The sequence below is a fragment of the Larus michahellis genome, chromosome 4 (genome assembly GCF_964199755.1).
Source record: "Larus michahellis chromosome 4, bLarMic1.1, whole genome shotgun sequence".
Classification (NCBI taxonomy): domain Eukaryota; kingdom Metazoa; phylum Chordata; class Aves; order Charadriiformes; family Laridae; genus Larus; species Larus michahellis.
In genome coordinates this window covers 36,061,784-36,294,857 of record NC_133899.1, presented here as the reverse complement: position 1 = coordinate 36,294,857, position 233,074 = coordinate 36,061,784, and the positions used below count along the sequence as shown (strand labels likewise).

The 233,074-nt window shown below is 44.8% G+C and overlaps 4 protein-coding genes across 21 annotated transcripts; 3 read left to right on the top strand and 1 right to left on the bottom strand.

Moving 5' to 3' along the window:
* The first annotated feature begins 6,970 nt into the window (after positions 1 to 6,970).
* On the top strand, positions 6,971 to 168,922 carry EVL (Enah/Vasp-like). 16 transcript variants are annotated; one of them, XM_074584000.1, is made up of 15 exons: positions 7,146 to 7,375; positions 81,687 to 81,868; positions 90,749 to 90,917; positions 98,422 to 98,599; positions 146,453 to 146,516; positions 151,507 to 151,568; positions 156,187 to 156,416; positions 157,074 to 157,195; positions 160,669 to 160,729; positions 162,776 to 162,842; positions 164,211 to 164,277; positions 164,382 to 164,444; positions 166,745 to 166,811; positions 167,195 to 167,252; positions 168,311 to 168,922. In XM_074584000.1, exons 2-15 carry the CDS (start codon positions 81,858 to 81,860, stop codon positions 168,346 to 168,348), a joined length of 1,257 nt encoding a protein of 418 aa, XP_074440101.1. In that variant the 5' UTR covers positions 7,146 to 7,375; positions 81,687 to 81,857; the 3' UTR covers positions 168,349 to 168,922. The 16 variants fall into 16 exon arrangements, with proteins under 16 accessions (XP_074440109.1, XP_074440113.1, XP_074440103.1 ...); XM_074584006.1 differs by lacking the exons at positions 7,146 to 7,375; positions 164,382 to 164,444 and adding exons at positions 80,113 to 80,318; positions 81,476 to 81,649 and having other exon boundaries at positions 81,774 to 81,868; XM_074584001.1 differs by lacking the exon at positions 7,146 to 7,375 and adding an exon at positions 81,476 to 81,649 and having other exon boundaries at positions 81,774 to 81,868.
* LOC141743142 (ena/VASP-like protein) lies at positions 152,230 to 153,833 on the top strand. Its single transcript, XM_074586864.1, has 2 exons — positions 152,230 to 152,275; positions 152,603 to 153,833. The coding sequence occupies exons 1-2, from the start codon at positions 152,230 to 152,232 to the stop codon at positions 153,730 to 153,732; spliced, it is 1,176 nt and encodes a 391-aa protein (XP_074442965.1). The 3' UTR covers positions 153,733 to 153,833.
* A 3,795-nt stretch (positions 168,923 to 172,717) lies between the features above and the next one.
* Positions 172,718 to 207,276, bottom strand: DEGS2 (delta 4-desaturase, sphingolipid 2). Of its 2 annotated transcripts, none has more exons than XM_074583996.1 (3): positions 207,153 to 207,276; positions 179,947 to 180,689; positions 172,718 to 173,428 (listed from the first exon to the last, which is right to left on the bottom strand). In XM_074583996.1, the coding sequence occupies exons 2-3, from the start codon at positions 180,661 to 180,663 to the stop codon at positions 173,285 to 173,287; spliced, it is 861 nt and encodes a 286-aa protein (XP_074440097.1). In that variant the 5' UTR covers positions 180,664 to 180,689; positions 207,153 to 207,276; the 3' UTR covers positions 172,718 to 173,284. The 2 variants fall into 2 exon arrangements, with proteins under 2 accessions (XP_074440097.1, XP_074440096.1); XM_074583995.1 differs by lacking the exon at positions 207,153 to 207,276 and adding an exon at positions 190,106 to 190,245.
* On the top strand, positions 206,270 to 232,534 carry YY1 (YY1 transcription factor). 2 transcript variants are annotated; one of them, XM_074583993.1, is made up of 6 exons: positions 206,324 to 207,267; positions 216,773 to 216,935; positions 226,443 to 226,503; positions 229,018 to 229,176; positions 229,648 to 229,718; positions 230,308 to 232,534. In XM_074583993.1, the coding sequence occupies exons 1-6, from the start codon at positions 206,571 to 206,573 to the stop codon at positions 230,444 to 230,446; spliced, it is 1,290 nt and encodes a 429-aa protein (XP_074440094.1). In that variant the 5' UTR covers positions 206,324 to 206,570; the 3' UTR covers positions 230,447 to 232,534. The 2 variants fall into 2 exon arrangements, with proteins under 2 accessions (XP_074440095.1, XP_074440094.1); XM_074583994.1 differs by lacking the exon at positions 229,648 to 229,718 and having other exon boundaries at positions 206,270 to 207,267.
* Positions 232,535 to 233,074: the final 540 nt, after the last annotated feature.

Sequence of the window (233,074 nt, the reverse complement as noted above, 5' to 3'; positions counted from 1 at the left end):
CCGCAGCATCTCCTAGACCAAAAGATGGGGGATGAGGAACCGAGTCCTGAGGGGAAGGACAGAGCGGCACCCTGGTGCGTCTGCTCCTGGATGAGCGAGTACATCAGTGGTTCACGCTCTTGCTGGGAGAGATTTATGTTTCTCCTTAGTCACATGGTTCTACAGCAATTTAATTTTTCTTAATGGAACAACTTTGCCCCCTGAATTCATTAAATAATTGTAGAGGGCTAAGGGATAATTTATACGGCGGTATCGCTGGCAGCTCAACCAAAGCTGCCATCTAGCACTATTTTGGTAGACCTTGTTCGTGTCAGTGGTGATACCCACGGGCTCATCTGTGCAAGCCACTCAGGGCACCTTTGTCAATGGGGATGTTTCACAGCGTTGTGGGTTCTCCTTGGTCTCCTGCCAAATGGGGAAGTGTAAGAAGATGCCTCCTTTTGACAGAGCCGCAGCGCTGTTGGTGTCAGCAGACTCTGCGGGCACTTCTTCGGACCTTGTGTTTTGGCTGGTTTTATGAAGGCTTGAGGTCCTGGACCCCATGGAAAGTGGTTCCTCCCCACCAGCTCTGCAGCCCCAACTTAGCACAGGTTTGGTTTTACCATCTTTTGGCTATCTACAAACTACATTAAATTAATTTAGACATTTCCATTCATTTGTAGTGGACATAACTGTCCCTTAAAGGCTGCCTCTTTGGGTCTAGTCGAGGTGCTGGGGTTATAACTATGAGACTGGCGACCTTTTTTCTGGGTCTCCATGCGAGCGAACGGGTTTTTAGCAGGAGCTTCTGAGAGATGAACATTTTTAAAATCCGACCTGTGGAATTACCTAGAATAAATGTGCCAGCGGGAAGAAAATTCAGCTGGTTCTGGCTATCAGCGCTACGCGAGCTACGTTTGCTCCAGATGCTGCGTTGTAGGCTAAAGAAATCCGCCTCAGGCTGTTCAGTCATTATGGTTAGAAAGCAAAAGTTAAAAGAGGCTGGATGAGTTCTGCAGCCACGTTAGATTATCGCGGTTTGTTGTTGCCTCGCGTTGCCCTTGCACGGCGGCGACGTGCTGAAGAGGGAACCGTCTGCTTGAGGCAGCCTGAAGAGAACGCCTCTCTCTACAAAACCATTTGCCTCGGCTGTTCGTCCTGGATTCAGTTTCTCATTAAGATAAATGTCAACATTTTCGGGCTCCTTCCTTCCTGCCCAGCTTCTCCTTTTCAGCAGCTTTCATTGACATCATAATTCCGAATTTATGACATCAGCGTGTAACCGCAGGGGATGTCGTTATGCCAGAGGTTCGAGCGTTTTGGCTTCCTTACAGCACCTAAAAAGAGCAGAAGCGGAGCTCTGAGAGTCTCTGTCTAGGGCTTGAACAGCCGGAGAGCGAGCTGACAGGAGGCTCAGTTTAAGTGAAAAGCCCTCTGGCATTTCCCGTATGCACAAGCTCCTGTTCAGCAGAAAATCCGGCCACACGCAGTTCAGCAGCCTGGAGAGTCCCGGCTGTCTCGGGCTTCACGAGCGCAGCATCGCCTCTGGGCCCAGAGTTTTCCCACTAGTTTTGGGTGAGGACGCTGCTGCTTTTGGTACCCGGGCATGACAAGCCTGGCCTTTTTCTAAAAAGCTCGAGCCCAAACAATATTGAGCTCACACGGGGATTTTAATGATGATAAAATGAAGAAAATGAAGCAGCTCTTTGCCTGGCTCAGTACAGCCGTCTCTGCAAGAGACAGCAAAGATGCAGACTGTCCTCCAAGGCCACTGTGTTACCCCCCATGAGGGATATGCCGTATCAAACACAGGCTTTGGAAATGCTCGGATGGGGCTAAACCATAAGCTGAGGCTATATTTCCTCAAAGAAGCCAGAGTTATTTGTTAAAAGGAAAACTGGAATTGTTGGGTGTGTTTCTGTTTCCCATTCCTGCCCTTCTGCCCTCACCCTAGCATGGAAGCGCATCTCTGGGGATGCTCTGGGGACGCTGCTGGACCACTGTTACCCTGAGTAGTGCAGGCGGGTGCGTGGTCTTTGGAAGCACCCTCCCTGGCTGGGGTTTTGCACATCGGACGCCTAGGCGCCTGTGGCTTACTGGTGTCTTCTCCTTAAGTTGCCTGTAAAAGTTGTGAAGGAAAAAAGTCACCAGTGGCCTCGAACAGATAAGACCAAAACAGGTCCCCAGGGCCCTGCCTGCAAAGCGGAGCTCCTCCCCGCTGCGGCTTCCTGCTCTGGCTTTCCGAGGGACTGGAAACCCCGCTCTCCCCGGGGCTAACGGGAAAAATAAAAGTGCCGGTGGGCTCCTCCCTTTCCGAGAGAAGGTATTGAGTATCCCCCACCGCTGGCCTGAGAGTGCAACCGGGCCCTTCCTTTCCTTGGCTCCCATCTTCACTGGGGGAAGAATAATAAAGCAGAACTAAACTGTATCAACAGTGTGTTCTTTCCTACTTATTCTTTGCCTTTTCCTATACCACCCCCCCTTCAGTCTTCTTTCCCTTCTTCACTTTTCCCTCATTTCTACTCTTTTCATCTAATTTCCTTTTCTCTCCTTTTCTAGTTCAAAAAAACCAAAAGAACCCAAACCTCTGTATTTCCCTCTTTTTTTCTCTGCTCTCCCTTCCCTTATTCCCTTCAGCTCCTGCCAGAGTCTTTTGCCACTTGATCCTTTGTTCCAGCCTCTTCTCGTTCTTTCCTCCTTCCCTCACCCTGAGACAGGGTGAAGCCTTGCTAAAGAAATGTGGGTTTTGGGGACTCTCCAGTTGCAGAGGCTGTCTTTTGGGCTGCCATAACAAACCAGAGATGGGACCTAGACCTTTGTCAAACGGTGGCGAAGACCACAGGGAATGTTTAAGTGGCCGAGTACCTGGGCATGCTGATGGGTGAAAACCAAACATCCAGGACTGAACCCCTCTGAGTTTCGGGAATTCTGGATCTCACTTTGTGCCTGAATTGGGTAATCATGTTCCCCCTGCCCCAGTGAGGGGTCCATGAAATCGTACAACTGGAACCCACCTCCAGCTTTGGCCAAGTTAGGAGTCACATTGCCATCTGAGGAACAATTTTCTAGAAATAAATGCATATGTGTATTACTGGACATTGCATAATAAATTGGTATAATTCCTCTCAAGGGCAGCTTTCACAAGACTAAATCCTCCATGCTTAGAAAAAGCATTCCAAAAAAAAAAAAGTGTGTAAAACAAACAATTGTGGACATTTGTTTTCTTTGAAAAGAGCATATTTTTGTGGACAAGCCCACAGGAAAGCCTGGGAGTTTCAAGGGAAAGCTCAGAGCTGGACGATTTCAGTGGGAAAAAAATCACCACGGGACTCTTGCTGCGGCAGCGTGTAGCTCTGGACACGGCATTGACTCACCCAGAAAAACAACTGGATGACCTTGAACTCCTGATATGAGGATATTTACAGAGGATGTTGCCCCAGGCTGTGTGACTGTTTAAGACGGGCATCCTCCTCCTTCTCCTCCTCCTCCTACTTCTTTTCCTCCTCTTCCTAACATGAAATCTCTGAATCCAGGCAGTTGTTGCAGCAGGACCCGGAGGTGGCAGATCCATCAGGGCTTGCCTTGCAGGAGGTCTCAGCCAGGAAAGATGTGACCCAAGCAACAGCAGTTTTCTTGTGCAGCTCTTTGTTGGGCCACGCAGGAGGATTTGCAATTAGGAAGAGCTGTGAGGGGGAGCGGGCAGGCCAACGAGGCCACCGGGATGGAGAAATCCATGGCAGGCCAGGATTTCCCCCTGGGGAAAGAACATCTGAATCGACAAGACTACAGGCTGAGATTATGTATGTCTTCATACAAATGAACAGCTTTAAGTCTCTTAGAAGGTGTATCGCTCTGATAGCAATATAATGTAAGATTTGTCCCAGCAAAACAATTATTACATGGTTCTGTCGTGTCTTTTAATCAAGACAGTGATCTGGTGGGCACCTGATCCCGTGAACGTTGATGAAGAAGCCTCGTGGATTCTGATACAACAAAGGTTTTTAACGCTGCTCTCCTATTCATGTGCCGTCCGTGGACAGCAAGATTGGCATCTGTAACAGCACATAAAACAACTTCTCCTTTTCTCTCTTGCTTCTTTATATAAGAATAAGTCAAACAGCCAGTATAATTGACCAATAACATCACATACTCTGCATTTCTGCATCAGTTCTCAAACCACCTCCCAGGCAATTAAACCTCCCAACCCTTTGCGAGGGTAGACATTGCACAAGTTTATAGCCAGTGAGGTGTTGCGACTTGCCCAAGGACGGCACTTCTTCTCGGCAGGCAGCGCGGGAGCAGAGCCCCACGTGGTGGAAACCACCCCCCGTCCCTGCAGCTGCCGGGGGCTGGATGGGTCAGTGCTGGGCCACACAGTGGTTGTAGCTTCAGCTCTTTGAGAAGACTCAACGGGATGGGTCTCTGTGCAACACCGGGTGCCCCTTTATGCCATACAGCGTACGTGCCCAGATAAAAGTCGTCGCAGAAGTCGTTTTTGCTTACTTTGGCTTTATATCTTAACCACGCCGTGATTTACGTACATTTCTTTACCTGTTGGATTTGTGCCTGTTATAAACCTAGCTTAAGGAAATTACATTTAAAAAAAAATTATTACCAAGGAACTGGAGTACGGATTTGCTCTTTTAATCATGTTTTAAGTTCTAGTACAATTACCATGAAACTTTCTAGTTTAATAAGCGTCCTCCTTGCCTTATGCTGTCTCCCATATGTTGCACGAGCTGGTCAGTGACCCACGCTCTGAAGGATTAGTCAGATGATAGTAATAAGAAAATAGGTTTTATTTTTGCTTGTTATTTCTTCATGAGCTTGCTACCTTCAGCAACCCCATCGCAAATTACATGGATGAGTTTCTACAAGCCACTGTCACTCGGGGGAGACGGTGTATCAGATCTATGGTCTGACAGTTGTTTCTTTATGCAAACAACGTATATTGTGCCTTCTAGGAAATTTAGGATAATTGCTTATAAGAAGGGACTTTTAAGGTTTAGTTTCAAACAAATTAGGCCCATTAGTAATAGAGGGAGCGGCTTCTTTTGGAAAGACTTTCTCTGTCTGAAGTGAGCTTATATTAATTGGGGGGGTGACCCGGGAAGAGGGTGGCACGGTCCTGGTATGGGACAGGGACGGCAGGAGCTGGGCTCTGTGCTAATGAGGCACAGAAGGGGTGGGAACTCCCTCCCCGGGCCCTTCAGTAACTCTCCCCCTAATTAGTTTTTTAACATCTTAATGATCATTGAATATAGCAATTCTCAGATAAGTATGGGCTACCAAGAAGCAAGCGTGGCCCTGCATCAAAGGCATACACGTTTCTTCCACCACAGCTTTTGTTGCTATCATATAATTGTTGTTGTTCTCGCTGTAGTATGTTTTTTATTTCATATTGAGCTGCAGTTGACAAGCCCATGGTGAAAGAGGTCTATAGGGCATCAAATCTACAGGCTTGGTTTTTTTGCAACATTTATTCTAGTGGCATAGGCTACTATTACAGCAAAAATAAGCATTGTTTTGCCTTGAATATATGGAAATATATGGAATATATGGAAACCTTAACTTTTCAGAGAAATGGAAATGCAAATGTAAGTATTTATATTAAAAATGGCCCCCACTGCTTCGCTCCGTGCCGCCTGCACAGGCTGTGCCGTGCCGTGCCATGCCTGGTAGCCTCCAGCACAGTGCCGCAGTCTGCTTGCTCTGCCCCACGGGCAGGTGCCCTGGAGACCAGCCACAGCTTTCCAGATGCAGGGGCCGCCCAGCAGCCCACTGGAATTCCCCCTGGAATCTCTGCAGCTTCCCCAAACCGCCTCCGCACGCAGGGAGAGGGGCTGCAGCTCCTTCACCCGTCACAGATGGAGGTGGGTCCCAGGAAGCGATGGGAGTGGTGTTAATCGGGACACGGACACATGGAGGGAGGGAGGGAGACACAATGTGCACACACATGGGAGCTGCCTGGACATTCACTGCTTGCTGTGAGATCTCCTGGTTGTTGGGTTTCTTTTGTGTGTCCAAAATAGATGATGCAGAACTGGGAGTGATCCGTGGGAGATGGACCCTGTTTGAAGAGCCTTCACTCTTGAGAAGCGCCAATGAAGTTGTGGCGACCTATGTGTGAAAGACCTGGGAAACAACTGCAGTATTTGGTCCTGCATCGTGTCAGATCCTTGAGGATATCCAGGCGATACCACTTTCAGTATCATCTTTTATTAGTGGGTCATGCATGGGAGGAGGCAAAAAGATACGGAGAGGGGCAGGAGAAGCTCCAGGCTCTGGATTCGCAAAGAAGCTGTTCCCACTGGTGAAGGTCATCACCAGGGGGTTCGGGCTGCCAGGAGGTGGCTGGAAGGAGAGCAGAGGGACAGGGCCAGGGCCAGGACTGGGATATGGAGTGGGGAGGAGAGGTGGATGGGGAGAAGCAGCAGGGCTGGGGGGCAGCCCAGGGCACCCCGGGGTAGGCGGGGAAGGTGGTTGTGGAGGATGAACGTGGCTGACAGCAGGATAAGAGAGCTCACAGGGACACCCGTCTAGGGAGAGCGGAAAGGGATGAGTCATAGAATTGCCTAGGCTGGAAGGGACCTTTCAGATCATTAAGACCAACCATCAACCTAACACTGACAAAACCCGCCACTAAACCATATTGCTAAGCACCATGTCTACCCCTCTTTTAAATACCTCCAGGGATGGTGATTCCCCCCCTCCTCTGGGCAGCCTGTTGCGATGCTCGAGAACCCTTTTGGCGCAGAAATCTTTCCTAATATCCAGTCTAAACCTCCCCTGGCACAACTTGCGGCCGTTTCCTCTTGTCTTATCGCCTGTTACCTGAGATAAGAGACCGACCCCCACCTCTCGACGCCCTGCGTTCAGGCAGAAAGCACAACTCCCCTCCAGCATTAACTGGAAACGGAATTTCTGCCCGCCCGCGCTCCAGCCGGCGACGGCTCGGGGACGGGGCACGACCGGTTCCCGAGGAGCCGGAGGGCGGGTTCCGCGCAGGATGCGCGGCCGCTCCGCCGCCCCCGCCTCACCTGCGGGCTCCCCCCTCCGCCCTCCTCCGCGGAGTCTGCGCGGGGCGGGGCGGCCCCGCCGCGCGTGGGAGCGGAGCGGGCGGCGGCAGCGCTTTGTCCTGCCCACACACACACACACACACACACACACACAGAGACAGACACACGCAGCGCAGCCGGGCGGGAGCCGGCAACATGGCCGGGCCGGCGGAGGGGCTGCCCGCCGCCGCGCTGCCCGGATAGCACCGCGGGGACCGGCGGTGCCGCCACCGGAGACACCCACCCCCCCCACCGCCACCACCATCCCCAGCCGCCACCACCGCCCTCCCCGCTCCCGTCCCCGTCCCGGGCCGCCGCCGCCCCGCCGGGAAGATGAGGTGAGCGCGGGGGATGCGCAGCGCCGGGCACGGCGGAAAAGGCGCGGGGGTGGGGGTGGTGATGGGGGGGTGTCCGCGGTTCCCCCCGCGATGGTGTCACGCCGTGGGGGGGGATTTCCTGTGCGGGTGGAAGGCGGAGGAGAGGTTAAGCAGTGCGGCGCTTCCTAGTCCTTCTCCGGATGGATAATGCGAGTGGGTGGTGACATTTTTGGCACGTTTGACTGTCAGCGCCTAAATCCATGCGAGAGATTATCGCGGCGGTTACAAAGGGCTTGGAAATGGGTGCTGCCGTGGGCGGCCCCGGGGATCCTGCTTGGAAGCTGCTGCTTCCTCGCAATCCCGCTGGGGACGGTCGGGGATGAGCCTCGGCCAGAGAGCGCCCGGCGGGCGGGACGGTGTGCGGGGCTGGCGGGGGGCAGGTCCCGGGAAGGGCGAGGGCGGCGGGGGGAGGATGGAGATGCGATTGCTCCCCAGCATCCAGCACAGGTCGTGCGGGATCTCCCGGAGTCTCTCTTGGGGGCTCCAACTGGTAGTTTTCCCGAGGTCAGTTTGTCTATTGTGAATAGGAAAAAAAACAAAAACAAACCCAAAACAACAAACTCACAGATTTCCTGCAGCCAGATAAGTGGAAGGAAGGAAGAAAAAATGTTATTTGTTTTGGTTTACGCTCTTCCAAATCTCCCTCTTTCCTCATTTACTCAAGAGTTCACTTGAGCTGTCAGTATCTCGGAGCAACCCAGCCTCTGATTCATCTTCTAATACTAGTGATTCTTTCCACTTAATTATTATCTTTAGCAAGGTAAAACTGCTCTGGGAAACCTTAAGAATAGAAATAACAGTTTGAAGCCAGATACCTCTCTGTGGTGCCTGATCCCCAGATTGCAAGGCTGGCATTGCTCCTAGGAAATACAGTGCAAGTCTAAAAACCTGCGCCTGCATTTACAGTTAACATTTACTCCTGACATTAGCATATGTGCCGAAGGCTTGGAGCTGCATGGATTTATGGATTTATTTAGTCATTTATCTTACCATTAGTTTTTTTCATTTGCTTAAAATAAAGTTCTTGGGGTGGGCTGAAAGCACACGAGCCTGCAGTGTCGGTGACTGGTGGCCTAGACCCCTCTGGTCTCCACACAAGTGGTGTGTCTCCATTAGTCTTACCTGGTCTGGTTACGATGCTGCTCAGAGAATTCCGGAGATCAAACACAACAGATGGGAGGGAAGTTTTCCTTTGCTCCCTCCCATTCAGTTTGTAGCCCGGTTGGCAGAGCTGTTGCCCCATGAAGGAGGAGAGCTGACTTTGACTCATGAGCTCATCTTCCACCCCCTGAGGAGGCACCACGGGCTAGGTGGAAGGCTGGAACAACTTTGAGTTTCTCCCACCTGGAGGTACCCTGCTTCACTTGGACTTCTGCAGTTGAGGGTTGTGCTTTTGGTTGGAAGAGGCAGTGGGAACGAGAGAGACCCACACAGAGTGTGAGTTGTGCACCTGAGGTGACCCCCACTGGGAGAGCCGGGGCCGCTTTCAGAGGAGGAGGGAGCTGCAGGGGCTTTTGGGAGGAAAAAGCAGTTTAACTCCAACAGGGGCTTCGGGAGTTGCCCGTGTCCTCACGTTCGAGGATGATGGACAGGGTCCTTCTCTGGGTTGGACGCCTGGCACCAGGCCGTGCCTGGTCTAGGTGAGGGAGCAGCCCCCAACCTGGGGCTGCATGTGCTGCTGGGCGCTTCTTGCTCAGCTGCCCTTTTCCGTTGTCCTCGTGTGACACTTGGCGAGTGTATCACACTTAAAATAGTCTTTTCTTGTAATTAGCACTTTTATACTATAACGGACATGCTTGTTTTGGTTTTTTTGAATGAATTCCTGTTTTTCAAGCTTTCCATTACTGATTTTTTTTTTCCTTGCTTATGCAGTCACTACTGAATAGGTTGTACCCGTCAGTAAATATATATCTGCAAATCACCTAAACCCTTTTTCAGTAACAATTCTTCTTTAATAAATATAGGCTATAGAATTCCAAAAGATCCTGTCAGGCTATATGCTCATTTAATAAAAACCTTCTTAAAACATTTGCTTAGCCATGCATGTTTTATTTATATTGCTTTTTGTGGTGAAAAGATTACAGTGCTGTTCCTTGCACAATTGCATTTATGCGATGGTTTCCATTTTTTGATAATTTCTTTATGCCTTCACTTGTAAGGTATAAAGTCCGTGGATGGCTGGGTGTACCACAGGTCTTAGTAATAAAGCATGATATATAATAAAAAAAAACATGATATATAATAAAAAAGATTATAATAGGTGTTCTATCTCAAAAGTGGATTAGGATTCCTGGGTGGGAAATGATAAAGTGCAGAGATGTTATTACTTCGTAGTGTATAAAAATATTGCTGGAGTATAACAAATGTTAGGGTTATTCTACAGCGGATACTCATTTATTTTTGGAAGTAACAGAATTAGCTCATATTTGGGGAAAAATGTCTGTGAATACTGCTGTAGATGAAAATAAGATTTGTACATTCTGTCAACAGAGGTGTAACCTCACATTTGTTAGGCACAGATGTAGCTTATAAGGCATCTGTGTTTCGGTGGTCTCGGTTCTTAAAAATAAAACCCAGCTCATAGCCTTTTGGGTGTATCCCTGAAAAAAAGGGTCCCTGCCTCTGTCTTTGCCACGACTGTGGGGAGGGTGAGGTGTCTCTCTCCGTGCTGCGGTCCGGAGGCAGCGGTGCAGGGGAAAGCCTCCCGCTTTAAGCACTTTGTTTATTCTAAACCAAACATAGAGTGAATTATCCGGAGGTGGAAACAACCTCTGAACAGGATTATTCAGCTTAAAACCGTCCTTACTCTCTTGCGGTAACGCAGGCTTTAATCAAACGCGAGGTAGGGAGTTTAATGCTGAAGTTACTGGGGAAGACGGTGCCCCGTAGCACCTCAGCGTTTGTAGAGTTCTCTTGCTCAAGTCAACCTTTCTGTTCTGACCTGTGTAGCTGCCAACTGGAAATCCTAAAAAGCTGTTGTATTTAGCCCTGGTTTAAAGGGACGGAGCAACACCCTGAGAAAAAGACAGCCGAGTATTCCTAGTAGAAACCCGTTTTAATAACAAGAAGCGTGTATATGGCATTCTTCTTAAACCTTTTGTTTGCAGGCATAAGCAAAGTCTTTACATTTGTTCCAATAAACACAATGTATTGAGCATTTCATTGTCTTCCACATTTTCCCTTCATTAAGCAGTTCACGAGATAACTCAAGAGTTTTGCCAGTGCTTTTAGTTTGCTTGGTGGGTAACTGGTGCTGCAGGTATGCAGTGGTTTTTTTTCTGTTTTCTTTTTCTTAACTGTTTCTTTTTTGTTTGCATCTGTAACAAATCAGAGAGAACGTGTTGTTGGTGTTTTTAATGTCAGAATTGGGATTATTGACCTCATGGGACTAGTGGCCTGTGTAGCCCGGTGTACTGTCTCCCGCAGGACAGTAGCAGCATCCCCTGAGATGGGTAATAAAATCAAGTTGTCTGTAAAGCATCTTTTAACCTTGTCACATAGTGATTGATTTCTGAGCTGGAGCAATGTGCCTGTAACTTACCTAATTTTTTGTTTAATTTGAAAGCTCCGTCCTGCCGTGTTTGGACTCCTTGCTCTGTGCCTGGGTGTTGCAGGGGAGGCGGGGGGACGGCTGGGAGTTGTCACACCACCTTCTACAACCCTGCCTTTCGGCGTGTTCGAGTTTGCGGCCCCTGGAGCCACATCTGTGCCAGGCAGTTCTGCCGGTGTCGCTCCATGAGAAAACACCCAGCCCTTTGACTCTCGTAGCGTCGTCAGTGATGTCTAAGCGCGGATACTCTGCCGCTGACAGAAAATGGCTTTTTGTTAAGCTCCGCTAAGACCTTTGGAGGGGTAGTTTAGGTCTAGCTGCAGGCAAACTCCTTTGGCAACAAATTTTGGACCTCCGTGGAATGTTGCAGCGGGGCAGCCGTGGCCGTGCAAAGGTGGTGGCTCATGGGGGACCGAGCGATGGTGGGTCAGGACCTGCGAACAGCCAGGCCGGGTTGTGCCTCTTTCACGCTAATTGTTATTCTCTATACTTAAAAAATAAACTTATTTTCCCCTCTCTAAAATAATGCATAAACTTCCGGACATCGTCTTGTGCATTCCCCCCTTTTCCGGAATATTTTGGATTGTATTCTTTGTGTAATGGTGTAATGGGGGCTGAAGGTGGTCTTTCAAGTGAGGGTGTGCAGGTGTGTTTAACTCAGTATTGCGGCTTTGTGTGGCGTCTCGCTTCTGTCCTTTCCTGGATCGCTCCGGCCGTGTTAAACAACAGATGTCCTAACGCGGAACGGCTCCGTTCGTTAGAAGTGTGTTGTGATTAAAGATGTCTGCGTAGTCTTTCCTTGTACTCGGTTAGATGCTTCCATTGGGCAGTACTGTCCTTCTCTCTTTGTAAGTATTTAAGTATTTTAAGTATTCTCTCTTCAATCATCAAAATCTTCCCAAAAGTGCAAACACAGTTCAGGCTCCAATAATTTCCTGTATCTTGCAGGTTAGCAGTTTTGTGACTTCTTTCCTTATTTTTCTTGCTGTCCGTCATAGTTTCTCTCAGTTCTGGGCGCTGTCTAAGATGAGCAGTATTGAACCTCTTTAGAAAAGATTTCTAAAGCTGCTGCCAAAATAAAATGAATCGTGACTAATGTTCAGTCCTAATAATTACAGAATTAAGATAAAATAAATTGAATGAGCTATTGATTTTCTGTATCTGAGAAGGTCACCGTAGATATTTCAGGTTTCTTTGCTGAATCTGAATCTTAGTATCATCTCATCCGCTTTCTATTTGCATTTAAAAAAAAAATAACATTAGCTGATGGTTTGGTATTGTCCTTCATTGCAGCAGATAAGCAGTGAAGGCTGTCCCAGCGTACATTAGTATTGCTCCTACAAGAGGATGGGGAGTTTTGGGATATATTTTCTGTTTTCTTCATAGCCACTGCAGAACAGTAGGGATCCCCCGTGCTTCCCCCCCTCTTTCTTTTTCTCAGCCCTGTGCCTAGGTTGGGTTTCCCAGGAGCAGGGAGGAAGGTGGAGTAGCTCTGCCACCCTTCCTTCCCCTCACCCCGTTGTTCGCCCTGAGGCAGATTTCATCTGCAGTCACCTACCCGAGACTTCCGTTTCATCTGCTTTTTGATCTGATGCGCCATAATGAGGGGCAGCGACCAAAAGCCGCCCGGCTACAGCTCAGAGCTTCCACCAAGACGCGTGGGAGGCATGCACCAGGAAAGCCCCCCTCCCTGCAAGACTATGGCCATAATGCAGCCCGGGGAGAAGACACCAGACCTCCAGACAGGCTGTCGTGAGGCCCCCTGGGCGTAAGGCAGCACACAGCCTTACTTGTGTTAATCCACCTTGCTCCTGGCTGATTAGCTGGTGGGGAGCTTTGCGGTGTAAGGATGGGGTGTTTCCCAGTCCCTGGGTGAACGGAGACATTCAGAGCCTGCACCGTCGGAAGCGGAGTGACGGGATGGTTCATCCGTCACGTTCTCCTGGTCATGGGTCTGTGTTCGTGGGTGTGCGCAGCACCCAGTAACGCTCCAAGTGTGTTTCAGTCTGGGTTGTGACTGAGTGAAATTGAAAACAGTTTAAATTTGGTCTTTTTTTTTTTTTTCTCTTTCATTTCTGAGGTATTTAGCGCTGCAGAATGTTTCTTCCCATGAGACTTTGCATTTTTGCGTTGAGCAAACACTCAGCATGGTATTGACAGCCTTTCCAAAGCTATTCTTCACTTGAGAGTTATAAAAGCGTTAAGAATATCTGTTCTTATTAATCAGAGGAGACAGACTGGGCAAGTCCTTACCAAAAATTCGTGACTGGAAACCTCCTTCACGTTTCTGACTATCCACAGTGCCATTCCGTAACATCACAACAACTAGTGAAGCGTTACATTTCACTGGATATTTCACAGTCCTGGAGCGGGAGAGACGTGTGGCAGCCAGAAACTTTTGATTTTCCTTCTTGATGTAGGCATTCAAGCCTTACGTTTGTTTCAACTTCAGTGTTCATTGATATGTTTCTTCTGAGTTCTCATATCTGCTCCCCTCAGCTGTGCCAAGTTGGCCATTTGTGGTTTGGTAGGGTGACCCGGATCATGAAGTTTTTATGTACGAAGACAGAAGAAAAGAAAATTTGCATTTTCTATACACCAAGGGTGTATGTATATAGGGTAGGAGCAGGCAGGTGGTGGAAAAGTTCAGGCAGTGCTTCCTGGCACCGCCAGAAATGCTCATGAAACTGTTTCTCCAGAGAATGCTGTTACAGCAGATTACAATTTGTCTTTTGCTGAGATGCTGCTCCTGCTCTTCCTCTTATCCGCTGCAGACCCTCCTACTCAGGCTCCCCAGTGCTTGTGTTACAAACTGTGTAGCCCAGCTGGTAGTATGGATGAGCATCGTCTAACTACTACCATGTTCCCAGTGCAAAAAGGGTATTCTCCTGGGTTCCTGATGGAGAGGTTTTTCCCCTTGAGTTATACGTGCTGTTGAACAGGAATTCAACACCCTTCCTCACCTCACTAAACCTCCCCCATGCCTGAATTCCCTCCAGGCTTTCATGTGATCACCCTTATAGCCAGCAGTGACGCTGGGCCTGTTTGATATGAATCACAGAAAGGTTTGGGTCAGAAGGGGCCTTTTAAGGATCATCTGGTCCAGCCCTGCCCCCGCCATGGGCAGGGACACCTTTCAATAGACCAAGTTGCTCAAAGTCCCATCCAACCTGGCCTTGAACATCTACAGGAATGGGGCATCCACAACTTCTTTGGGCAACCTGTTCCAGTGTCTCTCACCACCCTCATCATGAAAAATTTCTTCCTTATGTCTAATCTAAACCTACCCTCTTTCAGTATAAAACCATTGCCCCTTGTCCTGTTACTAGAGGTCCCAGTAAAATGTTGCTATCTTTCTTATAAGCCCCCTGTAAGTACTGAAAGGCTGCGTTAAGGTCTTCCTGGAGCCTTCCCTTCTCCAGGCAACTCCCTCAGCCTGTCCTCACAGCAGAGGTGCTCCAGCCCTCTGATCATCTTCATGGCCCTCCTCTGGACTCTCTCCAACAGGTCCATGTCCTTCTTATGTTGGGGACTCCACAGCGGGACGCAATACTCCAGGTGGGGTCCCACCAGAGTGGAGTAGAGGGGCAGAATCACTTCCCTCCACCTGCTGGCCATGCTGCTTTTGATGCAGCCCAGGATATGGTTGGTTTTCTGGGCTGCGAGCGCACATTGCTGGCTCATGTCCCTGTGCTGGCTTGTTCTCTGGAAGCCCCTCACCGTTGAGTGCAGATCTCATTTAGGTGAGCAATTCATTTCTCAGGCAGTAGGTGTCATTCCTGCAACTTGAGATCTTATAGTTTTCTTCTCTCTCTCTTCAGCCTCACATAGGTGCCAGGATGATTAGACATGTTTTTCTGTGATTTACTGTGGGGAAAAAGAAAAAAGGCAAAACCAAAAAGCTGTGTAGAGTAACTGGGCTTAGTATAGTACCATGAATTGTAGTGTGCCACGGGTACAGGCACGGGTAGATGCTCCAGAGAGGAGGACGTGGTTTGGGTCTGGCTTTGCAGCGATGCTGTTCAGGCCCCATCTCTGTCACTGTGGTGAGTTCCGCGGTGCAGATACACTGTGCTTCCCTGGCTGCTAAATCTTCCAACCATTTTGGCTTCATTTCTTTATCTGCTGGAGGATGACGATACTTACCTGAAGGGGAATTAAGACGATTAAGCAGCTAGGTCTCAGTCTAGCACAGGATTTAAGGATATGCTTAATTTGGTCCCGTTCAAGCTCTTGCTTTGCTAGAATGGAGTTCAAAAAGCACTTCTGAGGATGACAAGCGTATTTATGCTGAGCGCTAATCATTATGGTAAAGTTCCTTATATATTGCTGTCCATTCATTCCTTCCTCCTCTTTCTTCTTTTGCCTTTCCCATCATTCGCTGCTTCTTCTTAGTCAGCATGTGTGTTGCTTCCTTCCTTTATCCCTCGTCGGTAAGCCACTCCCTCAGTAACGAGGGGATCTAGAAAATAACACTGAAATGGCATTAGCAAGAAGCAGGGCCGTGGCCACCCTAATCCCTTTAATTGCATGCTGTATCCTTTTTTTTTTTCCCCCGTAGCTGTACGCAGATCAGGGGGTTGGCTGCAGGGACGTTCCGTGGGTGTGTGTTTGCTCGCGGCAGGAACAGCTAAACACAGCCAGGACTGTTGAATGCTCATGATAAAAGGTTAGCTTAAATAAGTAAATTCAAGTGAAAAAGCTGTAATTGGAAATAAGTCGGTTACATCTGTGCTGGATGAGTAGGAATATGTCTTCAGTCCATCCACTGAGTGGACCAGCGCTACTTCACTTGTGGTTTGTGGAGCACAGGACATCAAAAGAGAGTTTGAAAATCAGAAACGAGGAAATTAAAATCATCCACGTATGCACATATTTTCAGGCAGTTTGTATGTATGTACCCATGCCCATTAGCTTCTTACTGCTGTTATTACGCAGTTTTTGGTACTAAAATCATCATCATTTTATTAAATGACTCTGTTTTGTCTGTCACTCTCGTTCCCACCTGCCAAACAGTGCTGGGATTTGAGATAATCTGTGAATTCCGAAAAGGATTTGTGATTTAAAATGAGAGAAACACTGGACTAGCATATTTTGACAGAATGAGGTAACTTTAATATTCTGACTTTGTCATGAATTAGTGTTGAGTGCTGCAATACATTTGCATGCTAATCTTTCTATTAAATAACTAAATAGATCATCCAGGTGAATCTAAGTCAATTTTTGATCCTACCACTGTTACACTGAGAAGCAGGGATTTGAGTCATCCAAAAAAATCAGCCTTGCTATTCTCAGGCAATTAATTTCTTTGACTAGTCAGAGACAACATGGTCTTATATTCATTTTACCTGTACGCGTGATAAAATGTCCTATATCTGTCCCCGTCTGTTGTTTTGCTTGTCTGGTAGTAAGAACATCCTCCAACGAGGAGTTTCGTCCCTTAATTTTGCTTTGACACATGCAGTGTTTTCCATTAGAGGACTTCACTGAAGTGCTGCTTTGTCAGCTGCTACCAGAGCAATCCATAACTCACAACACCATTTTATGACTCCACCGGTAGTCCGGCATTGTGGTGGATCCTCCTGATGCCTCCACTGGTAGCCCGGCGTTGTGGTGGATCCTCCCTGAGCCTGACCTACTGACTCTTGGCTTTGTATTTATTCATTTTAATTGGTGTTGAGCGGTCAAATACTAGCTTGCAGCATATGAATCACGTACAACTGCCCCCAAGATTGCCATGGTGAGTGGTGATCCCTGGGGCCATCTAGCTCATCACATGCCCAGGAGCAGCCCCGAGTAGTGCCTTGCTCTACCTGCAAGTCAGCCCGGAGATGGTCACCCCCCTCCATCCTTAGGGATTTCAGCTGCCCACATGTAGTGCTGGAGGCAGGAGGAAAGCCGGCCAATGTTACAGCATTAAGGTCCTAATCTTGAAAAGACTTGTACACATTCTTGACCTTATTACTGGGAACAGCATCCTTGATGTTTGTGAACCTAATGACCGTTGTGATAAGGCCACTGACCGTAATAAATTTAAGTGTCTGTGCAAGTATTGATGGGATTGGGGTCTGATGGAGCAGTGAAGGCTCGCTTCTTCATTTGAGGGCAGAGCTCAGCGGGGGAGATGTCGTAGCTTTTAGGAAGGGAGCCACAAGCTGCCCTATTCCTGTCCTCTGCATGGAAGTCCTCACTTTTAACATATACAAAGAGGAACATGAGCATCTCTTGTGTGAAATGCTCCCCTCCCAAACGAACAACTATTAAGCAAGAACCTGGCAGTAAGTCAATGCCAAGCCCTGCCCTCAGGGGAGAGGAGGTGGCAGGTGGGTGGTACAAGGAGCGGGTTTGCTGGGAAGTGGTGGGGAGGGCAGGGAATGGTGGAGCTGCCCTGGTGGGGCTGGTCCTCCCCTTTCTGGGCTTCGTGAGCCAAAATGGAGATAATGAATGAGTGGAAAGATGGGCAGAGCGTTTAGCCTGACTGAGGAATGTGTGTGTGTGGAGGGTCCCACTGGGCCTGTTGTGTTGACCCCAGGGGACACCCCCTCATCTTGTGCTCCTCACCAGCTGCCTGAGGATGAGCTGCAAGGGCCTGCTCGTCTCTTCTGTCCTGTCTTGCTAAACAAAAATAGTGCCAGAACCGTGTGACTGCAACCCTTTGCGGGATCTCAAAAAACCTGAGCCAGCATACTATATTAAAATTTCATGGTATTAAATATGAGAGCGTTACAGAAATAGCAGAGGGGAGACTGAGCCAGGCAGCAAACCAGGGAGGGTGGAAATGAGTTTTCAAGAGCAATAAACACCCAGAAGGACATGTCTGAAGCTACGAAGCTTGTTCAAAGGTGTGCGGGGTGAGTGCCTCGCATCGTGCATTTCTCTGTCACCACCGTCCCAAGCGTGGCGGGGGTTCTGGTGTCGGTACTGCTGTGGGTCCGGTTTAGTCAGTGCTCCCAGTCTGAAAGCAGAGCGCTGGTGTTCTCAGCTGGCTCCATCCCCTGCACCGCTTCACCGTGGAGCTGTGTAAATGGGTGTCAGCATCACGCCAGCGGTGCCCAGATGGAAATGATGCTCCATGTCCAACCCTCCTCTCGGGGGGGACGTCATGCTTCCAGGAGCTCAAATTGAAATCACTGCACGGCCTGATTAGCCCAGTGGTTTGCTAAGGATTTCCATGCTAAGTTGCTAAAACAATGGTCCTTCTTCCTTACTCAGGAATGCTTTCTATGGCCTCATGTTCTTGACGCTGGTCTCCAGTCTTTGATCTCTTTGTCACTTTGGTCAAAGTCGGTCCCTGCAGACTTAGTCACACCCTGATACCAGCTGTCATCTGTTAGAGCCATCAGGGTCCGTTCGTCTTTTTGCTTTGGAGGTTTGGACACCGTTTGTGACCCTTAAAAGATGGTAATCCTGAGTGGACACTGCAAAACAAACAGCACAGTGAAAAGTTCCCCGAACAAACATTTTGGAGGTATTCTTGGGTATTAGAGGCTGTGGTTGAGCCTGGCCTTGCTAGGGTCCTCCTCTGCTATTTGAATGTAGTGGGATTATAATCTAATATCAGTTTCCATCTCTGATTCCCCCACACCCATGTCAATATGATAGGCCTAAACTGCAGTTCAGCTTCACAGATGGTACCTGCGTCGCAGAAAATATTAGATGACTGGTGCCCTAAATACGACAGAGTGCATTTGTCTACGCAGCTGCGTGTACAGAAAAATCTCTTTAATGGTAAAAAGCATAGTCACGTAAGAGGAATGTGAAGGGAGTTTGCTAGTCACGCTGTGGTGACTTTTCAAGTGTTGGAGCAGGGTAAGCAAAACTAGAATAAGACCTTAAAACTGTGAATAAACATGACAAGTGACTTTAACACATCTGCCTAAAGAAGCAGGCATTTTTATTTTATTAAAAGCAACAACTTTGATAACTGCCGTGTTTTCCTAATAGTACAAAACACGTGAAATATTTTAGTGACCTGCTATTTAAGGTACAACCACATCAAATGCCTCAGCTTCCTTGAGTTTCCTCCAGGACGTGCATTTCTGATGGCCCATCAACATCTCGTCAGGTATTGCAAATGCAGGAGGATGGAGAAGTGAAGACCTGCAGGGTCTGAGTCTCTCTCTCCAGCCTCTGGGCTCCGGCGGAACTTTAGTAAAGATGGAGAGACAAGGGAGAGCCTTCATGGAGAGTGAGCATACAGAGGCCCTGCCAGCAGGATACAGAGCTTCTAGTACCCCTTTCCTGGGGAATGAATTCATTGACAGCTCAAAACTGTTGATTTTGGGGGGAGTTTTCCAGCATCTCTTCTGTTCTCTGCTGTCTCCCTCTATTCTAAAGCTGTCTGCACAAGGACGTGAAGGAAAATTAATCCAAATCACCTAAAATGTGAATGTAAATTAGGTAAACTAAATTAAACCATTGTATATATTCTGTGATTCAGCGTTCAAGTGACCTTAATTTGATTAAGCTTAATTCACATCAAAGTAAATTATACTAAATATGAAATAGGGTTGATTTAATTAATAATGAGTGTGTCTGCAGGGATCTAATGTGGTTTGATTCATTACAGAAATGTTAATTCAGATTACCTTTCTAGAGTTTTCTCATGTAGATAAACCCTACAGGACAGTTTGTTAGTTCTGCCTAAACGGGTGTAATTATGTGTTGATTCCCTCTGGCTCCAGAAGGACCTTCCCACCACTCTCCTTGCGTGGGACTTCATGATCATTTCATTGTGGAATGTCTTGTTAATTTGTTAATCCAGCCAAAGAAAATCCATCAGTTTTCTGTTGGATTAGGCAGCTTTTGGCCCGGTTTGTGTCTGCATGGTGCTCCACAGGGTAGAGGCAGGAGTGTGAATGTGTGATCAAGGTGGAGAAGGTGGGGACTTGTTTCTCCTCAGGTGAACCCTTTGTGCAAGAGACAGCCTGCTTCCAGCACTGTTCATACGCCGGAACTTTGCTCTCCGTTTGGGTTACGTACCACATGGACCAGAAGTCACGAGTCTTGATGGAGTGGCTTGAAGTCAGATACCACCAAGTTTGATTTGCTCAATGGTTAGCTACAACTGTCATGCATTATTTGGCTCCGGCTTGTACTGGCTTGTACCGATTTCCTTTGGCTTTTTCTCTCCTTTGTGCCTATGCAGTACTACAGCATGTACCTTCTGAATAGCCGTCACCTAAGTAGTTTGTGCTTTCAATATACACAAGCTCTGCTGACCCGCTTTCTTGCCGTTTTTCTTCTTTTTCCATCCATGACTTTAAAGTTCTGTGAGTGTATTTTTTGCCCTTTGATTATTACAGGAATGGACACATGATAATTGCAAAGATGAGATAACTGGAACGGCTGAGACCTGCTAGTTTTTCCTGTAGGGTGTTTTTTAAGGGCTTGCTTTGTTTTCAAAGGATTGTGCAGAAACAATCTGATTTTATAGTGCTGTGCTTCAAGTGTAAAATAAGTAGCAGAATGGAAGCACCTGATTATTTTCAACAATTTGCCAAACTGAAGCTATTCAGGAAGATAACGGATAATAAATATGAACTAGATATAGCAAAGCTGATCTAATCCCATAGCTTTTTTTTTTTTTCCTTTCTCTGAAGATGAGTAAACCGGTATTTGAAAAGTAAAGAAATGACCTGAAACTTGGCCTGCACTTTAACATGAACTCTACCTTTGATGCAAAAGTCTCTGGACTTTGAGAGGTTGAAAGGAATATAATATTGTGCTTCAAAATTTGCTTGAAATCTATCAATCATCTGCAGAGTACTAGGAAATGCTGGCTGTCCCTGTTAGCATCTTCACACCTTCTAGTTTCAGCTTGCACACGGAATCACTCCAAAGCAGTGGCCAAAGGGTGCTGTCAGCCTCTAGAAGCTTCCCGTGATTATTCGGTTCAATCTGTCTGGAAACCAGGCTTTGGAACCACCGAGCTGTGCCCATCTCATCCTGTTTTAGTATCAGCACACCCAGACACATAAACAATGTGCTTCTTCATGAGGCGATGAAAATCAATGAGGCTTTGAAAAGACATGCTCTTTAAAGTCATGGCCTTATTTGGGAAGTTGCAAGAAGCTTGGCTGTCACAAGAGAATATTTTGGCTCCGTGACAGTTTCCTTTATACGGTTCTTCAGCAAGGAATCTCCTGTGTTTGTACAGTGATAACTTCAAGGGTTGGTTGCATGCCTTTTTTTCCCCTCCCCAAGAATATTTGCTGGAAGAAAACCCAATATGCTGGTCAAAAGAGGCCAAAGACCCCTTTGGACCTCTGGTCCAAAGTATGTAGAGAAAGCAGGTTTTCAAATGTAAAATGAAAAAATCCTGGTATTTCAGGGTTCCTGAGCAGATTCACATACATTTTTGTTATAATTACTTTTCTATACCCCCCCTTTTTTTTTTTCCACTACTCATTTGTTGCGTGCTACCTTCTGTTTATATAAGTGTGGGATTGTTTAGGAATAATCGCATCTGCCATCACCCTTTTGTTCCTTACACTCCTTGGGAATGTTTCCTTTATGTTCCTGATGCCTTGGGAACTATGGTGCGATAAAAGAGCCTGCACGACAAAGATAAATAATAAACTTATGGGAAGGTGTCAGAGACAGAAGCATTTTAGACTTGGAGTTGCGAGGGGAGAACGAGAGAGGAGAGAGAAGATTATCTTAGCGGCATTTTGAAATGGTTTCAGAAGAGGTAGTTGAAAGAGGAAGAGGGATTAGAGAAGAAAGTTGTGATTATAAGCTAAAAATCACTGTGGCTGTTGCTGAATCCCCTGTCCATATGATAAGCCAGTGGAATATAAACATATTGCAGAGACTTAAACCACACAATTTAGTGAAGACCTGAGGGAGGAGGACCTCCAGGCCATGCTGGTGTTGGAGCCCTGGGACAATGCCATATGGAGCTGTTGTGGTACCGGAAAGGACACCCTCAAGCATCAATGGCACTGTTAAATAATAGTAGTTTTTGGAGAGGTTGAGAAGTCAAGGAACAGAAGGTGAGGTCGACACAGTCTGGCTGTGGAACTAGTACCTATCCTTCAGATTTTACATCCCCAAAGGGTCCAAACTATCCTTCTCCCCAGGATATCGCATCCTCTCCTCCACTGTCCTTAGTGGGTTTCCTTTGACCTGTCCTTGCCCTTCCTGTGCTCTTACTGGCCCTACATACATCGCAGCTCTTTTCCACTCCGCCTTTCTGCTTCTGAGGAGGTGGGGAGGCAGCTGTGCAGGCTCATCTCTGTCCTCGGCCCTCCACCACTACAGTGCCAAAGGTAATAGTCAGCTGGAGCTGGCATGTCTTTGGAGAAAGGGCAGGTGGAGGGGGTGGTGAGCCTGGAGCAGGGGCAGCCCCAGGGGCCAGCATTGCTTGTATTTCCCAGGCACCAACACTGCCTGATAATGCTGATGTCACTTAATGTTGTGCTCGTCTAATAGCAGCCTGAGGCAGCAGAGGAAAGAGTGGTAGTGCCCGTGGCAGTGGATGGGAAAGCAAGATACTTGCAGCTTAAGAGAGCTTGAGCTATTTGCAGCAGATAGGAGGAATGCGACTGGGAATGTGGGGCTGGAAAGAGCAAGCGTCAGTTAGATGGATCTGCAGTGCTCTGAGATACAAATGTGAGTTCAAAATGCGGAAGAGCAGTGATGCCTGTCTGGGGCTGGAAGCTTAGTAGGAATTTTGTGAGCAAGGGGAATAAGTTTTGGGTAGTATTTGAGGTTTTGTGTTGTTCTCTCATTTTGTGAGTCTCGGGAATTCATTTGCAGAGCCTTGCTACTTCTGTCTTCCCTTTCAAGGTCGCTGGGCTGCACTGACTGCTCTGTGGCTTCATTCATTAGAAATTAGCTAAGCCAGGATTTGACTGGGATGTTTATCTGTGATGACCTGACCATTTCCTTCTGGAAGTCATTCATACATTGGAAAGACGAATGTATCTCGTGCTAGAGGACAGGTCATGCTCACCTCTCTTTGCCTCCAAAGATGAGGGAAGTAGGATTTGCTCATGAATAAATATTTAATACTCGAAGATATGAGTCAGTTGTCTAAAGTGAATTGGTGCCCAGTTCCATTTCAAATGATCTGGAGTACCCAAGTGATGGATGTGTGGCTGATGCACATGCCTTGTGGGAGACCAGAGCCCAGCTGGATGCCGGGTGCTGTACATGTGCTTGGACGCCTGGGTTTAGGCCACTGCTTTGAACCCCCAGCAATGCCAGGCAGGACGGCAGCAAGACTATGCAATGTTTCAGCAGTGAGCACTGTTGTGAGGAAAAAGCTTCTGTTTCCTGCAGTTCACTCTGGGGTTTGGTGTAAAAAAAAAAAAAAAAAAAAAAAAAAAAAAAAAAAAAAAAACCAACCCAAAAACACCAAAAAACAAACAAACAAAAAAAAACCAGTCAGTGGGTCTGGAGCCAAGACCCCTCTGGCGCAAAACCCACTCTTGATTTCCCCTGCTGTCCTTTCCTCGTCCTGTACACCTTCTTTGTGCAGTTTTGGGGCGGACAAAAGTGCATCTCATTGCTTTTCCCAAGGTTGTGACCCGGTTGTGAGACAGACTGGATGTGTTCTGCGTGGCTTGCCTGCTGGTCTAGCCTGAGTGATGAAAGGGACCATGTCAGCACAGGTAGGGAGGCAATAGGTGTAGTACTAAGCTTGATTCATGGTAATGTAGGGCGGTTTGTACTACTGCTCCTTACTTGGCTGTAAAAATGCTACTAGCTCTACTACAGGTAGTTAATCATGGTTGTATAGCCTAAGTAGGTAGTTTTTTAAAGAGAGAGGGAGAAAATGGGATCATTCAGTTGAGAAATGATAAGCCACGCAATTATAGCTGGACAAGTAGCTTGTATGTGTGACCTCCTGCTGTGCTCTCCCTCCTGAGCGCTCCTGGTTTCTTCTGGCTGCAAGAAATATCGCTGGGTCTCAAACTGTAGCGGTGGCTGGATGGGGGTCGGGGGCTGCTGGGGCAGGTTGCTGTAATGGTTTGATTTGTCAAAGACCTCCCTAGTTCGGTCTGTGCATTGAGCAGAGGTCTGGGGGTTGGCAGAGCCCAAATGAGAATTCAGACTTCATCAGTGACTTTGCTGCACAGTCCCCAAGCGAGCGGCGTGGCTTCCCTCACTCTTCCGTTCCCCACCTCAGAAGTCCGGCCCGTGTTAGATAACTCGCAGGAAGATTAGGAGAGAGATGGAGAACTCTGGATGTGGAAAACAAAGCAAGGTGCCCCAAACACATGGTGTTTGTGTTACTGTTTTGCTTCTTTATGAGTGTCGGTGCTTGTCCTTTCGTTAGGAAACGGAATTTCATCCCCAATAGTGTTGGAAACTGGAGAACTGATGATGTTCAGGTGATGTGGGGTCCTGAAAGCTGACCCGTTTCATGGATTGTGTAAAGGCTTTTGCTGCGATCCTGTTTTTTGTAATTTACATGCATTTGGCTCTAAAGTGTAACATGCAGCTTCTGTAAAAAAGGGTATTTTTGTCTTCATTTTGACACCACCTTTAATTAAAGTGTCAGACCTAATAATGTTTCACTGAAGAAATCAGTGAACCCTCTCCAAGGAGTCTTGGAGGAGCAGCAGAGAGCAGGAGTTGTGATATTTCTTGGGTTCTCAAAAAAAATTTAAAAAAAAAATCAGTTTTTCAGTCTTCAAGTGAAGAACAAATAAAAGATACAGATATGATATTTAAAACAGTACTTTGCAACTTAAACTGCATGCTGTGGTTTTGATTTCCCATGGAATGTCATACAACATATCTCCTTGCTGTATCTGGCTAAAAAACATTAGGTCTTTCTGCTGCTCTGCAAAGAAATTGGTAAAGCTGCCAGAAACCCGTGCCTTCACTGCACCGACCCTTTGCAGTGCGCAGTGTTGCCAAGCCACATGCATTTCAGAGATGGACATCCCTGAGCTGTCTCCTTTGTTATTGAATATGCTCGTGGCCACCCATAACTCTCTTCCAGCCTTATAGGAAGAAGGCAGCTTGAAGTCTCAAAGTTGTAGTCTAATGCATCGATGTTTTTTGTTAAAGATTATACATAAATCTTAGAATCATAGAATAGTTTAGGTTGGAAGAGACCTTAAAGACCATCTAGTTCCAAACCCCTGCCATGGGCAGAGGCACGCCCCACTAGACCAGGCTGCTCAAAGCCCCATCCAGCCTGGCCTTGAACACTTCCAGGGATGGGGCAGCCACGGCTTCTCTGGGCAACCTGTGCCAGTGTCTCACCACCCTCACAGTAAAGGATTTCTTCCTAATATCTAATCTAAATCTACTTTCCTTCAGTTTAAAACTGTTACCCCTCATTCTATTGCTACAATCCCTGATAAAGAGTCCCTCCCCATCTTTCCTGTCGGCCCCCTTTAGGTACTGGAAGGCTGCTATAAGGTCTCCCTGTAGCCTTCTCCAGGCTGAACAACCCCAACTCTCTCAGCCTGTCTTCACGGGAGTGGTGCTCCAGCCCTCGGATCATCTTTATGGCCCTCCTCTGGACCTGTTCCAACAGGTCCATGTCCTTCCTGTGCTGAGGACTCGAGAGCTGGACACAGTACTCCAGGTGGGGTGTCTCGTGAGAGCAGACTAGAGGGGTAGAATCAGCTCCCTCGACCTGCAGGCCACGCTTCTTTTGATGCAGATCTTTGGATCTTCCTCCACTATGTGTGTTTTACTCAGGGAGCATATGTTATCAGTAAATAAATTCCATGTGAGATGAGTTATCACGAAGGGGAGAGGTTGTGGGAATGACCTGATGTTTCTTGTGCAGCAGCTGCTGTAGCAGCCAGGCACACTTTAGGAGCAAGCTGTGCTATGCCCAAGGGATGGGAAGGTCCTGCTCACAGAGTCATAGAGAGTTGTGGAACTTGACAGGGACATCTGGAGATCATCTAGTCCAACCCCGCTGCTCAGGACCTTGTCCAGTTGAGTTTTGAGTACCTCCAAGGATGGTGAAGGCCCTCTTTGGGCAACCTGTACCAGTGTTTGGCCACCCTCATGGTAGAAAAGTTTCTTCTTATGTTTGAATTGGATTTCCTGTATTTCAACATTTGTGCCCCTTGCCCTTTGTCCTGTCGCCTGTCACCTCAGAGATGAGGCTGTCTTCTTTACTCCCCCATTATGTATTTACACACAGTGATGAGCGTGTCTACGAGGGTATGATGAGGGACGCTGTCAAAAGCCTTACTGGAGTCAAGACTTGTCAGTACATAGTAGGCCAGAACCTGACCAGTGTGATGTTGGTGTCACCTTTCTCTGGGTAGAAGCATAGCTCCAGTGGCATCACACCACTTGCATCTCCCTCCTGCCAGCCAGGTCATATGGGTTAGTGTGTAGAACCTAGATGGGTGCTAGGCTGTCCTGAAGCCTTGGAGGAATCAAAACCTGTGTATGTTCTCGTGGGGGTGAGCAAATGACGTTCTGAAATTGCCATGGTTTATGTCTGATGCTGCTGTCAGAAGCTGTTTCTGAACAAAGAATTCCACAGTATTTAATAAAAAAATCCTTCAAATGTTTATTCTGACATCTTTTGCACTGGTTGAAAGGGAAAGAAAAATTTTTTCCTTTTTAGTGGAAGCAGGGGCAATGTACATCTTAATGTGACAGCAATGCAGCCAGCTTTTAGCAAATTCTCTACCATCAGTGCCTCACACTGAATAATCCTTCCATGTCCTGGGTGAAATTCTGGGCCATGATCCGATCCGAGCTTTGACATTATGTCTATGTAAAATCCCCATAAACTAATAGTTCCTAAGGCCTTGGCGCTGTGATCCTGTGCTGCAGAGAGCTTGCTCAACAGATACATGGTACCCACGGAGTTGTATCTGTTGCAGTGAGGTTACTTTTGGCAGGCAGAAGCAGAAGGATAAAACTTAGCCTTGGTTTTTACCTTGTCTACATCCTACCATTTAACTAGGGAGTGCCAAAGCGTAAGGCTCAGTTGTTACCAGGAGTACTCTTCTAATGTTTACCAGAGGAGGTGTCAAGTAAATCTGGTATTTCCCATGCAGAATAACTTCTGTCCTGCCAATATATTTGATAATGAATCCCCAATTCAGTAGGCATTAGCGTACTCAGCTGTGTGTGGGAAGTTGCTTGGTTCATGTTGGCTGCTGCCTTTGACTGCAAACGTGCCGCTGTATAATTTAAATGCTTGTAAGATGTAGGCCATTGGTTTTGTTGAAAATAGCAAGAAGTCAGGGTATTTATGGTGGTATGTGAATACCTTTATTTGTGTTCGTATCCGAAGTACACAGGTTTGTAACTGTTGATACATGATGTATACACCCCACAGAAACATCCAGATGTTTTATTGTCAGCGTGTGCTTTAGTGGGTGACCGTGGTCTGTTCAGATACTGTTTTAATAGCCGTTGACATTTCAGTTGATAGTGGTGATAATGCAAGTCTAGTTTTAGCCTCCCACTTCTTTTCTTTTTTTTCCCCACTTCAACCCTCACAACTTGGAAAAGGACAAATTGACTAATTATTGCTAGCTTGAAGGAAGTTTCCAAATGGAAGGCTACACTTCCTTATATTTTCTCTGAAGGAGTCCTCTGTGTCTTCTGCTCTGTGCTTGCACAGATTAAGATACTAATCAGCAAACATGTAGCAGGTATAAGATGCTGTGGCTGTCAGGTGAATATTGAGGCAGCGTAATTCGTAATTGCTAAAGGGGACTTCTGTGTGCAACGTGATTCAAATTAGTCTGTGCTGGATTGAAAAAGCTGTAGTTGATAATTGTTTATCTAAGAATAAATAATACATTACTGCCTTCCACTTCAAATTTGTGCAACCGTGTACTTTTCTTTGGAAGAGTTTTTGTATGGTTTTAAATCATTTTTCGTAAGCAGAAAAACTCAGGCAGGAATACCCAAGTCTTGGTCAGTCAAATCAACTAACATTTGCAACCTATACAGGCTGAATCTTAGTTTTTTGGATGTTCAGTGGTATGACCATATTTCTTCTTCTACTAATTTGACATTTATCTCAAATCATAGAATAGTTTTGGTTGGAAGGGACCTTTAAAGGTCATCTAGTCCAACCTCCCCTGCAATGAGAATCTTCAACATCTTCATCTAGATCAGGTTGCTCAGAGCCCCGTCCAACCTGACCTGGAATGTTTCCAGGGATGGGGCATCTCCCACCTATCTAGGCAACCTGGGCCCGTGTTTCACCTCCCTATTGTAAAAAACACGTCCTTACACCTAGTCTAAATTTTCCTTCTTTTAGTTTAAAGGGGTTACCCCTTGTCCTATCGCCAACAGGCCCTGCTAAAAAGTCTGCCCCCATCTTTCTTACAAGCCCCCTTGAGGTATTGAAAGGCCACAAATATCCTTATCTGTTGCTGATTGTTATGTCTGGCCTATTAAAACTGCGAGGGACCTTTTCCATTTTCAGCATTATATGGCAATCAACAGCGTACAGTCCTGAACTTGACTGGGTATTCCAGGCACTAGGGCCGTGATCGATAACTTAATAATCCGTATGAAGCTTTTAGTTTTCCTCCCGACAGTCTCAGTTCTGTTGGGTTGCGAGTTGTGGCTTGGTGCTGGCCCCAGGAACTGATTAGAAAAGCAGTAAGAATCCCGTTCTCTCTACTTCACTCCAGTGGGCCTTCCCTTAAACACTAAGACAAGGCAGATGGGGCTGTATTTGTAAAAATGTTCCATTTCAGCCCTGTGCCATGCTGTATGCTCGCCTGCACCGGGCACAGAGTCTCTGTTAATGAAACTGGTACGTGCTAGTCCCAGTATGATAAGAGTAAAGCTGTGGGAGAAAATCATGGGGAAGACTTCACGTCAGCCGTCCTGTGGTCCGGCCAAGCCTCAAGGTTTGCAAAGTGTGAAGTGCATTTGGGCCAAATCTGGGAGTGAAAAGCGATTTTTTTGCTACGCGGATATTCATGTGCTGTGGTAATTTAAAGCTGTATAAATGAGGAGGGAACACAGGTAGGATTTTTTTTTTTTTTTGGTGAAGGTTAATGTCACAAACTCAAACTTCAATGGTCAAACTGAAGACCAGAGAGTGAAAAGAGCAGTCTGAAACGTGGATCAGGCTATTCTTGTGCATCAAAATTCACAGTGTTTTAAGGCAACATATAATAGAAATCCCACTGATGAAAAGAAGGGGGAAAAAGTTAATTTCCTTCCCACCCACCTTCCCCTTTAACAGCTGAAGGTTTGAGTCAAAACTCCAATATTGAGTATACCATTGTTCGGTAAACTTTAGGGTACTGTAATTATTTCCACAATTTTCCCAGTACCTGAACAAACTAAGGTAGCCATTCCTTCTTCTATTTCAATAATCCTTCTAAATCTTATTTTCTTAAGCCCAAGAAAGACTTTTGAACTCAGAGAAAATCCTACTGAAAGGAGATCTTTCTGGGGTGCTGTCTGTGATTGCCACATCCTCCGTTGAGCAGAAACGTTAGAGCTGTGGTGGATGTACACTCATTATATATGCTCGTGTTGGCTCATTTCCCTTCTCCTCTCTGTTTTCGTCCTCATGAATTGAAGTGAATGCTGGATTTTTCAGCGCAGTTGGGTTTTTTAGTGGTCTGAATTTCAATTCATCATAATGATAATACAGGCTTAATGACAGAAGTCTGCTGTGTTAGTGGCTTTTCCCTTGCTTCAGCAAGGGAATAAATAGTTACCTCATTAAAATATCGCAGTCCGCTTGTGATCGGATAATGTCACCTAGCATCTGGCCAAGGCTTTGGTGGAATCTCAGGTCAAGAGGACCAATACTGATGCACAGATGTACTGAATACCAATAATGCAAGATGCTATTCTTGGGGAAACTAGGTTCTGCAGAGTATCGAAACAAGGCCCTTTTATGCCACTTAAATACTAGCTAAAGCCACAAATATCACCATTGTCCTCTGCCTTACCCTGGTTTGTTGTATTTCCAGGCTTTTTTTTTTTTTTTTGGCATTCTAAAGGGGGCTTACAGGAAGGATGGGGAGGGACTCTTTATCAGGAAGTGTAGTGATAGGACAAGGGGTAACGGTTTCAAACTGAAAGAGGGTAGATTTAGATTGGATATCAGGAAGAAATTCTTTACTGTGAGGGTGGTGAGGCACTGGAACAGGTTGCCCAGAGAAGCTGTGGATGCCCCATCCCTGGAAGTGTTCAAGGTCAGGCTGGATGGGGCTTTGAGCAGCCTGGTCTAGCGGGAGGTGTCCCTGCCCAGGGCACGGGGGTTGGAACTAGATGATCCCTTTAAGGTCCCTTCCAACCTGAACCATTCTATGATTCTGTCTTTGCTTTTTTGTCAGACTTTCATCAAGGATAACCACTTCTGTCATGGTCTCACTTGTTTGTTAGAGCCTGGAATTAAAACTGCAATTTTTTTTCCAAAAGCTACTGATTTTCAGTGGGAAAGACCCCTCAATTGCCACGTTTATCTGGCCCTGGATCAGAAGGTGGGATGTGGGTCCCTCAGTTCCCGTTACATTAGTTGCCCCACCTCAACTATGTTTAGTGTCATTTTTCTTTTCCGTGATGTAATTTCATTTTGTGGTAAAGCGCGGGACATTTTTCTTCCAAGGTCTGGCCTGATTATAGAGCCAGGCGGGAAATAAACAACTCCTCCTCGTAAAAAATTTCGTTGCTGGTTGTGGTTTCTGACATACCTTCTGTCTGCTTCTCGAGACCTTCAGTCTGGCTCAGGGCATGAGAAGTTACGGTCATCTTTGCTAAAAAGTCATAAGGAGGTATTATAATCCTGCATTTATTTATGTATTTGGCCATTGTATGTGTACATGTGACTTTCTGAAGGCCCTGCGAGTTCTGTTAGGTAATGGCACGCTGAGCCTCATTCGTGTCGACAATATGACATGATGGTCTCACATCTGACCGTCTAATATGGGAATCCTGGCAATTAATTAACCAGAAATGACACTGTTGGTTATCTCACAGGGTAGGAGCCCTGGTCTCGCTGTCTGTTGTGCTGCGAGCTGTTGTGAAAGTGCCGGCTAAAAAAAAATTAAGTTAAAAAAAGTTATCGTACTGAAACCTTTCAGCAGTGACTGACCTGCTGCTGAATCTGAAAGCTTTCTGGAGAGCGTTTGCCTTTCAAGTCTTTCACAGCGAACTCACTGGTGAGGGAATCCTTGACTTGAGCAGTTGACTATTTATTTACACAGTGGCACTTAAGAAGTTGCAGAAACAGGAAGACCAGGCAGTGATTTTGTCAACACTGTTTCAAGGAGAATGAATACTTCAGGGAAACAGTACACTGCGTTTGCTGTTACTTCTGTAGAAGGGTTGTGGTTTTTTTTTTAGCTAGCACGAAAAATAAACACATTTCAAGTGAAAAACAGCCCTCTTCCGCTTGAATTCAAGTTAGAGGAAGATTGGGATGAGCAAAAAACCAGAAGTTGAGACTTTTCCTCATTTTGCCATGAGGGATCATGGCTGGCTCTGACTTTGAAGGTAAAAACCTGTTTCCTACTAAGTCAGCAGCAGAACGCTTGTGTGCAAGGGGCCGCCTCACCCGTGCCCGGCTGCTTGGTACTGTATATAGTAAGCATTCTTCTAGTGAAGCTCAGCCTAAATATGGAAGAGGACTAATTTTTTTTTTTTATGGTTGTATTGTTCTCCTCTCTGTTACTTTTAATCTTCTATTAGGCTATAGCTAGAAGCACCTGCCTCGCAGTCCCTCTCTTTTGGATGCACATGGAATAATTAATTTCTGTCAGATGGTGTGACTGCATGTGTTTTGGTGTTCCTACAGCGTGCCTTTATTGTCACTTAACACTATCACATTTGTTTAAAAGGAAATAAAACCAAACTCAAGGTCACTACTGCAAATAAACGTGGAAAATGTCCCAAATAAACGTAGAAAATTTTTTGTTTCCAGTGCTGGGGTTTTTTTTGCCACGAGCGCCTTTCCCTTTCACCCCAGCCCTTTCTGCCTATACTCTTTCAGAGCTGTGGGATGCCACAGTTACCACAGCTTGTCACAGGTTGCTGTGTCCAGGAGATGTGGCTGGTTGCACTTGGGATGCTTTTCCAGTCTCTGAACCCTGTAGATCAGTGGGGCAGAAACTGCCCCAGAGCGGGGTGAACCTCAGGAACTATAGTTGGGTCTGGATGTTCCAGGCTCCAGCCAAACTACTCCGTGTGAGAAACTGTTCCCTTGTACTGGAGACCAGCCCTAGCAGGAAAAGAAATAGGCAAGCCGAGGTGGGGAGCGGCCCCAGAGGTGACTTTGAATTTGCTGCCTCCTCCTGACTTTCCCAGGCAGCGCGTTCTCCCACTGCCCCATCATCTCTCCTGCCCAGGTGGGGCGTTGATTTCCCATGATTTGAATCTCCGTCCTTTCCAGCAATCCTCTCCCATAATCCGCTCTGCAGCCTGCGGCTGAGTGGCCAAGCCCGTTCCCCTTCTGCCTGGCCTATGCTGGCATCCTTAGGTGGCTGCATGCTCTTGTGGCGGAGATGATGAGTCTAATCTAGTGCGCGCACAACTGAGCGCATAAACCTCCTCCCATCCCTCCCGAGCACGCTGCCGAGTTCACCTGGGGCTGGTGGAGGCCTTGGCAAAGTCTTTCCATGAATAAAACCTGTGCGATCCCTGAGTGAATGGATAATGGCGGTCATCCAGCCTGTGTTTGTTAGACATCCACAATTTCCAAGGGGCTTGCTGTGGGAATGATGAGCTCTGGCTCCTGGTGTTTTGGGGTCTGCTCCGCTGCCCCGTGAGCTGTGTTTATTTGGCAAGGGCGTGCAACGCTGCCGGGACACATTATTTTGAAGGAGCAGATGCATTGCCCATCGCTGAGCTATTCCAGGAGTGTGCCCATGTGCCTCCATCCCCTGCTTCAGTGGGACCACCCTACATAGGTTCCAAACTTCACCCATGCGCCCAGGGTGCCTCGTGGCTCCCGGTTCTCCCCGCTGGCCACTGGCACTGGGGCAGGTCCCGCTGGTGCAGGGTGGCTGGCGCAGGGATGCTATGGCTGGGCCGTGGGTGGGTGTCTCCGGCTTGTCACCCCCATGTGCGGCAGGGATGCTCTGACCCCAGCACTCGCTGCGCTGTTGCCGTGGAGATTGCGTGCGCTGTTGCTAGGCAGCTGAAGCATCTTCACTCGCACACTGCAATGCCACGAAATTCTCAACTTTCCTCCTTCCCATCTCCTGTCTTTGATTTCGCAGATATGACTCCTTTGGCTCTTATCCCGCTTCGTTCAGTGGCACTGCCGCGATTTCGTGGTGTTAACCCTATAAGCCCTAAAAAGCCCGCGTGGTGTTGCAAACAGGATTTATGGCAACGAATTCAGGGCTGAAGGAGTTAAAGTGGTTGGGGATAGACTACAGAGGAAATGATTTCTAGCAGATAAACTACTTAAAATGTTCTGGCATTCATGGAAAGGGAGGTTTGTGGCTGCAGTCTTTTGTTCCATCACTGGTGGTTTAGATGAATAAAAACACAGACTAAAATATCACTACAAGGTAAGAAAATCAGCTTGAATGGGCCTAATTAATCTCTTCGGTTGCGATATATACTTAGCTCTTTAGTGTCCTCCGCTTTAATTTACTGATGTCGATGCGGCGTGTGAATGATAATTTAAGCCGTGGAGCCTGTCGTGTGCAGTATTTGACTTATTTGGCTTGAATAATAAAGATATCAGCCTGTATTCTTGGAGTATACTGCATTAATCAGACTTGCAGGAATGATCACATGGTACTCTATCGCCTTTCCCTGTTAGCTGCTGCTTGTCAGCAGCTGGCTGAGCTGTAGGCTGCAGGCCAGTATCTGCATACCCTTTCTCTTCCGAATATTTCAAATATACTGTCTCGTCATTATGCATTTTGCTGCGGTTTGACAAACTAAATGGTCCTCCTGCACGTTAAGAAGATTATTTTAAATTGCAGAGCATTTGGGTAGTTACTAGGCCATGTATGCATTTGAAGAATTCAGGTAGGCTCTCTGTTTTATACATCAGCGTGCTCGGGTTTTGTTCTCACAGGGTTTTTGCTGTGTAATGTCAGTCAGCTCTGTAGGTAGTTCTTCGATGTGCAAATATTTCTGGCGTTTTTAAAATCTCGACCCTCTGCATGGGGAGAAGTGCTTGCAGGGTAGGATGCAGGTAACGGTAGCTAACCGCATGATGAAGTGCAAAGCTGGGTAATTGATTATATCTTGCACAAATTTCATCGCCGTGCAGCCAGAAGCGGCGAGTACAGTGTAGTTATAAATATAAACCAGAAACTGTTCTGTTTAAAAGGGTCTTTGCTATTTTTGGTTCCGGAGAATCTGACAGATGCTCCTGCGAGATAGAATACTGATTGTGATAGAGAAGAGAAAATTGATGCTTGGATTGTATACAGGATTATATTTTATGCTGCTGCAGAGTATACATGTCTGGTTTTCATAATCCTGTAGCTGCAGTATTCCCTAAGAATTACATTTACAATAACAATATGGTTAAGTTTGTTGGGGTTGGTTTGTTGTTTGCAAACATTTGAGCAACTGTGATTGTTAGAGTATAAAATTAGCACCTTTTATTTGATATTGGTTCTGCTCAGTATTGCCTCTGCCCCCTCTCCTCCTCCATCCCCACCCCCGATATAACTCCATCCTTATGCAAGCACTGAGGTCTCTTAAAACCGTGACAGATTTTTGAAGACATGAAACAGAATTTCTGCCCTGACTAACAGTTGATTATTTTACCTGCAATAAAACAATATTGGACTTGAAAAAATTCTGGTCAGTAGTTGTGGGGCGGGGATGCCTCACTTTTTTTTTTTTTCTTTTTAATTTGTTTTGCTTCGTGTGTTCAGTTCTTACAACTTCTGTTGTAAAATTGTCCAGATAAAGGGGTGACGATGTTGTAACAGCAGATGGGGATCACCTCATGATGTGTTTGGCTGAATATCATTATTATAATGTATCATTAAAATGCCCTTTACTTTTTTGATCCAAAAAAGAGATTGTTTGACCAAGTATGCAACTAGAGGGGAGGATGGATTCTCTATCTCTAGACAATGAGCAATCTGTATCAAATATTGTCAAATTAAACTTCCTAACCTCAGATGAAATATTGCTATAATATTTCTGCCTTTTGTTAAAGCATTTCATATATTGGCAATTTCCCCTGTTTTGTGTCTTGCTGATCGGTTCTATGTGGAAGGGAGCGGTGCCAAATGCAACCACAGGACACCCCACCACCCCCAAAATGTCCTGATTCAGCCATAAAAGCTGAGGGGAAGCAGGCTGACGGTCTATACTTCTGTTGTGAGATGCGGTGTGATGCTGTTTGAGGGAAAAGATTTTACTGGAAGACCAGATAATGCTGTGTAACTGCAGTTGTCACAGAGCTGTCAGGAGATGCTTGAAATCTTGACATCGCTGATTGTTGGCAGTAAATTAAGCTGCGAATGGGCCCCAAACTTACTGTGCCGCTTACTATGCCGGCAGAGTTATTTGTATTTCACCCAGTTGGTTGGCTCCTATTCTTAATAGAGTGAAACTCTCAATAAATCTACACCAGGAGAAAAAAAAGTGTTTTTAAAAAAATCCGTTCTGAAAGCCTTAGCTGTCTTTCAGTGGCTTTCATAGACATCTTGGGCCAGGAGGACTCCTACTTTTATGGCAAAAATGGTCAAATGCTGATTACACACCCATTAGGCTTATTAAATTACTTGCCGCCCTCTCTTAGGCTTGCTTTGAAAATAGTATTAACCTTTGATGTGCAGACTGCTAGACCTTTTCTTTTACATCTTCTGCACTGATAGGGCTGTAGTTTCTGCATAGCAGTATTTAAATGGCATTTATTTTATTAGGCTTTTCAGTGGTGTTTTGTTAAGGTTGTATCTGCATGTTGATTTTTTTTTATTTTTTTTTTTTTTATGGTATGATTGTTCTCGTGCCTGTGGCTATGTTACATTTTGATGGGATCAAAATGTATCTTGCAAGATAAAGAAAAAAAGAAGAGGGTCTACTTGAGCAGCGGGGTGGAAGTCTCACTCCCATGGGCTCCTGGAAGCAAAGTTGATGAAGAAGTAGATGGCCCTTTTCTCTGGACCAATGGCCCCTGGTCCTCGGTGGGCCTGCAGTTTACAGGTGCCATTTTCCGTGTGTGTAAAACATAAGCTTGCACTCATCTGTCATCTTGACTTTGACCTGCAGTCAGGCGCTTTCTTGCGTGTTGCGGAAGCACAGCTGACTCCATCTTTCCGTGCACCTACTTGGGTACCCAAGTATCTAGAGAAGCGGTGACCCCAACTGGTACCTGCTCGGGCAAACCCGTGCACGTCATTTCTGTATGTGCTATTCTACATTATTCTCCCTGCCTCCAGGCTGGGCCTCAAAGACCCGCAGGACGCCCCGGGTGGGCAGTGGGGGTCGTGGCACCCCGGCCCAATGCCAAGAGGTGTCACAGGGGTCCGGCTGCCCGAGTTTCCCCGGCGGTTTCAGTTTGATGCAGCCTTCTTCACTTCCCTGGCGAAATGGTGGCGGGGTGTTTTTGTGAGGTGTTAAGCATACGCAGGACCTCTCTGCAGGAGGGTCTGGCTTCAGGGCTGTAAGTGACCCTGGTGTGCTGTTTGTGAAACACTTATTTGTGAAGCCCTTTGGGATGAAATGTTACCCCCATGGTTACTGGGATGAGCAGAGACTTAAGCCTCAGGAAAAAATAGGGGGTAAATCCATCAAATAATAATCTCATAGTTCCTTGCATCAGCCAAGCTTGGTTTATCTTCCTCTTGGGAAGAATCTAATATCCCCTGAAAAACTTCGATTGCTTTTAAAGCAAGGGTTAAAGGAGCTAAGCCCCTTCTCAGTTTATATAGGCTGCTGGTTTCTGTGCGATACCAGTTGGGTCCATTTTCTTACTGATTTTCTGCACCGTCTTCATAAAACCCCAAACTCGTGTACAGTTTCTTTATATTTGGAGGCAACATTGTTCATCAGCCACATTTTTATGATCTCCTGCTGACTTCACTGTCGTAAGATGACTTTGCATGTGGAAGCCAACAGGCGGATGGATGGTGCACTTGGCCACAAGCAATACTCCTCATTTGGTACGTTCAGTCCAGATTTAGCTCTCCAGCAGCAGCACACAAATGCGTTTTCCTTTCTTTTGTTGCCTTTATCTTTCTGGGATATTACTTGGTATTCTTCGCAGGGAGCTAGTGTCTATTTCTGACACACCGCCCACCATGGCATCGCAGTATTTTTAACTGCATCTTCTATTCCCCCATCCACCGCGCAAAACTGAGAACGCTACAGGAGGGAAAATGAGTCTCTCAAGGAGCTGGCTATGAACAGAGGAAACAAAACCCACTGATGAATAGAAAGCAAAGTTCAAAATGCAGGCAAAGCATTTGGGTGCCATGGTGCGGGTGGAACCTCTCACCTGCTGGTCCCCAAGGCAGCGTCAGGCGGTGGCTCCTGCGAGTAGGGGATCCCTCTGTCTTTGAGCAGGCGTTGAGCTGACCCTGCCTATGAGCATTTCGTGATGGAGTTGAGCTGCAGAACTGGTACTGAACTCAGGGATTCTGATGCCTAAGCCTCTTTTTTTACTACTGCCGAAGGAAGAACTGAATCCCCCAAATTAGTGAAGAATTCTGGTTTTAATACGATTCTGCAAAACCGAATTCCGGCGGCAGGTGCCCATCGAACACCAGCTCTAACTCTGGCTGCAGTATTCACCGCACTACGGCCACCAGTGCAGATACCTCCAGGGTAGGTTCCGCCTTTATTAAAGAACAGTATAAAGGGCAAGCACAATCATTTTGTAAAGGTGGACACGAGATTAAAACTTGAAGGCAGGTGGCTTTTCCTTCCCCCTCCCTCAAAGACATAGCAAGGTGATTTATGGAAGGGAAAAAAGGCTGGTGTTCTGAAGGGATGCGGGCCTGTCTCCTGTGGTTTCTCCTGCTGAAAATTCCTAAGAAGGAGGCCTTTTAAATAATCCTTGTTTCCAGAAGTGCAACTGCAGTCTGAATAGTTGACCGACTTCAGAAAGCGGTAGGTGAGGCACTTGAAGGGATTTGCTTGTGTCACGAATTGCTCTTTAAAAACAACAAAAAAAGATCTGCTGCTCTTTTCTACAGGCACTATGATTATATTGATGAGCAAGAAGCATCAGGAGAGTTGCCAAAAGGCTATTTTCATTGCTACAAGAGTGTAGTTTTTGTGGAGAGGGGTAATGGGGTTGCAGCACTACGGAGAAGTGGAACAAATTGTTGTTCCACGTCAGTGACTCTGACCTCCCTAACCATCTAACCCATGGAGCAGCTAGTGAAAAACACACCAAATAGAGCAGTTAGTCTTTTTTGACAAGGGGGGAAAAAGAATCGGGGAGTAATTGTTGCAGAAGTCAAAAAGTGTTAAAACGGAAGGGAGCGAACAAGTTTAAAATGGAGAAAACCCAAGGATGGTACTCTGTCGGACCATAGTTGGTTGCAGTGTGTCAGCCCCTTCGAACCTGCGTTGCTGAACTCGCCGATTGCATTGCCGTGCTCAAAATATCCTGTAGGTGCTCAATAAATGACCACAAATGTGTGGAGCTAAAAGCTGAGAGTGGCCAGCTCAGCTTCAGCAAGGGAGTGATGCTGTCAAGCCTCCACCGGCCCCTCCATGGGCTACGGCCACCGGCCACCCAGCTGGCTCTGCTCCGCTCTTCTGTCCTTGTGTGGATACAGGGGAAAGTAATGCAAAACTGGATTAAAATACGTTGTTGAGACAGGAATTGGCAAGTGCAGTCATTCACGTTGCAAATGTGAATATTCCGTATGATGCGTCTCATCAGAGAAAATACATGTGTCCGGGGGGCCAAGTGAGAGTTCCTCTAAGGTCTGTAATACCGTTCACATCGTTCTCCACTCACGAGTTCACCCTTCAGTTTGTGACCAAGAGGCTAGATTTTATGGCTTTGCTCTGAAACAGGCTTGCACTAAATTAAAAAAGGAGAAAAAGGAACTAGTTTGGGGTTTAATTTTTTTTTTTTTTTTTTTTTTGCCGAAGGTAGTTGCCTGAAATCTGCCCTTTGATATTTGAAATTGATTTTTAGATACTTGATTTTTGGACAGTTGTTATTTATCCACACAAGGCGTACACCCCGAGGAAATGTTGCTTCCTTAAACAGCAGATTGAATCAAATGTTTTTGCCGACATATTTTTTCCCCGTGACGACTGACACTGCAGTTGCCACATATTTCAGCGGTTTAGTGCAGAGAGGTTCGGAGAGGAGGAGAGGAATACTTCTAAGGCAGTAATATGAGAATACTGTTGCTGGGAATGAAGATAAGCACGTACTATTCTCATAGTGGCTATGTTGTAATATTTCTACTGAAGAGGAAAATAACTGGAGACTCTTTGCTGGAGAATGGGGGGTTACGTTTGGCCAGATTTTAAGAGGAAAATATTCTGGTGCCTGGGAGTATAGTCTTGTCCTGGATATAATTGTGAAAGGAGATATATCCCAGGATATTCATTGGATTAGAGGAGCTTCGGTGTGTATGTTAGGAGGTAAATTCCAGTCACATCAAAATCAATGTAAATTGTCTGTGGGGTGCGTATTTAGTGCTAAAACGTGGGGCTGTCCGTGGAGGTATGCAGTGCTCGCATCTTTTCCGTGGTCCAGCCGTACACCCTACAGAGCGACCATCTCACTGGTGCCAAAGGCTTGGTTCAGCTACCTGTCACCTCCTGCAGGATAATTCATTTGCAAAACCAAGAAATTTTCTCCGTTCCCTTTGCCTTGTAGGCGTGGTAACCTGCTTTTGAGTTCTTCTCTTGTGTCTCTCGTCTCCGACACATGTTTATTCTCCCCCCCACTTTTATTTTTAACCGTCCTTGTAGTAATATTCACAAACGAGAAGTGGCTGCTGCTGTTTAATGAGGATCCAGACACACTTTTCAGAATTGAAGCTAGTTATCAAGACACATGGAAATTGATGTCAGTCTTTAAAATGAAAACAAACACACGAGTACAGATGGCCTCTTTAAAGAACAGAATTTATGATAATTTTTGAATCCACCTATGGGCACCCATTAGAGCAAGTTGTTCGCAGTCCTGCCTGCCTCTGTTGAGCCTTGAGTGTAAAGTCTATAAAGATTTGAAGCACTTTAGTTTAACTTGCGTGGAAAACAGCTGCTGCCCACTGCTTCTTACCTCCAATGCCAGCTTCGTAGGGGCAGATGCTTGATTTTACTATTCTGGTAGAATAGTAATCATCCAGAGATGATTATTCTGATTGTCCCTGACCTAAACTTAAGCCACGGGACAATGTGGATGTCCAACTTCCCTCTCGCCTTTTCTCGCACAGCAAGGCCAAACAGATCAAATTCCTGCTCTCTCTATTTCTGGTATTCATAAGGTTAGGAGGATATGAGGGCTTCTTCCTATGATATACTCCTTTAAGGTCATCATGGCCTTTGAAGGGGAAGACTTTTCCCTACTCATCCCAGCATGAGTTAGGCTGGACTCCTGATCTTGTTCTCCTGGGAAGTGGTTTGAATCCTGCAGGAATCGGAGGACAGGGCTGGACGGGGTCACCCCTGCCTCTCTCTTTTTGCACGGGGGGGAGGGTGGGACCTCGCAACATCATCTGCCTGGGAAAGGCTGACTACACGTAGTATCAGCTCAAGCCCCATCCTTGTAAGCTTTGTGTTCATCAACAAGAAGTGGAAAAGGTATGGTGCTTATGGGGAAAAAAAACACTGGCAAGAGAGAGGTGATGTTTCACTACTAGAAGCACCTTTCTTCCAAGAACCTCAGTGTGCTTTTAAGGAATGAGCCTTTCACTCTCCCATTAAGATTTTGTGTGAGAACAGGCAGAAACTCAGGAAAGTTGCTCCCTGCCATTCCTACACAAGAGCCTGTGCCCTACACAAGACCTTCCGTCAGCTGCAAGATTTTTGCAAGTCTGATGCCTTGTGTCCTTGGAGACTTTCTGGGTAAGGTGTGTCCATTCACTTATCCCAGCTTGGGATCATACAATCTTGTATGTTTTAGATCAGCTGCTTGTAAAGTGAGGTTAAAAAGCCATGATTTGAGTGGCTTGTGTGTCATAAAAGTTTGCTAAAACACACACAGAGAAAGAAAAAAAAAAAAGGAGCTGACAGAACAGTTGAAAAGTCAAAGTTCAAAACAAATGTTGAAGTTTCTTCATATTAATATTCTGCTGTGTTGTCTAACAAGATTACACAGAATTAAAATCAAATGTTTAGAGTTTCTTCCCTTTAAGTTGATATCTATACTTGTAGATTATTATCTGACCCACAGCTGGAGTGCTTCTTCATGCCACCCAGGGGGCACATGGGTTGAGTTTCATGCTTTGGACTGCACAGCACAGCTGGGTCTGTTTCCTTTGGAAACCATTGCTGCCTCCTGCTAGAGACTAAGGTGGCTCGGGTAAGGTTATGAGAAGAGAAATTTGTCCATTGGGTGTTTGCAATGTTACCTTTCAAAAGCAGTTAGAGAAAGCTGGACACTTGGTGTCTCTTCTTTGTAGCTAGTGTAGAGCAGGGGAAGGTGAGGAAAGTGAAAAGTCTGTGAAATAGCCCATTTCTTTCTATCTAGGCGCCATGAAAGCGAAGCTGAGCTCTGAAGAAGAAAGGCAATGACCAGGGCGAGAGGAACATAGAGGAAAACTTTCCCAGGCAAAAGATGCGTGTAGCAGATGGTGGTGGTGGTGCAAAAGGCCATGAAGTTCAGGGGATAACAGTCCAGCAAAGATGGTTGCTAGGCTGGGCTTGAGGATGGCGGCTCTGTTTCACAGGTGTAGCGTTGAGGCTTTGAATCTGAAACTGAATGAGAAGAAAATTTTTCCAGCTCTTCTTTGGTGAAAATACACGCTTCGATACTCTCCATTGTAGTACGGTTGTGTTGGGGTGGATCGGTCAGGCAGCGTGGTGTCCCCATGTTGGTTCAGGATGTGAGGACTTAAACTAAAATTTTGCTTTGCCTGATTCTGGATGACTTGGGATGAAAAACCATTCTTAAAATCACATAGAGTTGGTTTCAAATCTGGATTGTCCACATCCTAGGCAAGTGTCTTAGGCATTTAGCTACAGAGCATGAGGGATTGTGCTGTCTCTGTGGAAAATTATGTATTTCCATAAAACATGGTGTTGTAGTGCTGTTGTAGTAGTCACAGTCTAGGGATATAAATGAGGCAGTGTTGGAAGGGAGAGGGAATATCTTTTATTAAACCAACTTCTATAATTGGTGAAAACAGGCAAGCTTATGATTACGCAAGCCCTTTGCAGATCTGAAACAGAAGTTTCAAACAAAGAAATTAAGAAAATATCAAAGCCACCCAGAAGAAGGATAATTCTCTGAAGTAAGACTTCTGCTTTTCTTCTTATTAAAGTATCAATTGTTAGCCATGTTGTAAAGCCTCAGACTAACTTCCCGTTAAATTTGTCTGTGGGAGAGAAGGAAAGAAAGGGAAAAAACGAGCTTGAAAAATAAAAGGCGAAAAAGAAAGATCAACATTTAGGGAAAAGAGGTGGTTGAAACTTTTCTTTCAGACTGAAGGAGGGGTTTGTATCAAAAAAGCCTGTCCTTTCTTCTGACTGTAAGAATTGGTCTAATGAAAGAACTATTCCTGCAAACCTTGCCTCCACAGAGCGTCTTTGCTTGATGAGACAGCACTTTTTGATGCCATTTCATGCTAACTGCATTTCATGCAGTTAACACTGCTCTGCCCGGCTAGCACAGCTTGGCTGCTGTTTCTTATCAAGTTGGGTTAAAATGGAAGCAACAGATAAGACTCCTTTTGACATCCATTACAAATTATTTGAGATCAAAGTCACATTCTTCTTTTAATTGGGGAATGGAAATCTAAGAACCATATTTCAAAAATCCAGCAAAATTCATTTTACATGGATCAGATTTTCACAAGAGCGTGTATCTGCTCTGATTATTCCAGGGAGGGGGACCAGCTGGATGCTATTTACGAGGAAAATTGGCCTTTGTCTTTAAAGTCTCACATAGATGTGGAATATTTGAATTATTTGAAAATTTATGTTTGTTTCCCAGTGTAAACAATGTGGAAAATGTGATTCTAAACTTGCCTGTGTGTATTGGAGAATGGAGGGAGCAGGCATTATGACCCTAACATTGTAGAAGCTGCTATTTTCTTAAATCTATGATTTTTCAGTGCATCATGTTGCAGGATAATAAGACTGGTAGATGAAGACTTCTTCCACAGGCGCACACTAAAACTGGGAAGCTACAACATCCCCTGTGGGATTTTTACATCATCAGTAAGGTGTATCAGTAAATGTGTGCAATTGACGGAGCAGTATAGGTAGGCAATGGTGGTTAAAGCCTTTTCAGAGGCATGTACAAGAGGGACAAAGTCAAGAAAAAAATCAGTTGTAACCCAGCAGGGTGCTATTAGAGAAAATAAAATGCATTTTGCTTGGGACCGTGTCACCAGAGAAAGAGGTTCTTGCCTGGAGCCTGTGCCTTAGGTCACACGCAGTTGCCACTTGGGCATGAATAAATGCATGTCCCAGTTCAGCCAGATAATTGCACCGTCGCTATATGTCCTTTGAAAATAGAGAATACAGCCCAAGCTTCACCATGCATTACAGCAAGTAAAGCGGTCCGTTGAGTCAAACGTAGGTGCGCATCTGGACTCATCCCGTTATGGTATCGGGACATTTCTGTTGCAAGAGAAACAGCAAATGCTTTGGGAATCCTAAGTACTTAGCACTGCAAAGGCTGGGCAAAAACCCAGCACCACCTTCCGAAAAGGATCACTCTCAAAGCTTGAGGATGACACTTCAAAGACTGGCTCGTTAGACAAGATTATTGGCGCTAATAATAGGTAATGCATTCATATCAATAGTTCCCCTGTCATCATTTTTAGCTACTCCCAATAACGAATGGTAATTTCCAAGCTCACCCAGACAGCACAGGCTCATTAAACAAAGTTAGGCATTTATTTAAACTATTTATAAAGTGCAGCGTGAAAAGGAGGAGGAAGAAAACGTCCGATTACAGAAGAAGGTGAAAATGAAGTACCCGCAGGGTTCAGCACATGTAAGGTAGCCAGATAATTTTACATGAAGATGTCTGATTTGTGGTGGAAAACCCTGACATTGCTGACAAAGATGTAACAATATCCTACTTTCGAAGGTTGAAGTAAGAGAAAATCAATCCTGAAATACGATGTGATTTCCTAGTGCCAAGACATAGGAAAGGGAGGGGTTGTTCGGAGGGGGACATGGCGCGTTTGTCATCCCCTCGGCTCCCGCTGCAGTCGTGCTCCTTTCGGGTCCAGTTTTCTCCCTCCAGAAAGGATCACATCTCCGCCTGTGAGCGCACGAGCGCTGGGGGTGGGTGCGAGCTCAGTCCCTGCAGCTTCCCACGTCCCTCCTGAGCTCCGGCCACGCTCGTGTGCCTCTGGCTCTACCTCAGGGTAACCTCGATTGCCAAATAGTGAGGATTTCAGCTGGCGGCCGTTGCGCGCGTGGGCGAGGGGAGAGACAGGGGTCAGATATGGACTGTTTTTGTTTTTTTCCATGTAGATGCACGATTTGGCTTCTGAGGGCTGGAATGTGTTTTGCTTTGCTTTTTTTGTTCTTTTTTTTTTTTGCTCTGGAGTGTCTGAGGTCGGTCTGGCTGGCCAGGCGATGGCGAGGATGGCAGCCCCAGCCTGCTGTGATTTTACTTCTTGGGGGTTTTCCCCCCATCAGTTTCCCCAGTGTGCGTTGTGATCCAAGTACAGCACTCAGCTGGTCACACCTTGACAAATTTAAGTTTCTTGGGACCTCTGAGATTTAAAAATCCTTATCTGCAAATTGCACATCTGTAAATCACACGTGTGTAAATGAAAACAGCTAATCTGTGAACTCAGTCAGGTCTTTTAGTTGTTTCTCAGTACTTTAAAAGGATGATACAGAACCTTTTGGTGGGTACCACGAATAGAAACTTGAATTCTAAGAATGCACTTTGAGACATACATCCTGTTTTATACTTTACTGAGTCCATCTGGTAGAGGAGCTGTTAAGAAAATCCAATGCAAGGGAAGCAAAACCCTGCCACTGCGTTGCTACAGTGGAAAAATACACACCGTACTGCAGCTTTGCACTCGTGGTTTAAGATGATGACGAGCAGAAAGTGTATTTCCAGGGCTTTCTGTGTTGAGCAGATTACCTAAACCCAGATTCTTTCAGATGTCTGAGCTCAGCCATGGAAGCATTAAGTCAAAAAGTCAGAAACTTGACTAAGACTGCTCACTTAAACCATTATTAAACTTTAAAGGAGGCAGTGAAGCAAGGATTAGATGTAGCTGGGTGTGGAAAATAGCTGTGGAAACAGGTGTTGCTTGTCGCTTCGAGTTTCACTTTGGTGTTCAAGCAAGCTGAGGCAAGTGGGGACAGAGCTGGTGGACAAGTGAGGAGGTGCAGGTGCACTGGCTTTGCTGGAATCGCAGCCTCTCCTGACGGTGCCTGCTGCAACCCCCAGAAACGTGCGTCACTGGAAGCCGTTCATCCAGGAACACGGGCTGGAGGAGTCATCTGGTTTTTGTCGTAGTCAGTGTTTAGTGTTCAGACTCTAGTCTTCAACCCAAAAACCTCTGTAACCTCAAGAGGGGATCAGATCTGACAGTGACAGTTGTGCCAGAGAACGGAGGATCTGTCTCTAAAGCTGAGATTTAGCGCAGATGCTCCCAGAAGTGGTAGGTGTGTGCCTGCGGACATGGGGTGCTGTGCTTCAGAGCGCCAGCATCCTGGCGTGGTACCTGCCGGGAGCTCGGCCGGCTCCTGGCTGAGGACAGCCCTGCTGGAGGGCTGGGAGCTCTCATGGGGCAGGGGGGAGTCTCCGTTTAAACAAGAAGGGGCAGCAGAGCCGTGATGTGACCGCAGCTTGGTGGGGACAGGGGGAAATTCACATGTGGGATGAAAATTCACCGGGCTGAAACTGATCTCCGTTGCTGCCGGTGGGTTGTTTTCGCTGCAGCCTGTGTCCTTCACGTCGTGAGCGTGGCCATAGGAGTCTGCCTCAACGCTTGCGCTCCTCCAAAAGTTTTCCTTGCTGCCTCCTTCCCCTTGACGTGGCGATGCTCAGGCTGGTGGGGTGCTGCGGGGTTTCTGCAAGCCACAGGAACTCGTCCCTCGGCGCAAGGTGCTGGGACACGTGCAGGATGAGGCCCACGGCTGAGGTGTTACGTGGCAATAATTAACATGAGCAGAGATGTTTCCATCTATAAATGTCGAAGAAAAGGGAAGCTGCAGGTACAGGGTGTTCTAAAATCCTGAGAGTGGCTCTGATGAGTGAGATCCTGGTGCCAGTGGCCCTGCTGTTGTGGGTCTCCCTGGCCCGAGGATGCCTTCCCTCTGCAGCACGGCTGTACGTGTGTATATATACAAATACACACTTATATGTCTCTATATTTTTCTGTCTGTATTTCTACATCCTACTATACATGGAAGCTGTTTTCAGATAAAAATGAAAGCGTCTGTATTGTGTGATTTCCTTGAGCTTTCCTCGCTGGGGTTGTGAGGATAGAGGATGGAGACAATGAGACTTTGTTTTGATTTCTAGCCCAAGCTACTGTGTACAGTCATTCAAGTGTGGCTTCTAGACAGGAATTATTCGTGTTTGTCTATTAGATTTGGCAAAAGGCTGCAGATTTGTTTACATTGCCGAAATTCAAATCTATTTGTCTGCTAAACTTAATGGCAGAATGTGTGGGCTTTTAAATATATGGAGAGATCAATTTACATATAGCCGTATTTAGGCAGAAAGCAAAAAAAATTTTTTTTCATTAGTACATGATTTCAACAGGCAGCAAAAAAGGGACCATAGTGGTAAACTTGCAAAGTGACAGATCAAAAGATACAAATCCCAGAGAAATAGGCATGTGAATACCACTGAGAAGGATTATCAAAAAAAAAAAAAAAAAAGCACATGCAAATTAATTTCAGCTGTTTTAAAGGTAAATATCGGATAAATGCTGTCTCTGTAATGGTAATCATGATGGTGTTCGTATAACAGTTGATAGTGTCTCTGTTTTGATGAGAGGCACTGGAGTCCCAGGACACTTTAAAGATGTTCATCAATAAAGACGCAGCATTCTTGCAGGATTGTTATAATTATCCCTACTTTGCAATTAGTAGGAAAAATGAGGTTAGATGACATGCCAAACGTCAGCTTTCAGATTAGGTATAGTGCTGGGAATAGAGATCGTGACTCAGATGCTTTCAACTCTTCATTCACACATTTGAAACGGAAAGACCTTGCCTTGTTGGGAATTCAGATTCAGCATCAGTCTTCAGAAAGCTGGTTATCTTCTACTTTTGACTTTTTTTCTACAGTGGAAATGAGCCCCACTTTCAGCCATAAGAGGAGAAGCAGTGCTGCGGACGCAGTTGTGCAGATGTCTGAGATGGGCTTCATTTCCCCTAACTCTGAATGTCTATGTTGGTTCTGGTCCCTGAAGGCTCCTTGTGTAGTCAATGGAGAGAAAAAGTTGCTGCTAACGTGATTCATCTGACCTGTTTTTGCCGCCTACTTTAGGAGTAGATGAAAAATGCTGTAGAAACACTTTTGTTTCTTCTGATTTTAAGGGAGCCCAAATGAAGAACCGAAATGTAGAGGTTGTCTGGGCTGGGTGAGGTGAAGCAGAACTCAGGACAGTGTGAGCAGCTTTAATACATCATCTGCCCCAAATTATAGCTTACAGCAGTTTATCTTTTTTATAGTGGGGTTTTCCTTGTGACACTTTCGTTGTCTCATCATCTTTACTCCAGCTTCTGGCCCCTCTGTTTTAAAGTCCATTGGATTTAACTACAGTTTTAGAGCACAAACATGGAATGACCCAGGTACTGTCTCATCAGCTTGGGTGAGATCACAGCTTTGAATTCGTTTTATTGCTTGAATGCTTCTTTTTATTTCAGGAAATGGGGTGAATAAGCTCCCTTGCAATATGTGGTGTTAGTCAAGACGGAACTTGCCTGTGATCGGGGTACAAAATACAGAATGGTTTCAGTGTTACTTGGGATGTTTCACGCAGCTCTGATTGCACCTCTTCAAACAAGATCACCTACTGCCCTCTTGTAGTGAGCATTTAGCAGTTCTGCTCTTTGCTTCTCTGATGCTTACAGCATCCCATGGCATGTCCTTGTTCTTTAAGTCTACTTTAAATTCTCCTTGAAATATATTTCTAATGCAGCACCTGTGATGCTTACACAGCCATCTGAAGACCACCTTTACGGGGGTACCCTGAGCACTACTACATCAATATTTTCAGCTTAATTTATCCTATCTGATCTTGCGTGTCCCTATGTATTCCTACAGACTATTTATGAAAGCCTTCACTGTATGCTAAGTTGGATGATGTGCCTTGTAGTTTACCAGCATTTCTTGTGCTTTGGACAAAAAATTTTGGACCTGTAGCACCTAAACCACAGAAATGTCTGTACTGCAGCATCATGAAGCTTTCCAGGGGAAAGATGTATTGAAAAGTCCAAAGAGCTACCTGTGCTTGGGTAGTAAAACCCATCCAAATGAAGAAGACTCAGAATAGCTTCCTTTGTGATTTACCTACCTTCCCCTTCGGGATGCTGGAGAAGTTGTGGAGAGAATTGCAGGGGATTTAAGAACGTTCCAGACGTAGTGAACAACTGAAACATAAAAGCAGACTTATCAAAGTGTACGCTGAGCTTCTCCTGGTCTGTGACTTATACTAACAATCTGTAACTTTTGTCAGCTCAGTTGGGTGTTACTGTCTTTATGCTTTGAATCAATTAACTAATGAAGCTGGGATAGCTGACATTTGCCTGAAACCACTTATTTTTCCTGAGTGTTCTGTTTTAAATGTCATCCTAGACCAGCCTAGTTACACTGATGCAGTAGTAGTTCCTAAACACTAAAAAGGAAATTCCCTTCATAAAATGATTCCTGTGCTCCTGTTGACTCATCTTGTCAAAGTCACATACTGCTGCGTTCTGTATAGAGTAGCTGGGGGATCTTCTCCATGCGGTACTACTTTATTCCTGTACTGGGTCCAGCTTATAATTCATTAAGAAGGGAAATAACAGGGAATAATGAAAGCAAACAGCTTAAGCATGGAGCTTGAGCATGGTTCATGCTTTCTGAAAACTTGGGCAGATGGGCCCATTACATCCAGTTTACGTTTTAAATCCCTTCTCACAGGGATAACGGATAACTTTTTGCTTTAAAAGTTGAGCTTTTAAAGTTGAAGAAATCCCATATCCCTTCTTTCACCTGACTAAGCTTTTGCATCTCACTACTCTGAGAGATGCTGCCGTGCTTTTAAACTCGCACGTGAATATGCTAAATCAATAGTTACAGCCGCCGAGCCTCCGCTGAACTGAAGGCTACAATTACCGCCGTGCCCCAGGAGCTGATCTCTTCTCGCCCTGTTCGTGCCAGCTGCGGAGTGACCGAGCTTGGCTGTTTACTGGGGCATGCTGCCAACTACCTTATCAAATATTAAGCAGATGGCTATGTAAATAATTTTTAATGTTACTGCGCTAACATCTTTATCACAGTTCTAAGGCACTAGTTGCTGCCCCCTTAGTAAGAGTGGTTTAGTTTTTGTTTTTTTGCTTAATTTGGAAATGAATTGATAGCTCTCTTTTTGCCGACTGCAGCATGGGAGAGAATGAACTTCGCAGTGAAATTTGGCTATAATAAAACACATAATCTGTTTGACTTAGTTTTAAAGAAGGCAGTTGTTTAAAGCAGCTGGTTAAGTACACAGATGTTCTGGTTGAGGGCAATCCAATATTAAAATGGCATAATGTGTCAACAAATTCTCATTTTGAAATGAATGGCTGACAAAAGAAGTATTTAGTTAAGCACCCTACCCTTAATTATAGTGGCAGATATTTTTCTTCTGGAAGCATGTGTTCAAAAGGTGCTGAACAACGGAGCCTTCTTTCTAGCAGAAAATGCTGTGTTGCACTTCTTTAAGACAGAAAGGATGCATTCACTGGCTTGCTGGACTCAATTCCCCACTGCGAGATTGCTGCAAAAGTCTGCAAGTGAAATGACGGTGGCCATGCAAAGGGGTTTTATTCATCTACAGACATAAGAAGGGTTGTGAAGTCATGTAAGGAAAGAAAGCTGAAGGTAACCTGCTTGTGTCAGGGTCCTGCTCCTCGACAGGGCCCAGCAGAGTTGAAATTTTAAGCTGGGATGGAGGCCAGCTGCCTCAGTGAGTTTACTTGTGAAAACTGGGTTTTCATTATAATATTTTACTCGTCTTCATGAATGCCTGCCCAGTGAAGCATGGAAGTGTTGGGCTTTCTCTCCCCGCTGCAGAAGAGGAGGTCAACTTAGGCAATTCCCTTGCACTTCATTTCTTTGAACTTGCACAGCTGCCCTCTCGGGACTGCAAAGTCCCTGGCCCTAGGGCGTGCCAGTTTTGGAAGCTTCTAAATGTCAAGTCTAATCTCAGTTTTCATTTTTAAAAATACAAAGTTCCTTGACTTTTCTGCTCGCAGGGAAAATGGAGTTATTCCCAGTTAAGTGAAACGTCGGTGCCGTTGTGATTCTGAGTGTAAGGTGGAAGAGTGACAATGAGATGTTAACTATTTCGTATTCCTATAATGATAAAAAGAGGCATGGTGTCTCCAATTACACCAATTAAACCAGTTAAACAGTAACTTTCCTTCTTATTGCAACGCCCCTGCTTTATACAGGTCTGTTCTCTTCAGCATCGTGAGCTCTTTATAGCCTGCCCTGACAGTTCAAAGACCAGGGAGTTTTGTATTGCCTTGTTCCCAAAAGGCTCCTCACAGGAGGCACCCAAGAGCCTGTGGGAAAAGGGAGGACTAGGGGCACCAGAGTAGCTGACCTTGTGGGAGTACGTACAAAGAGCGGTTGTGGGTTCAACTACTGTGGCTGAATTATTAGCCATTATTGGACATTATTGGAATAAAGCCCCAGGAGGCTAGCCAGAAACAGAAGGCAGGTGGGTAAGTGGCGTGAAAAGTTTGGTCTAGGACTTCTAAATCCTTCTGAAAGTAGGAAACAACTCCGTCTTCTTCCATGGCCTCCCCTGTCTCAGCCTCCAAGGCTTCCTTGGCATGATCATAGCTTTATCAGTGCCAGGATAAATTTTAACTGAGTTGTATGCACAGAATTTGAGCTCACACTTCTTGTTTGCAGGAGAGGTGCAGTATTTGTCCTTCTGCCTCCTTGTCTGTGAAACAAATTGTCTTTCCTACATCGATGTGTGTCACCCAGTGTTATTTTTGATTAACTGGTCAAATTTTCTAGAACGCATCATCGCAGAAAGCCCCCCTGCGTCTCAGATTATTGTGATCTTGCTGCCTGCTTGCGTGGTCTTAGAGGCACTGATAAGAAGAGCCTGTTCTAGCAGTGTTGTGTCTTGGCTCAGGCTTTGGAGAGCATGAGGCATGTATGGCATGTAGGAACTCTTCTCTGAGCTTCAAGAACTCAGGTAGAAAGTACTGATCTCAGCAACTTCAGCGTTTTTGTGCAGAACGTTATTGGATTTATTCTTATTGCCACCCCTGTTACAGAAACATAGAGTCAGGATGGGTTTCAGAAAGGAGATGGTGGGATGTGGTGAGTGAACTGGGAGCAGGGCCTGGGAGACCTGGGGTTTCTTCCGAGGTTTGTGCTAGCACTGGTATGACTTTGGGCAAAACAGGCTGTCTGCAAAATGGGGATGGTGAGACTCCCGTGGTGTAAACCTACCAAGGTTGAGACACTCTTCTCTAGGAAATAGCTTCTCCTTAGGAATTTTTCTTTTGCATAGCCCCTCCTGGGCAAAGTTGCTTGTATATTTACATGTCACAGTGTTTTATAATGTGACTTCCCAGCAAAGCCCACCTGTGGCAGGAGGTGGGGATATATAGGCTTTAACACATTAACTCAGATTTAACTACCTTTCCAGGAAAATATTTAAAAGTACTTTCTCCAGATAAGAGGTTTCCTATTGCTAGATGACTCGAAAATTGATGTGCTACCCCAGGGCAAATGCAGTATCTCCTCATTTCTCCTAACACGGTTGCTTTAAATCTTCTGCCTTTATTGAGAAAATTATTATCCTTGTTGAGGATTCCTCCATTAGTCTATCAGGGAGGCTGTTAGTTAGAGAAGTAGATGAGTCATGTCAAGCCTTGTGTCTCTGGGTGCATGTCTGCAAACCTAATTTTAGTCAGTCTACTCTATTCTGCTCTGCCAAAATTAGATAACATTGTTACAGCTATGCGAGTGTTTAAATCAAAAAGATTCTCCAGATAAATATAATTAGGAAAACCAGTTCCCTTTAGCTGTATTCAGTCGTGGATCACAAATACATCCATCTTAGTTTTTGTTTTGTTTGTTTTTTTTTTCTTTTTCTAAATTTAGGTTTCGGAGGCTGTTCTCAGGCCCATTGGCTTCATCAGGCTTTGTAACAAGTCCTTAACTGCACACATATCTAAATGTGTGTCTAACATTTCCTGTGCGTCTTCCTGCTTAAAAGTAGTTCTTACTACTGTATTCTGCCTGCAAATGTCCTTGTGAGGCACAGCAGTTTAGACAAAGATTTCTTGACTTGCCAGCAAATTGTCCTGTTTACTGTTAATTTTTGAGATTTCGCATTGCCTCCATTATATTTGTGTTTGAGCCCCTCTTATACTAAGGAATTTAACCCCTTTGTCCTTGGGAAGTAGGGGATCTGATGCTTATTTTGCAAATCCCGCTAGTCTTGCTCTCCAGCTGATCAGGCGGCCTCCGTGAATTCAATGTGAGATGAGAAAAGTTGGATTCAAATCAGGGCATGGACCCCAGTTTAACAGAGAATTTGAGTGCATGCTGCAATTCAAAGCACATCCTTCAAAGCTTTGTGATAGCTTAGGACTTAAACACGTCTTCAGTGCTTTATCAAACTAAATTAATTTTTCTTAATGTATAAAGTTACTCTTCTGTTGGACAGTTTTGTTAACCTGGGGTCCTGCTCCATGAGTCTGATCTGAAGATTCATGGTGGTATTTTGTATTTACTTTCAGAGATGTGCCTCTGCCACAGTCCGACACTGTGAGTAAAGAAACGCCCCAGAGATGTTGTTGCTGTGGTAGGAGAAAGAAAAGGGTGAATGGGAGACAAGGAGAGGTGCCCGTATGGTCACAAACTGAAGTATGAATATGGACTGGGACAGGAGTAGGACCTGATGTGAAACTTCAACTAAACACATCCAAAAAGGGAGAAAGAAACCGATAGCCTTTGTAAATCGACTATTAAATGCTACATCTGATGCCATTGCAAGAGGCTTTTTGCAGTATTAGTTACTTCTGATTAGATTTGTGAGATGTACTAGATGACAACAGGCTATTTAAACATCTATTCATATTCTTGCTCTAACTTGTTTTAGAGTCCCATGTGGATTGTATTTGGTGTTGTGAGGACAGACTCATACAGCCTCTCTTCTTCATAGAAGTCTTGTTCCGATTTGCCAGCCATGGCCCCATGCCCCCAGGATCTCCTTGGCTTTTTGACTAAAAAGGACCAGACTTGGAGTCTCTGGCCCCCTGTTTCCCTCCAAGTGCTCATATTGGAGTAATGAACAAAATCTTCTTTGCACGATGAGACTTCTTGCCCCTTCCCTTTCCTCCCAAACACATCATCTGCCCTCCAGCACGGGTTGTCTTGGAGCAGGGTGTACTGCCTAAGTGTGAAAGAAGTAGCTAGCTCCAAACAGCGGAGAGTGAATGCAGTGGTTAAAGAGAAGAACCAAGACTGGCCCGTCTCCCTAGTGTGCAGCCTGCACCCGGAATGTGTGACTCATGCTTTGGACACCCATTTCACACTTCCCTGCAGCTGTGCCGCATCGCACATGCCTACAGAGCTGTGTTGCAGGGCTTCTCGCAGCTTGGGATCCCACAGTTGCAGCTGGTCTATGACCAGCCATCCAGCATGGCTGGAGTGCAGGGTCATGGAGCAGGAGAAATGCTGGGTGTGGTCCAGAAGGAGACTTCTGCACTGGAAAATCTCCTAAAAACGTATCGCCTACCAACATCTTCATGCCAAAGAGCATCATCTTTTCTCACGGTCAAGAGTGAATGTGGGATCTCATCCTCTGGGATAGCAAGGAGCTGCGTAAGGGAGGTTGAGGTCTCTCCCTCTTGGCCTTCTTGATCCTTCAGACCTTCCCTCTTTTATCCTTTGGGTTTTTTCCCTTTCCTCCTGCTGCCAGCACCCTACTACGTGCCGAGGGAGGGGAGCGCCCTTGCTTTCATTGCACCTGTTGTGTGGGTAAACAGAGATTCACTGCTGTTGACTTCAGTCCATAAGCCCTACAGTCTGTTAAAAGTTTCATTTATATAAACAAAGCATATTTTTAGTTGTACGCAATGTTTGGCCATGGTAGCAGAGAGCTCTAGCAGGTGTCTTTAAGGCCTCTAGAAATGAAACAGCAATCCCCAAGAGGAATATGTAGTGGGCCGGCTGCTGAGCTAATGGAAGTTGGCCAGCCTCCACTGGATTTGACCCAGGACATCTAGATTAACACAAAACCAAAAAAACTCACTTGTTTTTCTTCCTAACAAGCAGCGTCCCCTTCTTTCTGTCTCTCAGCAGTCTGTCCTGCCCCCTCTTGCTGCATCTTTCCCTGTCTCCCTTCCCCTGATCTTAATTCTCTTCCCTCCATGCTGTGGGGAGGAAACCTACAACAGTACCAGTTGCTTGGCTGGAATAACTCAAGAACAGTTTTGCCTTCTTGCGATGAGATGTCCCAGGAAGCAAATGCTGCCTTTGGTTTTGCAAAAGACGGGTGGAGAACTTGCAAGAGGCAGGGGAACTTCTGTGGCACTTCTGTATAGTAGCTCAGCGCTGGGGCCAGCAAGTTGTGTTGGAGAGTTGTTGGGATGGCCCTGCAGGAGTGATTCTTGTGAAGCTGGACTGCACATGAAATTACAGAAGCATAGAATCATAGAATGGTTAGAGTTGGAAGGGACGTTAAAGATCATCTAATTCCAAACCTCACCTCCCACCAGACCAGGCTGCTCAAAGCCCCATACAACCTGGCCTTGAACACCTCCAGGAATGGGGATCCACAGCTTCTCTGGGCAACCTGTTCCAGTGCCTCACCACCCTGACAATAAAGAATTTCTTCCTGATATCTAATCTAACTCTACCCTCTTTCAGTTTGAAGCCATCACCCCTCATCCTATCATTACATGCCCTTGTAAAAAGTCCCTCTCCAGCTTTCTTGTAGGGCCCCTTCAGGTACTGGAAGGCTGCAATAAGGTCTCCCCGGAACCTTCTCTTCTCCAGGCTGAACAACCCCAACTCTCCCAGCCTGTCCTCACAGAAGAGGTAGCACAAGACCCTGGAGCAGCTCTTAGGCAGGTCTTGTTCCTGGAGTGGTGAGAGTGAAACTCCATCTACAAGTCCTAATGAAGGGCCCGTTAAAGTTTGTCCAGGCACTAGTTGTGGCTGAACCATCTCGCACATCTGTCAAGCGTGTTGCTGCAAGAAGGGTGTCTCGTGAGCCAGCAGGGAAGGTGTAGATGGGAGCATATCACCAGTCTGGGGTCAGCTGAGTTAAGAAATAAAAAAGCAAAATGCTTTATTCTCAGGATTTTTTTAACTGGATTAAAAAAACCCAAACAAACAGGTAGTTAAAGATGACAGTTAAATGTGAAACAAATAGAGGAGGTAATGGAGTTAAAGGGGGATTAAAATTCATCTTAAATAGTGTGTTTGTAATTATTTGTATTTATCCTGGTGCCTCTGTTACTGGGGCGTTATTAATGGCATACTCAGCAGGCTTGTTTAAAATGAGGACTTTTAGCAAATAGCACTGTCTTTTATTTTAGAAGAGCTTTGAAATATGAAACACAACAGGAAGAGCAGGTGTTAGAAGAATTGTAGGCTGAGAAAGCCATTATTAGATTATTTTCTGTCTTCAGTGGATCTGGTTACCTGATTATTATTCTGAACACTGGAAAAGGTGGGAGATGTGAGAGGTGCAGTTCTTCCTTGAGGTCATGCTACAGATGTTGAAATACTTCTATGGTGTGGAATAAATACTAAATTGGCTAAAAATACAAAAGTGCTACGTCTTGATTCATGGCTGAGCAGCTTCATACGTTGGGAGAAGGTTCTTTACTCGGTACTTGGTTAGGAGCAGCATTGGGTGGCAAATCATGAATGAAATCAGGCATCAGTACCTTTCTAAGTGTGAACTATGTAAATGAAATTAATATAAAGGTCTCATTCTGAAACAAGAGGGAGAGCTTTTATTGAATATGTGCTGTTATTAAAGGAAGTAATATGGAAATTTACCTGGGGTGGAAAACCTATACAAGGCGGTGACGTAGTAGAAGGATTTAGGGGTTGGGTTTTACCTTTGATAAGCCACAAAGATATAAAAGGTAATATATAAATTGTATTTTATATTTTTTTTAGTCTGAGAGCCTTTGTCAGCGTGTGCCACAGCTCATTGCTTGGTTGGATGAAGGTTTTTATTTGCTTTTTTTAGATCTTCAAAAAAAAAAAAATTGTTAAAATCTACCTTCGCTGTCAGTGCTGCGTGCTGGGTGTTGAGGTGACAAAGAATGTCTACTGACAGAAAAGGGGGAACTCTGAAAGTAGTTTGTGTTTAAGTGTTAAACTGCTATTGCCTCTTCCTGCAGAAGTAGAGAGAGGGCTGCATTAATTCGTCTTAGTTCACTTGCATCGGTTGAATAATGCGAGTTCAAAATTTGGAAACTGAAGAGAATAAGTGTGAAGTTTGCATTGGTTTTTTTGTTGTTTTTTTTTTCCCCCCAGTATTCTAATTATGAATAAAAATGTAATCAAGGAGATCTGCTAGCGCAAAGCTGTGGAGGAGCCCAAGCTTAGAGTCTGTCAGTTCAGTGTGATGACAGATGATACTTAATCTCTATTTTGTAAGATTTTTAAAGTTAATTTTTAGATAGCACTGAGGGAGTTATGTAAGCTTATTTTTGCATGCTGTGAGTTAAAATTCAAATTTCCATCACTACACAGCATGGCAAATCAAAACCAGAAAAAAAAAATAAATCTATGAAATGCAAAATGAACATCATTCACTTTTGCCTAAGTTAATGTTAAAATTAAAATTCTGACTAAAGGTATGTTTAATCTGGGTAATTGCTTGTTGTGTTTAGATACTGGATAATGTATTCTCCTGATCACCTAGGAAAGCACCAAATTTCTTCTAACCAATAAGATTTTCCTTTGGGAAAATAGCTTTAAAAAGCACAAATGCAAACCAAAATGGAGATAGCGCAGGAAACCCTGTTTTAATTAAACTTACTGATTTAAATCATAATTAATACCAGCGATACAAATCAACCCCGTGTACTTATATTGCTTTGGGAAGAACAACCTGCGGGCCCCAGTGGAGCTGAAGGTGTGCTCGGGAGGAGCCTGGGCAGGAGGGAGGGAGGTGGTACCCCAGGCTGCAGCATCCACCCCAGCTCGCTGCATCTCTGCAGGAGCATCTTGCTTCCAGGGAAAAGAGATGGCCAGGACAGAGATCTACGGTGCAGACCCAAAGCATCTTCTGCAGTGGTTGTGAAATCATGCTCTTAAGTCATCTTATGAAACTAGCCTTTGCTTTTATTATGAAGGTTTTAAAGTATCCCAAATGGGAAAGCAATGCTTAGTTTCTAGTTCAGTTTGAAGTAAAAGGGTTGTTATAGCCCAAAACGATGGTTTTAATTAGGTTCATCCAAAAGAGTTCAATTTTTCTGTTTTCTGTAAGGGAAATAAATCACCATTAAGTGCTGATTTCTCCTTATGGTTCTTTATTGTAGTGCGATGGTTTGTTCTGCTTTCAAGTGTCATTAATCCCCAAGAAATACATCTGAGTTTCTGAATAAGCTTTTATTTGTCAGATTTGACTGGGGTTTAATCCCCAGCATTGAGAAAAAGGCTTTTCTTTTTATGGAGGTGCCGTGTAAGGAAATACAGTGTGCAGACAGCAAAAATTTAGAGATTGTAGCTGTCTGTTGTTACTGGTGTTATTTCTCTTTTTCCTTCTCCTTCTGCCACATGTAGCTGTTGAGGGCTTGGGGTGAGGTTTCCTATAAGCGTAGTGGTTTGTTTGAAAAGCCTGAGCAGTGGAGGAACGGCCCTGCAATCTGCATCTGAGCTTTGGCCTGGTGGTCTGGAGCTCCTGGGTCAGATTCTGGCTTCACCACTCACCTGCGTGGAGGCTTTGGGTGAGTTTTGTGGCATCGTCAACTGGAAATAACCGCATGTAGGATTTAGTCTTGGGTGGTGTCTCTGCATAATGGAAAGTTTGGGCTTTCTGTGCAGGAAGACCTGTTTCAGAGCTGTCGGTGAGATAAAAGAGACTCATTAAGACAAACAAAAAAAAACCCCTCAGTAAAACCGACGTGCTAAGAACTGCCACAAACCACATAAGTTTCCTCCTGTGCTTCTTTACGGGCTCTTCCCAAGCAAAGACTGTAGCACATCAGCCAAGAGGCAAATACTTAAAAGCACTTTCATACTGTGTTCCTGAAAGATGTTAACAGAGAGGAGTCCTGTTTCGTGGACAGTGGTTTGTTTGTGAGAGGGGGAAGGATTCTCTTCTCTCTTCCCTTCCCTGTTTCTAGAAGATGCTATGGGAGTGTCACAGTGATGGTCCCAATCTAATTTAAACAAAATGGCAAAATCGATGCTGTGTGCGGCAAAAGTAGTTTGTTCTCACTCAACTCAGCTCCAAATGAAAAGCTCCAGAAGGTCACTGAGCACCTGAAGAGGCTTCATATCTAGAAAGAGCTTGCGGGCAGCAGAGCCTCTGCTCCGTTGGGAACATGGGGCACCCTGACCATATTCGAGGCAGCAGTAAACCCATACACAAAGCAGCAGATGAGTCCGTACAGAGAGAACAGCATACACAAAAAGACTAAGATTTCACATGAGGAATTGTTTTTTTTTTTTTTTTGCAGGGCTGTGCAAAGTTTTACTTTCTCTTTTGTAAAAATTACTCATAGTCTCCACAACAGCAGCTTTTATCTGCTTAGGGCACGTCTCATGATGATGCCACACTGCTGTGGTTTTCTTTCTGGGCTTTTTATTTCTCACTTTCGTATCGAAAATTTCTACTTTAACAAACCTAGCTTGATGGAAACTGCTGGCGTTTGAGGGAGGGGGAGAACCTTTCTGTTGACAGTAAGGTGAGCGGGGTGCAGGCTCAGGCGCTGGATTTGGGGTGGGTGTGTGATGTGGCTGCAAATGGAATGTTTGAGATGGGCAGAGGGATCTCTGAGGAGAAGAGGTGCGTATAGAAAAGGCATAGATGGGGATAGCTTGCAAAACCCTCAGAAATACCTCTGCTACAGGAGGGATGTCTTTGTCGCTGGAGAGAGCTTGCCATCAGAATAAAATGATGGTTATTCGCTCTTTCTTTGAGACCACTACAAGGGATACAAAATTACCCATCTGCTTCATCCTGTCCTGAAATTCACCCTTTGGTCTGCAAAAATGAAACAAGAGCTGGTGACTCTTCAATATGTTTTGAATGCTTTATTATAATATCTACTGTGCCTAGAACAACCTTGCTAAAAAAAGCCAGAAAATGTAAATTATGTGCTACGAATAGGCAAATGATTCCTACGCAATAATGTGTGCTGAATAACCTTTGTACCTCAGCAAACTGCTAAATCTGCAGTGAAATCTGGTAGCTGAATGATGTATTGGGTTTAACCTGGCTCTGGACATGGAAAGCAAGATCCTCCATGCCTGGTGGTGGGACTGCTCTGTGGGGGATGACACTGGAGGGGGTTCAACCACAGCATCTCTATGAAATCGGCGGGCAGATTTTCACTACAAAGCGATGCTCGGGACAAGCCAATTTGGCCTTCTCTACTCTCTTCATATTCCTCTTTAAAAGCAAAGCAGCCTTTCAGGACCATTTGTTGAAAGCAGAATGTGCCACTACTGCTAGGCTTGGGGGAAGAGACAAAATATCCTCATATGATGGATGGGAAGCACACTGCAGCAGTGTCTACCAACACCAAGATGAAAGAACACAAACATAACGATGAAAGAACACAAGCATAACTGTGTGTCCTATTATGGACTTCTGAGTGTTTTTTCCCCTGTTTGTTTCTAATTTAAAAATTGCAGTAAATCATTATAGGATGCATGAAACTCAAGAAGTAACTCACGTTCTAATAGGGATGTCTGTGTAAATCATGCTATATCCTGAGTGCCGTGTTCTATCACTCTGTATGTCATCCGAGCTGTTTCAGAACATATTGTCAGCTGTATCAGCCACAGTGGATATTTTTAAAAATGCTTTCCTATTATGCCATTCTGCTACTGACTCAAAGAAGGAAAATGTTAAGGCCAGCTTTCAAACTGATGCACGCTCTGTCTGGTTCGATGAAATCAATGTGTTAGTCTCCACCTACTCTGGCCTGGGGTTATCTCTGTGAACTACCTATCAGGAGAACGTTTTATCATTGCAAGCATTTGAAAATTATTCTCTAAAATCAATATTCTATTTTCTCTTGAACTTGCATTTGGTAAAATATTCTCAATGTTTCTTTCCTCTAAAAAAGAGTGAGTTGCTACTAATTGTGGGAGAAATACATGTGAAATTATTTTCCCCAGTGACAGGGTTTCATCTGTACTATGGCCCACATAATTTCTGTTCTTACCACAATGACATTCCTGAGGTTACACCCAAGATAAATGCATCTTGATGTATGCTGGGTTATTTATCCATGGAAATATGGGGGGTGTGGGGTGTGAGCAAGATCTGGCTGCTGCTGTGGCTGTGCACGTGCTAGAAAATCCGCTGGCAGCAAGCACGGCACATGGCGAAAAGTTAGTTGCCCTGATTCTGTCTTTTCCAGAAAGTCAGAGAGACGAAGGCGGCCCCGAGTCCCCTGAACCGGCAGCGCTGACCGCAAGGCACGTGGGCGCACTGTGAGTGCTCGTGCGGCTGGATGTAGCTCCTCGCGTAGCGCCAGCCATCACACTTCATAATGTCAGTATCTCACAGGACCGGTTTTGCACTGAGCTGAACAGTACTTCAGTGCAAACGCAGCTCTTCAAAGTACACCTTTGGTGCTAGACTAAAGGGCATCTCCGTTACCGTCCTTCTCCCTTTACGTGACCCGGCGTTATGAAAACCAGCTGTGCTGGTGCTGCGACCAGGCAGGCAGAGAACCACGCTGTGGAGCTGTAGGAACAGAACCGTATGCGTGTCCCGCTAATATCCATGTGTTAACTTCAGAGCGGCTCGAGGGTCGTATCTTCATCCAGTGAACTGACAAAAATTGCCATCCTCTTTCTCGGCTTCCCTCGGCAGTTGCGCGTTGTGGATTTTTTCATTTCTTTCTCCAGCAATGGTCTGCAACCTCGAATTGTGCTAATAACACACGTCAGATTGATGGTCGTGCCACATAGGGTGGGTAGCAGGGGTGCCTTAGTGCAGTTAGCATCCTCCTCCTGGAGATTACAGCCATCAATTTCCATCTGTTGTGAGCATCTACGACATGATTCCTGGGTATAGGAATGTCAGTTGGTTCCTAAGGCTGAGTGGGTTTCCATTTGGCAACTATCCCTCCACCCCCAGCACCAGCACTATAAAGACATCGTTAGCAGGTAATTTGCTTTGGCTCTATAATATATGAGCCTGTAATTACCTATTTTCCTCTACTGCATTAGATTGGTACCTTTTGAGACTTTGCGGATGCCTTATAGCTTTCAGTCCAGTAGCACATCATCTCTTTTGCTGGCTAATCAGGAGAATTATTCACTATTGGGTTTTTGGGGAAAAAAAAGAAAGCTTCAAACCTTAATTAAACGTGGTGTGGTCCAAGCCTGGAATTTCAGGACAATAAGGAGAAGCAGATCCATTTGCAGGGCAGTGGGCTCACAGCCTCAGCAGCTGTGAAGCAACATCCCTTCTTGGCATCTCGGCACACGCAAAACTTATTGTCCAACCTTGGAGGCCTCTGGAAAACTCGGTCCTCGTGTTGCTGTCACCTTGCACCCAGCAGCCTTGGACGCTTCTCCTCAGCTCCGTTTGCTGGTGGCTCTGATCAGGCAGATGCTGAACCCCAGCAGTGGGTGATGAGTGTGTAATTCTGCCAAACTGCTGGCTTCCTGGTGTGGGTTCTTGTAGCATCCTTCACACTGCCCTCTCTGTCACCGTGGGCACAGCCCCCTTATGAGCACTGGCAGTTAAGAAATCTTACAGATTTCCCAATGGAAATCCTGATAGCTGTGAGCACTACTGCTTCCTGTATGTGACTGGTGTTAGGGGAAAGCTGTGGTCTGGCCCAGCTCCTCCGGACAAAAATTTAGATCTGAAACCCTGAAAGTTGTGTCTTCCTCTGCGTTGCCCCCACTCCCTTCCCACTCAGCTGCAGATGCAGAGTCTCCCTTCATACGCGGTTGCTCATCTGGTCTGAAAACGTGCATGGTAGGAATTGCTGCCCTGATACACTAATCTGTGTTTTAACATTGATTTCCATCACGGAAGCCCTATTGCCAGGGTAAGGAGGTAGCTTGGGGAACCTCACAGGGAAGGGGACACCCTGGATGAAGCAGCTGAGGACTGAGTCGAGACTGATCCCTCAACATAGCATCGGACCCCGTGGGCTGCAGGTACATCTCTGGTGCAGGCAGTAAACCCTTGCGCTCAGCAGCTCGGAGGGGAACCTTGTGAGGGTTTTTCAAGCGCTCGTTCCCAGGATGTTTCTAAACAGTGCCTGCGATTACTCCAGAAACCACGACTATAACACTTGGAGGAAGAAGAAAGGCTTAATGAAACCAAATGTGTTTGTTAACAGTAATTCGCAGCAGGCCCTGTGGCTGGGCCTGCCAGCTGCCATCGTCTGCAAGCGTTGCATTTAGCCAAGCTTAGGAGCGGTACTGGCTCCAAAGGAACCTACTGCTCCCTCCTATTGTCTGGAGAAATAAATTGCTTTATAGTAGCATGTATGCCTGGAAATCGTGTGCCAGTTAGATGCTGAACGGGCAAAGAGAAAGTACAAATTCACACCATGAATTTGCAAAACTTGCTCACTGAGATATGGGACTTTGGGGCCTTTTATTAATAAAGGGCCTGATTCCTCTCTTGTTTTCTTCCAGGTGGTGGTTTGTCCCAGCAGGGACTATGTAAAGCGCTGTCACGTCAGATGCTGTTTTGTAACACTTGGCTTGTGCAAGTGCTAACAGCAATACTGGAAAACAGCATGTATTTCTTTTTACCATGGTATGTTCTAGATCCATCAGGAGTTGCAAATGTTCTAGGATAAATTTAGCTTGTTCCTTTGCGAGCTCTGAGCCCGCTGTGGCAAAGCTGCTTTCCTCCTGAAAAAAAGGAGGATGTGGTGCAAAGGAAGAGGCGTCTCCCGCGCCATGACAAATCTGACCAGTGACGTGTGGGTGGTGGGTCTGAGACTTTGAACGCCATCGTAACGCGGTCTAAATGCCCTGACTGAACTCCGCATGATGGCGTTACATGGGCTGATTCCGTCCTGTCACAGGCTGCTCCCTGGAAAATGCTCAGGGAAGGTGTTTACACCATCCTTAGTTTCTCTATTGCAATGTCCATCTGCAGTCTTCCATCAAAATCTTATCCCTGTTGGAGCCAAAATGATTGTTGCTTTTGGCCCCTGCTCCAAAGTTCCAAAAGAACAAAGGGTCTCAGCGTAGTTCTTTGGGAGACCTTTCTCTGGGAGCAGAAGATGAGTGACTCCAGGGACAGCACCAGGAGCGCTTTGCGTTTCTGAACTCATCCTTCTTGGGTCACTTCTGACGCGGGGCAGCATCTCCCCTTTAATGCCGATGTACCTGCTACATCACCTGCCTCGACTCCCTCCTCTTGCCCATTTCTGACCGCAAACCATCTGCCGTGGCCTTGTGTCTTCTCGCTGCCGTGCGTCTGTCTGCCCTTTCCTTTGGTGTTTGTTGGATCTGCCTCTAGTGCCGCAGTTTATGCTTAGAGCAGTCTGGTTTTTGAAGCAGGGAATGGAAGGATATGCCCTCCAAATAAGAAAAAAAAATGTCCTACAAGATCAATGGATTTCTCTTAGTATAAAACAAATCAGAGGGAGAAGAATCTCCTTCCTTCCGCCGCATTCTTCCGCCTGTTTCCCCAAGGTATTGTAAACAGCAAAACTGCTTCTGGAAAGCACTGTCCTGGCGGTGGAAATGGCTTTCTGTGGCTACTTACAATTACGGTGGAGATCAATAGGGAACAGCAGCACTCGTGCAGCGAAGAGCGAATGACATGAACTTCACTTTCCCTCCCCTGCTGCGATGGACAGCGTGCTATGGCCGTGTTTCTGTATCTTCTTCACACACGAGTGTCATTTCAGGCTTGATTTTTCCTGATTATCAACAAATAAGGTGCAGGTTTTACTGTCCTGAAGCAAACCAAACCTTTGCCGCCGTTCAGAAGGGGTGTCTCCTCGTAACCTGCCCTCCCGGCATGTTTGCAGGCTCACAGATCCCTTCACCATAATGTGTTTTAAGATCGTCTCCTTGCCTTTCTTATATATATATCCATGTGTCGAGTTTGGAGCTGTGTGGGGAAGGCAGATGAGCTTCATGTGCCTTCCCTTAGAGCAATGCTGGCCACATGGGATGCCATGCAAAGGAAAGTGGAGCAGTCTTAAAAAGCTGGGGAAAAAATTAAAAGCATTAGTAAAGGAAAGTGAGGCATTTGGTCCAATCTGTTTATAAACAAAATACGTACCTTTGTAAATGTCTTTTTTTCTTAATTTGTTTAAGTTTGGACAGCATGGTGCCTACCAGGTTAAATAATTTCCTTCAGAAGTCGTTGGCAGCAGCGATCGCCTTGCAGTGGTTTTGAAGGCTGGACTGAACAGTGAGAAAAATAAGAGTTACATTTTTATTTTGTGCATTATCATATTGATCTAATTCAGCTTAACGATTCAATTATCCACTTACAGAAATTAATTACAAAGCAGGCTCTAAAAGTGCCCAGGATGGGTTGTGTCGAGCCAGCAGCGTGTTGCAGGGTGTGATGAGGGAGGCTGAGCCTCTCTCCCTCTCTGTGCCTGAAGGAGACTTCTTTCCTTGGGATACAGGAGGTGGGAATGGTGAGCTTTGGTCTTGGATTGCAGTACCAAACCTCCTGACAGTCTGTTGTACTTCATGTTCAGCTTCGCCTTGGGTAAAAACGGGCTTGAGAACGTCAAGTGCTGGGGGGGAAAAACTGAGGGGGGGCTGAAGCTAATTGAGCTGCAGCGTTAAGGGCTCTCCATCGTTCCAGGGTGCTTGGGCGCTGCGCAGAGAGGATTCACTGCAGGGATTTTGATTGGTAAAACGTGGAGTGCCCGTCTGTAGCAACGGTGCGGCTCACGTCAGGGGAATATGATGCAATAGATCAGGGTTAAATTAAAACTCACTTCATGTATTTATAAATGAGAAGAAGTATCTGTTTTCATGCTTAGGTGAACTTGACACATACGGATGTATGAACCACAGTCTCTGGTGGTTGTTATTATTTTAATAGTAAGTGGAAAACCCAGAGAGTATAAATTGCTTTTGTTTCTTCATGGCAAAACTGGATTACATACTGATGAATAAAACTGATTCATGTATTACCTGTTAATCTTTCAGCATTAGCACTGACTGAAATTGGGATTGGTTTCGGGTTGGTTTTTTTTGGGTTTTTTTTTGCCGATTTGGAGGTTGTTTCTTGTTATCAGTAAAAGAAGTTAAGCATTGAATTGATTATTTGAATATTTAAAGGCTGCATCGTGCATCACCATGAATGCTGTGATCTTTAGAGGCACTGACAGCTTTCCCTCTGGCTATTAACATGTCTGCTTTATACAACACAAATGTCAACATCACTACTCCTCTAATTAGAGCAGTAGGTCAAACAGCGTCTTTGTCTGTAGAGGAACCTGAGCCATTAGCCACGTTAAGAAGAAGCCCCTTTGTTAAGCTTGGTTTATTTTTTTTTTTTAAGGTTTGTTTTATCCTGTGACAACCTACAAATGCTGTTTTTCAGAGGGGGGATGTTTTTTGCTTCCTGCAGAAAGGGCAGTACATGGAAGAGATTCTCCCTCAAACGCGTTCAGCTCTGCGCCTGAGCCGCAAAGCCAACCTTCCCCAGCGGTCCCAGCTCGCTGCGGCTCTGACCTGCATTCGGTTTTGTTCAAACACAATAAATGTATTTTTCCAGGGACAGTTTAAGTGATAGTGGTATTGTGAGCTGTAGGAGCTTATGAAGGTCAAGAAATATTAGTGCTGGGCCTTAAAAGTGTTTTCTGTTAACTGATGCAAAGCAAAATTGCCGTGATTGTCCTCGGGTGGGTGCTCTACTGGAGGCACCGGTTTGGCTTTGCCTTTTTTTATTTGCTTTTAAGTGGAATCTAGCATCATTTCCATAATGATAAATCTTCCATTTAATACCAAGAAAGCGGTGATGCCCATCTTGAACATCTGAAAGATGTGATTGCTATTTACAGCTTATCCCATTTTTTTTCTGACAATGTCTTTGATTACTTCTCTTTCAATGCACTACACATCTCGCTAACTGAAGTTGCTTGTAACATTATGGAAATAGGTTGAAAATTATTTTAAACTAGACATGGGGTTTAGCATTTTTTAATTTTAAAATAATTTTTAACATATTTTAAAATATATCTTTTGTTTCCGTGATCTTGGGTTTTGGCGGCTAAGTAGTTGGTGAGCCTCCAGTGGAAGTTCTCAGATTTCAGAACTGCGAGGTTTTTCCTTAAAGTAAGAGTGAAATGAGGTAACACAGGAATGAGCTACTGTGCACACTTTAATCCGGCTGGTTGTTGCCATCAGTAGGCAGGAGGTCACAACCATCCTTCCTCATTAAAGAAAAGCACGTTGAAGAACAGTGCCTAGGACAGACGGCCAACGGATGGTTTGGGTCTGGTTTCTCTGTTTCATGTTCTCTTTAGCACGACCGCTTGTGCTTCCTTTCTCCCGCCCGTTTCCCCCTTCCCTACAACGATAAGTGACCCAGCACGGACCAGCGTGGGTGCGGGTAAATCTTTACAGATTAAATGCTCATACCCTCAAGCAAACCTGAAGCACACGGAGAACACAAAAGGATAATAGTCCATCACCTCTCCTCAAACCTGTTCTGGGCCACTCAGCGTCCCCAGAGCCTTGTAAGGCATTGGCACTGATGGCCACCTCCTGCTTGTCTCAGGCTGCTTGGTTCTGTTTTATCTAAAACCAGAGCACTTCTCCTATGTGAAACAGCTTGTGACCGCTGTTTCCAGTGCAGGTCAGGGTGCTCTGCTTCCTCCAGGTGGGGATGGTGTGGAGGGATCTGCCCGCTGCCTCCCTGCTGCTGCCTGCCGAAAGCACTGCTCAAGCGCTTTGCCTCTCCCAGGTCTGTCCAGGACAGGAGATCAGGTCCTGTCCATCCCTGCAAGATGCTGAACCATGCTTTTCTATTAGTGGGGGGAAAGCTCATCACGGATTGAATTGGTAGGGGAGAACCTGAAATGGCTGAAATCGCTTGCAGCACCGCAGTGAAAAAAGTCTCTTCTCCCTTTCGGCTGTGCCCCCCCAGCACCGTGCTGGCCGGGGAACTGGAGCTGCTGCAGAGGGGAGGGTTTCCATTTGTTGGAGGAGCTGTGCTTTAATACCATGGGGTTTTTGGTTGGGTTTTTTTTTTGGTTTATTTATTTTTTTTTTTTCACATTTGCTCAGTGACTGTCATTCTGCAGAAAATTAAAGCTGTTTATTCCCCCAGACAGAAGCTGCATTTGCAGATTTATGTTGCCCTTCTCTGAAGAGACAGTGCTGCTTCTGCCAAATTAGCTGCAGCAGATCTATGACCTGGAGGCTGCTCTTCAGTAGGCTGGAATTAAACCATCCAACACGCTTCCAACGTAAACACTGCTCCTGTAAAGAAGCTCAGACAGAGCATACCAGGTGCCAAGTCTCCCTTGGATTTCAGAGTGGTACCTAAAGTACCTTTAGGAGTCACGGTCTTACCACTAAAAAACAAGTGGAACTAAAATAACTGAATTGGGCTTAATTTGTTTTCATTCCTGCAGGATAAACCAATCAATTGATATCTTTCAATTAGGTTTTCCGCTTCTTATTGAATGTAAGTTGAAGGACTAAGGGATACTATTTCTTCCTTTATTTTTTTCAGAATAAGAATATCCTTATATGTGCATCAAAATGCTGTAAATTAAAAAGGATGAAATAATTTTAGCTGTTGTTGGTGTGTAAAACAAGCCTTACATAGAGATCATGCATAATTATAAGAAGTTCCTTAGTTTGCATGAATAGTTTGGCTCATATTGGCTCAGTACACACGTGGCCTGTGGGCTATTTTGGCTCTTGGTCAAGTGATGCTCTCTGCACCCCTGAACAAAGGAGACAACAGAGAGGGTCATGGATGGCTACCACTTGGTAAGTGGGCCAGTACCTTTAGGAATGAGCTGGGGAGCTCTGCTCTTTTGGAAACATGAGCCTCCGCAGCTCACACTGAAGGTACCGTGTTACCCACCCTGGCTGTACCCTGGTTATTTGCTGGTAACCCTGCTCGGGAGGAGGCATTTCTTCCTCTCCCTCGCCCTGCAGTGCTGGCTCTCACACTGCGCCATGCAGGGTCTCTGAAGGCACACTTCATTGCACACTGTGTTATCCTTTATTGTAATGATCTGGGTGCTCATTAGAGCATCACAATTATAAACAGTGACACAATTTTGCTTGAGGAATGCCATAGTGTTAGTCTGGTCCCTGGAAACTAACCTTATCTGAAGCTGGGTTATGTCAAAGTGTAAGTGATGGTACTTCCTTGTAATATCTGAAGTGGATGATGTAAAGATGAAAAAGTGAAGGAAAATGTAAATCTGCAACCCTCCTCTCATTCTCTCCTCCCATTCAGCCAACCCTCTGCTTCCTGGCTCTTCGGTGTCATGGCCTGTACAGAGGGACACTGCCCTCATACCTGGGTTTCAGAGAGCTCCCATCCCAGCAGAGGACACTCACTTCCCAGAGACCTCCAAGGGTTTCCATCGTACTATTTTTTTCCTTTTGTAAGTTTACGCAACTAATTAAATCAAGAGGTCACCATGGTCTGCCTCTCCTCTTTGGAGATGCAGTTATTGGTACTACAGGTACCACACCATTTCCAGCCTGCGCTGCAGCTCAGCTCTGCCTGCGTCCTGCTGCTCAGTGCAAAGGGGCTCCGTCCACTAAGTTGCATCTTGTGGAGCATCCGTGATCTGAGATGAGCACAGATGTACATCAAGCCTGAATCCTGGTTTTGGCAGGTGCCTGAGATCACCCAGGGGTGATGCCAGTTTAAAGAGACTGATCCCCAAAACCTGTCTTGAAGGGGTACTGGTAGCATCAGTAAAATGGAATTTGCAACAAAACCCTCTCTTTTCTGAACCTTCTGCTCATCCAAGGGTTTTTAGTTCACCCAGCACCAGCTGGCAAAGCAAGTGTGGTACTTTTGTATCAGGGAATGGTAGATCCCACAGGTGCCACAGCCCATTTGCTGGGTGTGGATGTACAAACTGCTGTGTGAGCACTATTCTCCTTGTTTTCTGGGTGATTTCTATTAAATACTGCAGTGCCTGAAGACGGCGAAGTCAGAGCTGGGCAGTGAGCATGGCAGCAGCGAGGGTGGCAAGGTTCTGGTAGTACCTGCATCAGGCACGCCCCAGACCAAGAGAGCCTGCATAGAAATAGAGACATGGAAAATCTCATGTATCAGCAGGTTTTATTCTCAGTCTTATTTTTAAAACGGTGTGAACCTAACTCTAGTGGCAGTGGAAGTGAGAGACTGAGAGCAATGCGGTATACGGCACACCAATTACTAGCTGTTGCTTTGTTCTGTTTTCCCTTTTCTCTTGTTCTGGGGCAGGCAGGAGGAGGCCCGAAGAGCAAAATGCCTCTACCCAGAAAAGATATGAGGGAGGGATGGAAAACCAGACAAATGAGAAAGGGTCCACTAGTCGCGTAACACCAAGCTGGAAGCTGGAAACCATTCCCCGTGCGGGCTCCCTAACCTTCAGAGTGAGGCAGGGAATCACAGAATCGTAGAAACGTTTAGGTTGGAAGGGATCTTAAAGACCTTCTAGTTCCAACCCCCCTGCCACGGGCAGGGACACCTCCCACCAGACCAGGGAAGTTTTGTTTTCACCCATCATGTATTTCAGAGGAGCATTCCCCAAATCCACGGTCTGATTTCCAGCTGTGGTTGTATTATTAAGTAAATAAGGATCATTGTCAGGGTGTTAGAAGCCAGTCAGCCTACGCAGAAAGAGATGAGACAGGCAAGGAAGGCAGGAATATTGAAGAGAAAAGGCTCATGGCAAAAAATGCAGACAGTACTTAGGAAAGTGGTTCTATGAAATCAATGCTCCCAACCCCGTTCCAGTCCCCGTCATGGGAACACAAGCGGGATTTGAATAGGGGTGTCGGAGGTCAGTGTTTTATCCATTCAGCTGTAACTGCCTAAACTGAGTACGCAGCCCAAGAGACAATTCAGAGCTCTGCCTGATTTGTATTCTGTTTGCACTTTGGGGAGTTGGTTTCAGCAAACCAAATAATGCCGTAACGTTGCTCAGCTGATAACACACCAATTATAAAGTTCAGTGTGAGAGATCCTGCTGTGAGCTGACTGAAGGTTTCTGCATCAGTTTTGATTTCGGTAAGCTCTTCAGGGTGTAGAGAGAAGCCAGCGTGGATGTAGGGGAAGAGGTTGGAGGTTATGGCAATTCATTAAATCTTTCAAATGTCTTGTTTTTTTTGTTTTTTTTTTTCTAATTATCAATTTAATCATAATACAGCTTTGGATGCCGATTTCCATATTCTTGTTGGGGTTGAGGAATAATGGTTGCTGCACCTGAAAGAGGAATTTGCCCTTTGGTCCCGCCTGGCTGTGGCTATTAGCGTTACTGTAGAGGCCGGGCTGCCTTAACACCAGCCAAGTGGAAGATGGTGCAGGTGGTATGTTGCTCCTTCTTAGAGACCCTCCACCACCTCAGCTCAACCCTCCTGAACTCAACTTAGGAGCTTTAGGAAGCAGTTAGGCTTGGAAAGGCATTAGTGGGAAGGGAAGGATGAAGGAAGGATGAGGTACTTTTGAAACTTCCCCCATTCTCTGCATCCACCTCTCCTTTCTGTAGTTTGTTGACTTGTGAGTGTTTTTCGGTTCTCTCTTTTTTTTTTTTTTTTTTTTTTTCCCAAAACGTTGTATCGGTTACGCAAAAAAACAGTCCTAAATATTTCAGTGCTGCTATAACAAAAGCAGCGTGCTGTTGTCAAAAGCACATCTTGATGTATAGGCTGTTGAACGCTCCCAGTCTGTATAATGGCTCAAGGGCTAAACTTTTATGTTAAGCTTTGGGTGGGAGGGTTATCTTTTGACAAGTCTGTCTGAAGTGCTGACAAAAAAATCTGCATGTTTTAGGCAGTAAAAAAATGCCAGAGAACTAGAAAGTTATGCTTTTGGAAAAAGTCTACAATTCCCAATATGAAGGAGAGGTCAAGATGTGGAATAAATGAGCTATAGAGAACTTTCACCCTTATGAGCTGTAACTGTTTGCTACTACTTTCCAAGTGTAGATTTGAAATCAAAGGAATTTGTATGGTCTTTTTTTACAGCTCAGCACCACAGAATAATGGAGTCTTCCATTTCTCCTGGTTATTCAAAGGTGATTTGGTTCTTTATTCTTCTTAATCAACCTTAACTTGAGGAAAACTCATTCCATCCCCCTTCCTTTCAATTGTTATAGCTTTCCAGATTGGCAGAAGGACTTTAAATTTCTAGTATACAGTTTGGGAAATTTTACTGAAAATTGCTTTGCCTTAGATTTTTGATTTTATCTTTTTTCCTCCATAATTTTCTAGTCATGATACATTTCACTCTGCTGGACACTGTGTCACAGTAGAAATAAAGGATGCTGCTTCACAAAACCTTGACATTTTACTAGACCTGCTGCCATTGGGGGCTCAAAGGGTTTATATTATTTGTCATCTTCTCATGCAATGGTCTCTGAAGTGAGGTGTCCATGAGACAATCCACTGGGGTATGGGAAGAAGGTTTTAGAACTTCAGTGGTACATGTATATAATTTATAAATTAATAAATATTGGGATGTGTAAAGTTTTTTAGTGATAGTGTTGTGCAGTCAGAAAAGTTCCAGTGTTCCAGTGACTTTTTAGCTCATCTGTAAGAACGGTGGAAGAATTTTTGTCAACTCTGGCTCATGAAAGTTGCCACAAACCATAGGAATGTCTTCTGCATGTTGTGGACACAACTATTTCATAGCAACTCCCAAACTTGTGACACTACCTGTGAGATTGATGGTGATCATTCTTCATGCTGATCTCAGCGCATCCTTTATGATTACTTTCCAGCCTTTTCACACCTTCAGGTTTTGTTGTTACAAGGGATTGCTTTCATAAGTTTTAATGAAATCAGTGACAGGCTACGTGTAGCCAAAATGCCTAAATATATTGCCTGAAGTGCTTTTAGTTTGGTCCGGATACTATTACATAGAAACATCGGTGGTGAAATGATGCTGTGTTTGGCAATAGCCTGAAGCTGACTTTGGAAGGGACTCTGCATGCCACTGCGGAGGCTTTGGCCGTCGTTGGCTGCAGATGGAGGAGCTGGTGAGGGCACTGGAGGAGATAAACAACGATTCTTTGGGATGCCCTCACTACCGACCTCTCTTTAGTTTGCTTTCCTAAGGAAATAAGGCTTATGCAGTTGCTCTGTCTGCCCCATCCTTCTTCTTCTCTCTACCACCTTCCCAGTAGCTGCCCAGCAGACTCAGAAGTGTCAGCCTTGTTTGGCAGAGGAATAAAAGTCACTGGTTTGCGAGACTCAGCAAGTGGATGGAGAGGAGAGTGGTTCACACCAGAGCCCGTCCCAAGGTAAAGGCAGTGCATGGTCTGGTTGACCAGGTGCTCGCTGCCCAACATGTACGTGTTGTGTAGCTGCCCATTTAGTAGACGCATAACTCCTGAGAAGTGGGGCTGTGTGGTGTCTCTGCATGATGGGAATGTCACAGGGGACAGATCAGAGTCAAGAACATCATTTTAGAAGAGGTAAGGAAGGTTGCTAGGGGAAGAAGGGTACAAATCACGGGAAAGCAGGGTACAAATCACGGGAAAGCAAGAATACTTTTGCCATTATCCGAAATAGTCTTTCCTTTCCTCTTTGCTGTCTTCTGCATTGCAAGCAACGTGCAGCATTGATTTAGAAAAATACATAGTCATCTTGCAAAATTCCAAACATTGCATGCAAACAAGTCTGGTGCACAAATGTGCTCAGGGATCCTGTTTCAGTTTTGGCACTCATCAAATATTTTTATCTGCCAGGCAATGGGGACAAATCTTTGCCAAGAAATAATGGAAGAAGGGAAGAAGGGGAAAGGAAGGGGCTGCGAGGATAATTTTTGTTTTGTTAAGTATTGTCAGTAGCTTTGGACAAAGGATTTGCTTACTGCACATCTGCGTTCACTAGCTCTCCTGGTGTTTATTTTTACTAAAATAGTCTGAAAATAATTCGTGTGAAATTTACGGGGGAAAAAAACCCAACCACCTACTCATTACAGCATGTTATACAGATTTTTGAGTACACTTTATTTACATTTGGTGCTGTTTTATGCCCACCTTGAAGAGGGCTGTACCTTTTCTGTGATGAAAAGGTACAAACGACCAGGCCTGCCATGTTCACTTTTTATCAGAATGAAGATATTTAGTCTAATTACGTACTATGAATCAGTTGTACAGACTGCTGTTTGTGCCCAGGCGTAATTTGTTATTCTTCCTAGCTGAAGCATATCTGGAAACATCGAGGCCACATCCATTGCCCATCACCATCAGTGCAGACAACAGATTTAGGATGAGGCTCCAATAGCCTGGTATCATGTACCTTGTTATACTGCCTGACCGATGACACAGATGATATAAAAGATAAGTTTCAGCTGCAGCTGAAATTGGAAGGTTTTCCACCAACTTCAGCAAGGATGGAGCTGGTATCGAGTCATGCGTAACCAGCTCAGCATCCTGTTAAATGTTATATTGTAGGAGCTGCTACCTATCTACACTAAGACATGAGAGAAGTGGAAGGAATATGGATGCTCTACTGTTGTTACAGGAGAGAGCTTCCCTGTGCGTCCGCTCCACAGTGTGTTACACGGTAGTCAAAGATGTTGAGTTGACACGACAAACTGCTGACCATACCCATTCCACCTCCAGGGATCCTTCTGCAAGTTGAAGTTCCCCTGTGTCCGTAAGCCAACTATAATCTGTCCTATTCCAAGAAGCACAAGTATCAGAAACAAGCGTAGAAACAAGGCCAGGCATTCTTCATCTTGATGCAAACCTAGTCTCTCATCCTTCTATAACGTCAACAAATGCCATCTTCCCTAAGCAGTGGAGATCACCACAGTGTGGCCTTCACTTTATTATTCTGCTTTGGGCCCTGACTTTTAAGGGATGGTGCTGCTGTCTTGAAAAGTGCTCTCCCAATGAATATCAAATGTTCTCAGTTTGGCACCCCAAACATCAGGCAGGCACATGCCTTTAGAGGGCTGCAAGTAATAAAAAATACAGTTAAATGTCATTTCTGATCATTTTTTGTCAGCTGCTTCTGCTCCAGTCTCTTAAGCAGTTTTTACATGCCTTCTCTTCACTCCAGCGTCCCTTGCATCAGGAAGCCGCTCCTTATCTTCCCACCTGCTGGGCTGTACCTCACCCACCCACGTGCCTCTAAAACCACTTCCACTGGGTTATGGTGCCCACAACATGCTATAGAGGTGTCTCATGATGCAAGTATTTTATCTGATCAGTAAAACATGGTGTTTGAATTACATTACCTAGCGGTGGAAAGCATTAAATATCAAAGGTTAGTACTAGAAATGAGCAAGTGCGAGTTTTGAGCAAGAAGCTCCAAGTCTCTCTTTGACACTATGGTAAAGTTGGTATTTCTTCTTTCAAATCCCAAACCCAGAAATTTACATGACCTCCCCATAAATTAGGAGCTACGGAAAGTCATGTATGCTGTTCAAATGGCCACTGCCTACAGCTCCTGAGAACACTTGTGATTGATAATCTGTTTACGGAAGTCTAAGGAAAAATGCCAGCTGAAAGTGGAAGCACGTCTGCTGTGGAGCAACGTTGCAGGATAGCGTATGTTTAGTGACATAAACAGGAGAATGTTTTTCAGGTGATACCACAAGTAAGTTTATATTGACACTCAGACCATTGCTAACGGCTCTGTAGATCAAGGTCATTGATTTGCTTTAACATTAAAAAAGTTATGTGGAGAAGCTAAGTACACCTCCTAAAATCTACCATACTGAGGATGGCTTGTAGTAGTCTGTAGTCTTTAATTCTCAGCCTCTGGAAGAGACAGGAGATGATAAGACTCATCTGAGGGTACGGCTGGGAGCAGTAGCTGCTCTCGGCCTGGTGCTGGAGCAGGTGTGGGTGGTGTGCCTGCTTCTACCTATAGGCCAGGAGGTGCCTTCTGCCTGCAGCGGGGAGATGCTTGTGCTGGTGTCTGCAGTGAGATTGCTGACACGGAGGCTTAGAAGACACGGTCCTCTGCACCACTGGCTGCCATGAAACAATGTGGAAATGTTTGTTTAATAAGGACTGTAAAATGTCCCAAGCACTCAGGACTCTTAAGTACTTTCATATTTTCAGGGGAACTTTTTCTGGCAAACTTTGATCATATTAAATAAATTTCCTGTGACATCATAATGCTCCATTTGTTACAAATGTGCTGATTTGCGGATGTGCAATTAGCTGACTCAAGCAAAAAAGCATTATAGATATCCTGTGTATGAAGTGGCAGTTTATTTCTCTCCATATGGTCTATAACTTGTTCCATGCTGCTTAACGTGGGCTCTGGGCTCGCTGCCCATTGCTCATCACAGTTTATAGAGAGGAAAATTGAAGGCAGCCAGAGAGTTAATTCTTTGCAATACAGTTATTCCCTTAATGCAATACCTAAGCTGTTTGCATCAGCCAAAATAGACGGTCCCCTTGAAAGCAGGTGAGTCCTGACCGTTCCCTCTGCGGAGCAAGGAGGTGAGATGAAATCATTTTAGAAAAGAGCACTACGTGAATGAGAGTTGGGGGATTCCCAGAAGGAAGAAAGAGGGCTCCTGAAATCTTGCATAACTCAGGTCTTTTAAAAGATTTGGTGGGGTTTTTTTCGGACATATATTTATCTATCACTACTTAAACGGATCTATACCCAGGGTTAAGTCTTGTCTCTTTTAAGTCCATGGCAAAATTTCCTTGGACCTCAGCAGTGATGGGATTGCATCCTAAATGAACAGTCTCAAGAAGACTCTAATTTGTAAAATATGCTCAGTGCAGGGCAATTGTTTTGCTGTCAAAGTGCCAGTTAGCACCTTACCTCATGGCACATTTTTAATTCTTGAAATACTAAATAAGTATATTCTAATCTCCTCTCCAGTATCTCTGCTGCTCCTTTAAAATGAGCGAAGAGCATGAAAAAAAAGATTTGAGAGAGCAACAACATATATAGGGTTAAACTTTCTGAGGACAAGGCATTCTTTTGTCTTATCAGCATGTTTAGCAGTTGCAAATCTCAGTGTATGAGGAAATGTCTCACATTCAAAGACTATTAACAGCTGTGAAATTAGTTTTGCACATCTGAATATCTAACTGCATACGTTCATACAATTTTCTTGTAGCTTATGAAATTTGAGTGTACCATTTCAGCTTGAACTTTCAGATTTCTTAATCATGAGGTTATTAAACAAAAGACATTGCCATATGCAAATTTTGAATTTTGTGCAGTATAATAAGATGCCTTTTTGGATTAACACTGAGTTAAAAACAGCAGATACACAGGCGTAAAAAGTTATTTGGAAGGTGTGGAATATATGCTTATTAAGGAAAAAATGTTTTAATCGTCTCTGCCTTCAAATAGCTCTTCGATGGTTACAGTTTTATTTTTGTATTATGATTGTAATAGTCTTTTCAGAGTATACACCACACATTCTACAGTGCGTCTTCATTTCATTCTTAAAAATTAACTGGGTTTTGTACTTGGAGATGAGTCATTTTGGCGCCGAGACGCTCACCTTTCTGTACTGAGTCTGTAGCTCTAAGGGTTGAAAACATATAACATTATTGTCTCATACAAACCACGTTTTGTCTGGGAATGAAACCCTCCAAAAGAAAGCGAATACAGTACTTGGATGTCTTTGGAACATGAGAGCCTAGTATGCGGCCAGCAGACGTGCTGCTCGGAAACCTGGGGGAATATTCACATAATCGCAACTAAAGCCTGGCTTCTGTGTTCAGGAATCCAGATCTTCTCACACAGATCTCAACACATGACTGAAATAATCTGTTTATCCAGCATATGGTCTTTTGTGACGACCGGATAGAAATCAGCTACTGGGTCTCATTGGAGATTTGTCCCGGGGTGCTGTTTCCTCCTAAGTGCTCCCTTTATAGTCCAGGGCCAGGGAGGCATTTTAGCAATGCGAAGGGGCGATTAGAGGCACTTCTGCTGGAATGTATGCTGTAGCGATTAATGAAATTAATTTGGCTTGTGACGGGCGCACCGAGAGGCAGCGCTGGGCTTTGTCCCGCTCACTGTCGCTGTTTCCCGGGGTGACATTGTCACTGGTGACCTGCTCGTTGCTGTGCTTGGGGCACGCACAGCGCTTGCAGGAGTGCAGTGGCGGAAGGCTGGGAGTTTTCCGGTGTGCTCAAAGGTGTCTGGGGTCAGGAGAACCAAATCTTTAAACCCAGATTATTCTAGCTGATATTATTGTAGCTGAAATTTGTGTGTAAGGAGAATCATATCTGCTTGGTTTAGCAGAAAAACTAGTCTGACAACTAATTGCTGTCTCCTTCGCCCTAAATCAGTGACTGTATCTATCTCAGACCCTATCTATCTCTATCTCATGAAATCAGATAAATAACAAGGCTGCTCAGATCTTTCCTTAATCCATCTTCCTGCATCCCTCTGCCTAGAACAGTGGAGCCAGTGTGGCTGATCTGGGCAATGAGTGATTTGAGTCCATAGTTATTTGGAGATGCATTTTTCGGGTTATAACATTCTTTTCTAATACGTGCAGTAAAGTTCTGTTTACACAGACAACCTCTACACTAATAGTCTAAGCAGTGTATGAGCTATACAGAGGAACTGCCACTTGGATCCAAATAAAGTCAAGTTTTAAATTAATGAAAAGCAAGATGTTTTGAATGAAATGAGGTAGTGCCCAAACTCCACCCAGATCTCAAAGCAGAAAGTTGTAGTATCAGGAAAATGCAGCCAAACTGAAATCCCAGAAAAGTGATAATAAAATGCTTCATTAAACAGAAAAAAAAAAAAGACATAAGAAAAAACACAACAGAGAAAGCTTTGCTTAAATGTCAGGGAGAACTTTATTTCTTGTTGGGTTTTAAACTTCCCCCATTGGTTGAAAACCAAAACCCTTCAGTTATACATAGATTTACTGCAGAGGAATCAGAAGCTGCAGCTGAGCGGGTGATGCACTAGCAACTGTGCAACCAGATTTTGGCACCCGTGTTTTTCCTATGTGCCATTTCACCAATAGTTTCTGCAGGTCTTTCAGCTGGACCATGAAAGCAATCTTTTATGTCAGGAAAACCAGTGAACGTGAAAAGCACTGTGCTGCTGTGAACGTGAAAAGCACTCTGCTGCTCTGCTCAGGTAGAGCGGCGTTGGTAGCCCTTGCTCCCCGCCAGAAACTGCACTGGGGTGTTGATGTAGCTGATATGCCTTGCCCAATTCAACCTATTTCTTACACTTCTCTCCTCTTGCTGTATTAAATGAGGATCTAAGGTTAGTTATTGCACTCTGTATGTTGCACTCTGAAACCACTGCGAGGATGTGAGAGGTTGTGTGGTCTCCTGAGGACTGGCCTCCTCAGGGCTCTGCAGGTTTTGCTGTCATTAATGCAGACTCTGGAGCCTCTGGTGCTGACTCCCAGAGAACACCCGTGCTCATGGGATGCTATGTTCTTCCTCTGTGGTAAAATCATGGGTCCCTGCTGTGGTTCCAGCAGGTCTTCAAGGGCCGAGCAGCTCCACCATTTGTGGTGTGCTTTGGGAGGTTGCTTGAGCACCGTGGCTGCTCCTGGTCCAGTTCAGGCAGATGGGCAAAAGGGATCAAAGAAGTTTAGAAAAATAAGATTTTGTGGAATGGTTTATGAGAAGGAGGTAGTTCATTTGCATTGCACTTTAGGGAACTGGGTTCAGATTAGGTAACGCATCTGTTCCTGGTTTGTGTAATGCCCAGGTGGGCACAAAGTGGCTCAGCAAAACGCTGCAGTGACACACAAGTTGGTGCGAACCCTCCATCCCCCTCCACGGGCTGATCCTGTGCTGCCTTCCTGGGGTCGCGTCTAGGGTGGCTCAAGTAATGCCAAGGGAGAAGTATTTTCTTAAGCAGTGTGTGTTAAAAAGTGACATTAAGGATGTAAAGTCATCAGGCAGGGAGAGGGAGTTGGGATCTCTGACTATCCAGCGGGTTTATTCTGCAGTTGTTTGCATTTTGTATTCGCACTGTCCATGTTTGTGTAATCACAGATAACGGGTGACGTATTTAGACACATTAAGAGAACTTGTGAGCACACTGGCAAAAACCCCCAAAGATAATTTCATGTGAAAATGGGAAGAAAACCCTAGCTTTCTCTACTAGCAACCAGAAGACGGTAGGGTCCATCCAGTTCTCCCAGTTGTGTTTTTCTGGCACTTATTCTCCCTCTGCTTTTAATCTGCTCATGCCATAATGCACCCAGGCCCTGAGGTGAAGACTAGGCAGTATCTGTGCGGTGTTTACACCCATGTGTACAAGTTTGCCAAACCAAGGAATGGGGAGAAACGAAGGATGATCTGTCCTGAGGGCCTCTGCCCTCAAAGAGGGAGCCCATCAAAACCGCTGGAGTTTTACCCCGGGGAAGGTAGCACTAAAGTTTTAATTGGGTGTTCTGCTCTCCAGGACCTCCGCTCATTTCTTTTTACTGCAGTATTTTTAATTATTATTCCTAAATTTGCAAAGTTTCAATTTGTGTTAATAGGTCGTCTTGCTGCCGTGGCCAGGTGGCGATGCCTAATTAATGGAGCGGCCAAGCAGCCAAACAAGAGCCTGCAGAGACAGCAAGGGAGGCGGAAGCACTATTGGAGGGCAAAGCCAACCTCCCTGTCAACGGGAACGCGGATGCATGCGAACACGTACATCGGCAGCTCGTGGCAGGATGGAAGCAAAGGCTTGGAGTCTCTCAGGGGTCTCCTGCAGGCACAGCATGGGCAAGGAGGCTTAGTTTTGCAAGGCATTCCAATTGAAAAAAGGGGTAGGATGGTACACAGAGCTAACTGTCTGAAAGGCAATAGCGGGTGGGATGTCTTCCACAGCAGAAGCCGTGAGATAAGGTAACCTCCTCCTTACGGCCGTGAACTCCACAGTGGTTACTCCAAGCCAAATCCCGCATGCTGTTTGTGGGAAGCTTAGTGCGGGGCAGGCAGGAGAGAGGTGACAAAGGCTCATCTTTGCTGCCTCCAGGTTCCAGCTGGCTGGGGGCTGCCCGCTGCTGAGCCAGGCCGGGGGCCACCCAGCTGCTGGTGATGGAGGGAGGGCACGCAGTGCTTACAAATCCCTTGGAGCAAATTTTTGTCTTGTTTTTGAAATGTTGGAGATTTCTCCCGTAGAATCATAGAATGGTTAGGGTTGGAAGGGACCTTAAAGATCATCTAGTTCCAAGCCCCCTGCCATGGGCAGGGACACCTCCCACCAGACCAGGCTGCTCAAAGCCCCATCCAGCCTGGCCTTGAACACCTCAGATGGGGCATCCACAACTTCCTTGGGCAACCTGTTCCAGTGCCTCACCACCCTCACAGTAAAGAATTTCTTCCTAATATCTAATCTGAATCTCCCCTCTTTCAGTTTAAAACCCTCATCCTATTGTTACGCTCCCTGATAAAGAGTCCCTCCCCATCTTTCTCCTGTAGGCCCCCTTTAAGTACTGGAAGGCTGCTATAAGGTCTTCTCGAGCCTTCTCTTCTCCAGGCTGAACAACCCCAACTCTCTCAGACTGTCCTCACAGCAGAGGTGCTCCAGCCCTCTCATCATTTTTGTGGCCCTCCTCTGGAGCTGCTGCAACAGGTCCATGTCCTTGATTGATTACCGCCTTCCACGAAGATGTGTTTCTTTGTTTATGTATTTATGGTGATGCCCCAAGTAGGACAACAGGGTTGGAGAGCAAACAGAAAAAAGCTTTTTCTGTGGCTGGACCCCAAGTGAGCCAGGTGTGAGGCAGCTCCCGTCCGAAGGCTGTACTGCCATGGGAGATGAGAGTCAGCCTGCAGTAGCCTGGGCTCTGTGCCGGGCTAATTCAAGTTTTGGGCTAGGACTGGCCTCCCGCCAGCCGTCAGGCAATGCCAGGTTGGCAGCGAGGTGGCATGGGGGCCCTCGGTACCGACGGGGCCCCTGGGTTTGGTTTGGCACCGTGCAAACGCCCATGCCATAAATGCATAATAGCGATTTTTTTCTGCGTCTGAGGTTTGTTTGCTTTTGCTTTTTCTTGGGACAGTGAACCCGTGCCTTGAGAAAATAAGCAAAATGTTTTTAATATCCATGCCACCAATGAGACCAAGGCGGCGCATCTAATCTTAATCTATATTGTTTGGACTTTCGTTCGGTAAATCAGCTGAAAGAAAGAATACATTTCTTCTTTAAAGTCCCTTCCCCGCCCCTGCCGTAACCAGTAAGTGTTGCTTCCTGCCCTTCTGCTCTCTCAACAGCGCTTCCCTTTCCTGTTTGGGTTACGAGCCTTCATGTAGGCTCCTGGCTTGTCTCCCTGCCAAATTTGTCTTCTGCTCTGCAACCAGGTGAAATAGCCTCTTTGGGTTTAAAGCACACCTGCCCGACTTGAGCGTGTCCTCCTGCGGGGCTACCTGACCAGGGCTTCCTCCATGGCAGGCACGTAAGTATCTGGGGACGGCGCAGGACGGCAGGGAATTTGTTGACCAGGGTTAACGTGACTGGATGGGAAGGAGAACATGTATTGTCGTAAAGGCAGAGGTTTTGGTTATTAGCCTCGCAGGATAATTTATAATTGTGTAAAATGGTAATTAAGCTTTTATGGCAATGCTACCTTAATACGCATCCCCTGGCAGTGAGGGAGAGGCTGACTTGACGGAGGGAGCCTCCTTCATTCCTGGTCTGCCTCCGTCAGCTCCGGGAGAATTGTCACAGGTTTATTTGCGTTTCTTCTGGGACTGAAGGGAAACCAAGGCAAAGCAGCGCCAGCTTTAATGAAAGACTTTTGTGTTGATTTCCTGTATTCACTTATGAGTCTGCCTCTCCTGATTATTAGTTATGATTATGATCTTTCAAAGCCTTTGTTTAAGGTATTGTTCTCCGGAAATATGCATATGGCTGGCCTACGAGTGAGAGCCCTCAGTCATGTATTTTCACTTGACAGTTCAGTTTAGAGTTTTGCATAGTGTGTATTTTACAAGGTTAGTTACTTCTTGTTTTTATTTCTGTAATTTAAGGGTGAAGGGAAGTCGTTTGTAATGGGAACCCGATCTAGTCCAGTTGCTTTTTTACTCTTTTTTGAGTAATTGGGTTCATAGTGCTTCCCCAGGCCATTTACTTGACTTATTTTTAGGAACTTCTAAACATTTACTTGGTATTTATTTTTGGGAACTCCCAAAGTGTATCTTCAAGGTGGTATGCAAAATCTGAAAGCGAACCACACTTCACTGAAGACAGAAACATTGCGTGAATCAAAGCATTAACGGAGCAGTAGAGTTTCTCCATCAGGAGACAGCAATGACCCTACCGTGTTGGAGCAGGTGGAAATTGAAGGGAAGGTTTCGCGGAGTGCGGCATGGCTCTGGGAGCCTGGCAGCAATGGCACTTCACTGGACTTCCTCTATGAAGTGCCTTTTGGAAAGCAGTTCTCTTAAAGCATTTTTTTTTTTTTTTTAAGACGTTGAGTTGAGATACTGATGACTGGAGTTCCCCTTAGAATCATTTGCATTCTTACACTTCAGTTTGCAAAACATACAGGAGAAGTGATGGGTTAAAATTAACTCCGTCGCCTAGTTTCAAAATCTCAGCAGTATAAACTAAGCAGATGTGCCGGCTTACAAGGGCATCAATCTGCAGCCACTCCGCTGGCCCTAAATCTCCGCTGATTGGCAGATGTGCTATTTAAATGCTGCAGTGGACACCGAGAGGTCAGCGCTCTCTGTGGACTTTCACTGGTGGTGGTGAGGACTGAGCTGTTCTGGACTGACAGTCAGGCCCAGGTGGAACATCTCTTCTGCTGCATTATTGTTTTGCATACTTTATTTTTTTTTATGTGTTTCTACTCACTTCTCCCATGCTCAAGAGCACTGAGGGGTGACAGAAGGTTCTGCAAGCTTCTGTGGTCGTGCCAGCATTGCATGCGTGTTTCGAAATTTAGCATGATTGGGGTGCCTCATGAGCTGCCTCTTTTCTGGTTTACAGCTGAAGTGTCTCCCATGGATGTCTGCAACAGGTGCTGGACATGGCAATTCGTGCTGGGTATACCAGTGTAATAAGGGAGAATTCAAAATCAGTGTCTCATTGCTAGCAAAAAGAAGAATAACTCTTAAATCTTCTTCCTTGTGCAGGTGAACTGGTGTTCATCTTATTCGTGTTAATGCTGTAGGTACCAGTATTTCCATTTCCTGCTCTGTAAAATATGTATTTATCTTGCAGGTGTGTCATGACTCTTTATTTACCAGCGTCAGTCTTTTTGAGAGCTGTTTACAAAGCAAGCTTTGTATTTGCACTATTTTCTTCTAATTATTTAATATGAAGCTCTTTAGATGCTGAACTTTAATGGTGGAGAAAGGTGATGGCCAGGCACCTGCAGCTCAGTGTAAAAGGTTCATCTCCCGCTGGCGATGCAGCCAAAGCCCAGCACCAAAGGCAGATCTTTGATGTCTATGTGTGAGCTGAGCAGGAGACCAAAAAACAGCAGCTCCCCCCGGAACTGGGCTTCAGTTCAGGCTGACCTGGGGGCAAGGGCTGCACTGTCGTGGAGGTCTCTGCCCACGCGGGCGACCAGGAGGCAGTGCAGACTGAGGACCTCTGGGTCCATGGGTTGGTGTTTCAAGGGGTCTCACGAAGTGGGAGTCAAAAGCAAATGGAGATGGTGGTTGTGGCACCTCCATATTGTATATGAAACTGTGACTGCTGTTTTTCTAAGTGTCTGCTAGAAAATATTCACGTGTCTGCATGTCACTGAGGATTAAAAGCTCCTATCTGGATGTGAAGTCCCTATGGGTTTCCACTGTCCTTTAGTTTGATGGGTGGCTAAATGCTGTTGTTTCATTATGAGGCTTTGCTGCGTTGCTGAGGAAGTATGTTCTTCAGTGCTCTGGGACAGAGGTAGGGTGAATGATGATGACACCGACTGTCCTGAGGGTGCAGAGGGATGCAACAGAGGGATGCACCTGAGGGTGCAACTTCCTGTCTGAGTTGCAGAAGGAAGTAAACTTTGAAAAAAGCGGTCCCAAAAGGAGTCACAAGCACGACTGACGTTTTGTTGGAGAAAGGAGTCTCCCATTGAGAAACGGCGTCATGAGCAAAGCTGGCAGTGCATCTCTGGTGGGAAGGCTGGAGAGCCACAGCGCTAGGTCAAGTTCTATCTGTGCTGAGCTGGGATGTCAGATACGGTGCATATGGGCCTGGATGACCTGACTGACTTGTGTTCAGAGGGTCTCCCAGGTTTCTTATTCTGTAAATCCAGTTGTCAGAGAAAAACGTCCACCTGTTTCCATAAAGATTACTACTGAAACACTTTCCCTGCATCCCAGTCATTATTATATTTGTAGTAGTGAAGCCAATTAAACTGTTTAGCAAATTAATCCATCCGAGTTTGCAGTACGCTTTAAATGCTGCAGGAACGTGACTTGTAGCTTACTAATTTTGAGGTTAACAGAGATACGTACCTCACAGACCACATGTCTCCACAGACAGGATTTTGCATTTACGTTAGCTGTTTAAGCTGACACTGGGAGAATTCTGTCGGCTTCTTAAATCAGCATCAGCATTTATTTCTTGCATGTCAGGTTTAACCACGCACCTGTGACTTTTTGTGGGCAGACTCAGTGGACAAGTAGAGTGAGATGTGTTAAATGGCTTGTGAGTTATCTCACACATTCTGTGTGCTGAGGGTTTCGTTCCCAGGTACAACAAGCCTTGGGGAAAGTAGTACTAACAATTTCTGTCATCAATAAGGACGGTTAGATCACTCAAAAATAATTTCAGATAAATAATCATTTAAAGAGGAGGGAATGGATGGGAAATTGAAATAAAAAATAAGGTAAATGTTTTTAAAAGTAGCTGTTTGCATTTCCTAAGAATATCAGAAGACAGCTCATTTGAAGGCGAGAGAATCGTGAGCAGCTTGAAACAAGGTAGATCCGTAATAGGTTCAAAGCACAGTAGCTTGATTTCTATCAGAGGAGCTTCCGCAGTTTATGCTACATGAACGCCTGCCCCAAGGAAACTGTTGTGTCTGTAAATACAAAGGACAGTGGAAGTCTCCTGGTCCAGCTGGCATGCTGGAGTAGAGCCCACAGAATTAGGTGTTTAACCCTGATGTTGGTTAGTTCTGGTCATTTGTTACACCTTTTGTAAGCATGATTTGGTGACCCTCCAAAAGCTATATTGCACTGCCCTGGCTTTAGGAGAAAGTATTTTAAACCTCTTCCATCACCCCTGGAGAGGTGACCTCAGGGCAGGCTGGTGCTGGATAGGGGGGTCCAGGGTAGGGCTGGGATAACCCTTCACCGTGGCAGGCTCTGCACGGGGTCACTGGTCAGAGATGGGCTCAGCAACTCAGTACCACGCTCTGCAAAAGTGTTATTCCTAACAAGATACCTTGTAAGTAGAGAAAACAGGTCAATGAAGGCACAGTGCAGCTTGGCCTCTGGTCTTTTTCTCGGTCTAGGACAGGAGAGAAAAGCCTTGGAGACCCTTCAGAGCCTCTCTAACAAAGACATGACTCCAAACATTATGATTTACTCCCTTTTTTTCTGTTTATTCTCTATGCCAGGTCTTTTGTGGTTCCATCCTGAGCTTTTTGCTTGGATATTTGGATAACACAGTGGTCTAGGCACAGTGAAGCAGGAGGAATTTTACCCAATCCATGGCTCCCCCACTCCCAACCTCAACATTTCTGTCATTTCATTTCCCCTGACGTTTCCTCCTCCTATTTAATTATTTGCAGTCAGACAGGTAATGGCAAGCAGCCCCATTAAGTCTCATGGGGTAATTCACAAAAAGTACAGATATTTTCCCTAAAACTCCCTGTGTTATCTTTTCCATAATCGTTTGTGACCTTGGTAATCATAAATTTCCTAAAAGCCAGGAAGAAAGGACTGCATTTTTTCAAGTTCTACACAAGTGGAAGAGAGACATGTACGGATGAAGCCACCTTCATTGCAGCACTGTCTCCAAGTACAGCCTCATTGCTACCCTTAACTGCTTTCCCCAAATTCAGTAGTCTCTGTGCCTTAAATGATAACCTTTAATCTTGACGTGACTCATTTGGGGCTGGAAGTCCTGGTGACGCCGTAGTTAGCAAAGGAGGGAGGATACAGTAAATCTGCGTGGCCAGCCCAAGGGTGCCACGCAGCCCAGGCGCTGTGCTTGGCTAGGCAAGAAGGGTCAAAGTTGACCCTTTCAAGAAGGCTTAACTCCAAATTAGCTAACCTGCTAATTTTCGAAGACGAATCCTAAACAAAGAGATGGAAGACAGCGCGTCAAAATGGGTTACACAAAAGGAAGCAAGCAGTATTGTCTGCAAACATATATATATATATTTTTAATTTATAGTTTTGTAATATTGAAGCAATAGTCTCTAAATCTCAAAGATGAATGCTGGATTTTAGGTACCAGCTGTGAACGAAGGATTTCCCAGTGTAGTCCGCTTCTGTCAGATATGAAGTTAAGCAGATTTGCTTTAACTTCAGGCAGACAAGTGGTCCTGGTGCAGAGGTTTGCCATCCCACAGATGGAAAGCGCCGCAAAGAAAATGCTTTCAGAATAGATAGGGGTGGATATTAGGATTCGGGTGTAAAGGGGTCCCTAGGAAGAACGCCTTCCCCTCCTCATATACATAAGATGTCTCAAATCTGCCCTAGAGCATATTGCAGCACATTGGAGTAGATGTTATGCACAAATGTGAACAATGTTATAATTAAGACCCCTCCATGATGCAATTTTTATCTTTTCTTGCAAGTAATTGCCTATGGTGGAAACCCAGTGGAAACTGACAACTTGCATGTTAACGTCACATTAAAAATCAACAGGGGAGTTAGTAATATTTGGAAAGGTATCTGAAACTTGATGAATCTTCTCCAACACGCAGCTATTTCTCAGTAAGATTTGTGTATTCGTAGGAAAATAAGGCAAGTTCTAGAAACTGCACTCATGACTTTGTGTATAAATACTGGTATCTGCCAGACTCTTCTCATGGAGAAGGAATGTGACTGCACAGTAGTGTGACTAAACCCCATATTTATTACCTGTTACGTGTAGTCGACTGTCAATGCTGTATGTTCCTAAAAATAACAGAAAATTTTACTGGAGCTTCATGAAACCCATGTTGCTTGATTTACATTTAAAGTTAAAGGCTCCAAAGAGGGTAATAAAGAGGTTCTCAGTGACCTTTATAAGAGGAACGTTTTCTGGACTGTTTTCAGGGAAGCCCCTTAAAGTGGCAGTGGGAGAGTTGTGCTTTTTGTGGGTCGGATGAGTAAAGAGTCTCCCGGCATAAAGAGTTACACCTCCATTTAGGGTGAGACAGCAAGCTAGCAATGGGTCCCTGGGGGCATTTTAGGTTTTGAAAGACTGATGAAGTGCTTTGCAGGAAAGGATTCCCCTTGTGCTGTACTTGTTTTATGTGCCTTTCTGTTATTTCACTGGAGGCCAGATAACAGGCTTAATCCTGTTTCCATTTAAATGAATGATGAAAAACTTCCATTGACTGCAGGGAGAGCAGGGATTGAGCTTGATGTGTTGCTTTATGTTACAGTAACAATTGGTTGTCGTGCATTAAATATAGCTCCTGGGGTCTACGTCCGTATTTCAGTCGTGGGGTTGCAGAGGGGTTCTTCGCTGCAGTTTTCAATGGCAGCGAAGTCACTGTATCCACTGGAATCTGGATAAGGCATTACAAATAAGGCCACGGTAGGGCCCTCATGCGTGTATGGTAAGGCGCATTCTCCTTGTTGTAAGTAAGAATAATTTAATTAATTGTGACTAATTAAGGAGCCCATGGCAACTGTGGGTTCCAAAATTCATCAGAAATGGAGACGACTTTGGGTCCCAGACTTGCTCTGATGAAACCAGGGGTGTGCTCTCGCTTACTTCAGTGCAGCAAGGCTTGTAGCGACCAGCAAGGCTTATAGCGACTGGTAAGGCTTGAGGAGAAGGACCCGGTGTCACGCTGGCTGAGAGTGACTCTCCCAGGGACTGTGTTTTCTGGGAGCCCACTGGGTAGGGGGTTGCTGTGGCTCCGGGCAGCTGATGCTCCCCCCATCTCTAGAGCTGGAGGTGGCACGAGACACCGGGTAGCAGAGGCAGGTGGGCACCATCCAACCACGGGACTGCACCGGAGATTATTTTTAGCCATTCGACTTCCCCGTGGCAAAGCTAATCCAGTGTACTTGCCTTTTTGCTGGTGCGTTGCTCTCCCTTCCTCCCCATCTGTGAATCCAAGGCAGAGTGAGCATCCCCGGGTGGGTCCAGAGGATGCAGGCAGTGCCGCCGCTGCTGCCAGTCTGTGGCTCTTGCACCAGTTGGAGGATTAGGCAGGCTGAAGTGAGCTCAAATCCCTCAGCTGCTACCGTCAGATATGGAGAAGCTGCCACGAGACATGAGCTTACCTTAAAAAAAAAAAGTGATGGAGAGGTATTTGCTGGGTAAATACATCAGCAAAGGCGCAGCTGTTCTCCAGGTATCTCACATAAAAAAGCACCAGCAACTGGTGGATGAGCGTGATTTTATAAATTCTGAAGAGTATAAATAAAATAATGTTTAGACTTGCTGATCTGAATATATTGCCCATATGCTTCAGTAGCAGAGTCTAGCTGTTTCCATGCTACATAATAAAACCACACTTTGTTCTGAATTTTCTTACTTTGTTCTTTACGGAGATGTCTGCCAGCATCGCTGCTCCCCCTGTAAACGCCGTGAAGAGTTTCCGGGCTCTTACCCACAGCCTGGAGGAGGTCTGTGGGCTACCTGGAGGCTGTGCGAAGTGACTGATAAAACAAACCAAGCATCAGTAGGCTTTCATGTAAAATGAGGGATGCATCTGCCTTGGAAATCTTTTTGAGACCCACAAATCAGAAAAGATTGAAAAATGACGCTGTATTCTACCCAGAACCTCTTAGTACTTCCAGTAACGTGCTCCCTTTCATTACAATGATGACAGTGATGGGGTCGGGTGGGTTTGGGTGTGCAGCAGTTGGTATAATTTAGAAGTGGTGGAATTTGGTGCAGTGGCGGTGCAGGGATATGGGTTAGCACCACCCAGGAGCTTCTCGTCTATTTGTTTGTGTGCTAGTGAGGCACTCCTGAGGCAAAACCAAAGCCAAGAACTATATGCAAGATGGCAAAAAAAAAGGATTTGAATGCACAGCGGATTACCACTTGATATTGCATTGCCGAAAGTTATTTAATACGGCTTGGGCTAAGAAAGGGAGGTACATATAAATATATATATAGGTATAAAGTTAATAGGACGGTCATGAACTTAAGATTTTTGCAGGACATAAATCCTAATAGTTTTATATAGGCCTAAAATACACTATTGGCTTGTTGAAAATCCCTGTTGCATTTGAAGATCTCAAATCTTCAAAGTTTGAAGGATTCACTTTTTTCTTTGTATAAGGGACTCTTATTTCCTTTGGTACAAGAAAAGTGTTTGGGAAGTCAGGAGAGTGGGAATTGAAATCCTGATCCGTATTGACACGTCACCTCAACAGTATTTACCAGTGGCATTTCTTGCACGTGAAGGGTGTGTTTTAGCAGGAATCTACTATATGTATATTACTCGTGAATATGCGAGGGAGAGGTAAAGAACTGATGAATTTCTGTGAAGCTGCAGAAGGAAAATAGTTATTAATGCTATACAAAATAATGACTATGTATTTTAACCCTGGCATCCGTGGATTCCCTTTTTCCACTTTCCTCGCTACTAGGATGAAGGAAAAAAGAGTTCCTCTGTGTTTTCCACCGTGTATTCTGGGACTTCTAAGCGCGTCAGCAGGTCTGGGTATTAGGCGTCAGCTGGATTAACGTAATTGATTTCTTCAGTTTACCTAACGTGGCTTTTGGTTCAAGGTCTGCTTGCTTCCAGTCTTAAACATGTAACTCATCTGTGGATGTCACATTTATTTTGTCAGTAAGCTGTAAAATATTGGTGAGTTTTCATGCAAATGTGAAAGGCTTCACTTGCCAACAGGTACATAAAATAAATGGAGCATTCATACTGTTGGACAGTTTTCATAATGTTTGTGTGATACAAGTTATTCTTCAGGGCCTAATATTTTTTTATAAAATAGATTATCAGTTCAAAACAGCAGCGTACTGGGATTTTTTTACGTCTATGAGCACATACACGCCAGCTTTAATTTAACAGTTAGATTGCATTCAAAGGATTAGCAGATCTCTTATAAAACATATGTTGTAAGCAGTTCTGTTAATTTCTGTTGGTTTCTTTTCCTTTAGATGTTTTCGGTAGTACCCAGCAAATTCACTGTTGGTTTTTTTTCCCTGATTTTGTTGTTTTTTTTTCACTCTGCAGTGAACAGAGTATTTGCCAAGCCCGGGCTTCAGTTATGGTCTATGACGATACCAGTAAGAAATGGGTGCCAATCAAACCTGGACAGCAGGGGTTCAGCAGAATCAACATATACCACAACACGGCCACTAACACCTTCAGGGTAGTTGGAGTTAAACTGCAAGATCAACAAGTGAGTAACTGTATAAAGTTTCCTGTAAATTTAACCTTTGATCTGTTTTGATACCATCAGTTCTACGCTTAATGCCGTCTAGCAGCGTTTCCTGCTCCCTGCAAGGTGCCTACCAGTCTGTTTACTCCAGTCATTCAGATTTTGTCTAATTTTTTTGTGCACGGAATGTAGCGTAATTTATTGCTGCTTATTTGCAAACAGAACTTTTGGTAAACGCCAGAGAGATTTTAATGTTATTTTTCCTCCCTCCATTTTTGATTGTGAAACGGATCTTACTTCGTTCTGCAGGTTTTGCAGTCAGCTCCCCCAAGCTTACTTTTTGCTCGTTTTTAATACTATGTATGAAAACGAAAAAGAAAAAGAAATCAATTGTTCTGCACTGCCATCTCATAAAGAGTGATTGTTATGTTGCTGTGATAAGTAATTAGTTCCTCGTAATGCATTTTAAATTCCTAGGTGCACACTGTGATCTGATTTACGGCAGGCTAAGTCCGCAGGACCTCCTTGGGTATTAAAGGAGTTACATGGGATTTAGATAATCAGAACCGGGATCAGACCCTCCTCAGCCACCGGCCCCTGGCAGCCTGGCTCGTGCTGGGTGGTGCATGGCATCCATGACCAAATGTCATGTTTAGAGCCTAAATTACAAAAATGGACTTTGGGGGAGTAGTGGTGCTGTATTGTCGTGCCGCTTGCATTCTAGAGCAGACGTTGCAGCGTCGGGGACTGCCCCTGTGTGTTGGTGTGAGGCCAATGTGGCTGTGGCAGCCCAGGCTGCCCGCCTCCCACGCTCACCTCGAGCCCTCAACCTGGCAGAAGAATCAGGAGAGAGCGGGTGATTGATTTTCTGTTGGTTCAGAGGGCGGCGTTGCCTCCTGGGAAGGTGTGATGAGCACCGCTGCCGGCACAAGACGGATGGGGCAAGCCAAGCCAAGCCGAGCTGGAGAATGGGAGCTGGGGCACCACCACCTCTGAGCTGCCACAAGTGTTAAATTGACCAATCTGCTCATGGAAATGCTGATGGTGACCCTCACCTGTCATGATGTTTGGGCCAATGGCGAAAGCTAGGCAGGTTGCTTACTAGAAGAGTGTTAATGAGGTTGCCGCACTGTCCATATACGCAGTCGTCGTTTTGAAAAAGGAAAAGCAGAACAGAAATAGGTGAGGCTTTTAGCACATCAGTTTTCAGATCCTTGCAGTGTACTTTTGAAACATCTGCCACATCTTTTGCAACTGCTTTCATCCTCCTCAGGAAAGGCAATATATTTATGTAGTTCCATTTCAAAAATAGAAGGTATTTTTGAAAAGAAATGAAATGCAGTGTCTTCCTAGTCAGTTGTGAAAACCAGTACTGATTTGTAACAGGCCATGCTAACTGTTTATTTTACATAGCCAGCAGGTGAATGTAAATTATTTTCATGTGACTGCAGTCTAAGATGCGTCTGAATAGCTGGTGTAAAACAAGCAAAAGTCATAAAGTCTACATATATATGCAAGTCTACATATATATGTCATAAAGTCTACATATATATGTATATATATGTACCAGAGGTCAGTCTTAATCGGAGTATACAATTTAAAGAGCAGGGCATAAGAAAAATTCAAATCTTGATCCGTCCTTTAAATATGTTTTGCATTAACTGTAACATTCTATTTGCTTGCAAACGTTCCCACTTATGACGAGGCTGCATGCCATCTAAAAATCATCTCGATTCGTAAGGAAACAGATAGAAGAATATATTTTTCTAGAGTTTAAAAATCCTTCCTCAAACAAACAAAAAAAGTACAGGTTACCTTAGTCACTTAAAACTGTCTAAAAGAAAGTACTCACCTTAGATAGGATTACAAAAATCCAGTATTATGAATAAAGTAAATGCAAGACAGAGTAGCATAGTAGTTTTAAAAGGAATCTTACCAAAGTCTTAAGATTCAGATTTAATATATTTTATGAGTCTCACATGGAGTCATAAGCTTGCTATGCTTGCTAAGTATTTGCATTTAACAAGAACAAAAATGAATTTCAGTTAAAATAATTTCCTATACAACCCATTTCATGCTTGCTCTCAGGTTGTGCTAAATCACACTGAAAGTGAGGTTTTAGTAAAAGCTGTTGCTTTGCCAGGAAAGCCTTTTCAGAAAGGACCAGTATTCAGCTAACATGTGATTTGACGTATACTGAAGCTAATGAAGCTACACAGATGTCCAAGAGTTGAGAAACTAGTTTAAAATATGTAACACAACACAACGGAGGAACAATCTGAAGTTTGGTTACATACTGTTTGGCAAGGCGTAGGCTAGAGTAATCTTCATGACTTCACCCCTGTCTGCCTTTATTGTTTCCCTTTTAATTTTTGTTGGTTTATATTACACTTCTAATAATCTCTCTCTTTAATTTTCATCCCCCTTTTTTTTTATTCATTTATCTTCTTCTGTATACTCCTGTAGGCTCCTTTAGTTGTCTTTGTCTAGCTGCCTTTCTGTTTCCTAGCCCTTTTTTGGTGCACGTGTTAGAGTTTGTGATACTGTCTTCTCATTCTGCTTTACCTTATCTGTGTTTATCTTCTTCTTTAGCTGATGGTGTCTAAAAAGTTCACCGCAAAGAAATATGGTTTTTAGAGTGGCAGAACCTGAGCATCGTTCTCACCACCGGGAAGCAGTCACCCGACCTCTTGTTCTCCTGAAGTGTCTGGGTGAGATGCTCGTCGCGTGCTTGCGTGCAGCAGCCGCACTAAGTTACAGGCCAGTGGTCCATGAATTCCCCTTTCTGCTCTGCACAGACGTGCGCATTTGTGTAGACTCGCACTGGCATGAGCGGTGATCTTCAGAAAATCAGAAATAGACTTTTGAAGCTTTGAAGTAACCACAGAGGCCAGAACTGGTTTGAAGCTAAGGCCAGATCAGTACTGCAGCCGCTTGACGTCATGAGCTTTGATGTTGCCTTGCAGCCTTCATTTTCTCAAAGCCCCAACAGTTGCAAGCAAACCTGTGTGGTGGCTTGTTGTAAACTAGCCCGCTGTAAAGGTGAAGTGTGTTGGCTTCAGTCGCCATGCAAGAAGTTCACAAAGCTAAAAACATGCAAGCGGTCCATCTTTACGGCAGTAGCTCCCCAGTCTGGAGTCCTCATCGGCTGAGGGTTTAAAATGGTGATTTCAGCTCAGCATGATCTCATCACCGAAAGGCATGTGCTGAACAAAATAGATGGGGAGGAGGGTGCAAGTCAAAAGTGAATCATATCTCCTGAGGGTTTGCTGTATTGATGTGGCTAAGAAGTCAATGTAAAAACAGGGCCTTGGGGAAGGTGGGACGTTTTACATTTGAGCCTAAGCCAAAACTGAAATGGGGACAGCATTCTTGAGATATAAAACAAACCACATTTTTTGAAAAATAAAGAACCAATTTATCACTGCCGTAACGTATGAGAAGTTGGCCAGGTTTGGGCCTGCTTACAGAAATAAAAAATCTGGCCTCAACTGCAGCAGGTTTTAGCTGCTGCATTGTATCCTCCCTGTTTTAGCGATTACATGACTGCTCCCCATGAGAGGAGTCTGAGTACCCGAAGCATGGCAAGACCCCAAGCTGATAACAAACGTCTGAACCATTTCACACTCTGGAGAAACAAGCAAATGTCTACTTTTGGTTCAATAAGCAAGAGTATGGGCGGTAATACTTGTGTGGGAGCTCCTCCCATGATCTTGGTTGTGGTTGCACATCAGATGTGGTCCTGAGGGCCCCTCAACCCCTTCTAGACTCAGTCCTGTGAGTCCTGACAACCACCACCATCGTTGCTGCTGCCAACTTCTAACTCAGCACCCTACAGGCTGCAGTCAAAGGGAAGGGCTTCTTGGTTTTGAGCTTTTTAATAGATCCCAAAACTGCCCCCCTGCCTGAGAGAGCCTACACTTGAAACTGAGGTGAAAGGGTGAAGGAGAGTAACAGGTAGAAGTGAAGCAAATCTTTTTCTAATATTATAGTGATGGCAACATCGAAAGGTGTCAACATATTAATACTGTGCACAACTGGTCTGTGAAACTTCTCACCACACAAGATCACTGAAACCCAGAATTTAACAAGGTTCAAAACAACACTGACATTTATATCAGCAACAAGACTATTTTGTTTCAGGATAGAAAACACTAAAAGGGGTTGGAAAAGAAAAAATCGGTACAGAAGATTTTAAGACAAATGCTGAGTGAAGAGTTGTAGGAAGAATTGTTTGTTTTGGACAAATCCATTACTTATTTCTTCAAGATTTCCAGTAAGTTTTGCCAATTCACCTGTTATAGACAGCAGCTGAAGATTAAGAGATGAACTGTTGGTCTGCTTAGCATGGCAGATGCTGTCTTACTGACACACAAAGCTTTAGAGTAAAGATCCCTTAGAAGCACCTGTAAAAAACCCCCTATGTTCCAAACAGGGGGACCTTCTTTCTTTTAATTGCTGCTCTGAAGCACTTAGTTGTCATCATGTGCCTTGCAGAGTCTCAACACCATCTGTACCGGATACCTGTGTGCACTCATTCTTAAAAACAGCAGGAGAACCTGTCTTCTTTTTTCTGTTTTCTAGAAACGTTACCCAAAGGAGATAAAATGAAACTCAGGCTATTTTATGTTTCATTTCCCAGTTTTAAACTCTCTGTTTTGAGTTTGAAGACAAGGTATTACGCGTGTCAGCATCCTGATGATCACTGAAGGTCAACACTCAAATTCTGTCTTTATTTGACTGAAGGGATCAAACCGTCAGAACGGAGCAGATTGAGCTCTTTGAGTGAGTGCTCTTGGAAGGCAAATTTTGAACAGTTTACCTGACTTCTATGAAATGATTTTTTGGCATAGGTTTTTACAATTTGTGTCTTTCGTTATACAACTGCACTGCACCCTCTAAAGTCTTTGGACTTTAATGGTGGTGTCCTTTGAAGCAGAAGATTCTTTTAGTAGGTGAGAAGTACTCGCTTTGCAAAGCCTGGTAGAAGCTCACAGTCTTTCTAAACATTTCCTTGAAGATACCAGCTGTGCCTTCCCTTGGTTAAGCTACTCAGAAGTGCTTGGAAAACTTACAAATTGGTACGTGTTAAACCTGTTGGGTTAGTAATCCAGGCATGAGTCCCCTCGATGCTCCAGAGACCTCTTGAGTGCGAGCAGCATTGGTACAGGCTCTCCCAATGCTCAGTGGTGGAATGGGGGTGGTGTCACCATTTTTTAAGAGAAAAGGGCTGTCTAAGCTGTTGGCTGTAGAAGTGAGTTCATGGCTTTGCTGCGACTGGAGCAACGTGGTTTCCACATCGTTGTGGTTGGTGTCGGTGGCTTCCTGCACAGCATGCTGGTGTTGTAGTTCCCATTTTCAGGGGACCAACTCCTGGGAGCCCGTGTACCAAACATAGGTCACACTGCATCTCCTTTTGGATCACGGGTCAGGACCCTCTCTATGAAATGTGGCAAAAAAAGCAGTGTAGGTCTGATCACTGCCCAGTGCGTCTACATGGAAACTTAATAAAGATATTGGTTGGAGCAGAACGCTTGGACCAGATATCTATGTTCAACAACCGTCAGGATAATTTATGCCTTAAGCTAGACCAAGTATTCAAAGACTATTTGCTATGTCACTGCTTAATGCTGGCTCAGGTAAGTAATACGCATTGTAGGAATAAAGTAGATCTGTAATTATCTATTGGTGTAGTGGCTTCTTTGCTGGTTTCTATATTTTTTATGTGTTAATATAGTATAGTTATCAGACAGCTGTTAACTAGCTATATCAATAAGACAATGTCATCCTTCAAAAACAGGAATGTGTGAAAAACAATTTGCTCCTTATGTATTAGGTGCTCATCTAATGTTTTTCTCCCAGTTTAAATTGTCAATCCACTGAAAAGTCAAAACTCAGAGGTAGGAGTCATTCATCTTTGAAATTAGTTGTAAAACTCTGCTTTTATAACTGAGACGAATTGTCAGTCGTCTAACAAAAATATTGTTAATATAATTAAATATGCTGGAGGTTTTTATCTCCAATAGTAGTACTAACAGAAAACTTTCCAAAGTACTGGTTAATCAGACTGAAAAAAAGATGTTTGGGTAGGTTTTCTGGTGTGGGGGATCCACCTGTAACAATAAATACTGCGTACAGCTTGTAGTAGGTACTGACTCTCTTTTCCCTTGTCTTCTGTTGTTGCTCCCATCTTAGCAAGTCCAGGGTGGTAAGACTCGCCCTGAGCGTGAGATCCCACACAGCGTGCACCCAGGTCCCTCTTCCTACTCCTGTGTACCCATGTCCAGCTCACCTAATTTACAGATGAGCCCTGCAAAATAATTTGATGGAGGATTTCCGTTGATTTGCTTTCAACAAGGACCAGAAATTGTGCGATTGTTCTGGCTCTTGATAAAACTCCAGCCAAAATAATGCCATTTTGTACAGACGATCTCCAATATTAAAACCCAGATTTCGGGTTTGAATAATGAACTTCAGTCTTTCCTTGCTCATAATTTTAAGTTTCTCTGTCCCTGGCTCCCTTCTGCCCCCCAACCTGTGTGGGTTGATGAAGAGGGAGCCTCCATTTCCTATTCCTTCTTTATTTTCAACTGCACCGTGCCTGTTTATGAGAATAATTATCATCCCTTCTGTTGGCATTTTGTTTCTGAAATTTGTACCACAACCGAGTGCCGTTGTCAGCCCATGGGTGGGGATCTCGGGGTGCTGTCTCTGCCATGGGTCCTTCTGATTCATGAGCGGTGCAGCGGACACTCCTGCCTCTCCGCCTTGAGCTACTGCAGCGTATGCTTTTAGCATTGGAGGTTTCTGGTCGGATCCCAGGTGTACTGTGTAGGTGGGCATCCCGTGTGCCCTGCCCAAGGATAAACAGGGCAATTGTATTTAGCAGATTACATCAAACCATACAGAAATGCCCTTCTGCTGCAGTCACCCCTTACCTGGAAATTATAGGGCGTACAGCAAAGGGAGGAGGTGGGAGAGGAAGTATTTGGTTGTCTGGTTTTGTCATTGCCTATCTGATTCTTGAGAAAAACTCTCTCAACATAAGAAGCTGGTGGTGATCAGGCGCATGGGAGGAAAAAAGCAGAGCGGATGCAACAAGTCGAACATTTATAAGCTGTAGGGCAGGGTTAGTGCCAAGAGCTCTGTCTGGCTCTTTTTCTGACAATTGTGTATGATCATCCCCCAAAAGATGGCAACAGCTGCTGGCACTGGCTCCTGACATCTGTCTGCAGGATCTGCACAGCTGTATCCTGCGGAGGTGCTGTAGAAAGCATGAGCAGGTCATAGATTTTGCAAAATGAGCTTGTGAGTCCCCGAGGCTGAATTGAACCGCTGTAAATCTCACCCCCAGATGTGGGTCTTCTGTCATCGAAACACCCGCTGCCTTCCCGTACAGCCTCGTAGGAGCTGCCATGTGAATTGCCTCTAAAAATTTAATTCAGCTTTACTGAAGCGTTGGGTTTTTTTCCCCCACTGTAAACAGAACTATTTTTAATCTTCACCCCTCTCTTTCAAATCACAGGTAGTGATTAATTACTCAATTGTGAAAGGACTGAAGTACAATCAAGCAACACCTACCTTTCATCAATGGCGCGATGCACGGCAGGTCTACGGCTTGAATTTTGCAAGCAAAGAAGAGGCCACCACGTTCTCCAATGCAATGCTGTTCGCTCTCAATATCATGAACTCACAAGATGGAGGTAAATTAGGAGCACTACACTCTTTATTAATCCGTGATATTTTCCAATGCTTGTTATCAATCACCTGGTGCAGTTGTGTTGGATAGTATGCCGTTATGGAACACGGTTATAATAAAAAAAGTTGGTCTCTGATAGACAGCCTTTAGATCAGCATCTGCAGTGGTACGAATGGTACATGTTTTCAGGTTTTATTCACCTGCCTTCTAATTTTTCACTCACGATAGGAAATCAATGGTTATTTGGGAACGCCTCAGCAGGCAGGTGGTCCCACAGATTCGTGTGGATCTGTGTATCCGTTGTGTTACATCTAAGGTGGCAGAATATAATTTTAAATAAACAGAAGCTAGAGTAAAATTGGCAACATTTTATAAGGTAGATATTATAGCTGGTATTTCCAGCATGTTGGGTGTCAGCTACAGCCGTTGGCTCTTGTGGGCTGGCTTTAGAAAGGAGCGTGTGGTGTCTCGGTTATTTCTTAAGGTAAAACACGAAGGCTTGTACTCTGGATGTTGACTGATGTTGTTCCTAAGTACTATATTGACTGCCGTTGAAGTTTGTGGTGAAGTTTACTGTTCTGTGAAATTGTCATTGCTCTAGCTTGACGAGGGCCCAAAATAAAGTCCTGGTTTCTCAGTGGAAACCAGTTTCTGGTCTGCGGTATCTGGATGAAGTGCTGCCCTCAGTTACACAGCTATGAACTCTCTGCAGCTCCTGGGCTGGGAACAAAAAGCAATCTTTGTGTGGTGTCTTTTTTTCCTGCAAAGTACACAGCACAGCCTTATTTTCCTTTCAAAAACACAGTGAGTCAAGGTTTACATCTCTTGCTGCCATCCAGATTTTGCTGCAGCATTCACTGGTGATGGACGGCAGCTCTCTAGAGCGAGGTTGTCTCCTGACAACCTTCAGTACACAAATATGTCTTACTAAAAGGTGTATTTTTAATATAAAAGTTCTTGTATTTTCTTCTGCTATTTCCATTCATCCTATTAAGCTGACAAATGCAAAAGTCATCAAAAATCAAGAAAGGTCTTAACTTCTGAGCCGTATTTAGTTCTGCCTTCTTCAGCTTGAAGTTGAAGCTCTAGTTGTGCCGCAGCAGGAGACTTCAGGAAGAAACGTGGCCAACACTCACCAACCCTAAACGCGTGCGAGTCTGAAGAGTACAGAGCTCTTTGGCTGCTCCTGTGTGCTCAACCCTTTTAGATCACCAGATGAGACTCCTAGATTTGGATACTTTGACTATGGTCTTGATGTAGTGATTTGTTTAATGTCTATGATGAGTCTGCCTTTCTTCTGAAAGCCCTTAAGTTTGGAGTTTTTTTTTTCCCATCTGCCTGTTCCTGTCAAAGGGAGTGGGGGTTTTTCAGGGTTTTGAGGTTGTTCCAGGGAGGTGCCTTGTGGAAACATGAGTCTCAAGATGAGAATTTATTGCTCTTAGGCTAAAATGAAAGAAACTATCTCAACGTGAATACCTTAGTTGTGTTAGCTACTCCTAGCAAAGAACAACAGGTATTTTTGAGTACTTGAAAAGCCTATTGAATTTCTGAGAAGTTTATGAATATACAGCAAACAATAATTTGCATTTTGGGGGGTATTCTTTTATTCATTTACTTAGCACGCCAAAGTGTGTTAGATGTTTTACAGACATGAGATACAGCCCATGCCGAAGAATTTGCATTTAAAGTTTGTAGTTGTCACATAGAGACACATGAATTGGGTCACAGATGAAAAAGTTTCCTACTTCCTTTTCTAGAAAAAACAAAACGGTTTGGTAAACATTCAGTCTTCAACAACTCCTTTTCTCTCATACATAAAGTGTTAGAAGTTTCAAAGATCGCCAGTTGTCCCATTCTTTACAGCTGACCTTGTCAAAAACTGAAATTTAGTTTAAAGGGAATTTCGGCATTTGTGTTCTTTTAAAAAAACCCTCTGAGTCTGTGAAACAAATTCCCAAAATACTCATTTTTATCAAAATTATTTTTTTAATTACAAAATGTATTTCTATAAATATTTCTCTTTAAAATTATATCAGCTACAAATTGATAACAGATTATATTGAGGACTTTTATATCATCATAAATTTCCCAGTTGTTGTCATGATCTCAGCATGCAAGTTGACAGCAAAAGTAAATAATGGATATAAGGTATAAAATGTTTATTCAGCTCTGCTCTTCTAGGCTTATAGCGTGTAAGCTTTTGTGGGCATGAGTTAATGCAAATAGTAATTCACATAAACACACATATCCATACATCTTTCCAGGCACAGCCACTGCCTGCGTACTCCATCCATTCTGCTGCCTGTGTGCTGCATTAGGGTTTGCTATATCAGATGGAAAAATCATTAGGAAAAAAAAATGTATTTGTTATATCTATGCATCCACGTACTAAAGTTGCTTATGTGCTTATGCAGATGGGTGACAGCTTTAAGGAGTGCATTTGTATGCACAGAACTGCTCACGCACTAATAAAATCCTTAACCAAAAGCGGAGAGTTAAACAGAGGTTCCCTCTGGCACATTGACAGTACAGAATACCCTGTCTATCTGCTAGCTCTGCAGTAGGGGATATGCTACGCGCACGACTTGGGATGTGCTATTTCTAATGTTTACTTGTTTCATATATTCCCTGCTGAGACATTATTGTGTTTAGGTACTGCTCATCTTCCCATAGTTGGATACAGATTCAGGCTTCCATGACTGCTTCTACCTTCGTTCTACCGCCCACTCGCATAGACTAAAATTAATCGTGGGAGACTACAGCAGAGAATCTGAGACTGCATCCTATCTCTTCAGCAGGCGTGGAGTCAGGGTACTGTAACATTTGGGAAAATAACTAGTCTAAGTCGCAAAGCAATGGTGTGGGTTTTTGAATGGTGTATTAAGCTGAATTAGTTAAAAAAAAATGATAGCAGTCCGTGTTTTGGGGAGTTGAAAATATTTTTAGGCGGTGCTGACTTTCAAATGGATGAGTCACTTCAAATGAATATACAGTTATGAACTAGTGTTGAGAATTACTGTACTGTCCCCCTTCTTGACGAGACTACGTTACCCGAGATCATTCACCGCAGGCGCTGATCTTGTGCTGATTACATGGGGAACTAGACAAAGTGCTTCATTAAATGCCTATGGTTAAATGGGCTGAATCAGGTCCCACATCCAGCCTGTGTTAACCTGGGTTGCGTGCCAAGATCATCCCTGGGGAGGGATTCCTCCCAGGAGCCTGACATCCCAAAGTTTGGGAAAGTTGGGAGAAAACTCATAGTTTAGACTTGCTGCCTAGTGGTATTTCTGCAGTGGATGAACGCAGTCTTACCCACGGGGAGGGCCGGCCGTCTTCTGCGTGACCCGATTCCCAGTGCTGCAGGGGGAGCGCATCCTCGGGCTGGGGTAAAGCGAGCCGTGCAGTGCAGGAGCTGAACATGTACTCAGCCTTGTGCTTTGTAAGGACGCTAATGATCACGTTAGGAGCAATCTGAAATGAGATAAAATAAGCCTAAAAAGAAAGTAATAATACAAATGTGTATCATCCTTCCTTTAGAGGTTGACAGTTGCCTCACTGAATCACAGTTGTTTACCTGCCAGCTTGTTTATAAGCCTAAGTACTTTGATTTCCGTGTAAGTCTCTTGAATCTCTTCTCCTTTACAATAAAATCTGAAGAGTTGGTCCTGAGCCAGCCTGCAAAATGAGAGCAAATGATAACATTGACTTGCTCATTACCAGTCTCTTGCTTACGGTTCTTTAATGGTGCCATTTAGTAAGACCATTAGGATGACAAATGACTTCCCATTAAATTGTTTTTCTTTCGTGGGTATCCACTTTGTGAAGCCAGACCTTTTACTGGCATAAGTTACCTGACGCAAGGAGTATCACCAGCTTACCTTGTCACCTGCAGCCAGGTTTCACTGGGGACAGAGCATTACCCCTTCTTGCCCAGGGATACTGCGGGAAAAGCATTTTGCACAGATCTTGCCCACAGGCTGTTTGATGTTTGGTAAGCAGACACGGTTTGTCTTCTTCGGGGCTTACATCCTCTTAGATTTAACAAATGCAATGACCTGTGGCAGCACGGCACGGTTATTGGAGCAGGACATAAGGTGAGGATATCAGTAAGCTAAAACGGGCAAGTTCTTCCCTGGCATAATTTTGTGGGAAAAGCAGTGGTGCCCATGATGAAGATAAAAGGTGATTCTTTCTGCAGGGCTTAACGGAGCCTGTACGCTCAGCGCTTCTCCCAGTGACTGGTTACACTTCCCTGCAAGAGGGAATGGGACTCTTTTCTCTCCTTTCTTGCTCCCCACATCGCTACGGACAGGCAAAGGAATGGCTTCATTTCTTTCCTTCTTATTTGCTCCCTTCAGACACTGTCCTCGCATCCCTGCTGGTGCCTGACAGCACCTGCATGTTTTCATGCTGCAGAAGGAAGCATCAGCTCGGCTTTGTGGCTTGGCGTGACCAGCTCTCAGGGCATCTTGGGTTTCCCTGGCTTAAAGACTTGGTACCTTTTGGAGAAAAACTGAGAGTCTGATGTATGCAGCCTATTGGTAAATGCTGCCTATGACATAGTGAATATAACATATTTTTGCATTTCTTTTGATGTCTTTGCCCTAGGGACCTGGGTAGCTATTGTTGACTTACAATGCAAGAAAATAATATTTCTAAACATAAACACCATGTGCTGGAAAGCCTTATGCAGAGGGCCACGTTGCAGAGTTAGTCATAGTTAAAGAGGTCAGCTGCCTTATCTGACTAAGAAGGGAGAAGTTGGAGGAGAGCTTGTAAGAAAGCCATTTTCTTGTTCTGAGTGTAACTGGCTTAAAGACCACACGATACAGACGTGTGGGTCACAGTGGTGCAGAGTTCAGCCCTGTCCCTTCCTTCTCAGAGCTTCACAGACCCAGCTTTAATTCTGCAGGGAGGACGTTTTGGCAGTCAGAAGGATTGCTCCTCACTCATAGAATCAATAGAATGTGTTGGGTTGGAAGGGACCTTTAAAGGCCATCTAATCCAACCCCCCTGCAGTAAGCAGGGACGTCTTCAACTAGATGAGGTTGCTCAGAGCCTCATCCAGCCTGGCCTTGAATGTCTCCAGGGATGGGGTCTCCACCACCTCTCTGGGCAACCTGTTCCAGTGTCTCACCACCCTCTGTAAAGAACTTCTTCCTAACGCCTAATCTAAACCTACCCTCCTCTTCTTCTGATTAGCAGATCTGCTGGCTTTTCTTTTCCACCACTGTGGATTATTTGACACGTATTTCTCCAGCCCCACTTTCCCATAAGGTGTCTTTGATGAAGTTGTTTGGAGTTTGAGATCTTTTTCCATTCCTTCAGTCACTCTGCTCTTATCCTCGTTCAGAAGTGACTGCATTTCTGTGTTGCAGGGAGGAAGTTCCTTGAAAAGCACTTTGAGCCCACCAAAATAAGGGGAGAAATAGAAGGATAAAGCATTGATTCATCAAACAGCCGATAAACTGGCCGTATATAGCGTACATTCTCTCTCCTAGTTAGATGCCCTAAGTATTGGCAAAGTTTCCATCAGTGCAGGATCTGTGTGAAGATTAGGGCGCGCAGGATTTCAGATGAAAGCCTACACAATTTTTTTTTTTTTTAAATAGAATTTTGTAATGTTATATCCAGTTTATTTTTTCATTAGACTTTTTCCAACTAGTCCCACGTCTCTCGCTATTTCAGTGGCACTAAAGTGTAACTGCGAGGGAAGCCAGTTGGCTGCATTCATCTTCTACAATGCAGTGACTGTTTTATTTGATAATATCGCCCCAAGACTTCCCAGCACCACAGAGGACACAGTGTGGGAAGACAAAAGGCTGCATCTTCATTACGGTACTGCATAATACATAGAATAACTCACCAATAATGGAGGGGACCCACCACAGAACACAATGCCCACTTGCAGCCAGCTGGTTCCAAAACCGTGCTGGGGTAAAGAGATCCCTGCCCCATGCGAGGCACTTCACATACTGCGCTGCAGACTCGTTTCCCACGCTATCAGGTGTGTTGGTGCAGACTATAAACCGCTAAGATGGTGTATTCTGTGCACGGTGTGCTTTTAAGTGTGCTAATAACATTTAAAGACCTGTCCAGCCTCCTATTGTGTGAGCACTGCAGGACCGTAAGCATGCCATTCTGCTGCAGCTCTTTTAGCCAAATCATCCCAGAAGTTGTTCCTATTTATAATGTAGGCATAGAAAACTTGTAAGTAACAAACTTTTGAACTTACTAGTGTCAATATGATCCGTGAGTCCAGACACCTAGTGCTAGCCAAAATAGCAGGCCACAGACAATGGTTAATTGGGTGCTTGTTAAAAATACAAAAAAAATTTGCTTCCTTAGAAAACAAAGCTTTCCCAGGAGAATAAATCTTTCCCAAGTGACATCTTATAAAAACACCAGAGAAAGGTCTGGAGAAAGAAGTTTCACAATTTTTCCATCCTCATGCCTACTTTGGTTTCAGTATAAACTTCATCATTTAGCTCTGCAGCTAGGGCAGTTTCTGATCTCACTTGCTGTGCTTTGTTAAGTCAATGAAGAGGGAGGGAAAATTCAGGTAAGATAATGAGCTTTTTTCCTTTCATCTGCTGCGTTGCTTTATCTCTGGAACTGCTCCAGAAAAATCCACCTGACTTACAAATCATCTTTTAGTATATTGCTCACCACGGGAAAAAATTCCTTCCTTTGCGAACTGGACAGAGAGGAGCTGTTACCCAGCAAACTAGGAGTGAGTTTATTTTCCTGAGCGAGCAGTGAAAGGTAGTCCCCAGCCAGTGCCCGTCTCTGCCTGACCCTTCAAGGGCAGGAGTCCCTTGCCACCGCAGCTGAAAAACATCAGCTCAGGCATAGTAGCACTCATTGCGTGTTCCTCCCAAGGCTCTTCCTTATAACAGTCCTCCTACAAGCCCACTGCCCGCGTTTCCAAACCAACCAATGCTTCTCCTCCTGGAATTGCGATGTCAACTTGCCTTGCAACCTTCCCCTGCCCCTAAAACTGCCCGGGTGCCCTCTTCTCAGGGTAACCGGCATTTCCTGAGATGGATATATGACATTTCTAAGAACCTGCATGCACTTCGTAAGCTGAGTTCACGTTAAGAGAAACATGTTTAAAACCAGAACTGGAAGAAGTTGGCCCAGTCAGAAGCAGCAGTGAGTAAAACCGGTTAATCTTTGTATTAGCTTGACTCCAGCTGACAGGAGCACAGGAGGTGAATTGCTTCACTTGTGGATAGATAAACTGGGATTACAGACTCCTTTCAGTGTTAGAACTGTAAATATCATTGCTATTAATCATCTGTCAGGAAGTATCAAACCGTTATTTCATTATTCCGCTCTATGCAAGTAGGCATAATTTTTTTTTTTTTTAAATTCAGTTTTTCAATCCCCCAGATGGTAGGGATCCATGGCAGAAAGTTTTCCAGGGCAGTGAAGTGCTCTCCCAGTGTTATGCTAATAAAACTCCATGGCATCTTGCTTGTACGCGTCTTAGCCACTTTTCGGCAGGACTCTATTATATCCCTGCTTAGAGCAGCGGCAGCGCCGGAGCCGCTGTCGCACGTCTGGAACTACAAAAGGTGCCTGTGTTCCTTTGAAGAGCATAACAAATGTAACGGCTCTTGAGTCTCTCGCTGGTGTTTTTTGCTGCACTGAATTCTTCTGCACTAAATGGAGACCACTTCAGGAAGGAACCTGTGCGGGGAGAAAATTGTCGAGAGGTTTGAGAGAGACTCACACACGTTGAGAGCGGAGACTTCTGCTAGCGAGATTCCCTAGCACCATGGCCCTCAAACCCTTGTTTTTTTCCGAAACTGGTGCAGACTGGCATAGCTCTCGGAGCTCAGTGGTAGGAGATGCAGTGTGGCTTTTTCACGAGACAGCAATTAGTGGCAGAAGAGTATATTAGCTTAGGAAAAAAGTAATTATCACAATTTTAAGAGTGCAGTAATCTGTGGAGTCCACAGCTCTACAAAAATCTGAAGCATAGGAAGAGAAAATGTTTTTTTGTGATGAGGAGAGTATTTTTCTCTTTGCCTTTTCCAATGCCTGCCTTTGGCATGTTGACTCTCAGTGCATTTTGTTTTGCTCAACAGTAATAGTCTATGGGACATTTATTTATTGATTGGGCATCTGATTTCTTTCAGTGAAAGAGAAATTGCTGCTTGGAAGAGATTTGGTTTACTTAACAAACCTTCTTTCCATTTTGTGTTCGTTTTCTGTCATTCTTAAAGTGCTTTGATATTTGGTGTCCTGGGGGAGTCTCTAAAATAACATGACTTCACCTGTGTCGGAACAAGAATTGCGTTCTTAGGGCAGTTTGTCTTTGTTTTCAGGCCCTCTATGAGTTACGAGGTGCTGTAATTCCACACAGAACAATGCTCTGTTTGCTTCTGTACATACACTGACATCTCACCCCGCTCTTTCGATTGATTCACGCTATTTTTAAAGCCAAATGTATTGGTATAGCTCATAATATAGGATGTCATGGAATACGTTGAACAGAACATTCTGTGAAATTTTTCTCTCTGGAAGAGAAGAGGAGAAAGAATGTTGAAAATAAATAAACTATTTTAAATACTGTAAGGGATGCCGTCATTCCTAAAAGAAAAAAACGACCAGGCAGTGTGCTGCAATGGTAGCTACACGCATCCAGATTTGCAAAGAGTGATGAGTACTGATAGGAAATCCTAACCCGAATCAGCCAAAACAGTTCATTTTCACGATGGTGCTGTCCTCCTCCAAATGTTATTTATTTTTGGAAAAGTAAACTATAGAAACTTCCTTAGTTCTATAGAAACTTTATAGAAACTACAAAGATTGTACAGAAAGTGACATCTCCAGCTTTCTACAGCATTAATAAATATCCAAACAGACTTAACACAGGAATAGGTGTTTTAGGTGTTTTGAACGGTCTTGTGAGAAATGGTGCCTTCTGATAATGATGATGTTTAATTCTAGTGTTAGGCCTCCTCCCCCCACCCCCCCATTACTTATTTTATACTATTCATGGGTAGCCTATGCTAATTGTTGGGTACTAGCTGATTTATATCAGTGATTAACTTGAGATGAGGTCCACAAACGTTTAGTTATTGCTGAGCTGGCAAGAAACTTTGTTCTTATTTTTTATTTAGTAGACTTTCTGGATTCCCAGCTAAGAGCCAGACCTTACAATAGTTTGTCTCTACACAGTAATTCCTAGACTCCCTTAGCTGTGATCCCACTCCAAACACGTAATAATTGTGTGACCACCATCCTCCTGTGAACAGGAGTAGAAACGTAGGAATCTGTAGTACAGGGGTGTGTGCCCGAGCTGGGCTGTCTGTGTGACCGGGGAACAGCAACAGACGCTCCTGAGACAGCTGGTTACATGTTTTAGGTGTCTCAACCGGGCACCTCTAAGCAAAATTCAGCCTATTTTTCCTCTCTTTTTCATCACTGACTGTAAAGGATCGCTGCTAAGAACCCTTCTCTGCTTCATGACAACTTTGCTATGATCCTCTCCCACACATTCTAATTAATAGATTAATTATTTCTAATTATGCTACAATTAATTACTAAATACAAGAGTTATCAAACCTCTAGTTTAATAATAATAAATTAGGGCCCCGGAAGCTAATGTGCATAAGCTGTATTTTTAGTGATGCTCCACAGATTTCCCTTGGGACGGTTGGTGAGAGCTCGCAGGAATACACGTGTGTTGTGTGTGTCCGTATGTGTGTGCTCCTATGAGCTGTGCACACCAGATTATCACTGCTCTGACCGCCTGAGCTCTGCAAACAGGTGGTCTCTGTACGTGCAAATTTTTGGATTTTATAGCAGAAGTGAACCGGGGAAGAAATTCACACGTATATAGATAGAAGTCAGTTGCTGGGCTGAGAGGATTTTTCAAACGCCCTCAAAATAAAATTGATAGTGTTTCGAATTTTGTTTTTAAACTCGGCTTTCATGATGTGCCACAGTTCACTGCGTGAACAACATGCACTGAAGATGTGTTCCTGGTCGAAATGGTGTTTAAGACCAAGGAAGTGAGCGGGGACAGTCGGTGGTGCAGGTGAGGAGGTCGAGCAAGGCTCTGCAGCCCTCTCCGGCAGCAGCCTCAGCCGAGGGGAAAGTCTACTGCTTAATTCCAGCCACTGGGGGAATTGCCATATGCTGCAGCCGGCAAAGCATGTAGAGCAGCTTCTGCTGCTGGCTGGTAATCCCCGGGGAGCTCGCACAAAGTCTATTAATTGCCTTCTTAGATGACTCCATGCAGTCATCCAGCATCTTATTTTTCACCAAGTCAGGACCCGAAAGCTCTAGGTTGTGTGGGATTCTGCAAGCAGAACCTCAGACCCTTATGGCAACGGCTGTTGTAATTTCTCCAGTTGATCCTAATGAAGCAATAGAGCTGAAAATGTGATTCATTTAACTGAATTTCAGCCATGTAAATGCTAGGCATCTGGTCTACAATAATTGTATAGTTTCCTTTCCACTCCATGGGGCGAGGGCGGGTCACCTAGAGGTGATGAGTGTGGATGTTGTCCCGTGATGCTGGCTGGTGGCTCGACAAGCTGCACGGTCCCTGCGACACAGCAGGGAGCGAACCGCGACCGGGATCGAATAGAACCATCTCGGGTCGCCCTGCAGTTCAGGAAGGAAGCAATCTATGAAGAGGTGATTTCAGTTCATGAAGCCTTTGTACCTGTATGTGCTCAGCTGCACAGCTGAGGAGATGGCAGCGTGATTCAGGTCTTGAAGGTGCATTTAAAAATCTGCTCCAATTCTGCTGATAAAATAGCCAGACCCTGCAAAGCAATCACCATCGATCTGATTTGCATGGATTGCTTTATTTGTTGGTCTTGATTAGTATTCCGGAGTGCTCTGTAGAAAACATTGCTTTTAATTCCGTTTTCTTACACTGCTGGTTTCCAGGGTCTCCCTCTGGTGGTTAGTGCGGCGCCTGAAAAACTGAGTTAGCGTCTTCGGCTGTGCAATACAGCGTGCTATTAGAGGTAGATACCGTGGGCACAGCAGTGTAAGGGAGAAATGTAAACCTATTTCATTCTCTAAACAGAAAGAAAATAACAGTAGTTACTTACTGGACTGGTTTTGCTCTATTTTGACAGAAGTCTATCCTCTATGCTAAGGGAGAGAATCAAGTGTTTAAATGAGCCTAGTTTTCCAATATTGACCAAATCTTACATGAATCTTATCTTGTGCTCTTCTTAATCTCCCCAAAATCTCACTGAGGTCACAGTTTAGTGCCCAGGAAATTCAGGACTGGATGCTGGCATGCAAGTATTGCATGGTGGACAATGGCCTTCCACCAGCATGGCCTTCGCTGGCACAAATACATGCACAACAGCTGCAGTTTTAGCCTGGCTTAGGCATGTGAAGAAGCGTTCTTCCCCTCTGTGTCTTCAAAACAGTGCTTCATTTCTTCACTCATCCCTGAAGCAGTGAACACCCCAAGTGTATCTGTGCAGGTATTCATGTGGTTTAACCAAACGCTTCTGAATCCTCTGGGAAAGCACCTGTGACTGCCAGATTAGAAGATGTTGGCTAGAAACTACTCCTGGTACCTGGGCCAGAGATGTGATATTTCATGTTCAGTAGGACTGATACCCTCTGAGGGAGCCCTCTGTTCGGTGTGCTGAGTTTATAGTAACTGCAGGCTCAGCCTCTTGCCTTGCCACTCACTGCTTTTGTCTCCCATCTCCAGGGAGTGGGAAGGATAGGAATGAATGAGGTGGGAGGGAGACATATCAACGTTAGAGAGTATTGTTGGTATTTTCAGAAGTGCCTCCAAGCCCACAGCTAGCTATGATAAGCTAATTATTTCCAAATTCCTCGTTCCTGGCCAGTGCAGGTAAGGATCTTGCACCAGGTTTGCTCAACCACTTGTCTTCAGTGGTTGTAGACTTCAGATGGTAAATTCAGACTCTCAATACCAAGCTAAAGGTTACAAGAGGAAGAACCTGGTAGTAAACTTCCCAGGGTACCACTGCCCAGGGCTGTCATTCTGGGAAGGAGCAGGCTTAAACGCACACGTAGCTGGCCATGTGGCTTCTCTCGGTGCTGTCGGTGTAGCCATTACAACACAAAAGTCAACGTATGGTGTGCCAGTGTCTTTGCAGAAGGTGATATGTGTAATTCAGTGTTGTTTGTACATATTTCTGATGATGCTACTTGGCTGTTCACTAGGAGGACGAAAATTATTCAGCGTTGACTTGAGGAGCACCTTGGCCTTTTTCACACCTTTAAAAATATACACATGGTCACGAGTCATTGAGATTCTCACCTCTTTTGACTGCTTGAACTCGCTAAATGTGAATTGCTCGTTCTTGTGAAGTAATGGTGCGTTTCCTGCCGCGTGGCAGCGCGCGGGCAGGACTGCAGGTGCCCCCGTGCCAGGCGGGTGCTCTGTGGGCAGGAGCAGGAGGATGTTCAGGAGGTTGGATATGATCAGAAACCCATTTGAATACGGATTGTCCTGAAATTAAGAGGATGTTCAGTTCTGGTGATTTGGTTCAACCACAACTTTGAAAAGGGAGATTTTTTTTTAATATCTGAAGTGGTGTTTATACCCTGAAAGCATGTTTCAGAACCACGCTTTGGGCTGGTTTCTAGTTAGCAGTAGATTATTTTGCCTTTTCTCTGTCACATGCAGTCATTCAGGAAGAAGTATATTTATTTATTTGTTCATTAAATTGGCTTCTTTTGCAATGACTGCCATAACAACTAAGGCATTTCAGTTTACGGGATATTTGGTTGGGGTTTTTTTGGCATGCCATAGGCGACCAGTACTGGCGTCGACAATAAAAATGACTCTGCATATTTGGATCTGGGTGCTTGGATTCCCGTGCATTGTTTTCAAATAAATACATTTCAGTTTCACTTCTCAAGATGCTTTGCCAGAAAATCTGACAGGATCCTTGCTAAATGTGAAAGAAACTGCTTTGACTCAGCAAAACAAGCCTTTGGGTGTCTTCCAGAGCCTGCCAAATCACTGAGTGCTGCTGATGACCAGCAAGAGTGGAACCTCTAATGCAAAGGCTGGCAAAGAGTTAGCATGCAAAATGCCACTGGAGGGGCACCCTTGGGCCGGGATGGAGAGGTGGGTAGATGCCGGGAGCCGAAGGGCAGTGGCAGCGTGTGAGCTGCTCCCTGCAGCACCCTGGAGACACGTGGCCAAAGCCTGTGGGCAGGTTTCTGGATCTGCGGTGGAGGCAGGAGGCACTGGGAGAAAGCTTGGTCCCCGTAGAGTCAGCAGCAAACCTCCTGACTCTTGGAGATAAATGAGGAATTTACCCCTAGTTTGTGAAATGAAGAAAGGTTTGAAAAGTGTAGCAAAGGTGAGGATCCAAAGGGAAGCGTGCTGCATGCTTTCTGCTGATTATTTCATTCCTCATCTCTCTGACCTTTCTGGTCGCTCTAAATTTAATATTTAGACTTCAGGGCTAAAGCCTGAACAATAAACATAGATATAGCGCTCTTTAGGCGAGCTGGCATTTGATTCCTTTTTTTTTTTTCCCCATCTGCTGGAACATTCCTGTAAGCCCAGAGTAACTGCATTTTTTGACTGTTATTGCAATGATTTTCTTACAGATGAGATTGCCCCTGGGGGGCTTTGCGTTATCTCATCAGCCTGAGAGTGCACCTCCCCCGGTGCCTTCTTTTTGCTTGTCAGAGTTTACTGGCATGTCCAGAGATTGCCCAACTAGGGTCGTGCTCTATATATTTCTTGGCTTAGATCACATTATTTTGCAGTTAGATCTTTCAACAGCGCCGTATTTTTAAATCCTCTTTTCCGTGACGCTGCGAATGGTGCAGAAAGCTGTAGGCAGATGACCACTGAATGGAGCTGTTCGAGTTGGAGGCGAGGGGTTTGGTCAGCAAGCCTTAATACACAAGGAAACTATTTTTACGGTGCTACTTCGAGAAACCATTGCAAAAGCCTCAACAGCGCAGAGATGTGTCGTTGGCCGTGCTGTAAAGGTCAGCAGTGGCGTGTTGAGCACATCAGTGGGGGCTGAGTCTGCGCCCCTCCGAAGTCTGTTTTATAGGCAGGTTTTCTCACGTGTTTCACTGCCACGGCTTCTATTCTAGTTTCTCTTCGAATTGTGAAGTTAAATTACAGGTACAGCAGCAAACAAACTGTGTGTTTCTTCTGGAGCGTTCTTGAGGCGCATCAAGCCCGGGGAACTCTCCAAGAGGTCTACACCAGGCCATGAGGTGCTTAGGTCCCCCTTTTATCAAGGCTGGGTTTTCAAGGGCTTTCAAGGTTCTTTTAACAGCAACCAAAACTTTGTCCCAGAAACGTATTACATCTGATTGCACTTTTTATTCTACTAAAATCAATATGGAACTTCTTGACCTTCCTGAGAAGATAAAGTATGTATTTATCATTCTAAAATTACTTTTTGTTTCACTTTTCTTTTCAAATGCACATAATGTAAAATACCATGTTTGGTCATCTTGAAGGCAATAACAAAACCCCAGCTTTCCGATTCAGCATGGAGAGAAATTCAAGCTAAGCGTTCTTTTGTGTTTCTATTTTAAAGGTCAAATTCAAGGTAAATTTAAAAAGAAAAAAAAAAACAACTAAAAAGAACTGTTTTGTGTGAAAAGCTGAAATGAAAATTGAAATTTTTTTTACAAGAAAAGGAATAGCTTTTATTCAGAATAACCCCCCCCCCCATAAATTTCTGTGCAAATTCACAAATGGTTTTTAAATTAAATTTTTAAAGTAAACACCAAAATTTTAGCTTCAGATTCTTTTTGCACTGCTTCACTAGAAACCGTAATGCAGTCATGATTCCTGGTCAGCAGTATCTTGAATTACTGGATTTCACAATATTTTTATTATGTGTTATTTTTAGCGTTAAGATTCGCTTATGGCTAACGTGAGAACAGTAGCTATTTAAACAAAACTGGAAAACATATTGTCAGCTTTCACACTACATAAATTAAACCAATATTTTCTCATATGACATGAGAAACAGATATTGTAGGGTGTTTTGGGTTTTTTTTAATCACATAAAACGATTCTGAAAGCGTCCTTTTTTTTCGTTGGTGGTTTTGAGGAGAAACTTGCAATATTTGCTAATATGAAGTTAAGGAAATGTGTATGTAAAATCAGGAGGAACGTGGATGTAAAGAGTAGAAAGCTGTATGAGCCAGTAGCCCTTGCCCATGCTGTGCCCAGATGTGACTGCCCAGGGCTGTCCCTGCCTCTGGCCTCCCTATTTCTGGGTGCAGCATGGAGGCAAGTACATCATTTTTAGGCATTATTTTTGGGGCTGCTTGCGTTGTTTTCCCCTGTATTCCTTATAAGCGGTTGTGCTAATCAGCTGATTTATGGGTTTCATTTTCTTTGTTTTGCAGCACTGCAAAGGGGATGAGGATGCCTCTGTTTTCTGTTCATATTTGCTTTAAAATTCGGTGCTTTTGGTTTTTTTCCAGTTTAACCTTGGTTAGAGATCTTGAAATATTTTTTTCCTGGGCTTTCCTCACCACATTTCAGTCTTCTCGCAGAGCTCAGTGCATACAGAAGTCACAGTTAAATTGTAATTTCCTTTGTTTTTTGAACTGGAGTGCGTTTTCCCCCTCATGCAAGTTCCTATTAACATGAGAGTGCTTAAGGATGAACTATATTCTGTGGAGCTTCTTGCCATCATGACCCAAGTTGTCCAGGGTTTGTCCTCTGCGATGGGTTTGTCAACAGAAGTGCTTGGCCCAAGTAAATTTAAATCTATCTTTTTTTCTCCCTGTCAGTGGTAGAATGGTCTTCCAGTGCTTTTACTTAAGTGTTCTGTTCGTGTTATCCATTACTTTTTTTTTTTTTTTTTTTTTTTTAAAAAGAGCAAATCTAAAATTTGACCTGTTGATAAGGTGAAGCATAGTGCCTGAACTGGCTTCTTTGCGCACAGCATAAAAAGAAGAGAAGCTCTGGAGTTTTGGGGTGGTATTTTTTCACAGCATGTACAGTTCCCCTAAAAGGAGATGCTTCAGGAACCGCTAGGAACCATGTGGTGCATTTTTACAGGGCTCAGCGTACATGGCTCATAGTACATGGGAAAAGAAGGAAATACAGAAATGGACTTAGATGATCTCTGAAGGTCCCTTCCAACCCCTACCATTCGGTGATTCCGTGAAATCCCCAAAATCTTAGTCATATGGGTAAACAATCTAATAGCCAGGAGTCCTTGGCCTGAAACTGTCTCTGAAAGAGGGCTAACAGCTGCACCTTGTGGGCTTGAAATGCCTTGCAGAGATTAAGGAAAGCAGCTCTTCGTCGTGGGACTGTCTTTCATTAAAGTCTTTCATTAACTGACTTTCAGAAGTTATTGGCAGGGCTTTGTCTTGTCAGAATAGATCTTTATTTTGGGGTAGTAAAGATGAGGGCCCGTTTACAGTTATGACTATGAGGAGAGAGTGTTATTTAAGGATTTATATTCATTTGCGTGTCAGATTAAGATCCTATGCCATCCCCCCTGTGAATTAAACACAGAGAGCAGTTATGAGAGTTAGGAGCTTTTCTGATGTGTTTCTATGTTGAATGGCAGTGAAATCTTATCAGGTGAAAGTGCCCACTGCCATACGTTATTATCCTTTTGCATTTGGAACGGATATAAAAATAGATATCACACTGTATATGCGAATAATGCACCATATTCACAGGGATTTGTATTTCAAAGAAATTAAAGGTCATTCTAACTCAATAGGGAATAAAGTTTGCAACTGGTAAGACAGAGCAGGGATGCGTATCCTTAGTGTTACCGGGTCCCCTCGGAGAATGGTGCTTCATCTCCTATGACTCTGGCAGCAGTTGGTGTGGATCCTGATTCCCGTGACGCACCCCACCACCCCAATTGCGGCGTGCAGACAGTGTGACAGTGCCTTGGCAGAGCCGTCTCTCTCACAGTGGTGGCTCAGGAGACTTGATGAGGGATGAGGAGCCACCAGAGCCGTCGTCCCTACTCTGAGCAGAGCAGGTCTGGGGTGGTGTGAGCCAGCGGGGCTGTCCCTCCAGTACCTCACAGGTCTACAGTGGCAGGGTGGACCTCGACAGTCGGAGCAAGTTCTTGGCCCTGATGGCTTGCCCAGTGCTCTGCAAGGTGATCACCCATGCCAGGAACATGCAAAACATTGGTCAATTTGTTCCTGAAAATCTGCGGTCCACCAACCCAATATACCAACATACACCAATTTTAATGATAGAATCATAGAATGGTTTGGGAGGGAAGGGACCTTAGAAGGTCATCTAGTCCAACCCCCCTGCCCTGGGCAGGGTTATCAAGCACTGGAACAAGCTTCCCAGGGAAGTGGTTGAGTCACCAGCCCTAGAGGTGTTTAAAAGCCTGTAGACATGGTGCTTAGGGACATGATTTAGTGGTGGATTTGGCAATGCTAGGTTTACAGTTGGGCTGATGATCTTAAGGGTCTTTTTCAACCTAAATGATACTATGATTCTATGATCTTTCACTAGCTTAGGTTGTTCAAACCCCCATCCAACCTGACCTTGAAGACTTCCTACAGAGGGACATCCACACAACTACTCTGGGCAACCTGTTCCAGTACTAACTGAGTGCATTGAGCTGCAAAGTACCAGATGCAAGTGATGCTTTGTAGGCATCAGACCTCTCCTCCAGGCACAGAATGGACCCATCGCCCCCATCCCACTTCATCAGCCAGAGCCCATGGGCTCGTTTCCTCAGCCCCAGGGCCCGGCTCTTGCTCCCAGCCACCCTCCGTCCTCATCATAGAATCATAAAATGATTCAGGTTGGACAAGACCTTAAATATCATCTAGTTCCAACCCCCTGCCATGGGCAGGGACACCTCCCGCTAGACCAGGCTGCGCAAAGCCCCGTCCAGCCTGGCCTTGAACACCTCCAGGGATGGGGCATCCACAGCTTCCCTGGGCAACCTGTTCCAGTGTCTCACCACCCCCACAGCAAAGAATTTCTTCCTAATATCCAATCTAAATCTACCCTCCTTCAGTTTGAAACCGTTACTCCTCATCTTATCACTACACTCCCTGATAAAGGGTCCCTCCCCATCTTTCCTGTAGCCCCACTTTAAGTACTGGAATGGCCTGTAAGGTGTCCCTGGAGCCTTCTCTTCTCCAGGCTGAACAACCCCAACTCTCTCAGCCTGTCTCATAGCAGAGGTGCTCCAGCCCTCTCATCATCTTTGTGGCATCCTGCACCATCCCACACCCAGACCCTGCAGCAGGGATCAGGGAAACCCCCTGCCCTTCCACACCCGCCTGTGCCGGTCCCTCTCCTGCTCTGTGCCCCCCACCCCAGTTCAGCCCTCTCTTCTGCAGGAGGGTTTCCTGAGGAAGTGTTTTGAGGAAACCCCTGCCTTGTGAAATACTTCAGTAAGGAAATAAAATTTCAGGGAAGGAAGTGGATTTTTCAGCTGCTGGACTTCACATCGAGAGGAATGATTAAAATGTGAAAATAATGTTCAGCTGGAGGGTAATGGGGTGTGCTGATAGTACGAAATAGGCTTCATGGTATTTCGGTGAGAGGTTAGCTCTCACCAGTGAAATGTGCTAGTCAGAAAAGGAAATAAAATGTTCCCGCATCCCCAAATGCGACCGTAGGGTTTATAAACATGATCAGGGCTTTTTTTATTCTGGCTGCTGATACTAAGAGACTGTTGTGAACCTGCCGCTGCACAAGATCTAGATGTCGATGTTTTACTTTTTCATAATTTTGGGAGTCTGTTCCCCAAAACGTCCTCGGGGTGTTATTCATGGCAGCTTTGGCAATTTTTCATCTCAGCTAAGATGATAGATTAAAAATAGAACTGTCTTAAACCTATCCCATGGCTCACTTCTTCTGCTGAATTGGTCTTGCCTGGTCTCCGCTCCTTGCTCTCTGTATTGTCTGGGGCGGAGGTGTGCTGCTGCCACCAGTGCTTGCGAGAGGAGTGTAGCCAGGGAGCCTTCACCACATGCTGAGGAAAAGGAATGCCGAGGTGGTAAGCCCAAACATACAGAGCAGAAAACCATTATAATTATTCTCTTCCAGTGTGGCACAGCACGTATCTGGAATTATATATATGGGGGAAAAAAAAAAAAGATTTTACGGAATTGTTCATGCCAAGATTGCAAAAGATGATTTATTTCAAAAACTTCAAAAACAAGCAAGTGTTGACAAAAACTGTTCAGCAGGTGTCTTTGCATTTGTGTATTGAAACATGGTGAAAATTGCAAACTAATTATTAAACACAAAGATACAAAGTAGTCCATGTCTCTAATAATATGTTTTAAAAATAGATCATGTTATTACAGGAGACATGAATATTTGGTGCTCCCGATGTCTCCGGGTTTAAAAGGGTTCTATTACAATTGTTTAATGCTACATGTTACAATTTCCTCTCTATTTGCGATGTGAACACTTTATTACTTTGGTCTAAATGGGAAACAGTAAATACATCCCCAGCTGGTGTCGGTTGCTGGGGAGTGAAAACCGTCAGCCCAGCCTCCTCTTCAGAAACATCTTCACGCCTGGACCTCAGAATTGCTTTGCTAAAATAGGCTGAGAGTGAATAAACTCTTCACATCTCACCAGCTAAGGATGTATTGTTGCAGAGGACACCCCACCCGACTGAGACGTTCACAAGAGTGTCTCTTTTTCTGGTTTTGGTGTGGTACTGCCGTGGGGCCCGGCGCTGCCATGCTCACTCACCGCCTGGGATGGGCGCGTTCTTAACTTCCAAGAGGTACCACCCCTTCCCTGCAAAGGTGTGTTTAACATTGAAACTGAGAAGCACAATCCATCGTGTTGGTACTTCAAGTTTCGCTTAGCAAATCTTTGATTGTGGACAGGTGTGATTCACGTAGCTGTGCCAGGCGGATGGGTGACATGAGCTGTGGGCGAGGGATGAAGCCATCTCCGGTGCGGGCTCTTCACCATCTGCCTGCCCCTGGGTGTTTGTGGTCTGGGGCGGGGGGGCTTGTGTTCATTTCTCCTGTTACTGCTTGTGTGCAGGGACGCAAACCAGCCTCAGGAGTCCTGAAGTTTTGTGATGGATTTGAGGTGATGTCCCCTTCCTTCCCTGGGAAGTTGCTCGTCCCACAGGGTGTCCCTGGTCGCACTGGGGTTCACCGGGTCGGTATTTAGGTGATGGCTTTTCCCAGCATCTCATTTGGACACTGTCTGATTGCAGAAGTCAATCCACAGGGTTGGTCGAAGTTGTTTTTTTTTTGTTTGTTTTTTTTTGAAATACCAGTCTGGCTGGTTCGGCAGGGTCATCTGGAAGGGCTGAGCTGGGCCATCATCAGCCCAAGTACCCACTGGAAGTAAAGCCATCATGTGAACAATGGAGCTTACAAGGCACTCAGCAGTACCCCTGCCCTGCCTTGGATGGCTGGTCTGTGTTTTTCCGTATCACTTCTTCAAAATAAAAAATAGCTGGATGCAGCCCTCCACTGTTTTTATCTTTAACCTATTATTATTTAAAGATAGCAATGCTTAGTATCAATTAAACGTCTAAAGCACATATCGCTGTTTTTCCCGGGAGGATGGCAAGGCGGGATCAAATATTTGCGTGTCCAGAAGTAGGTAACTAATACTAATTCTGAGTTGTTGCGCTATAAGCCAGAAATGAAATTGTAATTTTTCTCATGTGTCAACCTCAGTTGCTGTATAGCGTAAATCCTGCAGGTCTGGTTCTCTTACACAGCATTTCTACGACACGCTGCCTTCATGCAGTCACTTCTGATTTAGGCGTTTGGTGGAAGCCGAATCTGTTGAGACTAACAGGTTTATAAAATGCTGTCTGTTCCCGTTGAAGAGTGAGTGAAACATGAAATGATCATAGCATGCGTGGGTTTTTCCGAACGGCCTGTTTTAAGGCTGCTCGCGTGAGGAGCTTTACTCTACTTGCGAACTCAGCTGACCTCTCTGGTCACCTCCACACCTCTCTTGCAGTTGAGCTTTGTGAAGCTTCAAGGACCTGTTATAAAATGAATTTCAGCATAACAGAAGGCAGATATGTGATTGCACCTGTATTTTGTTTTATTTTACAGTTGGAAAATGTGGTGGTTTTGCTTCTCTCTCTTTTTTTTTTTTTTTTTTTTTTTTAGAAGATGCAAACACAAGGGATGACATATTTCAGCAATGAGAATTGCATGATGATTTCTTGTGCCAGCTTAGCGCAAGTGCGTACTGCAAGTTTAATGGGGCAAGTTGGGTTTGATAATCGGTTTGTTAGAATATTCTGATATTTTTGGAGCAAACAGGCGGCAGGCCTGCTGTGGGCTCCGGCGGCGGTTTTTTTCTTCCCGTGCTTTCTTGAGGAAACTGAGGAAGGATGTCTTTGCTCTGGGATACCAAGCTCAGTCAGCTGTGTGTAAGGTATTGGTTACCTGTGTGTAATGTCTTATAGGATGGAGCAACTAACGGCAGCAGGGACTAATGGGAGGATGGGGCACTTTTCTTGGAGTTCTTTTTTTTCTTTTGTTCCCTTGTTCGATTTTCAGTCGAGACAGAAGTCCAGTCCAGGAGGTGGCAAGTGACTGCTGTGCAGCATTTTTGAGAAGTCCTGAGCAGCTCAGCGCTTTGCGCTGTCTCTGGGAGTTAAAAACGTTCCGTGTCCTTCAAAACCAAACCCTGTCTGACTTTTTGAGCGCCTGCAAGTGCTGGCTCTCAGTCAGGTTCTGGCTGGTCCACAGTGTGTATCCCAACAGCTGTCTCTGGTGGTCTCCAAGGAGTAGCCAAAGCCTGCCTGTATTGTGGATCGTCCTGATTCCTCATTGTTACAGATTATTTTTAATACTTTTTTTAAATTTTATTTTATGGAAAGCACAATTAAAGTACATCAGCTAGTCAGGAAGCAGAAATATATGCAGCCTCTCCAAGCAAAAACCTTTTCAATGAGAAAAGGACAGGCTTCAGTTTCCAGGCTTTCAGTTAAATCCACCTAAAAGCACTAGATATTTTGTAAAAAAGTAAAATATTTAAATACATTTATTATTGTGCCAAGATTTATTTGAATTAAAATTCCCTATGGGGGAGGGAGGAATCATTTTCTAAATTATATTGAAAGATTCCTTTTGAACTGAAAAGAGACCGAGGAATAAAAAAAAAAAAAATATTTTCCTGTCTTTCATTTGCTCCTTTTCTAGGACAGTAAGAGATGGCAGGTGGAGGAGGTCTGACAAAACACCTTGTGCGTTGGCACAGAAGCAACATAAAGTCTTTCAGCCATCCATATTCTGAAAAGTAATTATTTTCAACTGTCAAGATGGATAAAATAGTGTAACAACGCTTCCAGGTTTGCTGTTAAAAAAAATCGCTTCTGTTTCTTCGCTCCAGCCCAGGTTTGGGATTGCAGCTAAGCGTGTGCTACCAGTAACCACTTTGGTCGTCCCATGCGACGGCGCAGAGATTTATGTTTAAGCACGTGCTCACCTACTTCTTGTAGTAGGATCCAAGCGGTGGTGTGGTATCGCGGTGCAGAAGAGCAAAGTGTTGGCAGCGGGAGGTTTGAGAGGACTCGCTGTGCTGCCAACTTTCCCAAGTTTCCTAAAGCCCTGGGGTGGAAGGAGACGGGCCAGGAGACCTTGTCTCCAGCAAGTCCGTGCAGCGCGCTCTTGCCGTGAGCTGTGCCACTCAGGGCACGGTTGCGTTATCACAGGTAGGAAGTAGTTTATAAAAGTGTTTTGTTTCGAGTGAAATTGTAGCCTGAGCAGTTGTGCGGCATTACTGAGCGTGATCTCTGGCAGAGAGAGACCTTTATCGTCAGGGGGACTTTAGATTCTGTGTTTCCTCGTCATTCATTATTTCTTGTAATTCCCATCTTCAGTCGAACCCACCTTGGTTTGTTCTCCAAGACCACCTGCAGCAGTGTGACAGCTGTGCGCGGTGTGTTTATCCGTAGGCAGACTGCGAGGAAGGATGCCCTTGAGAGAATGCCATTTTGAGATCCCTCTCCCTGAGTACAGCCGCAGTTCCCATCCGTAGCCCCCGGCCGGTCTGTCCGGTGCAATCCCCCCCCGTCCTGTTGTCTCTCTCCATTAACGGCCCTGGCAGCTGAGCCCTGACCTATCCACCATTTTGCCCCTTACTTTCCCTCTGGGCATAGACCTGAGAATAACATTATTTTTTTTTCGCCTTTTCATCCTTTCAGAGCATGTCTAGATGAATTGCCTCTTTCCTCTGACGCTGTCCCTGGGTCAGGGTCTTTCGCACGCACCCTCTCTGAAGCTATTGCAGAGCTGCTTGGGGTGGTCACGGCTGAGATGCCTGGACTCCGGCACTGCCAGCTGCACATCCAGGCAGGCTCCCAGGCAACCCAAAGCAGTGGAGCATCACCTGCCAGTCACAGCGGTGGATGCCTGCTCCCCTGGCTGTCACCAGTCTTGGCCGTGGAGCCTGCGATCCCCTCCATGAGCTGGCAGGGGCTTGCCTGGTCCTCAGAGCGTCTTCAAACAGGCAGCAGTGTTGCCCACAGTCAGTTGGTGAGGACACACAGGGGCAAAGGCACAGGACAGGAAGGTCCCTCTGCCATTTCAGCCTCGCAGCTGCTCCCCAGCTTCCCTTACCCTGTCCCCTCTTCCCTAATTTTGTAAATCGGATAGGAGCCTAACACACATTGGTGCGTCACCATCACTGTTTTAGACACAAATCCAAAACATGGCACCCTAAGGGCTGCTATGAAGAAAATCAACTCCATCCCAGCCAGGCCCAGTACACGAGTGTTTGTGCGGGGATGCTGGCAGCTGGTCACATCTGGGCCCTGGACAAGGCAAGGCTGGGCACGCCGGGCATCCGGGCGGGCACAAAGCTGATTTTCCAATGCCAGGTTGCAGGTGCAGTGAGCAGTGCTGGGTGCTGGAGATAGATAGTGGTGCAGTGTGAAAATAGGAGCTGCCGTATATTACCATGGAATAGGATGCCATGGAAGCAGGTGTCAGGGGTAGAAAGAGCAGCCCTGGGTTGTATTCAGTCACATCCCTTATAGGAAGGAGCTTTGCTATGCAGTACTCCCCCTCCAAACACACTCTTTTTGTATAAGACAAACGAGGACAGTATAGAGCAACCAGCCGCTCCCAGACTGTAAACCCCTTGCGCATGTGGAGGGTGGTCACTCACCGCAGGTCGGGAGCTGACCCCCATGGAGGGAATCTCTCACAAATGCAAACAAGAGATTTGCTCATTTATACCTGGATCCTCTGTTTTCAGTTGGGAGTCTAAACTGGAAAAGAGCTACCGGGTTTGTCTGATGCATGACTGTATGTAAACTGCCATGGTAACCGTTGCATTTCACGTGCTCAGGGCGTTTTCCTAAATCCTGCAAGCAGCTGTAGCTGTGTTTATTTACGCAGCTCAAAGCCAAGTTTCATTAAACCACTAACTGTTCTGTTTTTTCAGCATCTCTTTTCCTTTTCATACTACTATCCGGTTTAGCTCTGTATTTTTCTTTTCCTTTCCAAATATGAGTGTAGTTTTGCAGCATGGTTCTGTACCAGAACCTCCATTTAATTACAAGATCAGTCACAACCTAGAACAGCTCTGCCTTGACACAGAAAGAGTAGAGAAGCACTGGAGGAGTTGTCGTCATTTAGCTCACTTAACCTCATTTGGGAATTTCAAAGTCTGCAAACAGTGTTCCAGGTCAAAGATCCTGAGCTCTTACAGTCTCATGAAATTATTTATTATTAAATGAACATAAATCTTCTGTCCTGAACTGCTTTCTTTTAGTGTACAGAATAGCATTGTGTCTTTTAGGGGTTTGGTGCTGCTGGGAATTTTAATACTAAGTCAGCATCCATCTCCTTTTTTGTCCCTAGTTTCATACGAGGTCATCTATAGCAGCAGAGCTCGAATTCAGGAAAGAAATTAGGAGAATATTAAGTATACTAAGGTACTAAATGCTGAATTATCTTTGAAGTAACTACCTTAATTAAGATCTAGAAGCTGCTTAGTGGGCCCCAGGGCATCAGCAGATAAGTCATTTTGCAATAAAAACCATTGTCAAATAAGTTCCTTTATTTGCTCTCCAGATGCTGCGGAGACTAGTGATATTTGCTTCCTTAATTTCCCCAGTCTTCAGACAGAGTTATTTAGGGACCTCTGGAGATCATCTAGCCGAGGCACCTCTTAAAGCAAGGCTAAATTCAAAATTTGATCAGGTTGGTCAGAGCCTTGTCCCAGTGAGTTTTGAGCATCACCAAGGATGGAGACTTCTCCACATAGCAAGGCTCTTGTTCCAGGGCTGCGCCTTTCCCATCATGAACCAGCTGGGCATTGCTGACATTGTTCCTCAGCCTTCTCTTCTCCAAGCTGACACCTCTGGCCCCTCCTCATGTGCCATTTGCAGTCCCCAGCCATCTTTGTCACCCTCCATTGGATCACAGCACTATGTCAATGGTTCTTTTGTATTAGGGGTCTGGAGCTGGACCTAAAGTGACCGATGCTGAGCTGACTCAAGGCCAGTTAGATGCATCTCAGCTGTCCTCCTTCCAGACCAGCATTTAAAATGTCTTCTCAGGGTGAAAGTAGGAAAACATGGATGTCTCTACATTATGCTCTGTCTTTTAAAACGTGGAAGGATTCAGCATCTCCCTGGGTCAGTGCAGAAGTCAGCATGGGAATCAAGGTGCACCTGGTGGGGTAGTGTCCTTATCCCGCACCTTGCTGGCTCACTTGGTCTGCTGTGCCCCCTTGGCACGGACCTGCCGTGATGGATTGGCATATCCTAAGGAAGAGATCAAACAAATGGCATTATTGGTCCAGGAACGAGAAATATTTCTTTTATATAGGCCACGTACTGTAGCTCCAAATCACAGCTGGGCTTTTTGAGAGTGTGGAATGTGAAGGGTAAAAACTCCGTTATCTTGATCTAAGAACAGTTGCAACACTGGGAAAACTCTGCATATCTCCCAGAGAACCTGGGAAGCGAAGAGCCTTTTATTTTCCCTGCTCACTGTCAAAGTGTTGATAATTATTTGTTGAAAGTAATGAACTTCACAGTATTGCAGGGACCACAGATTACATGCAAATTGCAAACGTAATATTCTAATGACAACAATCCTAGGTGTTGTCTGTTGTTTCTCCTTAAGTCAGCTGAAGGATTTCCATTGACTTCCCCTGAGGGTTTTGTGCGATGAGTGCTGTTATTGTATTGAATTGATGGTTATTGTTCATGTAGTAACAGAGTTTAGCGAAAAAAATGCCAGATTCCTTTATTTCTTTCCATCAGTGACATTTTATGTTCATTAGTGATACATCTAAACTACATAAATAGAAATGAGAGCAAATTGTACTGTTAAACAAAAGTTGGTTTTAGCTATCAGGAATATGCTGACATGAATGCCCAACTCCACTGAAATTCAACAAGTAATTAAGCTTATCTCCTCAAACATGGGATACTATTATTAGCAAAGCATTTAATTAGCTGTCCGTTGCAATAGAACTGAAAGCCAAATACCTCGTCTGGCATTTCCAAAGTAGTCTGTCTGTAGTTCTCTAGAGCAACGCTTCAAGATAGTGTGTCGCATAGAGACAGACTAAGATTTAGTTGCAGAAAGCTTTATGATAAACTTAATTGTATTGTGACTACCAGCCAAAAAAAAAGCACCTTTTTAAAAAAGATCATAAGACAAAATCAAACTGATCTGACTTCAGCCATGGAAAGAAGGGTTAACAAATGCCCCAAGAAGGTGCAAAAGTAATATAAACTTTTCAGGACACTTTAAATTGTCCATGTGTCAAGACCGGTGTTCCTGCTTCTGCTCCAACACAGCTAATGAATGAAAGAGGGGCTTAAGAAAAGGCCTGTGTGTCACATCCTCCAGATTTTAGAACAATTCAGGATAGTATTAAGATGAATGGCAAGGAGGAGTTGTGGATGGATTGATATAGTAAGGTGCTGGCTTCAACATATCTCAGGAACATGCTCTTGACTCCTCATAATGCCAGGAAGGGACGCTCCTCTTATGCGGAACTCAGCACTTTGCAGAATTGGGTCTTCACCTACCACTTCAAGCATATTGTCCCAAATCAGGCAAGCACGTGTGTATAAAAGATCATCACCATCGCCTTCTTCCAAGAGACGAAAACAAGGATATTGACAGAGACAGGAATTTTCCTGCGGTTGCAAAAGCAGCACAGCCACCCCCAGTGGGAAGACTCCCGTTCACTGGGTTTCACCAAGCCATCCATGGTGTAGTTTGTGGATATGTCTGTCTCGCAGATCAAAGCTCGGGACACCGCAAGGCTTGGCAGTGCTCCTCCTCATCTGGCTGATGGGAGATCTCAGCTAATGGGAGTAGGCTGGAGGGTGTCCCTGCTTCACAAATGGGAATCCCATTATTAGAAGACCGAGACTTGGCTAGATTATGATCTCTCCAGGACAGGGAGTAACTCCATGCTTGTGTTTGTCAGCACCTAGCAAACAGCATCTAAAAACCAAGGCATCATTGACAGTAGCCCACAAGTAAAAGATTTATTAATACGGATAAAAATGTTTATTTTCATAGTCTTGTCTCATAAATTACCCAAAATAACTGGTTTAATACAAATTAACCATGTATGTTAATAATCTGTTTTTATTTGGTAGCATGATAACACTATTTGTAGGAGAAGATACAGAAACTGAAATTCATTAGGGAAACATTTTGCACTACAATTATCTCTGATGCTGCTCAATGTGGGGTTTCCATTTGTTTAATTCACATTGATGTGTAGGCAGGACTGCAGAACAAGAAAAATACAAGCATACACTTCATGTTAGTTACCTTGCTCGTTCATGCATGCTTTAGCTACAGTCTTGGTACCATAGGATTTCAGATTCTTTTCCTGTGTCCCTAATCAAATATTCGTGGTTATATTCTCACTTACAGTATGTTCTCTCTGCTAAAGAGACTATTCTGAAGCCTACCTTGAAGGAAACTCAGAGAATAAGGCACATGTTCAGCCCAAACTTTGGTCTTGCTTATGCACATATGGGCGCTGTAGCAACAGCTACAACCAGCTATGGCCGTGAAAATCAGAGGGCAGATGCTGCTTGGGCACAACATTAGCAATGTGAAGCTCTTGGACTTCCCAGCACTGAGGCTCATCCCATTAAGAACAGGTGCAGTCCTCATTTCTCATTTCAGCTAGGGAATGGGGAAACGCTCTTTACCCAAGAGAAGAGATCATCACGTCACGGTCTAGATCCAGTTTAGCAGTTAATGATATCCGTTGGGTTGAAAGGAGGAGCACTGATTTCCAGCTGAAGGCCTGGTCTTCAATAGAATATTATGTTCAGCTCTCACTCTTCATTCCTATTGGGGGAAGAAGCACAAAAGCAACTACCTTAAGATAGTCCAAACAATTCTGCTTGTTTCATTATTAAGATGTAATAAACATTACTAATAGTACCTTTTCCAGTAATAACACTGTAAAAATTTACTAATAGCTGTTTAGATTTTTTTGTCAATGGAACAGAAAAAATATAATTTGGTGTACATCAGAGCAACCTCAGAACATATGACCCTGTTTGAATGTGAGTCACTCCTAAAAAAGAATTCATAACATCTATCAAAGTTATTTAGCTCCCTAACTTTGCCTATGTTGGGCACCGAAGTCTTATTCGTACAATCATTTTAATGTATTCTACTATGTTGCTATATAGGTTGCTTCTGTAAAAAGAAGTGAATTTGTTAGTGTTGTTTATTATTTATTAGGTAGAAAGAAAACTGACAAGATCCAACCTCACCTTCACTTTAATTCGCAGGGAAGGAGATTTCATTATTTTTCCCCCCCTTTGAAGTGCCAGGTCTCTGTAATCTCTCTTTAATGATACAGATGAAAAATAAATAACTTAGCGGAAGGAGTCAGCGTTGCAGAATTCGAAGAACAGAAGACGTTTTGAGGCCGTGCCGGGCAGGGGGATGGGAGCAGCATCTCGGCGTTGGAGCCGGGTGCGTGCCGGCTCCCCGGGCTGCCGGCGCTGGCTCCACTTCAGCAGCCAGGCAGGAGTTTTCTCTCGTCGTCAATGAACCAGCTGTTACGGCAGATGATCATGCTGAATTTCAGGTCATTTGATAACTAGGGCAGGCAGCCGTGGTTTGCAGTTCAGCTTGGGTGACATGTAGATTAAGAACTTCATCGGCACAGTGCAGAATCGCTCATGTTTCTCGGCTGCTCCGGGTGGGGACAGGGGGGTTCAGCCAGGTCCCGTCCTTGGCAGCGAGAGCAGATGCTGTCTCCTGCTTGGCACTTCTGCATGCGAGAAAAGCGCGGGACATGGCTAGTTTTTTGGCTTTGTTAGGAATGAGATTCAGAGCGGTTCTTATTTAGGCTATCACTCAAATCCGCAAGCTGTTTGCGGGCCTGGTAGGCTCTGCTCGGTCATGTCAGCTGTTTCTTCAGTGTGAATTGTGGTGCCGGCTTCCAGACTTGCAAAGAAAAAAGGCTTCTGCCCATGTCAGGGAAGGGCAAGGAAAGCTTCCCAGTTCCTTCAGCTTGGCGATACTTGAGAGGGGACACACGGAGAGTGGGGAGAACATAAGGAGCCTTTCTGAGGAGCAGCCTGACCATGCCCATTGCTCAAGCCGCTCGGAAGAAAAGTGGCAAAGCTTGCTTGGGGCCAGGGGAAGGATGAATGTAAAATTCTGTGGAAAGCAGCTGGAAATATCACAGTAATTTTCTCAGCTTGGCAGGCTTTTAAGCTTTAATGAATTCCCAGAAGAGTCAAGCAGATCTTTGGTGTAAACTAAGTGATAACTGATGATTTTTAGAGCTGGAAGAGATCATTAAAGCTATCTACTCTAACCTCTGTGTTCAAACCTATTGTGTTCTGCCCACAGATTCTCTACCAAGTACGTAAACCCGTGTTTGTGCTAGAAAGACATACTTTAGAAACCCACGGTCCTGATTTAATAACTGCATGTGATAGACAATCTACCACTTCCCCAGTTAAGTTTTCCCAACTGGCTCATTACCATCACTGATAAAATGCCATGTCGGAGTGTATTAAGGCAGTACCTTGCCTCTGGGAACACCGAGCTCAGGCACCTGCTTTGCCGATGCTGATATGCAGTTTCCAAACCAGCCTGTCCGGTCATCTCAGCGCTGGGCAGGATGTGGCCAGCCTGCCCTCCGCCTGCAGGTAGGCACAGAACGGGGCTAAAAGAGGATGCTGAGGAGCTGAAAGAACGCTGGGGTATAGGAAATGGGAGAATAAAGGCAGGACTGCAAAAGATTTCAAGAAATCACCTTGAAGAGACATTTTGGTGTGTATAAGGCTGGTTTTAATTTAATATATGAGGCTGCATCTGCCCTCTCTCCCTCCAAGCTTCTCATAATGCGGTGAAAAGCATCTACAATTTCAAATGGTAAAATCTAAGGAGAAGAAGAGCAAGCAGGGCAGTAGGTAGTTTGACAGAGAGCAAACTGCTGGAGATGCCTGTCCCATCAGAGGTGGCAGTTAAGACTTGGCTTCCGTGTTTCAAAGTGAATACGCCCTTTAAAGCAAAACAGCTATTTTTAACTCTCATTCTGGGAAGTCTTTTTTTTTTCTGTGCTGGCAGGGAAGGTACGTGCCATGTGTCATAGTTGTCTCGCAACCGCTTGCCTGGCCAGCCTCCTTTCAATAAGGATAATGGGACAGAAAGTTGGTCACCCAGGGTCCGTGAGTCATGAACCTTCCTTCCTGGTTCCAGGGGATGAAGTGGGAGGGGGGAAAGCCTGTTTCATTCAGCAGGAGAAGGTCCCATTGAGGGTGGGAAGACAGAGCCAAGCAGGTATTTCTTACTGACTCCAACAAGAGTTTGCACACCATGTCCTCTCCAAGGCATGGTCACCCCCCAGATGAGACGGGAAGGTTTATGGATCGCTGAGCTTGGGTGACCGGTTCTCTCTGACCCACCCCGCGGTGAGTCACCCGCCCAACAGTGAGCCAAGATACAGAGTGATACTCCGTTTCCCAAACCCTCCCTGAATCCAGGGGTATTTAGGTAGAGTTTGTGGCTTAGTCTCTTAGGATTAGACTCATCCCAGCTATATTTACAGGACTGAAAGTCTGGCGGGGACTCTCACCCAGAGGCCTCTGGTAATCGGTGGAGAGACACGCTACCAGGGAGGATTCATCCCTCTTTCAGATTGGTGCTGATAACTGAGGAGGTTTTAGGTGATGCAACCAGAAGTTTGCAAAGCTGAAGTATTTTTGGATTGTGCTTGCTAGCCTCTTTACAGGAGTTTGGGGCTTTTTCTGGGGTCTCAAGCTTTCTGCATCGTATGAAACGTCTCCCCCGAAATGCCTGTGCTTACTCTCAGGGAGCAGAATGTGCTGTCTGAACATTTCCAGTGAATCATAATCAACTTGCAAGTTTAAATTGATTAAAGTTGAGCCTTCTGAGAAGTATCAAATCCATGCCAGCACTTCCTTTATACCAAATGATCTTAATAGCAGCATAGCTTAGACTTTAAAATTCCCCATCAGTTAAATTAATAGAAATGTTTTGTAGAAGACAATTTAGAAAGCAATATATTGCGATACGGGTGTGTTACTAGTGACTATTTAATTGTTACCATACTATAGGCTGCTGACAGGCAGAAGCTTAAATAACTTGCAAGTGGGGCAACTGTCGTCAGAAATGACTTACCAGCCTTCATCTTTCCCGTACAACAATTTTGCCCCTTACCTTGCAAAGTAAAGATATGTAATGTGCAAGCATGTCTTTTAAAAATAACTTCATTTAGGACCACAAACATTGACATGATTTACTCAGAGTGTATTATTAGAGGATGGCATCAGTACAAGGCGCTCCAACGCAGATACATTTCTGTTAGCTGTAATCTTTACTGGAGTTGACGGGGGTTTTCTGGGCTCAGTCTGTGAGACTCGCATCTGCCTGGAATGCTTCTTGCTCCGTATTTCTTGGCAGAAACTTTCAGTCTCACATCCTATTTAAAATTGTTTATAACTGGAAATATATATATTATGTTCTCATTCTGAAACAGATGCTGTGCCAGGTGGGTCTTCTTGCTCCCGTGGGGTGAGTGTTGGTTCAGGCACATGAACCTGGTCTGCCCATGTAAGAAATGAAGGTTATGAGCCGTATTCCTGGGTTGGTCTCACTCCCTTGTGCTGGTATTGCAGACACTGAAGTTCTGGAGAGGATCCACGGACTCAGAGTCCCGTCTCAGTTTGGGCTCAGCCTAGGTCTCCGAGCAGGCCTCAGGTCCGGAGAGACAAAATGTGGAGATAAGCGGGGTGCTTTCTCCCAGGTCTTAAATCTGCTCCATAAGCTCTTACTCCAACCAAATCCCTAAGGTATGAGAATGTCGTCTCTGTAGGCCAGCAGCCATCCCGCAAGCATCGTGTACTGGTGGGAAACACTTCAGCTCTCCTCAGCACGGTACCCAGGAGTCCTTTGGAAGTGATGATGGAAATGGAGATTGAGAGCAGAGAAAGGCAATATAAAACGTTAAGCCTGGTTCAGTGTAAGCCACTTCTACAGGTAGAACAAAACATCTGACACTGATGCTCAATAAAAGAAACCGGTTTCCATCTTCAGGACTACAATGATCCGGGCAATGGAATGACGATGGCTTTTTTAGTATATTTTGCCCAGCTGAGGAACTTAAAAGTTCATTGGTCTCCTTCTTGAGTGTTTTCCAGAGCTCTTTAGAGTACAGACTTTCTCAGAGTACCAGTGGATAAAGACACTACTAAAATTATGAAACCAAGCACTCAATTCTCTTCATAGTGTTATTTCAGTTTTGGCATGGCCTCTGGGTTCTTAGCTGTCTAATGCGTCGGGAAGTGCCAAGCATGGATAATAGATATTAGGAGTAAAAAAATGAAAGCAACTTTTTCAATTAAGGGCAAAATGTACAGAAATTAAAATGACACAAGTCGTATCGGCTGCATATTGGCTCCTGTGCGCACAGTCTCTAGATATAATCAGTAGGTGCTCAGACAGATAATTACAGCCTTCCTGCAAAAGGCTTCATGTAGGAGAGCCACCTGCCTGCCTGCTACCACTTGCAGGACCAGAGCTGTCCTTTATTATTACTGCTGTGGATTGTGGAATTGCACTTTTTCCAACTCCTGTTTAAAAAAGAAGCGTTTTTCTGGCACGTCTCCTGTCGGAGGACTGCTGCACCAGGTAAGTGCCGGGCACCATCAGTGATTTGTGCCAGGCTTTGCTTATAGACTCGGGAGTGATTTATATTTGTGAAAATGCAGTTTGCACAGTTGATTGCCTGTTGGAAGGGTTACGGGAGCAGTTAGTTGCGGGAGTGTTTGCCTTCTAGCCAGCTGGTGTTGGTTCGTGCTCACAATAGGGTCAAGGTTGCTTTTTATACAGGAGTAAGAGATGCTCTTATTGTTACTTAAGATCTCTTTAGGTCACAATATCTGCAAGTGCTGCTCGTTCAGGAATCGTCTGTCCTGCCCCAGGTGAGCTGCCCTGTACCCTTTGGGAAGGCAGCAATCAAATAAGGATAGTAAGAAATTATGTTTCTGGGGGGTTTTAGACCCAGCACCATGTGCTGCACGTCGGAGTACCACTTTCAAGTGACTTGCATACTGCTGGTGGCACATGTGCCACAGCTTGGGAATCCCAGTAAAGGTGTTACGAAAACACTTGGTCACAATGTTTCCGGACACACCGGAATATATTTTTTGTCAAACCCAGACCAACACTGAAAGTGTCCAGCAAGTTCTAAGTTTGTTTGCCCAAAGCGAGAAGTGGAGGTGGTGGGTCACGTTGTACTCTCAGGGGCAGCAGCTTTCTCAGGTTCTTTAATTATATTTCCTGTGGGCCACGCTGCTATTTCACACTTCCAAGGGGCCACTTCCTTGCTGATGTGGATCTCGGTCTTTGTTTCAGAGTCAGGAGTGACGGTGGAGCCCCTGAGGGAACCCGTTCTCAGTCCTCATGTGCTCTCCTTGCAGATCACCTAACGCCATGCTCTGCCCCTTACTCATCCACACGGTGGCATTGGCTCTGGTGTCCCACTTTGTGTTAGAATGAGCTATTTAAAAATATTATGTTAATTTTAGGGTTAGGCGGAGGGAGAAGTTAAGCGTACCCACTCACTTATTTTCCTGGTTGGGTGGCAGACTGTTGGCGTGGTGTTTTCTGTGCGGGTGGCAGGTCTGCAGAAGGAGCTACAGGAGTTTGTTGGTCTCTATTAGGTCAGTCTGAGACTCACAGAGATGCTGCTTGGCCGCAAAGGGGTTTTTGCAGCTTCCTATTAGTCATGAGCATATTTAAGCCCTTAGCAGCAAAAATCTTAGTGTGTAAGACATAGGAGGAAAGCAAAGGAGAACAAAAAAGGATTTGGAGTATCCTCAGAACGGAGAATGCAATGTTTTGAACATACCTTTTTCTCTAGAAAAACTAGAGTCCTGATGATAAAAGTTAGTGTAAAATTTTATTATTTTAAAGCCGATTTTATTATTCTAAATTTATTTCATGATTTTTTTAAACCCTTGGAAAGTAATTACATAAGACCATTGGCACTTGCAGCTGCGGAAACCTGAATTTACACTCAGGTTTGAGTGTAATATTCCTATTTGCTGGTGTGACTGTAATGGTTTTATAAGCTAGCAAGCAGAAAACAAAGAGCACGTGCAGGTAGAATTTAGACCGTCTGTGCGCCATAGTGAAAAAGACAGTTTGCTATTAACAGAGTTTTTGCTGTCTCAAATATTAATTAGTTAATACTTGTTTTGCTGCATCTGATAGTGGAGCATACCTGAGAGGTATTGATATTGTAGACTTGAAATGGGACATAAATAATTCATAGCAACAAGCATTAGAAAACATATGATAAGCAGCTTTGCTATTAGAATATCTACGTATCATTTGAATGCTCTGGGTACGTTTTAATGTTGTAGGAGGCAGGTACAGAGAGAGCGCAACTACTCAGTTATGCTGAATATACACTGTTTGAGAAGGATGGGATGGCTCTGGTGTACTGCAAGGTAGTTATGAACCCATCTCCACCTGGGGTTTCACTTGCTCTAACCACACGAAGAGCCTTATAGGTTTTATTCAGCATATTGTAGAAATTTGATATTAGACATAGGACTTACCTGATGAGTTCAGTGGGTCAAAACATTAATCAGTCTAAATCAGAGTAGTGTCACTGAGGCTATGGAGATGCACCCATAGACCAGCTATGAATTCGCTTGAGGAGCACAGGACTGGGTGAAGTCCCCAGTACACGGTATAAATCAAAGGCAAGGAGAAGGGAAAGAAACGGATCAAAGGACTGGTGATGAGCTAAAAATGACACAGAATGAATATTCTGTGTTGCCTCCTCATACAAACTGTCCATTAGATTCAACTGGATTGCCTCTGCGAGACCTGCCATATTTAAATATAGAGGAGGAGAGCGATTAGCAGACAAAGTAGGATGGGAGGACAGTGTTGGGATGAGAGGAGATCAGGAATGATGGGATGATGAAAAGAACTGGAAGACAATAGCTGAGGATTTTAAGCCATACATATTTATTTCTGAATCCAGCATGCTCACACTTTTATTTTAAAACTAGTGCTCGACATTCATCGCTGGTGTCGCCCCTTTGACTTCAGGAACTACACCGCCAGTGAACTTGATCCTGCATGTGCACTTGCAGTCGTTTTTTCCCCAGTACAGCCTAACTTTCTGCTTATTTGCACTTTGCATTTATTGTAATCCCTCGCGTGTAGGCAAACATATGGCCATCTGATTGGGGCAGGGGACAGAAAAGGCAAGTCCTTTCTGGCTTTCGCGGTATTAATGTGAAAAGTCCAGACAATGAAGTCTGGCATTCAGACACCCCGAAGCGTTGCAATAGGCGAGGAAGAGGGGATCCGATTAAATATTTACGCGGCCGGGCCCACTTTGCTGCTGGAGCGGTGTATAGATTACACCTGGTGAAACCTGGTCTGTGGTGGGGCGGTCGGTAAGTGCTGGGCATGAGGAAGGCGCAGCGAGGAGTGCGCTGAGGAGGCTGCTGCCATACTATGGTCAGCAGGGAATGGATCTGGCACTGCTTCTGCCTCTGCCACTGTGACTGCATCATCCTGTGCCGAATGTCTTGTAGGTGATGGAAACCTCCTTGCTGCCTTGCACGCCATGCTCCGGCGGGAGCCATCCTGGGAAGGGGGAAGGGATGCTTGTGCCAGGGCTTTTTTGCATGGAAATGTTCTGTGCCACCAACCAGTTGCGCTGGGAAGTGGCTTGCAGTTGTGGCTCATCGGTGGATCGTTTGTCTTTCGCTTGCTTTTAATTCCGGCAGGCGGGCAGTGGGATGCTGAGATGAAAGAGATGACCCATTAGGTTCAGATGACACCGGCGTTAGTCAGGGCTGATAAATCAGTAGAAGTCATTATAGTGAGAATATGGGACAATGACTTCTGGATCAACATGTTGGGTTGCTTTGGTCTTTACTTGCCGATGAATAGCATCTGTACTCGTGGAATAGATACTGGTTTGAAAAAACAGATATGAAGAAGGGCAGCATTTTCTACCTGCTGTAGTTATCTGGATATTTACTTACTTTATTTCTCCATGATGACCTGCCTGTGCCTGTCTATTCCGGTTAGCTTTTCTGGAAATGAGGATTTGCAGGGCTGTGGAGGGCTGGGCCATTAGGCTGGGGTGGATGGGTTGGTTTTACCATGGACCTTTCTAGTTTGTGGGACTTCTGCTTCCCTTAAGCAGAGACCTTGACTTTTGGCGTTAGTGTGAACAGGATCAGGTGCTGTATTTGAATTCTTTTGTTTATCCATTGAATTTAAAAGACTTGCGTGTTTATTGTCAAGGAGAAAGACTCATTGCTAATGTTCTCTTCTCATGTTTTTTCATAAATCCCTCCATTTAGTTGTGTTTCATTGAAAAGTTCTCTGCCTTCCAGCACTCTATCCAGGTACAGGTGCCCATCCTAGTTATCTTACAGCAGCGTTGGGGTTTAAATCATGGTAAAATGGATCTTGTCTGGATCTTAACCATGGACTAGATGCAAACTGTGTGTTTATAATGTGTTTTCCATGTGTACATGTTGCTTTGATGCATGTATGGGGCCCTGAGGGGTTTACTGTCTCACCGGAGAATGAAAAAGGATGGAGGCACTTAAAAACGGAGAGACTCTCCCTATAAGGTTGTAGGTGGAGTTGGGCCAAGAATAGACGGTGGTGCTCTAGGCACCTTGGGTGCTGCACCAGGCTACGCTAAGCATATATATTTTTCTGATATAATGTGTCATAAGTCTTCCAGTTAAACAAAACAGGAGATGTTTGACAAGCCAAGTGTGTAAATATCAGCTGATTGACCTCCTGTACACGCCAGAGGCTGGGCACATTTCCCCCATGGCTTCAGAGATTTTCAGAGATTCGATTTGACCCAAAAAAGGGATTGAATTCCTGCTTTTTATTTGATGTAAGGAATTTTAAGTATGAAGTGAGTACTAACAGCTATATTCGTGTACTCGTGGAAATACATACGTGGTCGTGCTTAGCTAAAGGAAGATACTCAGTTTCATGAGATGGATGCATGGGGCTTGAGACATTGCCCCTTGGAGTCGGTGGGAAAGTGCCTTCTGAGCTCAGCGATGCTCTTGCTGCAGAGCACGAGGCCAGTGGCGCCTGTGCTCCCTTCTCTGTTGGACAGAGCCTGGCTAACCGTCACCAGAGCGAAACAACTCATGCCTTCATTAAAAACAAGTTCAGGAAAATATCTTTGTAATATAAGCTGTATGTTTAGATGGTGTGTATTGATTTACACCCTCAGCTTCTTTGGAGCATCTGCTGCCTGGGCTCTGGCGTTAACCAGACCCCTGTGCAGCAGCAGGGAGGTGACAGCTTTTCAGTATGGCTGATGCCATCGATTTTAACAAGAGTCTGATGATATTTGGTGTTTTCCTAACGTTCCATTATTGCCTAGAGGCACGAGATTATGAGCTAATCTTAACCTTTATTGAAAAGTTTCGAACCTGGATGTGCAGGAAAATAGGCTTGATGCACATTCTAAAAGACAATCCAAAAAGGAGGGGAAAAAAAACAAGAACTGAAGTGCTTGTGGGCTTGTTTATTTAATACTAATAATTGTGAGTTTTATTTAATACTTTTGCTTAGCTAGTCTCATCATCTTGAATTTTATGGATTACTTTTTCACATATGGCACTGATTGACACCTTGTCCCATCATCTTCCCTGTAGGTGTTTATAAAGCCAGCAAATTGGAATCACACCCTTAGAAATTCAGCGATGCCTTCCCCCCCCCCCCCCCCCAAAAAAAAACCCCAACTATCCCCATAGCTTTCTGCGGATGTACCATTTTTCTCAGAGCCAGAGGCAGTTCCCATAACAAAACCAATCGGTCATCAACTAAGCAGGATGCTTACTTATCGTGAAACTGCCTGCGGAAACAGGGCCATTTCTCTAAATGTGGCAGAGCCCCTGCGAGGGAGGGAGGTGATGACGGCCCCGCTCGGTGCTGCGTGGCAGGTGGCTGCCTTATCCGCCTCTTTTTCATTAACACATAATTGGGCGGCTGCTGAATTAGTTCTTTCTTGCTCAGAGCTCAGCACAGCAAACAAAATTCTCCCCGGGATGCTCCGGTTCCACCTTTCCCTGCCCTGCGCAGAGGTTTCCTGGCCGTACCGTGTTTCCTGCCCAGGGTCTGCTCCTGTCCCCACACCTTCACTGGGCTCTGCGGCGCTGGGGACCGATCTGGTTAGCCATGCAGGCATCACCTGCTGCTTTGCTGCCATCCCGAATGTCTGGTGCTTGAAGGACTTCCCCAGGGAAGTGGGGGGCCAGGGTTCAGCCACCTCCCCTGCCCAGGGGGAACCGCCATTTTCATTTCCCACCTCCCCCCGCCCCGACGAGCCTATGCTATTCTAGATCAGCGTGTGGATTTTTTTTCTTCCTGTTAGAGCTGAGCAGCTGAGAGCAAAGTAATTCCCAGTTCTCGTGCAATTCTTATATTTCATGTTAATCAGCCACCGGATAAAATACAGGGAGTCCCAGGCCCAGGATGTCCCACCCCTCTTGCATGCCCTGTCCATGGGGATGAGTCCCACCACCCCAGGCTGTGCTCGGTGGGAGATGCGGACCCTGACAGCCCCACAGCCACCTCATTGTGGAAGGCTTCCTGTTTACACTGCCACCTATGTTTATTTTTAAATATCTTTTAAAGCTTTGAGCTCTCTTTTATGTGAGAGGTAACCCAAGCTGTGCTGCTGAGACGAGGCGCCAGCGCCGAGATAAATGCACCTGAGCCACATCCTTTGCATATTAAATATGGTCCCTGCTGTCAGAGGGCAGTCGGTTATTGCAGGAGGTGCTTTAGCACCGACTCATCTCTATTGCATTCAGATTGAAAGAAAATAAGGTTTTCTCCTCCTCCAGCTCAACCAAGACACCAGCATGAGAAATTAGCAAACGCGGTGCCAGTGCCATGATGGATAAACAGCCAGGATCAAACAGTTGCCATCATGTTTTATGCAAAATCGCTGAATTCACAAGTTTAGCAGTTGAGTCAAAGGCACGCTGGTTTCAGGCTGATGTGTTCAGTAGCACTTCTGGTGAATTGAAGACAGTTTCTTTCTAACCACCTTGCAGCACTCGATCTTTGCGTGGCCTTTCTATGTGGAAACTCCTCTCTGGATCTTGTGCATGTGGGGACCCCTGCAATTCCATTTGTTGGTTTTCCTTAAAAAAAAAAAAAAAAGAAAAAAGAAAAAAGAAGCGGGCTGTGCACAGTGCAGGCACCTGTACATGTGTACTTGTACTTGCAGGAGGTGTGAACTATGATAGGGAAGGGCACTCCCATGCTAACTACCGGGCTTGTTTTTCCAGCTCTGTCACTGTCCTTAAATCTTATCTACATCAGAAAGTATCAGCAGTGAATGTTAAATCAGTTTTTAGTTTCAATGAACAGACTTCATACAGACCCCCTGTGCTCACGCCCTTATTTCAGTTGAAGGAGGGCCTGTTTCATGTTTGATTAAAGTTATCTTACAGGTAAAAGGTAAAAGATAAAAGCAGAGCAATTGCAGTCTTGGGAATGGCGCTTTTAAGAGCTTCTAAGCTGGGAGTTCCTACAGTTTAGCTGAGAGCTGGTACCTGGATACACACTGCTCCTTGTCCAGTGGAGTACAAGGCTGTGTGAAATGTTGCTGGGATGGTTTTAGGAGGACGTGTTTTACCTGGCACTGCCACAGACTTGCAGCGCTGTTGGTCACCAGGAGTCAAAGGAGGGAGGTAGCAAAGTTTTTTGGCACCGAGCTGGGAAATGCTCATTTCACTGCACTCTTCTTGCCTTGGGTCAAACCAAAACTCATTTGGGCTGCCTCAGAATGAGAGTGCCTTAGGTGACCTTTTGCATAGGTTTAACTGCATTTGTAGCAAATCTCACCTGTAGGCAAATTGGTGCAAACAATTTTTCCTCCCGCAGACATACTCTGGGTGTAACGGAGTCACTTCACTTCCACCTCACAGCATTGGCGAAGCTTAATTAAGGCCGGTAAAAGTTCTTTGCAGTTCTCGGAAAAGCTTGGTCCGTGTGTAAATGATGTTACAGAAGGTGTTCAATGTGGTGTGTTATAAATGCTGTGGAGGCACCCAGCCTGTGAATAACACTCTCTGAAACTCTTTCTGGTTGAAGTTAAACATTAACAGGACTGAAAAGCCTGAAAGCAGGCTTTGTGGTGCTGCACCCAACCCTCCCTTCCACGGGTCTGCTCCCTCGCTCCCGGCCAGCAGAGAGCTTTTGCTTGCTGGGATTCAAATGACCCAGCAGGATCCTCTCCGGGGCTGTAGGCACTCTGTTGCGTGGTTAACAGCACAAAAAAAAACCTTAATGGTGTTAACATTTTTAAAACTGAGCTAATGGTGACCCACGGACAAAACCGCCCCGTTCGTCCGTCTGTCCATCTTTGCCTCAGCCCCTGCATCCCGGTCAGACAGACGCTGCCCGCAGCATGGCTAACGCGTGGCTGTTGCACGTCAGATGAGGCAGGACGTGCTGACTCCCAAATGGCGATTCCACTTGGCATGGAATCACCCTGGCAGCGTGGAACCGCTGTGGCTCTGCCCACCTGCAGCCGTGGGGCGCAGCGGGCAGGGGGGGCGATCCCTCTTCCCAGTCCATTAACTCGCCAGGCAAATTTAGGTCTGCATACCTTGCCACGTCATCCAGCTCTGGTTGTATCAGCTTGGGCCCCAGAACTAGTGTAGGCACCCTGCTTTATCTACCTGCTTTATCTAGGCTAATTAGATCAGCGCTTTGTCCAGGATAATTGTCTCTGCTAATGAGTTTGAGCACAGTGTCACTAGCACAGAGGTGGTGCGCCTGATTCCCATGCCGGCTCCTTCGGTGGGCACTTCCTCACGGCGTGTGGCCGTGCTGGGACATCTCCAGCACACGCGTCCCCTGCAGGACAGACAGGGCTGAGAGCAGGTCGAGGTCCTGAGAGCAGATGTTTAAAGTGCTGACAGAGCCTCGGCGGCAGCAGCGCAATTGCCCAACAGAGGCAAGAGAGCTAAAATTACAGCCAGGCTGTGAACGCGGGGAAGCGGCAGGGCAAGGAGATGCAGAGAACTTCCCTCCTCCGGCTGGAGGGCGCCCCGGCTGTGGGGCGCCCAGGGGGATCAGGCAGGGCCCAGCCAGGAGCAAGGACACCCGTGAATGTCTCTGGGTGAAGGGGAGAGGTTGCGGTGAAGACAGCAAAATGCACCATCCAGGCAACCGCTGCCGGCATGGGTCTCCAGGTTGGCCCCGGGGACTGGCAGCAGCCCAGCCAGGACACCCTCCCCAGGGCCCTGACAGAAGGAACGGTGACCCAGGCTGGACCCGAATGGGGACACGGGGATTGGCACTGGTCAGAAATGCTTTTTACAATTGATTTTTTTTTTTCCATTAGAAAATGCCAATTTATTTGAAAGGTATTTCTGTGGGGAGGAAAAGCTTTGCTAGAACCTGTAACCTGGAATCGTTTCTTCTGTTCTGGTGAGGATAAGCAACTGTTGGTGGCACATTCCCCAGTTATAAATGGTGATGGGTCAGACCTGGTGCCTGAACCTGAGTCTCCTGCAATCCAAGTATGTGCTGAAACCATCAAGCAATGAGGGAGAGCTGTCAGTCTGTCTCTCACCTCTTTTTCTCCCATAGCCTGCTGTGGGTTTTTTCACACAAAATCATCATGTTCTGTTCATACACAGAACAAAAATTATCAGTCTCGTGAAGTTGCAGACAGTTACGTTTCTCATTCAGCTCCAGCCCGACCCTGGACCCTCTCCTTGGCCCACCACATTCATCACACTGGTCCATGAAGCACCATGGAGGCTATAGGGGTTGCAGAAACCAGCCCTTGGCAGCTGCTCTGTTTCCAGTGTGTAAAATGAATAAAAGATCATAGAACCATAGAATTTTCTAGGTTGGAAGGGACCTTTGAGGTCATCGAGTCCAACCATCAACCTAACACTGCCAAAACCACCACTAAACCATGTCTCTAAGCACCACATCTACCCGTCTTTTAAATACCTCCAGGGATGGTGATTCCACCACTTCGCTGGGCAGCCTGTTCCAATGCTTAATAACTGTTTTGGTGAAGAAATTCTTCCTAATATCCAATCTAGATCTGTAAGTGGGTTATATTGGTTGTTTTGTATTAAAGAAATACAAAATCCTGGTTGCTCAGGGAAATGAGCCTGGTTTCGCCATTTCCTTGAGGGCACGCAGCCAGCGGTGCTTGCAGATGTAGCATAAGTAAAAGAGGAAAAAGAAACACTGCTTGGGACTGTCCCAGCAGGAGAGAAACGATGACATTGTTCCTTCTTGCCCGTGCCTTCCTGCCACAGCTAAGCTAGAGTGGAAGACAGAGCATGGGCTTTCCCTCGGTGACAGCTTTGGTCCCATTTTGTGGCTGGCTGCAGGTTCGGACGTGGACATCTCCGAGCAGGGCGCAGTGGTGCAGGAGTGGCCACCGGCGTATGGAAACTGTCACCCCTCCCACCAAGCAGTGCCCTGCTGCCAGGAGATCCCCATCCCTGTCTTTAGGGACAGCTGGGGAAGGGCAGAGCGGGAGGAGAAGCAGCAAACTCGGGAAAACACCCGTGTGCTCCCAAAATCTGCCTTGAGCTGAATCACAAGATGCTTGTATGAAAACGCGGTTAATTATTACAAAGCAACGAAGCGAGGAAACAGACATTCACAGCGTATCTCCTGCATTAATTAGTTGCTAAAAATGTAGATTGCAACAGCTCTGAAGCTGCAAATGGGTCGGTAGCAAAGCGGTTTCTCCTGGTTATTGTGCTGGGAAGCGCTCTTCTCTGTGGGGCTGCTCCCAAAGGCTGTCAGGGCAGGAGGCAGCTCACGGGGCAGCTCAAGAAGCATGTTTAAATGAGGATGCCATCACCAAGAGCATTTACTGGTCACGTGTGCTCAGGTCTGAGAAATGTCTAAAAATGCAGAGAGGAGTTAAACCTAGAAATCCACTTGAATTTGCAAAACCCTCCATCAAACCCTCAGTCTGCTGTATGTGCGCTGCAGAGCATACACATATGGAAGAAAGCCTAAAAATAATCCCTGCCTTCAGTTTCTGTATGAGCTTTGGCCGAGCATGCTAAAAGCAAGCTCAAGGACGAGAGAAGCAAGAAGCTCCACCATTACGGAGACTGAAGTTGTTTGCAGACTTCACATCAGATGGTGGTGTGTCTGGGTCTACCGAGAAGTCTGGGTTGGGAGCAGGGGGAAATCTAGCAGAATTTATGATTCTGGCAATGAACAGACCTGAAACCTTGGGTTGGACTTTTAAGCGTATTTGCCACCCTCAGGCAAAATCTCGGCTGCCAAAACAGAGTGCATCTAACCTTTTTCCTTAAGGTTTGCAAATTAATGTTTCATAATACTATAGAAAAACGATTGGTTTGATCACAAGCAGGATGCCAGAAGGAATTCTTTCTTATGGTCGTGAGTAACTCAAGCAAAACAACAACCAGTGGCAAACAGACCCGCTGTGTTTCCCCACCGGTGGCAAGAAGATCTGTGACCCCACTGGCAGCAAGAGCTGTGACTGCCCTGAGCACCCTGTTATCCCAGGGCAACTCCACATACAACTTCCCTCAAACTCTTTCCCAACCATTTCCAATCAATACAAGCCTCTGCAGGAGCACAGAGCAGATATCTCTGTTCCCACAGGCTGTGATTGACTTCTGCAGATGGTCTGGGCGTTTCCTCAGGTGGCATTATCTTACCAACTTTTACTCCACTGCTCCTTGTTTTACCCAGGGGAGAGGACAAGCTGCCTGCCACAGCTTCATCCTCCTCTTCTGTTCGTGCTTGCCTGGTTCTGTCTCCCAGCTTTGTTAGGGCTCTTCACTCTTAAAGCACTTGGAGAAGAAAACTGTGCTAAACAAACCTAACGTGCAGAAGAGGACGTTAAAAATATCTTAGGACTGGGTATGAAGTGAAGATGCTTCACTTCTTTAATGACTCACTAGTAAAATAGAAGAAAACTGAGTTTGGAAAAGATGTAAATAAACAAATTATGTTTTTCTGCAGTGTGTTGGTTTAAGTATGAAAGCTAAACCTGTAAAAGAGAGGAATTAGTCATTACTCAGAAAACACTAATTTTTCCATGTCTATGGATATAGATACATCAGAGAGAGAATTTAAGGCATTTTGGGGGCCGTGCAGTCCCTGTGCATCTGAAGGTCGCACAGGCCGCACAGTACCCTGTGCATCTGAAAAGTTGTCTCGCTTTTTACATTAATGTGCAAATAAAAATATCTGCAAATTTGTCACCACCTATGCAAAGAGTTTTTGAATATTGATTGTTTACCGAGTCAGGTCTGAAGGAGCTTCATTCCTTCTGATCTTTTTTTCTCATGTGTTTGTCTGCCAAAAGAGGCGGGCATTTCTAGAGCAGCTATGAAGAAATTGGCAATTTCAAAGCATAATTAGGAGCTTTATGTTCTTCATTTTAAGGATATTGCACACTATGACCAAATAATAATAGGAACAAAATGCTGCCAACTGAAACAATCAGCTGGGGTTCTTAATGTAAAAAAAAATCAGCGACTGTTAATGCATGGAGCTCATCTCTCAATAAGGGAGTGAAATTAAGTTATTTCGGTGAAGCAAGGGAAAAATTTTCCAGTAGCGTTGTCTGAATTGACTTGCAGTCTGCTCTGGGAACGTATCAGGTATTTGTTGTGCCACAGACAAATTTTTTAAAGCCAGCGTTCATTTTGCAACCGTGTGTATTGCAACCAAAAGATGTGTATTTAGTTTCAAGTGTGGTCTTAATCCTGCAAGCATACACGTACATACCCGGAAATATAAGTAATCTCGTTGAATCTACCGGGACTCCTTCGTGCTGAAAATTGAGATGGACTTGTTTGCATATTGGTATGGTTTTTCGTTTACCTGTCTGCTACGCAAGATCAGCTTGAGAAATCTCCAGGTGATAAAAAGCAACCACCCCAAATTCCAGATGTGTTTTGTAATGTTGCCTTAAAAGGATATCTTTAGGCTGCTTTCCAAATGCATTTGGCTGGATATGTTTGGTTTTAAACCTACATAGCCAGTTCATAACAGTGCCCATGGAAAAAAGGAGTTGTTTTGGGGTTTTTTTTTGCGTGGTGTTGATAGTCTGGTCTTTGATTCCTTCTGCATGTCTAGGATTAGTCAAACGAGCCACACTGCCTCATTTTTCTGGGCATTTGGCCCCAAGAGAAGATTCAGGCCAAAGTACCAGATTAAGATGGAATCATTAGAGCCTCCTATATAATTTGCCAGAGAAGAATTGTTGTTGGCCTTCCTTGTTTGCACTGGTGCCTACTTTTAGTCCTCTTTCCCAGCAGAGCGCTGACATCTGTATGATGCTCTGCATCTTTATACAAGGGAAGTTTTCTGGTGACGAGATCCTACGCAGTGATGAGCACGGCTCTGGCTTGTGGTGGTGGAATTTGTTACCTGGTGAGGGCGGCATAACTGACTTCAGCCCTGAAAGTCTTTCACACAGAAGTTAGCTTTATTGCAGTATCGCGCAGGTTCGTGTACGTGCGCAGGAGAAGGGGGGGTGTTACCTGCACCAAGGTCCAAACCAGTGCCAGTCCTAACTGTGGGCAGTCTGGTCCAATTCCACAGGTTGCGGATGGGACCATATCTGTCTTCCTACCTTGTTCAGAAGAAGTTTCAATTCACTCTGTAACTGCTGCCCAGAGGTAGCTCTGGCCTTCAGTGGTGAGGAGGCACAATACAAGCATCCACACAGTAACGCGGCATCCTCGTCACACCTTAAACTCCTTACACGTGGGCCTCCTGCCCTGTGCTTCCCAAATACCTGCAAAGTTTTTTCCTCAGGCTTGCTTCCAAAAAACCCACCCTCTCCCCACCCCCAGCCATTCATTGTTTCGTGTGATCTTTACATAATGTGGCGTTTCTGTCTAAATAGTTTGCCAAAGGCCTGTGACAAACAATATTAAGTTGTCAGTCGTGAGGCACTGAAGAAGTGAACTGTCTTCACTTCATGCCCAATCCTAAGATATTTTTAAATGTCAGAGCTTTTGACTCAGTGGTTGTCACTGGCTCCATTATTGAGATACCCAAAACTGTAATACATCAGCCTGATTTTCAGAAAGCGCTGCGTTCCCTTTCTGCGAATGTTAGTCCTTAAACACATTTCAAAAATATGCACAATTTCATCAGGATCAGTCAAAGCTCTGGAATTTCTGACTGTGATGCATTTCTGCCGTCTTCCCTGTTTTCACGCAGTCATGCTTTCTAAATTCGTTTTCAGATGACATTCTGCCTGGCAGAAACATATAAAGAAAATTGAGAGAAATATCCTTAAGGATTTGTGAGTGACATATTTGGGTTTGTGAGCGTTTTAATTCTGATTTTCTCTTGTTGGATAACTTTTAAAAGGATGAAATTTTACACTTGAAAGTGAAAAAAAATTAAGGTAGACCTAATAATTTCCTGCATACAACTGATCTGTTTCTCAGTGCTGTTTATCAGGAAAATTGCTGTTGCATTTAATAGAACTCTTATCTGCTTAGTCCCAATTGAAACCCACCTTGTCAAATTAATGGAACAATCCGCCTTCCACGGAGTGCAAGACCAGTGTAGCTTATACTACCAACAATTATTTTTGTTTTCAGGGTAATTATTGCTTTCTGAAAATGGCATGTAAGTGTCAGTGTGCTTGATTGAATCCAAGATTTAATCCAAGAGCAGAGATTAAATGATCAGAGTCGAGGGAGAGATGTGACTTAAATGGCGACGTGCATAGTTGGGTTCTGTTGGTGAATGCCGGTGAAAGCTCAGCTTGGTGTGGATCCTGCAGAAGCAGAAGACCGACAACGTTGTAAAAAGAAAAGCCCCCTTTGTAAAAGGCTTGCTTAACTTTGCATCTCCTGGTACCTTCCATCAGGCAGCTCCTTGATGCCAGCCCGGCGTCAGAGCAGCCAGCACGTGGGCTCACAAACTCAGCACTGTGTTTGAGTTACTGTGCAAGCACGGAATCATCCAGGGGGGGTAGATCTGAACCCTGTAGAAGCTAGAAATACATCCTAGTGTCATGGATTGTGCTTCCACAGGACATCTTTTGCCACACCGTGGGTCTTCACTGTCGCCAAGGGATTAGTGCGTAGTCTACAGCTACCATGATGCCAAGTTTCTGGACAAATCTGCTCACACATTTAGCCATGGGATTTTCCCAGTGGGACTGAAAATTTACAGGAGGCGATGATTTGTCTAATAGGAAAAAAATAATTAAAAAAAAAAATAAAGCAAAGAGAGGACAATAATGCTTGAGGGTTAATGCAGTTAATCTGAGTGGCCGTGTTTTTTGAAAATCAGCCACATTTGCTTTCCTAATAGCATTCTCTCATTTTTTCTGCAGGTCCAGCTGCCCAGCGCCAGGTCCAGAATGGGCCATCTCCAGATGAGATGGAAGCACAGAGAAGGTGAGTTAATCAGTTATGGTAGCATTCTAGTTTTTAACTTGGATGAACGTGCAGTGCTTGCTCACCACTAAGCACTGTTTTATTTACTTATACCTGTTTTAAGCTGATTCTGAGTTTTCTGTAATTATTGCTAATGTTTCTGTAATGGCTTTTAAAGGGTGAAGTGAACTGAAGCTCTAGATAAATTCTGCTCAAAGGCAAGTGATGTTCAGAGTTAAAGACAAGCCATGTTTAAAAGCAATTTGTAGAGTATGTGTTTCTTAAGCACATTAAGAAAGTCTAACCTTATCCTTTTATGGATCACCTGCGGGCAGCTGACAGTCACATTACCCAGGGAGCATCTGATGGACCATACACACCCTGAATAATAGATTAGGCTCGTTATAGGCTACTTCCTATATCACATGCTGTTCCTTTTATCAATGTTTTGCTCTAAATCAGGATAATAAATGAAAGTGTAAAGTTATACCCTTCCCCTTTACGTGTACATCAGCCTTGGTGCCATTATTACACATGGCCTTTTCTCTAGCTGTTAGGAGTGGTCTCCTTGACATCAGAGGGACAGTGGGCAGGAGTGTCCGTCCTTATATACCTATCTCCATAACCAAATTATGAGGCTCATCTCATTTCAGCTTTCCTGATTCAGCCCAGAGTGCTGTAGCAGCAGTAGCAATCCCTGTAGCAGCAGTATCATCACCTCCCTTCACTTAGTATAAGACATACCTGTCCCATTCTGGACAAAGTCTTCTCGTCTGACTGGTAGTCCATGTCTGGCATCGGTGGTGTCCACACCAGCAGCATTGCTTAGCCAGGCTTGTGCTTCCCTGATGAAGTACAGGCTTGTGCACATAAAAAAAGCACCTTTGCTCCCCATATTCCTGCTCCCTGCAAGCGTGTTTCTGCTACTGTATGAGAAACACCAGAGAACGTTCTGCCATAACACGTGTGAGCTGGTGAGCCTCGCTTCATCAGGAGTGCGCTGGAGTACAGGAGTCGGCAGGACCTCTCGCTGGCCCGCATTTGGGGTCTGATGTTGCTTAAATGAGGTGTCTGCCTTCGCTTCTATAACGAGAGGAGGATCAGCAAGCGCAGTAGCCCTCCAGAGGGCTTGGTCCAATGTTTGGTTCAGATAATAAGTAGCTTTGTAAGGATTTTATTGGAACCAGACGTGCAGGGGCAGCAACATCAGCACCAAAGATGTCGGATGTTGGTCCAACTTGACAGAGGCTCAGTGGGCTCTGCCTTCATGTTAGGTGCAACCTGTAAGTGGGCAAGGTCCCCCCTTGCAGGGTCCAGGTGCTTCCCTGGCCCTGTGAGTGGTGTAGCTTAATATCACGCTCTCCTGGAGCAGCAGAGATGAAGCGTTGCAATATACTGTTTGCATTCATGCTGCAGGGCTGCCCTTCTCACTGTTCCCTACACAAAACCATGTATAGGTCATTTCAGACGAGGCCCTTACGCAGGCTGCAGTACGTACTTGGGATTCTCTCTTTCTGTCTCCAAAAACCGTAAGAAAAGTGGAGGAAAACTAGTTTCCTGTGCCTTTATAAATAACTCTGAGTGGCCGGAGATTTAGTAGGGATTTACGTTTGACTATTAAATGGGTCAGCGGGTAATGATACTTCACTCAAGATTTGTGAGACTTACTTTGGGATAGCAGGGCTATCCTAGAGGTCAGAGGAGGAGGGGTCCTGCTTGCCCTGCGGCTAGGGGGTGCCGCCTGTCCCCACCGCCTGCCTGAGAGCCCTGATCCAGCTCTTCGTTTAACCAGTGGACATCACTGATTTGTCAGACCATATGTAACTCAGACCTCAAATTTAGGTGTCTAGTCTGTACATTTAAAGTGTGAGCAGCTTAGCTACATCAGAAAAAAAAAAAATTTTTTTTTTTTTTAAGAGACAGTAAAAGCCTTTTGGGTAGATATTATTTGACCGCTACAGGGCACATGGTTCTGGGAAAGCTTCTTTTGCTCCACTGGACTGGAATAAGCTATGCCAGTAGATGCACTTAGATATTACTGCATCTGCACTAGAGGATTTTCAGCTTTAATTACGCTGATGAATTCTTTAAGCATAGAGCAGACCTAATTTTGGGTCTGGCTTTTTTTGAACATCTTACAAGCAGGCAGGGAAATGAAGTTATGGTAACTACCCTGCAAATGTGTCTGTTTAAAAGGTTTTTTAGAGACCTTTACGCAAATGTTAAAAGAATATATTTTTAAGGCGGAGTGTAATTTCTGCCCTCTTATACTTTCTTCCTTACATACTCCTTAAGCAGCCTTGTGCCAGTCTCAGGCTTTATTTAGTTCCACTAAATTTGACTTCCTAAGAGTGTAAGAACTTCTCCTTTTAGCATGTGTGGGAGGGTGCACTGGGCACATATAAACCGGTCTGCCCAAGGGCAGACAGGGCTGGCACGGACCCCAGCGACTTCAAATGGCAGTGGCTGACCCTTGTTTTGGGGAGCATCCCACACCTGTATCTGCTCTGCAGCACCTCCAATGACTTAGAGACATCCTGGGGACATCTTACCCCTATATCTTTCCCGGTCTGTCAGGCTGGAGTCTTCCAAGTCTAGTTTTCCAGACAAACTAGAATTCCCCCCAGGTTTAGCGAGGAAAATATATGTGTCAAGTTGTTCTTCATCATCAAATTTTGCTAGTAAATGCCAAGCGGATGGTATGCTTAGGAAATTCTTAGTACACGTGTTCACAATTGAAATTTTAGCAGTGCAATTGATGCTGTTGCACATGTGTTCAGCCCATAACTATCAAGTAAGAGCCAGGGTATGTACTGAAGTAAAGGTTTGTATTTATTTGGTTTAAAGTGTCATTGCTTAAATGAAACCAGTTGAATCAGCCAACTAAGGCTGTTCCTCAAAACTGTTTCCCCTTTGCACATATAATAATTTTCTCAGCTGCCTATAATGGTTTTCCAGAAATTGCCAGTGTTCAATGGACTGCATGTCCTGAACATATAACCGGTTTAGGATTGATCCCTCCACAGTGAATAATTATAATCATGAATGTTCCTGTCCCACCTATTGAATTAGAATGGAAATATGGGAAATTTGTTTTGCAAATTAAGGCATTCTTTTTTCCTTACATAATGTAACTTTATGTTTCTGGACTTTTTTTTTAAAAAAAGCTTTTATTTGTATGCAAGAAGATAGAATTACTTAAAATTGCAGACTCAGGAAAGTACAAGTAAAAATGTAAGAAGAAGATCTCTCTAAATATTACACAAGGAGTAAAAATAGAAGTGCTGCCTAGCATTCAGCTTGTCTTATTGTACAGACCATGAAGTAAAGTTGTTACAGAAAAAAGAAATATCTGTGCAGTTAAGACTGGCCCAAACATACGTGGAACAAATTCAAGGCAAACTTGGTCTAGAAATCATGGAAGAAAATGATAATAAACCTGATTACCAAGTGCTCCAGTAAGGTAATATCGGGAGTTGTGTTTTAGTATTGTTGAAATCCTTAGGCCATATCCACGCGCGCAGTAAAAAGCCTGGCAAAGAGTCTAGTTTTTAGCTCTCGAATCCTTTTAGCAAGAGAAATGCCAGGGAGGGTTTGTGGCCGGGGTCAGAGCGACAGCTCTTCCTTCAGAAGCGCTAAAGCGTGCGAGAGAAGACCTCTGCTGATGGACCCTGGGAACTGCACATCTCTGGGAAGCGGACCCTGGGAAAAGGCTTGGCAGTGCATTTCCCTGGGGGATACCCGGCCTGGGTAGCACGGCAGCTAGCAGCTCCTGGGGGGAAAGGTGCCAAAAAAGCAGCAGTGCCTTGCCGTGATCCGCATTTGAGGAGGAAACGCGGCGGTCGTGGTGCCCGTGGCCACGCCGGCCGGCACAGGGGTGGCTGCAATGGGGCATCGGGTGGCAGGTTGTCAGCCAGGTTGTGCAGCTAGACAAAACGGGGTTTGTACAGTCAGTACCGAAATGCAGATCAAGCTTCCTTACCTTTTCATTTTAACTACAAGTCCGCTGGGCTCCCGAGCCATAAAAGACTCAGGACTGTGTTATTTTATGCGAGACGCCCCTTAGTCTTCCCTGGCGATGCTCATCCACTGCAGGTCAACCACGCGCGTGGTTAGTGCTCTCCTGCAGCTGGGGCACTGACTGTTCCTCCCGCAGAGCCCATTCAGGAGTTAATCTTAAATGGATCAACCAAGCCCTACAGTGTCCGGCAGGCGCAGGGCAATGTCCCGGTTACGCTTCCCCAGTGGCACCACTGCGGCCAGGGCAAGTGAAATCAAACCCACCTCCATTGCATCAAGAAGAGTGTGGCAAGGAGGTCGAGGGAGGTCATCCTCCCCCTCTACTCTGCCCTGGTGAGGCCACATCTGGAGTACCATGTCCAGTTCTGGGCTCCCCGGTTCAAGAAGGACAGGGAACTGCTGGAGAGGGGACAGTAAAGGGCTACCAAGATGATTAGGGGACTGGAACACCTCTCTTATGAAGAAAAGTTGAAGGATTTGGGTCTCTTCAGTCTGGAAAAAAAGACAACTGAGGGGAAATCTTATCAATGCTTATACTTAAAGGGTGGGTGTCAGGAGGATGGGGCCAGGCTCTTTTCAGTGGTGCCCCGTGACAGGACAAGAGGTAATGGGCACAAACTTGAACATAGGAAGTTCCACCTCAACATGAGAAGGAACTTCTTTACTTTGAGGGTGGCAGAGCCCTGGCACAGGCTGCCCAGAGAGGTGGTGGAGTCTCCGTCTCTGGAGACATTCAAAACCCACCTGGACGCGTTCCCGTGCAACCTGCTCTGGGTGACCCTGCTCTGGCAGGGGGGCTGGACTAGGCGATCTCCAGGGGTCCCTTCCAACTCCTACCTCTGATTCTGTGATCTCACGGGAACAGCATTTCTGTGAGGGACCGGCTCACGCTGCCCGACACACACAGCTTGAGTGCTTCTCAGTGTATAGAGCTTTTACTCCAAATTGTGAAGAATACGTAATGACTGAGGGTTTTTCATTGCTCTTTTAGACAAGTGATGGAGCAACAGCAACAGCGCCAGGAATCTCTGGAAAGAAGAACCTCTACCACAGGCACGTATCAAATCAAGCAGATACAGTCCCTCCCTGCTTGTCCCCTCTAGCTGTAGTTGGGTTTTGCGTGGTGCTACACAAGAGCTAGGCCGCTAAAAGTGGTTATAGTTATGATTAGATTTTAAAGCCTTTTCAGCTAGAGACTTACACGGATTTGGGTATGGCTGTGTTGTTTCGCAGTGGCTCCAGTCCAAGGATGCAGGTGAAGCTAGGCAGGTTTTGCACTTGGCAAAACTTGTACATCCGAGGGGGATTTTAGGAGTACCAAGGGGGCCTGGCCAGGCTTCTTCCACACCCAGGAGGAGAGCAGGTAGCACAGCCACCACAACAGTGACTCCATGTTTCCAGGGGATGCAGGCACGAAGGGGTGGACGTGCTGGATGTGCCAGGCCAGGCGCTCCCCATCGCTCTGCAGCACAAAGCAAGCTGCAGCGCAGGGGAAAATATAGCTCTAGATGCTCATCGGTGGGGATTTTGCGGTCATGAAGTGAGGAGTCTTCTGTGAGCTTAATGGAAAAAATATATATATTTAATGAGCTTACAAAAATCTTCTATAGCATATTAAGTTGCACTAAGCTGAGAGGAGAGATGACAGGAATAGCTTATAACTACAAAGTACGGCTTTGCCTCTTGGAGAGAAGGGAGAAGCAAGCAAGGCAAGATGGCCATCTCATGTTTGGGATTTTGTTTTGGGGAAGTTTTTGCAGGTAATCTAGCCACATAAGTGAAATGTTTTTCCTCAGCCGTCATGACTTTCTAGTTTTTGACTTGAAACCAGCTCAGACATACACATATACCTTAGTCAGCAACAGAAGTTGTTGGACTCTCCTTCAGCAGAGGTTACTGTGTGCTATTCTGCGTAGGGAGCGTAGCCAAAGTCCTGCCTTGGCATCCACAAGGAGCGGGACGTGGCTCCCAGTGGCTTCTGGCTGTCCCCTCCCTGGCGATGAGGTGGCCACCACTGTGTTCAGCATGTCCCTTGCAGCTGCCCCTGGTGCAAGGGTGATGCTCGTGATCCTGACTCGGATTCACAGGGGGCTTGGAGGAGCCTCACTGCCACCAGAACCCACAGCCCTGCCAGTGCCACCAGGGTCCTGCTCCGCACGGCCCTCCGGTCCTGCTGAGGGTTGGAAGCCCCCAAGCCAGTGCCTGCACCATCTCCTCTTCACTTCGTTTGAGTTTCTGTTTGCGTTCACTTTGCGGTTCCTTTTTCTCTGTTCCGCTTTGCCTTGGTTTCGTTCCTTGCCGCGTACCCGTCTTATTCTTTTCATTTGTCTTTTCTGTTCTTTTAGTTTCCACCCTTCAGATAAGCGTGTGCTCCCCCCCATCTCAGCCTCCTCCTCCTCCCCCCTGCAGTAACTGGGCTGCTCCTGCCTCTGCTGCTGTGCCGTCCCCACGACCTCATGCCAGCGCTGGCTCTTCATCACCCGCTGTCCCCGAGCCCACCATTCAGTCCTCTCCCAGATCCCTGAGGAGAGCCAAGGAGCCCCCGCAGCTCCTGCACCGGCACTCGGCCTCCGAGCTACCAACGGCCCCAGGTTCCTCCCCTCCAGCCTGCCCAAACAGCAGGACTGTAACACCAGGCATCAGGCGAACCTCGTTGTCTCCACCATCTCCCCATCCTTCCCACCTTCCCTTCGCCTCTCGCCAGCCTCTCAGGCGCACTTCTCTTTCATGCTCTCCTCGGTTTTCTGCTTCCCCCGCCACAAGTACACCGCCTCTGCAGAGGGGTGAAGTCCTGCAGCCACGTGGTCCCACCATCCTGCCCGTGGTTCCTGTCCCACCTGACAGGGTGAAGGGACCCGCAGATAAAGCAGGCCAGGAGACCTCGGCAGACATAGCTCCAAATGGCCCTCCTGAAGAACTAATTGCTTTAGGCCCCTCTGGGACCCAGGTGAAAAGCGTGGATGGGTCCTTCTTTCCACACCTAGGAGCTGCACCCTCCTCCCCGCTGCCCACCATCGCCAGCCCCACCGGCTCCTTTGGCCAGGCTCCCTCCCCATTCTCCCATCCATCATCTCGTCCTCCACAGCAGTGGTATCAGCCCATGTCATACTGTCTTCCATTGCCTCCCCCTCACGCTGCTGTGTCTGAGGTGACTATGCCCAGGAGGAACCCTCCTTACATGACTTCATCAGCCATTGCCCACTTGAGTAAGTACTGATTTTGAATGAGTTGCGACCTGTATAAAGCCTTGGCTTGCAGCTATTCAAAAAGCCCCGTTGGCACTGCCCGTGACCGCTAGAAGAAGGGCTGAGAGACCCAAGGCTACTTCTGCTGTACGTGATTTCTGAAACCAAGGTGGAAAAGTATCGAAATCACTCAGGACTGGTCCAGGCACCTTCTGAGCTGAAAGCAAGGCAAAAAGCAAGAATTACAGGACCAGGGCACTGTAGCTGGGTTGTTGCAATGCATATTCTTACTGTATTAGCCCAGAAGGAGATTTTTATCATTCAGCAGAGTCAAGTTGCATTTGGCAGTGAGCTTCGTAGAAAACCTCTTTTCAGCTGGTCCAAACGTAGTGGATGGGCTCTTCTGAAGCTGGAGGCCAGGTCTGCGGTAGACTTGTTGTCTGTGTAGCACTGTTGGTAGAGATTATGATTTCTGTTCTTTTTCTTAAGTGTTGTTTCTGTTATCAGCAAAAGACATAACATGGATTTTGTCATAGTTACCCAGAATCCCCTGTGCTTGTGTAACTTATTTCATTCTAGAAACTCTCCTCCTGCTAGAAACTGCAGAAATTTGTAGTTGAGGGCTTGTCACTATAGCTATTCCAGCAAACCTTTTTCATTGCAGGCGCATCAAGAGCTTGGGTCTGCCACTTTGCGTATGGGCTTGATTTCTAGTGCTCGTCTAAAGCCTGCGGAGTTAGAACAGTTACGAGCCCTGCCTATTTGCAATTCAGATCATACGTTTTGTGACTTGGATCCATTCCTGTTTAGAACCACATATAATCCTTAAATGATGTGCCTAGAAAAGGAAGAAAACTGAGAGACATTTCCTTTCACTTTCTGCTAAAAATATTACAGCAACCACTGGAGGCTCAGTCCTTCAGCTGATGTAAGTCCTTGAAATCCACTTAGTTCAATAAAGTTATTTTAAACTCACATCAGTCGATTATTTTGACTCAGTTCAATTTTTGCCTCAGGCTGGCCTCTAATTAGGTGGGTGTAGTTTTGCAATTACAATTAACTGTGCCCACAATGAATTACTAGCTATTATGTTCATGAAGCAAAGAGGACTTGAAACGTTTAAAGTATTTCTAATAGCAGCTATGGTTCATTTCAAGAATGGAATCGGGAGTGTGAAATAATGGCAGAAGTAACCACAGAAATAAGGCAGTATTGTAAGAAAATCTAGATAAGAAGAAAACCAGGCTGCTAATGTTAAATACAGTTTCCAAATGTTTCTCAGTCAAAATCCGCCTGTCTTTCAAAATAACACTTACTGAACAGCTGAACCTGTGATTATATCTCAGAGCAGCCTGTTCTGAGAGAGCGTGAATTGGGGAAATGCCCTCAGGGAGGTGTATTTGTTCAACTGACCTGTTACAGACAGGGAAAACACTGCAACGGAGTTACCCACCATCAGCCCCTTCAACAGACTGCTGCTTTGAGCAGCTGTGCTGAACCTTGGGGTGCTTGTAGCTGGACTCTCCCCCCGATATTTTGCAGGACCGGCTGAGGCTACATGCTTTCTGTGCAACAGAAAGGAGCATGTGTTGCTGTAGCCCGCAATTCCAGTGAAAAGCTCATGTTAACTGAATGGAGTTGGCTGATGTAGTTTATTGTCTCCATGTAGAAAGCTATGAGAGAAGCAGAAGATGCCAGTTATGGCACAGGAAGGACATGGACCTGTTGGAGCAGGTCCAGAGGAGGGTCACGAAGATGATCAGAGTGTTAGAGCGCCTCTCCTGTGAGGACAGGCTGAGAGAGTTGGGGTTGTTCAGCCTGGACAAGAGAAGGCTCCGGGGACACCTTATAGCCCCTTCCAGTACCTGAAGGGGGCCTACGGGAGAGATGGGGAGGGACTCTTTGTGAGGGAGTGTAGTGATAGGACGAGGGGTAACGATTTTAAACTGAAAGAGGGGAGATTTAGATTAGATATTAGGAAGAAATTCTTTACTGTGGGTGTTGTGAGACACTGGAACAGGTTGCCCAGTGAGGTTGTAGATGCCCCATCCCTGGAAGTGTTCAAGGCCAGGCTGGATGGGGCTTTGAGCAGCCTGGTCTGGTGGGAGGTGTCCCTGCCCATGGAAGGGGGGTTGGAACTAGATGATCTTTAAGGTCCCTTCCAACCCAAACCAGTCTGTGATTGTATGAACTGGGAAGCATTGTCTGTGTTCTGATTTCAGCACAGAATAAAACACTCGCCCAGCCAGGGAGAAGAGGAGGGAGAAGGCTAGTTTATTAGTGACAGGCTCTCGCAGGAGGACACAACGGTAGCTGATTGACCGTTGATGCAACCACTGTTTCCCATTCTTCTGTGTGCTTGGTGCTTCCATGCATTGCTCACTCATCACGCAGTCGGGACACAGCCTTGGGAGTGGGACTGTGACCTTGGGTAGGGGCTGGAGGAGACCACGCTTCACCTCTAACTCACCTTCTCTGCATTTCAGGCCCAGCGCTTCCACCTGGTCATCCCAGTGGCGCTGCTGTGATCCCTGCCTCGTCCGGGGGGCCCCCACCTCCGCCACCCCCCCCAGTCCCTCCGCCACCCATGGGAGCTGCGCCCCCCCCGCCGCCCCCACTGCCGGCAGGCGCCGGCCAAGGGGCTGGCACTGAAGATGGGTCAGTGTCAGGGCTCGCAGCAGCTCTGGCTGGTGCCAAACTAAGGAGAGTCCAACGGGTAAGGAGGTGGCACTGGGAATCCCCCGATGCGCTCTTCTCCGCTGCATGAAAGCCTGGGGCAGCTTGGTGTAACGGTCTGCAAAGCCAGAGGGAAACGTGGTGACACATGCTTCAGCTGACCGTTAGGTGAACTTTTTAAGTGTGAGTTTGCAGTGCAAATACAGCTGAGCGGGAAACGTTTAGGAGAATTTCCGCTCTTCGGAAAATATTAATGAGCAAATGGCTGCAAGTTCTCACGTCACCAGGATTTCGTTACTTCTGCAAAGTCCACCATTGTACTATCTGTTAGTGTTTTCAGTCATTGTAAATGATTAAAACTGCACCATGCTTCCAAAAAACCAGTGTAGACTGTTGAGGCCTCCCATCAATAGGTGCCCACTTAGGCAAGGGTTGCATAACCAACCATAAACATAACCATGAACAAACAATGCTGTGGGTTTTTTCATCATTTGCCCATATATTTGCCTCACCCAGACTGTCCTGGTTATAGTAAGGTCCATGTGGGTCTTCTTCCCAAAGCAGAACACATCCTGTCTCTGGTTTGGGGCTGTGATTGTGGCCGCTGTTCCTAATAATTAGGAAAACTTAATCATTACGGGAGTGGTTGTAAATGAAAACTCTTTTCACTAACTCCAATGCTGATTTCTGTCCTAAGCCAGAAGATGGTTCAGGAGGATCCAGCCCCAGTGGGGTCTCTAAGAGTGATGCCAATCGAACAAGTAGCGGAGGAGGCGGAGGAGGACTAATGGAAGAAATGAATAAATTACTGGCAAAAAGGTTTGTACTTAGACTTCAATAAGCACTAGCATGAGCTCTGCTGCAAACTGTGGAACAAGGTGCTGTCGGTTTCGGTTAGCAACGGGTCACTCTGGTGCTTCTTTGCAATTTGACAGGTCCCGCATAGATGTTAGTTGCCAGCACCATCTGGCCTTTAATATGAAATGTAGGTGTTGCAGCAATGATACCCGGCAGAGCTTAGCTGCTGTAGCAAATCCTGCAGTGTGGTAACCTTCGAAGATGGTGGTAAATATATCCACTGTGGTTTTGCCAGATCTATTTCAAAGTTACTGGCTTTGGAAAAAGTAAACTATGAAAGGAGCTTAGACAAATCATTCTTTATGCAGCACATTCAGGATCTTGGGCCCAAAAATATAAACAGAAGTGCAATGAAAGGACAACATCTTGGCAGGTAAATTATTATCAATTCTCAGTGTTTCAGACAGTCTAGCCAAGTTATTCTCCACTCAAGCAAGTTGTGATGTACCAGCTGTTAAAAGGCACTCAATTGTTCCCGTTATTTTTGCTTTCTCATTTCCCCCTGATTCCATCAGTAGTGGTCTGCCAGATTGTAACTCCCAAGTTCCTAGTGTTAGATGTTTTGGTTTTAGCATGAAATTTTTTTAACTTGTGAATAGTGAAAAAAAAGGATGAGTAATATAAGGAAGAGTAGGTACAGTTGTATAGTGTACAGAAATGGAGCTTTTAAATAATGTTGTCTAGTATAAAAACAGTTCCCAGTTCAAAGGGCCTGATTCCAACTTCCCTCCATGTGCTGGTCATTTCAGAAGGAATTCTGAACGGGGACTGTGGGTGCAATCCTTTGGAAAGCATTAAATAAATACACAACACTATAAAAAGTTACAATCAGTGTAAAATACCAAATAGATACCTTTCTCTCTTTTCAGAATTAAAATAGCTTAATAGCTTTGAATAGTTATTTACTGGTTCACCTTCTGATCTGTTTTGTGCTGCTACATGTCAAGACTGACCTTGCTGAACTGGAAGGCGTCTGTAGGCAAAGTAAGGTTCGGTGACTAGGTGCTGGGGTAACTAGCTCTGCTCAAGCAAGCAAGCGAAATGGGCATCTCCTATGCTTGGATATAGGAATCCTACAAATTTCCGCGGTTCTAGTCTAAAACGAACTCCAGTATGGCTTTCGGCAGTGGGATCTGGGTGTCTTCAGGTATTCATATCCCTCCGCTATCTCAACAAAAGCACCTGCACTGCCATGAGCACCTCTGCTGCCTCTACGCTGAAAATAACTGAGCTGCAAATCCTTTCCCGGGGAGTTGACAGCAACGGAATTGTCTCTTAAATTTCGCTTCACAAAGTCATCGGAAATACACAAGTCTCAGGCAAGGGTGCGATCTGGGCACACACCGTTGAACTGAGAATGAGGGGACTCCTTTTGGCTGCGAAACCCTTTTTATGTGTGATGACATAGAGAAAGGAAAGAACCTGTCCCTGTGTTTCAGGTTTCTCTTACCGAGCTGGCAGCCAGGAGGTAAAAAAGATTTTTTTTTTAAACTGAGCATGTTCAATACAGAAATAACGGAGTGATGAGCGTGGGATCTCAGGGGCCCTTTTCTGAGCAGAAAACCACGTGCTCAGAAACAGGGAATGAGTCTGGGGAAGTAACGGAGGAAAACGCTTCTGAGAGCTCAGATGGTATAAAATACAGCTGTCTAGATTTAGTGTCCCCCCTGAGAGCAGCCCTTGCTTCAGGACCGAAGTGCAAGCAGGATAATGAACTATCTCACAAATCGCTATCATTTCTAGCCCAGTTAAGCTTGTTGCAGGACATAAATCTAACACTGGTCTCTCACCCTGGCAAATATTTCCCTGGCTCAGGTGCATAACCATTGTAACATCTTTCCTCAGAAATACCCTGTAAATGTTATAGGAAGACTATAAAAATTCTTACTGATCTAATAAAATTGTTAATGCAGTTGAGTATCTGTCTGGAAATAATTCCCACAGAGCACTGCGTCCTACAAACACATGCGTTTGTTTTACTCCCCTGTTTTTTTTGTCAAATTTACATCAAATCCTCCAGTTTGAGAATGTGGTGAGGCTTTTCTTTTGCCAGTGGTATGGGAAAAAAAAGTCCTTTGACAAACTCTGTAAGTGTTTTGAAAATAAGAAAGCCATCTAAGTACCGCTTGGGATTTTAATTTTATTTTTTTTTTGTGAGATTAATTTTGTCCATCTTAGAATCAAGACTAAATGAAAAACCTGCCATACTGGTGTTCATAGAAAAATCTGTTAAGGGTAGTGTTTACAGGTGGATAAGGATCATCACAACCAAAATTCATCTGGTGTCTAGAGCTGCAGTTCCCCTAATTTTCTAAAATGGGAAATCGGATGACTAGAGAATCAGGACCTGGCACGCTTGAGCGCTGCTTAGACCCTAAGTAGGTCTTGAAAATCAAGAATTTGTGTTTTTTTCTTCAGCCAGCGTGGCTTAACACACAAGAAGTTTTTCCTTGCATTCTTCAAAGAGAAACAACCAACATCTTTGTTGCCTCTCGTGTCTAGTTGCTCCAGTGGGTGGATTGCAGCTCTTCGCCACTTGCTTCTCAGGGAGTTTTGCCTCTCCTTGGGAAGCAGGGCAGAGTCAGGGTCTCGGGTCCTCGCTCAACTTCTACAGACACCAGCAACACCTGCTGGTCCTGGGAATGCAGAGCTCAGGAGCTCAGTTGCCTTTGCATTGGATTAGAGACAACAATAATCTCCCGTCACTCACTAAAGGCACTTGAAAACCCAGGCTGGTGCACTCATGTTTCCTAACTTCTGGCCTTCAGCCAGAGCTTTCCCACCCTGGAGGGAGCAGAGATCTTGGCTGAGCAGAAATGGTGCCCTCTGCCTCCGGGTGAGGATGGACCTGGGTTGAAGGGCCTTTCTGACTGTCTTCCCAGCACATGGGGGGACTGCTACAGCCCTTTCTCTGGGAGGGAACGGGGATGAGGGGATATAGGACAGGTGGCCAAATGATATTGGAGCTGGCCGAGAACATAATATCACCAGTGCAATACCAGCCCGATCCACCTGTAGAGGCTTGGGTTGGCCCTGAGAAACGCCAGTGGGGGTTTGGGTTGTTCTCCTATGTAGGACATAGGAACCACCACTTCCTGAGCCCTAGAGAGAAGCCATCCCTTTCTCAACCAGTTTCATACCCAGCTGCGCTTCCTTCCTCCGCTTCGACACATTTCCTTACGCTCTGCACCTTGTGTTCCCCTGTTAAACACCGCCTCGTAATATTGCCCCTCTCCCTGAGTTGTGTCGCTGAGGTCTGGATTCCTCACCTCCACCCCAATCCCACACAACCGAACACATCCAGCCTTTGTCGCATTCCCTAGGATGAACTAAGTAAATAATAACTCCCACCAGAGCCTGAATCAGCTTTCCTGCGTGGAGAATGTGTTTCTAGACGGTTGACTGTGTCTCCTATCTCATGTTCCTTTGCAAAGGAGGAAAGCAGCGTCGCAGTCAGACAAGCCAGCTGACAAAAAGGAAGAGGAAAGCCAAAACGTAAGTGAAAGACTCCTCGCTGTTGCGCTCTTGGAAATATGTTGATGTGCTGCCTTGTAAGCCAAAGTCCTGTGCTCATTCACTGCGTGTGGCAGCAATGACAAGCAGTGCTGATCCAGGGCAATACATTTGCACGTTCAATCAAAAGCTAAATGTGACTGCTTCCACCTTTCCTGGGAACAGCACCCTATAAACAAGAGTTGACGCCTTATTCGTAGGTGAGGTTTGTCCAAACCAGGTTAATAGGCGCTTTCTCATGGTCTGATCTGAGTGTTGTTGGGTACGGTAGATCTTAAGAAGATGCATTGAACCTTCTGGCAAGTCAACTTGAGATCAGGTTCATGTTTCTTATTTTAAGTTTGCGGCTGCAGCTGAGCTGAAGTGCATCATCAACGATGTGGTGTAACTTTGGATTGCCAACCTCCATCCAAAGCAAGATCAGCGCACTGCGGCCCCCAGAGCGCGCATAAAACATGTCTCTGGAGGGGTGAAGGGGAAACAGTGTATTAACCATTAGACCATTCAAAAGTTAAAATACGTGTTTGTGATACTTAGACTAAAATGAGATAGAATTTGGACAACTTTGGGGAACTTTGATCCATTTCTGTTTTAACTGTTCTGTCTGTATGTTGTCCACAAAAGCAATTAAACAAGAGTTTTGATTTCACTCAGTCCTTACACTGAAATTGATGCAGCCATTTTGGGTCCAACATGCAGATTAGAACGCTTTTTTGCCTGCTGAACTGGTAAAGCGTGGGAGATCTTCCCAGTTTCAAGAGAGGCCAAGATTTATGGTGTGTCCCTTCCCGTGTGGTGCTTTTCTGGGCTGCTGCTCATACGGCATTCCTGTGGCTAGCCAGTACCCTCGTGAAGGCTTTCTGCTGTGGCTGCAAGTTCCTGAAGCACCGTGTGTGCCTCATATCACCTATACGGAGATGTTCCCTCCAAAGACAAAGTAACAGCTGCTCAGTAGGAAATCCGTTCAGAGAATGTAGGTCTCACCCCAGTCTGAAAGGTTTGTAGCAAAAGCAGGAATAAGCACTTCGTGCTGTTTAAGGAGAAAAGCAGCTATTTTTGGCATGTTCCTCAAGGGATGCTTCGAGCATGGAATTTGCCTGTTGAACCCGCTGTGCAACCATTGCTCTTAATCTTGCCCCAAAGCTGGTTTTGAATCACAGACTCAAGAGATGAAAGTCAGCATTTAGCTTCTAACTGTTGAGCCTCTGCTGTCTTTCTGCCCCTTCTTCTCTCTCCTTGAAGCTCTGCATTAGTTTATATCCGCAATCAAACTTTTCATTAGCACCAGACTGTTTAGAAAGGTGTTTTAGAGAACATCTCTTTACTGTGTATCTTGAGTACACTTTGTGGTGGGGGTATCTTCTGTCAAGCTGGGTGCAATCCCATTTTACAATGCACAGTTAACGCTTTGCCTGAGTGTATTCTGAGGGCTGCTAGATAATATTGATGTCAAATATATGGGTAGATGTTTTATGATCTGTCACACATGAATCCCAGAAAAAAAGAGTCCAAATCTGTGATGTAGTGTTTAATCTTCCACTTAGGAGGAGTATTGATTGATTTAGTTACATTCTATTAGCACCTGGACTACCCTCACTGATACCAGTGGCTGTTCTGGGCTAAAAGGCTGAGATTTGACCTACTGTTCCTTCAGGTGTCTCAGTTTCTGTATCACAGAGAGTTTCTAAACTTGGGAAACGGATGGTTTATATTTAGACAACAGCAGACAGCCCTTTAGAGCAGTCATTCAGCCTGGTTTGGTATACAGGGATGAAAACGATTCAGTGGAATCATGAAAAGGTGTCCATGTTAGCAGAAAAAATGAAAAGGATGGAATTTGCCATGCTAAAAGGAGAGAAAGGTTAAAGTTTAAATGGACTTGAGCCATACCTTGGCAGCAGTGCCTGTAGGACATACTTGGAGGAAACTTGCTTTTTAACCACTTGTGCTGCAGCTGGTCTCCAGAGTAGAAGAGGTCTCTGCACGTCATCTCCAGCATTAAGTAATCTCCTGTTTTTCTCTTTGTAGGATGATGCTAGCACCTCTCCTTCACCCAGTACACGAGGTCCCACCCAGCAGCAGCAAAATTCATCAGGTATTAAATGGCACTACTAGCGGTTTGGTTGTCTTCTTAATCTAGTCTTCTCTGCCACCTCTAGACTCTGGGTTCATTGTCCTACTTCTGAACGCAGCAGGAGTAACTAACAGAAAAATTCCCCAATACCTATTGTTTTAAAAACTGTACTTAGCAAGAAATGGAGATTTTATACGCTTCACAGCCAAGAAAATGTCAATGCAGACAATTTAGTCAAAGGGGTCCAGACATGTAGCTGAGGATCTGCGTCTTCAGCATTGTGCACCTGAATCTTCTAAGAGAACTAAGCTATATTATTTTACTTTTGGTAGCGTAGTTGTCCTGGTTTATACAGTTGGGGTGTGGGTCTCAAACTGTTATCCTTCCTTAACCAAGTAGCCTGTTGGAGTAAGCCTGATCCTTAGAGTTACCAGGTGAAATTAAGGAGCCCCCAAAATATGTTTTCCCTATGATGAGTTGACATAACTTTATCTGAGTAGGTGAGCTGCGAGCCAGTCAGATCCATCCTTGCGTCAGCCTTGGCTTTCATGCATGCTAAAAGAAATCCCTCCCAAGGGAATGAGTATTTAATCATTCTAGCTTCCTTTTGGAACAAAGCCACGATTTGCGTGTTTTGCAAGGGAGAGGGAAGAAGCCAGGAGAACGGTGCACATAAATGAGGAATGAGATCTAGAGATTTCCTGGGAGTGCCCATAATTCTTTCAAAGAGCTTTTTGGGACCTCACATAGGAGCAAACCCTTGTGTATAAAGTTGTGTGTTAGTCAAGTCTCTGAAACAGTTCACTTTATTTTAGACTATTTGCATACGAGGAGATCGGGACGATAATAAGTGTTTTCAGTAACAAGGGTTACGTAGCGCAGCTTTTGGGGATGTTCGGCAGGTTAAAAACATAGACAACATTAAATAAATGCTCTGTGAAGATTTGCATAGTGGGGGTCTCCCTGCCTTTTTTTTAGATACACCCACATTTTCTGCCAACTACACAGACAAAAAAAAACTAGGGCTTTTTAATTTAAAATACAAATAAGTATTGTACTGAATAAAATAAGCCTTTCAGCAATTAGCCTGTATTTCTTAATAGAAGTGATTTGTGCTTTTCCTCCCACTGTTCCAGTTCCGTGCCTTTTTAGTATCGTTTAACTATCCAGTCCCTAATTAAAGGGATCACTGAACAGATTTTTGCCAATGCTTTCTCTCTAATGTAGGCAACCGCACTCATTTAGCACTCCTGCTTTCATGGATCTTTCTAAGTCACTCATCCTCACTGAATGAAAGCAGCTGTATAAGACAATCAGCTTCGGGATTATTTTTTTCTTATTGTTAGAGAAAAAAATAATAAACCCTAACTTTTCATTTTTGTTTTCCAGACTCTGGGAAGAAGCCATGGGAAAGGAGCAATTCTGTTGAAAAGCCTGTATCTTCATTACTTTCTAGGTGAGCTGCACGGGGTGTCGCTGTGGGTGGCTCGCAGCCGGGCTGGTCACGCTGTCCCCATGGCACCTGCACAACTCATGTCTTGTTTCATTCCATTGCTGTAGAAATCCATCAGTGGTGAAGAGCTGTGAAGCTAAGAGCCCCACACAATCCCACGTGTCTTCTAGGTACTGGCTAACAGCCTGGCTCCTTAACCGTCTTGGCTTGTCCTTTGGCTAATCCCATCATTCAGCGCTAATGTTTGTCTTCCGTCACGTCTTTTACTCATTCTCTTACAATCTGCTTTGTCTGTCCCTCCACAAAGTGTGAAGGTAGAGTGTGCTGTGTCAAAGGCGTGTTCCATGGAAACAGCCCCCTGCTCGGGCGGGCACAGGCGTCACAGACATTAACCACACTTAAGCAAGGGCTTAAAGCACCCGTGCTCGTGAGTGAGAGGCGCGGGCTTGGCAACACTGTGCCCCATGGAAGGCAGGGTTTGGAGCATCTTTTTACAGCAGGTTCAGGACAACCCTGCCAATAGGAGAAGTTTTCATTGTCCAACCTCTGCAGAAACTCAAAAGCAAAGGTAGAAATGATCTGAAGGGCCCGCAACTGGGAGAAGGGAAGTTACTCCTCCATCTATGCAACTGCAGTGGGTGCATGAGAAAGGAGAGCAAAGCTCGGTGCAGTAAGTTAATAACATTGAGCTGTAAAAAGTCCCAGCCACGGATATTCAGAAATACGGGGTACAAAAACTGGCAGGTGTCAAAAGCTGAGAAGCATAAAGTAGGACTCCAGAAGTCCTGCCAGTCAGTAGAACCCAGCTGTCCTATCGCCCACGTTCTTACCCACAGAGACTGAGATTAAGTTTGATATTGGACAACTAAAGAGAGAATTCCTTCCAGTGCTGGTCCAGGACAACCCAGTGTTACTGCAGTCCTGAGCACTGAGATGGATGGATAAGCTGAATGAGGAGGCAGAAGACAGACTTACATATGTTTTGCATTTGCTGCAAAGAGATATCCTTTTATTTTACACTAGTACTTGTACAACAGTGCTGATAGTCTGCAGAGAGAAAGTTGCCAATGGCAACTGTGTGCACGCACTTGCTGCTGTGTTAAAGATGCCGGAACATGCCTGCCCAAACATTCAGAGGGATGCACCAGTGTTATTAGAGCAAAATCTAGTCTCTCTGGCTTGCCAAAAACCAATGGGACACACTGGTTCTAGGAAATACATAAGAGTTTCCAGTAGATATAGAAAGACATTCTTTCTCATTGCAAATGGGAATGAAATGTGGGCTATTTAAAGCAGCCGTCCACTTTTTGCCAGCTATCTTCTACAATGCCATTCCATCCTGGGAGGAGGAAGAGTTCAGTGGGAAAAAATCTTTTCCTTGTTTCCTTGGAGTAGCGCTCAGTCTTTGCTTGCTCAGATTACTTTTATGGGGGAAGCGGGGCAGGTTTCAAAAGCTCTCAGTGGTGTCCTGTTTCTGTTCCTGTTCAGTTCGATGGCCTTTGTACCCGCCTTACCTCCCAGCTTAGCTGAGAGATGGTAGGAGACACGTGAAGATTTTCCCAAGAAAGGGTTGCAAGACCAGGCGTGCCCTCAGGGGCAGCAGAATCTCCCCCAGTTTTGGGCCCCAAAATGACGGCAAAGTTTTGAAGCCTTTTCTATGAATTATATAGCATGGTTAATTTTTGAAATGTGTTAGAATTCCTGATGAAAAGAGAAAGTCAAGCAGCTTCTGCTTCCTTAATTTATTTTATCAGCTGTCATCAGAGTTCAGCCCACTGACTAACACCATCCTGGAAGGCTGATAACACCCAAGCGTACTAGCCATTAAGGGCAGACTGGCTTTGTTTCTGGGCCAAGAAAACGTGCCTGTGCCACACGGTGCTATCAATGAGCTCCACTTGAGTCAGACCTTCCAAGGAAAGGATTATTGGGTTACTATTTTCCCTATAATCTTTTTCTAACCTGTATTCTACTATTACTTTAGCACCCGATGAAAGCCTCGGTGGCCAAGGCAGGGTTGCTGTGCAGAAAACAGACTGCGAAAGAGAGAAAATGCAGACATTTAGCTTGCAAGTTGCAAATGCTGTAATAAAATATGCTGTTAACAGGCTTTATCACCTGAAGTCATCTCAGCATTTTCTAGTCTGAAATCATCGAGACCCCCCAACACCAAGGAAAAAAGGAAAAAAAAAAAGACTAAATTCTCTTTCAGTGCAGCCTTTGTGCGATACTCCTGCAGTAGGAGAAAGCAGCATCTTCTCCGGTCAGGCTGTGCAAAGGGGAGCCGTGCTGCTCTCCGGCTGCCGAATGCTCCCGAGCGGCACAAGAGGGAGCCTCCAGTCCAGCCCTCGAACACGGGTGCTCCTGCTCTGGGGTGGATGAAATCCACGCCATCAGGTGGGTGTAGCTCAGCCAGCATGGCAAGGGACTGACTGGCGGGTTTTTTTGTCCTCTTCTTCCCTTTCTCAAGGATGAAGCCAGTGAGCAGCAGCAATGATGTGGCTATGGATGCCTTAGATTTTGATCGAATGAAACAGGTGAGTGAAAACGGTCTTTTGCACTTAAGAGGTGTGACAAGCTACCCATTTTCCCCCATGCATGCGCTGTACGAGCAAAACAGCTGTTCAGTCTTCTGATTTCCTCCATAACTAGGCGCTTAGAGGAGGGCTAGCTGGTGAGCAGCAGGAGAGCGCAGTCTCACTGCTATTTGATCACGATGTCTGTACGGAAACGTGCAAATAAGTACACCAGCATCTTCTGCGTCCTCGGCCTGGGAGTGCAGACGTAGCTGTTGTTAGCAGCGCTAGGCTCCAACCGTCAGCGGAGGCGGGGGACGCAGCACAACCGCGTTAAACTTGCATTTTTCTTCCACCGGTTAGAAGGAGATTCTGAGCAGCTGACTTGTGTTTTGTCTCATCAGGAAATATTGGAGGAAGTTGTAAGAGAGTTACACAAAGTGAAAGAGGAGATAATTGATGGTAAGAAAGAGAAAAATTATTATTTTTCTCATCTTTATGACTACTTTACCATAGATAAGACGATAGGAACTGCAGAGTTCCCTGGTGTTTTCAGACTTCTCTGAGCAGTTCTGATTTATATACACATTTGAAGAACAAGCATCTACCTTATCTGAGCTCTGATCGTCACATTGTGTTTACGTCCTTTATTTTTATGCTGTTGATGAGCTTTTTCACCCCCAACCTGTGAGAAATTCACTGGCCGGTGTTTCTCACAAGTGGGCGGGTGAGAAAGGGCCTGCCTGTAGCCCCTGGCACGTCAATTTATCACAATCAGGGAGCGTGAAATCGCTTCTAACTAGCTGGCCACACAGGTCCGGGATGAGGAGGGGACAGAGGTACCAAACTGAAAATCCTTCCCGAGCATCTTCTGTAGGCTTCCTGTGCTTGAAGAGCTATTGCAGACCTTCACTCCACTAGAGCTTTCCAAATAGCCACGTATTTTTCTAATTCATCGAACAGCGCAACAGCTGTACTAAATGTATCAGTACTTTTTTATAAATTGCTCGACAATATATGACTAAATGTATCTTTCAGAACTGTTACTGAAATGCACAGCAACATACCTATTTGAACCTTGCATTAGGGCATATACAGATGCGTGTCCATGCCCCGCACTCCCCATCTTAGATTCACACAGAAGGGGAAAAAGAGGAGACTGTAAAACAGCTAAAATCCATTCCCTGTCCCCTTGCCCTAGACCCATGTGTTCACAAAGCTTCGGGACACTTTGCAGTTGAGGAGACCCTCGCCCATACGCTACCGTCCCGGCAGCTTGGCCCTCAGAGCCTCCCTAGCTCATTCCAGTGCAAAATAAGACGTTCCCATAAACCACAGATGCGACTCCTTGAGGCAGTACCGCAGTTCGCAAGCACACAGCTGACTGCTTACCCCTCACTCATCCTTTTACCCTCCACTCATCCTTTTACCAGCGTGTATTTTCTGCAGCTTCTATACTTAGCGTTTTCCGTCACACTGGGTGTAACACTCTGCATTAACTCTTTGGTTTGGTTTTCTAGCCATACGGCAGGAGTTGAGTAGAATCAGTACAACATAATGATTGCAAAGCATTTGGACGGTACTAAGAATGCTAGGAAGATCGGATCATTTCTAAGTGTACCAAGGTCATGCAAGATGGTGAGAGAGGACACCGGCACTGTCTTTGTTCCTATACCCTTTTTATTAGCAGACTCAGCACACTTTGAAGCTTGCTGCTGCCTTGGATTCGCTTCATTTTAAAAGTCTTAATCTAAAGAATATTAAATTTTAAATTTCTGGATTTTTTAGATTTCATCTGACACTGCACATTGGATTTGTCAGCCTTTTTTGTATTTTGTATTTGCTTATTTAAATGTATTACCTTTCTTTTTAGTAGTAGATAAGAACACACGTGAACCATTTGCTTTTGATAGATGACTTCAAAGTCATTTTACTAGTAGTCTGCAATGTAAATGAAGATCCTTTGCCAACAGAAATGTATTGTGGCATCACCAGAAGAAACAGAGACATGTTAGTTGTCAGCCAACAAGTTCTTTGTCTCAGAGTTATCACAATATAAAAAAAAAAATGGTACGTCGGTGCATCACAGTATCTGTGTTCATATTGGTAATAAACTGTTTATTGTCCACATAGCCCTGCCTTTCTTTGTTTCATTTGTCCCTTGAGCTGCCGCGCTTTGACGTCACCGGGGTTGGCGATGAGAGGAAGGTGACGGAGACTCACCGTGGGGCGGCAGCTGTGCCCGGCCAGCGCCGCGGAGCACGAGGAGAGAACCTGAGCGTGTCGCATCTGTCACAGCCGATGCAATGGCCACAGCCCTGATGCTTTTCACAGGGAGACGGGGCTCCTGAGCACCACCTCCTGCAGCCAGGCTGCAGCAACCTCAGCAACTTCCAGCCAAAGTCAGTGAAGGCCAGTGGCTTATGGCTCTTCTCAGGCCACCACTAACTGTCCAACTGCAACTCCTCCTGCCATCACTGAAATAAACCCATCACCTGCACTCGTAAGGCCTTCCAGTAAATAAAAGGGAGGTGGTTAGGCAGAACAAGGCTACTGAAGGCATGAGGAGGATGCAAGCTGAAATCACTGGCACAGCACCACTGAGCTAGAGGCTTAAGGGGAATTATTTGTTAAGACCTCACATGTTGCATTTGCCTTGAGCTTTATTTCACGGAAAGTGAAGTCAAAGATATAAGTACGGGACACCGAACACTTAACAGCACACACCCAGTCATATCTTATCAGGTTATACAATTTTTTTCTTCCTTAAAGCCGTTCTTTCCACCAGGAAATCTTGGGAATTTCTGCTTGACTTAGTTTGGCGCAGGCTTTACACAGCAGTAGTCTCAATACCGTCTTCTTGATAGCTTCGTGCAAAAGGCCAAAGACTGGAGTTCAGCTATTGAAACCTGTCAAATATTTTCCAAGCCCCTTGCTTTGCCTCAGGCCTTCCTGAAGCTTTTCTTTCAAAAGCCAGGCCCCAGGAATGGTTTTGGGAGCAGAGCCTGGTGCAGCAGCCGAGGTGGGGCTGTGGCTGTCCTCTTGCTCATGTCCCCCACACCTCATGGTGCACAGCACAGGCAGGAGACGCTGCCCGCCAGGTCCAGGAGAGCCAGGAGAGGAGGCGTGGTGGGGTGTGCTTTGCTGTTAGGTGTAAAATGTGATCTGCTTTGGCTTGGAGAGCAGGCGGTTGTCCTTCAGCAGTCTTCAAAGCAACCCAATCTGCCTTTCAGAAAAGTCATTTTTACAACGTGGTTATACTTTCGATGAAATGCAGGAGAAATGGGAGAAATTTGAGTTTAATGGAGGTGAGCTCCAGACCAAGCCTGATGTCTGTTAGCTGTTTAACGCCAGCAGAAGGCAAAAGACGGGTTAGACAGCAGGGTAGGATTTCCACATGGGAACTAAAGCAGGCAAACGTTGATGTGCACCACAATACGACAAGCCCAGGACCAGGAGAAGGAGCCTTTCCAGTAGGAAAGACGCAGACAAGCACCAGTATCAGCAAAGACTATAATGCTCTACTGCATAAATCTTATACAGTAGCTCATGCGTTTCTTAATTATAAACCCATGTAATGGCATACCTGACAATGGCAAGTACTTCTCAAAACTGCTGCCTCTCAGATGATCACAACTGTTCTGCGAAACTCTTCCCGTAATCTTAATTAAGCTTCAGGAAGTTGGGGCCTGGCATGGTTCGTGTTTTGCCTTGGAATGTTGCATTATGCCTAAGGTCAGTAATGACTGCCTTGTAATTCGGGGCAAGTGTACAGCCTGGATACGGCATGCCCTCTGTTAACATCAGCCACCTGCTGTAAATTGAGTTTTTCTTACTTTCTCCTTCTACCTTTGCAGGCCTCGTGTAATTAAGCCATAATGAGCTGACGTTTGCACAGGGCCACTTAATAGCTGTGGGAGCAAGGTGCGCGGGGGTGGAAGGGGAAGCTTGGCTGATAGGGGCAGGGGAGCAGTCCTGGCATCACCAGTACTGGTTCCCAGTGTACGGCTCCAGCGACAGAGATGTGCGGGGCGGCTTATTGGCAGCAGTGGCGCTGCCAGAGGAGTTCCCCCTCCCAGACACGGATTCAGTTCGCCCGTGGGCTCTGTAGAGGAGGGTGTCCCTTCATGCTGGGCGTGTTGAGGGTACTGCCGCAACAGGGCAGGCCACGGGCATTTTACATCAGCAGAAATCAAAAGGGGCATTAACCTCCGCTCTGACCTGTCATACAGCTGTTTGTCCCTCCTGTCTCCTCTTGCCAGAGCATCCTCTTGCCACACAATGAAGGGGATCTGGATTATTTTTTAAGCAAAGAGAATAAAACTGTACGTAGCCCCAGTGCTCTTTTAACCCAGACCCATTTGCCCTGTGGTTACAAAAAGAAACCCCTGCTTCTGCCAACTTCACTGGTGGCGGCAAGGACAAGTGCCCACGGGGAGGGCAGGATCACAGCCTTCTCCAGCAGCACCCACACACATTGAAACCCCGCTCGCACCACACACCTGCAGGCACCAGGCTTCCAGCCGCTTCAGATTCCCACTGAGATGGAACGTGCAGAGCAGGAGGGCTGTGCCCAGGCAAAGCAAGGTGGGACCATGATGGAAATACTGATGGGAGGCAGGATAAGAAGCGGTGGTCAATTTTGGTTACCCTCTGTTTACACCATAGGCTGTGTGTCAGGCTAGGCTAGTAATCCATAGACCACACAGGTGACTGCACCAGGGAACAGCTGAGTAAGGGAACTACAGAAAGGTGACTCTCCACAGAGGAGAAGGACAACAGTCAGATTGAGGAAGATAGAATAATCTTTATTATGGTTTTTATATTAACTTGCGACATTGGCCAAGCTTGCTAAGGACACAGGAAGTTGAATATGTGATCATGAAGTGGCAGCAACGCTGAAGTAAATTAATAAACAAGGGAAGCTCCTGACATGAACACAAAGAAGCCAATGGAGGTTCCCACACCAAAGCCTCTTCCTCTGGGAGAAGAGGCACATGAAGAACCAGTGAAGTCTAAAGTGTTAGAGGAAGTCCTGTTCTTCCTCTTCTTTTCCAGAAAAAGAACCAGACCAAAACAATATCTGTGAATGAACTGGTATTCTGCCCCAGTATCACAAAGGTTCTCGCACTGCTGAGCCAACCTGGGTATTCTCCCAACCGCCAAAATCAGACAGATGAGTTAAATGGGAGAAAGGGAAAGGGAGGAGGAGAAGGAACAACCCAAATTGCAGCAGGCTAGCTCAGCTGCCTGGTATGCCAGTGTAGCTAAGGACAGGCTGACTCACGGGATCCAGTGCTGTAGGAGGAAGCAATGAAACTGTGTTTATTGAGGAAATCAGGCTTCCCAGGTCTAAGAGCATACTTTGAGGGACTGAAAGCAATGCAGAATAATCCTTTTCTTTGTTACAGACATGGATTTCCAGAGGAAAACAAAAAAGTCATACTGTTAGAGAGTTAGGGTATAACAGAACCTTTGTAGATTTATTCTCTTTTAAACACTTATTAAGGACAGAAATAAGTTGTCAGCTTTCCAGGGCGGAGGGAAGTTGTAAGATGGCATCTGAACTCCTGACCAAGAAAGATGATCAGAAATATTAACAACCTTGATAAGCAGCAATTAAATCTAGCATCTTTCCACTCTCAGAAGGACTCATAGTGGCAAAAAGTATAAGAAATGAGAAGTTATGAATACTATTGAAAAGGTGAGTGAGGAGGAACCACCCGGTTCCTCTGGGGGAGCATCCACACTGCTGATCAGACAGCAAGCAGAAGACTAAAGGAAGGGTTTCTCCATGTCACACTTCATCTCTGACACTTAGCTACACTGACTATTAGATCCTAAGAATAGAAATGGATTCAGAAAAAGTTTATACAAAACCCTGGAATAAAGGTCAAACAGCAGCTAACAAAATAATAATCAAAATGTACAAAAATATACACATATTTCATTGCATATACAAAATCTCTGCTACCAGCCATTGTTAGAAGTATGATATTAGATCAGACAAGACATAGAGCTTAAGGCACCTTTTGTGTTCTCCAGAAAGTATCACTTGCTACTGCATGCCAGTCCTCCTTACTTCTACAGTCCTGTGCACGCAGAGGATCCACATCTAATCTGGCACAAAGAGAACCCAGATCTAAACTACACACATGCATGCCCACACATACACACACCATTCTCCATTGCAGAACAGGCCGAAACTCACACGTGGCCCAGGAAGTTAATTCTAAGCCTAGACCAAAGGTTCACGTGGTCATAGCTCGCTCTAATCTAGTTTCTCAGGTTCACGTACACAAATATCCTTTATTAAAAAGTATCAATAGTCTAAAATAGTGCATCCAATTGCTTCATTTTCACACTCACTCTTGGTCTAAGGAGCATACACCAACGCGACTTCAGCACACACAAACGTCCTTCTGCTTCTGCAGAGAACTCAAGTCATTCAAATGAACGAACAAAACACCAATGCGGCAGGCGGAGCTAGTCCATTAGCTTTCTTTTGCCAGCTTGCACAGTCTCTTAACCCTTGAATAAGGACCAATACTGTCATCAAAAACAAAGTCCCACAGAACTCGAATCCAGGACTGGTGATGTGGAAGGTTATCGTAATATTCTGCTGCGATCTTCTTTACCTGGAAGAAGAAGAGAGAGAACGAGCTGTTTAGCTGCATAATGTCAGGTGCGTGTCAGTCTTCACGTACAGATCTGATAGCACAGCCATAACCTGAAGTTACTTGTTATTGCTGGTGAGCTTCTGAAGTTCAGCCAAATGAGATGTACTTAAACACATTTAGATACTTCTTAGCAGATTTCTGATGTAAGTTTTGCCTCACAATGTCAGGATTTGAAAGATGATGGATCGCTGCCTTCAGTCAGAACTATTTTCTCTCATTTGGGAGGTGGAGGGATCTCCGCAATGAGATGACTAATCCACCTTATAAATTGCCAAGACTCCAACACGCTGTATTTAAAGCCCTGTTCTCCGCTTGTAATACTCGTCTGCTGAGGGTTCTGGGTAGGAGAGAAATACCAATTGAGAAAGTGCCAGCCACAGTCTTGCCTACACTTCGTTTTCTTTCCTCCATTCTACTACCGTGATGCCAATCTGAGAGACGGGTTCCTCCAGCAGGCAGAGGAAATTGCAGGGGTGGTCCATTCTCCTCAGTCTGGTATTAAAAATGGTGTAAGACTCATTATTAGATCATGAGTCTAATAAAATTTCATCCCTGTTACAAATCCCCCGAGTCTTAAGACTGTTGTCATCAGAGAAGCCTTGGGCATCACTGGGGATGGTGCCTGTAGTAAGGCCAGCACCAGAGGACAAAAAGGTTTCAAACCTGGCGGGTTCAGGGGACTATGAGGATTCCCAAGTTATCAGTAGTCCCTGCTCCAGCAAGATGCTCTGCTTTTTGAACACACTTACGAAGCAGCAGAGTCTGTTAACTATTGTACACTTGCATGTAAACTGCTTGGGCATGGTTTTATTACAGCTCCACCTCCTAGACAAACAAAGCTCCATTCTAGAGTAGTTTGTCCTGCTGGACAGCATGACTTGTCGCTTTAAAAACCCTGCAGAATTTTAAAGCCAGCTATGCTGAGCACAGTACGGACTTCCAGTGAAGAGCAAAAGGTCTACACAGAAATTGTCATCTGGGAGGAGGGTCTCCTCAGCATCCGAGCTGTAACGGTGGACTCCTAACACAGCGTTTTGACTGTTTGTGGAAAGGGAAGAATCCCAGCAAAAGTTAAATTATAAGCCAATAACGCTCACCACTAGTTACCTCGTTAATTCAGCTTCCTAGCAGGCACTTCCTGGTGAGGTAAGTTGGGTAATGTACAAGTTCCATTAAGATCTTTTACCTCTGTACCTCAGCCCCTATGTGCTCCTTCTGCTCGTGGGAGGTGGAAGGTTCAGTTCAGGTCTGACTGTATTCTGCCTTCCACTGAATAACTCTGATATATATTTCCCTATATCCTGCTTTAAAGTGTTGGTCTGTACTTCAAATGTGGTTTATTTTCAATGGGATTCAGATAATATCAGCACTTTCCCTTAGAGGTATTTGTTAATGACTGGAAGAAGGGTGATTTCCAGGCACCGGGTAAGATCTCTGGAGATGCAGATTCAGTTCCCTGTGCTCCGTCTGTAACCAATCAGGAATAATTTAATTTGGGTTTTCTATCCTCCCTTTTCCCAGCTGTGTAATTGAAGTAGCCAGAGGATGAGAGGGAGGACTATTTAGACAGTGAGCTCCCTTGACTCCCTTGAATGAAAGCCACTGGTGAGGCCCTACGCAAACACAAAGGGGGTCTCAGATACCCAGCCCCCACAGGTTCACTCCAGCTCTGACGTGGTCATTCCCTACCACACTGCTGCTTACAGACCTTCTCTCCTACCTCCATTTTAAAAGTTCTGCCTGAATTTTGACTTGCAACAGTAATTCAGCCTTTATCTATACTAGCCAAGTTCATATGGCAAGTCTACCATTCCCGTCTTCTCCAGAACCCCTACGTATCTCTTGCCCAAAGAAACAAAAGGTCTGAACCAGACATGTTTTCTCAGCTACTTATATTATTCTGCAGAGCTCTTGACCATGTTAGACTCTGACCATTACAAGGGCTTCAGAAAGTCTTTCTGTATCGCCCCTTGCACGTAGAAGTGAAGGGATGGAGATTCACAGAAACCAGTTCAGCCCCTAGGAACAATGTCTCCAGCAGTGGCTGTGCCCTCTGGCACCAAAGGCTAACTAAAAGTGACCCCAGTGACTAACTAGGAAAAAATGGCTCAGAGAAGAGACCAATAAACAGCCTGTCTACGTTCAACCCAATAGTTTCCACACTTTCAGCAAACATGAGGAAGCAGCATAGCCTGGGCATAGTGCTGAAGAGCTAGGTGGACACAATATCCAAGTTTGGAAACTTACCCTTAAATATATTCCATACACATATTCTGCAGTTGTCATACAGATATAAAACAAGCACCTAGAATTCAAGTATTATTGGATAATTAAGATGATTAATCAAAACGCCCAGCAGTGATTTTGAAGGAGGTCATACACAGCCCATTCTGGAAGCAGGCAGCCCAGTCACAGCTGGCAAGCTGCTTGCCACCATCAGGTGTGGAGGACTTGCTTGTTCACCAAGCATATCCGTTTAGCACCTTCCTGCAGCATATGGTGGCAGCTCATTCTGAACGAGAAACCCAGTATGAGAAGCCCACAAGAGGTGACCAGGAGTGTGTGGCCCTAGACCAGTGACTCACACGTACACGAGGTAGTTCTTTGCTCTTCATGGCTTGGTGCCCAGCAGCACCTTGTGCAGAAAGCAGGCACCACTTGCACCATCGGCAAAGTCCCTGTGCTCTGAGCGGACAACTGTATGAGATGTTCATAAGCAATGGAGAGGAGAAGGTAAACTGCAATAAATTGGTTTTGACAAAGGAATAGGGAAGAGGGAAAATTTAAAGAATGCAGTTAGAGGGAGGACTTCTGAAGGAAAAGACTTCTTATGGAAAAGACAAGGAAGTTTGTTCAGTGCATGTTCCCATTTTGCTATCACACGGCAGGAAAGAATTCTGAAAACCGTTTCTCTTTTACACTGGATTGACACAAAAAGTTTCCTGAAAAAAAACACCTCATCTATTGTAACTTGTTTCAGCATCTCCATCTGTAAAACAAAATTATCTCCTCCTTACCTACCAGAAAATCTGGGGAGTGGGGGGTGAAAATAATTGGGTTTTAATGCAGATTGCCTTTTAAATACAACATTAAACTACAGCTATTAAGTACATTTCAGGCTGGAAGAGTCATCTTCCATGTTGCATTCCAGGTGCGTACAAAACCCGCTGATGGCAGTTTCCAGGTAGCAAGTTTTGCAGCCAGATCATAGATCATCTCAAAGACTGCACTGTGACAAAGTATTCCTAGATCCTGCTCCTGATTTCCCCCTTCAAGCTTTCCATATTGCATTGGAGATCACCCATTTGCTTCAATTCTTCCCTCCCTTCCTCCTTACCGATGTCAACTGCAAGTCTTAACTCATTGCTAGCTTGTGAATGGAAGGCATCATGGAAGGACAACAAGAGATCACAAAGTCTGCAAGAAGCTTATTAGGCACTTGGCACCTGGTATATTGAGGCTTTTCTTCAAGTAGATCAAGGTGGTAGGTAAGAAATCACATTCTTTTTGACGGAAACTTTGCTTCTGTACTTGTAGAGCACAGCAACGGGATCCCAGTCCTACTCCTTTGTATCAGATAGGCGCAAAAGCTAAATGCAACCTCATATTTGACCACAGCTGTTATAGACCCTTTGTCCTGGGGCTGTCCAGAAGCTACAGATCCTTATGAAAAGAAGCTGAAAAATGATGTTTAGAATGCTACAAGGCATATTACAGAAGTTCCCTCCATAGTCCTTGACCAGGAGGGAGCACTCAAGCTAGCCCTCCTGGCCATCACAGGGTTAATGGGATCTGCAATTCAAAACCAGCACATCTACCACATTTTCCAATCTTGTCTGTCTAATAAATCTGGTTTCATACCATGTCTTTTCCTTTTCCCACAAGCTTAATGAGTAACTAGTTTGCCTCTGGTAACACTGCAGTTTTTATTGCAGTTTGTAGGAAGAGTATCGAGTTCCTCCTTGTTCTCCTGTCCCCTCTCTCCGTAAGTATATTCCGTCTTTCAGATAATAAAGAATGGATCTTCTTACTCATTTGGTAAACAATGCAATATTTTACAGTTATAAGGCTTCATGCAAAGACTAGTCTAGTTGTAAATCTACAGGGGTTTTTTTTGGAGCAGGTCCCTCATTATAATGTTAAATTTCACGGTCTCTTGCATAATCTTTCATTATACTAGTGGGACGAGTTCTTACTGCACACTCATGTCACTCCTCTGTAATATCTATAAGCTTACAGCACAGCCTAATTCTTCCTCTTTCAAATCTGTCACACTCCTAGGGTAAAGGTCTTTCCAGCGGCAAACACATTACTCAGAACATTCTGAATGAGACACCTGTAACAAAGGACAAAGCTAAATTTACTTTTCTGATAAGCAAGTGGAAGAGCCAGTTACTTTCGAAGATCAAGATCCAGTTATTCTATGATGCTATTTCTCCCCTGCTATCAATCAGGCAGGAACCAAATACTTTGCCAATAATTAAAAATAAAAATAGCTACACTGAGAGGTCATCCATATTGCACAATTCAGCTATTAGATGTTCAAGTGCCTAGGAGACTACATCTGAAAAACTAGACATTTGCTGAGTGAAGAATTTTTGGGAGGTTCAGCAGAGGAGAGCAAGGGGAGGTTTCTACCCCTACCTGTTATGAAGTTCAAGCATTAAAGCTATCCAGAGAGGAACTGTCCCCTTATCTCCTTCCACCAAAGAGGCAGAGAATTTGCACTCAATTTGCAGAGAAGAATAACCAACTTCCTTTAACAGGCAAAGGATTTTCTACAGTAGCTGTTCTGCCAAAGGATTTTCACTTCATAATAGATTTTTCACTTGTAATTGATCACTCAAAGACTCGAAGTTTTCCACATAGTTGTGTCAGGCAGCAACGATTGACAAACCTGATATCTCCTCCAGCAGCGGGGCAAGTCTCAGCTGCCCAAGAGCTAGAGACACATGAACACGAGCCCATGAAATTCAACTAATAACTCTATCCTCTTTACACAGGAGGGCAGACACTTCCAGCTGTTGCACTGCCTCGAGGAATTAGGCTGAACTATTTGTGATGTGGGTGGGGAAGAGCTTTTCAGGTCTCAATCAGGTCTGGAGCAACAGTTCCAGCAAGTTCAATTAGTCATACACCTCCCTCGTGTGAGATGCAGAGCTAACCTCCTCTTCTTCTATTTACATTTCAGTAATCTAAGTATCAAAGCCTACCTAACAAGTTTGAACATTTGAAGCTAGAGCTAAGCTCACACGCTTCCCAGCTGAGCTATCGGGTGTATCAGCAATGGGAGTGCCTGACAGGAGAACTTCACCCATGAACGGGGGCTGCCTTACCGGCTGCTCTGAACCCCACCAGGAATGGCCAGTTTCTCCAGGACAGACCTCCATCAGTAAAGGAGGTGTGCTAAAACAGAACTATAGGCTATCCAGAGGCTCCCCACGCCCTTCTACACCACAAGAAAATCTCCTCGTTTTGAATCTCCTCTCACACAGTGATGTGATGAAGAACATTAACCCATAAAGCAGGTTTTGCCGGGTCATAAAAGGTGTAGTGGGGAGGTCACAGCTGCTGAACCTCAGCCTCCTCAGCTCTACCTCCACCTCACGAGGATGTTACAGTAGTGGCCCCCAACTTTGTATCCGACCAGAGACAGAAGATATTTCCTTCCTTCTATGCCGGAGGATTTGTATGTAGGAGTAATACTTCGAAGTCACGTATCTCTACCACTGTGAGCACCTGCTGAGGAACCCTTATATTAAAACCCAGAAGAGCAGCTACACACCTGGAGGGAGATTGAAAAACCATTCCTAGACACCTGGGCTTTGCAAATTTGATTCCCACAACTGATAAAACGTAAACAAAAAGGGACTTTACTTTCAAAAGAGGAAAGCCACGGCACTTCCCCAATGACGGATCAGGCATCCTCAGTTTCTGTGGGTGGGGCAGAGCTAAAACAAGTCATGTAGAGTGGGGCTTTATCTTCTAGTGCTACTTGTGTCAGGCTGGAACATGCCCCAATACTTATGTCACCTCAAAAATAGAAGGACTTTTGTTTGATGTTAATCAAGCAATATAGTTAGCAGATTGATCATTAGACAAGTTTCAAGTAGTAACTGCCACCTGCCTCACTTTAGATGGGCCTTTAACATTTCAAAAAGATGAAAGCTGGTGGCCAAGGGAAAGAAATGGAGAAATTTGGAGCATTGTTGGAGGATTTTATCATGCAAAAAGTATTCCTCAAGCCTTATGAGGCTCAGATGTTCTTGTTTCTATCAAATAAACTAAATATTACAGCAGTATGGCCGCCATTTCTCTCAATCTCCTGCTTAAAATGAAAGCTTTAGAAACAAATCCCAAAGCTGCTTCTTTTTCGCTTTTAAAATTGATCCATTGTTATGACTCAGAGTGATTTCTTTGAGACAGTTTAGCAGCTTTTATAAAAATCCAATCCGCCCGTGCAATGCCATACTTACCATTGGCAGTCTGCACCCGGGAATGCTGGGGAAGTCATGATGCTCCATGTGGTAGCCTACATTAAAGGTGAGCCAGTTCAGAGGTCCGTAGTAAGAGTATGTCTCATACCCTTTTAAGAACATATAGTGTTCTGCTATGAAGTGCCCAGAAATGGGATGTAAACCCATGCAAAGAATTGTACCTGCTATTAAGTAAATAATAGGCTTGAGCCCCCAAAGGTAGTAAATGATAAGGTCTATAGAAAACTGAACGAGAGCGTTAAAAATTTCCATCCGTGTAATTGCTTTGGGGTTTACATACAGTGGTCTCAGACTGTAGAACAGAGGTTGGAGGAAAAGCCAAAGCAGTTTCCGAAGTGGCGTACAGAAGAACCAGCCTTCAAAGTCTGTGGGAATGTCCACATCCAGGCTGTCCCCACCAAGGTAGCGATGATGGTCAATGTGGTATTTCTTGAAGGAGGCGGAATAAGGGATGCCAATTGGCAGGTTGGCAAAGACTGCGAACCATCGGTTCCACTTGGCCTGCTTGTTCCCAAAGGCAACATTGTGTGAAATATCATGGATGGCGAGGGTCAGCGAATGGTTGATACAACCCCCAAAAGCATAAGCCCAGAAAAAAATCCATTTCCAAGATAAGTCTTTCACCAGGTAGCATGCTAGAAACTGCGTGAAAACCATTACAGACACAATCCACTTTAAATGTGGATCCGGTCCCATCAGAGTCTTGATCTCTGGATACTTTGCTAAAGGGAAAAATGCAGAGAAAACCTCATTAGATCACAGTTAGGTAGAAATAATCACCACTAGCACTCTATTTTTATCACCGTATGTTTGAGGCCCTGGTTTTATAAACCAGCAATACCAAAGCAGGGTTGCCACTACAACAAAAGCTTTACTAATGTATGGGCTCCATTCCCACTGCCAGCATCATGTCCAGTTGTGATTGATATTGAGAGATATACACACACACATATACATACACAAAAATAAAATTTACCCTGGTGGTCAATATGTGGCGTCACGTGCTTTCACAAGGATGAGTATTTGTATGCTAAAACCCACCAGATTTAAGCTCTAAGAAACACCTTCTGTCAAGTTTTTAATTTCCCTTTTTATTTTGCCCAATCCAGTTGCTGTTTTCCACAAAAGGGATACAACTGCCTTCCTTGTAGCTGTTTTCATGCTGTTGCTTCAGACGTGCTAGCAGTGGAAGAGGGCTGAGCAACAGGCTTGCCAGGTTCTGCTCTGTGGTTAGATGACAAATGTAGCATGAAAAAAAAAATAAATTCCTAAGTATTTGAGTGTTCACCGGTGCTTGCAACACGTACAGCTCTTTGCACGTGGTAACATCACAAGCAAGTCAGTAGTATTATCAGGAATTTGTAAGAGAATTTTTTTTTCTCTGTTCCCATTCATCAGCCTGTTCCCAAGCCACCTGCCAGACACAGGCATGAAAGTCACATCAATAATCACACAACAGCTTCGCGCAGCCTCACAAATACTGCAGTACAGCATCAGAGAGACATGGGCCAGGCTGGCTGGGTCAGGACAGGACCGGCTTACTGATCTTTAGTTCCACTGGCCATTCATTTGTCCTCTCAAGAAAAAGAAAATACACAGGAAAGTACAGCTTATCTTCCAGGTGCTGTTCACTGCTTCAGGTCCCTTCTTTACAAACCCACACTTCTCACTTCCAGTATTAACTTGCACATGAATATTTCCACTGCTTTATGGCTTTTAGCCACCCGCTGGCCTCCCCCCTTTTACTCATACTCTGCATTTCTCAATAATTACAGCTTACATAGGTAAGGCTGTAGGACAAATCCCTCCTCCTGAACCCTGAGGTTACACAGTGTGTCCCTGTAAGTTTGACAGGCCCATTTTATGAATAGAAAAGTAAATATCATCTGACTGTCACTGTATGATACCAATGCAATAAAAGCAGATTATAATGATTTGCATCTATGCAGCTGTATATACTATAAACAAATGCGGGAGACAATACACAACTTCATGTGACCTTGAAAGCGGTGGCAGGTACTGAGTGCAGGATGCAGAGAAGGTTTTTATAGAAGTGAACCCCTTTGCTCACTTCAAACACAATTTTGCAGAAGTTCAGAGAGATGAAGCAGATCGATGTGCATATGCTCTGCAACCATTCAAACAGCTTGGCCAACTTCAGCCCAGATTAACAGAGGTTAGAGACAATAAAGATTCGACAGGTTTTGTGGAAGATGATGAGAAAAGGGATGCCCTCAATTCTTCCCCTTGTGAGGACAAGGGGGAGAAACCACCACGAGGAATATTCAGGCAGGGGAGAGATTTTCTAAGCGGTCAGAAAGCTCTAGTAGAAGTCCACATCTTTCTAAAGTCATCCAAGCTTTTTGATAAAAATCTTTAGAAAGCCCAGGGGTTTTGGTTTTGCTGTTCTGTTTTGGTTGGTTGGGTTTTTTTCCTTGTTTTTGCAACTCTTGAAATGAGTTTTTCATATTAGAAATGCTAACGTGCTAGAAATTGTTCTCTGGTACCTAGACAGGTACCAAAATTTTACGCAAAGTGCCAGGATATCCACTCTAAAGAATAACTTGTTATAATGAGCTGGTCAGAAAAATCTGTTACAGAAATAGAATGTATTAGATAACATAAGAAACATAAGAGATATATAAGAATAAGTTACTGCAGTCATGAGAAGAGATGAAGAGAGGAAGTGCCAGGTAAAATTTTGACCAAAAAAAAAGTTTTAATGGGATGGGGAAATGACTAAGAGATGCTTTATATTGCAGTTTGAGACAATGGAAGTTTTGGGCCTATTTATTTTTGTGGTGGGTAACAAGGATTGCAGATTACATTTAAGAGGTTTCAGAGTAGTAACTTCCAACCAGCAGCAACAGTGTCTGCGAGCAGCAATGCAGGTAGGTTGCATTTATAGCAGGTGAGAGCTATTAAGTAACTTGCTAGGGTTTAATATTTAAGTGCAATACATGATTAACTCCTCTCTGACAGTAAATTTTTGCATACTAGTTAAACCACAATACCATGTCTGTTTATGATTAATACTGATAAACCCTGCCAGGGAGCTGGTAGACTCACTGGCAGCTAAAAGCCTCGCTGGTAGAGTAGCCAGCCAGAGACCGTTTGGTTCGGGAACGCTTCACATGCAAAATGTTGAATGCTGACCCTTTCCACACCTGAGGCCACGCACTCTTCATGAGACACATTTAATCTCAGATTAAGTGATCCTGATGACTGCGGTTTACATATAATGTGCTGACACAAAGATGTATCTCATTTTTCCCTCGTGTTCATGCCTTGCAGTGAGCTGAAGGAATCCTGGTAAGGCAAGATGGAGCACTTACAGTTGAAAAACCTGTAAGGCTGCTGTGACAAGTGTCTGTAGGTGATCAGCTGGGCTGTGCAAACCAGCTGGCAGCCAGCTCCACATCCCAAAGGCAACAGAGAATCACAGGGCTACTGTGCAGCGCTGAACCAGGAGCCGTAGAGGACTATCAGATCTGTGGCAGCCACACAATAAGGACCACCTTTGTTTCCTACACATTGCACTTGGAAAAGTAAACAGACACCTACTCTCCACTCTTGAGACTGATAGAATTTCACACTACGAGGCACCTGTTCAAAGATTTTCGTCATGCTGCTCTTTCCTGAATCGCTTGTGTTTTGGTCTTCTTGAGCACTTTTCCAGTATAAAAATGACCAGCTTCTATACAGCCTAAGTCCATCGCCTCCCAACAAGCACTGAGTCAGACTAACACATTTCAACAGCCATAAACCGTAATCTATAGTGAGCTCTTCATTATGCACAATCATGGCATGGAAAGGGCACAGGAACAGGAGAAGAAAACCCCAACATTCAAACCCCCACAAAGTTACGTAACTACATGGAACCAGGGTTTGTCCTTTAGAGTAAAATAGGACCAGGACAGCTCCAGCTACTCTGCTGTCTCCACAGCCTACTCTCCAGCTCATTGGGAAAGTCTATTAGCTCAGCCTGGCAGACTGCTTATCCACACATGCTGCTTCCAGCTTGTCCATCCTATTGCCATTCAGAGGGTGGGGACACTGGTGTAGATGTACAGCAGTGCAGAAGCATGACTTTTCTGTCCCAGCATATCACAAAAGCAGTGGAAGCACTTTAGTAGCAGTGCTGCCCACTTTAGTGGGTAGATGGACTAGGTGACCTTTAAAGGTCCCTTCCAACCCAACACATTCTCTGATTCTATGATGCAGTTAATTTTGCCCAAACAGCTCCACAGTCTCTGTAGGGTAACCTGAGAGCAGCTGAAATCTGCACCACGATGATGAAAGACAGCATTTCCCACTTGTACAAGTCGAAAAAGAACAAATGCTGCAAGTATATTTTCAGAAGCATTCATGATTCTGAAACAACTCATTTACTGAATTAACATTTCACGGACATCACTCTAGTGTGGTGTGTAAGCATCAGTCACCTTTTTAGAGGCATGCATCACTCTGAAACACTACTGACAAATTACTCTGACTACGCTCTTTTTTTTTTTTCTACTTGATGCTCCTCTCTGGAGATCTAGGAGAACTCACCATAGCCCTACAGTGATGCTTAGTTAGAGCAGAGTAATTGTTCCTGGAGAAGATGTCAGTCGCTAGGTTCTGGTGCTCCTGCTCCTTAGCAGACAGCGAATAACTTGTTCCAAACCCTCACTCATCCTCTATTTCCACCGACAGTGCTCCTGCGATGACCCAGGAGAGACCCAGTTAGACCTCAGTGACGGCAGCAGACACAGTTTCTCGTTGATGTGACACCACATGCTCAGAACTTGCACATTTTGGCATTGACGGACTGTGGACGCGGGAGCTGTCCACAAGCACAGCAGCGGTGGAGGTTTAAAGGAGCAGCATCCACGAGGAGCTCGCAGTAACAAGAGAAGAAATTTAATTTCTTCATATTCCTGGATTTTGCCTGCAAGTGCAGCATACAGGTATAGTAAAAGTGGAGATATGACTCAGTGTAAGACTTATAGAAGTCCTGTTAAAGAAAAGGGGGAAAAAAAAAACCCTCTGCAATGCTGCTGTCCTGGACTATGTTCTATCAACCATGAGTCCCTGCCAGAACAAATAAAAGACACCAGGCACAGGATGTTAGCTCTTCTACCCCATGCCCTACGCTGGAGCTGGTATTTGTACCAAAAAAATAAACAAAAGTAGTCCATTTCCTGACACGATAGTGCTTTGCTTTTTAGCAGCTCATGTCATGAATGTGCTCATAAACAGCAGAGCACACTTGAGTCCTCAGCACAGGAAAGACTTGGACCTGCTGGAGTGAGTCCAGCGGAGGGCCACAAAAATCATGAGCGGACTGGAGCACCTCTGCTGTGAGGACAGGCTGAGAGACCTGGGGTTGTTCAGCCTGGAGAAGGCTCCGGGGAGACCTTATTTCAGCTTTCCAGTATTTAAAGGGGGCCTACAGGAAAGATAGGGACAAATTTTTTAGCAAGGCCTGTTGTGTTAGGACGAGGGGTAATGCCTTTAAACTAAAAGAGGGAAGACTTAGACTAGATAGAAGGAAGACTTTTTTTACACGGAGGATGGTGAAACACTGGCCCAGGTTGCCCAGAGAGGTGGTAGAAGCCCCATCCCTGGAAACATTCAAGGTCAGGTTGGACGGAGCTCTGAGCAACCTGATCTAGCTGAAGATGTCCCTGCTCATTGCAGGGGGCTTGGACTAGATGGCCTTTAAAGGTCTCTTCCAACCCAAACTATTCTATGTTTCTGTGATTAATTCAAATCACACGTGAGCCAGGACACAGAGGGAGGACAATGTGCATGACAAAAGCTTCTGGCTTTGCAGTTTCCTGCCCCCTCCAGTATGCAAACTAATAAAAACCTTTTTGGCTCAACTAATTACACTGAAGTTTTGTATATCCACTGCTCAAGGACAAGGGTCTTAATCGTGTATTTGCCACCCACAAGCTCCAAAATTGCTTTGTGCTAGCTGGTCCCAGGGAGCTGGGTCACCTAGGAGTGGCCATCAGAGGCAAACAACCACAGTGGTGCCACATTGCCGGTGTTGACAGAGATGGATGGTGTCAGCACATCGCTATGACAGCAGCTCTGACCCCTTTGTTTACGCCTGTTTATTAGCCGGTTCAGAGTAAAGGGAGGTAGGAATGCTAGAAAGAGGGCTTCCAGCTCCCTCTGGAACAGCAACGTGCAACATGGAGTAATGCAAAGCCTTCAGTTGCACTTAATACAGTTTCAGCAGAAGACCACAAGCACCTAAAACAGTGACTTTCTGCTCATGTAATTTATTTTATAGGTGATGCCCACGGGGAATTGGCATGAGCACTGAGGCAGCAGCTATTCGGAATGCGCTCATCAGAGAACATGCACATCAGTGGCAGCACTGTGCCCACGTACTGCAGCATAAAGGGGAAACAGACTCCTAGGTTCTTTGCCAGGAGTATACGTAATTCAGATCTTTGATTTAAGCTAAGGAGATATGCATCTTGCACATTTTAGTAGGTACGATTTATCAGAATTTTCATAAATGTGAGGTTTAAATAGGCAACAGAAGAGTCGGTTCTTCTAGTCAGCTCTAGACTAATCTCTAAATAAGCGAGCAGAGTTGGAAGCTATTATACTCAAATTGGCTAAATGCTAAAATAAAATGGATTTTGGCTTTTTTATTTTGTTCCACCTCTCCCCACCCATCCGCCCACTCCCCGCACAGGCTAACATCTCAGCCTTTCTACAGGATAAAGCACATATAAAAAATTTACACCACTCCAAAATAACTTGCCAAAGAACCAATTATATATTTATTAATTATTTGTGGATGTTAGATCATACTCAGGTGCTCCTAGCATACCCTGAGCAACACTGATTCAGCCCGCATCCTCAGCGGCAAACAAGCGCGTCCTTAAGGATCCTGTGAGGCAAGACGTTTTCTGACCAACCTACAGTAATTTTATAAAGTTACATCCAATCCACAGCACAAATAAGATCTCATTCTTTCCATGCCACAACATATCACTCATTGCTTGCAGTTGGAAAACTGTTTGCAGGTGAAATGACCATTCATAGTGTGTTTACGGTGTTACCAGCATCTGAGCAATGATTTTTTTCATCTTCTCTCAAGACTGAAAAAACACCAACACTTCCCACTGTGCAAGACTGTAGTTCTCCAAGTGTTTCAATCCAACAGGCCCTTACTGCCACTGAAGCAGAAATCCTATTTCTACTAGAAGTAGATATCCCCTCTACGTTATCCCCTATATTATATCTCCCTCTAATAGCATTTGTATAACGATACAGCAAGGCTCAGCAGATCCATATGAAAAAACTTTCTTCCAACAGGTTAGTTTTTAGCCAGGTCTTTCCCTGACGCAGCTCACCGCAGCACTGCACAAATCTCAATCCTGACACAAGACAGTAACAGGCTTTTCATAAACAAGAGGGTGAGAAAACAGCAACAAAGCAATTCATAAACCGAGAAGCATGAATAACATGTTCAGGAACATGAATAACGTGATTGGGGTCGCAGTGCCAGCTTGGCAAGAGATCTCCACTGTAACTTAGAAGCAGTTGGCACCTAGATGGTACCAAGCACAAGCTACATTTTAATACCTAGAGTCTAAGAGGAAGATACTACAAAGAGATAAGAGAGAAAGCATCACCTCTCCCTTGCACAAAATGTTGATATATTTGCTGGTATAATTACAGCCGTGAGCAATCGCATCCCTAGCAGGTTCACCTAGGACAACAGTGTCCTGCCATAAGCTAGCTTCCAGCCAGCCCTGTCCATAAATACAGCTCATAGCTCTGCTGCTCAGGTGGAACAGGTTGCCCAGAGAAGTTGTGGCTGCCCCATCCCTGGAAGCGTTCAAGGCCAGGCTGAATGGGGCTTTGAGCAATCTGAGCTAGTGAAAGGTGTCCCTGCCCATGGTAGAGGAATTGGACTCATGGAGTTACCATTCAGACATATTGCCACTGGCTACAAAATTCTTATAGACACCTGGGCTGCTAACTCTCAAGCTAGGACATACAACTTTGTGACAGACCATTATTATCTCTTAGTTGCTCTATAGAAACATATTGGAGCAACAACTCAAGGAAAAACCACTTACATGGAAAGATATAGCCTTATGTGCTTGTCAGTTTGCCCATATTTTTTTCCTAATGGATAATTTAAATTTACATTTAAATCCAAGTAGCCGTGCCCGACATTTCAAAAAGCTACAGCCTAAACAGAAAACAATCAAGTTTCAGTGCTTAGCAACTAAATCATTAACCTATTGAGAGGAAAATACTTCCTTTACCAGCATGGAATGCTGTCCCCAAGGCACTGCTGTCCCCAAGGCAATGCTATATACAAACACATAAAATAGGTGGATATTTATGGATATTTGTTCATATGTGTGTGAGATTCTTATGGTACACTCCAGCTCAATAGACACTAGACACTTTGGCCAATACATACGCTAGATACCAGGGGTTTGCTGACCCTCAAGCTTTCAATAATACAGTGATGATCATTATACTAATATCATACGGGATACCATGATAGTTTCAGTAACTTTTGGTAACATTTTAGTATTCGTAACACTAGTTTCATGATCCATTCTGCCTTGTCAGACACAGATTATTCTGCCCACGTCTTCCATGTCTCTCTTTCCATGTTGTATTTCTCTGTGCCCTTCCTTCTGCTCCCACAGCTGGGGCGGGGGGAGCTGCAAGGAAGGAGGTGGACCTTGATTCCAATTGCTCGTTCTCAACCCAAAGTGAGTGGGGGCAAAACCTCCACAAGTAGGCAGCTGAAAGGTCCTAAAAAGAGTTTGCTGCAGCAAGGGTAAGGCAGTCCAACCACTCCAGTACCTCCTTACAATACAACTTCATCATGGTTTGCAGTCCCCACTCCATAGCAAGATAAGGAAAGGAAGAGATTAGCAAGGGGACAGACCCACCATACACGCTCCTACCCATAGCTCACCAAAACATAGTCCTCTTGACTGAATGGATGAGTAGCATGACACCAAGAAGCATCATTTTATATAATGACATCATTTGACTCTCTACCATGATTACATAGTAAAATAATTATTATTTTCCTGGATATAATTCAAACCTAGACCAGGATATTCCACCACCACAACTATACCGGAAATGTTTTTGTAATTTAGATTAGTCCTGGATTAATGTATTAGATTGTGGAGGAGTTTGGAAACCACACCTAATTATCATAGACCCTGTACAGCACCTCAGTCACATAAAGATCTTTATAAAAGATCTTTAAAAACTTTATCTTACTCATTAGAGGGATGGGGAAAAAAACCCAACCAACCCACCCAAATAAGAACAGGGGAAAAAAAAGATCAAAATCTTCTTTATTAATAAAATGTTGAAACTATGTTTTCAGGAGATACACAACAATATTGTGAAGCAATTCTAAATTATTAGTTCTTCTCAGAAGCTATCTTCAGAAACACCCAAACCCCCAAACCCAAAGCAAAACCCTCCCAATCCAACACGCTCATGTGCACAGACAGACGCTGCCCCTACAACAGAAAAACACAGGAGTGTACCTTGTCCCTGACCAGCGGTGGGGACTTTCTGTCGTTCTCTAGCAAACACTCACCCACATCCTCATTTATTTTATTGCACTACCAGGACACCGTGAAAACTTGCCTCTAGAAGGGCTCCCAGCCACCCGCCCCCCCTCCCGGCAGGGAGCCGGCAGCGCTGCCGCGCCCCCCCCGGCCCGGGGCGAGGTGCGGGGCCGGCTGATCGCCTCGCAGTGTCACCCCGCCACCGCCGGCTCTGCCGCCCGTGTGACCCAGCCCGGGGCAGCAGGGCTCTCTTCAGCCGCCGGTGCCCCCTCCCCACCCCGTGCCCCTCCGCTGCCTCCTCTCGAAGGCGAGGCGGCGCCGGGAGAGTTTGGGAGAGCGTGTGCGTCCGTCGTCGTCCCCACCCCCCCGCCGGAAAAATACCCCTCCGAGGCGGAACCCCCGCTCCCCGCAGCCCGGGCAGTGCCCCGAGCCGCTCCCAGTGGCGACATCGGAGGAGCCGGCACGGACCCCCGCGCTCCGCCCGCCCCTCCCCGCCCAGGGGTGCGATCCAGCCCGGCCGCCCGCCCCGACGGTGGCCGCTCCCCGGCCCCTCCACTTACCCAGGATCTCCTTCCTGCGCTGCGTGTGGGGCTGCTCCGTGTAGACCCACTCGAAATCCCCGCGGGTGACACGGTTACCCATGGCTCCCGCTGCTCTCCGCTCCGCTCCACGCCGCATTTATAGCTCCGCGCCCGGCGGAGGGGCGGCTCCGCCCGCCGCCTGCCCCCGCCCCGCCGGCTGCCTCTCGCCTCCGGCGGGCACCGGCTCCGCGCCCCGAAGGGGCGGGTGTGCAGGGAGCTGGGGGAGCTGCAGAGCACCCCCCTCGGGTGTGCGGGGGAGAGAGCGTGCCTCGGGGCTGGCGGTGGGGCAGGAGAGGGGCGACCGAGGTTCGTCATGCTACAGGGGCTTCGAAGGTCGGCAGGGGTGGGCGGTGGTTTGCAGGGCAGCAGGATTACCATCGTGCTGCTGCCACCACCGTGGGGCTCTCCAGGGATCAGCACAGCCGCTATGGGCATCCCCTCCTGGGACAGCCTCAGAGCACAGGGGGGTCGCCAGCACTGCAGGTCTGTCGCCAGGCACTTCCAGACAAGGCTTTTGGAAAGCAAAGGTAGTCCAAACGCCATAAATCCAGTGCCACAGCCCTAAGCAGAATGTGGCTTAGGGCAAAGACCAGCCATGTGAGCTCCTCCCAGGGGTGGAAGGCCTGGGACGGCGTGAGGATGACCAACGCCTGACACACACTCCCTTGGCGCTCTGACAAACCCTGTGTGAGCTGTCCCAGCAGCATCCAGCCCTCGGCTGGGTCACACTTCACTCCTGAGAGTCTGTCGCCCATTTCCCAGGTCCAGTACCGTCTGCGCTGAAGTAGCAGGAAATCCCACTGCTCCCTTGTTACTGAAGCCGGGCAAAGGGCCTGCTAACCTTGCAACTCGGGTAACCTTTCTAACTTCTCTAGCCTCTCTGATTCACAGGGAGAGGAGTTACACATGTTGCATGGGGATATTTCTCCAGACACACAACCCAAAATTAAAGTGCTGGTCTTGTTCCCACTACGCTATTTTGCAAGCCCATACCTGGCCTGCTGTCCCTCTTCAGGGTTCACTATCCCTATCATTACTTCGGCCACTGACAACACCCCATTTGGGTCAGCTCCACACTCAGAAAACAATTTTGATTCATTCTGTTTCAATATGAATCTCTCTAGCTCCCTCCATACTATCCATCCCTCCAATACTATCACCTCTTACTTTAGTCTAGTTTAACTATTTAAGACTGTTTGGTAGCCCAGTTCCATGAAACGATACGGGTTAAAAAAGAAACAACACCAAACAACAACAAAACAACCCACAAACCCAAAATGCTGACACCTGACTGCTACGAAGTTTTAGGAGGCTTTTCTGATTTTTATCTTTTTCCCCCTGAAGCGGGCTAAATTTAAACCCTTGAACAACTAAAGGTCCAAAGCAGGTTGAGTGGAAGGAGAATGGTGCTGCCAGTGGTGCAGCTTTGCCCAGAGCAGGAGCAGGAGTTTAACCTCTTTGCTTTTACCAGTCACCTTTCTGTAAGTACAATGGTTTCTTCACCATTGCTCCAACACGAGGTTGGTGTTCTCCCATAAAGTCGCAGTGCCCAACCCAGTTAATGGACTGTTAATCCAAGTTAAGGTTATTACATGTTTCTATAAGGAATGAATTGTTCGGAGAGCAGATGCATCGGTATCTCAGCCTAAACCTTTAATCGGCTCAAACATTTTGGCTTGTTGACAGTATCGGTGGAGAAGCCAAAGACGACATGAACGTGATGACACCCTTCTGTCACTTCCTGCTCAGGAGTGCTCAAGGTGACTAAAAAAGCAAATTAGTGGGCAGTCCATGCAGTTGCAAAGAAAACAAATACGACTTCATCCCCCAAAGTTTATCCAATAGGCTGGTGCTATTGCATATGGTGAGTCCTGCACGGAAAGTTAAGTATCTTCTTTGCAGGCAACGGCATTGTCTTCATGTAGCTTATTACTATGGCCTCAACCCTACCACATGAGAAGAACGAAAAAGCTTTTCTGTCTCCAGTGAGCTGGCATCTCTCTTTGAGGATAGAATTTCACGCTTTATATTTCTATAATAAACCAAACAAATTATACTAATTTAAGAGTAATTGTGGACGCCAGACAAACAAGAAACGCCAGCTTTAGACTGTCTTCTAGAATTGGCAGAAGTATTTTCCAGCTCTGACCATTTGGCACCCTTAGTTTTATAGCATCCTAGTAAAGTGCAAACAGGCTTACAATCATTCACAAAGGAAAAGGAGGGGGGAATTTTAATGTCACCCGGCAATAATAGACCTTATAATGAATATTATAATGATCATGAACTCTACATGTTCACATACTCACTACACTTTATGGCAATTCAAACATGCTTCATATGGTCAGGTTCTCCCAGCTGTACCCTTCCTTTCTTCAGCAGTTTCCTACACTTGTTTGGGATTTCTAACTGCTGAGAAGCCTGGCTGAGAGAAATTCTCAACGCACTCAACAGGAGGAGCCCAATTGCTGACTCTGTGCAGGGTACCGTCAAATATCTCATTTACATAGTTGTAAGTATGCATCACACTCACCTCCAGCATCCCAGCTGGCAATTTCCAGGGTAAAAAAGGCAAAAATCCTTTGCTTCCCTGAGGACATGACCTACGATACACAGCTCTGAAACATGCCATACTGGTCCTCTTTTCCACACAGCCCGGCAGAGTCACACTTCTCCACCCCAAGGTGCCTTTCCACCAGGTGGCTTCCCAGCACGAACGTATTTCTGCTACGCAACCCACCTACTTCCTCCCTCCGCTTATTAAAAGTGCAGGTGACACAGTAAATGCCGCAGGAACACCTGCACACGTTTCCCGGTGGCTGTTGCCAGCCTGAAGAGCAGCCTTGGTGTTTGAAGTTACTTAATCTGCCCTCATGTACAGGTGTCCTGGTTTGAGGCAAAACAGAACCTATTTATTATTTACCTTATTTATTATTATTATAACCTCTGTTATTTTTTTTTTAGCTAAGCCTTTTCTAACGCAAACCATGACAACAAGACTTACCTCCCCTTTTTTGGTTTCCAGAGACTAATCTTTGTTAAAGTTGATGTTCTGGAAATAAAGTTGTTTGGCAGTTTTAGCTCTAAATAAGGTGTTTTCTCCTTTGAATAAAGAGCTCCATGTCCCATGACAGACTTGTATTTTCAATTCCTGAATTACCTAGTTTCTTCTCTGCCTGTCTATACTGGGCCTTCCTTAACAGTCGCTTTTATTACCTGAAGAAAACTTCGCTGTGTATTTGCTTGTTTGGAAAAGTTGCAGTCGTTTTGAATTGGGTGTCATGCTCTGACTTGACGTAACGAGTGACAAAGTTTACAATGTGATGTTCTTTATTGAACAAAGTCAAGTTTTCATATGCAGCATAGTTCGTAGATGAGCCACGTCATTAACACACCCACCCACTGGAGGTGGTTCAGGAGAAATAATGCACCAATAAGCCCTACTTTCTGCCTTCCCCTCTTACCTGTGATGAGCCTGCCCTGGCTTATTGACCCCTTCTACTGGGTTAACTCTATGCCCGAGCTGTGAGTTGAATTGTCCACGCAAAGATGCTGAGGAGCTGCTGCAACAGAATCTTAGGGGTAGAATGACATTTTCGTGTTGCCGGTGGCAAGCTGTTAGATACACTTGGTCATATTACATGTAACTCCCCCTTTATGCAACACGCTGCTTTCATGACAGCTAGCACAATAGCCCGGTTTGCACTCAGCAAATCCTGCTGGAACTAGGATGGTTCCTAGTCTCTCTGCCTGGGAGCTCCCAAAATGAAAAGTGACGGTCAAAGAAAGAAGTAACTCCCTCCAAGATCAGCTCGCTTCTGCCCGAGTTTATTGCTGCCAGCTTTCCCAGGATCCCAGCTCTGTGCTGAGCTAGCCATCAGTCCTCGCCCTCCACAGGAGGGGCGAGTAGCCCCTTCTTGGTCCGGGAGCGGCGGGAAGCGCCCAGGGAGATGCAGCACATCCCGCCCTGGGCATCAGGCGGGGTGCGGGTCCCGGATGCCGGTCCCCGAGCGGATGCCGGCGGGGCGGCTGCGTGGATGGAAGGCTCCACGGCAAAACGCGGCCGGGATAACCCCCCTCCTGCGGCAGCTCCAGCCCTCCACGGGCCCCACCGTCCGGCGGAGCGGAGCCGAGCCGCCGCCGCCCCCGTCCCACGGCGCCGCGCGAAGGACACCCCCTGCCGGCGCCGCGCCGCCACCGCAGCGCCCAGCCGCGGGGAGCCCCGTCGCCGCCCCGCTACCCGAGGAGCGGGATCCCCCTCCTCACCCCGCAGGCGAAGGTATTTAACGCATGCCGTGGGCGCCGCGACCGCTCCGCGGTACTGCGTGGGCGCACCATAGAATCACAGCATGGTTCGGGTTGGAAGGGACCTTACAGATCATTGAGTTCCAACCCCCTGCCACGGGCAGGGACACCTCCCAGCAAACCAGGTTGCTCAAAGCCCCATCCAACCTGGCCTTCAACACCTCCAGGGGTGGGGTAAAGTAGAAGTAAAACCTTGAGACAGCTTGGGCTACTCCCCTTGGGCTATTCCCCTTGGGAATAACCATCCTCCAAGTCCGCCTTGCCTAGACATGGCTTTAGGGTCATCACTAGTAACTCTGTACCTCTTTTGCCTCATATAGTTATGCATTTTATTCCAGCAAGTCCAATTGTCCGATGAATGTAATGGAAGTCAACAAAAAGGAAGACTATGACTTTGGAGGGGAGCAATAGACTTGATTTGGTAGCACTCAAATGTTCTCGCCTCCTTTAGAAATACTTTAGAAATTTAGGAATTTCTTAAGCATTAAGAAATTTTAAAATGTTTTGATCTGATCATTAGCTAGAAGCTTAACAAATGCAGGCCTACTGTAATTAATGACAGTGCTATGATCACGTACAGAATGTATTTAGGAAGACTGCTTCTGCAGAATTCAAATGAAAACAATTTCCTCTTCCACATAAATATTTTTTCTCGTGTTACATTTTCGCTCTTCTGCATCCTAGCTTTTTCAAAGATAATCACAATCTCTCTGGAAAGTAATTTATTCCACAGAGTGTTTTATATTGTTGAGAGGATTTGCAGTTGCTTTCTATCATGAGACATATTTGCTGTTATGCACCATAAGTACTTATCCCATTAATAGCTTATGCTACCCTCCCTGCAATCTTGGCATTTCGGGAACAGTTTTAGTAGCACCCAGGTACAAAACACCTGAATGGAGTGCATTAACTAGATTCCCCTTCCACAGCAAAAAATATTATATGCAAAAATTAGCAGCATTTATAATCATTTATCCACATGTGAGAACCTAAGGGGTTCCCTTTTGACAGAGAGTATCAGGATTATGAGAGGATGTGGGTCCTGGGAAGAAAGGCATCGGATTAAACTGGGATTTCTCTCCTCCCCCTCTTAGCGTTGATGGGTCTCTTCTCTAAACCCCCTCACTGCCGTACATCACTGCTACGGCAGTGCTTTCTAGACCACAGCTGACCCTACCAGACCTGCTCTTTCAAACCTATTTCCCGATACTCCAGTTTCAGCCCGACATACTTAAAACCCGATTTAGTTCAGTGCTGCTGAGCTCACTGCTGACAATAGGAGTGCCACGGGGTTAAGAGGGGTACTTTGTTCAGCCCCTTGAAGTCAGAGATTGAGCTTTGAGCAGAGGAAAAAAAGCCACTTGAAAACAGCTAGCTGTGTGGATGTGTGTGGAGGTGTGGATGTGCCCGAGTATAGGAAGAATTCCCTCTGTGAGGAACAGTTGGAGAACACCTTTGATAACAAACTGTGCTAAATTCCAACGATTGTGTCATACAGTCTCCGTTTTTGCTTTGGAGAAATATTTTTGCTCAGTATTTATATTGTAGCAACATATACAGTCCCTCCACAATGGACTAGGAGTTTACTACAAAACCATCAAGTGAAATTGCAGTCTTTCCTCTGATGAGTTTGAGTTACAAATCCTTCTAATATAAGCACACTAGAAAAAGTATTGATCAGCTTTGCTTATGCCTAAGAAGTATGGGATTTTATACTAACATTTTAGCAAACTGTCTGAGGAAATTGAGTCACAATACCTATTGACCTGTAGAAACCCAGCTAAGTTGGTTTAAGAAGAAAACAGCTGCCCTTGGGCTTTCATTGAGACCGCAGCGATTTATCCATCTTATTTATTTTTAACTAATTAGCCTTATTCATTTAAATCTGGGATTATTTTTCTTTTAAAAATGTCATATTAACTCTAGGGGTACTTCTTTCTTAGCGCTACTGGGATCTATCAATACCTGGTGACTTTAATGGGAACTGAGAGCTCAGCACTTTCCAGCATCAGGTCTGGCATCCGCAACCCAGGGAAATGCATCTGCAGGAGGAGGGCTGGGAAGTCCTGCTATTTGTAAGACAATAGAATCATAGAATCATCGAATTGTCTAGGTTGGAAGGGACCTTTCAGATCATCAAGTCCAACCATCAACCTAACACTGACAAAAACCTGACATTGATGAAACAACCTGAAAATTCATGGCTGACAACAGGCATGAATCGGAGTTGCAGATTCGCTTCCCGGTCCCAGAGTGCAGTATAAGCAGTTAGGACACACATTCACATATCTTGCCTGTGCTGGCAGGTGTGAAATCCTATCATGCTGGCTCCATTAATATGTATTATTTCCCAGAAGTTTCTGCTTCTCATGTTGCCTATGATTTGCAAGATACAGCCTATTCAGATGTCCACACACATCCTATGTTGATATTTAATATGACAGCGTTGTAAAGGCTGAGGATTTTTGGAAGGGTAGTTTCATACCCTCAGCCATGAAATTAGGAATGGAGGAGAAAACCTTTATTTTTGATCATCACCTTTACAACTCAATAATTTGTATTTTCCATATACAATTAAAGGGTTCAACGTTTCTGGAGCAAGCATTAGGCCCACTGATTCACGTATCCTTTCATACAGTAAGAAAAACAAATTGTCTTTACAACAAAACCTGTTTAAAGACTGGGGTGATAAGTGACCATAACTTAGAAATTAGTATGGAATGGTGGCAGTGCAAACCCTGTCTCCCTCCCTCTGCAAGATAACGGATGAGGGAAAGCCCTTCCTCACTGTGCTCAGTCTCAAAGACACAAGCAGATGACAAACAGAGGAGAGCACTATAAATCTCAGCAAATGAATTGGGGTAGCTTTGTTAGCTGCTTGGTTTGTTTTTAAGAGGGGAATCTGAAGTAGGATGCTTTACAGAAAATAAAACAATAATTATCGGAAGTACCAGAAAAAGAAACAGAGAAAAGAGGTGCACACAGAGTTCGTTGCTTGTTCCTAGTCATGGTCAGCAAGCAGAACCTTATGTTCATAATGAACAAAGTGCTTTGTAGGAGTCCATACACAAATTAGGCTCAGGGATTTCCCTCACGTTTAATTAGCAATCTGAGGAGAGAGGACAACGACATTTGTAGCAGAAGCCAGTGGGCCATAAAGGCCAGGCATGGTGGTAGCTATATTAGATCAGCTGGAGACGAGGAGGCTGAATTATGAAGGACTATAAAGGTAAAGTTAAAACCCCATTCCCTGCAGAGCTGCAAAGAGCTAGGACAAGGGCTCTGGGAAAGGATGGCACAGCTAATTAACATTTTTCTTAGTGAATTACTTTAATGGCGTTGTAAATCCTTGTTTAGATTTCTTCCTGATTTTTTTTTCTTCAAGACCTCTTCTGCTTTAATTGATTAATAAACCATTCTAGATGCCATTCTAGATGAAGATAACACGGAAAACCTGCTACCTTGAATTGGCACAACTTATTCATTAGTCTTAGATAAGTCTTTTATAGGTGTTAACAAGAGAACTCCATATTATCAACTACTGATTTTCTTTTCCTCCAGTAAGTGACTCTATATTTGGTCTTTACACAAAAGCTATTCATGTCACATATTTAACTAGATATGTAAGTATTATCAGTTTAGTGACCGGTGTTGATTTACGATGGGAGGGCTAATCTTTCTTCTCAAACATTGGACAAATAGTTTGCATGAGAATAATAAGAAAAAAAAAAAAAAGGATATCAGAAGTTTCTAAATCAGTGAAGCAAATTGGGAAAAGTTGCCTCCACTAGAGGCAAGAGAGAAGGCTGTAGATGATGGCTGTGAAAAGCTCACTTGTTTCACAAGTTTCACACTTCAAATTTCTTCCTCTTTCTCACTTAAATGTAAGCGGAAGGCAGCAGGAGTAGGCCTACAGGAAAAAAAACCAAGATTTAGAAAACAAGCGTTGACCTTTTTGTTCATTCTTTCTTACTTTGTGAAAGACTAACTTATTTTGTATGACCTTCCTTTCCTTAAAATATAACAGACTTTTGGTAATTCTTGTTTAAAAACCCAGTTACCTAGTTGTGGCTTGATGCAGCTGAGATAAGGGCCAGAACAACTAGTTCTGTAGTAGGAAATGAGAAACAGCTCTTTATATAAATATAATGCAACCAGATATTGTACACAAAGTTGAATTAGTACAGCAACGACAACTATGGGTTCTGGATGCTGTGAACTACTAGTTCACCACAAGAAAACAAAAAAACACGCAAGAGGAAAAAGCATTATATTGATTGAGTGGCTAATGATGTTGAGTGCTGACCATCATCTGCTGCTGCTATATTGCGCATATCTGAGAGATGGATTGTAGGAGTTCTCCCAAGCCAGGGCGCTGCAATGCCTCAAGCATCCCATATCTTCCTCTACTATGAGTAGCACTGGTGATTTCACTGCAGGGAGTCTGCATTTAACAAATGGTTTAAGTCTACTCAGGACACTGAGCATCCCAGGAATTGCACAATAAAATTACAAACAAACAAGGAAAAAAAGAAGACATGAAAGACAAAAAGAGCCATACTCTTCCAGTGGTGCCCAGCGAAAAGATACGAGGCAACAGGGACAAATTGCAATCCAGGAAATTTTACTTAAACATAGGGGAAGAACTTCTTTACTCTGAGGATGGTCAAACATGGGAACAGGTTGCCCAGAGACACTGTGGAGTCACCGCCCTTGGAGATATTCAAAACCCAACTGAACACGGCCCTGAGCAACCTGCTCTATTTGACCCCGCTTTTAAGCGGGGCTTTGGACTAGACAATCTGGAGAGATCCCTTGCAGCCTCAGCTCTTCTATGAGCCTGTGAAGCTGAAAAAGTCAATTACTCTTGTTTAAAGCCCAAGCTTAGCATCCTTTGAGGTAAACTGAAACAAAACATGATTTTTCAAATTATCCGTGTATGTCATCTATGCATACTAAACGGTGGCAGTAACCTGTCTTTAGGACACTTATACTTACACTTTGCCCTAAAACAAGAACCCAAAACATACCATAGAATCACAGAATAGTTTGGGTTGGAAGGGACCTTTAAAGGCCATCTAGTCCAACCTCCCCTGCAATGAGCAGGGACATCTTCAACTAGATCAGGTTGCTCAGAGCCCCCTCCAACCTGACCTGGAATGTTTCCAGGGATGGCGCATCTACTACCTCTCTGGGCAACCTGGGCCAGTGTTTCACCACCCTCAGGGTAATAAATGTCTTCCTTCTATCTAGTCTAAGTCTTCCCTCTTTCAGTTTAAAGCTGTTACCCCTTGTCCTATCGCAACAGGCCCTGCTAAAAGTTTGTCCACATCTTTCCTGTAGGCCCTCTTCAGGTACTGGAAGGCTGCAATAAGGTCTCCCCAGAGCCTTCTGTTCTCCAGGCTGAACAACCCCAACTCTCTCACCCTGTCTTCATAGGAGAGGTGCTCCAGCACTGATCATTTTTGTGGCCCTCTGGACTCCCTACAACAGGTCGATGTCTTTCCTGTGCTGAGGGCTCCATAGCTGGACACAGGACTTCAGGTGGGGTCTCACCAGAGCAGAGTAGAAGGAGAATCATCTCCCTTGACCTGCTGGCCACGCTGCTTTTGATGCAGCCCAGGATAGGGTTGGCTTTCTGGGCTGCGAGCACATGTTGTGGGCTCACGTCCAGCTTTTCACCCACCAGTACCCCCAAGTCCTTCTCCTCAGGGCTGCTCTCAATCCCTTCATCCCCCAGCCTGTATTGATACCGGGGGTTGCCCCAACCCAGGTGCAGGACCTGCACTTGGCCTTGTTGAACCTCCTGACGTTCACACAGGCCCACTTTTGGAGTTTTTGCAGGTCCCTCTGGATGGCATTCTGTCCCTCAGGCATGTCAACCGCACCAGTCAGCTTGGTGTCATCCACAAACTTGCCAAAGGTGCACTCGGTCCCACTGTCTATGTCATTGATAAAGATATTGAACAGTACTGGTCCCAATACGGACCCCTGAAGGACACCACTTGTCACCGATCTCCATCTGGACATTGAGCCATTGACCACTACCCTCTGGATGTGACCATCCAACCAATTCCTCATCCATCGAACAGTCTATCCATCAAATCTGTATCTCTCCAATTTAGAGAGAAGGATGTTGTGGGGGACCATGTCAAAGGCCTCACAGAAGTCCAGATAGATGACATCCATAGCTCTTCCCTTGTCCACTGATGTAGTCACTCCATCATGGAAGGCCAGTAGGCTGGTCAGGCAGGACTTGCCTTTGCTGAAGCTGTGCTGCCTGTCTCAAATCAACTCCCTGTCCTCCATGTGCCTTAGCATAGCTTCAAGGAGGATCTGTTCCATGATCTTCCCAGGCACAGAGGTGAGGCTGACAGGTTGGTAGTTCCCAGGGTCCTCCTTTCTACCCCTTTTAAAAATGGGTGCAATCTTTCTCTTTTTCCAGTCACTGGGGACTTCACTTGACTGCCATGACTTTTCAACTATTATGGAGAGTGGCCTGGCCACTACATCAGCCAATTCCCTCAGGATTCTGGGAGGCATCTTGTCAGGTCCCATAGACTTCTGTATGTTCGGGTTCTTCAGGTGGTCAGGAACCTGATCTTCTCTTACAGTGGGAGGGACTTTGCTTCCCCAGTCCCTGCCTTGCAGTCCATCCACTTGAGGTGTGTGGGAAGAGAGGCTGCCAGGGAAGACTGAGACAAAAAAGTTGTTGAGTACCTCAGCCTTCTCCTCATCCATTATTACCAATTTGCCAGTCTTGCTCCTCAGGGGGGTATAATTTCTTTGATGTTCTTTTCTGTCTGACATAGCTGTAGAAGCCCTTCTTATTATTCTTTGCATCCCTTGCCAAATTCAGCTCCAGCTGCACCTTGGCCTTCCTGACCCTACACAACAAGGCAGCATCCCTGTACTCCTCCCAGAATACCTGTCCCTGCTTCCACTGCCTGGGCATTTCCTTCTTGTCCTTTCTTGACCTTACCAGCAGGTCTCAACTCAGCCATGATAGTCTCTTGCCCTTGTTTCCTGGTATCTTACACCTGGGAATCAAGAGCTCTAAGGAAAGTGTCCTTAAAGATCTGCCAGCTCTGTTCTGCTCCCTTGTCCCAGAGGGCAGTTTCCCAGTTTCCCTATTGACTGACTCCTTGAAGGGCTGGAATTTTGCTTTCCTAAAATTCATGGTCCTGACTTTACTCTTTGCCTGACCCGTACCCCTCAGGACTGCAAACTCCACCAGTGTATAATCACTGCAGGCCAGGCTGCCTCCAATCTTGACGTCACTGATTAGTTCACTTGCATTGGTGACCGTCAGGTCCAGCATCACCTCTCCTTTTGTGGGGCTGTCTATTACCTGGCTTAAGAAGTTATCTTTGATGCACTCCAGGAATCTCCTGCATTGTCTACAGCTTGCCATGCTACTTTTCCAGCAGATGTTAGGGTGTTTGAAGTCCCCCAGCAGGACAAGAGCCTGCGAGCACGATGTATCCTGTAGAGGCAGTAAGAAGGCCTCGTCAACAGGTTCCCCTTGGCCTGTAGTAGACACCAACCACAAGGTTCCCTTTGTTGCCTCAGTCTCTTATTCTTACCCATAGGTTTTCAACCTGCTCGTGGCTATTCTTCATGGACAGCTCTTCAAACTCTACCCATTTCTTGATGTAGAGGGCAATGCCTCTGCCCCTCCTTCCTTGCCTGTCCCTTTTGAACAGCCTATAGCCATTGATAGCTGTACTCCTGTCATGGAATTCATCCCACCAAGTTTCTGTAATGGCAACTAGGTCTTAGTTTTCTAGCAGCATGGTGGCTTCCAACTCCTCCTGTTTGTTGCCCATGCTGCAGGCATTGGTATAGAGGCACTTCAGCTGGGGTGTTGGCCGTGTCTCCGTCTTAGAGGAGCATCCCTTAATTCCTTTGGGGTATTTCACTGGTGTATCCCTCTTGGCTCCTATTACCTCAGGAGCCCCTGGCTTATCTCCATAAGACTTCAAGTGTGCTGCAGTCTCAGAGTAACAAGCTGCGGGCCCTCACTGGCACCCCATCCCTCTAACCATTGCCTGTCATCCCACAGCTTGTCACGGGGAAGACTGATATTGCTCCCCTTCCCCCTCAAGCCTACTTTAAAGCTCTGTCATGATCTGTTTAAAGCTCTGTATGATCTCCTGTAACACTTGATGCCAAGTATATGCAAAATCTAAAAGCTGAGGGAGGTTCAGAGGAGTAAGAAATCTCTTACAGAGCATGCATCTTCTCTTCGCTTCTTTTCCTTTCCCTCCATCCCTCCCTCCCTCTTTCCTTCCTTACATTTTTCTGTCTTTCTTGTGCATGTTACTGGTAGTTCAGGTATATATGGATGGCACTATTTTTTTATGAGACTCTGTACCAAAATTAGAAGCGGTCAGCTTTCAGTAACCCATATCTTTCTAACTTCTCCAAACTACAACTGTACAGAGATACTATACTGTTTTGTGCTGGCTTTGCAGCTGTTCTCTCTTTGAATCCTGAGGTTTCCCCCTGCCCACCCACCTACTGAAGAAAGGCAGGCACGTGAGCTGGTTAAAGCCAAAAGAAAGAAAAGCCATGAGGATGGCAGAAGCTGCGTTGGTCCAGAGAATACTCATGCGGTTTTGCTGTCTCGGTTAGATATGCTCAGGACTTGAAACTACAACCAGGAATTTTGCAGTGCCAAGAAAGGAGAGCGGAGAAAAAGCAATGCTGGTGGGAATGTGCATGTGAAAAATTAAAAACTGGCTCCTGCAGACTGATGGTGGACTCCAGTTTACTACAGCAGATTTTAAGGAAGGAACCAGAAAAAAACCAAAACCACCGAGTCTGAGGCATCTAGAGCTTGTAGAGCTTGTAAAGAATATGTATTCTTAAAAACTTATTCATTATGGATGCCTAAAAATAGCTTTTATTTACAATGAAAGGCTTTTTTTTTTTTTAATTAAGGTTTTTTTCCCCCCTAACTTTTTAACTGTGGCTAAGAAACAAGCTGGAGTTCTGAGGACGGGGAGCAAAATGGGGTGCGTAGGGCAGGAGGATAAGAGATTATCCAGGGAGTAACTTCTGCTGCTATTTGGGCAGAGGACAAAGTTTTCTTTTAAACACCTTTTCACTGGGCAGCTTTCACATCTTCATTTTTGCTTGTTTCTGTGTTTTTTTCTCGTCAAGCAGTTGGAAAAATGATGTATGTCTATTCCTTGCGGTTAATAATCATCTCTCTCAGGATGAAGAGAACTGTATAATGGATAAAACACAGAGCTGATGAAGAATATTTGTATCATGTAACATTTCACACTGGAAAATATTGAATTGTGAATGTTGCAGCACAACATTAAAACATCGGCTTTAAGCCAAAATATGGGAAAAAGTAGAAGACACTTGCAATATTCAAAATAAGGTGGTTCTGATGCTTACAAACTTTAAAGTGCATTTTCTGTCCAAAATTATATACTTGTTTGCAATAAAAACACAAAAATGAAAAGGGGTTGTACAAAATTGTTAAACTATTATCATTGACCCGGACCAAAAAAATTATATTGATAAACAAGAGAGACTCATGACTTTGTTCCTATATTTGACAAAGCTCATTTATGCTAACACCAAAAAAACCCTTGACCCAAAATAACCAGTTCAGGGCCAAATCCCACTTGCTCTGAAGCCAATGTCAGCTCTGGTGAGAATTCAAGAGCAAGCCTGAGTGCCTGTCTAAGATGTAGGTGACATTAATATTTTGTCTATGCAAGCATAGAATAAAAAGTATAAGTGAATTGTGCATTTTTCCTAAAAAAAAAAAAAAAAAAAAAAACCTACCTCCATAAGAAACCACCGTTTTTTATTACATTTAACTTTTACTGGGAGAAAAGGGAGACTTCATCCTAATTTTGAAATATTCTGATTTTTAAAAGTTACAGGCACTATTTTTCCCACACTGTTAACATTTGCTCTTCTAACTATAGACAGAGGGGCAGAATTTATATGTAACGGCCTGGAAATCTCTCTCCGGGATCTAAAAATAGCCTTTCAGTTTATGAGAATTTTGCAATGATAAACTACATTTTGTAGCTGGTTAAAATGGGAGTGCTGAGTGTGACTGGAGAGAAGGAACTCCCAGACCTCCACAAGTTAAGTAAATTTGTTGCTATTTCTAATACTTATAGGAAAGTATTTCCTAATCTCATCATTAGCCCACAGCTCAGTATTGCTGTCTTGAGACTTGAACTAGACTAACTCTGAGAACACTTCAGTGCTGAGGTAGAAGAAGAAAGCATTTATTCGCAGGAGTCTTTTATCAGTTTTTATATCATGGCAATTTGGGATACAAGGAAGCAAAGCAGTGGTGTAGTGAGAAGGGAAGATAGAAAATGGAATGTATACTTGCAGCAGCCTCGTAAATACTTAAGAGGCAAATCTGTACTTGTAGTTAATAGCAGCTTAACATACAAGGGGAAGGAAAGGTTGTGTTAGCAGAAAAAAGAAGGAATGAGGAACAGGAGATGATCTTGCCAGGAGTACTGAAGGCCTATGAGGCTTTAACTTGTTTTAAAATCCTTACATTCTGTCGCATTTAATTTATTTCATATAAACCAAAACCAACTTTCTTCTTTTTTTTCAGATTTAAATGCTTGCAGAGCTACCAGGACATTAATCTTTGACTGAAGATAATATACAGCCCTTTTGAAGGCCTTTTCATCACTACCTTTTGAGAACACGTCACAATGAGATCTTAGGAGCCCCAGCCCACGGCTCTGCGTCTCCTTCTTGTAAATGCTTTTGCATCTGCTTCTTCATATCAAGATAAATGAGTGCAAAATGCTAACGAGTGGTATTTTTCCCTCTGCGGGGTAAGGAAGGGATGTCCCGTGGCAGTTGGCAGAAGGGGAAGTAAGCGGAGCGTGGCTGGAGCAGAAAGCTGCCGCATTTGCAGAGCACGTACTGTTTTGTTGGTGTTTGAGGGGTTTTGGTGAGCAACAGAATGATGTGTTAATAATTAAAGCAAATAACTACACTTGGTAATTGCATCTTAAATGAAGGGGATCACTTCACCTACTGGAATTTCGTGCAGTGATTGAATTACAATGTTATTACTTATTTTAAACTCTGCTTCTGGGTAACTGAGTTCAGCGACCTGGCTACCGATCTCTGCCACAGGCGAGGAGCCAACGCTCCGGAAAGCCAGCGGCTGGTCCACGTCCGGCTTTGAGCCAAGGCCTGTGGGAAAGCACTGTGATCTACACAATATATAAATATGTAACATATAAAACTGACCCCAAAAAAAGGGAGGAGAGAGAAAAATCCCTAAGCACCAATAGCAGTTCGACTGTACAATTCAAACAAGCCGACCCTGCCGACAGCCCCCCTCCGGCGATTGCTTCGCTGGGGCCCGCCCGCCCCGCAGAGGGACCCCGCCGACAGCCCTCGGCGGCCGGGGCAGGGCTGGGCCCCGGTTCGGCTGCTCAGCTGGCCGTGGGGCGAGCTCTCCCAGCTGGGAAGCGCCCGGGAGCGGCCGTTGCTGCCGGTCCGCGTTTCAGGCGCGAAGCCCCCTCAGCGCTGACAGGGCCGCGCGCCGGCCTTTAACGGACGGGCTGCTGTGGCGCCCCCTGCCGGTAGCTCGGGGAGCCACCGCCGGCTGAGGCCAGGACGGCTCGGCGGGGCGGTGCTTCCGCGCGGGGCGGGGCGAGGGAGGGGCGGGGCGGCTGAGGGAGACGGCCGCCAGCCGACTGGCTGCTCAGCGCCGGGAGGCGCGCCCGGCGGCTGCAGCGCCCTGTGATAGGCCGGCGGCGGTAAGTGTGGGCGGGCCGCTGCGGCACGGCGCGCCCCTACAGGCTACGGGGTGAGGCGTAGGGCGCGGCGCGCGACGCCATTGGCCGTTTGGCGGCGGCGGGGGGCGGGCCCCGGCGGCAGCGGCCTCCCGGGGCTGGGGTCCGTCTCGGCGGCAGCAGCGGAAGTCTCGCGAGGGAGCGTAGCCGGGATTTGGCGGCTGGCTGCCTCCCTCCTTCTCGCTGGCTGCGAGGAGCTGGTGTTTGTGTGGAAGGGGGAGGAGGAGAAGCGAGAGGAGCCCGAGCCCCACCATCCGCCGAGGGGAGCGGAGCGGAGCCCCCTCGCCGCCCGCGGAGGAGCTCTCCCCCCGCCTCGCCCCGCCATGGCCTCGGGAGACACCCTGTACATCGCCACGGACGGCTCGGAGATGCCGGCCGAGATCGTGGAGCTGCACGAGATCGAGGTGGAGACCATCCCGGTGGAGACCATTGAGACCACCGTGGTGGGCGGCGAGGAGGACGAGGAAGAGGAGGACGAGGACGAGTGCTGCGAGGAGTGCGGCCCGCACCACCCGCCCCATCACTACCACCACCACCAGCCCATGATCGCCCTGCAGCCGCTGGTCTCGGACGGCGACCCGAGCGGGGCGGGCGGCGGCGCGGCCGGCGGCGGCGGGGGACAGCTCCATCTGCACCACCACCACCAGGAGGTGATCCTGGTGCAGACCCGCGAGGAGGTGGTCGGGGGAGACGACTCGGACGGACTGCGGGCCGACGACGGCTTCGAGGACCAGATCCTCATCCCGGTGCCGGCCCCCGCCGGGGAGGACGAGTATATCGAGCAGACCCTGGTCACCGTGGCCGCCGCCGGCAGCAAGAGCGGAGGCGGCGGCTCCTCCTCGGCCGGCGGAGGAGGCCGCGTTAAGAAGGGCGGCAGCGGCAAGAAGAGCAGCAAGAAGAGTTACCTGAGCGGGGGAGGCGGCGGCGGGGCCGAGGGCGGCGGCGGCAGGAAATGGGAGCAGAAGCAGGTGCAGATCAAGACCCTGGAGGGGGAGTTCTCGGTCACCATGTGGGCCTCGGGTAAGTGCGCGGCCGGACCCCACCCTCCCCGGGCCCCAGGCCCCGCCGGCGGCTGCCCGGCTCGGCTCGGACAGTTTTGTTTTGAAGGGAGGCCATGTTTTGATGTGTGTGATGGGCGCCGCCATGTTCATCGCCAGGGCAAGTATGGCGGCTCCCCCGAAAAGATGGCGGGGTCTGCGCTGCTGCCGCCGCTGCTCCTGCCCGGCTCCGGCGGGGGGAAGGAAAGATGGCGGCGGTCGCCAAGATGGCGGCGGAGGGGGGTGCGAGAGGGAGGGAGGGCGGCAGCGCGCCGCTGGCTGCCGGACTAGGCCGCAATGGCGTAGTTTCTGCAGCAGGGGGAGGCGGGGTGTGCGGGCGGGCGCAGGGTGCGGGGCGAACCCAGCCTCCTCGCTTCTCCCCCCCGGTCCCCGCCCCGCCGCCGCTGCTGCCGCCGCCGCTCCCCGCCGCTCGCTCCACGCCTGCCCCTCGCCCTTCCCTTCCTTCCCTCCCCTGGCCGCCGCCCCCCGCCGCCCTCTGTCCTCCTTCTCCCCCGTTTCCCTCCCCGGCCGCCACTGCCTTGCCGGCTGCCCGCCGGCCGCTCCTTTCCCTTCCCGCCCCGTCCCCCTTCTGGGCCGCGTTTTAACGCCGAGGGCGGGCGGCGGCCCCGCATCGAGGCGTGTGCTGCGGGCCCCGACCGTTATGTCGGGGGAGGGGGAGAACCGCCCGCCCCAGCGCCGCCCGTTCTCCGGCCGTCTGCCCCAAATACCGTTTTACAGCTCGCCCGGTGGGCCCCGGGGCCGCCCGGCAGCGGCTCGCCGCGCTGGCCAGGCGGGGTGTGGGTGGGTCCTCCCCGCCCGAAGCCGGGGGAAGGAGGGGGAGGGGGGGGAAGCACCTCTTGGCCCCCGCGGGGGCTCCTCTCGCCGGCCTCGGAGGGGGCGGCCACAAACAACCGGCCCTTCGGAAGTGGCCTTGTCGGGAGCCGGGGTCTGACAGCCCGCACCCGTCCCGGGGAGCGGCGGGGAGAGACGGAGCCATCTCTGGTTGGCGCTCGGGGAGCGTTCCGCTTTCCCTCGGCTGGGCCTAAAGCTTTAAACAGGCGCAGGGAGTCCGGCTTGTGTGAGACTGTATGTGTTTTTTGAGGAGTTGGTGTTTGGGTTTTGGTTTTTTTTTTGTGGGAGTGTCTCTTAAAGGGAATAAAATCTTGCGAATGTGTTAGAGTATCTGCGGGGCTTGGAATAAAATTGACATGCGCCTGCGCTTCGCACTTACTTTATCTGCCACGATTTTCTCATCCTTCCCTTTAAAATATGGGAGGGAAGAGTGTTTAGTCAGCAAAAAAAGTGTTATTTGTGGCACATTGGGTTTTTAATTAATTTTTTTTTTTTTACAAAAAATCTGTTGCTGGCACCTAGGCTCTGTGGTCAAAGTTCTGTTCTAAAGTTACGTAAATGTGGGAAAAAAATGCAGTCAGTTAGTGTGAGTTCATGTAATATTTAAATTGGCGTGTGGTCTTTGAATAGTAGGTTGGTAATCTGTCTTGCATATCATAATTTTTGTGTTCTTTTGATTTTTTTTCAAAGAGTTTAGTAAGATAGCAGTACTCTTAAAGCTTCTGACGTAGTTTGAAGTGTTTGCTCTCTGTGATGTTTGTGAATGACCAGTAGTTGTTAGAAAGGGCAGTGTTGAAGGAAAAGTGTATTGGATGGCTGAATTCATTTGTCTGGAAAGATGGAAAGAATGGTGATGCTGATTTTTACTCTCTTTTCAAATATAGGCAATTACTTAGCAAGTTTGACAGAGTATATGACACCTTTGGTATATAGTCGATTGACAGCCCAATGAATCTGATCAAAGTTCTCTGCTTCTTGATGAACAGAAAAGAGTTTAAGACTCTTTAATGAGTTTAACTCATTTAAGAGTTCCCCAATTACTGTTTAGTAGGGTGGGGTTCTATAGGTTTCTGTGTATCCTTGTATGAAACCTGAATAAATCCACTTGCTGGGTTGGTTTTTTTCTTAGAATTGACCATCCAAGAAAGAAAAAAGATAATAGGAACTACTATACTCTCCTGGTCTGTGGAAGCAACCTCAGATAGCTGAATGCAAGTGGATGGATGACTCATGAGCTGGCAGGATACAGGACCTCACTGAGATCAATTGACAATTTCTAGCATGCATTTACACTCTGGGATTCAGAGTGCCTGATAGGATGCTTCCTTAGAGCTTCTGCATGCCGATTATTACTCGACTGAAGTGAAGCATGTGTATAATCAATACCCTTGATTCTCTTCCCGCATGCACTACTTTTACATCAGGGTAGCCCTATTGATTTCAGTGGTTTTGTTCTTTATGAGCATGACCATGCAAGCTCAGTGGGAATGATAGCCACTTGTAATTTACTGGAGATTGAATTGCATTGCTACATTCAACTCAATTATATCCGTGATGCAGAATACCTATTCTGATTTGACTTTTAATGCCAAAAAAAGCGCCCCCCCCCAAAAAAAAAAAAAAAAGGCAAAATTGCAAAATAAATACGCAAATGAAAAGTATTAAAGTTTGACCTTCCCTCCCTGGGTGCATGCGTGCACACACCACCACACACACGCCTCAGCTTAACAGCCCTTGCTAATAACCTGCTCAGTTAAGAGCGGTGTGAAGTTTTACTGAGCCTACTGGGTAGGCTTTTATGCCTCTTATACAGTTTATTGAATGTTATAGAAGTGGTCTGAAGTGGTCAAATGCCAGGGCTTCATTATCTATTTTCTGCAATTTTAGAGGGGGAATAGTTGCCAGAAAAATTCCAAAAGAAGCAAATTGGGGGGGGTGGGGGAACCCAAACAGAACAAACTACTGGCTTGCGAAAGGGCAGTTGTACTAAAATTTCTCTGCAGAATCGAGCATACTTTATTTTGAACAAAGATAGTAGTTTTGCCTCTGTATTTTGACATAATTAAAGACTTGCTTGCACACTGATGTGATTGACTGTGTGGTTTAAACGCTTAGCAAAAAGGTTATCAAAAGATGAATAGTAAATAAGGCCATGCATCAGGATAAAACAATGAGCCCTATATTGCTGTCCTTGGGTATTTGAATTGGGAACAAGGGCACTTTGCTCACCACAGTGTGGGAAGACAATGTGAATTAATTACTTGTTACTGTTTTCTAGTGCTGTTATTTTATAGCTTATACACGGGTGGTACCAAATTTAGCCAGTCATAAGTCTTTGTCCATAAATGAATATAACAAGTCTGGTAGCACCTCTTGAAACGTGGAGAAATAATCTGTGAAATATATAGCAATGTGATAAAACAGGACTGCTCAATCCTTGTCTTGTTACGGGGTTACTTAGAAGTTGCAGTATTGTTGTTGGCAACGGTTTAGACTTACCATAACTTCTCTTATCACCCTGGTATCTATGGTGATATCCAACTTGTGACCTATGATTACTTTAATTAAGTGTTTAGTTTGGAACAGGAATGCTTTGTTCTAGTTCAGATTAGCTTTCCAGATCTTCAGAATGGAATTATTTGCCTTTCTTCATGTGTGAAAATAGGAACTGAACAAAGACATTCTATTTTCTGAAAGGGTTGAAGAAGTGTATATGGTGGATACTTTAATCATGTTCCTATACTGTGTTTTCTCTATACTAATACCTATCCTCGTTATTTTCATTGGGGTATCCTGTAAGGAATTTAAACAATTGTATATAGTTAATGGTGCTTTCCAAGTGGGACGCCCCAATTTGTACTAGGAAAATTGTTTTTATGAAGTGGAATTTATTTGTGCCTTTGCTAGATTCAGCTTTAATTATTCTCTTTAGTGACTGACTCTAGGTTGGGTAAACAGTAGTGGTGGGGGAGAGGAAGGATCATTAGAAATCTCTTTGTCAGATCGCGCTTGCAAATCTGATTCTTAGGTGCAGGAGCATTTGGGAAGGTGGTGCTGAAATGCTGGCTCCAACAAATGCTGGGATTTCAAGCAGCTGGGGCTTAATTTTGAGGGGGAGAAATGTATTAGTGCAACTGCATTTCCTTCTAGGTAATGACTCTTGATTCTGTCAACACCTGAAATAGATGTTGACTTAAACTATTTTTATCATGGATGGTCTGCAAGCTTTGGGCTGAAATAGCACAACCAAACTAAACATTGCCTACAAATGTTAAACTGCTCAAGTATCTTATTCTTAGATATATGGAAAGACAAAGATGCAGAAGTTACGTGTTTGGTTGGAACATGAGTCTTGATAATCTAGGAAGCCTGTGCAGTGGACCCGTATTTGGAAACTCAAGGGGTTTATGTTGGGTTTCTAGAAGGTTCTTCAAAACCTCTTAAAAAAACCCACCTTCTAATGTCTTAAAATAAGAGGTTCTCATTTGACTTTGTCAGATTGCAGGGGTGAGAAAAATAATAATCTGCTGTCTGACTAGTTGTCTGACATAGTATAAATGATAGATGAGTCGTTTAGTTCAGTTGTGGGCCTGTAGCAAGGATGGACAAAATTCTTTATGATGACAGATAGGTAATGAGCTGCTTCTATGAAAATTTTTCATAACAGCAGCAGAAAGTGATTGTCAGGTTCCTTTAAAATACCACGATGATGATCTGTTTCTGACTTCGATTAAGGCAATGATATGGGATTTTGGTATCCATAAGCATTGAGTCTGCCCTGATGTTTTTGCTAGTGAACCTTAGAGGATGAGGTAGATATTTTCCTGCAGCAGTTTTAAATATCCTTTCAGTTTTGAAAGTAAAATACACAACTGTGCTTAAGTTGCCTCTTTGCCCATGTCTTCAAATTAGAATTCTCTAACTTTCTGTTGGATCTTTCCCTGCAAGGTCCATGTCACTTGTATGCTGATGATTCAGAAGGTCATAGTGCTTCAGCACAATGTCTCACAAGTGTTGAAGTCAGATGATGACTACTGATAGAAGCGGTGGTTTTGTCAGTTCATGTCTCAGTAGTGTGAAATAAGAGATGGGTGACGCGGGGAAAGAAGAAGCTGTTCTCCATCTGTGCGCAAGGCACATCAGAGGGAAAGTAACCTAGCAGCCGATTAGGTTGAAAAATGACATACTGTGCAAATCGAATTTAACATTCAGAAGTGTCTGCTAAATAACTGTATTATTTAACAAGCTAATTACAGTTTTTTGCTTCCAAACATGACCAATGAACTAATTTGCCTGAGGAGATTGCAATGTGGTAGCAATAACCAAGCTGTTACCACAGTGCCTTGGTACTGCACAGTTACCGAATGCATCCTTTATCATGCAATTGCATTTCAGCTGTTCCTAAAAACAAATGTGTTTAACCATGTGATCATAAAAAGAAAATTGAAGCTTAAATTATGTTCATCCTTTTAGTTAGTAAGCAGAATGTCTTTAAATGTGGTACCTTGGGGAGGAAGCTATAGGATTAGGTTTCACTGCCTTGCTACCAAGTGTACCTTCTGAGTTCCCTTTTGCACTCCTGATTTTCCACCGGGGGGAAAACTAATTGAATAACAATATGTCCTCCCTGCTCTGTAACAGAGGAGGAGGGCGGCTTGGAGAATTAAGGATGTAGAAGTGGAGTACAACAGCTGAAATCGAGAACAAGTGAGGCAGAAATACTGATAGGCCTTCTTGGTCTGAGAGTTAAGGGGGTCATCTTAAAAATACTATTCTAGAACTACATGAAATAAAGTCTTGGGAAACAGATTGTACCGTGTTTTGTCATTGATCTGTTACATGGAATCTGCAGTTACTAGTTTTATCCCAGTAATCTGCTTCCTACTGCAGTTGGTACTTGGGCTTGGTACTCTTAAAACTTCTGGTTATTTCACCAGTAGAAATACGTTTTAAGTGGTAGTCAAAAGATATGGCTGGCTAAAATACTGAACTTTCACTGATTTTTAGTAAAAAATGTTGTTTGATGTACTTGCTTTGAAGTGCAGAAGTAAATCCAGTTCAAGATGTGTATTGCCTGTGTAGAGAGAGAAGTGCAGATGGAAGGACATTGAACATGGAGATTTGTATGGGTATGTCCTAAACAGGTACATAGAACAACCCAACTTAGACTAAGTATCTATCTTAATGTAATTGGGCACGGAGGGATGGGGGGGTGGGGAGTATCTGTGGCGTCCCTAACAAATCAGTATTTTTGCAGCTTTATAAGACAAATAAATACTGAGCATAGCTATTACAGTGACTGGTAGTGCATGTTTTTGTGAAGATAAAGTGGTTAACTAATCGACATGCATTCACATCTTCAGTATCTTTCAGAAGACGGGACTAAGATTATGTTCCGAGTTCCTTACAGAAAGCTGCACTAGATCTATAAAAATAATGCTAAATACACACTGAAGCAGCATGCCTTATATTTGAGTACGCTGTACTGTCAAGTGTTTTAAGGGACAAAACAAAGCAGGTGAGATAGTATATATTAGTTAATTTCCTTTTCCTGACTGGCTCCCTGGCTCTGTCCATATTTAGCTTGCATGGGTGGCATCCAGATTAGCTTGGCATGGGCATAAGCTGCATGGAGTTGCCATGCCTTATTCGTACTGTGCTTTTCCAGAGCTGTCACCAGAATTTCAGGGTTGTGTCTCTGTGTTTTGCTTTGCTTTGGATGCAGTGTGTTTGATTTTCTGATGCTTTGTGAGAGGGAAAAGGGGGAAACAATTGGATGTAGAGGGCACCAGGACTTACTTGAAGGCAGAAAACATCAAGCAGTCCAATGTGCCTTGTTTGCAGTGAGAATATTAGTTAACTTCTCAGCCTGAGTGAAAGTTTGCTTGGACTTTACCCTCCAAACTTTGAGCTATCTAGTCCAGGTTGGTAGGGCATTGCAAATAAACTTGTGATAAATCTGTGCATAGGGGACATAAGTGAAGTTCTTCCAAACTTCTTCCAAAAAAGCGTGTGGGGTTTTTTGTTTTGTTTTCTCAATGAGAAATGACAAATGTCATAGGATGGTCTGAATACTAAAAAGCTACTGAAGTCTGCTGCTGCTTTTGAAAAAGTATCTGACTTTTGGTGTGAACCAGGTCTTCTACCTTGGAGGATGTTAGGCTGACAAAACACTTTCAGATAAATGTTTTATATGGTGTTGGTTGAGTCTGTTCTGCTTTAAATTAGTTTTTAAAACTGCAGGTATGTGCTGCTGTAGAGATAGGGTCTTTTTGGTATAGGAAAATCTGATTTTTTTGATTATTATTTTTTATTTTTCACATAACTGCCAATATATTAAGGGATTCTCTCTCTCATTTTCTACTGTACCAAAGCAATATGTTCGTGGTTTTTCCTGTTTTACTCCAGTATCCTGTAGAATTGATTTCTGTTGGCATCCTTTCGGGAAGGCACTGAAGGCAACTTTCAGTTTGGCCCTCCAATAGCAAGAAAGCATTGTAGGAGCCTTTACGCTAGGGAAGGAAAGAAGAGCTTACAGAACGTATACAAAATTTCCCTGTTGACTCATGCATCTGGTCTGAGGCAGGAAATGAAAAATTGTTTCTGTTCTGAATGTCATCAAAAAGTCAAACTGGAAGTTCTGGGTCACTCGTGAAATGGCTACATTGAAGGCAGCTGATCTCATTCTAGTCTGCAGCGTGGAAGAGGCATCACTTTTAGTGTTCTAGAAGTTCAGTGCTCTTCTGAGCTTCATCATGTCTTTTCTGTCTGTGTAGGCATTGCTAATTATCTTTACTCAAGCTTTGCTCTTTAGAAGAACAAATTGTTGCCAAATTGGAGGTTTATTGACATGAATTTGTAACTCCTGCAGGTGCTGTGAAACTTACCATATAATCCTTGCTTAAGGTAAATTCAGTTGCTTTCTTTAAAGCACTGGTAAAGACTGAATGGTAGTGTGGTGAATGGAAAACTAGATTAGAATTTAAAAAATGTCCAAATAGTCATTTTTTTAGTTTATTCCCGGTTTAATGCTACAGATAGTATTTTTTTTATTAACACTCCTGTCTTTGCAGTGTTGGAGTCTATTTTCCTCTTTCACCGTGGAACATACACATGAACTGCTATTTGATCTGGTAGATCAGATTAAACCTCAAACTAGCAGTAACATTTCTAGAAATAGCTCAGTGGCAAACATTAGAAGCAGGCATTACAAATTGAATAGAAATTTGTCCTTAGTATATTTCTTTTATTTGCATATGTCTTTTCCTCTCTTTCCTAACTGAAGTGACTGAGTGATGTTACTTCCTGTGTTTCTGTTTAATGGGGGGGGGGGGGGGAAACGTGGCCTCGTTTGTTTTCTGCCTTAAGGTTTGGGGGTTTGGGCTTTTTTGTTTAAATTGGGGAAATAACTATTTCTGTCCTACCACCTTGTATTTCCATTCCGTAAACACTACCCATAACACTAAACTTGCTGATATTTTTGTAAATACTTTGACTTTGCAAGTCCTTTGCGTATAAAGTGATTTGTAGACTCTCCTCCCCATACACAGGGTAGGAGAAGTAGTGTAGTGGCAAGTTTATTAACATTTAGTTCTGAGTAGTTACAATCATATATACGCCTGTTTTCCTAGGTGTATTGGAGGGTGGAAAATAGGCTTGGTGCTGGTGTGAGTACTGCACTGAGGAATATAGGTGGATGTTTCTGTTCTCTGTCTTTTGCGTCCCTCTGGTTTCTGGTATAAAATAGCAAGAGGAGAGAAAAAACATTGTGTCTTGGCATATTCTGAGGTCTGAATGTGAGTAGCATCAACAGCAGGTCTTCCATCTGATTTCTGCGCAGTCCTTGAGTACAAATCCATAGGAGGAGCTCTAGAGCAGATAAAATAGCAGTATCTGAGCTGGTGTTCGTGCAGATCAGAGGTCTGAATGATCCCAATCTGCTGTTTATATAGTGCAGTGGGAAAGAGCTTAGGCTGGCCTCTGCCACGGAAGAAACCCCTTGGGGTGGAGGCACGCTGTTTAGTTTTTTACTTTCTTTTAGACTGTCTGCAAGTGTTGAAAAACTTCTAGTTTTATGGGCAGGTGCTGAAGCCCATTAGCAGTTATTTTTAAATTTCTTGTCCCTCCTCGACATTTCTGTTGGAGGTCAAGGAAGTGTGAAGACTCTGAAGTAAAGATCAGTAGTCCTAACGTCTTATGGTAAGTATCTGCCACTCCTCTGATAGGCTTGCTTGGTTACTGACTGCTGGTGAGATCCACAGCGGGTATGGTGGAGGTTTGTCCTGAAAAGAGGTTAAGGAAATTAAATATTTAGGCATTGTTTTAGGAATACTGCATTATCTCTCAAATGCAGCCAGCATTCATAGGATTGTTCCACTTATTTCCTTATTTGTTTGTGTTCAAATAGATATGCGACCTCTGCTTTTTTTCCTCACCCACGGTGTTCTTTCTGTATTCTTCATGCTGTAACTGGATGGATGTCTTTTTGCTCCTTACAATTAGTGTGGAAATCTGGAAGTGCAGTGTATTCTTTCAGGTGTACATCAATAGTGAATTTGTACTGAGATGCAGCCTAATAACTTACATGCTGTTTTGATCTTTAGTATGTATTGAATTCAGTATTTTGTGTATTTCAGATGATAAAAAAGATATTGACCATGAAACAGTGGTGGAAGAGCAGATCATTGGAGAGAATTCTCCTCCAGATTACTCAGAGTACATGACAGGGAAGAAACTTCCTCCTGGTGGAATACCTGGCATTGACCTCTCAGACCCCAAACAACTGGCTGAATTTGCTAGGTAAGTAGGAAGAAAGGATTTTCAAAGTAAAATCTTTTTCTCTTCACTGGTTTAGTTATGAAACTGTTAGGCAAAATAAATGATAGGTTTAGTTTGGCTTATTGTTCCATTTAATCATTTTCTAAAACAAGGGACTTAATTATCAACAGAGTAGCTGATACCATGATAAAATAACTGGGGTTTATATTCAGCAGTGACTTCTTGTCTTTAATTCTTGTTGGGTAAGACAGGACCTAAATACATTGACAGACTGCATCTTTGACATGACATGACAGAACATATCTTTCCTGTGAGTAGCCTTAGATTTTTCAGCACCAAAGGATAAGTGAAATGCTGCATTCAGGTTGTTCAGTACCAGAAAGCTAGACTACAGTATTCTGTTTGTAAAGCCGCTTACTATTCTTTTTCACCTGCTTCTTCTTAAGCTGTAGGTCTTAAACTTCTTTTTTTTTAATGGAGCCATGTGTCTTGCACTTTTAAGTGCCAGTGATAATTGCAGTTTCACAACTGATAACTACACTGCTTGGATTTTCCTCTAGTGAATCAGAATTGGAGCTCGTTTGCATATCAATACGTTGACCTGAGTTACAAGGTGACTTTTACTTTCAAATAGAGGTGAAGTGACGGGAGCTCGGTTCTACCGAGGTGTCGTGTGTCTCTCCCCCCCGCACCCCCCGCCTCCGCAGAGTCCCTGGCTCTGCTGCCGAGCGGCCACCAGAGGGCAGCCGTGAGGTCACCAAAGAACTCCACTTGGGCACCTAGGAGCTGTGACGTGAGGGTGGCCTTTGCAGCATTTACTTGCTCCCCTTCTTTGCGTGCGTGTGCTTGTAATTACTAAAGGAGTGCTTCTCCACTCAGTGCATGGGCAGTATTAATGCTGGTGGCTCCAAATATTTGAGCACAACTGTTAGCTTCCTGCAGCTGCAATGATCAGTTTTTCTTACGTTGAAAGCAAAACATATGTATGAAGCTACACTCACTTTCATTATTTTCATAATTTTTCAGTTACCAGCTGGCTATTCTTCAGAGTTCAGGTGTGCGATTCTGATACTTGGAGCAGATGGATGGTCACGTGTTATTACTCTTACTTACTGGGTCAGCTAATAGAGGGAGTAGTGTGCACTTTTTTTTTTTTTACCGTTGGGTTTTTCAGCTAGTTGCTAGATGGCAGGGACTGTTGACACACGTTCTGGTCTGGCTTCTTGGTTAGTTGGTTCTTGGTGTCCAGTGTGTACCTCTACTCTTGCTTCACCTTTTTGGTCTTGCTGCTCTTTACAAGCTTTTTCTGTTACTCTTCAGTGCGTTTGTGCCAGAGGATTGCCAGCACAGCCTCATCCCGTAGTTATTTTCAGTAAAGCCATTGTACTATGGATTTTGAAGGCTGCTAGTAAGATAGTTTTGCAGGGCTTGCTCCCTGCTTCAGGCTATCTGATCTGGAAATGTATAAAAACACATCATGAAGAACTGAAAACAAGGTTTTATATAAAGTAGTAGGTGGTTCTAGCTATTGATACTATTGTTATTTGTTTTACTTTGTTGAAAAAATGATTGTGTTTTCCTCTGAGACCTGCTGAAAGCTTAATACAGTTGTTCTTTTTTTGTGAAAGCAGATGTTTAAGTGATACTCTGAGTGTACATAGTGTTCTAATTCTAAAACATTACTTAGACATTTCTGCTCATCACATGCTTAGAATGGTATTCTCAGTTATTTTAAAACACGCTGAAACCTTTGATTCTGTTAAATGTTTAAGTACTGAATAGCTATCTTTTGTTAGGAAGTTTAAATAGTTTCTCATGGGGTATTTTCCATGCAGATATTGAGTATTTTTCTCCAGATTGGTTTGAATACTTGAAATGGTTGCCAGGATTTGGGCTTCTTGAAATGACCAGATCGTTTCTAGCAGATCTGTCTGCATATTTCTTAATATTGTAAAATGTACTGCACCTTTGGGTTTTAGTTAGTTTTCTGTTGCGAAAGTAGTGGCAGCTGGCAGTAATTTAAAATTACCACTTTTTATTCATGATAGAACATTCTAGGAAGTTCTAGGGCTAGAATTCGTAGCAAATGATGGAAAGATGGAGTTCTGTGTGTACAGTCTCTTTTCTGTTAATATATTTCTGTACAGCAGATAAAATGTAATCCACTTCAGTCAGAAGACAAATACATGGTGGTAGAGTAAGCAACTTGAGGGGACATCACCTTTAGCAATATCCCCAAGTTGCCCAAAACCTACGAAGAATTTTTCTGATAGCTTAATTGTAGATAAGTGAAAATTTAAAGCATCTTCTGTTTTAAGAAAGTCTTTTTGATTTCTTGGTCAGAATCGATGACCATCTAGCTTTCCTACTCATGCCTTTAAAAAAAAGAAAGAGGAAAATGAAAAAGAAAATGGTGTTAGTTGTATGTTAGATCTTAAATGATTGTGTATAGAGGTGTATTAGAGTTTGAATATTGCTTTTTAAAGTCTTGGTCCTCTCGCAGTATATTGTGTTGAAGAGACTCCTTTTAGCCAATAACATGAATTAACGCATTGGTATCTACAAACCCATTTTTATACTGATCAGTTGTCTTGTTGATCTAGGTAGCTGTGTGCAGTATCTCTAGAAGACTTGCAGGGCAACTTGGGAGAAAAAACTGAGCAGACATGTGCTGGAATTGGGTTTGGAGGTCCTAGGAATACAGTTGCTCATGCTAAAAGAACATGTTTATTTCGTGTAAAGTTCTGTGAAAGTTTCAAGCATTGCTGGTTGCTTTACAATTCAGAATTTTGAAGTTCTCAGTAGCTGTATTATGGAAACTTTGAGCGGAACATGAAGTTGAAACTGTTAACTTCTAAACTTATTAAGTCACATCACGTGTTGTGAGTAATGTTTCGAATAACAAATTTGTATTCTGATGACTTGAAAAAAAAATTATGCACAGGCCACGTGAACTGGCTAGTAAAACTGTCTGCTAAATGTATTTTATGCAGTTGGGAGCAAGTTGTTTTGGGTTGCCTTCCTGTTTTCATTAAGGTAGTTCGAAGAATCTCACTATACATTTGTAGAAATAAGCTACTCAAAACCGGACTAGATTAACTGTTTATAACTCTGCAGTTTATTTTGATTAAGGATAAATTGGCTAAGACACTTGCATCGATTCATAATAAAAAAATAATTAAAACTGTAGGAATTTAGCATCTGCAGTGGACACCACTACTGCTCAGCAGCTAGGTGGCATTAGCAGAGCGAGCAGTTACAGTGTCTCTTGTGATACAGTTGTCTTTTGCCACTTTTTTTTTATTGCATTTGTCATTGAGTCATGGAGCAGGAATCAGGATCCCTTAACTGGAACTCTTACAGCTTTTCCTGGAAATGCTTTTCTAAAACTATTGAAAACTGTGAATAAACAGGCTGTGTCAGAACATTAAGATGTGTTCGGTAATGCATAGACGCATGACCGTAAATTATACCTGGTTGTGTAATTTATCGCCTTCTACAAGTTATTTGGTTCGATTGTAGGGCTCATGCATTTTTTCTAGTACACTTTAAAAATGCTATAAAAAAAAAAAAGAAATTGTGGTTTTCTCTTAGGCAATCATATCAGAATGTGGAACGTTAGTTGTGAATGATCTGCTCAGAAAGAAGTAAAACCTAATAAATTACCACTTTCCCATTTGATACCTTTGACTGGGACACTGGAAATCCCTTCAAGTGAAATAAAATGTTTCATCCAAGTCTAAATTGATGATAAGTAATTCTGTAGTTAGCTGTGAAGAAGTCGTAACTGCTTGGTAATAAAAGCTTGGGGAAGTAGCAGACATATTTCTACTTGGTGCATATGGCACCTTCCCTCAAACAAAGCCACTAAAAAGGATATCCCTGATTGTCTTCTCCCTCCCTCTTGCTGTCCAGACAGATACATGACTGAACTGGCTAAAGACAGCAGAAGAGATACATCAGTAAAACAAATAAGAGGGGAATATGCTACAGCTGGGAAATTGGCACAGTAATGGTTCCTAGTGGTAAAAACTCTATGGCTTTATCTTAGTACCTTTTCTGAAGGAGAGCCATGGTGAGGACTGCCCACCCTTTCTATCCGCTTTCCAAAATGGTTAGAAAACAAAGAAGAGGAAATTGCATTGAAGTTTGAAATCGGACACCCTTCTTAGAAGTGACAAAGCACTCTGGTCGCCTAGGTTTATGACTTAGGCCTCTTTATAAGGTATACACTTTTGTACTGGTTTTGTTCTTGTTACAGAGAAGCTTAAAGGGCAGTAAATTGACAATTGCTTTACCCAAAGTGGTTTTTTGGGGGGAGTGAAAATCTCGTGCTCTGTACCATGCTGCAAAGGTCACTTCCCCTGTTTAGACAGATGATAGTCTTCATAACTGGAACAAAATGAGTAATTATTTTTTGCCAGAGTGAAAGAAAACTTTTTCTTTTTATGGCATTTTCCTACCTACCTGTGACTGGAGCATGGTAAGACACTGGCTGTGGGCTCTTTCGTTGTAGATAGATGCCTAGGACACCTTGCACCACTCCCCTTTTGTCTATTTATCCAAAAGCCAGTCTAGCCAGTTCCAGGAGTCTTTAGTACAAAGGAATTATTTCAGCAGTGTGGGGCCATGACATTCATGTTATTTCTGCCTCAGCAGGGCAGTACAAGGGGAATGGCAGAGGGAGGAAACAGATCAGAAGTGGCAGTGACACTGCTGACAGAGAATAACTTCCTCCTCTTCTATCTGTTGTTAGGGATGTGGTCATCAGCACAGGTGAATATCACTGCTGGTCATCAGAAACCCCTAGGATGTATCAGAGGAGTTGCCTGAGAGAGAGTAATGCTGTTTAGGTTAGATTTACATATAGAGGGAGAAGAAAGGATGTGAGAACACAGAAGTTTAACAGAGGCAAAAAAGGGAGATGACAGAACAAAGAGGAAAGTCTACACTTATTTGTCTTTTGACTTAAGGATTTCCTTTATTCCTAGCCTTAACACTGTTTCTGTGGCTAGCTTTTAAAATTGTATCTATTTACAGGACAATAATAGGTTGTGGAGATTGACAGAGGTTTGGGGTGGGGATTGGTTCTGTCAAGGTACAGTTCTTTCAGTTCAGCTGTGTAGATGAAAGGAGGCAGTTAGCTGTTACTTTCTGATACTGCACAGTGACAGAGTTGCTTTCTTTATTTTGAGGAACTGAGTGGTTTAATACTTGTGATTCCACTCAGTCTTCTTTATGCATGGATAAGAGAGTGTGCTTTTATGGAGCTCATTCTGTGAAGATATTGGGTTGCACACCTTCCTGCTCCCTCTGCTGTCCCCAGTTCCCTCCCTCCACCCCTCCAATACAAGTTAACAGATTTAGCCTTCAATCGCAGCGTCCCAGTGCCTTGATCCAAAAGGTACACTTTCCCGTTTTTCGCAGTTAGCTAGCCTGCAGTTGCTACTGCTAGGCATGGCCCATCTGAACTCACTGCAGAAACGAAAATTCTGGTCTTGCCATGTAAATTGACTTTCTGCAAAGGCAGCCATTTCAGAAGTATTAGCGTGTGTGTCTGTAGCTGTTTTAAGTACTGGTATGTGTTAGAGATCTGTTTTTGGTTAATGTTTCAGGCTAAGAAAACTTGGACGGAGTTGGTAGAGATGCTCTACTGGGTGGGAGCCAAAAGTCTAACCACCAGCAAGAGCTACCTGCAACAGTGTAATTAAGATCAACAGCCCAAGTTCTAGTCTGGTCTCCTTTTGCAGAAAGTTAATTTTAAAGTAAGACCAAAATCTTTTTTTTTTCTAATACATTTGAATATGTAAGTCTTTAAATTCTTCTTTTAGTGATTGTCCCATACGGATTCTACAGAACAAGATGACACTTTGGACAAAATGATCTGTTGTAGCTGTGCCCGTGGTGTATGTACCCTCATGCTTTTAAAAATCCAAGTGTACAAGGGGCCCAGCAGCATCTTGCTGCCTGTGGCACTGAGGCATAATCTGGACACTGTTTGCTGCCTCTTCTGTTGTCTGCTTCTGTTTTCCTGAATAGCTTGGTTGCCTGTGGAATGTCGTGCGTATACACAGTCTTGTTCTGCATTTTAAGCTTAAAGTGCCCGCTTTCCCTACTCCCACAAGAAATAAAAAAAAATCTGCACCTTTGTTAGCTAATAAACTTTTTTATAATTTTGTAGTCAATAGGGACTAAGTGTTCTTACATTCAAGTTTACTGCTGGGCTGATACACCTCACTTCAGAAACAAACCCTGAAAATGAAAAAGTCAGTTTACTCCAGAGTGGACGCTCATAATGTGATGTGCCTGCTCAGACACGGAACTGAAAAATGTAGGGTGTGTGTTGAAGCTCCAGTCTGTCCCGTGTCTGACCTCCCAGTTAGCTGTGGTTGGTTCCTCAAGCTTCTTGACAACACTGATCTAGCAGCTTCCTGACTACACTGGCCAGGGTATTCTCCCTCTCGCTCGACTTCAGCAGCCTGTTACAGGTGATGCTGTTGCAGCATTTCTTTCTCAAAGATTGACTTAATACCAGAGACAAGACACAAGAGTTACAAGTTTGATTTAACACAACATCAATGGGGTCTTAGGCCAAGTTTAAAAAAAAAAAATAAAAATTGCAGTCACTGCCCACTAAAGCTATTTACCACATCTCTTGTTAGTGATTCCTTTTCTGTCTGGTCTCTCCCTTTACAGGTGGTCGGTTAAGGCATCAGAACAATAGTGGTTTTAATCATTCTGATGATGTCACGGGCACAGATCTTGGGCCTAGGAGTTTTTTGCATTGTTTTGGGCTGGGGGAATGACTCAGTCAATGTTAACAAGTTGATAGAGTTAGAAGTAAAGGCGGTGGTTTTGACACCAGTTTTGTCCCCTAAGGGTGTTTGTTCTCTAATGGCATTAAACCATGGTGATATGTTCTCTCATGTCCTGTCTTGTCAAAGCATTCTTCTGTGCATCCATTGTGGCATAACAGACGCTCATTTCTGTGCTTTTTCTTTTTGTAAAAATCACAGAGATATGATAAGGAGAAGCCCATGCAAAGGGTAGTTGAAAGCTTTCTGTAGAGGTACTGCAAGAAAGCTTTTGTGTGTGTGTGTTCTACTGTAGCCTCAGTACCTGTAGTACTATCAGTCTAGAATGTCACTGGGGAGTGTAGTCAGTCGGTTACTCCCAGTCACTTGTTCGGATTTTGGTATTTAATACTTAAAGAGGCTGCATAAACTAAACACAGCACAATCATTCTGTATTCCAACTGGATGATATAAATTAAATCTAATGAATAAGGTCATCTAAATTGCTCTGTAGTCTTGGAAAAAGAAAAGCTATCGGGAAGATTAAGGTAATAAAGAGGCTGGTCTACAGGAACAGATACGGTTTGCTGTGTTCAGGATGTTTCTGCCCTTAAATTGATGAAATGTTTAGGTATGCTGCTGGCGATGGTGCGAGAGGAGTTTTGTCAACACAAATACCTTACACCCATCTTCTAGGCGCTGTTAGTGTCTATAAATGAGGGGACTGTTGGATATGATCCTCTCCAGCTTCCATATTCTTGTCACATCTGTATTTTTAACCATGCAGGAGACTGCATTGTTCTTCAGTTTTAGCACTGTACGTATTCAGTGTAGTCAGGAGATGCTGAGCCAGCAGGAGTTTCCTAAGTGTCCACTCAAAGAAAAGAACGAATGCAGCTTCTAAATCCTTGGGTTTTAATGTTGTGGCTGTGAAGTGGCTAACTGTCAAGTGCTTTAGTCCCTATGTGATCACTCAGACTGTCTGATCTGATCACTCAGTCTGCAATGCTGAGAGGAGTCAGATTGTTTGAGGGACAAATGATAGCCTACAGAGCCATAGGAGACTTCTCCCATCACATATGACTCTACTGGCAGATGTAAGAAGATTTTCCTGGATCCAGTTTTCAGGACTTCTCTGGGAGGTTTTTCATTGCTCTTGCTTTAATTCAGCCTCCCAAATCCTTCCCTTGGTGTCTTCTGTCATCTGTCTACATGAAGGAGGCAGGTGAAACAGTGAATTTCAGCCTTACATGTGGGAATGTGGCAGTGACAAAGGAGACAAAAGGGGAAACAAATGCTTGTGTGGTCGAATTGGAGGGATTTTAGCTTATTTTCCCTACAGCTCTTGGAAATTGTTTTGAATGTTAAGAAGTTTTTTGGGGCTGTTTAGTCATTCTCAGATGAATTATTAAAAATGCATTTAAAAAAGTACATGTGTGCCACACTGTTCCCCCAACCATGTTCTTCCATATCTGTTTCCAGGAACTGAACTCATAGGGATTAAAACTGTCTTGGATAGCAACAGACTCCTCTCCTAAGAATAGGGATTCTAATAATTCTAATTCTTTTGTTAAATTCAAGCCACTCAGATCTGTTTTATTGAAACTAGAGAGTACACCAGAAAACCTTTTGTTTAATTTATAGATGTGGTATGATATGTAGCTACCTCGTCATACAAAACTATCTGGTACCATATTACCAGGACAAGTCATTCAGGAACTCACATAAACACACTAGCTCCCCTGCTACAACAAAGTTTTGGAATGCACAAAATCTCACTGCTTAGATAACTGAATTTCCAGCTGTATGAGGTGCATGTATTTACACCTACTTACCCCCACCATAAGGTAGAGATAAGCCATTTCTTTTTGATTTTTTTAAAGACGGCACTACAGGTTTGAGAAATAAAGATAGGTGAAAGTGCAGTGCATTTTCCTGCAATAGTGTCCACACAGCTGACTCTTCTCTGGCATTCAGACAGGTGGTTGTTACAGCAGGACTGTTCTAACATTGTTTTATACTGGGAGTCTTTGAAACACATAACACATGCAAGCAATAGTTTGCTGGGCTCCTTTTGTAGTCGATGGAGATTAAGCGCACTCATAGCAGTGAAGATCCCTATCAGTGATCAAGAGTAAATAGATGATTGCTTGTCAGTTGCCAAGAGTGCAATCCATGTGTACAAGAGCTAAAAGTAAGAATAAATGCAATTTCTGTGGTTATAATGGGTGCCTAACGCTGACTGTTTGGATTCCACAACTTGCCTGCCTTCCTTGCTTCTGTAGAGTTTTCTTCTGAAGTCTTGTGTGGTGAAAATACCGAAGAATGATGGAGGCTACTCTGTCCTTCATGTCCTGGTATAGGGATGGAGAGGAAGTGAAGATCAATAGGCCACATGGGTACTGGCACAACAAAAACGGAATTTTCAAATAAAACCTCCTAATTACAATTAGTGTAAGTCAGAAAAAATCCCTCTACTTCCACATATTCAAAGGACTAGGAAGGTAGTATTAAATGTCTTATTCTGCATTTGATAGGTCCTTCTGAAAGAGCTGAATTTTCCACATGCCAAATTATGCTGTTAATATTATTATGAAGGTTTTGAAAATATTGAACTGAGTACTACTGATGCACATAATACTAGCGAATAAATGCACGCGTTATGGTAGGGGATAAGAGCTGTCTGTGATACTTTTTACTAACGTGTTGGTTTTGGGTTTTTTTTGTCTTTAAGAATGAAACCAAGAAAAATTAAAGAAGATGATGCTCCACGAACGATAGCTTGTCCACACAAAGTAAGTGAACTGCTCAGCTTCTGACTAATAGTAATTTGTAGACCAGAATTTTGTGTCGATGTTTTCTCTTGAAAATGAATAACTAAAATATCTCTACTTTTAATGGACTACACTGCGTTAACTGTATTTTAGTTATCATTCTTTAGAGGCTTCTTTAAAAACCTTTCACCGAATAATATATTATTCCCCTTCCTTGTCTTAAGGTTAGTGCATCCCTAATCTTCTGGTAACCATGATGCACAGTCCCTAACATGCTGGTTTTACTGTTGTGATTTCCTGCCACTCAAGAATACATACTTGAAAGAATGTTCTGAGAGCTGTTCAAAGTACGTTCCTAAGATCTATATATCCTCTGCTTGGAAACTATGACAGATTTGGAGTCTAGATCAGGAATCAGCAATTTATGGTGCAGATGCCAAAGTCAGCATTTTTAGAAGACTCTGAATTACATTCCACAAAACTGGAAGGTGCATCATCTTGAAAGAGAGAGAGGCATCTTGGAGATATGATTCTGATCCACTGGTAGCGGGGAAGCCTCTGTCTTGAATAAATGTTGCCAGTCACCTAGATTGGTAACATCTAGCTTTACTGCATTATCCAGCTTTTGTAGAGCTTCTGTTAGCTGACTTAGTCTGTAATGAAAAAGGACAAATACAATCTTGCTGGCTTCTGGTCTAGATAAGTGTGAGCCTAAGCAAATAATGAGGGCAGATAGCTAATAGTACACATTAGAGAGCATGAATAGAAGGCCTCTCTCTGAGAGCCAGAGTCTTAAGGAATTTGTTGAATTCCTCTTTGTGATTTTATTGATTTCCAGTTCTTCACGTTCTACAAGGTCATGTTTTTATTGTATAGTATGTGGAGATACGGAAACAGTTACTCCTTACAATACAGAGGAACGCTGCCTTCATTTCTTTGATTTGCTTTTTCATGGCCTCAACTTCATCTGAACAGGGGGGAAAAAAGAATATTCTGTCTTTCTATTTTCTCTCTTCTAGTGTTTCTAGGCTTTGTGCATTTATGACTTCAATTTAGAAAAGAAAAATATTGCAGAAGATAGAACTGCTCCTGTCAGAGGCAAGCAGGCTTTGAAATAAATGCAAAAAAAAGTGGATGGTATGGTTATTTTGGTGGCACTTTGCCCCACCCAGTTCTGTTGCGTGCAATTAATGGTGCCACAACACTACTTTAATCAGCCAAAGAAATTCTAGTGCCTGAAGAGAGAACTCTTCTTGAAGGTGGTATTTCCGCCTTTTTTAAGAAATAAAGCATATTTAAATGGGGTTATTAGTTTTGAAAAAAGTTATTTCCAAAGAGGAAGCCTGTGGAATTTAAGATTAGCAATTGAATGTTCCTTTAGATTCCGTTGTTGAATTTTACGTCTCATGATACAGTGATGTTGGTAGACTAAGTTTTATTTAAGTTAGACTAGTTTTATTTAGGTTTAAACAGCATCACTTGGAGTACAGATAGAATTTACGGTTGTTAAGAGGATTCTGTGAGAAGAGGATTCCGTGAGGGATTTTGAACCTTGAAGGAAGACATTTATAAAACATATGATAGATGTCTATTGATTGTTGCTAAAAGGTGACAAAAATATATAGAAAGATTAGGTAGAGAGAGCCCCAAGTCGCTGCTGGCTTAAGTGTACTCTGGAATCAAAAGTAGTATTCCTTTATTGATGCAGCAGGGAGCCCAGATTAAGATTTACGATGCTGTACCTGAGTTAATGTGAGTAGCTTTTGCTTTTAGGTTGAGTTGGCACTAACTTATAGAGATTCTCCTACTTTATTTAGTATCACTTTATAGGTTTAAACTGTGGAAGCAGTGGCAGTCTCTTTATATCTCAGGGTGGTAGTGATCAATCTGCTGCTGCCAGTTTGGACAAGGTAGTTTCTGTAAGCTCTCACATGCTAGAAACCCTTTTGCTCCATTTCTTCTCAGGAATGAGAAGGAAGTGGACAGAATGTTGGAAGATGGAGTGGTGCACATACAAATTGGTACTAGAATAATCTGTGGTATATTAGAGACTATATCGTATATTGTAGTACTCAGAATATAGCACACTGAAGAATATACCATAGGTATCCGTGAATTATCATTCTGTCCTTTTTGTTTTGGGTTGTGTTTGTTTTGTTTTGGTTTTTTTCCACTGAAACTGTAACTGCTTTTGTTTGGTTTATTCAGCTGCATCTTCTCCATGATACTGTCCTGTTACTCATTTTACTGCATTTGGTTCATGATACTAAGTGAGGAGAGGGTTTTGGGGTTTTTTGTTTGGGATTGGGTTTTTTAGTTGGTTGTTTTTTTGTCAACTTTTCAAATGATTGGTTTTCTTGGTATTGCTTTTTTTTTTTTTTTTTAAATAAATGTGAGGTGTCTCATTTTCAGAGCCAACTTTTAGGAAAATATTCAGGATATAAAAGCATTTTTATCTGCTACAGTACAAGTATTTAAACCTTCTTTATCAGAACTAGCTTATCTACTAATTGAGTTTCCCCTCTTCTTTTTAAGGGCTGCACAAAGATGTTCAGGGACAACTCTGCCATGAGGAAGCACCTGCACACTCATGGCCCTCGAGTACACGTATGTGCAGAATGTGGCAAGGCTTTTGTGGAGAGCTCGAAACTAAAGCGACATCAGCTAGTTCATACTGGAGAGAAACCCTTTCAGGTATTGTTAACCTCCAGACATAAGTACCACAATTCATTTGGTAAACGTGTAGACTGTAACTGTAACCTAGCTTCCATATGACTTTGGGGTTACTATGTCTTTTTCTGAAATCAGATGAGGCACTGAATGATCACCCTAAAAATTGGAAGTACCCCGAAACTAATTCGGCTATCATTTAACTATTTCCGTGGGCTTTTTTTTTTTTAAGAAATTAGCAAATTTTATATATATATATACATCTGCCAAAATATGATGTAAAGTTACCTGCTTTAAAAATGAAGTCTGCAGTTACTACTGAGTGAGGAAAATGTCTCTTTCTCCTCATTATCTTTTCAACTGAGTATGTGTGGACAACTGAGATTCAGGGCTGTTTGCTCAGTTGACTCATGATACTAATTTTCAGTAGTGGGTATTAAATCAGTTTTTAGCAAAATGATGGTAGTCACTGAATCTCTTTCCGTTCATATCAAGTCACGTGAGCTTCTGCCACCAGAGGTCCCCTGCCTACTTCCTATGATACTCCTTATAAATCTTCTTTACAGGTATTCATAGTCTTGAGCATATCTGTGTTCTCCAGTACATGTTTAAGATACGTATTTTCTGTTGACTTTTTAAAAATAAATTATTTCAGAAACTTGATTTGCAGTCCTGAGGCATTCACTTATGTGTGTATGCTGGATCTGCTGTGTGGTAAATATGAGTATTTACTGCTAAATGTGCTGCCCTTTGTATTCCAAGCCCATCTTAAAAGTAAAGCTGGTAAAATGAGCAAATTATCACTGAAAGGAGGAAATTCTGACCTGAAACATTATTTCTATTTTCTAGTGCGGCATAGCAAAGTACTGTTTTAGATGCAGAGAAAGGTGTTTTTAGTGAAAGCGTTTGCTTGCAAGCTGTAAGTTATTTCCCTCTGTGAAAACAGATATACTACTGTGGTAGAACAACCTGAAGTGCTCATTTTATTTTTAATGCAGTTTACAAGTGATGTCCACAGCTTCACCTACAATAACCTTCAGCATCTAGCTTCATGTTTGTGCAGTCTAGTGATTTAAAGAAGAGTATTGTTTTAATCAATGATTGAAATGAGTGCTATTTCATTAGCTAATGGAGTATGTCTTTTCCTTTCAACAGTGTACGTTTGAAGGATGTGGAAAGCGTTTTTCACTGGACTTCAATTTACGCACACATGTGCGAATTCATACTGGCGACAGGCCCTATGTTTGCCCATTTGACGGCTGCAATAAGAAGTTTGCGCAATCAACTAATCTGAAATCTCACATCTTAACACACGCTAAGGCCAAAAACAACCAGTGAAAGTTGGAAGAGAAAGTTCTTGAACTCAAAGCATCTTACAGGAGTATGAATTGGAAATAAATATGCCTCCCCTTTGTATATTGTTTCTAGGAAAGAATTTTAAAAAAGAACCCTACAAACCTAAAGGACGTGTTTTGATAAGTAGTAAATAAAAAGCAAAAACAAAAACAACAAAAAAAACTTTAAGGTGACGTTGCTAAGATGCTCTACCTTGCTCTGTAATCCCGTTTCAAGAACACGGTGTTTTGTAAAGTGTGGCCCCAACCGGAGGGGTCAGTTCATGAACTTGCATCAAAAAAGACAATTCTTTATACAACAGTGCTAAAATTGGACTTCTTTTCACATTCTTATAAATATGAAGCTCACCTGTTGCTTACAATTTTTTTAATTTTGTATTCCAAGTGTGCATATTGTACACTTTTTGGGGATATGCGTAGTAATGCTATGTGTGATTTTTCTGGAGGGTGATAACTTGCTTGCGGTAGATTTTCTTTAAAAGAATGGGCAGTTACATGCATACTTCAAAAGTATTTTCCTGTAAAGAAAAAAAAAGTTATATAGGTTTTGTTTGCTATCTTAATTTTGGTTGTATTCTTTGATGTTAACACATTTTGTATAATTGTATCGTATAGCTGTAATGAAATCATGTAGTATCAAATATTAGATGTGATTTAATAGTGTTAATCAATTTAAACCCATTTTAGTCACTTTTTTTGGAGAAATACTGCCAGATGCTGATGTTCAGTGTAATTTCTTTGCCTGTTCAGTTACGGAAAGTGGTGCTCAGTTGTAGAATGTATTGTACAGGCACTGACCTTTTATTAACACCTGATAATATGTACATCCCATGTAATAGAAAGGGCAACAATAAAACAGTGGTCCTAAAGAAAGAATATGGCAGAAAATGATCTGTAAGCACAGTCTATTTTTTTTTTGTTGTTGTTGTCCAGAGCAATCCTCGTTCCTCTTGACCTCCCAGAAATTGGAAGCTAAATAAACTCAAGTTTCCTTTACTTTGCATTCAATTGCAATGATTTGTGATGAAATCAGATAATGCCACATCAGGTGGTTTACCTAAATAAAATTGGTGACTCTAATTCTGGTTTTGAGTGACCTAGACTTCCATTAACTGGAACGGTGGATTTGGAGACTTGGCAGTGTAGTGGGCAGTTTTCAGTGTGCCTGGACAGCAATTAGTTAAAACAGTACAGTAAATAGCTAAATGGACACCTTTGTTTAGTCAGGGTAAGGAATCTCTGAGGTTTAAATGCAATAACAATAGAAAGTCGGGGAATGGTAGGGTTTAAGTGGTTGTACCAGGGAAAAAAAAAAAGAAAATTTTTTTATTTTTTTTTTTTTCTTTTGGCTAACTTGTCTGACTGAGTACCATGATGACAATTCTTGGAACTTCACCGGACACCTTTTACTTCAAAACAGGAACTGAAGAGTTCTCAGAGCACTTGATGGAGTTTTGATGGTCTAGATAAAAGTGGTCACTACTCACTTGTTCAAGTGTTCAAAGAAATTTGCAGATACTATAGTAAAATGTGATGGATTAATAAACATAAGAATATGCACAGAAATGCATAAATATTACTTCTTAGAGGGATGTGACATATTTTATTATAGTAAAAACTGTTGTTAATCTTTTTCTGAATTCTGTTCTTACAAGGTTCTTCATATTTTTCATTGCTAATACCGTAAAAACTTACTTTTGAGTCCAGTTTTGGTGGCAGTGGAGAAAAGCATGGGTAATAACAAAACTACACTTAAGAGCAAGGGAATTTTCACCTGTACATAAATTAATCTGAACACTGCAAGCCCTAGTCTGAGGTTGTTAGGGGTAGAAAGAAAAATGGGGCATTTAATTGTAAAGTATGCATTAGAATTTTGGCAGTATTTTTTTTTTTTTTAATATAAGCAGTTCTTGAACAGGACAGTATACTGAAACTTGTATAGTTATAGTTAAATTAAATTCTGTGTACAGTTAAATTAGTGTCTATTCTTTTTGGAAGGAAATAAAATCAGTTCAGTCTAGTTCTAATTGACCCTACATTTTTTTTTCTTAAACAGTATATATGACGCTGTTAGGCTTGCGCAGAAGTTTGCTTTCCTGTGTCATAAAGTGGTACCTGTTTTATTGAATTGCAAGGTAAAGAGATTCCTCGATGGTGTCAGTACTTCATCCTTGAACGTACATTTGAGACAAAAGTATTTATGTTAAATACTGATTTGAGGATTAACTGGAAACTGAAACTTGTATTGCCCCTAGTTATATGTATCTGGTGATGGAGAGGGATCTGAAAAATTTTCATCTAGGCCTCAAATCAGTAGCGTTCGATACACTCCTGAGTGTAAGTAGCAGCACTGAGTGGCATGAAAGATCTGGCTTTGTATCTAGTTAATTACATATTGGGTATGAATAAATACTTGCATTGAGCAGCTTCTGTAAGTCATTTAAAGTATAACTGGCGCATCTTGTTCTTAAAACATCAAGCTTAGTTGATTCCAGAGTTCTTACGGATTTTCAGTGAAGAACTTGCAGGCTTTGAGAATAGAAACCACCGTTGCCAGCCTACTGTCG

What these genes read in the sequence shown, in the direction of transcription:
- EVL (XM_074583999.1), top strand. Translation starts at nt 33,862, where the DNA reads ATGTATGCATTTGAAGAATTCAG. An exon ending in TATGCATTTGAAGAATTCAG is followed by an intron (nt 33,885 to 90,748) that starts GTAGGCTCTCTG and finishes TTCACTCTGCAG; the next exon opens with TGAACAGAGTATTTGCCAAG. An exon ending in AAGAAGAACCTCTACCACAG is followed by an intron (nt 151,569 to 156,186) that starts GCACGTATCAAA and finishes TCTGCATTTCAG; the next exon opens with GCCCAGCGCTTCCACCTGGT.
- LOC141743142 (XM_074586864.1), top strand. Translation starts at nt 152,230, where the DNA reads ATGGCCATCTCATGTTTGGGATTTTGTTTTGGGGAAGTTTTTGCAG. An exon ending in TTTTGGGGAAGTTTTTGCAG is followed by an intron (nt 152,276 to 152,602) that starts GTAATCTAGCCA and finishes TCGGATTCACAG; the next exon opens with GGGGCTTGGAGGAGCCTCAC.
- DEGS2 (XM_074583995.1), bottom strand. Translation starts at nt 190,223, where the DNA reads ATGCGGCGTGGAGCGGAGCGGAGAGCAGCGGGAGCCATGGGTAACCGT. An exon ending in GCGCAGGAAGGAGATCCTGG is followed by an intron (nt 180,690 to 190,105) that starts GTAAGTGGAGGG and finishes TTTTCCCTTTAG; the next exon opens with CAAAGTATCCAGAGATCAAG. An exon ending in CCGGGTGCAGACTGCCAATG is followed by an intron (nt 173,429 to 179,946) that starts GTAAGTATGGCA and finishes TTCTTCTTCCAG; the next exon opens with GTAAAGAAGATCGCAGCAGA.
- YY1 (XM_074583993.1), top strand. Translation starts at nt 206,571, where the DNA reads ATGGCCTCGGGAGACACCCTGTACATCGCCACGGACGGCTCGGAGATG. An exon ending in CGATAGCTTGTCCACACAAA is followed by an intron (nt 226,504 to 229,017) that starts GTAAGTGAACTG and finishes CTTCTTTTTAAG; the next exon opens with GGCTGCACAAAGATGTTCAG. An exon ending in CTTATAAATCTTCTTTACAG is followed by an intron (nt 229,719 to 230,307) that starts GTATTCATAGTC and finishes TCCTTTCAACAG; the next exon opens with TGTACGTTTGAAGGATGTGG.